This window comes from Amblyomma mixtum, chromosome 3 (assembly GCF_055824585.1).
Source record: "Amblyomma mixtum isolate Tamu chromosome 3, ASM5582458v1, whole genome shotgun sequence".
In the NCBI taxonomy this organism is placed as follows: domain Eukaryota; kingdom Metazoa; phylum Arthropoda; class Arachnida; order Ixodida; family Ixodidae; genus Amblyomma; species Amblyomma mixtum.
The window spans coordinates 142,365,450-142,653,807 of NC_143014.1; the positions used below are offsets into that span (position 1 = coordinate 142,365,450).

At 47.9% G+C, this 288,358-nt stretch overlaps 3 protein-coding genes, 1 long non-coding RNA gene and 1 other non-coding gene across 10 annotated transcripts in view; 1 reads left to right on the top strand and 4 right to left on the bottom strand.

Moving 5' to 3' along the window:
- Positions 1 to 1,507: 1,507 nt before the first annotated feature.
- Cad88C (cadherin 88C) lies at positions 1,508 to 152,074 on the bottom strand. The gene is made up of 36 exons (XM_089581353.1): positions 151,838 to 152,074; positions 60,855 to 60,958; positions 47,146 to 47,229; positions 46,523 to 46,674; positions 44,240 to 44,302; positions 43,364 to 43,453; positions 40,900 to 40,983; positions 39,900 to 40,025; positions 39,060 to 39,191; positions 38,711 to 38,789; positions 37,636 to 37,748; positions 36,924 to 37,121; positions 36,095 to 36,247; positions 35,042 to 35,206; positions 34,311 to 34,387; positions 33,282 to 33,534; positions 29,384 to 30,305; positions 28,621 to 28,830; positions 27,974 to 28,287; positions 27,092 to 27,217; positions 25,600 to 25,786; positions 24,211 to 24,434; positions 21,357 to 21,545; positions 21,039 to 21,152; positions 20,484 to 20,604; positions 18,119 to 18,411; positions 17,697 to 17,930; positions 16,986 to 17,074; positions 16,804 to 16,890; positions 15,389 to 15,457; positions 15,229 to 15,295; positions 14,675 to 14,802; positions 12,014 to 12,054; positions 8,168 to 8,231; positions 4,710 to 4,772; positions 1,508 to 3,610 (listed from the first exon to the last, which is right to left on the bottom strand). The coding sequence occupies exons 2-36, from the start codon at positions 60,925 to 60,927 to the stop codon at positions 3,280 to 3,282; spliced, it is 5,715 nt and encodes a 1,904-aa protein (XP_089437479.1). The 5' UTR covers positions 60,928 to 60,958; positions 151,838 to 152,074; the 3' UTR covers positions 1,508 to 3,279.
- Positions 102,705 to 102,864, bottom strand: LOC149352202 (U1 spliceosomal RNA). Its single transcript, XR_016291969.1, has one exon. It is a non-coding gene; the product is annotated as a U1 spliceosomal RNA (small nuclear RNA).
- Positions 152,075 to 200,196: 48,122 nt separating the features above from the next.
- On the bottom strand, positions 200,197 to 221,443 carry LOC149352203 (eukaryotic translation initiation factor 4E-1A-like). The gene is made up of 6 exons (XM_089581361.1): positions 221,290 to 221,443; positions 218,607 to 218,855; positions 211,611 to 211,724; positions 206,740 to 206,879; positions 201,677 to 201,731; positions 200,197 to 201,026 (listed from the first exon to the last, which is right to left on the bottom strand). Exons 1-6 carry the CDS (start codon positions 221,314 to 221,316, stop codon positions 200,967 to 200,969), a joined length of 645 nt encoding a protein of 214 aa, XP_089437487.1. The 5' UTR covers positions 221,317 to 221,443; the 3' UTR covers positions 200,197 to 200,966.
- A 366-nt stretch (positions 221,444 to 221,809) lies between these two features.
- LOC149352204 (uncharacterized) lies at positions 221,810 to 224,499 on the top strand. Its single transcript, XR_016290704.1, has 2 exons — positions 221,810 to 222,114; positions 222,862 to 224,499. It is a non-coding gene; the product is annotated as an uncharacterized LOC149352204 (long non-coding RNA).
- A 9,532-nt stretch (positions 224,500 to 234,031) lies between these two features.
- Pde11 (Phosphodiesterase 11) overlaps positions 234,032 to 288,358 on the bottom strand; it is a 376,721-nt gene continuing 322,394 nt past the window's right edge. For 5 of the 6 annotated variants that reach the window (XM_089581354.1, XM_089581356.1, XM_089581357.1 and 2 more), the window contains exons 5-23: positions 286,244 to 286,459; positions 275,624 to 275,788; positions 271,205 to 271,294; positions 268,739 to 268,876; positions 266,188 to 266,258; positions 262,530 to 262,593; positions 262,123 to 262,170; positions 259,301 to 259,444; positions 258,102 to 258,245; positions 255,915 to 256,061; positions 253,212 to 253,319; positions 251,042 to 251,151; positions 250,004 to 250,091; positions 248,181 to 248,281; positions 246,867 to 246,944; positions 244,697 to 244,760; positions 243,944 to 244,018; positions 240,746 to 240,829; positions 234,032 to 235,702 (exon numbers count right to left, since the gene is read on the bottom strand). In XM_089581354.1, coding sequence (XP_089437480.1) covers positions 235,550 to 235,702; positions 240,746 to 240,829; positions 243,944 to 244,018; positions 244,697 to 244,760; positions 246,867 to 246,944; positions 248,181 to 248,281; positions 250,004 to 250,091; positions 251,042 to 251,151; positions 253,212 to 253,319; positions 255,915 to 256,061; positions 258,102 to 258,245; positions 259,301 to 259,444; positions 262,123 to 262,170; positions 262,530 to 262,593; positions 266,188 to 266,258; positions 268,739 to 268,876; positions 271,205 to 271,294; positions 275,624 to 275,788; positions 286,244 to 286,459 — 2,088 coding nt within the window. In that variant the 3' untranslated portion in view covers positions 234,032 to 235,549. The remainder of the gene's footprint in view (positions 235,703 to 240,745; positions 240,830 to 243,943; positions 244,019 to 244,696; positions 244,761 to 246,866; positions 246,945 to 248,180; positions 248,282 to 250,003; positions 250,092 to 251,041; positions 251,152 to 253,211; positions 253,320 to 255,914; positions 256,062 to 258,101; positions 258,246 to 259,300; positions 259,445 to 262,122; positions 262,171 to 262,529; positions 262,594 to 266,187; positions 266,259 to 268,738; positions 268,877 to 271,204; positions 271,295 to 275,623; positions 275,789 to 286,243; positions 286,460 to 288,358) is intronic. The other variant, XM_089581359.1, reaches the window with a different exon arrangement.

A 288,358-nucleotide genomic window follows, 5' to 3' on the forward strand; every position in this document is an offset into this window, starting at 1 on the left:
ACTCCTTTTGGGGGAAGCCGGAAGTCTGACTGGGATTCTCGCGGATCTTAAAGGAGGAAATATCACTTCAAACTAAGCTTTTCGAGAACGTGAGCTGTATGCGCCAGTTCTTTGGGCCAAGTGCGAGAAAAAGACCTAAAAGACCGCAATAAAGCAGCAGCAGACTTCAGAAAATGCATGATACGTGCTGACTAGCTGTCTTATTACTGGCCTATTAGATGACTTTTCATTTATGTCTGGAGTCAATAGCCCTTCTCGCGGTCCTTTTGTCATAACTGCCCATGGAACGCGAGCGCATTTCCCGGCAATTTGGGGGTACGTGGCGATCTCAATGAAGGCGCAGTCTTCAGAATTCCTGAGAAGTGCACGTGCCTTGAACCATTACTAGCTTCAGATCCACTCAATTATTACTCATTATTACTCGTTGCTCAAAGCAGTTAAGTTACGTAACAATGAGCCTAAGTTAGCTTCATCGGTAATTAGTAGTCATCACAAACTTTCCAAACTCCGGTACCGCCAGCAATGCCTTCTTGAAAAAGTAATCCTTTATCTCTAATGTTATTCCGCTAAAATATTTTTGTCCATAGTCGCTGAAACGCAACGCGTACAGTGCTTCCCTACAGTGCTTCCCAGCTGTTCTAAACCAGGGGTACTTAAAAAAAATTAGGCTCGTTGCACCAAAGAAACTCAACATTACTCTTAGCGATTGCTCAGAAAAAGCAGGCACATGTGCGCAATAATTTCGAATGTTTTAAAAGAAACTTTTAAACCGCTTGAACTACGCGATAAGTTTGAATTATAATGTTCAAGATTGTGAAACTAAACTGCAAGTGACGCAACGTCGGAATAGATTACTTTATTCGGGGCGTGTTTTGGTATATCCGTAATATCGGCTTCTCGGTCACAATTATAGCGATTCCGGCAGGGCTTATTCGGGCGCGCCATGTGGAAGACCATTATGGGAACGCTGCATACTTCTTCGGCGAGCATTTCGGATCTCACCTGCCTTCTTTAGTGCGCGAAAATTTTCCTGCTACCTCGAACGGGTAAGGTATGAAACTCTTAGAGTTTAGTACAATTGATATGTTAAAAGCAACGCACAAGGACAAAAGGCAAAAAAAAAAACAGGCAGGACGAGCCACCTCCATACTATAACTGGCGCTCGGCCTGTCATGTTCTTGCTCCAAACGACCGCTAAGAACAACTGTTTTAGTTTTATTCCCGCAACCTGTATCGATTTATCCTTTTTAACCCTGGACTCCTGTTAACTATGACGTGCTGTGTGAACACTTTACCCCTATGAAAAAGAATTTGTTGTCCTGTGCGCCTTATTATATCTGTATAAGCACTATACTGGTAGGCAACTGGCCCCCCTGAAGACTTGCACAAATGTCACGCATTGATGTATTCGTGACAAATTCACTGCCTGCAAATCCAAAAGCGTAGGTGAAAGGCAGCCTCGAGAATAAAACACGATGTTGCGAAGAGCACCAGCAAAAGACTTCATACGACATATAATATATATCTATATATTTGCTTAGACACACATGAAGATGAGAAGTACAAAACAAGAACACGCGTGATGATGTCTTTTCCAATGCGGGGGTGAACCTGTTATGAATACATCAAAAGTCGACCTTTCTTGCTCTTGTGCCTCCGAAGACGGCTTGAAAACCAGGACTATCGATGCTGGGATTTTCAAGAGCGCGAATCTTTACGCTAGTTCGGTGAAGGCTCTTCAAAGTTGATCACATGTGGCACATTTGGTGAAAATAGATATAAAAAACAAGACACATACATGCCGGAGTCTGTCCAGCACTGGGTCATCATCACTGAACTGAAGCGTCCTCATTGCCACTAAGCATGTTACAGTAATATACATTTCAGAGAGGCGCATTCACACAGGCTGCTACAATTGTACCGACCTTTGGTTTCGTGCTTCGTGGCGGGGAGGCTGCGCGGAAGGGGTCATGTCCTCTTTACTGAACTCGTCGGAAGGCCGGTGTGCAAGAGCTGTTTTGCCGATGCTGCTTTGGGTATTAGGGTTGATGGCGAGCACGAAACGTGCACATAGCTGTAACCATCAAGGCTAAATTTGACAGCAGAGAGGACACTTGAAAACAGACTCCAAGCTGGGCCAAATTTTGGTGTATTTCTAGGTTGTGTGCTAGTCTACTCATTGACTACTCTGTGCTGACTCAGTACTGTTCAGCTTGATTTTCGGCGTTGCAGCCGTGCCATCCTTCTATTCCGGGTTTAATAATTCCGGGATTTCTCAGCAGTAAAGAACTAAGAGAAGAAATGGCAAAACGAAGGCCGTCGCACACCAGCCCTACAACGAAAGTCCTGACGGCTTAGCTACATTCCACGCATTGCTGACCGGTCATATAGCATTGGTACGTCCAAGCTAAGGTAGTCCTCAAGCCACGAGTGCATCTTATATGAAGTTCATTATCTTTAGGCACTGCTGAAATTGGGGTAAGTTCATCGCCGCGACGTTTGCCGCGAAGCTTCTCAGGTCACCGCACTCGACACGACAGTCTGCACTCGTTTCACCTGTACCATGTACAGGTAGTAAACTCTGCCGGGCTGAGCTGGAGTGGCTACAGATGAGTACCGTTCACTGAAGTTTTCTTCGGTTCTTAATTTTCAACGTGCAAATCTTGTGCACTTGCTGAGGGCCGACGGAAAGCTGCGTCCTGGATGGCAGTCGTTACCATTCCGCATTTTTGTTGCAAGCATGCCAGCCACCAAACCGGGAGTAGCTAACGCTTTGCACATGAGGCGAAGGGTACGAACGAAGCCAGCTGAAAGGAAGGGAAGGCGTGGAAGCTGGTACGAAAGCGTCAACGGCCAACGTTCCGAAGTCGTCACGTAGGTGCTTGCGTGTATTTTGCGCCCAAAGCTATACGGTTCTTGCCTCCAAGTACGCGTAATTTTTCTTGACTTCCAATAGTAGACAGCAAAGCCGTGCCCCACAGACTTGCTACCGGTTGAAAACTTCACGTGGCACCAGCTGTAAGTTGTGTATCATTCGGAGGGGGACACCTGGGAAGGGCGCTGTCTTTCACGCCTTGAAAGCAAGAATTTTAACTTCCCTTCGCCGATCACAAACCAAACAGCTCTCAGTCTGAGTTCCGTTGAAACTCATGCCTGTACGACTTCCACCTGCCGTCAGAATCGTCATTGCTGTCGTCGCGAAGTGCGGAACCTGCACTTCCTTCGTGTGACGTCGACACCGTAGCTCCGCTTCCGGTGTGTCCGCCGGTACGCGTTCTTTCACAGTTCGGAGACCTCGAGCTTTCCGGCCCTGTTCGGCGTTCCCATTTTGGTGAGGAAGACGCTGGCGTAAGGGCAGCCGCCGTTCTTGTTGTTCCTGCTGTTGAGGTTGTTACGCTCTGCCACCTCGGGGCACAGCAGGTCAGTCGAACCTCCCACGGGGATGCTAATGTTCTGCACCGTGCCGTTAGACAGCACGTACACCTCAGAGCAGAGCTGCGCAGAGTCGAACTCGCGGTCTTGCGTCTGGCGGTGCGTGTCCGTTGATGACGACGTGCTGCCTGAAGGCTCGGCCACTGCGTTCTCGTCGAGCGAATTGCGGTCCGCCGCTCTGGAAATGGAAGCGACAGGCGGCGATTAATTTCGTGCGCTGCCATTTCATCACTCCGGTGCTTTTTTTTTTTCGGGTAATAGGAAGAAAAGGAAGGATGGCTGAAGTTATGTGGAGATATTTCATAAAGATAAGTTGTGCCATAATTAGGCGGCGTGAAAAAACGTGCAAGGGGGCCGTCCGGCCGCAGATCTTCTGTGAGAAGTGAACATGCACGTGCCTGTGCGCTACATTCAGACAGTTCCGTTATGTGCGTCATGGATTGCCGGTTTCCTGGAATCTACGCAGCGCGGCACACGTCAGGTGTCGAGGACTACGGATTAGTGGGAACGGAAGCCGCTATCACGACTGCGAGTGAGTAGGTTTCCGTCGAAGCAGTCGAGGCTTTCGAATGCCGTGAATGGCATACACATTTCGCGCACTTTCTCAGAACGCTCTGTTTCTCTCCGGCAATTTGAATTTAGTTGCTTAGTGTCTCACGCTGACTGTAGCCGTTCTTCGCAGACCGTACGCTTACTCGCACTATGCCATTCCAAGTATGGCACCGTCAGACATGTGCTGCATGACCAATCCTTATCGGAGCCTCTAGCCTGACCTCCTTTCGGTGCCGTTGCCGTTTTCTTTGGGCGTCGCTTTTTCCTTTCTGGCAGCGTTTCAGATTCACCTTCCTAACGGTTGCTCCAATTAATTTAGTAGGTAAACAAGGAGGCATGTTGTTTCGTTCTAGTTATTCAACAAGCGACCTCGTTGTATTCGTCTTGGTAAGCGCAGTTGCACTGTAATTGCGCTCAAAAGTGCATGACTTAGGCGATGTAACCAATTCACGTATCTCAGATGCAATTAAGACAGGGTGCACGGCAAAAACGAAATTAAGCAGGTGGTTTCGACCGCTACAAAACAAACCGCGCATGCTCCTCACGGTGCGCAGCTAGACTTCAGTGTGCACGTAAAAGAACAGAAAAGGGAGTTCAGAGCAGACGTGTACGCGAGGGAAAAGGTTCAGCAAGACAGCTCGAACGTATGAAAGAGTACAGGGCAAACAAGGCGGCGCATCATGCTCGTGCCTGCATTCGTCGTCCTATACGACATATATACTAACCTTGTCTCCTCGTCTTCTTTATACCATTCGTTGTCGTACGAGTGCATCCAAATCGGGTTCGACCTACGGAGAAAGGGGGCGTGGATTTTGGTTCGTTTCTCTTCGTTACTTCATCAAATCAAGGGGTCAGTACAGTGGCCAAATGTTGGGTTAAAACAAAAAGCCTGCCGCGCGTGCACTTGTTACTCTCAGAGACAACGCTTTTGTGGGGCTACCAGCAACTTCGTTGTAGTACGTTAGTGGCACGTTTGAGCGGTTAGCCTTTCTTTTTTCTTTCTTTCTTCCTCCACTTAACATCGCGTCTCACGTTCTTAATGGGCTGTCCCGAAAAATCATTAAAGTTTACATGCTTCGACGTTTCCCTTGCGTAGAGCATGAATCAATAACTAAGTAATCTGCATAAGGCACACAGTCTCTGCTCTCCAGACGCGATATGAATACGATAGCCATTATTTCGCTCCTGTGGGCACCTTTCCGCTTTGCGGCAAGTTTATTTAGTAACTGATCTGCTGTGGAACAACGGCAACAATGAGCAGACAACAAGTGACTACTCACGGTGACTACTGTCACGTTGCTTTTACCAGCCACTGGTTTTCTGCTCAGATAGGTGAAGTGACATTGGATCAGTCATAACGTGCTGCAACGAATCGTCTATTTTTGATGGCTTCCTCGAAAGGTGAATATTTTTCAGTTACTCAACTTCCAGAAATCACAAATTTATGCACATTAAAGGAACTTTCGAAATGATAAAAAACACGAAGCGATGACACGCAGCTGAATGCACTTCAGCGTTGAAGAGTTTTGGGCACCCAGAACGGTAACTATAGAACAAATGCTAGATATTTTTTGTTTAATAAGTTATAACTCAGTAAAAGCAAGGTTTAATTGATTTCCTGTAGGTGAGCTTGTAATATCACAACAGATTACAGGAACCGTTTGAACAATGCACCGGCCTTCTTTGCGCATTGATTGTAATTGAAGGCCTGCAGACTCCTAAACTTCAGCCAACCAATAAACCACTCGAGGTGATCAAGTTTAGAGCAAGAGACAATGCTTTCGCTCGCACTCTCCCTGCACGTCTTCAAACACATCGCTGGAGCAGGCTTCTATTTAAAAACGGCTAAGAGAGCAACAGCCATGACGCGCGAAAATTAGATGCGCTGTACAGGGTCGTCGACTTCTAAGGTGAACACGTATGCGCCATATGTTGAATACTTGGAAACTAACCCGCAGGCGCCGAGAGGGCGAAAAGTTGCCGTGGTACCCGCGCTTCTTGCACATGCGCAGTATTGTGTATATTACTCTCGTGTGATGCGGAGCTGTAATTTAGCTTCATTTGACTCCTGTATTCCCTTTAGAAGTGGACGACCGTGTACTGTACGTTATAATAAAAGCAATAACAATCAGCACTCGCAAGAATTCTTCTATATTAAGTTAAGGCACTGGGACAACGAACAGTAAGCTTTTTTTGTTTAAAGACAAGCATTTCTGATGCTAGTGATTGTCTTCGGCCTCACATGCTAACTTGAATTTTTCCAAAACACCAAAAAGTTCGTTTCGTCCACTCACGCACAACAGAGCATAAATTTATCAGGAAAAGTTGGTTTAGCGCGTGATGCACGGACTCTATGGTTCTGTTAATTGTTGCTGGTCTTAGAATGATGCTCCTCCTTACAGTCAATTCTCACTAAGATTTATTATTTCATTTTTATTTTTATTTTATAACAGGGAAGCTGGCTTCTCCTTCCAGAACTTTATTTTGGGTCATGTTCACTCTGCATCTTGCTATTTAATTGCGCACTCGCATAATCGTGCTGCACTCTGGCAAAGTCATAATTTATCTCTTCCTAAGCCCCCTTATTTTTCACCGGAAGACAGAAGAAAAAGTAAAGTATCCTTCTAGAGAAAACAGGCCTGAGTTTATGGCCACCCGCCTTGTGCACCAGTAGTTAGTACGTTCCTTTTTAATTTCTTCCTTTCCTTTCTGATGACCCGGGCCCGCGCTTTACTTTTTAATGTGCAGAGTGAAAAATGGAGAAATGTAAGACCAGCACTGACGCTGGCATGTTGAGTGGATAGCCTTACTTGCCCAAGAGGTCTAGTCGTGTGATTTTTGTCTTTACAGTCGCCCCATTGACAGAAATACGACATCAGTAATTGCAGCTCCCTAAATAACCTAGCACGCAGATAACGGTGATTGTGACATGGTTACAAGGTACTGATACCTTAATGGCACTTCGGGGCTTTTCGAGGTTCACGAATCCTAAAGGAACCTGCGCTTAGTTTCTCCCGCCCGTATGGATAATTTCTGGCAGATAACGGAGGCGGCTGACGCTTTATTACCGCGCAAATCAATGTAGGCTATTTTCGTAACCCCACTCCAGGCGATTTCAGCGGCCTACAAGGCGTTTGATACGTCTGGAGCACAGAGTTAATATACTGCCGTTAGAGTGAATACAGCGACCGCATTGCCATGCATACACTCTCTATATTCTTGCGAACCTTGATAATATACCTTGATAAGGCCATTTTATCATCGTCGTCATCAGCCTAACTACGCCAACTGCGGGACAAAGGCCCCTCTCATATCTGTCCTATTAACCCTGTCCTATGCCAGCTGCAACCACCTTATCCCAGCAGACTGCCTAATTACCTCCGCCCACCTGTCTTTCTGTCGCCCCCTGCTACGCTTGCCTTCTCCTTTATAGCCAGCCAATTACTCTGTGGTCCAAATACGAGGCCTACTAATCAGGCATTATCGATTTTTGTAATCCTGTGATTCTGAACGGTAACATGATGAAAGCTATCACCATGAAAACCAAGTTTATAGACAGCACCCCTGCAACGTTTTTGAGTACAGTACGCTTATAAGAACAAAAGCACTTCCTTTAAACATATTTCAATGCTTGTTGAAGCAGTGAGTCGTTAATTCTGTATCTGAAATCCTGGTATCATGATGACGCTGCAGAGGGTCGGCACAACCTCCTATTCGCGCTTTACCGCCTCGTCAGACCCATTACCCGCATGTTGATATCCGATCCTCGCTTTCTGAACAAAAACTGGCAAGCCTGTATTCGGCCATATCAGAGATTCTGTATGCGCAGTCATCGTTTGCAGCCGCTATTTTATCCATCCTGCGCGGCGTAGGAAGGGCTTTACGAATGTTTGTGAAGTCTTCGCTGCGTCTCGTGATGAACCGCTTCCATCCACACAGCTGGCTTTCGACATCAGTTTGTCGTTTTTGCTATCTAAAAATTGTTTTTGTAGTGATTAAAAGACGAGTCGTTGTGACCAAAAGAGGAGAATCCGTGGGATATGACGCGATCCCTAACTCTAAATGTAGAAGAAAAGCCCCGGAGTTCCAAAGACTTCCGCTATACAACAGGCTAACAAAACAAGCAGCTTGGCGAATATCCGAAGACTAACATGTGGCACTGGGGTGCGAAACTGTCGCTTACCCTTCGACTGAGTGCTGGTTTGTATTTGGCACGTCCATACGGTTCAAGGCCGAGTCCCGAGAACCTAGTGGGCAGAAAAAAGTAGCGGCACAAGGAAACCCCGTGAATAACTTCCGCTCCCACATTGCGCAATGCGCGGCAAGCAGCGCCACACTCTCCACATACCCGGCGTGAAGTGCGCGCTGCATTTTCGCAACATTTAAGAGATAGAAGAATTCTCTACATATATGTCAGTGCTCTGACTGGCATTCCGTGACTAAAGCTACCTTCTATCGCTTTCGCATAGCAAGCAGACAATTTAGCGGAGGTAATATTAATCTGCGACATCATCCCGCGACCGAGGTTCAAGCAACAAGGACGTCAGGTCTCGGGACAGATACACAGAGCTCTCCGTGACGTACGTCTTTATGCGCACAATTAGTTCTTTGGTGAGTGCTAGCTATTCACAGCAGCCAGCATGATGATTTCTAAAGCGCCGTCGACCACGAATCCACTACACATTCTGGCAAACTTTCTACTAACCTGAAATAAATGTACTATCGCACGCAGTATTACTTTCAACACTCCGGAGCGTGCCGCAGAGCGCTGGGGGGCGACCTCACAGCGAAGTATGTGACGTGCGCGAAAAAAAAGGCAAGGGTTTGGCCATTCCAGGGATGCGCATCGCCCCTGAGCTAGAGCATTGCAAGTGCGCTCATCGGCGCGCCCAGTTACCGCTTCAATCAACGACATACTTCGCGAGAGAGGAGAAGGATATGGGAGGACTCAGGGGCGACGCGCATCTCTGGAATGGCAAAACCCTCGCCTTTTTGCCTGGCTTCCTCGTTGTGAGCTCGGCTGCCAGGGCGCTGCGGAGGCAGTGACGCGTTGCAAGTCATACTGTGCGTGATAATATAGTCTGCGTCACCCTTGTGCAGAACGCTCGAGCCCTGTGCTCTATGCAAAAACAACTGATATAACTGGCCCATGGCTTTCAGGTAAGGTGCTCGTGCCTGCGAGGCATTTAGATCAGTGTGCCTCTACTTGCGCGCATGCGTCGCTTCCAAAACCTGGTAGCAGTGGTGAGGTGCCGCTTTGTTTGCGGGCCTGTACGCCGCTGGAGCGCTGTACACATGGCTGGTGGAAAGTACCCGTGGCACAGGATCTGCTTTTTCACCAGTGCATTCGGGTATTACGACGCTTATGGACCTGCTGGAGTACTCAGGGGTGAGGGTGAGACTCTGCCTTACCTTCCAATATTTTGAGCTTGTGGGTGTTTCAGAAGCCCCATCGCAATGTTCAAAACAGACCCTGTGACAGGGGGAGTTTTTACCCAAACCCGTGCGTGATCAAGAGCATGGAATGCCGGTACGCAAGGCTCTAGCAACACGTTTCGTGGTAACCAACGTGGCCTTTTGTTTAATTAAAACACTGACCGTGATCACGATGTTAGGATGGATTTCCACATGCAACGCCTGTCATCTTTGGCGTCACAAAACTGTCTACTGCTCTCTGAGAAGAACTACATTTGAAGTACGCATATAGTATATGTGATACTGCTTCGCACAAAAGTATCAAGTTGTCTCTCATTTTTTTTTTACTCTATCTAGCTGGTCAACAATACCTTACACTATGTCTTCATATACAAACGCACATAATGAATGATGGCGATTTGTTCGAGAATTGATTCTAAAATGTGCAGCATACTAGAGCCCGACATCTACTTGTTCGTTTTATTCCCGATCCCTAAAGCACAAGTCTTTATGGTACAAGGCGAGGTACGAAAGTTCGTTTGTTTTGGGCAAGTAACCTAGATAGTCATTTTCTTCGTCGTATAATTGCTCCAGCGCTCATTTTCTAACGAAAGACACCTACGATTATTGGCTATCGCTTTTGCTAATAGAGCTTGAAAAACTAGCCTCCTCACCAAAAGATATTTTAATATAAATCAGGTGAGACCTTTCTGACACCGCAGAGGTGAGAACGGCAGTTTTCCTAGCAGCCATGCTGTTCTAAACGTGATTTTATCCTACCATTTTTCAACAATTCTGATAATGTCTACAAAACCATTCACTATGTCTGTGCATATGTATTTAACCCGAACTGCCACCAAATCATTTCAAATAGACACACTCGTATTAGCTAACTCCGTTTTATGTAGCCTGAGCTTAACCCGCAGCAAGATCGCCCATGTCTTTACACAGCTGTCTATTAAGATATGCATGCTCAATGACTAAACTGTTTATCGAACTGCTGTTGCTGATCAGCTGGCAAGACATCCGTCGGAGGTCGTCCGTTCATTGCCGGTACTAAATAATTATCATATTCATTGCTCCGCTGCGGCAAAACGATCCACACGGCGCACCACTGACTCGGTCAATAATGCAAATGGCTGTACCCTACTGGTCGATATCGACAACATATGTAAATCTTTAAATATACTTAATTTTGTATTTTGTCGAACAGAACTATTATTCACTTTGCTTGGCCATGGCTTCAGCACTGCCCTTTCGGATCAGTCTTTTCCGCATTTTTTTTTTTTGTAATTTACAACCTATCGCATCAGCGCTGCTAGCGGGGAGGTTAATGAAATTTGTAGCCTTCTAACCAGCCAGCACCTGTAATTTCCGTCAGCTGGGAACGTCTTAAATAATGTCCTTCAACTTTAAATTCGCTCATATGCAGCACGACCACTTTCAAGGGCGACTTCGAAGGAGCCTGACAGAAAGAAAAGCTAACGTATTCAACACAAGCTTCCCAGAACTCGTCCTGACATTTCGGTCAATTTTTGATAAGAAAGAATAAAACAATGACAAAAGCTGCACGAGGGGAAGTCGCAGGTCGTGTCTTGCTCCCAAACAAGTTCTATATCGATTGCCACGCAAGTATAACCCAGACCCTCGAGGCTATCCTCAACCTTTTTGGTTCTCCAGGCGTTTTATTATTTTTTTTTAATTTACGTTCATCGGAGAGCTTCGCCGTGCAGGAGAAGCGATTTCTCGCACTATTATTGGGAGCCAAAAGTAAGTCCAAAATATTGCAGAAGACTACAGGAGATCGGGTTTCGCTAGCGCTCTGCGCATTGATTAAATACTTGAGCAGCGGAAATGCGCAAAAATGAAGACAGAACTGTGAAAAGCAAAGGGAAGCCCATGTGCTTGAGAACATAAAGGTTTTCTTGCATGGACTTGCCAAATGTGGCCGGCTCTACACTGAAAGCGGTGACACTCGGAAGCAACGCCCTATAGAAGTTTCTTGTGCAAGGCTAGTGATTGAACTCTACACAGGATCTGAAACTGATTTTTCATAAATCTGAATTGACTGCACCACGAAAGAAAACCTAAAGACAATCCTCTCCGACCTGCTTTCAGGTTCAAACCATTCCTATTTCTCTCAGGACAGTACAGAGCAGTCAACAACAAGATCGACGGATATGTACGACAAACTAGAAATTCCGGGCGATTTCTAGAATGTTCATTCCGTCCGCTTGACTTGCTTTGTAACTGTGGGCGATAGCTTCAATGTTCACTTCGTAGAAACATATTTAGGTGCCAGTTGTCAATGTTGGCCATCAGTTTGCCGACGCTCATTAAAGTTTTCGAATCTAGAAAAATAGTGGTTGCGTGCATTAGCACTGTTATTTTTCTTAGATTCAAAATGCACCAGAATATTTGATAAAGTTTTCTAGTTTTCGACGCAATGTGATGCATGCGTCACGTTGCACAAAGTTCCTTTTTTTGTTTGTTTGTTTTTGCTTAGAACATGGAAAGCATTTACTCGGGTCGAGAAATCAGCTCTACAGCAGAGGCCCACAACGGTAGGCCCACAAAAAAGAAAATGACTAGTTAAGGCAAGAAAAGAGCTTACCGAAAGCAGTTGCAGTGGCTGCTTTTAGCTGCCGCTCGTACCTAAGAACAAAGAACAGAATGGACATTGTCAGGTGACACGCGTTTCGTGCGATAGCGGTATTATGAAGCTTGCACGTCGCTAGTTTCCAAGTGGTTTTACGTGTGACTGAAACGGCTACTGATCCGTGCCGTCGTATTGATGTCTCGCTCTTCGTGCTCTAGAGGCTTGGGACCTTTTAAAAACCAGCGTACGTCATTTGCATACCGCCACCTCGCAACACGCTTGCAAGTCTTCATCTGGGCTTTAAAAATGCTGAAGGTTTATTGATGTAGATGGTAAAAAGAAAGAAGCCACAAAACAAATCTTAAAGGGCTACTCGTAAACCTTCTAGCCTCGCCTCCATGCTGGTTGCAGCGAAAGCAGAATGGAGGTACGCCCACTCCAACGTTTTCAGATCGGGGCAGTTGGAAAACAGCCGCGACGCACCAGGTAGCGGTGCGAACCCACGCGATCACCGCCTAGGCGGTGGCGCTGCGGTCGTTTAAGGATGGGCACGTCGTCTGCTACTCCGAGGAGCGCAGCGGATGGTGGCTCGCGTGCGGGAAAAACGTATTTAATACAAGCATATTCTTCGCCTTGATTTCATTTTATTAATGAAACAAGACTGTTTAGTATCATTTATAACCATAACTTTATCCGGGCACGTTAAAGACGCGTTGGCAAACGGCTGCTCGTCTTGCTGTGACTTCCTAGCTGTGCAAACTTTCAGTGAATGGTGTGTTCCGTCATGAAAGCTTTAAATCTCGTTGTTCGGGCTTCTCTTAACCGTATCTGCATGCATGCCGGGGCAAGTTGGTTTTTTTATCCTCCTAGAAGCCGGTTTTTACGGCTTCTACGTCACATTTCGTCACATTTCGTATTTAACTAGGTAATTTTACGAAGCAAATGGGATTTTTCACCCAGGCCGAGGCTGCGGAATTCATTACGTGTTTCAGTTACTTCCGAGAATGTCAATCAGTCAATCTTTTATTCCTTAACACAACTGTTAAAGGAAGGCCAGGGAAAATCTCCTAATAAGGTGCTTTTCTGCTGCAGTCTGGGCTGCAAGGTGAGCACTAAGGGGCCCGCACTTCGCGAAATTTGGTGCTGTTACAACGACTTCATCCATAATCGTTGAACACCCGCGTGCCTTAAATTTGGTCAGGAAATATATTTTCAGGCTACAAATATACGGTACTCATTAAGAACTTTCTCTCTTGCTCACACGAGACGCTAAAACTAAAGATAAAAACTTGAGGGAATATACAAGCTCCGCCTTAAAGGTGCAGTGAAGAGGAATCTGCACTCGTCTTTTTGCCGCGGGAACTCGATCTACACGTTCCGAGCATTGTTAGAAACTTCGATTTATTGCCCTGTGTGGCCGATTTCCTTAATTAAATCGGATTAACGTCCGGCTCCCTCCTTTATTTTTTTAATTCTCCCGCGTACGGTGGGCGGAGTCGACCAACGCGTGGAGTGCCTTTCAGCCAGCTCCGTGGAGGCTTTGCTTTCGTTTTATTTTGTTTTTTAGGTTTGCGTGAATAAATAGTTTCATTCACAGATAATATATCCGCAAAATAAGCCCGCAGAAATAAAAATACGCGCGGACTATTTACTACTACGGACTACTACATATTACTCCGCCGATGGCAGAGCGGCAAGCCGCCACGGGACTGGGTGAAAGGCACTCCACTCCACGCGTTGGTCGACTCCGCCCACCGTGCGGGGAGAATTCAAAAAAAAAAAAAAAAGGCGGGAGCCGGACGCTAATTCAATTTAATAAGGAAAATCGACCACACAGGACAATAAATCGAAGTTTCTAAGAATGCTCGGAACGTGTAGATTGAGTTCCTGCGGCAAAAAGACGAGTTCAGATTCCTCTTCACTGCACCTTTAAGGTTATGACGCGATAGCATCAATGACTCCATTCAGCGCGTATCACTTCGCCTAGTTTATGCCTACATGCCCATATGGTCCTCCTCTACTTTACATTCTTAGATCGTGGGGAGTCCTCATACCCCTCTTGGAGCAGTAGTGCAGAGGTTAAACGATGCGCCACCGCCTCGGCAAGTGGCTGTTTCAAACACAGCCACGGGTGGGGCTTGTGAGACCCAGGCTGCTCTTCCCGAGCAACTTCTCGTGACCAGTCATTAATTAAAGTGCCACCTGCCACGATGGGCGGTTTGCTCGCAATCAGGTGGATAGGTTGTGATAACGTCACATGCTAACGTGGACTAGCTGGCAGGCGGGCCACCTACTTTTCTGTTTACAACGCAGACAACGCCGGATTTTCTGCAGAATGGCGGCCAAAAGACTAATGGTACAACTGCTTAAATTTAGGCTTGTTCCAAGCGCTTTTGACAGGTGGCGTACATGTAAGATTGGCAGCAAAATTGTTCATTACAAACTCATATGCCACCATTGCGGTAAGAAGCGTCTCGCATCGAGATTGCAGCTTTCACCAGGGAGCTGGAACAGCAACGCAACATTTAAAATCTTCGGACAGCACGATCGTTTGGATTATATGCCAGCATGACGCGCCCACACTAATCGATAAATACATTATTCCAGCCAATAATGGATACGCGTGGGCGTATACTCGTCCATGGTTGGAGTAGAAAGGGACGGGGATGCACTCACCGGCTCCTCTGGGCCAGGCACAGCGATATGACCAGCGCTAGCATGACCGAAAGGAACACAGAGAGACCGATGAGCCAGGTGCGCATCTGGTCCTCCTCCCGCTCAGCATCGCTCAGCGCGTCCGCCGGCTGCGAACAACAAGACAGCCAGGTACGTGAACATCGAGGGAAACGGCGGCACTCTGCTGCGCGTTCATCTTCGCCGCCTGTCACCTTACGCAATCTGGTCTCGTCGGCCCTTAGTAAACGCCCATTTATTTTAGGCTTGCAAACGGCGGGCAACAAGCTGCAGCGGCTTTTATGTAACCGCGGACAAAGGAAATGCGAACGCAAAACAGGGCTATTTTTGTTCATCATCATCTGCCTGACTACGCCCACTGCAGGGCAAAGGCCTCCAATGTCTCTCCAATTAACCTTGTCAAGAGAACCTGCCATATGCGCTCCACCCATTCTTATTCTTCCAAACGAAAAGTGCTTCATTCGTTCGGATAGCAACATTAGCGTTAAATAAATAGCGGGAAATATTAGAATTTTTCTGCGGCGTGAAAAACTTACCTCGCTGTAAAGCACGTTGAATTCTTTGAACAGCTTATCCAGGAACTCAATATTCTTGTCTATCAGACTGCGAAAAAAAAAATGTCGAAATATTAATATTTAAAAAAAGAAGTCCACTCAGTGCGGCAGCAGTGCGCACGTTTCGGCGAATGTGACTCACGTGAGAACGTTGGACACCTCCATGATCGAGTTGTCATCGCGGTTTACAAAGTGCAAGTACAGGTCACTCCTGCAACACGTGAACAGTTCACTCATTAATGCATCACATGCCAGCGCGTCAGTTCAGTAAATGTTTTTTTGAGGGCTTAATAAGAATAATACAACAAAACAAGCTGCAGCAGTGGTCGTGTGGCTGCTGAACACAACTTCGGAAAGGCGATTCCGGCCGCGGCGGCCGCATTTCAGTGGAGCGAAATACAAAAATATACTCGTGTGCCGAGTTTTCAGAGCGCGTAAACAAACATGGAAACGAAAAGGCGCACGCGGTCGAAACTATTAAGGAGCACTTAAGCCTGGCGTGGATGACAGCTCACAGTTGTAGCTTTCACGCGTAAACACACATCATTCAAGGTAACAAAACGCTCCCTCTTATTCGCAACGTTACAGTATGAAGTTACCAACCGTAAGCGCTGGCGTGCCTCACGTCTGTAACAATTTCCTTGCGATTCAGAGAAATACGAACACCTTCTTCCACGCGTCCCAAGTGTGTACCCAGGGGTCGTATTATGTGGCGATTTTTCTTTTTCCAGACTATTCTGTTGCCGCCCCACCCTTGATAACCACCTCCTGTGATGCCATGCAGACTGATAGCCCGCCAGCAAAGCACGCCACCGGCTGCGTGGCGGGGAAAAACAAGAGCAGCAAAATACGGTATCTGGAATCCTTTGCAGGTTTTCCGGAAAACCATACCCAGCAACTGTGGGCAAAAGTATTTTGCTGCGCATCGGAAGAATGGACCATTACCTTCAATATTTCCGTACCAGTACCTATTAGTTGTTATTGTAACGAATGACAAATCATAAAATTCCGCCGACTATCTGCTTTCTGCTACACTGCTATCTGCTACAAGCCACGGGACCGCCGATTCAAACTTCTACAGCTTCTCACTTCTGTCAAGAGCGCTGCGAGCGGCTTCCAGATACTTGGCCTGTCATACTAACAAGTATGAAGAATGGATTAAGACGGAGTGATCTTACTGCGGCCCTAATCCAATGTACAAGGAATCTCTGTACAGTAACAGCTGCAGGACGTTCTCTGGTCGCTTGTACAAGCCCAGCAAAAGATCTCTGCTCAATGGTGTATGAGGAGTTTGGGTCGACCAATATGGCAGCTAAATTCTGGGGCTGATGCCTCTTGAGGGCCGAATAATACCAATGTTCATCATTTGCTACAGGTCAAACAAACAAAAAATGGGTTCTGATTTGTTTTAGCACTACCTCAATGTCAAGAAGAAGCTTCTGCTGGCAGAACTAAATGCATTCCATCCGACATTGTTTTTGTTTCCTCGTGAACGATCACGGTCACATGTCAGCGCTAACTGCGCACTTCTTTTGTAATCACTACTTGGGCACTTACTTTTTTCGGTCTACGGAGCCGTCCTCATTTTCATGAACTTTGTATTCATCAATATTTACAATGGCTCCAGTAATGTTGGCAAGGACCCTGTTTAAGAAAGAAATGTAAGGAACCACGATTCAATCGACAAATTCTTGATCGACGCAACTCAGGCTCAGTGATGGCAACAGAAAGGACCTTACTCTCTGAACTCTTCCATTTTTTCACGGAACTCCTCCGGTGTCAGTCGAAGGACAAAACGCACCCGCTGATCTTCCCGCAAGAGGTAGATCTAAACAAGAAAAGAGTCAACGACTGTCAGGCAGCTCAATTCCGCAATATAAATTATTGGAATTTTGCAGTTAATAGCTAAAGCTTGTACAAATCTACGTTTCAGATAACCGTGCTAGCGTTATCGCTTGCGTGTGCTTGTGTTTAAAATGACTCTAAAATGTGCGAACTTGTGCTCGGAGTACATTTACAGCGTCGAACGGCAAGTTATCGAAAAGCTGGCTATGTTTTACTCTTCTCACTGGTTACTAGATAGTACTCAGAGCGACGAATCTTCAATCGCCGACGGATATCTCTATTTATCGGCGCCGCATTAGCCGGCCATTATGGCATTCTTGAAGCGGTTCGCTTAAACTTTACATTTTTTGTATGCTACATGGGAATTACATTGCACTAAAATGACCTCTGCTGAAGTAAAAGGCACACGCATAACAGCAAAGGCGCACGCATAACCTCGCCTCTTCTTAAATGCTCTTCCTGAATCTAAGTTATTGCCTGACTCCCTCATGACGCACAGATGCTTGATGAAGGCATGCCACGGAACTCCCATCCAGGAGTTATATTAAATGATAGTTCCTATTTCACCACACGAATATAAGGCTGGAAAAAGTTGATTCACTTACAAATACACTAGCTGTGTCATAGAACCCTTCGGTGTCGTTGGCGATGACCTCGAAGTCGAAATATCCCTTCATGCCTTTCTGCGGGTAGAAGTTGAGGCTCAAGTCGCCGGTCCGGTGGTTTATCAGGAACGGCGGCCCCGTCAAAGACTCCAGGCCTTCGGAAAGTGTCCGGCGGATCTCACCCCCAATGTAGTAGCTCACCACGCTGTTGATGCCTTCGTCCCTATCGATGGCCTGCGGTGGGCGAGTGCCCGTTTACAAAGCGCCTCCATACGGAACGTGTGCTTCGAACGCTGATATCTCTGACACATTTGAGAGTATTGAGCAATGACCCTATTCGGTGCAGGTTCACGTCTGCCAAAGACTGAACAGTGGTGGCTCCTGCGAAGCACGCATATAACGCAGAAGGCGTTCTCACGCACCTTGACCGTCATGAAGACGACCCCGAAGTCTGCCTCCATGGTTACGCCACCGGTGAAGACTCGGCTTACGAACCGCGGCGGATTGTCGTTGACGTCGAGCACGCTGATCTCGACCTGGAGAAGCGTGTTGTCTTTGGGGTCGAAGCGGCTCACGGGTCGTGGCTCGTGGAAACAGTCGTCCGAGGCGCGCACCACCAGCGTGTAGTTGGCCTGCTCCTCACGATCCAGGGGTTCGGTGGCTGACAGCTGGTGCGTGAAGATGTCCAACACGAAGCGGCCCTTCTCGTTGCCCCCTACACAGGTGCAACGACAAATGCGGCTCTGAGCGCAGCAGGATGCAGTTAGCGCAATCTACGATCAGCTCGACAGGCGAAAATTTACCCCGATGTAAGATTCGATAACTAGTGTCTTGAAGACTGGTTAACTAGCTACTCAGTGCACCATAATCAATAAATATCCAAATGGAACATAACTGACAGCAGGCTATGCCTTCTCTTAGGCTAGTCTATCTGGGCTGCGTGAACTGGACGAAAAGAGCGTTTATAAATTGGCTTGGTCCTCAATTCATTCTGCATGTGAGTGAGCGAATATGGAGCATTATATTCGAGAATCCGCACCACGCTTTTCACGTGAATCGGTTGGCGCACAGTTATCTACTGAAGCAAGCTTATCTAAAATCGCAGTCGGAGCAGCCTTTACGGAAACTCCTTGGCGACGAGCTTCCGGCTAGTGCAAGGCAAAGGCAAATAGAAACAGAATGGCAGCTGATAGGGAAATAAACTGGCTAGCTTAACGTCCTTTTTAACTTAGTCACTCAATATACGAGGTGGTCCATTTGATCAACACAGATTACCAATAGAAATGCTGTATTAGCTATGGAGCGCCATTTCTGAGGTTGGTTTATCTGACTAGGCAGATATCTTGCATGTTTTAAATGGAACTGCATTGATTTGATTGTAACGAATAAAATGAAACGCCCTGTACAAAGTAACAACACTGTATGCCTGGTTTTGCCTTTCTGTGGCAATGCTTGCCTTGATGCACAAGGTGCACATGAAACGTACACCACCACCGCAAGGATCACTCCTATCATGACTCAGCATCTAAGGCCTCTTCAGTAATTCAGAACATGGGTCTCGCACTGTGTTAAACACGAAAGGCTACTTCAGCACAGCCTGGCTTAAACGTCGAAGAAGTATAGTTGCAGCTACAAAACAGCCTGCAAATACTGAGACACTATCCAGGAACCTTTTTATGGGAAGGTTCTTTTCTGGGTCCATTGATTTGTCCCTCTGCAATTGGTTGCCGCCACTTGCGACATCAGGGCTGATAGCCAGCAAGCAATGTTTCTCCATGCCTGCGACATCAAACACGGGGCCAACAATGCGGCAAAAAAAAAAGAAAACACAGAACGAGAAGGGAATCCCAACAAAATATTGCCCCTGGATTCACTTTTGCTCTCGTCTCGTTTCGCCTCCCTCCCTCCCCCTTTTTTTTCTATTGCGCAGGTTTCGTAAATGCGGACAACTGGTATGGCTATGACCTGCGACGTGATCCACGCCGCCTGGAGATAAATGACGCGCGTACTTCTGGCGATACCTCCGCTGTCGTTCCATTCCAAAACTACCTTGCGTTTCGCTTGGCCGGGGACGTAGATTGAGCTGTGCTGATTGCTTCTGCAAGCGACGCGGCAGGCGTCATTGATGAAGCGTTCCATGGTTGCAGGTTATATTTTGAACTCTGCGCAGCAGGCCTGTATAGAGCTTCGCTCTTTTGTGCGCACATCTTGCATATTGTCAAAAGGAACATTCCATTCTTGTCATGACCAGTTGTGAAGGTGTGGGTTGCGCAACCACGGTGCATAAACGAGCGACTCAGGGAGCATGCGAATAAAGTTAAGAACAGCACAGACAAAGGGGCACACCTTGTGTCCCATCTTAGTTCTTGCCGCAATTGCGCACCGCGACTTGACGAGACCGTGATACTAGGAAAAAGCAAAAATGAACGCGCGCGGCTGGCTTTGGTAGCTTTCCACATAAAGGAAAACGCTGTAGACTGTATCAGTGATACGTCCGTGGCTCTGTACGTAACCGAAATCAATTTTTTGCGTTCGCGTCTGCGTTAACAGTCCTTGGCATGACTATTGTTAAAGATTGCATTTGAGCATGTGTGGCCAGGTGTATAAGTATGCGTTCCCAAGAAGAAGTAAACAGTTGTTAGTGCGCTTGTGTGTGTCTCTGTCTTTTCTTCGTGGTCCGTCCCGTGGTTGCCAACCCACACCTTCACAACATCATGTACCAACTAGGCCCAACTCAAGTTTTATTGTCATGACCAGGCCTAAGCAAATGCTACATGGGAAACTCACCGACTATGTAGTAGCAAGGTATTGGCTTCAGGATGCTAAGGTCATCATCCCGGTCGATTGTGCTTATCAGCTTGTAGGTCTCCACTCCTGGCTTGAGATTTTCAGTGAACGTGAGCTGGTGCTGAAGAAGCGATAAGATATGGAGCAGTAAAATAAGCATGCGCATTCTAAGTAGCACTGTCGTGCAGTAAGAAGGCTAAATCATTCGCTGATATGAAAATGAGTGCAGATGTCATGCTCGTTAATTATTTGCACTATGCGCATGTTTCTTTCTGAAGAACCTGACTTCGATAAACTTTGCTTATTTTGTTCAGTACTCACATTTGGAATTCCATAGCCACGCTAAACATTTTGCGTGTAAGTATTTAGAGCAGACAGATACGTGAAGGCACTGCATATAAACGTTTTCAACAAATCTCATGCGATTTCTACAATAATTTGCGATGATCACGTAATATAAAGGCTGCACTAAAAAACCTGCTGTCACTTTCTAATCGTTATTGTCGCCGGCAACCGCCTTTAAAAATAAAAAGAAATCTTAAATCAAGCCCTTACGACGTCTTCGGTGAATTCTGGAGCATAGTCGTTGACATCTGTCACAAACACAGTCAGATCCAGGTCGCTGGAGAGCGATGTCGGCTGTCCCAAATCGTAGGCTTCGACACGGAGCTGCGCATGCAACAAGATTTTTTAAACGTTAATATTATTAATATTCATCAACGCGACATTAAATAGACAAACAACGACGTGAGATCATATTGCAGGGCATATTAATGCAGACCTGCTTAACTGTCCGTGCTCGTAACTTTTATGCACGACATAACACAAACACATTCACTGAAGTCAGCTAAGAAATGGCAGGACGAAGCACACCTCGTAGACCTTTTGCGTCTCCCGGTCCAGCGTCTGTCGCAGCGTGATGACACCAGTGCGCTCGTCGAGTCGGAAGGTCTTCCAGTGGCCGTTGGGAAGGTCTTTCAGCCGGTAGCGCACCTCGGCGTTCGCTCCAAAGTCACTGTCCTCCGCTCCCACTTCCACCACCACCGTACCCAAGGTGGCATTCTAGGGTAAGGAAGGGCACCGAAATTTATTTATTTTCGCGCGTGCTCTCGCTACAATGCGACTTTCACTGAATTCTGCACTTGCCGTGGCAGCCAGCATTAGCGAGAGGCAGCTTTTAACTTTCGTTCGGTGTAACTTTTTAGTTCAACTGTGCCTGCATTTTTATCGAAAAATACTGTTATTAGTATTGCGAAAGCTGTAATGGCTTTGTACAAATCATGTAGTAGAAGCAATTTAGGGAGTACAACGGCAGCCATGTAATGCGCTCGGTGGACACCGCCACCACGTACCTGAAAGCGCGATTGAGATGTCCATTGACCCAGAGAGCCAGTTATGCGCCTTTCCCTTCCTCAAAACCAACGGAGTCTAAACCGTTCGATCTGAGAAAAGGAATGGCGCATAACTGCCTAAATTTGTAAGTGGACACAACCGCCACCTCACAGCGCGGTTAAGGTGCCCACTGACCCAAAGGGCCAGTTACGCGCCTTTCCTTTCCTCAAAACCAACGGAGAATTTAGACTACGAATAAGACAACACTGGGAACTAGACTATTTGCTTCGTGCAAGCATGCTCCGGAGTCCGTGAAGTGTGCCGGGGACGCGATCGAACCGAAGACCGCAACCGGAAGAAGGTCGAGTATGCACGAGAGCGTATAGACGCCCAAACGAGCCTGTGAGACTCCCAACAGGGCAGTTGCCTGCGAAACGTCAAAATGGGCCTGCCATTCCAGACTTATAGGCTACTAACGCAAAGCAGCTTTCGCTGAATTATGCGCTCAGCTGGTAAGCTTAGACATAATTTTTGAGCAAGATTTCACTTATTTCTGCCACCCTCAGCAACCTTCTAGTGCCGCGACTATAATAACGAAGCAAAATGCCTAACGTGTAGCTCACCGCTTTATGCAACATCATTTTCATTTGTACCCCGCACAATAATGCATTGGAACAGACTGCCATCACACATTGCACCCTAAATAAACTTGATTGTTTGGTTAGTATTTATGGGGTTTAGGGCCCATTCACACTTGCGAGTCGCAAATGACACGCGACCAGCAGTCGCTTGCGACCAGGCAGCAGCTCGAAAACACCGTTGCTCACACTTGCAAGCGCGACCAGCGGGTCGCCTTCTCGTTAGATTCTCGTTTGAAGCGAAAACTCTAGAGAATGACGTTGTTCGCGCGCTTTCGAGAGTTTCTTCTGTTTTGGCCGCGCTTCCTGTACTCGCGCATCGGTCCTCTAAACTGATATTCGCAATGTACGACAACGACCCGAGTGAAGATGAGGACGTCGTGACGGTTTTGATGTGCACCGCGGTCGTACAAGCGTCATGATGACAGAGGCGCGCTTCTCTGCAGGGCCGGCCTACCAGCCTGCAGTATGCCGGCCGCCGGCGTCAGAAAAATGCGCCAATATTGCTTGTTTGCGTTCATACCAAGCCCTTGGGTACAGGAATGTAAAAAATGAATCATTTTTGAAGATCGCTGGCCACTACCGAGTTGCTGGTAGAAGTGATAACTGCGACACAAGCAAATTTCTTCCCACAGCCGCTTTGCTGCTGCTGCTCCATGCGGCTCGACTGTTGTTTGCTAGCCCCGCTGCTGAAGGCGTCGCGGAAGTCAAGCATGTCTTGATATTATTATGATACGCGGTCCGCAATAAAGCGGTGACGAAAGCAGCATCTAAATTACTAGCGCTGGCCAGGATCCGAAGCGCCCTCAGCTGCGGCATCGATATGAAACCGGCTAGGCTTAGCGACGACTAGGGCAGCCAGCTGGGAGCAGCGCAGGTCGTCGCCCGGCGCGCCCCCGAGCGGTGTCGTTGCCGGAAGCTTGGCTCGCTCGCTGATTGGTTCAGTGGTTTGCGACTCGCAGTCGCGAGGCTGAAAAATCGAGCAGCGAGCGACTGGCCCACGACTGTCGCTTTTCGACCAGGGCGACCGTTCGCGACTGTCGCTTTTCGAGCAAAACAGTCGCGCGACCTCTGCGACTCACAAGTGTGAACGGGCCTTGAACCCGCGTTTTTCGGGTCAGCAGCCGAGCACCATAACTACTGAGCCACCGCGGCGACTCTTAAGATTGTTTGCTTCGCGGTATTATGAGTTAGCCGGTATCAAATTATAAGGGGTCGCTTTAGGTGCATTATATGTGTTAAGTCATTTGTTGCGGCTACTACCTGTGCAATTCTGGTGCGCAACATCAGTTAGTTTTTCGTTTTTTTTTTTATGTGCCTCATAGATGCCTAATTACTCATGTAAGTGTTTGTGTGTTCTATCCCTCCTCAACTGCCGCGGTGGCTCAGTGGTCATGGTGCTTGGCTGCTCGGTCATGGCCGGCCACGGCGGCCGAATTTCAATGGAGGCGAAATTCTAGAGACCCGTGTACTGTGCGATGTCAGAACTCCAGGTGGTCGAAATTTCCGGAGCCCTCCACTACGGCGTCTCGCATAGCCTGAGTCGCTTTGGGACGTTAAACCCCATAAACCAAACCAAACCAGCCCTCCGCCGCCAAGTAAATAATCTAATACTATAGCACAAAGGTCCTTAGTGCACTGTAAATAAAAGCAAATGAACGTGTTCAGGCGTTTTCCAGACATGCAGTTCGAACTTCGCTCGACCACTGGACATCTGCGCAGAGCGAGGAAGGAGGGTACATGGTAGTGGCACTCGCCTCAGGTATTCGGATGGTGTGGTTTTGGGGTGGCTTGACGAACACTGGACTGTGGTCGTTGACGTCGGCCACGCAGATGCTGAAGGTCTGCACCGACGACCGCGGCGGCAGGCCCTGGTCCTGCGCCCTCAGCGCCAACGTCACGTTGCCCACACGGCCACGCAGCGAGAAGCGCGTAGACACTCGGGCTGTGTTGTCTGGCAGGGACTCCACCTCGAACAGGTCTGCGCACCGACAAACGGACGTAAGGGTTTAGCCCGATAATTTCAGAAAGTGGTTGTTTGTGAGCTTGTCCAAGCGGCAGTTTCGCGTCAAGGCTCCGATGACTGTTGCCAGCCAATACGGCATGTTGGGGAGAAAAGTGGGTAGTGAAAGAAACAAAACGTCCGCCTGTGCACGTGCACAAGTTAGAACGGATGGGTGAAGAAGTTCGGTGGTGCCTAAATAGGCAATAAATAGCATTCTGAAATCAGGTATACCTACCTGCATAGTTTCCTATAATACCGAGAAACCCAATGCCCGAGTTATGTTTACATAGGTGAGGAACGGTATCGTTAGTTATCCATTCGTTTGTAGAGCCACCTTTGTCAGCAAGCATAAAGACCCTGCCCTCCATTCCTGGCAGCCTTTGTTAAGCCATAGCAAGCAGTAAAGCAAGGACAGGCCGCTCCAGCCCACCTGAGCGCGACAGATAGAAAGACTGCAGCGTGGCAGCCTGTGCTACTATTCTTCCTGTACTATATTCTGGTCTGTTTATTTTCCTTTCCGTTTCTTTTCTTTATTTTACACTTCTTCCCTTTCTAGAAGTGCTGAAAAACGCTGCATTCTCGGCCTCGAATAGTTCGGGAAAGTGCAAAAGGTGTCTACGCGACATTTCCGAAGGAGTTGCCAGAATAGCTTGATTCCGGACTCGTGATCACAACTCAAGGGATTCGCGAAGAGAACTAGAAATGTCTTTGTTCATTTGGTACACCAAATTTAAATGAGCGGTAGAAAATCCCACGTCCGCCAAAGACGCCCTTGAAAGAAAAGCAGAGAGGCGAAAAACGATCGCTTCATCTCCCATTAGCAGAAGTGTTCCAGCAGGAAGTCCAGTAATACATAATGTCGGCAAAATCATGCACACCCTGAACAGAAAGGAGTGTAAAGGGAGTAAGCTGTCCTCTAGCGCACACTCCCTTTTATAAGAGGGAGTGCGCTAGAGGACTTTCTTACTTACTCCCTTTGCGCTCCCATGTGGGCGCACTAATGTTTAGAGAGTGCAGTGTCTGCACTAAAGGTACCTAGGCGCATTTAGTCTTGAAATAATGCGCGCATAATTTAGTACTGCGGCTAATGAGAAACTCTTTTGGGCAACGCGCGTCGTCCGCGACCTGTTGAACCGCTCACCGGCTTCGTAGCCAGACTGGATGGTGAACACGATCCTGGCGTTGGGCGTCGTCGGGTCATCGGCGTCGGTGGCCGAGGCCAGGAGCACCGTTTCGTGAGAGCGATGGAATTCAGTCACTTCGGCACAGTGCGCCTGCCGCACGAAGACGGGCGACTCGTCGTTCACGTCCAGAACACGTATGCTGACCTGCGGCCGAACAGCAGCGGCATATCAAGAAACATTAACGCAAGTTCGCAACGCAACCACTGCTGAGCATGCCGTTAGTGCAATGATCAATGATTGGCTTTGAAAGCAGGACCAAATGCCCCCAAGTTTCAATGGCAGCGGACGGAGCTAAAAGAACACAATGTAGCAACCACGATTAAATCATTTCCTCATCTGAACTAGCTGGGTCAGCGGCTCGAATAAGAGGCTCGTGGTCAGCAATTTGGCATATATTCAGAACACATTTTTTACAATTTGTTGTCATTAAATATTCTAGCGGGAACCATACTCAGACGTCTTGTATTCCACATTTTTGCATACGCGCTGACTGAAGGCAGTAAGCCTTCTTCATCATTTCCTATTATACAAAGCGATCAAAATTAAGCTTTACAGATTTCTTCCCAATAGGCGCTCAAAAGTATGTGAAATCCACCTCCTCTGCACATAAGTTATGCGACCAGGGGGACGCAAAGTGAGATGTTAATTGTCACCGTCGGGCAACTGATTAACTAAAATATAATAAGGAACTTTGCAGCAGCATGAATGTTTAAAGGGAAACATAGAGGCGGTCGCATTTCTAGACTACTCAATTTGTTAGAACTCTTCCAGGGCACGCGCGTTCCAAGATGATCGGGCCCAAAGGTTCCCCTGATTTCGCGCTATTGCGCAAGCAAGGCGGTGGCATTCGACGCGAAACTTTTCCCTAGTCTGACGTAGCTGTTGCGTCGGGCTTCTCTTCCATTTCGTTTGCCGGAAATGAAATGGAAACAGTTATCAGCTTCACCGGTCGCTCTGCGCCGTTAGCAAACGAAACGCCGCGTCACGCCGGTATAGGAGTATCGCACCGGCCGTCAACCCTTTGCATGAGCAATACCGCGGATGGAGCTGAAAATTTGGAAGCGAATATGCCTAGCATACGCGTGCTTGGAGAAATCTACGGAACTGTGTAGCAACAGTAGAGCTTCTAAGTTCCCATTATAAATATTCACGCTAGCCGCAGTCGGTAAAAAAGTTCGTTAATTGATTTTAGTTAATTGGTTACCTGAGGGCGGCAATTTTGTGTCCCCCTGGCAGCATAGCTTATGTGCAGAGGCGGATTTCACGCACCTCTCAGCGCTTCATTTTAAAAAGTCTGTAAATCTTAATTTTGATCAACTTGTATGTAGCAGACTTATAGCACACTGGTGTCACTTGCGCAGGTACCACGGACACAAGTATAGAAGCAAAAATTCACAGAAGCAAAATTTCTTGAAAGATGGCGATCTTAGCAGCCTTTTCTTCTGTTACCTGCTTGAATGTCCTCCTACTTTCGTCCGTCCCGAAGCCGGCTTCGTAGTTGTCCCACGCTTGAACGATCAGCGAGTACGAGGCGGTTTCTTCTCTGTCCAAAGGCATGGCAACCGTGATAACACCCTGTGCGACAAAAAAAAAGAAAAGTGCAGTCAACAACTTCAGAACTTTTTTTGCTGCCACCAACAGCTTCCTCTTTCAGCGGACGTTCTTCTTTATTATGAGTTCAGCCTCCGAAAAAAACAACAGTAAAACAGCCGACATGGATGAAAACAAAAACAAATAAGTAGCAGCGCAAGGAGACGAGGCCTAGACGAGACAACAAGGACGGCGCTCTTACCCCGATGCTCGCATTTTTATAAGTAGGCAGAAGCGGGTGTAACGGTATAAAACAGCAATAGCAACATTCCGCTGTGCTTTCATTCGTTTCAAATTGTTGGCTTTTCAATGCATGCATACAGTTGAACCTCGTTATAACGAAGTTTGAAGGGGCCTGGCGATTATATATATATATATATATATATATATATATATATATATATATATATATATATATATATATATATATATATATATATATATATATATATATATATCCATCCATCCATACGCGGCCCTCATCTCACCTATTCTTGTCTGCTCAGGAGCACTAAGAGTGTCGCCTGGTGCTCTGTCGGTACAGCGAGGCAGGTTTGACAACCTTAGTGAGCATTTCAATAACGCGTGTTCAACGAAACGCTGACTTAGGGCACGTCAAAAGGGTGGGAACGTTGCAAGCACGCTACGGTGCACTGAGAAGAGCGTTCTGGGTGAGCGCCAGAGCATGGTTAAGATCAAGATCGTGCGGAAAATGATGTCGCGTTTGCAGTGTGCACTCACAGTGTCCCGATCGATCTTGAACTTTCCGTCAGTGCCAGCGGCATCCAAAGCGTACGTCACACGGCCATACTCTCCGACGTCGGCGTCCGCCGCCTGCACGGCGGCCACCGAAGAGCCCAGGGGCGCGTCTTCCGAGACAGCAAACTCGGAGGGGCCAGGCCGGAAGATGGGATTATTGTCGTTCTCGTCCAGCACCTGTATCTGCAGCTCTGTGGCTCCGGACAAAGGAGGCACACCCGAGTCGGTCGCCTTGAGTGTCACGTTGATCCAACTATGTGTCTCGCGGTCGATCTTGTCCGCCACGGTCACCTCGCCTGGCAGAGGACGAGAGGGATTTGTGCTTCAGGGCACAGTGGCTGGTGTGTTTACACAAGGTGGAATATTACGCGTTTCTCGAAATCAAACGGAAGCTCAAGCACACGGCATTTTTGCCGGAGCCATCATGGACTGCTGCATCGTTTTGTTGCCCAAACCATCGCTAGATAAGTTAAAAGCGTCCTTAAAGAAGGACCTTCTCTTAGGACACTTTTAAACTATAGACACGTGCTGCAGGGGGCGCGCCGATACGCTTTCAACCCCGCCGCTTCCATGCTGCATCGCCCCATTGCTTCCATTGCCCCAAAGCAAGCAAAGAAGAAAATGCGTACCTGTCTTGCGGTCAATGCCTATTAAGGCGAGGTACTCCATCTTTCCTTCCAGGGAATAAAATACTGTCCTGTTCTTGTCGGCATCTATTGCTCTAGCAGTGACGATCGGTGCACCAATCATTGAGTTTTCAGTAACTGTCTGCCGGTAGTAGGATTTCTTGAAGCTTGGTCTGTTGTCATTGACGTCGACCACGTTGATAGTAAGTGTCGCTGCAAAGGAACAGGACACGTACAATAAATTTTCATAGGCCATAGCAGAACAAAGAAGCATGCACAGAGATTCGCGGTAGCCTCACGACTGACAATGTAATTAATTTAATATCGCCTAGAGCGCAAATCCGAAACAATGCATTTTTTTTCTGACGCTGTTTTTGTTACGTTTTATCTTGCAAGTATGGGTGATATACGTATCGAAGCTCAGCGCCTGTTATTTGTGTAGGCTTCCTCTTGGTATTCTAGACTGGAGTACTGTTAAGTCAGCAGGTCTAACCTTGAGTTCAGGTTAACTGCCGCTGCTCACGACATAAGTAAGGGGGAAACTGGTAGTGATCATACACGAGGACGAGATCCAGCATATCCTGCTTGCTTTGTTGGCAGGATATGCCTGGCCGCTTCGCCGTGTTATGTACGTCTACATGTTAAGAGGACCAAGCTTTTTATTATGCTCAGAGGCCTAAACTTTTCATTACGGTGAACAACATGAGCAGAGGTCTTCTAAGAAAGGTTAATTCAGATCCAGAAAAAGCCACTTTGTTATACTTACCCGTAGCTGTTTGTCCCGGTGTTGCAGCGGCCATATCCTCGACTTTAACGCACAACTTTATAGATTCAGTCACTTCGCGGTCGATGTTGGACTTTACCATGACTTTCCCGTCGACGTTGTTAATGTCAAAGCTCTGCCCTGCGTCAAATTCACTCACAAGGCCACCATCTTCGTTCCGGGCTTCGCTAGAGGCTCCATGGCACAAAGAATACCTGAGCATCGGCCGGTCGTCCTGGTCGGTGGCGCGAACAATGGCAACTGTGTGACCCGGAACACTGTTTTCCACCAAGTTCACGGCGCCGGGCTCTTCGAACCTGGGGGCCTTGTTGTTAACGTCGATAATGGAGATGTTGACGGTTACCATCGAAGACTTCTGTTGCTCCCCAAGGCCGCCGTCAAGGGCGAGGATCTGAAGGCTGTACAAAACCGACTTGGGGAACGTCCTGTCCGGGTCCATGTTGGCACCGGGAGCCACTGAGATGACACCTGTGAGGGCGTCGATGACGAACTTGTCCTGCGCGCCGTTCTGTATCCGATAGACCACCTTGCTGTTGCTGGGCGAGTGATCGCGGTCCTCGGCGACGACCCGGACGATGGCCGTGCCTTCCTGGGTGTCCTCGGGAATAGACTTGGACACGAAGTCAGTCGGGAACTCGGGAGCGTGATCGTTGACGTCTTGCACGTAGACAACCACAGTGACGTTGCTCGAAAGTGACGGCCTACCCATGTCGTAGGCGCGAACAAGAAGGTTGAAGGTTCGGACATCACCCCTGGGTTGCGCGATCCGCTCGAAGTCCAGCGGCAACCTAGGCTTGATGCGGCCCTTGACCTCGTCGATGGTGAAGTTGTTGTCGGGGTCACCGTGCACTATCTGGTAGCGGACCTGGCTGTTCGGCCCGCCTGCTTGATCGGCGTCCACAGCCTGCGCAGCGACCAAGCAGCGTTTCAGGGCTCCCACTATTAGAATTCAGGGCGAGTTTAATGACGCCGTGGTGGGACGCATACGCCTCATGACTACGTATTTCTTGTGAGACCCGGTACATACGAAATGAAGGCTACTGCCCTACGAATGGCAGCAGCAGCTGCGTCGACACTACTCAACGTGTGAAGGGAGTCCGGGTGTCACATCTAACGCGAACGGCATCTGAAGGTTTGGTAATTTATCCGATTAACAAAACGGTAAACATTGCAGAACGTCTATCTGAGACTGCAGAGCGTGCCTTCCTAACCATGCATTGTGTTTTAATGAGTGGAAAGAAGAAAATCGTGGCAGGTTAACTTGACCTACAATTTCACTTAAATGTGTAACCAAAATCGTCATGACATTCTGTGTTTCTCATAAAAAGCGTAACCCATACGGTAATGAATTTCAGTTGAAAGTTTCGCGCTCCGTCTGTCGTCGTCCTTGCAGTGTCTCTAGTCTAGTCGAGCGCGGTTCCCGCACGATGAAGCACCAACTAGCCCCTGTAATCGCTCTTTTAGAAAATAGTAAAAGGCTTTAAACATTCACCGGTTGACCCCCGCGGGCTTTAACGAGCACGCTGCTCCCAAACCTACGGTCATTTTTGGCTTACGATTAGTCCAACTCGTCACGCCTTTCATGGCACTCTGTGTCCAGTTTGAAGCGAGTAGGGCGATTCCAGCGCCGTTTTTTTTTAGATTTGCTGACCACATAGAGATAGTTCTACTGAAAAAAAAAAACATATATGGCGTTTTTCGTGGTTCAGATAAGGCATATTACCATTTCCAGGAATAAAAAAAAAAATGACCATTTTGGTACGGTTTCTTTTTTTTAAATCGTCCGTTAGGGGTTAAAAAGTAAGATCAAGCCAATTTCTTGAGATGAAAGTAACATCACAACAAATTAAACTGCACAGTTTAGCTGTCAGTGCGTGGTTCGAAAAAATAAAACAGGTTCTAAGTTCTAATGAGAGTTTTCAAGAGCCGTCCGATTCAAGAAAAAAACTCTTGCTCACATTACCGGTTGAATGCTTTTCGCTGCCGCCTGACGGCTGCTCAAGCGAAAGAACGTTTGAATCGCGTTCGTGAGTGATGATGGCCCGTGTGCGAGCAGCACGAAGGATAAAGAGAAAAAACGAAGGCTACTATGGCGTGCTGAGTAAACGAATGAGTCCGCCGCGGGACGGTGATCAAAGCGGAGCTATCGCTCATGTTCGTGACAGGAGACGGCCGGAAAGTCACTTCGTCGTCCCTTTCATTTTGATTTTTCTTGCCCTATGACGAAGCGACCAACATTCTTCAAGCTATTTCCCAGAGAAAATAATTTCGTTTTTAATCATAACGGCGGGTTTTCCGTACCTAGGGCAGGTATTGCTTTTGTTGCTCAGCTCGTTACGTCTCAGTCAGCTCGCCTCACCTGCCGTATAGGACTAATAAGCAATTTAAAATCCCGTAGTTTCTTGTGACGGCCATGGTGTTCAGCAGCGGAACTCCAATAATAAACCTGAGTTATTTCTACAGTCGTGACTTCTTAATACGACCTCAGTTAATATGAACGACTCATATTATGGACCGCTTTTCAGGGGAACAATATTTTTTTCAATGTACAGGGTCGTCCACTCTTAGTGTGAACACGTGAGCGTATGGCCATGCTCTTTGGAGGGCCACTGTGTCCGACATTGCAGCACATCGAAGTGAAGTGATAGACGATTTAAAGCACCACGTCCATATCCACCTTCCCCTGCTCCTTTTTGCTGCGATGAGTGGCTGTATCGCTCGCAGTGGGCCTCTAAAAAGTGCAGCCACAAGCTCGCAGGTTCACACTAAGATTGGACGACCCATGACTTACGCCTCGTTAATATGGAAACTCCATGTCCGGGCAATATAGAGGGGTAAAATGCACAGAGCCCATTGAAGCCCATGTTTCTTTTTTTTTTTTTGTCGCGTCAATACGGGCGATGATTGGAACAAAATTTATACTGCCCCAACCACATTTGTTATTTTTAGCGTTTTGCACGCAGGACTAGCCGAACGGAGCGAAGAAATGCAAATAACTGGCTGTCGGTCCTCTTCGTTTCTGGTGTTCTGCGTTAAAATGCAAAGTTGCCGAGTCGACGCCCCTTATCATTTGCCGCATTACATGAATGGCTACGAAGAAAACCCTGTCTGCAGCATGTGCTACGCGGCGAGCCTAATGCAGCACCTGTCAGTCGACAGAGTGACGAGGGAGTGGGATTTGAGCGTAGTAAGAGTTAGGTCATCTAGCCATGAGAAGCCATCAAGCGTATCATACACACATCACTAGGTGCGTGAAGCTGCGCCAAATTATTTCAAGCATAATAGTGACCAGGTTAGTGGGCTTGAAGCTCTCAAAATTTTGCCTAACCTCAGCTTTACTGACCACCACTATGCACGGAAGCAGACCTTAACCATAGTGCGTTTTCTTCTGAAAATTTTTTTTCTTCGTGATTTTGCTCGGGAACCCAAGTGTTCATATTAACGAGGCAGGATTGTACTTATATTTTTGGAGTTCATTCTTATTCATTTGGAGTTCATTCTAAATCCATTCTTATGAATTGGCACTACATTTCCTATTTTGCATGCTTGGGGGAGTTCAGAAGTGGCCAGAGATTTTGTGAACAGTACGGAAAAATAATTAGATATGATGTGTGCACAAAATTTAAGAACGAAATCGGGTATACCGTCAGGGCCAGGAACCGAATTTTGTTTCAATTTCCGAAGAAGGTTGAGCATTCCAGACCTTTTAATTGTAATAGGTCCATAGCCTCAGGAATGGCGCCCTCGGTAACTGGAGTGAGGCGTGGTGTCGAGCCCGAAAATTGTACCGTCAGCCAAGGAAGGAACAACACGCCCACGTACCAGCTGAAGACAATATCGGAGGAGCAGTGCGAGTACTGGAACTCAGACTGGAGCTCACCATGACGACGAGTGGAGTGCGGAAGTCCAGCGCGTTCTCGCGGATGCGGGCCTCGTAGGAAGGCAGAACAAACGTCGGCGCGTTGTCGTTGATGTCCTCGAGCACTAGGTGCAGCTGGACAGTGTTGCGGTTGCCGCGGCCGTTCTCGTCGCGCGCCTCCACCGTGAGGAAATGCTCGGGCGCCGTCTCACGGTCCAGGCCATGGGCGGACGTGGCTACCACCACTTTGCCCGACTCAGGGTCCAGCCGCAGTCTGCACAGCGCGGCACAAGGCAACCAAAATGAGGTTCACACTTGCGTTCTTTCTGTGAGGGCACGAAAGCAAAACAACTTGGGCTACGACTATCACGCGCATAAGGTCACTCGAAAAGCTTTTTGACCATGGCAGTTCGCTTCCGACAGCCTAAAATTTTGTACCAGCTATAGGCACAAGTCCTAAATCGGGTGTCACAGCTCTTACCAAGTCTGATGTGCACCTCGTGCACATCAGACTCGTGCACATCAGCTGGTGCGGGCGAAACACCATCGACGATATGGCTCTACACTGCCACATTTACCTGAACAAGAATATGAAATAGTAGCAGCTTAGCGCTCAGTGAATAGAATGCTCGTAGCTTCGCATGGCACGCACGTGCCTCTTATGAGAAGGTGTGGCTGCACATCGCAAATCTGAGTTTTTTTCAATGCGTATAATAAAATTACGTTACTTAACTACACCAAATAGGAATTTGACAAACTCATTAGTTTTGGCTGACAGTTAGATTCCACACTGAAGCATAGCAGTCCATGCTGCTGATTAGCTCGGCGCGCCAAACGTGTCCTGCTCGCATCTTCCAACGCAAAGCTCGGAATTAACAGTCATTGATCAACCGACAAGCACATGGGTGGTTCCGACCAGCGAACCACACTGCGCTTTTCGCTTAGCCTACTGAAGCTAGAGCAGCACTACCACAAGCGCTCTGCAGCGAATTTAGTGACTGCCTTACAGCTCATAAATCTAGGAGGCTCTATAATGAAGCATTTGCTTACTTGTCCGCTATTTGACCACGGATACTGGTGTAACGAATACCAGCGGTGCCGTAAGCTTCGGAGTCCGCATCTTCGGCCTGCAAGAGAGATAAAGTTCAAGGTGCGACACATATAATACATTGCAGACGCGAAATCACAAGGATGTGCTACATTACTGATATAGAAGAAAACAGCTCCCCGATGCCGCCTTGAGCCAGTACCTTGTAGATTTATCAGTAAACTGCTGGAAGAATGTTGTAGCTCTTGAACGATGGCCTTTATATTCTTCTTACTATTGCTTGCTATTGCTTGCTATCTTTATGCCAGCCGCAAAAGCCCAAACACTTCCTAGGCTAATTTCATGCAATGGAACAAACTGTACCTTGGACCACGATGCTTAAAAAAAAAAGAAAGATGGACTCACGAAGAGAACCAATTGTGAGTAAAGTCAGTGTTATTCGGAAGAAAGACGAGAGCAAAGATAATTGGTTCAATCACAACCTCAGGCTCGCGATGCGTTAAGCCCGCTTATCCTGCTATGTGACACATCAAAACTCTAGCAATTGTCTGCATGTCACACTAACTTCTGCGAGTAGATGCTCCGGCCATGCGTCATAACTTTCTATCTGCACATTGTATGCACCTATCTATTTGCGCCAAAATTTCTGCGCTTCTGCACTGCTGGGGTCAAGCAGCGCGTTGCACCTAAGCGGAATGGCTGTATCTGCAGCCGTGCAACCAAGAGTGCTCACCCTGACCACGGCGACCACCGTTCCCGAGGCCGCGTTCTCAGGAATGGTTGCCCGGTACAGATCCTCACGAAATACCGGGAAATTGTCGTTGGCATCCTTGATGTGCACCGTCACGTCGGCCGTTGACGTCTTCGGTTGGCTGGACACCATTTCTCGGGCCACGATCTGCAAGTTGCCAGAGCGAAAGCAGCCAGTTCGTTCATGTGCATCCGCGCTCTTCATGAATCAAACATTGTTTTCTCAAACGCATTCCCCACCCTGCTCTCCCTTTCGACATCCTTGCTAACCACCTAACTGAAATATTGTGAAGTATGATCAAAACTTTTCCTTTAAAGAACTATTTACAAGCACAACTGGCCGTTATATTTTTTTATGATCTCCCTTTACTGCATTTTAATCTCCCAGGAACACACGAATATAAATCGTGTACAGGCAACATGAGATCGTAAAGCGAGCAACGCTAAGCGTAGTATATCGTGCTCATCCTCCCGCGCACCAACGTTCCCAGCTTTAACAAACCGTCTGGAAAAGTTTGACTATTTAGGCAGCTAAAGAGAGATTAGCATTCGCCCACAACGTCGTACTACTTTCAAATAAAAATGTAGATAGTAGCTCCTTCTTAGCAAATTACCTGCCTTCGTTCCACAGACAAAAATTTCTGTGCATTATGTTCACATGCCCCCCTTGTTATATGCGTGTGTCGATAGTTCACAGCCACCTAGAAAAGCATGAGAAACGCGTCTAACGCGTTCCACCCGACATTGCTAAGCAGCATAACATATACATACGTTAGACTGTACCGTAAAAAAGTAAATATAATGAGCCCTGCCCGCACCGCCAGGTGGCACAACGGGTCAGCATAACATACAGTGAGAAAAGCGATCAAGTGGAAAATTCTTTTCCTCTGCACATACCTATCCTATCTGAATATGAACGAGTAGCATAACAAAAGGAAACATTTTCATAGGCAAGTCACTCCGGGCTAAACGAGGATTAACAGCGGTATCCGCACACAAAAGAGAGGATGGCAGACAAAGTGGGTGGTGTGAATACCTTGAAGTTCATAACCTTGACTCGTTCGTAGTCTAAGTAATCCGGATTTTTAACTCGAATCATGAAGGAAGCTTCGTTGACGCCGATGGCTGGTGTTACGTCAAAGACGCCATTGTCTTCTTGAAGGAACAGTTGGAAAGTACCGTTGCTTCCCTGCGAGCGAACGGAAAACATCCATCAGGCCAAGCGGTGCAAACCTGGAATACACAGAGCCTGCGCGCTGCCTCACATGCATCTCGCGGGCAAAGTAACGTGTGCCGCTTATATAATTCCGCTTCGGGACTTTTCGCTGCGCTGTTTTTCAGCTCAGCTTACAATTAACACCGATTAAACTTCTGCATACTTTGGCAAGCGAATTTCTATCGAGCCAGCAGCAAAAAGAGGCGAAGTTTCCGCCTAAACTTTCGACCTCCTAAGTGTCTAACGTTTTTTTCAACACCTGCTAAGCACTGTGTACTTACGCACATTACAGAATCCGCCGACTATGCTCCACCGGTATCATGCCCGCAGACTTAGCTGCGTCTCCAAAGGTCTTGCTGCCCTTTAAGCAGTCCCATACTCGAGAAAGTGCTACGGACTCTCTGCAACACTAATAACAGCAAATCGGTGTAAGTGGTCGTGCAAAGAAATAGGTTTGGCACACCTTTTTGTTACAGAAGAAGCACCCTTACACTGTGGTCCCATTGTCACCAACCCCAGCGTCTACCAAGACTCAACGTGACTCAAGCTGCCCAATTGTCTCTACATCCCACATAGCAATAGCATTGCAAGCTCGCTGGTCGGTACGCGGTACTTCGGCTAGTTCACTGCAGGCCGCATGTAATCGTACCTGGTCGTGGTCGAAGACCTCCGGCACGCTTTCCCCGACAAAGTTCACGGGCACGTTGATCTGGGCATTCTCGTTGATTTCGGCTATGTATCGCCGACTGCGGAACGCTGGCTCCTCGTCATTCACATCCGTCAGCAGTACCGTCACCTCAGTCTCAGTGCTTGGCGCCGGCTTCACTTTTGACGACACCTCTTGCGCCTGTGATGTTGCGCGTACCACACGGAAAGGAAAAAAAATGGAAATGACCGAATGAACTCGTCTTCAGTTGGTGGAAGTTTGTGCACCTTGACCGGTTCCACATTAAAAAGAATATAAAAGACCACTATAAAGCCGATTCAAGGACTCTGCATGAATCTGGTGCCACAGAGCTATCCTGGAAGGAACAAAATGGTTCTTTACTTTGACTTTAGTACACCGATGTAATAGGTAATCAAGCTGGTGCTGCTGGCGAAGGTAACTGGTCTCACGTATAACACCAGCCTCAAACTCTTTCTGTGGCAACCAACAGTCTAAAATAAATCGTAAGGAACTCTTTAAAGGCAACACTGACTGCGGGAAGAAAAGCTGTGAGCATCGTAGACGAGGCATGGGCGGGAAAATTTTCAGTTTTTTGCAAGGTTGAAAGATGCATTGTTTAGTGCTGGGGATAGGCCATGTGCTTTTCTACGCTGTTCACCACTTGAGCAGAAAAGAAGGCTCAAATGAGGTGTACCTGAACGAGTAGAATAAAGGCTCCGTTCCTATTTTCGGTCGCTTCCCTGTCGAGGCGGCCTTTAACTGACACGACGCCCGTTTCACGGTCGATAGCGAACAGTCCGTTTCCACCTGGCGCAAAGAGAACGTGATGTTAGTGGTCGTCTCATTCTCTGTTCATAATCCGTTGCACAGTGAGGTACCACATGAACGAAGGGCGCTTCAAGAAAGTTTTCAAATGAATGAACTCTTGGAAAATCCCCCGCCGTAACGCCATTGTATCCAATGAATATTAGTTCCGATTAAACTCACTGCAAGCACTAAAATACTGCTTCCGGGCCAGAATGCATTATTTGTGCAGACATGCAGCAATTTTCATTCGCAAAACTGCGGACACTACAATTCCGAAACTGCACAGCTTTCAAACCTTCGCAGCGCCATACTTTCGGTTGCGGAACTGCGGGAGGCCATATGTGCATTTGGTTGGTGTGGCTACGCGGCTACGCAGGGAGCCTACGTAGTGGCTAGCGCACTTGTCTTCGTCGGAGTGCCGTAGTCGTAGCTGCAACCAAATAGCAGGCACGTTCCACGCAGGGGCGCAACCGCATTTCTTTTTGGGGCAGCAGAGCATTTTATATTGATTCAGAAATTTTAATTTCAAAGTTAAGCAGAAGCATTTTAACATAGGTTCCTAGCACGCAACACAAGCGTAGAGTTTCCAGCGCAGTGAAATAAATGTCTTAGGAAGCCATCTGAATGTTACTTCGGCCCACCTAAACAAGCTGCTGCGTTCTCATTACAGTTAAGCAAGCTTTCGCTAAAGCGAACTGTGTCATAGGTCCCGTTTATTGAAGCGGTATTTTACTGAAATAACTTTACTACAGGAGATCGATTCATACACAGTTCATCGATTTTATTCCTGCAGGCCGTCAATGTATATCCTGCGGCTACAGCGAAAAAGTAAACGCAACCAACAGTTCCAACCGTTCAAATCACCCAAGTTGTTTTGTTTGTTTTTAACAGCAGGCATAGGTCAGCTCTTGGCTGTAACGAACAGCAGCGCGAGACCTGAGATTTTTTAGCTTCTTGGTTACCTGAGATGATGCTGTAGTGTATGGCGTTGTTCACCCCACGGTCGCCGTCCATGGCCTTCACCGTGAGTACAACAGAGTTCTTCGGGGAGAAAGGGAGAAAAAATAACATGCTGAATGCTCGAAGTCGATGAGAAATAAGTCGACGCAAAGCAACTGTAATGCAAATTGGGCGTATGTAACAATATACAGCACACAGGCGGCTGGATATCTCATCTCGTTGCGACATTTAAATGCTAAAGGCTCTTCGGATGCCTTTGAACACAGTTACAAACGACCATGTGCGATGCGCGCTGGATGGTAAGCACCCACGGCATAAACCACTCTTCTTTGTAACAGGCATTGTACGCACCAGGGGCAGGTCCTCGGATATCCTGGTGACAGGGGGCACTTGGGTGAAGATGGGTGGCTGGTCTTCAACGTCGTCCACCTTGACAAGCACCACGGCCGTAGCCGTGTGCCGAGGACCCGCATTGGCACGGTCCTGGAACGTTCACAGAATTCCAGTTATCGTTCACGGAACGTTCGCGGAATTCCAGTTACGTAGTGTCATATTTTAGTGCGTGACAGTGAGGCTCGTTTGCACATGCCGTCGTAAGAGGGGCTCCAGATTGCCGACTGTTTTCTGTCGAAACGACTTGAAAACCAGAGCGCGCGATCGAGTGGACGTTAAGTTCTTCGGGCGTCCTAAAGGGCAGCAGCGATGTCCGACTGCGCCAATGCAGAAAGTTGCACAACGCTTAAGATCTACCCATGCTAAATCATGTGGCTGGCAACTTCCTATTCGGTGTGTGGATGCAAATTATCTTGCATTGGTTGCTGGTGCCCTAATGTCAACACTTTTCGGCAAAGATATTTCGTGCTACTTTCACTGGCCTCTACTTTAGAATAAAATTGTGCAGGCAATGCCCAGACACATGAAAAACAGAAAAATTTATCTTCAGCTTTATCAATATGGCATTTACAGGGACTGTCTTTCGCGATGTGTAACTCAGGATTGAGTTGCGCAAAGGTGTATACACCGTATCAACTAGACGTATTTGGAAACAGTGGTACTTATTTCAGTATATGTCCGAATATTTTTGACTCAGGGTGCATATTTAATGAAAAGCACCTGAAATCCAAACATGTAGGCCTGAATGGCATGATGCGTGTGCATACAGTTCAGGCGGAACCAACGAAAAAGCCTTACAATGGCAAGGACACGCAGCTCGTAGATGAACTTGCGCTCATAGTCGAGTGGTCCGATAAGCGAGATGATGCCTTTTCCTTTATCTTGCTGCACCGAGAACGTGGATGTCGTTTCCGAGTCCGTGTTCTAGTGGAGAGAGGGAAAGTCAAAGCAACAACAATGAAAATCAACAAACGCAGCGCCATGATACTTCTTCGGGAATAATTACAAAGATTCTATAGCTCCGCCTGCAATTTTAAAAGTGTACTCGACTGTTCCCGGAGTTTCGTACGTAGACAAAAGCAAGTCAGTACGCGTCGTGGCCATAGCTCAGATTAGACGCGAATACCTTCATAACAGCTTAAACAGCTGAAAGATGTCAGCTGTTATCTCTTAAATACGAATTTACGCGTTTGAAATTCGCGTGACACGTCCTGTACGTGGAAAAGTACAGTCGATATTACGAGTGCAGTGTTTTATCTGTAGACAGCCTTACAATACTAACGACAAGAAAGACTAATATAGCAGGGCCCACATGGAAACCAATGCACTTCAAAAAGCGACATTTTTCTTTTCGTTATCGCTCTCTCTTGTGTTTACTTCTACGCGAAAGTTAACAGGTCGAGCCCCACTTGTCTACAGCGTGGGAGGCGCGTAGAGGGATGAAGAAAGCTAAATCTTACAGCGGCTACCGATGCCGATGCGATTGAACTTGCGCGCAAGAATTCATTGCCTCTGAAACCAGCATATCGGGCTAGATATCGCACTCTGTGCTCCGCACCGGACCACACGCGCTCTTTGGACAACTCTAATTCAGTCAGTAGATTTTTCGCATAATGTATGACCGGTAACTGCACTGTCTGTTTCTTTAGCAGTGTCTGCCGAAGGCTTGTGTATTCCTCTTTGTTCAGTCAGAATAAGGTAACCAACAAGATGGCAGTTTTATAGATATTCAAATATCGTCTTCGGCAGATATTCGTGATCCTGAAAAAGATCCTGAAGAGGTAATACTGGTACTCACTTGTAATTGATAAATAACTTGTCCGAAAGGGCCCTGGTCGCGATCAATAGCTTCAACTGTGTCGATGACGTGTGGTGAGGCGTCCTGTGAAGAGAAAGAAGCATAGTTAAATTTGTACGAGCGAAGACCTACTTTATTGGCATAAGGACCTTTCATCACGCGTTGTCATGCATTTTATTCTTCAGCGGGAAGAGAAACGTGTAGGAAAAGGAGAGGAAAGAGAAGGTTTCCTGAAAAGAAAGGACACATACAGGCAGCTGCACTGAGGGAAAAAAGGGAACGAAACTTAATCACGTCTCATGCTTTCTCTGACGAACTTAATTTAGTTCTCAAGTTTATCTTTCTGCTCAATCTCCTTTTCACAAGAATATCCTGCTTTTACTGGCACAGTGTCGGAACCATTGCAGTTTTTTTTTAAGGCTTAGGGTGTGCTGCAGTCTCTACATGAAGTATGTTAGATCGCGCGCCGTGTTTTCTTTTTTTTGTTTGTTTCTGCAAAATAAACCTAGCCACTGTGGGTTTGTCATAGCAATATTATACCCAGGGTCCTTCGTTTCCGAGTTCTACTTTTTCCAGAATTCAGGGGGAGGGGCGGGGAAATAAAAACTAGCGATTTTACGAGCTCAACTCGAGGTAAAAAATCGGGTTATTCAGCAAAACGTTCAATAAATCAGATTTCTCCGCGCATAGTCAGCAGCAAATGTCATTTTACATTAAGCGCTCATTTTTATGGGCCATCTTACGCGCGTAAGATGGCCCATTTTTTTGCTTATTTATTTCCTAAGCCGGATTAAAACTGCACGTTGCACTGAAATAATGCTTGCCGGATTGAATATTTTCTCTTTCATTCTCATTTATTGCAGTTATTTCAGCAGGAAGTCGTTCGCGTAGGTAGCGCTTTATACAATGACGCCAATGAGGCGTCTGCACGGTACGTGTTTTTGCCCCTCGCTCCTAAAACGTACTTTTCTAACTTATCCTCAAATTAAGCCATGTCTCCAACAACAAACGTTATATTAGGTTTAAAATCATCAGTTAACTGTAACCACCCCTCAAGAATAAGCGCAAGATATTGCGCAAATTTTCGTGTGCTATCTTCCATTTTGCGCACTGGAAGAATACGGTCTCTACAAGGCTTAATTTTGGGTAAAAGTCGGGTTTAACTAGATTTTTAAGAAATCGCTAAGCAATAGCCTAAAACGAAGGTCTACCCACAGCGGTGGCTGAGTGGTTTTGGCGCTCGGCTGCTGACTCGAAGCACGCGGGTTCGAACGCGGCCGCGGCGGCTGAATTTCGATGCAGGCGAAATTCTAGAGGCCCGTGCACTGTGCGATGTCAGTGCACGTTAAAGAATCCCAGGTGGTCGAAATTTCCGGAGCCTTTCACTACGGCGTCCCTCATTGCCTGAGTCGCTTTGGGACGTTAAACCCTAATAAACCAAACCTAAAACGAAGGGTCCTAAATTTATGCTACATTAACGTGCAATAATGAAAATGGGAAATAACGCTTCATAAGAGACTTTCTATTACGTTAAATGGAAAAGCGTGACATATTCTATTTTCACAGCGACGGGTTTGCTTATTGGTCTGATAGATACTTGACGAGGTAGGTCCAAGACCTGTGCCATGAGAAAATAATACCGGGTATATTTATCCATTTGTCAGATTTCATGTCATCTAGTAATTAGGCAATGAGTTTAAAATGCCTGCAGCACAAAACAAAGCGCAATTTATTTCCGACTCATTCAGAATACAGCTATAGAATTATTCATGTGGCACCCCTGTAGAAACGTATACGTTAAAATGTACCTGCCTCGTTCATGCTTGCTATTTCTACCATGCCACTGCCGTCAATAAGCACACAGCTATCAACGGCATATATCGTGTATGACGTACAGTTTTCATGTACGGGCCCCAGAACACTTAACTGCGGCACTACACATCTGATAAGCTTCAGTCGATGTTGACGTATTTTGATTACGACTTTTCAGTTAAGTTCAAATGCGCTTCAGTACGATTCCGCGAAATTCGGAGTGCGCTATTAGTCCAAAGGTTTTTATTAATAAAGATTCAAACGTATGACTGCCCGCCGCAGTGGCTCAGTGGTTACGGCGCTCGGCTGCTGACCCGAAAGACGCGGGTTCGATCCCGGCCGCGGCGGCTGAATTTCTTGAAGGCGAAATTCTAGAGGCCCGTGTACTGTGCGATGTCAGTGCACGTTAAAGAACCCCAGGTGGTCGAAATTTCCGAAGCCCTTCACTACGGCGTCTCTCATAGCCTTGGTCGCTTTGGGACGTTAAACCCCAATAAACCAAACCAAACCATCAAACGTATGCCTTATGCCTTGAAGTAGGCGTTAATTTATACCACTTTCAGAACGAAGTCCGTGCACAAATGCGAAGTTGCTAGAATCACTGACATGGAATCAGAAGCAGAAGGCATTCAAGGATACAAAGAGAACATACCTCTGGAACAGTGATGGTACTCCTGTACTGTTTGAATACTGGTTCATTGTCATTGACGTCATCGACAATTATTAACATAGTCTGCGTGATCTGCAGCAGGAAAAAGGACGAAAACAAAAGTTACAACCTGCTCTCTATTCAAACAACGACTTTCAGCCGTGCATCATGTTTGTAACGAATGATACAAACGACAACAAATACTGGGTAGTTAAAGCGCAGAGCATGTAACATTTAGACCACCCAGCGCAATTTATTCCCGGTTACGTGCCTGCTTTTCTAAGTGAACAGGTTTCTCAAGTCGCTTAAATATAGTGTCCTTTATATTTCCTTCTCAACGTGGGTATGCTATTCTCGTACGCTCGTTGCCCCCCGCCACCCGTTTTCAAATAGCGAAACGGTCGCCTTTTAACCGCACCCAAGTGTACCGTAAACGCCAACGGGTCGTTCCTTATCGTTATACCACCGAAAAACAAATAAGCCACAAAAGGGAAAAGCTTCCGAAACAAACAACACGCGGACTCGTCGCCACACGGCTCCTCCGAGGCGAGCCAGTTTCGTGACAGCGCGTGCCCATACAGCGACCGCCGGTGAAACTGGTTCCCGTTGCACACGGCAGTCCACCGGTTTAATGCTCGCCCTAAACGAACGCGTTCGGGATGATACTCGAACATGCCGAAGAGTGAGGGTGGAAGGGGGAGGGGGAGTGCGGAGGCCTTCCTCGCATACACGCATGCGGCGCTTGTCGGCGTAACGAGGCATGATTTGCATGCTTGCCTTACGACGCGCCGGCTGCGTATAGATGCGAGTGTGCGCCGCAAGTCGCGCTTATAACGGTACGCGGAGCGGGAAGAAACGAAGGGGGGTTGGCGGACTTACGTATTGGCCTTCGGGCAGGCGCCCGTCCGTGAGAGTGAGCACTATGGTGTGCGAGTCCTTCACCTGGAAAGAAAGAACGGCGCCGACCGGGCGCAGGGAATGACGACAGGGGCTTCGGCACGGATGTGTGTGTGTGCACATGCGCGATTTTGTTATGCCACGGAGCTGGCGGCGTGCCGCCATCTTTAAGGCGCCTCCATCGAGAACGTAGGGCCAGCGGCTAACTGTAACAAACACGACATTCATGCCGGCGTTTGCGTAGCCCAGAGCGTAAGTGAAGACGCCCAGCGTTCGAAACAGAAGCGTCCATTCAGCAGTTGCGACGCCGCCAGCGAGGAGTCAGGCAGGCGGGGCCGCGCAATCGGATCGACCATCTGCTCCCAGGAAAGCGCTGGTTTCCGAACAGTGACCCGCTTGCCTGGCACGGTTTAAACAAAGTAATACCCACCGCGGCCTCGTCGCGCGTTTCGAATGAAAGATCCCTTCGTGAAAAGCAGCACTTTATCACTATTCCGCCAGACTACCTCTGCGTGCGCGATAAACGCTCAGCAAACACATATTGGGGCATAACCGTTATGTTATCGTTTCAGGCACTGGATAAGTTTAGAGCTTGTATTCTGTACACATCGATATTTTTCTCTTTTTGTTTTTCATTCAGCAAATGTTTGTTTGGCAATCTCTTCTGGCTAGAATTGCCATAGTGCTCCTAACTGCGGACTTTTCTTTCCACCTATTCTAATTTGCATGTCATCGCTGGATTTTTATTTTGTAAAATTTCAAGTATCTCACACGCAAATGCACCACCAAACGCTGCTGAGCGCACCTATGCTGAGATTCTGTTTGACCTGTCTTCAATCGAACCTTTTTGTCTTGGTATAGTTACTCAAAGGGCTCTTCTTTTCTTTTTTTCTTGTGTCATTTTTCTTTTATCGCGGCCGAGGGAGACGTCATGGTGCGCAATAAATGTGGGCTCCACGTACCGTACGTGGCGCTCGGTGGTGGCGCGGAAATCTCGCGATGCGATCTCGAAAGGTCAGCTCAAAATTCCGCTGAACGTGCCGAGATCTGCGCTCCAGATCTGCTGCCGTTATTGAGCCGCGCTTCGACACGGCGCTGCAACTTCCTGTACGGAGACGATCGAGCGTCCCGCACGCACGCATCGCGCCAGCGGGTGATCCTCCCCACCGCGACGCGGACCAGATCTCAGTTACGTGGGGCAGGTGGCCGTAGTACCTCTACGTTGCTCCCTCAGCATGGGTCAATGCAGGACGGCGAACCTTTGCTGGCGCAGACTGTTCGCTTACCAACAGAAGAAAAAAAGAAAACTTCGCGGTAGACCGCTCTCTTTTTTTTTTTTTTTTTTGCACAAATTTGGTGCACACCTAGGTACGAAATATCACGATCATGATGACGATACCCCAACAATTCTGAACAAAAACATTTTTGAACGCGCAAGAGCTTCTGAACGCATTTTTTTTTTTTCATAGAGTGTAAGATTTCACTATAAAAATCAATATACCCGCAAATGTCCCGTCGACACGCTTACATTTTTTTGCTATTAACGTTTTTGCTATCGTCAAAAGCGTTCCCCATTGCTTTTCTATGGCAGCCTTAACTGCTCGATGCGAGGGATGGAAAAACTTAAAAGAAAAGAATATTTGGCTATACGTCGGAAGAAAGGACCGTAATGATTTTCAATATTTACCTAGCAGTGCCTAAGAATTTTCCAATATTCAACATTTTTATCCGAGAATGTTGGACATGAGACGTGAACGCTAATGAGTAATATTACTGCCTTATTTACTATCTACTCCTCCTTGGGTGTTTTTCCTAAAACACATTGTGCTAACACATCTAGGTCGTTGGTAAGTAACGAGGCAAGAAAATAAAAAGGAGGCACAAAGCGAACTTTTTCTAACCAGACTGAAAATCAGCCTTCCTGCGATCCCGTTATTATCTCTGAACACCGTTCTTAACAACGCAACTGAGCGCGAGTGAAGAGCCGACGCTCCTGCAGCAAGGTACCTCACTGTATCGAAAAACTATCACTCTGCTAGCTTTTGATGCGTACATTCTCAGCGCTGACACGTCAGAGAACTTACTGGCACCCACTACTCGTTAGTCCGTGGAGTCGCTCGTGCAATATACTCTGACACGGTACTAAACTTAAAAAAAAAAAAAAGCGCCATTGCACGTTGGTATAGCGTGAGAGGCTTGAGCAACGCTGCCCCGACGCTGGCAGCGCAGCAGGCGCCATTCGTGACACGGATGCACCTCGCTCACCTCTCTGTCCAGCTCGTGTCGCAGGAAAACGTCGGCCTCGGTGGCGCTGACCCGTTCGAAGCGCAGAATCTCGGGTCCCTCGGGACCCTGCGCCCCGAACGTGAGCGTGTCGCCGTCCGCATCTTCGCCCCGAAGCCGATACAAGGGCTGGCCTGCAACCCGGCGACCGCCACAGCGGGAAGACGACAGTTACGTCACCGCTGGCAAAGGCCAGATATAGATTGCCCACGGATAAGTGGCACAGTTCTCGCGGTAAGACGGCGGCGATGTAAAAAAAAGAAAAACGCAACACATTCCTCTCCGTTTCAGGGGCCACCCAAGACCAGGCGAGCCACGGAAACGGGACTCAAACGCTATGGCCTCGTTCTTCTTTTTCCCCGAACCTAAATGCGTTGCCACACTAGTTGCGTGGTGCCGGACGGCGCTTATGTTAGATGCAAGAAAGCAAGGCTTAATGAACTGCAACTGTCTTAAGCCGCTTTGTCCCAGCCTATAAATTGCTTTTAGCTATGAACTCCATGCGGTAACTCTTGCTTTTTCCTTATGAGGCCCAAGGGAGCGCGTTGCTCAGACAAACGTTCAACTTTCTGCAACCCAGGCAGTAAGCGTCCCGCAGTACTCACCTAGGCTTCCCGGTCCTTCCTTGATCCTGACTACGATCTCGCTGATGCCTCCCAAGGAGAACCTTGGAAATGTATTGCTCCCTCCTGGGTCAAGAAGAAAAAGAGGAAGTTGCAGGAAGTCTATTCACGGCGATGGCCTCAGCAGCTCTAGTTACTCTGTACCGCTTGTTCGGTTTGACATCTAGGAAATTCGGCATCTTTGCGTAACCACTTCAAGACAAAGCTTATAATCAGCCTGGTTTCACTTTCTCACCTCAGCCGTCTGCACACACTAAATGGTGTCATAATTTTTTCGGTTACTTTCTAGTGCATGGTGATTGATCGATGATCTTTTTAATTGTTTCAAGTCATTTGAACCAATTGAACAACGATGAAATCAAAGCAACAAATGATTAAAATGTTAACAAATAAACGGAGGCAATCAACCGCGCTGAAAACTTTAATCGAGGCCCATTCCAAGTCGCCACGTTTTCGACTGCAATTGAAAAAGCGCCTGTTGGCTACAAGTGAAGCGGATGATATGGCGCCAATTTTCCTTTCCAGACGTGAGCTTTCAAACAAAGTTCAAACCGCGCGTCTCTCCTATCAAAATCGTATTGAGCGAAAAGTATGTTGCTTTCGAACATTGATTAAACATAGATGCTACAGAACATGCATCAATTAATTTTTTTTTCTAATTATAACTTATTATTACTTGCGATCGGATTCGCATAAATTTCTGTTGACGCCAATGAACCACAAATGTTTATTCGTTATTCGCAAGGGTATTAATTTAGTCAAACAATACGCTGCTAAAGCGCGCCAAACAATACGCTGCTAAAGCGCGCGGGGCAGCGCTATAGCAAAGTGCTAAATGGTTCCCACTTTCTCTGGACACGTTTAAGCCGAACTCGACGGAGAATATCACCAGGAGACCACGACGTTCAGCGACAGCTTCGGCACATGAGCTGCGCCGAACAGTGTGCAATCGAATTATTAATTTATTTTCTCTCTCTCTCTCTCTTTTTCCTGCGACAACCACGCGGTCTGCCACAGGGTACCGGCGTGGGAAGGACGCAACATAATAAATGCAAGCGGTTAACGGAGACGGAACAAAGGGCAGACGTCTGGCGAAGAGGCGCACGTTTTACTTTGGCGTCGAGAATTCTAGGAAGAACAATGGAAGCAGTGAAGGAGGCGCGCGTCCATAAGCGACAAGCGTCGTCGCGAGGCCGAAACAACAATGGCAAGAGCGTCGCAGAGGCGGCGAGACAGCTCAGCATTCGTAACGAAAACTCGTTGCACTCGAAATACTTGACGCAACCTTTCGGCTGCCTGCCTCGACGGCCGCCTAGCAGCGCAGGTAAAGGCCAAGGCCGTGCGCTTTCTTGGAAGCTTCGAGGAGAAGCTTCGAATAGGGCGGCGATAGCTTTACGCGCCTTCGTATTTTTCTCTAGGCAACTTTGTAGAAACTGCCACATGCACGTGAAAGAGCAGAGGGATCGAAGTATACGGAAGAAGGCATTCACCCATGCGCACCAGTTGTACTTCGTGTCGGCGACGTCCCCACTGAATGCACGGTTTTACGACTCATTATTTGCTCTCAGAATTGAGGAGTTGCAACACGACGTCCTTATTATTTGCAGCTCTCCGTACTTCTCTAGCAACGTTAACTACTCTCCCGATAGGTGTTAATCTAAAGCTGCATTCCAGAAGTAAACTTTCCTTAGCAGCTCAGGATAGGCGCCGTTGAACGGCTAGTTTGCTGCCAAAAGTCGTCCCCAGTCCGTACGACAAACGAGCACGAGAACGGTGCCGAAACGAATTGCTAAGCTCTGAACCAAGCTATGAACCAACATGCCCCGGAGAGTGTTTTACTGAAGTACCTTTCTTCTACAGTGGGCCCTTTTATATGTAATCCTTCAGTCTTCCAAATGCCTCTGTGGTAATTAGCCACGTTGCTCGTACGACGTAGCTATGAATCAACATGCCCCGGAGAGTGTTTTACCGAATTGCTAAAGCACCCTCTATTGCTCACTCTCCCCCCCCCCCCTCCCCTCTCGGCTCACATATTGTATTTTCACGGGGCAGTTACATAACCCGGTGAAGAGCCCGGCGCGCAAAACAACGTCTCGGCGCGATAAACGGATCGCACCGTTTCAGACGCGCGTGACGGGAACAAGTGAACTGAGCGATGAGATCAGCCGTCCTCTTGTGCCAGGGCGACCACCATGGGGCTGAACTCGTTAGGTGTTTGGTGTTTTTTGAGCGAAAACTTTCTGCGCGGTTCACGACGAGGAGCAGCACACCGGCGTGCGTCCTGCAAAGTGGCAGGAAGCGGCCTGCGAGAGCCCACGTCAGATCGAAACACCACGAAACACGCTCCCGATGCGCGCACGGCGGACGAGGGCACGGACGCCGCTGCAGGCGCGCACACCGCTGTTCCTGACCCGGCCCAGCGGGGGCCACGCCGACCAGCGAGCGTGTGCAGCTGACGCATCCCATTCTCACGGCGACCACGTCAGCCCACGCTCTCGCGCGAGCCTGGAAAGAAACGGGGACCGCTTCCCGCGTCTGCACGAAATAAACAAAACCGTTTATTTTTGTGGTGGCGTTGTTCTGAAGGGCGAACCGAAAAGAGTACGAAAGAGAATCCACTAACGATCAATGGCTGAAACCGCCTGTTAAAGACCCCGCTCAACCCCACAGTCATGTGAGAACTTTCCAGGTGAGCGTGAAGTTTCAAAGATGCAACTTTGCAACGAGATAAACTCGCTGCGTGAGTTATGGAAGCACGAGTGGCCTCCGAATATAGAGCCCGCAGACCGCATTTTCAAGCCCTCTTTTCGTACATGTTTAATAGACAGAAATCGCTCGAGCACGACATTTTCAGTTCTGCGGGCGGCGGTTGAATGAAAATATATGTATATGTGGAGCGCTTAGGTACGGCGCCTTTCATGGCCTGTGGCTGCCTCGGAGCCCCAAAGTCGGTCGGAGCATTAGTGGGCTAAACAGCACATAATGCGCGTAAAGTAGCACGCGTAACGGTTCGCTAACTACGTTTTGGGCTCAACCACGTAGGGAAGCGAGCGCTTCAAGTTTCGTAACTTGTTTTGCAGCCAGACAGATAGCTAGCTAGCGGACCGCGAATACGAGCCACACAGCGACGCCGCCGTCTCATTCGTTCACCCATGCACGCACCTGTCTGCCCACACACCCTGAATATGTAAACGGCGCCCGTACTCAAAAGACCAACCGCGGCCGCTTCGTAGATAACGCTGCATAACGGGACAGCGCGTGATAACAAACAAGCATGCGTGTTTCCGTGGCGCATCCTATGCGACTAGCATACCCAACCCCCGCGTTCTCACTGCGAGGACGCACAATTTTTGGAGTTTCCGATGGCGAGGCAAGTAATGGCGGGCTTAGACTTCCCAGCAAGAGCCAGAGGGCAAGATGCACAAAACCTCTCGCGAGGAAGCGTGCTCCGTGACTGAAGCCCAACCGCGACACACAGGCTGCTTATAGGCTGCTTTTAGCGGCCAGTTATCGTCGCGGCAGTCAAAGATCATGCTCTGCATGGCTGGTTGCGCGCGGCCTCTCTGTGCGAAAGGAGTTTTAGCGAATACGGCCCGTGGCCCCAGGGTTTCACCGAAGTAGAACTATGGTTTCAAATTATTTGTGTCGCGCGAAGAAAACTCGCTAAGTATTTCTGTTGGTCACCAAACGCGTCTGAGAGCATTTGTTACTTTTTCGACTGAATATTCGACGCCGATCAGCGCAATCATCTGAGAAGGTAGCCGTAGCTCCTTACTGTCTTCAGAAAGTATGGGTATATTTCACCTCTTGCTCTGGATCAACCGCGAGAATGCCTGCAGGCGCCCTAGATAGCGACTGCTCGAGCGCGGCGATAGCGACGGCGGCAGCGGCTACCCCGCATGGTCACCCGAGGACAGCGTCCACTGCGCTGCCAGCGCGGTCTTTTCAAAATAGCACGTGGTCTTCTGGAATGACACATTTTGACGTTCTGAAAGAAGCTATCGCCAGAAAAGTGAAGCAACTGGTTGTGCCTTCCGCGCACCTTTGGCGATTAAATATTTATGGAATTAATCTTTCTTACTTACACAAAAAAAAAAAAAAAAAAAAAACAGAACATACTCGTGGGTGTGCCAGGGCCGGTATTATGTAGCGATACCTTTTATCCGATTTACTCCATTCTTATCATCCTCCGTGCCGACTGGCCGATCCGGGAGATAACACGGGGCTGGGACCCAATAGCAAAGTGCGAAAGGAATAGAATTGGAATAAAACTTATATTATTCAGCCCCAAGTCAACGCCCACAATGGTCCTTTAGTTATATTCTCCCAAACACTCTCTCCTTTTCATCAAATATTGTTCTATATTACGTGAAACGCCCTGTATACCATATATGAGTACGACGTCACGAAAGTTTACTCTGGCAAGCCCGAAAACAAGGCCCACATGTCGCCATGCTTAAGTTCGCAGCTATAGCGGCGGCGGCGGTGGCGGCGCCACGCGTATTAAGAAGCGGGTAGGGGGGGAATGAAACCACACTTTGCAAGGCGTGGGGTGGAAGGCCCGGCGCGCAGTCGGCGCGAGCGAAGAAGCCGCGCATCCCGCATGCACAACCCGGGGCGGCGGGCGAGGCGGAATCAACAACACGCTCGGACCAGGAAAGAGGAATCGAGGGCATTCAGCGCCCGTATGTACCACTATACGACCATCGGCGGCCTGCCGCACTGCTTCCTAGCTCTTCCGCGGCGGCAGCAGAGAACCCGTTTGGGGGGGCCACCCCCGAGCTCAGCACGTAGCCGCTCCAAGAGGAAGCATCGGGGGCGGCCGTAAAAGACGCCGGAGAATAAAGAGCGGCCGCAGAAGCGCCGCGGCGCAGCAGATCCACCCTGCGGTGGCTCGTGCGCGCAGGGCGGTGGACACCGGCACTGAGGCACCGACCGCCCTGCCTGTGACGCGTGGCCCCCCTCGGCTCGAGCTGCGGGCGTAGCCTAGCCAGCACTGCGCGAGTGTCGTCCGCACCTCCGAGAGCGCGAGTGTGTGACGCGCGCGCTCAGTGTCCGCGTGTTTTTTCCTGCTTTCACGCGAATGGAGCTGCCCTTTGTCGGCTTTGGAGCTCTCTCGTAAAGCAAACACGGCCTCAGAACGAAATGTGATTTTGACAAATGCCTGCGTCGAATGCCGGCTGTTGTATGAGGCACGGCTTAGTCTCCAAGATGTCCGGCTTTAGGCTGTCACGGACAGAGCTGCGCCCATGGGTGGATTTAGGGGAGGGGGGGGGGCGCTCCTCTCCCCCCATAAGCGAGAAATTTTGCATAGGAAAACAATGTTAAAGCCCATTTTTAGAGAAAAAATGTTCATGAAATACATGGTTCAAATGGGGCCACTCTCCGAACCAACCTCTCCAAGATTGGCCTATAAATTCGCCCGTGGCTGCGTCCGAGTACCGCGACCTCGGCTGAGACAAGCGCTGTGCCGAGTAGGAGAGGAGCGATTGCTGCTGCATCGACTTGGCAGAATGCTATGTCTAACTGGTTCCGTCATGCGGGCCTCGTCACTCGTCACAGCATGTCTGCGAAAGAATGTTATCCGATGTATCACCTTAGGCAATCAGAAGTCAGCTATCAAAAGTGCCAACCCCATAACACCTTGTCGCATTGCAATCAGGCGGCTACGCGAGGCAAGCTTACTGCCCGAGGTTGACGCTGGGTGCAGGAATTTGAAACCCAGTCGTCTTGTTTCCGTTTTACATCTGCATATGAATTGGCAGCAACGTCGTGGGGGTCTGTCTGTGATTTAGTTACGCTGGTAGGAACGTAATCAGAACGGGGCGATCCAAATTACGACACTTCGGACAACGATGGCCATGAATGATGAATGCCTGTAGACATGCGCCGCTGCGTGAGGAGTAAAGCCTCTTTCTTCGCTTCTGTAGTAAGCCGCAGCAATTAAATGTTAACCGTCACGAAGAACGAGCAGTGGGTATCAAGTCGAGATTCAAGTGCGGAACAACAGACGGCGATACGAGTCAAGTGTGGCCGATTTCTCAGTTCACTGTAATCGAAGATCACTGTACGGACCTTGTGACAGACCAGTGCGAGCTTTACTTGTGTGATTTAAAATATTTCGAGCTCAGCGTTTTTTCATTTGTTTCTCTTTTTGCGTCACTGGCTTCAAAAGCTTTCTAAATCACTTTACGACGCAAACAGCATGCGTGCAGGTGTTGCCCGTGCTCTTTCAGGTTATCTTCGCCGCTGACAGAGGTCCACCGAGGGAGAGTAGTGACAATGCGCATTCTTCTTAATGTCACCGTTTAATTTGTCTGGATACCGTGCGGAGAAAGGCAGTGCGCCTAAATGGCCAGAACGTTGAGTTTTAAGCACGTTACCACACTTAGAAAGGCAAAATAGTGGTAGACTAATGGTTGCTTCGTCGTTACGAACGAGAACGAATGCAAAAGCTGGTTTTAGCCCATTGCTGTCTCGTGGTGTTACGGGAAAGCTCTTCCTGTGTGAAAAAAGTATGTATGTACTTTTGTGACCGAACACTGCGAGCGGTAAGCTTGTTGTTTGTTTACCAATGTCTGGCTGACGCGGAGCTGCTATTTCACGCACTTTACCTGACAGGCTTGCAAGACTGCAATGTCGCATGGTGTTAAACTGACAATAGTATTATCCAAAGATTTCAAAATCATGGAGCATTTCTCTGCTCGTTCGACTGTCGAGTTCCGAGGAAATACCAGTTCTGTTTCAGACTGCACGGAGTAGAATGAATGGCCTCGCTAATCTATCCAGAATATTACTAGCGCAGGGACTGCATTCACGTCACTTGTTTGTTTTCTGACGAATTGAACCATGAGCAATTACATCCTCCTTGATTGTCCCCCTAGTGAAGGAAAAGCACGATTTCATTCAGCAGTGTAGCTAACAAGCACCTCAATACTACACTCCTCTACCCTTCGAGTATCTGCCAGCTAGCTATTCATTGTTTCGTATCGGTCTTGAGCGGCGGAAAAGCTCTATTTTATCGTGAACATTTCACGCGGTATGACGGTAAGAATCCATACGTACGGAATAGTGCTCGTTTCATTTCATTACTTTGTCGCTTACAGCTTCAACTGCCCTAGTCTCCATTTTTCTTGTGCAAGCTATGAAAATAGCACAATTTTAAAATCGCCTCATTTTACACGGAACAGTTTGCAGTTTGCACGCAATTAATTTCCTTTGACTAACTGCAAAAGCCATACCGTTCAGATGCGTGCGGGATAAACCCTTCCTTCTAAAATGGCAGAGCACATTATGGCTATCTTCGCGCGAAAAGACATTTTTCGAGAAGCTGTCCCGGAACGACATCTCCTGCGTCTTGTCACCGGTGCGCGCGAGGCAGAGCGCAGCTTGTCCGCGGACCTCCCGTGAAACTGGCCGCTTTCTGCTTTCCTCACGGAGTCAATGGCCTGCTCTGGCACTGCACAAATATACCTGCATAAGACTCTCTCTTTCTCTGAACGAACAACTCCCGACGCCGTGGCTTCGTAGTTATGGTAACCTCTCCGTGTCCGTGTGTGCCTTCTTCTCCATCGTTCCCCTCGGCCACGTTTTCAACTTTGAACTCTGCGCGCCTGCGGCCGCTCCTCGTGCGCCGCTTTGTGATGAGGCGGGCGGGCGTGCATGGAGGCCACTCGGCGCTTCGTCCGGCGCTCGACTCGTCTCCCAACGCTTCCGTCCGCTCTCGGCGCCCGCGAAGAAAAGGCGACGCGTTCTTCGTGATCGCGTGAGTGAGGGTCCGGCGATCGCGCTTTGAAAGCCGCCGCCGCCGCCGCTGAGAGCGCCACTGCGGATATATAACCCCTTATTTTACACCTGAGCACACTCCGCGCTTCATGCAGGACTGAAATGCAAGTTTGCCGGCCACTATTACGTGCTTTTCTTCTCGCCGAGCGTTTCTTTTTCTTGGCGCCCTCCTGAGCGCGGCCGCGGGCGCCCGGTCGTAAAGAAAAGATCTCCGTGGATGTCCTTCGGGAATGACGCCCGCACGCGGCTACAGCCGTGTCCGCCTTGCTCACGAAGAACTGCGTGTAAGCGGGCCGTCGTCGTAAAGAAGCATTAGGCGAGGAACGTGTTGCTCGATTCATGGACGTGAGCGCGCGCCTTATTAGACTGCACTAGACTGCACTGCGGGTACGTGCCCCGGAAGGCGGGACATCGTTCGCGGCAGCCCCCACCGGGGTCGACGGGACTGGGCCTGAGCGAACGGGCGAGGCCGCTTTGCAAGAGCACCGTTTCGTCATCTTGCGCATTTATTGCAGACCATACAGCGCTCCCTGGTTCATCGCGGTAACTGGTACGTGAGTGGCAAGGCGGTATACGTCATGCTCGTTGGCTTAAAGGGAGCCGGTGGCTGACAAAGCGCGTACGGGATGCCGGTACACGCCCGGTTCCGGATCCGGCAAAGGGGCGACGAACCAAGTCCGCCGTAAATAACTCCATTTCGGCCGTTTTTTCCAAACAATGCTGTCGCGACTCGCTGCATGTCGTCCATCGATCAGCGTTTCTGAGTATGGCTTCTCACGCAGGCATATTTCTGGACCTGTTACAGGCAGGTGGCCTTTTCCTAACATCACCTTCTATGGAACTATATATATATAACAAGCGTTATACGTTTGTAACCTCTGTTTCTCATTTCAATAAAGTGTACATGCACTCGACGAGCTACTTGGTTTGCTTGCGTTACCTGGCTGAGCCTAATCATTAGTGAAAAATCACCTGAAAAGATTTACTATGTTACGTTCGAAGCTTTTACGGCCCTTGACCTGAGGAGGCTTGCCTGTTCTTTACTGCATTCGCGGTTTCATTATTATAACCCAGGTACACGGGACCCTCAAGGGTGGATTTATGAGAGAGAGGGAAATGGGGCGGTCACCCTCCCTCCAAGCGGGAAATTTTACATACGAAAGCCTTGTCAAACACCAATTTTTCGGGCAAAAAAAAAAAAAAAAGTCCACGGAATACTGATTCAAATGAGCCCGCCCCCACAACCGCCCGCTCCGAGAGCGACCCATAAATCGGCCCCACTGTATCGCTCTCGCTTGAACGTATGTATACCTACCATTTTTGTGCTAGAAGAAGCGTGAGTGCGCTTTAAACGCCGCACAATGCACCGTTAACTTCTCAACTCGTCTGAAATCTTCAGCTCTGTTCCAGGTTATGGTCCTCTTTACGTTGGTCCCTTTCATTGAGAAAAAATTTTCCAAAACCATTGTAATCTGTTTGTTCTCTTTATATATGTGCAGCCTTCGTCAAAGCTATAATACATGCCACTAGGTTTTGGGAGAACTGTGTAATACTTACTCCTCTAGAGCTCTTAAAGGCACTAAGGGTGCTACTGTGCTTAATGTCGATTCATTCGGGTTGTCACAGATTGACCATTTCCTCAGCGACAGAAAACAAGTGTTCATTATAAACAGCGCAACATCTCTTCTTAGTCCTGTCTTGTCCAGCGTTACTCAAGGCCCAGCACCCAGTTTGTTTTTAACTCTTCCTGATGTATGCTTAATGACCTACCTCGCTTCGTCATTAACAGCATCCGTCTATTTGAGAAGTAGTGGAAACACTAATGTTATTAATTTTGAACTGTAACTACGGTTACAAGTGATCATTTTAGCGATAGAAAAGTGCTGTACCAAATAGCAAATGTCTCTAAACATGACCAAATGCAGACTAGTTGCCTTTCATAGATGTCTTAATCCAATAACTCAAAGATACTTTCTGATTAGCTCACTAATACAAGCAACTAACGCATACAAATACTTAGAAGTTCATATTACTAAACGTCTTTCATGGTCGCTCCATATTAAGCATACTATTTCCGGTGCGAGCCGATCCCTTGGGTATGCACAGCGCACACGAAAATTCGCACCGACTCAACTTAAGCTACTTGCATGCACAGCTTTCCAAAGTTGAAATACGCTGCAGCCATTTGGGACCCGCATTACAGTCACCTCATCCGAAACTTAGAAGCCATACAAAACCGTACAATTATATTCGCCTACGCAGGTTATTCAAAAGAGTCGATGAAGTGAAGAAACGCGCCGCTCTACCATTCCCTGTTCATCGCCATAACGTTGCCAGACTTACACTGTTCACGGATGCTTTAACACATTATCAACCAGCACTCACATCACGCAGCGATCGCTTATCTTTTATCGAAGTAAAAGACAAGAGAGAGGTCCTCAACCGAACATTGACCCGTTCTCATACCCATTCCTTGTCCAAAGTGCGAAAGACCGGAACGACCTTCCCTAAGACATTGTTAATACCTCCACCGTAGAGCAGTTGCAAGAAACGCTGACAGCCGTGGAAGGATGCTAACCTGCGTTGTTAATCTACGTTATGCCGTTGACACTGTTCCTCATATTAGCCGATATATAAGCTATCATGCCGGAAGCTCTTTTAAGCATCCACAACTACCGGCTTTAAATAGTTTGCTGTTTGATTTGCCTTTTCCATTTTGTGGTGACATTTGAATCCTCGGCTTTCTTCTAGACTTCGTTTTTTATACACAGTAGAGAACAAAAAGATACAATGTTTCCTATTTTCTCGTATAAATTCAGAATATCGCGGATAAAAAAGACCTATTTGCTATTTCTGAATATATTATGACGCAATAATTCCCTCTTCTGCCGTCAGAAGTCGTTGGGGCATAACTATTTGCCTTCAGCTCGTTTTTCATTTTTGGTCTTTTCATGGGCGCTTCCCATTGCGTTCATTGCCCGTCTGTTCTAAATTATTATTAACTTGCCGTCATTTTCAGATGATATATTCTGCGGTGTGCATGTATTACCTCAGATTTTTATAAGCAGTGGGCGCAGTGTGAGGTTAAAGTAACCTCGCCGAGACTGCTCAAATGGCAAAGTATTCGAGGCCTCAACTGTGAGATGAGACACTGCCGGGTTTCACTGGATTTCAGAGTAGCTCAGACCGAGTTTTCACAAATTTTGAACAGACACAGTTTCAGATGATGTTTAGTCTGCCAATCTTCGCAGGAGACACGCCAGAACGTGCCACCAACTTGTCGAGAAGGACAATGTTTGCGCGACCCTAAAAATTCTAGTCAAGAAAGTGAAATCCGAAAAACTAAAATATCATATCTTTTTGTTCACTACTGCATATGCTTCTTTACTGCAGATAGATTTTTAACCTTTTGCTCAGTATTGTGCGTGGTTTCAATTTGCGCCTGATGCCATATTCTGTAATTAGCCATTACGAGTGCCTTTAGAAAAACGTTGTTCTCTAGTTAAGTTTTCTTGTATTTGTTGTTTCAAGAACATTCTTCTGTGAAAATAGTCCGTCTTTCACCATGCGCCAACGAGCCCAAAAGCAGACGCCGCTAAAAAAAGGCCTTGAATACGTTCCCTCAGACCTAAACGTCACTCTATATTCCCCATATATGGCCAAAAGCGCCTATCCGCCGATACTCTTCGCTAGACCTCAAACACAAATTTAGAGTTAGTTTCTTCAACAAGTACTATTCAGCGCTCACGGAATAAATTTAAAAGCACCCATAAATCACAACACCCATCGCAGCAAAAATCACAGCACCCATGAAACGTTAAAACATCCGAGTGAAATAAGGCTAAAAATTCACAGTACAGGCGACACGACAAAACTCGGTATTGATATCGGAGCCATATGGATGCTTCGGAGTTACCCTCCTCCCCATCCCTCCCTTACCCTCCTCCACACCCATCCCTTACCCACTCCCAACAGATCCTCTGGAGACGCCTCCAGACTCGCTCTCTCTCATCCCCTCATCCCCTCAGCTGCTATCTCGCTACTGTGGCACCTCCCCTGCATGCTCCCTGTGCGGCGACCCTCAAGCCACACTCTCCCACATCCTTATCGGCTTCCCTGCTGATCCTCCCCCGCAGGGACAGCCCGCGTTATCAAGTTGGGAGGACTGGGAGGTCGTGCTCTCGTCTCTGGACCTGACATCGCAGCTTGCTGCGGTGCTTCGGGGTGTCGACGTCATGAGCAAACACCACATGAACGTTCCGACGTAGAGTGGGACCGTGCGGTAGTCCGGGGACCTAAGGGGGGTCTAAACACACTTGCCTTAATAAAGTTTTTCTCTCTCTCTCTCGCCGAAGCCTGCCAGCAAAATAGAAAAAAAAATGAAATATAAAGTTTGTATTTGCGCCATAGTGTTGCTGGACATAAGAAAACAGGTGAATCGTAGTAATCAATAACATCGGTAACTAAATTTTAAAGGTCATTTTCTTAACTGTCACAGTTAGGCGCCCGGTTATAAATGGAGATGTGTAGCTGACCGTTAGTAATAGCCATATCATTATTTAGTATTCCGAAAAAGGGATTCTGCTCGTCGCCGTGGCGCACAAATAAATTCTGACCCCTCCGTCTTTCCGATCAAGGGTCGCCGACCTGAAATAAAGCCACCCGTAAGTGACCTTAATACGCCCCGTCCGCTGCCAGCGCCATGTACGCAATAAGAAGCCGCTGCTTTTCTACGCAGCGGTATATTCGCCTAGTCTAATAATGGACTCTAGAGCACGAATCAACGATAAACTGCGCAAAGTGCATCGCTCCAGGCGAATTCAGAACAGGGTTCTTCATGGATGCTTAGGTATTCAGTTCCGCCTGGGCAATTCAAGATGAATGCGGAGGCAAAGGGAGCGAATGAAAATAAAGGCACGGACGTTAACTAACTGAGCATCCCGCTTTCTGCGCAACGCTGAGTTGAGGGGAGATGTAACGCGGGAAGAAATAAGAGAAAGACATAGCGGGCCCGCGTGCGCGCAGAGCATCATGGAACACATTCAGAGGCGCTTTCGCAGTGCAGTCGCCATCAGAAACCATAGCAGTGGCTTCAAGGCCTTGTAAGCGGCATTGGATTTGCTGCTAGTTACCGGTCTGCAGGCAGTGTGTTCTTCCCTTAGTGCAGTTCGTGTCAAATTCTAACGCTGAAGAAATAAAATCAGATACATTTCACCAATAAGCGCAGATAATGTCGAAATATAAATTAATATTGTCAATACATCGCTGTAAGTTAACTCTCTTCCTAGTGTACGAATAACTCGCGACACAAAATGATACTTGGGCATGAAGTCCTGCGGGCACGCCAGCTAAAAACAAGCCGGTTAGGGCGCACTTCTAAAAAATTAGCGTTTTGGATATAAGCGCACTTATACGGAGTATTATAAGTGCACCTATATCCTTACGCATAAGAGAAATAGTGCTCGCAGAACGAATCCTCCGGCGACAATCTTAGTCCTGAGCTCTCGCAATCCATAGATTAGTGCAACACCATCCTCAAAGAGCGAAGAAGCCGTCCTTGGTAGGGTTCCACGTAGTACTTCCCGTTCACAGATATCGTAACTGATACGTTACCACAGCATGCCACAGTAAGTACAACAGAGATGCACTCCCGAACTAGATGGTGTAACAAAGACATCTACTATCAACAAAGTGCAATATTCAGACAGTACAAAGGGAAAGACTGCTTTCGTCTTTTCTTCCGGTCAGCCAAATCTTTGCTTAACGCTTAATGGTCCCATGCGCGAGGGACCACTTCGCGTCAGATTTTTTTTTTTTTTTCTATAGTTCACTTAGTCCAGGCGCATGCAGTCCTGGGCTGTGCGCGCGTAAAATGCGGGTCATCTGGGCTTCGGTGCCCAACTCACCTTGCGTGCTGACGATGCATGCGGCCAGGAATGCGACCAGCGGTGTTAACCTGGACCAGGCCCGTGTCGACATCGTGCCATGGCTCTCCGGCTTACGCCACGGCCTGCAAGGAACGTACACAACGGTTCTCCCTCAGAACGTTCTTCGCAGCGCCAGCCTTATGGTTGCCCTAATGGCGCGCCCCACCGTCCACGCGGGACGCTTGGTCACAAACGAACCATGCCCCTGGCTAATGATTTCCTGCCTTCGCGTTGCACGGCTCTGTCATCTTGGCATTCAGTAGCGCAAAACGACGGGGCCGTTCTGCGATATCCGCAGGTGGCCGACCTGCAGCCCCTGGAGCCCGAAAGCATCACCTTGCCTAAAGAGGTAGAAGAGACACATCACGCTGCAATAGTCCAGATAAAGTACTGATCTGCGAGAAAGAAAAAAAAAAGGCCTACACCTCCAAAGAAGAAATTCTGTAAAGGGACACTTGAATTTCGAGGAAATCCTTGGTTTGAGCGTGATATGTAAAAAGAAATGTTGCTAAAGTAGCCATATATAACGCATTGACAAGCCACAACAGCCATTCGCTCTTGTCGAAGTAGTACCACCGTTCTCATGTCGCTTCATCAGCCATGACCGGTAACGAGACTACAAACTGGTAGCGTTCAAGAAAATACAGACGCCGCGCTCGCTTGCATTGTTTATGAGAGCCGCGAGAACTACGCTGCGTCTTTTTTTATAAGCGGAACTACTTAGCCCCTAAGGTAAGGTTAATGGTGGCCGTAATCACACTGTCATTTATCATCACTAGTTATGTTGCCGGTGTCAAGCACCTCACGTGCCAGTAAAAGACACCTTAGGCACGGGAAAAAGTCCAGAGCAGCCAGCATCACCGATAGTAGCGCAGATTTATTGCATAAATGAAAACCTGATTACAATATGAACCCAAATTCACGCTAATATCTACAGAGTACAATATACGTACTTTTGGACTGGGCCTCAGCAATGTGAGTTGGTTGAACCGTACACCTGAAAACTGTTCGGAGTTATTTTTATAATTTGACGGCTTTGAACATTACCAATACGACTTCTATGCATCCAGTAATGAACTTTTTGAGGCTCAGCAAAGTTCTTGAAGACTATAATAGATTACGAATTAGGAGCGCTCCATATTAGAATTACACAACAATATTAACCACTGATAGCTTACTTAACCAGGGTAGCTAATAGCGCATATTAATCATCGTCCAGCCTTTTATTATCAATTATCATCTAATCGACAAACAAATCATCACAAACATGTTTTGCTACGGTCTCGATTCTCGTGATATCACCCTTTTTTCCCAACTTCAGAATAAAACATGGCTGACGCCAACCATGGCAGCGATACGATGTCACTTCGTGTTGTTATTGTCACTGACCTGGTGTTACTAAGGGTGTTCACCGCAGAACAGGTGGCCCTGCTTTGACTACTAGACTTGACACAACCAAAAGCACCGAAACAAAGGAAATCCTAGGGGAATAATATTTTACCTTTTTTATTTTTGGTGTTAAACAATAGGAAATTAGTAGAGTAATTGTTTCTGAAAGATAATTAATTAAAAAGAGTGTATATATATATATATATATAGCATACAAGGGAAATGGAATGAGGGGCCCGTTATACACATGACAGAAGCCCCTCTGGCTGTTATATATATATATATATATATATATATATATATATATATATATATATATATATATATATATCAAGAGTTATTTCTTGGCAGCTGGCTGACCAATGCAAGAGTATGGTCCTCCAGCCGAAACGTCGTGAATTGAATCCTGTTATGTTTTGTTTTTCAATTTCTGGTGAGTTTGCTATATATATATATATATATATATATATATATATATATATATATATATATATATATATATATATATATATATATATATATAAGGTAAAGTAACACACACACGCTCAGAAGGCAAACGTGTGTATGTATATGAACGCATACATACACACGTTGCCCTCCGAGCAGTCTACTTTGTTTTTGGCATATTCCTTCTTGCCAAGAGATGCCTATCCTGGTGTGTGCCCACGAGCATCGAGGGCCGCTTGACGACGCGGGCTATACGTGGCAAAATGGCTGTGAAAATGGCTGTCAAAATGGCTGCCAAATACCACCAGTCGTGTGCCGCGTTGTTTCTGAACGGCTACTTGCATCAGTGGGTCGTTTACGCTCGCTTACTTCCACTTTCTGCGCGGATTATGCCCGCGCTATTATTGGTTCGAAATTTAACGTTTGTGCAACTTCGCGAGTTCTTGAGGAATGAAAGTCTGCGTCGGCTTCTGCTGGCCCTTTTCCGGTTTCCATTCATTTTACTCCGCCGCTTACGCTGGAACGCGCATACGCGAAACGTCTTGGCTGGATAGAGATCTGTGTCATTCTTTATCGCGGAAGCAATTTAAAGGGAACGCTCGCAGTCGCGCTGGCCCATTTTACGCGGAAATGTGAATAATGAGAGCTGTTCGCTTTGATACAAAGGGCGTCGATGTTGGAAGCTGCGAGCACGCACCGCGCTCATAGAAAAAAAAAAACCACCTCAATTAACCGAAAACAAGGCTTCTTTAGAGGCCGCACACGAAAGTGTCTCGTGCCCTGCGAACGAACATTTCTGTGTCTGGTGTTTTACCGGAAGCAGAGTGTAGAAGCTGAGCAGCTATGGCTAAGCAAGCTTTCAGTTTACGGACGCATCTTGGACAAGCCTTCCGTTTTATGAAATTTTCCCACAGGAATGTGGTTGCAAAGAGAAGAAAAATAATAAGAACGCCGCAAGCGCTTAGATAGTGGTGCATTCAGAGCGCACATTAAGTACGTACACTGCGATGTGTGGCACATGAGGGAAGCGGAGCTTTAAATACATTAACGCTGATGCATTGAACGGGGAAGGATAACATCCTAGACACGTCGCTATCCGTGAAAAGTAAGCTGTTAGCCACTGCAGACGAGCAAAGCTTTTAAGTTGCAAAGTTTTCAGCAGAAGGTATAGTTCGTCAGAAGCAACGTCCAACGTCTTCGCAATAGCAAACGTCAAACCCAGAAATTCTGGACAAGCGCATTTTTCCCATAGGAAATAGTTTATGAACGCAATTTTTCATATCTCGTAACATTCTGCTATAGCAATCAATATATCCGCAGATCTTCCATCGGCAGGCTTGCATCTCTATTTTTTTTTTCTTGCTGTCAACGTTTTTGCTATCGCCAAAAATGTTTCCCATTAGTTTTCTATGGCAGTATTAACTACTCGATGCGAGCGATGAACACACGTGAAAAGAAAGATTTTGCTACGCATCGAAAAAATGGACCATTGCCTTCAGTATTTCCATAACAGTACCTGACAATATTCCCGCAATTAAAATTGACGCCCAGAAACCGTGGACTTGTAAGACAGAAATGCTGCGTAGCTTTGTGCAATAAGTAGTACCGCGCTCAAACTCTGGAAACTACAGCTGAACAAGAATGGCGCAGGTACGGCATCCAGGGGCTGGCGTTTGGACTATTGGACTGGCGTTTGGACTATTGGACTTAAATTCGTTACCAGCTCGAACAAGGCACCAGCGACATCCTCGTACATCAGTTCCTTTCGGCTTCCATCAACTTGTGCCCCAGTCCATTTGTCCTTTTTCGTCATTCACGTCCTGGGGCATCACCTGCTATTTATACTATACTTGAATTTTGCATTTGAACCCAGGATACGACTTCAGGAATCAAGCTGCTGTTCGCATTGTATTTTTGTGAGCTGAAATAAGTCTAAGGAATCCTTCGAAATAAAACATGACAGGAGACAGCACAATGATCAAGACGATGAGTAATTCAATGTGCAAAGGAAATCACACGCACTGACGATCGCTCGCTCACTCTTTCGCTCACTCGCTCACTGAGTCACACTCACGCGCTCACTTTCTAAATCGCTCACTAACAAAAACGCTTTTACTGGACGCACGCGTGTATTCACGCAGCAGTGCTACTGTGTAGAACATGGAGAAGCACGTTTCCATTTCATGGTTCCCCATGCGCAGCTGAGAATTCCACTTCTAAAAGGCATGGACAAGGCAAAGAATGAACATAGGACGCAGTCACAATTAAGGCACGTGTACAAAAAGCAAGAAAACAATTAAGAATCGTGTTTGTGCCGGCGTGTGTGTATACGGCGGGAGCGGAGGGGAGGGGGGCTACGTTGCAACAAGCTACCATTATCCCAGATCGCTTGCCTAGAAACAAAAAAAAAAAAATGATGCCGTTGCAAATATACATTCGCTGTTCAGGTGTGCAGTAAACGGGTGTGATGCCACGGAGAACGCTTCCCGGTGAGCGCCGAAGGGTCAGTTTACTAAGTAACACGTTCTCGTTTGCTTTTTCGACGAGCGCGCCTTGCCCGCAGTTTGTTCAGCGCGCGTCAATGAGGCTATCTGGCATGCCATCGCAGCGCGCGTGTACGCCGTTTTCTCGACTGGCCCGCAATCGGGCTAGTCGTGGTTGCCGCAATTGCCGGCTTCGCGGGCTTCCTCTAACGAGGTCGCTCTTAACCGCACCGCAGTGCCGACCGCGCGGGTGAGCAATGAGCGGCTGTAAGCGCGAGGAACGCCCAGACAAATTCGAGCCATACGAAGACGCTGCCTGAGTACGCGCTTGTGTACACGCTTGAGAGATCGGGGACCAGTCTTGCCTCATGAGCTCACATCGCGCACGCGTTAGTGAAAAAATAAAAGGAGCAAGAAAAAAAGAAGCGCGCCTCCAGAGCGCTTGTTCTTTGCTTTTTCACTCGTGTCGACCCCCACGTGACCCGAGCGGCCGAAAGTGGGGGCGGAATGCACGTGAACCCGAAGCGAGCATTCACGCCGCGTGGGGCGCAGTCCCTAAACGAAACTCGCCTATGCAGACATACACAGGCTCACACAGCCTGGCGCATCCATCGCGCGCGTACAAACAAGCGGCCGCCTATATGCTGGCCCGAATTTATTCTCTTAGCAGAGTCGTACACGCCGGCCGCGTTTGAACGTCTCGCATCTCTCTGCGCCACGACGCGGTGGGCTATTTGCACTGAGCAGCAGCAGCTCCCCCTCATCCCCTTAGAATAGCCACCGACGCCTGAGGCAGCTCGTTGTCCACACGCGAGCCCTGCCAGCTAGCCGCGCGTTCAGCCCGCGGTACGCGGCCGGCGTGCCACAAGACGCCACTCTTTTGTTTAGGTTTATTCTTGCGTAGAAGTCTTCCGCGTGGCCTGCCACATATACATGTGAGAGGCCATTGGAGTCCCTCTCGTTGTTGCCTCAAATAGCGCGCGAGGTCTTTTGTCTGCCACGCGGCACGCATCGCCTATCCAGGGGCAACAAATTGATTTATGCACGCCGGGGCAAACTGTCCCTTCACTCCTGACGGCACTGCGCCTCCTGCGAGTAGGGTTTCGGTAACGATGGTCTCGTCGTGGATCAGGACGACGGCGACCTGATTCGCTGGTGCGCGCAGGCCGTACGCATACACGGATATGAGGGTGCCAAAAGGTCCCCAATCGCGGTGCGTGCCGTTGTCACTTCCTCTTCGTGTGATTGTGCTCCGCTGCTTGCGTTTCGATCATTATCACTTCATGCAGAGGGTTGCGCAAGCGTCTTAAGCGACATATATCACGCACAGACCGTTCGGCAGCTTTCCCCAGCGTGCGCGTTTCGGCTACGGCCCGTGCGCGAGCATGCACCAAAGTCGAGCTACAGGCGACCATGCGTTTAATCGGTGCGTTGAATGGAAGGTTCGAAGGGAAGTGCACCGTGTGATTTTGTTCTTTTATTCCCGTGAGAGGCATGAAGCAATCCTCTTAAACGCCCTTGCGCTGATGTTATTTGTACACCTTCGCTGTGTATACCAAGGCAACACTAAAGTTTGTCGATGAAGCTTGTCGCCACGTCTTGCAGAAGCTTCAAGACGCGACACCGGGTTGAGGCCAACTGACCTAATAATGTTCCCTTGCATCTACCAGGCGCTCGGAAGCATTTCCGCAGGGCGTTTCCGCACCTATAGCCACTACTCTCTTCCATTCGCTCCCACTTTACACTTTCCGCCTGCCCCACCACAAGAAGACAGATGGCTCAGTTCCCCTTTGTTCACATGAATGCAGTTTCAGGAACTTATCCTGGGAATGTGCGCCATCCTCACAATCCGGCAGTAACGTGGTGTTACCTGGAGTTAGACATTTTCCATCCGGCCTCCAGCAGTGTGCTATTATGACTACAGCTGGTAACGCGCCGTCTGACCAGCCGAATGTACAAAAGAACGGTGCCGCGCTGCTAAAAAGCTTGCGATATCTGGTTTGGTGTATAGAGGTTTAACGTCCCAAAGCGGCTCAGGCTATGAGGGACGCCGTAGTGAAGGGCTCCGGAAATTTCAACCACCTGCGGTTCTTTAACGTGCACTGACATCGTACAATACATGGGCCTACAGCATTTCGCCTCCATCGAAATGCAACCACCGCGGCCGGGATCGAATCCGCGTCTTTCGGGTCAGCAGCCGAGCACCATAGCCACTGAACCACCACGGCGGCCCCTACAGGATCTTCCCGCGCTCCGCTGGACGCGGATGACTTCCCGGCGAAGGACACTTGGGGACAGCGACGGAAGAAATGGTGACCGTTTGGGGCAACAACGTGACGGGGCTATTACCCGTATCCGTTAGGAGCCGGCTTAACACGGACAGTTCCCCGTTGGTTTCAGTTGATGACCGCGGCGTCGCACGAGCCACATGTGTTTCTGAGACGAGAAAGCCGCCTGCACCACCGTTGCTACACTACAGAAGTTAGCAGCGTAATTGCTACTTCCTCACCCGTTCCCACCGTCTGATTCAGGCAGCGAGCGTCTTCGCTTGCTAGAACACTGCGGTGCAAGACCGTGCTTTGTTTCTTCTGCTGCAATGCTGTGCTGTTTTGATCGGCTACCGCCATGGGAGGGGTGTGCCCTGTGTTTGATTGGCCACAGCCTGAGAGATGGGCTGGACCTGAGGGGATTAAAGGAAGACGTCGATAGAGAAAAGACGCTCTGGGCCCTGGAAAAAAGGCTCATCCAGTCGCTCGTCACTATAAACCTGACCCTTTGCTCATGAAACCTTTTCAGTATGTAAACAAGTTTTCGTATAAGTGCCATTAAACCTTCTTGTTTTCATTTTCCCAACTTCAAAGCTTCAATCCTTCCTCAGGCCGAAGACTCGACGCGCTACCAAATGGAGCCCGGGTTCGAGCTAGCCTTAGTGCCACGGCAGTGCCGATTGACTCTTTAGGTGTGGTTTATTCTTAACTGCACCCATTCCCTGCTAGCGCGAAAGCTTAAAAACATGCCATCAACGAGGCAAGGGCCTTCATCGAGAACAAACCGCTAGCCGGCGATCAAACAGATAAAACTTGCGACAGCGTGCGTCCGCTATCTGTTTTATTTTTCTTATTTGTCTTTCGCCTCTTGATGCTTTTGTGGGTAGAGTTAATCAGATCGATACAGAGGGAGAGCTTAGACTAGAGCTATTAGCAGCCGGGCAGTGCCCTTTAAAGCCCCCGCACTCACACTGGCTCCGACCGGTCTGGAGATCGTGCTCGGACTCCCGCGCCCTTATCTTCCACGTTTGTTTAAGGCCCAGCTTTGAAGAAGATTGTTTTCGCACAGAGATCCGTTTACGATGGCAATGTATCCAACAGCACGTCCTCAGGCCCATCAATGATTGCAGAACTGCCTTGTCTAATGCGCGGAAATGGCGGAAAGGCGAAAAAGAGTAAGAAGGTGCCGTGAGAAGAGGGAACTTTCCCATGAAATTTACGCTGTGCACGTGAGGACCGAAAAGCAGGTAGCAGCGGAGAACGCGAGGTTTGTCATGTTCTTCCAAAGTTTGCCATACGAGAGCTCACATTTCGTGCCGTGTGCAGGAACGACCTAACGTCAGTGAAGATCTACTCCAGCGCAGCTATGAGCCACGAAATTATAACCTACACAACACACACTGCGCTTGTGTGTTGCGTCTTCGTTCCCCTGTGTAGGCCTCTTTTTGCTGCGCGCAGAATTTCACCATGAACCTGTACAACCTCTTCAAATCTTCGCTACTCTGGAAAGTGACACTTTTTCCCGACTGTTGGGAAATATGTCTCGTAATTATTTTTCTGGTGGAAACATTCTCTCCTCATTCAGGCGTTCCCTTAGTGTTTGTTGAGGAGTTAATTATTTAGCAACAACGCTTGCCGACTAAAGAAAAAGATTTGAACTTAAACTGAAGACAATTCAGCGAGCTGTGGAATAAAAAAAAAAAAATATAACGTTACGTTAAGACACAGGAAGGGAACAGCGTGGGTTAGGCAACAAACGTGATTTAGTGACATCCTAATCGAAATCAAAAAGAAATGTGCATGGGGCGGGCATGTAGTGCGAAAGCAACCGATGGTCGTCAAGGGAAACGGAGTGGATTCCAAGAGAAGGCAAGCGCAACAAAAGGCGGCAGAAAGTCAGTTGGTCGGATGAGATTACAAAGTTTGCGGGGATAAGATGGCCGCAGCTGGCACAGGACAAGGTTGATTGGGTAGGTATGGGGTAGTCTAGACCTTTATACTGCAGTAGACGTAGTTGGGCTGATGATGTTAATTAATCTTTCAGCTCAGTCTTTCACAAGCTGTCGATCCGTTGCCATCAAGCGCATCCGCTCCACAAGGAATCCCTGAACCACGAAATGTCACGCGTCACAAGGGCAATCAGTGCGTTCGATGTTTTTTATGCAGCGCAGCTGTCAGGGATACTCATCATACCGCCGCAATGTCCATGACTTGACGATTACCCCACATGTGCGGTATCTGATTGAACCGCGGAAAATGGGCAAAAGATAACTCGTGCCCGCACCCAATTCTCTACCGTATGTGTTTCGTCTGGCAAATAAAACAAAACGGCCATTTAATGTTTTCCTCGACTGAAAGGATCATTTAGTATGTTCTCTCGTTCATATGGCATTTACCTAGTATTTCAGTACCGCTGTTGCTTCAACTTTCACGTTATGACCCATCGAAGCTTCAGGAACCATAATTTTCAACCTCTGATTACTTTAACGTAGTCCCTATCACCCACCATCTTACGTTAATTTAGGCAGAATGCCATGACTGACCCCGTGCGATTTATTCTGCTGCTCTCTCAACTCCCATTTAATTATTCGTGACGCCCCTGAATTGAGGTGTATGTTGCGATGAATTCAGTCGGCTGAAATTCGCCGCAGCGGTTCTGTATACAGAAGCGCTGAGATGGAAGACTCTACGGTCAGGCTACATGGTGAAGAATACTTCACCACGTAGCCTGTGGTGAAGTATACTTCACCACGTAGCTTGACCGTAGAGAGTTCCAACTCACCCGCACAGGCGCCGAGCCGCGCTATACCATTTTCTAGTGGCCAGCTATATCGACTCTGCGAATCGCGTGAACACGCAATTTGCACCCTCATTCTCATCAGAGCGGTGCACAAAAAAAAGAAAAGAAAGGAAGAACGGCCGGCTTTCACAAGGCGTCGCCTAACTAATAAGCCGAATGCTCCCCCACCTCAAACTGTGCGCGCTAAAGATACATCCTTGTTCGCGCATCTTGTTTCCTTGTGTTCGGCCTTCTGCGCTGCATTTAGACATACGCTCGCCGACAGAGGCGCTTGCGAGTGAGGGGCGCCCTCCACTCCCCGAATGGCCCGTTTCCCTTGCGTGGATCCCAAGACCAAAAGCGTCTCTAACCAGCCCCTCTCGTGGGCTGTTATTTGCAAAGCAGAGCGATAGTATCGCCCTCTTGTACACTAGCGGGCATGCCGTGTAGTACATACAAGGCAGTATATCAATCGCTGTGCGGCGCTCGCTGCGCCGTTCCCTGCAGATACGTACAGCGTCAGACGTCCAGCGCGACTCCACGGGGATAAAGCAGATGCCACACACGATGCGCTCGAAGAAGCCGCGTCTATCGCCAGCGCGCGACACACCCTCCATCTAGCACGCTTGTCGTTCGCCGCTGAGTCAACCTGTTTTTGATGCGATCGCGGACTATCTGTCCGACTTTGTCCACAGTCGAAGCAAGGAGGTTAAACTTTACCTCTCCCAGCTATTAGGCTAAGACAAAGAAAATAATGCGCAGTAGAACTATACACATCACCTTTCAGAATCGACTGTCACATAGTCACATATGCCTGCATATGTGGCGGTCCTTTCGACTGCGTTATAGTCTGCAAGCAGTGCCGCAGGCACTTGATCTTTAGACTGAAGTAGCTGTGTAAACTCTAGAACTCCAATCTCTCGTTAAAGACTCCCTCTCCTCCCAGTCTCTATCTCTCTGCTTAGCACCCCCCTTAGCAAGCTTACGCGTGTTAGCGAGATGTCACCGTTCTGAGCGTTAGGCCAAACAAAGAAAGCAGAAAGAAACGTGAAGACTACGAATGCTTGAAGAACGAAATATAGGAAATCAATCCAGCTTCTGAAGCACTCCATGTTTCTCGACCAACAGACTGACACAAAAAATCAAAAAAATTTTTCTGCAGTTTGCTTTCGGGATTGTTTTTTTTTTTTTGTTCTCTCTCAACATGATAAACAAGACCACCCCTTGAGGCTACACAAAATCCAGTGGTTATTAATACGGCCGCCGCGGTGACTCAGTGGCTATGATGCTCGGCTGCTGTCCTGAAAGACGCGGGTTCGATCCCGGCCGTGGCGGTTGAATTTCTTTGGAGGAGAAATTCGAGGCCCGTGTACTGTGCGATGTCAGTGCACGTTAAAGAACCCCAGGTGGTCGAAATTTCCGGAGCACTCCACTACGGCGTCTCTCATAGCCTTAGTTGCTTTGGGACGTTAAACCCCATAAACCAAACCAAACCAGTGGTTATTAATACAAACTCGTACGTCTTTTGTTTGCGGCCTGTGAAGGAAAATACGGTCTACAGTTAGCTACGCAGAGAAAAGGCAGTGGATCTGCAGATTCAGTAGCAGTACTCTGCGAAATTGCAGAGTAATCCCCGTTAGAACTTTGGGTTTGGATTCAGTTTTACTAAGCACAGTACGTGTTTTATAATGGGCAGGGTCCGCATAAGGGTGTTTCAAAGGATATAAAACACCCAGGTGGCCATATGACTGTGCAGGCGTGTCTTAGCGGAGCGCTTATTTTGATACAGTGATTACCCGCGCTCAACTTATACACGCAAGGCGACTTCTGGGCTACGTCTTATCGTTCTCAATACTATATGCTGCATCGTTCAGTGGCCTCTTTTTTTGGAAGCACGAAAAATTTCGATGCGTTTAGCAAGCTGGCCACGCGGCCCTCCAATCGCACTGTTGTCTCGCGCTTCAAGGACCACTGCGTCAAAGATGAGCGATAAACCGGTGCTCACACTTCCGGCACAGACTACAATGCCGACACAGAAACGTATCTTACAGGGAACGATTTGCTAGCAAAGCGATGCCACGTCAGGCGAGCAGCGAAGGCAATCACAGCGCTCTTCGCAATGAGGCATTGGGAATAAGGCGATACAAAGGCGCCGACCGGTCCAGCTGAAGGAGTTCGGCAAGCGATTTTTGGAAAAGAATTTGCGCGTACATAACGAGCCCAATCGCGCAAAGAGATCGCATGAACGCGGAGCTCCAGATTTCGGCCCAGGCATTATTGGTAGTCCTTATACACCAGCTGGTGAAGCGATGTAGTCCGCGCCGGATGCAGAGGGCTTTCGCCGCCCGGAGATGTGCCTCTTTGGAAACCCCAAACAGGGCTTCGAAGCAGGAGCAGTCCTCTTTCCTGAACCCTTCCTTCTGCACTGCAATGCGGATAGCTTAGCGCCCCACTAAAAAGAAAAGAAAAACGCTCGAGCTTTAAGAACAACACGAAAGAGCAAGCAGCCTGATTCCTAAGCTTGTCAGACACGCTGCACGCTCTTCTCAAAGCGCACGCTTGACGGAATAATAACGCGCCGGACAGCGTAAATTATACGCTTCTCGTCATTGCTCTAATGTGGCTCCGCAAGAAAGAAATTGAAGCTGGGCTCCAGCGGCTGCTTTCGGGCTTGTTATTTTATCCTTTGCGTCTCTTTCACTTCCAGCTCCTTCCGCGAACAGCGGGCGACGGCTAAAACAAAGGACGGCTCGTGCCACTTTCATGCAGTCCCCGGAGATTCTTTCATTTTTTTCCCCCTCTCTCTCTCCCTGCCAGCGGTGCGGGGCGATCTATATGAAACGCGGTAGCAGGAAAAGAGAAGAGCGATCGTAGAGCTGGGCAGCTAGCAATCCAGATGGGCGGCGTGCGTGCGTGGGCGGCCCGGCGAGACGTGAGCGGAGCGCGCGATCGCGGCTTCGAGGGGCTCCTCGCTGCAACAGGGGCCTCGCGGGCCCCCACAGCGGTTCCCTTCTGCCGGCTTGACCGCTCACTCCGGTGCACGGCGCCCATGTGGAAGCTCTTCGATACGACAACGACGACGACTATATACGCGTGCACTGGGAGGGACGGCTGAGACACGTGACTTCGTCGCTCTGTTGCAGCACGCGAATAGTGAGCCTGAGTCAGCCCCGCTACTGTCTCTACGTTATTATTAGTGCCTTCCTCAAGTTTTTTTTTTCTATACTCTTCTATGCGCCGGACGCAACATATATGCAAACTTCGGCGTAGCGGCTCGAACATCTGAAATAATACTTTGCGCGTAGTTTAGCTGTCGTGGTTTTCAGGCTGGCTGCTGCGCCCAATAATGGTGTTAGCCGGAGCTCAATTCACTACAATTACTTCACCGTGATCACAAGCAGGCAGACTGACTGTTCCGTCCTTGCACTGCGGCAGAAATGGCGCACGCGTTGTTTCGCTGACCCATACGTGACCCATGTCGCTCTCTCTCACGCACACGCAAGCACGCACGCAAGCATGCTTACACGTGCGGTCTTTATATTTCCAGCACGGCCACGGCCCGCGGGCAACTTATACTCTTATTGGCCGCTACACTCTTACATGATATTTTCCTTGTTCTAATGCTCTTCAAAATGCAACTGTTATAGGTAAGGTAGCGCCCGAGAACGCAAGAGAACGGAGAAAGAAACGACGTTGGCATGTAGTCTGAAGGTGCCGTTGCGCTCATGTGCACATGCACAACAGCGTTATTGTGTACTTTTCACATTCCCTTCGCTCTCATAATTTGCGCGGCTTGTCGTCTGAAAGCTACACTGTGTGGTCTTCGAATTAACTGCGGCCACCCGTATGTGTCTTAATCGTGAGCTAAAATATCAGTTATACAAGTGGCCTTGTGTTTGTGCGCGCGTGTGTCTGTATGTGTGTGTGCGAGGAAAAGGGGGGGGGGGGGGGGGGGGGGGCGTATTCCAACAGTGTGAAACTTTAAAGTCTTGCTGTTTTCCTTCCACCTCCTATTCGTCTCCTTCGTCCTAGTTATCCTGTCCACTTGTAGGTACTAACTTCAGTGAGGGGTAGGGGGACTGAAGGGGCATGGGCGGCAGTTAACTCTTGGGGAAATGTTTTAAACCTCCTCCGTTTACTTGGTTGTTCACTGGCCATCGCCACCATGCACACGCCTCGAGAGGCACCAGAATTTTTTTTTTTTTTTTCTGCGATCACCTCTCGCGTGCCTAAGTCAGCGTGACCGACGGGCAACAACTCGCTTTACTGAGCGACAAGCGACAACGGCCTGCACCGCGGCAGCCGTGAAAGTGCAAGCCGAATGGTATAACGAGCGTCCGAATATAGGTCGGCTTCGAAAGTGTATACGAGGAACTCGCCAAAAACGAAACGGTCCCGACAGTATATAGCCCGTATACGAAAAAGCAGAAAGCAAACAAACGATATTGCGACGCCAAATCGGAGCACAATGCATCGGAGCGCGCCGTTCCTCGCAGACGTGCATTGTTCTCAAAAACAAAAGGCTTATTCTCCCACGACGCCCGTCGGGGGTCTGGCTGAGCGTCCTAGAGGACGGCGCGTACATATATACGGGAGCGAGCGTTGTGGGCCGCTTTCCCGTCTCCCAGCAGTACGTATGCTTGCTGCCGTCGACGGCATCGAGCTTTCCGCCGTCTCGTTCACAGCGCCGTTCCTGATCGTCGCCCGCGTATGCAGTAGCGCGCGCGTATACACAGAGGGGCTGAGACAGGCGCCTGGGCTACAGGACAGCCCGTCGTCAGTCCACGGTGGCGCGTCAAGGATAGCGGGCCACCCCCCACCGCGTTCAAAACGAACCAATGACCGCGCTGCCGTAGAACAAACGCATACGCACACACACGCACACACACGCACAGACAGGTGCGCATAGTACGCCATCGACTCGATGAAGGGACGCTTAGGCTACCTGCACGGCGGAAACGGTGGATTTCACCGCCGCCACCGTGGCGACCGCGCAGCTGAGTGCGCCATTAGAGAGGCTCGCATTATACGAACGCGCGGGGCGCCGATTCGGACAATTTCCACCGCGGTGAAAAAGCCAGCAGGCGAGAGACCGGCAGGCGAGGAAAGAGAAATTGCGGAAACAAAGCGATACTCCGCGCTAATCGCTCGGAAACGCGGGCGCGCGGCCCAGCTCGGAGTCACATTGCGCGCGCGAACCACTCGGGTGAAATTGGAAGCAGGAATGTGCGTTGGGAAAAGTCGGGCCTCCCGCCGGCTGTGGTGAGCGCGCGCAGTTCAGCACGCACGCACCTCGCTGCATAGGTAAACGACGGCTTTGTTCTTTCTCTCGGAGCAGAGGCGTTTGCTTTTGTTTCGTTTTCTTAACAGAGCGTAAGGCTGGCTCGATGTGGCGGTGTGTAGTACTACGAACCCTGCATGGTACCGCCACGGCCGAGGGAGAAAAGGCGGAAACAAGCAACGTCGATTACCCCGCCGAATACAATGAATGCATCCCCAGAGGCAGCCCCCGTGCGCTCGCGAGCGAAATAACAGGAGGCTGCATGGGGCTATAGCGTCGCGTCCTTCTCCACTCCACCCACACCCTAACCCCCTGTCCCCAACCTTCTGCAACGCGAAGGAAACGCGTCTGGGAAACGCGTGCCGCTGAGATTATCGGTGTGCTCGGCTCCTGCTATGCGCGCAGCAGAAGCGGCGCGCGCGTAGTAAAGTGTATACATTGTAGAATGAGCCTGACATCCAATGCTTCGAGACCTACCCTGGTGCTTGCTTTGGAGTAGCCGTAGCATTCCGCAGCGGGGAACACCTATAATCTGGACTCGAACGCGGATTATAGGTGCGCGCGTACTCATGATAGTGCCTCTCTTGGTCTTTATTCATGCGCGCTCTGCGCATCTCCGCTGGAGTGGAGGCGGAAATCCTGCACCGATATAAATAAATGCTCACGGAGAGAGGAAATGAGGATACTGCGTGTATACTTTGGACTGTCACACTATAAGCTCGCTGCAACATTGGCGTTTGCTTTTTTTTTTTATTTACTGCGGCACAAGCATGTACTGTTGGGATCCTATTCTCGGATAGCTAAAACAGTTTGGTGATGGTCGCTGTGGTGGCAAAGGTCTCGGACGTTTATAGAAAAGGGCACTTTGTCCATGGAAGACCGTTTGCGAGTTACCTCGCAGAGCAAATTGAAGGATTGCTCCCGAACAAGAGTGTCTCGCTGGTGAGAAGCACGCAGCGATACAACGAGTCTTCCTTCAAAATTCAAAATAATTTCAACAGTGCATGCTACACAAGGACACAAGATGAGGAAAACACACACACGAGCGCTGAATAACCAACTATTATGAATAACCAACTAGCCCGTTAGCTCACCCTGTTCAAAAATTCAAAATACGCCTGACACACGCAGTCATTGTTCCGACTTGAAAATGATCGACCTACTAGACCATCCTTGCTTTTCCAAAAGCGTCGGTCTGCATGCGGTTAAAAACAGGTAGACTTTCTTTAGCATCGGTTGCATACGTCTGATGCAAAGGCAAATAGCCACAAGACTTCGGCTCACCGTAGGCCACTGCAACCTCACGCACAAATTTCACACACGACGCCTCGTGATCGTCTCAACAACGAACAATTGTGGAAAGCCCATCGTTTTTATGGTTGTTGCTAGCAATAAGAGGTTTCCTTTTACCTGTCGCGAAGACGCCTTTGAATGCAGACTTTAAAAATTCTTGGCATGCATGAGTTTCTCCCATTGTTCCAAAGCGCATTCCATATGGGGCACATTGCCTTGTAATTGCTACCTGAGCCGCCTTCCGTAGTCCAGGAACCGTTTTTTTTTTTTTTTTCACACTGTTGAAATTTTCTTCAAACCGTGAAGCCAGTCATTAAATGAACTTACACGGCCCGACCATCGATGAAACAGCAGCACGCAGGACACTTCTGCGCCTAGAAACACGGACACTCATATTCATCCCGATTGCATACTTACATAGACCCGGCCTCCTTCTGTGGCGAGATCTCCAATCTCTATCATAAGGTCTGGGCCTGTGAAGCTAATCCCGAATTAGTGCGCATTTGTCAGCCAACGACCGAGGGGCCGCTCTGACCAGCTAGCAGCTCGAGGACTAAGTCCGGCTCCTCGACCGAGCAAGGACGGCAGCATCAGCCAATGCACTCCCGGGATATAAGATCCCTGACCACATCAGTCCATCGCTCCTAAATGTGTCAATAAAACATGTTCATCACCGCCACACTGTTAGCACTGCTAGTTCTATAATCGGTATCTGCTTCTGATAGCATGTTACTGCTTATATGAACGCAAAGGTATTTGTACATAACACCCTGATTAAGCGGATATTAATGGGAGCAAGAATGACATGTACTCCACGGATAAGAAACTGGCATAAACTGGCACATTGTTACGTCAAAATTCATTAGCCAATAATTACAACAGAGGCATGGGTGTTATTAAGATGAGTTTGAAGTAAAGAACAGTAATTCAGTTCGCGTGGTAAATTTAGTAGTCACGTGCAAAGGCCTGACTGATGGGGACATATTGTTAGGAAGGTCATTACTGCAAATGAGTACTAACAGCGGCGGTCCCGGTACCGAACCTCGCCGCGCACCAAAGAACCCAGACGATATCAGAAAATTGCATTAACCAAAAGGAACGCACTGAATTGTGTTAGTAGAAAGTAATCGATCCATTTTATTAAGGTTGATGTTAAGTGTACATATAGCTTCAAAAGAAAGAGGTGGCGGCAAATGTTATCGTACAAGGTGACGTCAATAAAAAAAAATTACAGCAGCGAACAGGTCGTAAGATAAGAAGACAAAAGTTGGGTTTCCGAAGAAAAACAATTTCTTAAACCACGTTCATACTCGGTAACAAAAAAGTCGTTGAACTAAAAAGCAAACCAAAGGTGACCAGGCTCAAATAAACGCGGTGCTTACTAAATAATGTGTTGCCGCCGAAGAATAAAACTGCTAATTGGATGGAAATGCCAGGCACAGAAATCAAGGGAACGGGACAATTTTGCGTCGCGGACGTCGCACGCGGAGCGGCTTCATTAAAAGCTGCCGCGGCAGTTGGGTCTCTGACTCCTGCAGCCCCTGTGGTAAACGCAAACATCCCTGATGGCCACTCTGATTGGTATGCAGAGGGTGCATGAATAAAAGCGGGCTAAAGGGGCTCACGCGAGACAGTGATTGGCATGGGCCGCGAAAGAGAGTGCCTGCGCCACGGCTCGGTACGAGGGGTGTTCCCTCTGCGACGCGGCGAGACGCAACCGCCAACACCGCCAGTTGTGCGCGCGCGGGAAGACGCGACCGCTGAGTCGCCGACCCTAATTTAGCTGTGATGAGGCGACGGTCATGCAAAATGCATGAGGCCAAATCGCGCAAGGGCACGCGGGTTCAGACGCTGCGACTGTTGCGTAACGAGGAACTGCGCTGGACGAGAATACGTGAACAGTCTCTAGTCGAAATCACCGCAGTGTCATTCGTGTTTTACTACGCGTTCAACGTGCGGCGATATCGCGAGTTGTATTGCCAGTTAGTTGCGATGGCTATGTAGCCATGATACAAGCTAGATCGTGAAGGGCAGAGCTGATGGTGGGGATCGTGACACACAAATCTCGACAACAGGACCACGCCTCAATTTATTTGGGTGCTTAAGATTGGCTCTCTACGCCCTCGTTCGAGAAGCACACGTTGCGCTAACTCGGTATGGCATGGCAGTACGCATTATGAGGACGAACGATGCCCGAAATCAACCAGATGCGGTATAGACGACTTTCTCTTTTGGGAATGGGTGAGCTGATTGCGTAAGGCGTCGCCTATACTGCTGCGGTGCGTTTGTTTCGCTGTACCCGAGCGGCCGATGCTTTTAAATGCCCTCCTCAAATTACAAAATTTGCAACCTGTGGCGCTTGAAAAGAGCGCCGCTTCCACCGCACGGAGATGCAGCCGTCGTCCAACGAGACGGTGAAGACGCGAATAAAAACAGCGGTCCACGCGCTCTACGACTTGGGACAGCGCCAGGCGCTGCTTGGGAAAATGGAAGTCGAGCCCGTTTCCGAGGGACCACCACATTCGAGCTCCGCGGATGAAAGGAGCATGGAGCGCACAATGCAACGGCGGCAGGCGGGTAGTGGTGGAGGGTTACTGGCATGGTTTCTCACACATGCCGCGTATTCGTGAGCCGCGCGCTGTGCTCCGGGAAGGGACCGCGGCCTCTTTTCCCTTCACGAGTAGCGCGGGTTACGTTTCGTTTCCGTCGCCTCGAGATTCGGCGCTTCCGACGGCATCCGGCGCCGCGCTGGGAAACAGCCAGCGGCGCCCTTGAACGCGCGAGGAGCAAGCCGTTCGCGCCGCGAGTGCTGCTCTCGGAAAGGTCAGCGCCGGGCGAGTTCTTTTGTCTATCGGCGTGCCGCACTCGTCATGCCAGGAACCGCTTTGTGCCCGGTCGCTAGCCTTTGTCTCTTCCTTCTCTCACTCACTCTCTCTCTCTCTTCCCGCCACTACTCTGCCTTCATTTTTTTTTTCCTCGCCGGAGCGTAAACGAGGCAAAACTCGCATACATTGGCAGGACGAGTTCATTCGAGTCACAGTTCCTGTGAAACAAAGGTGGGATGTGGACGCTCACTGAAGCAAACTGTTCGGGGTTGCATGTGTCCAACCCGTCAACACAGAGAAATGGCCGCAACATTTGCTGCCACGTTGTGGTGTACGTAACTCCAGCCGAGGCGCCACGAGGGTTTCGGTAAATGTCAACAGGCAAATTTTTTAAAAATCGAAACATTCCCCCGTGTTTCCCTTGGTTTCGACTAATGTTCGCTTGCTTGACAAGAGGCAAACAAAACAATTGTTTGTAGACGGTACCTACTGGGCATTCCCAACCACTTATATGTCGAGACAGCAAGCAGAGACCATGTCTGTCGGCACTAAAAATTAGTAAAAAGACTACGATTATCGTACTTCACTCGTTCTTCCATGACACGAAACGTAAACTTCATTTCAACATTTGTAAATATTTCCAACCTGCGAAGTCAGTGCATCCAATTTCGGCATGCATGACTTGGCGATAATTTGCAACCTTCGCCACATGAATCATGGAAGTACAGCGGCGTCTTTCTTTGCCTATTGTTTGAAAGTTGATATGCACTTTAACAAACGGAAGCTTTCCCCCGAGTCTGCCGACGTTCCGGCAAGGAGGCACAGGCGGGCGCAACACATACAGCTTCGACAAGGACACCTGTCTTCACCACTGCACCAACGAAGGCACCTCTTCAGCTGTGGTCTCCGGAGAAGCATGTCCCCCTCTTTCCGTCGTTCGCCGAAAAGCTGTTGCCGCAGAAACGGCCAGGAAATTATCAGTGCCCGTTACGTGGCCAAACGTTGCGGGACAATTACCTACGACTCAGTTCCGTGCAACTGATGACCTGCGCGGCTCGGCAGCTGGCCTCGACGGTCGCCAAAGGCCCCCGATTCGCCGCTGCGGCGCGTAGCACGTTCGAGGGAAGGAGGGAGGCTTGACGCCTTCGGCGGTCGTTCACTCCGCCCGCTGCGTCAGCCGTGCCAAACAAGCACGGCGCCCGTTGTGGGGCGGAGGACGTCGACGACGACTGACTGTCCCGCGCGCTCCCAGAGCCGTTCCGCAACGCCGGCTTCTCCAATCTCGCTCGATCCTTCATTTGCAAGCGGCCTCCGCCGACCGCGGCGCACGCGCGCGCTCCCGACTTGTCTCTCTCCAAGACGGACTCACGACGACAACGGTCCGCGCGGCAAGCGCTCCGTGTCGGCCCCGCTGGCAGCGTCATTGGCGATTGGCTTTTGTCCCCGCCGCGACCCACACAGCCCCTCAGCCGCTCCAGTTTTCCGAACGAGAAGCACCCATTCACAAAGGCTCGCTTGGCTCGCTGGCTTTCTTTCTGTTGCTTCCTGGCCGCAGAGGGCCGGCAGCACTCTTTAAAAGCGCCATTGAGTGTGCTGCTCCCGCGGGGGCAGCCGTCGTCGCCGTGACTGGTAGCAGATAAGGCGGAGATAGCCCCGTTCCAATGCCAAGTTCAAAGCTTTCTTTGCTCCTCTGAGGAACAAAAGAAAATGTTACGTCTGTAGACAGAACCTCGACAAATGGGCCAGCGATATACGAGTGGGCCTATACCTGCGAAGCTCCGGCGAACGGTCATCGTGTCTCCGGACAAGGCCTATAGGACAGATATCGAACTATACGGGAAACTGGTTTCATCTCACGGACTGCAGCTACTATTGACTAGGAGCGGATTGCGGGGAAAACGCATGACCCTTTGTGCAAGTCACAAGAACTTATCCATCCTTATTTTAAAAAAAAAAAAAACATTTTAATCAATGCAACGCCCACTTAACATCTTCCTTCCCACCAGTACAGTCTTGCCTATCAGTTCTGCAATATAATTAGCTTCAATGGTCATAACCGAGATAGCCTGGAGATATCAGGGACACCGTAGTATAGGGCTGTGGACTAATTCCGAAAGCCTGGAATTATTTAATATGCATAGAAATCCCAATAATCCGTATTTATACAGCAATAGCATTCCTCCTCCATCAAAATGCAGCTACCGAAGCGGATAGCCCATAAATATACCCGTAGAGCGCTTTTATGGTAATAGTTTTGTCGCAAAGAAAAGGACTGCAGCAAGGCGACGAGCAGTCATTGAGAGTAGCGCATCTGCTCGATCCTTTTGCTGTCGTTGCCGTCTTCTTTGCGCCATAACTCTGTCCATAAGTGTACAGTGCCAACTATTTTAAGCCGCTTCCAGAAGCTGCGTTTGTTGTTTCGTTATGCGACATTTGCTCAGTGGCTTCAACAGCGTTTCAATAATCGCCTGGACTCCCACTGTCGCTCTGGTATACAGCGAACTGTCCCTTTATAGAAGACAGTCAGCGTCGCTTATAAGAGCACAGAGAAAAGCAATACAATGTGAAGATATGGCGGGCAGGAACGGTCCCGGTGACTTCCGGCAAAAGAACTTCTGCACCAGAAGACAAGGTACTGACTTTGGTATTCCTGTAAGCAAACGCAGCTGCAGCCACCCGGGGTTATACGGCACGGCGGAGGCCACACTTGGCGAAAGAGGCGCCGCGCGGTGCCCTGGTCTGAAGGCTCACGTCATTTCAGTCCGGTCGTCAACGGACACGGTTTTCTCCCACGCACCGACTATGAGCACAATTCGTTTTGAGGTGCACTAGGCCGACGCTTTTAGCCCCTTTTCCACAGCTTCCGCAGCAATGTGCGCGCCCGACGTAAGGTGTGCGTGAACCCTGCTCGAATCCACGTTTTCCGCTGCCGACCGCCTCTCGTCTTTCGTGTCGGCGCGTTCCCTTCGCTCTGCCGTGCGAGCTTCATGAGCGCTGACGACCGTCAACGCGGCCTACTGAACCTGAAATTAGCTCTATATTCTAAAGGCACTGGGACCTAAGCTGCAACGTTCACCTCGGAATGGCAGAGGCGTTGGAGAGCATCGCGATTTAGGCTAAAATACAGCCGCAACCGAGAGGCCTTGTCATCTGTGGTGCATGTGGCGCACTCTAGAGGAGCAACAGCTTTTCCAGCCTCAACTCACAGACTGGAGAAGTCAACCCTGACCTAGGTCGTGCAACAAAAGTATTCCCTATCTGCCTCGCAGCTGGCAGCACGGCGCACACGTGACTTAATCAACGGGGAAGCCAGCAGCATAGATGCAGTTTCCATACCACGACGTTCACGTTGCCGTGGTTTATTTTATGGTAAGAACTATCCGTGTTCCCCGTTTCAAGTACGCGTGACAACTGGCATTGACCTTGCAGGCAAATACAATCCGTTGCTTGGCTCGTTCGAAACTGCTAGCTCACAAGATGCAAGGAGTTCAGCCGCGGCTATTTCGAGGCCGCGTGCACATGTCGCCGTGCAATGCTCGTGGGGAGCGCATGCTAAAGTCGATGCGCGATAAGCCCCAACTGAACGCAGGTGTTCGCGAGGCCGTTTAAACTTGGCCCGGGTTAAACTTCAGGCCGGCTCACGATGGTGTGCGGCCCTTCTCGAGATAGAGCCCCATCGTGCACCACAGAAAAACGAAGTCGTGATCCGAGCGGCACGTGACGAGACTGCCGGGGTGTCCTGGAGGGTCAGCGCGTGGCCGGACGATGGCTGGCCTCCAGTCCGTCGATCGCACGCGGTCCGTTGCACGGCGATGCCCATCTGTTCTGCCTCGGCAGAACGTAGTGCGCACCGCGTACGGCTGCCGAATTTCGATCCACTTTGTAGCTCGGCTCCCGTTTGGCGGCACAAAGAGGAGGCCTTTTGTTTCTTCAAAGGACCAGCGAGTCCTTGTGGATGTGCACTGCACGAAGAAAGGCGCGTACTTGCACGTGCAGCTCTTGGTGCGCCGAGAGTTTTCCCCGGTCGCGGCTGCACCCAATAGCTGTCGTTATTGTAGAAGTGATTATAGTAGCCCTGTTTTGGCACAGCATCCATCTCTGCGGCGCAAAGAAGGAGAGGAGTGCAGCCTGGTCATTGTGTCGGTCCAGTTCTCCGGCTGCATTGTCCTTCAAATTGCTGCGCCGTGTCTCGGATCGATCTTCGTCTCTCGTTGTTTAGAGGCTAAAAACAGACTGCGATGATCGCTCGGCTCGATTCTCATGCACTATACGCCTCGTTTTGAGAGCGTCCATCTAGACAACGATGGCATGTTGCATTCGGACACAGCCGCTTTCGATTTCAATGCCCACTCATCCACTCTCCCCGCGCACTCGGCAGCGTGGTGTTTGCGCTTATGGGTGGGAGGTTTTCCAGAGGACCAAACACAAGCACAAAGCAATTACTTGTCGCAGCTAAAGTGCTCTTTCAGGCCGGGTGCTCATTGGGAGTGAATAGGATGTCCACTCTGGGTAGATGCGACACCCTTTGTGCACCTATCTATCCTTGTTAGCCGTTAGCAGTCTATCTCTGTCAGCTGCTGAGCCCAAGCGGCGTCAGCCATTCCGCGCTGAATGCCGCAGGTCCCGTACAAACATCTGCGCAGACCAGCGTCACGAGTTCTGTCGCGCAGCATAGTGTGCGCCTTCAATGGCGGCCGCCGACCGCGATATAGGGCCCATAAACAGGGTATAGAGTCGGGGGAGAATTTTTCTGTCCCTAACATGCGTCCCCCCCCCCCCTTTTTTTTCCCTCTATCTCTCTCTCATTTATTTCGCAGTGCAGGCAACAGCGGTACTGACGGCCGCAAAAGTTTACGAAATTGCAGAAACTAACGCAAATTTCGCTTACCTTTTTTGCTGATTTTTTTTTTTACACTGGTACGCTCGTTACGTGCAAATACAAGCAGGAGAAATTTGCCGGAAAGCTCGCGGTCTTTCAAAGCGCGGTATCTGTAGAAGCTTTATCAGATTTGTTCCCGCGTTCTGTCGAGTGTCTCCGGTTAAATTACTCCCAGTCGGAGTGCGTTCTTCACCCTTTTCAAGATTACGCACTCATTGCTCACCCCCTCTAATCCATTCTGTAGTCCTCCCCCACCCCAATACCGGCGTTCTTTTCCCGCCCTGAAATTACGTCGTCGTTGTCGTCGCGGCACAAACAACCTGTCCCAACGAAACTGCTGTTGACACTGCTCGCTGTCAGGAACCACTGCTGCAACTGCGCTAAGCGTGCGTGGCCGCTGCATGCTCCGCTTGGTGGCCCTATCAGCGTGGTACCGAGCACACTGCTCGCATTGCCCGAGCGGATCCCCGCGGCGCCGCCCCCGAAGAGGCGCGGGCGAAGAGGTGGGCTGGCCGCGACGCCTGCAGCCGACGGATGCGGAGCACTTCCGCCTCGTCGCCGCTGATCTGCGTCGGAGTGACGCGGCTCGTTAGCGCCAGCGCCGATCCAGGCAACGGCGGTGCGGCTGCCTCCCGCTCCCCTTGGGCCTGCTCGACCGCGTCGCCAGCGGCTCGACCACCCGTGTCGCTCGGCGTCGTCGCCGTCGTCGTCCCAAGCATAACCTCCGGGGCGTCCCTCCGACCCCTCGTGTGAGGACCTTCGCATTGTTGACAGCTTGACAATTCGCGCCAACGTTCTGCGCGTGTGCCGTGGGGACCCACCTTTGAGAACCCGAGTAGGATGTTCCTTTGCCCAGCAAAGTCGTAAAGACGGAAAACTCGACGAGGTGCGTCTTCGGGACGGCGAGCCATATCGCCACGGCGAGCCCCGTCTTCCCTAGTGAATCTTTTGTTCGCACAAGCGTAGCCTCGAAGCTAATACAAGCCACTCTTCGGGCGCTTATGCAAGCGCCTAGCCCTTTCACTTACGGTTCGTACATAAAGGAGACGCGGGTTACTTCTCTGAATTTATTATAGTGACTACCACAGAGGAAATTGCGAAAGCGTGCCGCTGATATTTTCAGCTCCTGCAAATATCTATATATAGGGACGCTTTCGCAACTTTTGAGGAAGTTTGCGCAACACCACTGCTTTAATGATGGAAATATTTTCTGCATCAGGCCATAATTCGTGACTGAAGGGGTTAAACAAACGTGCATGGACTCGAGAAAGCGCTGCGATATTGCTTCTGTCAGCACGCCTGGGTACAGGGGTTTTGCTACCACTCGTACAGCGCTGGCAAAAGCATATAAATGGGTGAGTAGCGAACAATGCGCTTCGGTAGAGTCCGTTGCTGCATTTGTTTGCATTTTGCACAGCCCGGAACATATGTAGCGCACTAATACCGATACCGTGGCATCGGCATCTCAGCCGGGCTGCCAGAAATCCGCCCGCCCAGATGTCTTGGTGGCTGTGACGCTCTGCTCCTCAGCGTAAGTCGGCGGTTTCGACTGTCGACCACGAAATCCGCATTTCGATGAAGGCAAATACGGAACCGGTCATATACTGCGATTAAGGTGCACGTTATGGAACCTTAGCCAGTCAAAATCGATCCGGAGCCCCGAACTAGGTACCGTATGTCTCACTATCATCACGCAGGCTCTGCGCGCAGACAACCATTAATCTAGGTACGAGAGCCCTGCGACTTTTTCGGGCCTACATACGTGCCATGCAATAAATCATTTATATAGACTCGTCATAGACTGTGAGGACTGGGTTCTGATAACCCGGGCCCTTTGAAACGCATCACCTCCCTCAAAATGCGAGTTTACCTTGACGTCTCTTGACAGGTAATTAACGGCAACCTTTGTCTCGCCGACAGAATCTGGCATCAACTATAAAGCGGCTCGCAGACGATAGTGGGCGTTTTGGGACAGCACTCATTGTATGCGTATGGAAGGAATTAAAAGAAAGCGTAATGCAGCTAATCCGCAGGAGTTATTATATAATGTGGCTCTGAATGTGACCTTGCGAGCGAGTAAGTTAAGAGGGAAATGGCGGAAGCACGGCGAACTTGTTGCATTTAGCGACAGGTCTTTGTGGGAACTTTAGTGTACATGAAGCAAATGAAGCCAAATGTAGCATGTCCGATGTAATGAGCGCTATTTGCTCACGTGGGACAGCGTTCAACCAGTGCAGCCTCTCCAGTATCATCTCCCCGTATCATTCTTCTACAGGTGGGATTAATTACAAGTCAGCCAGGTAGCAAGACGATGCGAGTCTTATGTTGCTGGTCTAAGCCGTTTTTAATGCGAAAAAAAAATTCATTTTTTTCTCTCTCGCCCTTGTTGATTGACGACCTAAACGCACACCCAACACTATTTCCACTTCGAGTTATTGATCGCTTCGTTCTACCATATGCTAACCGTTTCAGTTAGCTCAGTTGGTAGAGCGACTGCTCCGATGAATCGAAGGTCCCGGATTCGAACCCTGGACGAGGGCGAATTCTTAAACTACGAAGTTTCAGTGGAAGTTGTATAAGTTTCCTTTGTGCCGTATGGCTGCTACGCTTGGGTGGATGCTAATGAGTAATTACTCCAGTGTTACAAATCTACCCCACTTTGGGGGATTTCCCGAAACATCGGGCAAACATTCTGTCGCTTGCTTAGCCACTATATTTCAATTCCTCCAGAAATTAAAATGAAAGAAAACGCAGTACACACTGCGAGCTTGCTGCAGCGTGCCTTGTGGCTGCTTTTCTCAGCCGCGGTGTGCGTGTGAAACGAACCAGGACCCAAAGCGTTTGCCCAGAGTAAATCACCATGCGCGCACATGCATGAAGATCCCCCGGGCGCACGCGAAATTGCCTTCAACGCTCGGTTTTCGTCATTATCGCACGCATACTCGGCGGCACCATACTAGCGACGCACCGCGTCTGTTCGCTATGCTCGCGCGAGGCCATCGCGATCGGCCCGGCGCTACCGAAAAACCGACTGTCCGCGCAGCGGTGCAACATGGAGCGCGTGCCAGCGGCGGGAGGAGCGCTGCCCCGGCATGCGCCAAGGCTTCCGGGCGATGATGGCCTCTGGGAAGGGACACGCGATGCGGCCGAGCGCTGCTTGCGGCGCCCTGGCTACGCCGGTCGTGTTCACGGCTCAAGTCACCGCACGGTCACGCGCCGCTTGACGGCGCGTGGACAGGAGGCCGTGGAGCCGTTCCCCAAAGAACGTCACCGTCGTCGGTCCGCAATGTCAGGGTTGAAGGGGGGGGGGGGGGGGGGGGGTAGAGGACAAGAGGGGAGGGGAGGGCGTTGTACGTGGCTACCGTGGCTCGTACAGTGCTTACTGCCGTGGATCGATAGAGATGTCTCCGGCCGCGAGCCTTATACCCCAGGTATGTGGGACCTCACAAGGCATTCAAAGTGTCATCCTCGGGAGAGTTGATGAGCGCAACAGCGCACTCTGAAGAGGCCAGCAAGCTTCCAGCGACGATTGCTCCGCGATGTGCCGTCGCTCTGGCAGGGGCTAGTATCGTGACTCGCTCCATTCCAAGTTCCACTTCGGGTCGTTATGAATGTTTAGCGCGGCTTCCTCGCGATACATCTTACCTGCCATCCGCCGTGATGAAGCCTATATGGACAGGCAGTCAGTCGGCGGCGGAGCCCGCGTTCCGTGAATTCTCGGTGTCTTTGAACACGAGTGCAGTCGAGTTCGCCCCTCCTCCCCCCTTATTTGACCTCAATGTCAATCGTACCTTTGGCGAATCGTACCTCATGCGAACTGCATCACGCCCCAGAGCGTGCCTGGATTGGTTTCGCGAGTATGACTCAAATCAATGTGCTTTGGCCAATGCTCATTGATTTCAATCGGCAGTGTATACAAATTCTTGCTGACCAGATTATGATGAACCAGTGCTCTTCCTTGCGATCTGATGCGGCTGTTAATTAGCTGCCTGTTCTATCCGTAAGATTTTTATTGTTTCCGTTAACAGTCTATAAAATTGCACCTCTCGGTTCCAAGCAGATTTTGAGAAAACTTCTTTTGAAATCTGTCTGCCCATGCCAACTACACTAAGAAAGCAAGCGTATCAGTCTCCGTTTCCCACCCGTGCGAATGCCCACCACTCACCTTCCCGGCCTTCTCTGAAAAGGCCGAGCATGGGAACAAAATGCAACCCTTTCGAATGCACCCTAGTGGTCGTTGTCCTAAATATGAACTTATGAACTCCGCTAAACACTGCATCTTTTATTAAGGTAAATCAAGGAGTTACCGAAGTTCAGGACTGCTCAGTGTTTAACCTTCCGTTCTTGGATTTGTTAGTCCCATGACCCTTTGAAATGAGGACACAATGCAAAGGATTGCGAATTGCCAGGCGACGGCCGGTGACTTCTCAGGCACTAAGCTTTGCAGCATACCAGATGCTGCTGAAATTGAAGACGTGCGCTGATGCACGGACTGGGAGTGCGTGACGCCGCTGCACGCGCGCGGGTTCTGCACCTCGCGCGAGTGCTTCTTCACGACGACTCATTGTTGCTTTTTTGGCCCGCGGAGCTGGAAGCTTTCTTGAGGTAGCTGCCAGAATGATAGTGAACCTGCTTTGCATCTAACTGGAACAGCCTCGGGAAGCTGTGAGACCTATTTAGAAGGCTGTTCTACGTGATGTCTGCTTTTTCCTGGTTGGAATGCGTCTACCCCTTATTTCTAAAATGACTAGATGTTCCCTTTCTGAGATAAACTATGCGGCGCTCTTTCGTTTCCAAAAGACCCAAAGATAAAATGTCGAGCCATTTTTCGCAACGCTCTTCTCCTTACAACTAATTCGCCCATTGAGTCATGTAAGTATATTTCTATCAGCTGCGCAATTCTGCTTTTGCATCAGCAAACGGCTCACGCCTTTCTGAAAAGCGGTGTTCTTGTTGCGCGGTCAAAAAATGAAAAATGAGTAAATAAATAGACCGACCTGCTAATCAGCAGCCACTCGTTGTTTCGAAGAAGTATGTTATGCAGTTACAGTTTGCCGTAACGAAGGAGGACTGAAATTTATTTGCAATAACGATTGTTCCCTCACCTCCACTGATGGCCTTGACCACCACTGACCACAGTATACCGGAAGCACTGCAATGAAAACAACACAAGAACACCTGTGGCGTCCTAGCGGCCCCTTTCGCCGCCGCGGTGGCTCAGTGGTTACGGCACTCGGTGCTGACCCGAAAGATGCGGGTTCGACCCCGGCCACGGCGGTTGAATTTCGATGGAGGCGAAATTCTAGAGGCCCGTGTACTGTGCGATGTCGGTGCACGTTAAAGAACCCCAGGGGGTCGAAATTTCCGGAGCCCTCCACTACGGCGTCCCTCATAGTCTGAGTCGCTTTGGGACGTTAAGCACCCATAAACCAGTAAATTTCTGATCTCTCTGGTTTACATCACAAGCAGAAAAAGAATATGAAGGAATTTATTTTACTGGATAAGAATAACACTTTAGCATGGTCGTGCAGCACACGATCCTGGAGTGTTGTGGATTAATCTAAAGTCAACAGTCGACGCGAGAAGATGCTTTGCTCTTAGAGAAAATTGTTCGTTGCACATATACGTTGGCAAGAACTTCAGCGGCGGAAACTATGGGAACTGTCAAAGAGCATCACGTTTCGTTCGCTACATCCAAGATTTTATTATTAGACCAATTTAATACAGAGAGGTCTAATTGTACTTACACGTCTGCCAACACAGGTATTCAACAGTTGCCTGAGCGATCGTCACATTCTTTCTCTAGCCCTTACCTCTTTTTACTCCCGCCGCAGTTTAAATTTTCTCTGCATTCATTTGCGTACTGAGCAGCCCGTTACCGCGCACGTTGTATCGAGCACCCTGTCTGAGAGAAGCAGCTAGCGCTTACCCGGCTGAGTGTTTCAATATCAACGACATCTCACCCATATCCTCCCCAATGCATCGCGCAAAGGCACGGGTGGGGAATCGATTTAGCGGTGTAGCGGCCCCTCCGTGGAATCGACTCGGAGTGCGCCGAACAGCGCCGCCGCGTAGCCACCGCTTGCGCGGCCGCGAGTTCCAGTGAGCGTCGCGAATTCAGCAGCGGCGAAAGGATGCACGGGTGAAGTCGTGCGGAGAACGGGCCGCGCACGCGTTTTCCCAACCGGGCTGATGGCGAGGCATTTCTTCCTTAGCTTCTTTTTTTTTTTATTGTTCGTTCCCCACGCGCTCGTGCGGCACCCGCAGGCATCCATGCTCCTTCCACTCATGCAGCTCGCGAGGTCGGCCGCGGTCGACCGCGGCGGCGCTAAGGGGGAGACCTATAACACTGATTGCTGCGTGCGCGCGCCTAGGCCAAGACGGAAGTGTTATCCGGCGCGCTTCCGCGGACCGAGGCATCGTGCAACCTGATGATGGTGTTCCGCCTTTATGTGCTATACGCAGCCCCTATATACGAAGTCGACCGGGGAAAGAAAAGGATGCTGCCGCGTCTCGTTCGTCAGCCATACGTTCTCCCCTCCCCTCTTTCGACCTCCCTTTCTCTAGCGGCAACAACGGGGAAGCATGCACAGAGGAAGTCGCGATGCGGGCGCGCGAAATCGGCCCGCACGCCGCATCGGAACGTGTCACTGTTCGATCGGCCGAGTGTGAGTGGCATGAGACACGCGTGGACGCAGGAACGCGCCGGAGCTCGGTGCTCCCAGGGTCGCCGTGCACTGGGGGGCACTTCCTCGCCGGCTTCCGGAAGTGCGATGTAGTCACACAGGACATGCGCTCTTGAAAATGTCCGCCGGGCATGCGCGTGTCTCCCTATTCCACGTGGTATGGCATTGTCAAGCCGTTCCCTCTGTTCCCCTCCTCAAACTTCCTGGGTGGAGCGGCTAACAGAACCCACCGCACCTGGCCAGAAATGGCTGGTGGCAGGAGCGGAGGTGGTGACCGGTACATATGGAGCCGGGGCATCACCTGCGACGCCCATATATATCGACAATAAACGTGATTACTCCCCCTCCTCACTGTTGCGCCTGCTGAAAACTGCTGCCACGTCACCAAAGCGTGAAGAGCGTGCACCTTTCTTCACTCAGGCTTCGATCATGAGGACTCCTTCTCAGAGCAATTTCAAACACGAAACGGGAATTTCGCTGTCATATACTGCAAAAAGTGTTCCTCTGGAGACCGTCTCGCAGCTTATTTCCTCTTCAAGCTAGAAAACCCTCACGGAGATAATAACGGTGATAACAAAGCAATACATGACCCTAAGGCCAACGGGGAAAGGTTGTGCGCAGTCACAGGGCAGTTGTGAAGCCGGCTGCCATTAATGATCCAGCCGGCATCTCTGCTGCTCACTCGCTTAATTCTCTTGGCGTGTACCGGGGAAAACGTTCGGAACGAAATGAAGATCGTTGCTATCTACGCGAGCGTACATGCCGCGAACAGACCGTAGTTATTCTTCTTAAGGGAGCAGGATAGAGACGACAGATAGATTGAGAGTGATCGATGCGCGGCCCGGAGTACCGTCAGCCTCTCTTTCTGCGCCGCTGCGGCCGAGGCCAGGCATTGTTCGTCGATGCAGCTGGCCTACTAGGCACGCTTCCAATGACAACGTTGACCTGTCGCATTTCCAACAAAGTGACGGCGGCACAACTGTTTGCGCGGCTTGCTGACGCTAATGGAACAGCGTGGTCAGAGCGTGAGGTGGTATTTCTATTCTTTATTCCGAACGCAATAGCAGAGCCCTCAGCAAGACGGAGGAGAGGTGTCAGATGCTTACCGCTCTTTCTGAGCCCCAAACGCGGACTTTGCACACGGTGCTGCGCTGGCTGGGTGCCAATATCATTACACTCTGGACTCTCACTCACTCACTCACTCACTCACTCACTCACTCACTCACTCACTCACTCACTCACTCACTCACTCACTCACTCACTCACTCACTCACTCACTCACTCACTCACTCACTCACTCACTCACTCACTCACTCACTCACCAAGTGAAGTACACCCATTCCTTCCAATCGAACAGCCTTGATAAAACAAGGAGCTTTCACAACGGACTGAGTTTTTGGCGAGCAGGCAACGCGAGCCCGTGAAATAATATGTACGTGAATGCATGGTACACACATGGTCCATTTCAGCTAGGATTAAATTGCTTTGTACGAAATGCGTGCATTCAGCGGGCAAAGGGCTGCAGCACCGACGGAATCCTTACGCTGAGAAGCCTGAAGGCTGGGAACACGTAACCAGTAGTGCCAGCACACCAACAGGGCGCCCGGCAAACTCGTCACCTAATTTTCACATCTGAGATAAAAGCTGCGCCACTACTGACAGGCAAGGTTTGTCTTCCTGAATATTGCGCAGTACTCCAGCATTTGTGTATTATACGCGTACGGGAATATGCATAAGGCTGCCCACCGTAGGCGCTTCTGGTGTAATGTGTTATCCATATACAACCCGCATTAATTTTTGTGTCCACCTGTTAGCTTCGTTGCTTTACGCATTCGGTATTTTTTTTTTTTCGTGCGTGTGTTTTCAGGAATAACAGAACGCATAGTGCGTCGTTAACCTCAACACCAAATTCCGTCGTTCCAAATCCCCTTGCGGATTCGCGGTTCCGCTTATTCCATGGCCCCGAGGGAAAAAAAAAGACTGTTGTGGGAGAGGGCGCGGGGGGGGGGGGGGTGGAAGGAACACAAGAACAGCGGTATCATCTGGGCTTCAAAGGCAAGTGCCTGCTCCCCGTTTGTCATAGGACGGCCGGGACTTCCGGAAAAAGGGCGGGCTCGGTATAACTGAACGAGGGCGATATTGCTACGCCGCGCGCGGGGCGGGGGGCCAAGGCTGTGGGAACCGAGGATCACACTTTCTCCTGGCTGCAGCTCAGCGTAGAAGCCGAAAGGGCGTTCGAACTTTCCGTGGGTTGCTCGCTCGGAGGCGCGGGAGCAGCGAAAAAATAAACCAAAAAGGGAAACGCGCAAAAGACGGAAGATCTTGCACGGGCCGAGGGCGCGGTGCCGCGATTCGAGGGGGCGCCGCCGAGCGGGCCATCACGCGGTGCCAGTTCGTGTCACGCTGCGCCCACCTCGTGCGCCGCCGCCGGGCGCGTGTGGCGGTGGGGGGCAATGGCGCCGGTGGGCACGTTTCTCTGGCCCGAGTCAAAAATAGCCGCTCGCATTATGCGCAAACAGCGATCGCTTTTGCTCTCGCTCACGACTTTGTTCCCTTTGTGTGCGTGCGCGAGTGCACGGCGCCTCCGGGTTTGAACGGTGCTGTCCTCGCGCGTTAATGTGCACGCCCGCGAAAGGCGAAGGACTCATTACGCACTGAGCAAACTAGGCAGAGAAAATGAAGGAAGGAATGAGAGACCGTGACGTTGTGAGGCATCTCTCTGTGTGCGGAATAAGCGAGCGTTGCAAACAGACACACTCGTCCAAGTATTTTTCACCACGCTGCGCATTTCTGCCCCGAATGGGGAGAACATGGGGACAAAGAGAGAGGAAGGTTTCCCAGAGTCGGTCGCTTGCGCCAGAGAATAAACGCAGAAGCCTGGTAGCGTATGCTATACAGCTCTGTTGTTGGCTCACGCGCAGCCGCGAAGGAATTGGAGAAAATGACAAGCAGGTTAGCGCCTACAAGAGAGGAAGCAGATTAGACCACGCTTTTGCGAAAGCAGCTATCGATGCACGTTACATAGCTTACGCCTCCGCCACCCGAGCTAAAGAAGGGGATTTCGTGGAAAAACCGAAATTTGTGTATAAGGATGACGACATAGGTGCACGACTGAGGGTCCGCCGCACTAGAAGCAATGTGCTTGGCTCTTCATCTAGCGTTGTTAGTCACTCTTTGAAGAATGTCGAATCTCTGCTCGGCGATGTGACTGAAAACCAAAATGCATCGCTTGAACTAGAACTAGCGCTTTGCTTTTTTGTGTTGCTGTTGTAGCACCGATCTCACCATGAAAGCCAATAGCTCACGCGCCAATCCACTGACACTGGACAGCCGGTCACTTTTTTTTTTTCTCCCAATAAGTAAGTTTCTCTATTTTTATAACTCCTCGAGAAGGCGTGCTGGCAAACGACGCCTGCGTACTGCAAGTAAAAATGAAAAATTACTGAACCTTTCGGTACCACTTGCTCTCCCACTCCTTGGTGCAACGATAAAGTAATATGGAAAGCTGGGCTAGTCGGCAACTATTTGCAAAACCGCAAGAAACGGGAAGACGCGCAAAACGTAGAAAGGCGACCATCGCTCGTTCATGTAATTTCTTATCTGTCTACACGTTTCGCGCTTTTTTGTACGCAATGGCGTGACAGTGATAGGCGGCGACTTGCGTTCTTGTCTATCGCCTTCAAGCTGCAACCTAAGTCAGCTTTAGTTCGAGAGTCAGAAGTCAAGACGCAGTATATTAAGCCGTCATCATGGGCACAACCTATGCGGCGTGGAAAGACTCGTTTGTTGCGCAGGCCAGGTCGTACGAGAACTCGCCAAAAATAGGATGCAACCCTTCGTCAACGGGACTACGCGGTCATCAACAGGCAACGAATCTCCGTTCTCAAATCGCCACTAGCCGCATGACCCGCAGCAAGACCTCGGAGGGCTCAGATTATACGTGCTTCCTGCAACTTCCCGAAACACCCGCCTCGGACCGACCGACAGAAGTGATTTTGGAAGGCGGTGGAGAAGGAAGCGTTGGGTCTGCGCTCTGCCCGCTGTATACGATATGTTCGAACGGACCAAAAAGAAGGAAAATTGACAGCGCGCGGAAAAGGCGACGCCGGTTGGCGGGAGGCGTCGTGCCATAGACCCTATAGGCTAAAGATATCCCTCCTGTAGATGGACGAGGCGGCGACCATCCGCGGGGCTAAGGTCCAAGGACGCAGTAAAATCAGCCTTGTCCCGGATCCCGTGGGGTCACGGCGTCAACTTTCTCTGTCTTGGCTCCACTCGCCTTCAAAAAGCGGTGGCCGAAGTTCCACCCTGTGTCAAACAGGGTCGCGGGAGGGGCCGTCCCCGCGTACGGCCGGACGCTGACAGCGGCGCCAAAAAGACAAGTCGTCGTTACGCGCCGGCGTTTCGGCGGCGTCCAGCGGGTGTGCAGTGCACGCTCGGCTGGCTTGGCTCGGTGCTCCAAGGTGGTGGCCGTGCCACCGCCGCCGCACACGTACCGCGCGAGGGGCGCGCGCAACACGTGCTCTCTCGCGAGGAGCTGGACGGGACGCCGCGAGGATGCACAATGCGGCGCCGAGGTCCTTCGGCCGGCCATTAATTTAAAAGCAGCCCGACCGCTGCTGCTCACGTCGAACGAGCGCCGGCCGCCGCCAGGGCCGAACGGGGTCATCTCTTCAGCGCTCCGAAAACAATAAGCAGCGTTCGAAGCAGTGCGCGCCGTTGGTTCTTTTCTTTCTTTTCCATTGCCGGCGCCACGAAACGAGGGCGTCTCTCCGGCTGAGGAGCTGCACGGCGGCCGGCCACACGGCGGGCGCGTTATGCGCCGTCCCGCGAAGGTCCCCGCGTGGCGGAGAGAGTGAGTCCCTGAGCGAACCGCTGCTTCGACTCCCCCGCGCGAAGACACCGTGGGAGAGGAATCCTTTCCGCCGCCGCTCCGGCAATCAGCCCTTTGTCCGCGCGCTTCTTCCCTTGTTCTTGCGCGGCGCCACCGCCGCGTGCACGCTTCGATTGAGCGAGCGACGCCGTTGCCGCCCGTGGGGAGTAGCAGCGCGAGGCTTTTCGCTAACGGTTGTCTCTGTAATTGATCTGCGCGCGAGCCCCTTGTTTTGCGAACGCACCGTCCGCGGCAGCATCCCAGGCGCCGCGGAGAAAGGCCCGTTGTTCCGATTGCGGCGCGCCGAGCGAGCGTGACGGTGCGTGCGTCGCGGTCGTCAGGGGAAGCCGCGAGCGCGCACGATGACGACGACGCGAGAGGCGGGCGAAGCGTTCTGTGTGCAACGGACACTGCTTGCCGACCTAACGAACCACTCGGCGGTCAACTTGTAATGCGCTACGGGTCCGTGGCTCCACGGTGGCAGCCAAAGCCCTCCTCGCAGGGCGACGGAGGTTGCGGCACACACATGAGATTCGCTGCGGCCAGAGGTCACCACTTCGCACGCACATGAACCCGTTCTTTCATTGCCCTTTTGTTTTTCTTTTTCGAACAAAATCAACCAGATTCCTCGGTTAAGCAAACGTGATAGAAATTCGATATCATAAGACTACTCGCTGCTTCTCCGTCAGACGCAATCGCTGTGGTCACCGAGCGTCATATATGACCTGAGGGACGTCTTAGTCGTGCTTCGAGAAGAGCTAAGGGGTGTGTATTGTGAGGGCCTAGCGTTCTGAATGTTACCTTGAAGTCTGGCTACCGAGATGCACAGCACTTGGGTAACCGGGCAGATTTTCTACGCTTATTCATCTTGCCCATATCTATTCCGGAATCGCACAAATTTTTCCCAAATTTGTGACAACTCGCGTTTTCAGCCAGAAAATCGCCGCCCTCGTGAACCTACTAAGACGTGCGTGCCGCATTCGAAGTGAACGTGTTACCAGCAACGAATGAAACGCGAACAAGAAAACTGAGATGTCAACACAAAAATAGCGACATATTATCTCCTGGAGAGCTAATAGAAGCGAGGTTGATTAACACTTCTCAGGAAGAGTTCCCGCGCTTTCGAAGTGAAATTGCCCTTTGGTAGTTTTAAGCTTCCCCTGGGTAAGAGCTTCTTATTTTGCTGTTCGTGGCTGAGTTGTCTTGTTCGCAGTTAATTTCTTGCTAGGCCGCCGTGGTGGCTTAGTGGTTATGGTGCTCGGCTGCTGACCCGAAAGACGCGGGTTCGATCCCGGCCGCGGCGGTCGAATTTCGATGGAGGCGAAATTCTAGAGGCCCGTGTGCTGTGCGATGTCAGTGCACGTTAAAGAACCCCAGGTGGTCGAAATTTCCGGAGCCCTTCACTACGGCGTCCCTCATAGCCTGAGTCGCTTTGGGACGTTAAACCCCCACAAACCACAAAGCCAGAAGAATAGAAAATAAACTCCGACTGTTGTCACACAGGAAGCGCGTACACTCGAACAGTGCGCCGAACGTTTCATTGGACTTCGGTTCGCGCATATGTGCCCTCTCACTCCGAAAGGCCCGAGGGAAGGGGGAGAAAGGGAGAGGGGGAGGAATCCTTTTTATCCGCCGATCGCGTCACGCGTCGGCGGCGCTCGTTGCTGCTTCCTTCTTTTGGAGGGGGCCGAAATGCCTGTTCGCCGTCGCAGAATTCGACTCTCGCTTTCTCGTCCAGCATGCTTTGTGCGCTACTTTTACCTTAGTTTTTGCTGTCCTCTTTCTTTCTGGTCATTTTTTCTTATTTATGTATTCATTTCCAGGAAACTTCGTTTTCGCGCGTTTTTCATGCGACGAGAAGACAGCAGTCTTCGCCTTCCTTCGACTATTTTCCTTGGTCTAGGCAGCGAAACTTATTTAAACACTGCAAGAAACGAAAGGCGACGGCAAGTGCCTGCTTTCACTGGAATTTCGAAACTTTCCGGGCACGTTAACGCGCGCAGTCCCGCCCGGAGTAACTCGCTATGGAGCAATAAGCTTTGCTGCTTTGCGAAAAAATTGTCCATGAAGTTAGCGTAGGAATATGTGTTACTTTTTCGTTTGTTTTGTTCTTCTCACGGTATTCTTCGCAGTCTCGCTCAAGTAGAACTTCTGATGCCAAGTACTGACACTGTATATGTGTGCTAAATATACGACCCGAATTCAAGTCTCGCGCACTCTAGGCCCAATTCTTGGCGTATCTGCGCCAAACAATGCGGCATTGTGGAGCGTTTATATCGCACGCCTGTCTTCGGGTGTCGCCAAACGCTCGCAGATGATGGCCCCTTTTGGCAGGAAAGCAATGAGTGGCTTGTGCCTTGATGGCGTTCTTTTACTTTTTTTCTCTCCTTGAACTTGAGACAAGCCTGGACGCACCCAAAACGAACCACATTGACGATATTTCGTTTGTTTCTATTTATTTTTCTCGCGCTCATGTGCCTGTGGGAGCTGCAATTTCTGGACGCAGAGCTGTGGCGACTCTCGAGACGGGCCAGGCTCCGACATTGTATGTGGTCATATATTCCACGGCGCGTTAAGGGGCGTTTTAAGTGTCCCTGTTCTTCCTTTCTTTTTTTTCTCCGGCAGTGTCTCGCGACCCCGCATGCAGGGCAGTCGAACTCGGAGCACAGGGTACACACCCTCGCTTCCGAGAAAGTCCAGGGGGTGAGCTGGGGGGGGGGTCAGGCCGTTAAGCAATTCGTCCAGAGCTCCCCCTGCTGCACCCTGGACTCTTCAGAGGTGGCGAGTGAACGCCTTCCCCGGCCGAGGCGGGGGCTATCAAGAAGGGGTCCACCAAAACGCGCGCTTCCACGAAGTGCCTGGCCGGCCGGGGCGCGCTGGCGGCAGCGAGGCATGGGTGCGCGGCCCTCTTGTTATTATTTTGTCTCGCCAGCGTCTTCCGCCGCTGGGCTGCCTCTTGGCCGTCCCTCTCCCTCGCTCGCCGCTTGATCGGCCGAGTGTCCCGCCGCTACCCCGGCCGGGGAATGCAGCGCGGCAGAAGAAACCAGTTCCTCGGGAAGGGGCGGCCCAGCTCGGGCGAGCTGGTCGGGGCTACGGGCTGGCACGGAGGGGAGAGCGCCGCTGCATCTTTGACCCAGGCCGGGAGGCATGGCCAGTCTAACGGCTGATCGTGCCCCTATTATGCTGCGTGCGGCGGATTACACCGACGACGACGGCACAGAGAGCAACGCCGCCCTGCAGCCAGCCGGCCCGGCGAAATCACAACGGCAATCGAGCAGGCAGCCTGGTCCCTCGCGCCTGCAGCCGCCACCACCACCGGAGCCCTCCCCCGAGAACAGAGCTCTCCGTCTGTCCCTCGCTGCCCATCACGTCTGTTATCGAGTCGCCCCCTCCTTCCTAATACACGGGCGGGAGCATGACTCGCCAGATTCGCCTTGTTATTTCTTTCTCCTTCTTCCTGCTTGCACCCCCCCTCCTGCCGGACACGGCGCACTCTCGCTTTCGAAGCCGGTCATCACATTGCCGTCGCTGTCATTCTCGCTGAACGGCCGGTACCCTGCTGCCGTCCCTCCCTCGTTCTCACTGCCTCCCTTCCGTTTGCTCAGCGCGCTCTGGCGCCAAGTGGCGGCCGGGGCTGTTCAACGGCCCGCCATTGTGCGCGCATCGGCAGCCCACCGCCTGCGCGTCCGCCCGCAGCTGAGCCGCAGTGCGCCAGAGCCCCGCAGTGAAATCCCCCTCTCCACAGCCTCGCTCTCGCGCGCTCGCCGTGTGTGTGTGTGCCCGGAGTAAACTGTGCCCCATTGATTCGGCACCTACTCTGGCAGTCCTCAAGTGCGTGGGCTTGTCTTTGCACCTCCCTCCCAGACTGCACCGAGCGTGCAGGTTTGGGATCGCTCGACCAGGGGATTGCCCGGGACTACTGCTGCGAACACAGCCCCTCAAGCACTCCTCGCGCTCTCGTTCAAGGGTGTGCCTTACGATCATTTGGGTATACGGACCTTGAGTCAACAAACGTCTGGCGAATTGTACAAGCTGCGCAAGCTGCGTATAAGCGAGCAAGCAGACGTTAAAAATGATGCTTCACATGACGTGAAGATGCACGCCCACGTCAAAAGCACTCACCTGTGCGCGCTGGCACGCGGGTTTGTAGGGTGTGTACTGCAAGGGGCGAGAACGTGCCATCGCTATCGAAATTCGCTCGACATGCACCAGATGACACCCAGCAAACGGGTACACGCGCAGTATCAGGTCCCGGTTTCTTTCTTTTTTAGCAGCAGTCTCGCGTCTACCGCAATTCGCTGAAGCAACTATTTACACGCACTAAAAATTCCTGAGCAGCGTATGCCCCAAGTTTGCTGAACGGCATGCACTAGAAACGCACACGAACTCTGTACATGGGCGGATTCAAGATAGGGGGGGAAGCAAAGTATCCACCCGCCCACCTTTCCTAATTGAGAAATTTTACATTGGAAAGCCATGCTGAACCCCATTTTCTTTTCGCCGAAAAAGTGCACGAAAAAATTATTCAAATGAGACGACCATCTCCTTCATGAGTGACTATAAATTTGCCCGTTACTCTGTGTACTGCGTCATTCTTACACGCTTAAAATATCCATCCGAATACAAGACCGCTGCACACACTTCAAGGCAACATTGGCTTGAGGCGACAGTGCCGCGTTCTACCAGGAACTAAATATGAACAGGTGTGAAGCCCTATCCCTGCACTACAATTCCAACCAAATGGCTCGATCTCGCCATGACCGTAAAGAAGGCAGATTCGCCCTTGAAAGAGTCACCAATTGTTCTAGATTCCACCAAATGTTCCAGCTGTTCTAGAACCGCTTGTCCCGTTCATCTGCTGTCTCTCGTCTTTTTCTGTCGCACTACATGCATTCCACTTCTCTGTTCAGTTTGGCCGAGATAAGTTTCCACTTTCCGACTCCGTGTTTCGTGTAGCGGGCATTAGCGCCGTCCAGAAATCTTCAAGATGAGATCGAGGGCCAATGCCGTGTTCGCCACCATAATATGGAGGGCAAGCTCAGCTCGGGAAGGCACGCTCAGCTCAGCCACATAGCGACGCAGCTGCCACACAGCAAGCGGCTCCGGCGTGCTAAGGTCAACACGGGGAACCAACACTGCAGCGGCAAATCCCCAATAAATGCCCGCGAAAAGTGAAAACGTCGCCCCGCGCGTGGAGCATGCAAGGCCGGGTTTGGACGGGCGCGGCGACCGTCGCGTGCCGCTCTGCGCTGGGCGGCCCTGCTGCACAGTGGGCCGCATCGCGGAGACAAAGCGGGCTAATAAACGCGTCGGCCGGGCGGAGGGGGGCGCAGCCGTGCGATGCGCTCCCGCCGGCCGGAAGTGGCCTTCCCGACGCACCCGGCGGGCTGTTCCGGTGGATGCGTGCATGCACTTTCCGCTCGCTGCAGCGCGCGTCGCCGCCGTCGGCCTCGCTCCGGCGCGCGCTGTGGGCGTGCTCCGCTTCCATCGGGGGCGACTCCCTCCTCCGAGCCGCAGCCGCGCCGCCAGACAAGCAACGACTGAAGCTATTCGACGCTAACGTGGAGATCGAGCAGTCTTGCCAACGGGAACCAGGCGGGTTCCTAACTAAAGAAACGGCGGCAGTCGTAGTCCCTGCCTACTGGCCGCTGTACGGTCGTTGTATTAGGTCCGTATATGTAGCTGAGGTTTGTTCCCAGACGCAAACGGTTTTTAAGCATGAAATGCTTTTAGCTCCCGTTGTCGGCAGTGTGGTGACGTCACGCCGAGACCGAGAGCCAACATCCGGGCACTGAATTCCACTCATCCAGGCACTGAATTCCACATATCCGGGAGCTGAAACGAGAGCATCCGTGCACCGTACGAGATTTAACGAGACTCGCTAAGCCCTCCTACAGGACCGGCATACAAGCGCCAGTAGCTTCGCGCCGAACGGGTGGTGGCGTTCCTCCCTTCCTGTACGGTGCGGGTGTCCACGGAGATGGCAGAGAATTACTGCGCCATTTCCTTTCCTCAAAAAGCGTTGCGTTCAAAGGGCAAGGCATCGCGCCGAACGGGTGGTGGCGTTCCGTGGACTGCCTGGCAGCGCTACAACACGCTGTCGCATTCCACTCGTAAAGGCGAAGCTTAAGCGTCATTAATTAGCAGTTAATTAGTATTTAGTCATTAATCAGTAACTAGTCACTACTTAGTAATTTGTCATTACTTCGTCATCAATTATGTGTGACGTAATCCAGTGGTGACGTCACCAGTGTCACATAGGCAAAGTGGTGCGGAAAACGCTTTCGCCTCTACGCACTTTAGACAGTTTCGAATGCGCTGCATATACATTCTTGTCAGGCCTGCGTCTCGTCGTGTCCGCGTACGCTTCTGCATCGTCCTGCAATTCTATGCCGCCACCGTCACAGCTACTTAAGCCGAGCAATGGAGCCTGATGAAAGGAGAGGTAGGAAGCGTCTTGCGGAAAGGCCCTGCAGGCAACGACATGCTTATCAATGTGTTATGCCCGTAAACATTTCATGCTTACTCTCTCCATTGTTTTCGCAGCTTAAATGGTGCGAAACGCAGGAACGGGCCGCTCCGCTCTAAACGCTTATTGAATTCTGATTTTTGCATTTCAAAAAAGTAAGGGGGCCGCGCGCACGCAGCCCCACTACCAAAAATTACATGCCCCATCTGCCTCGATCGAAGCAGTGGCAGGCGTCAGCGTGGGCCCAGTGCAATGCCCACGCCTCTTCCCGGAGGCTCCTCCATCATGACCGAGGAGGCCTCAGCACCAGGTAAGTATGCCGACCAGCTGCAATGCCCGGCAAGCCCATTAACTGCGACCACCATATCGTTGCCAGTGAGTTCTGTGTTATAAATAAATATTAAACCCGACAACAAAGAGTCTAAGCACCAATTTTAGGCTCTTTAGCTATTAAAAGTCATTTAACGTTGGAGCTTTAATTAATTCGCTGCTTGCGGTGTCTCAAACAGAAATTAAATCGTTTAAACGCACCTGAAAGACTTTAATATGTCTGCATTCTTCCAGCGACCATGGCGCCACCTGTCAACAATTTCTGTCTTTTTCTTCCTTTCTTTATATTTTTTGTCCGGTTAAAAATGGAACGATAATAAAAGAAGGCAAAGCTGGCCCCTCTACTAATCGTACAGAGATCGAGAAAAGCGTCAGCGGCGGCTGCACCTTTTTCAGGAGCATCCACTGTTTAATTAATTCTCATTGTTGCAGTTGACACGAGCGAAACGGAATCGGACAGATTCTTTGTTGGCATGCAGTAACCAGTAATTACAGGCTTTCCTTTATGCTTAGCTACATTGCTGAAATACGCATCCATTGCGCACGCCAAAAGCTGTCCAGCCGCACGCTGGCGTGTGTTAGAAATTCTTTCATACTGGTGTTCATATTCATTGCAAATAACCGAGTCACCTGTTTTCAACAGTCACTGCAATGAAAGCAGCTAACCTCATCCGCAAAAGAAATGAACGAGCGGGAACGGCGCCTCGTGTCGGTGGTAACGCTTCGACGACAGATAACGTCCCTAACGCCGGGGTTATGACGAAAGCAACCATACCCTCCACGGTGGCCGCCCAGTGGCTACAGCGTCTATACCGGGTTCGCATCCCGGCCGCCGAGACCCGATTTCGATGGAGGCGAAATGGAAAAGCGGGTTTGCGCAAAGATAGGCCTCTGCTGGCTTTCGGCATTAGAAAGCGTCTGTAGTTTCGACACGTTACATTAAATAAAACTTGGGGCCATCTTGACCGCATTCTTAAAGAAGAAAATGCTATGGAAATTAAGGTGGGCAAAAAGTTGCGCATGTTAGTATAGATTCATAATGGATGCTAAAGCGCAAAAATACGAACACCCGGAAAGAAGTCCGCACGCACCAAGCGCTTGTAGCATTTAGGTTGTCTGCCATGGTGTCTACACTGAGTATCTAATGTTCTAGCGATTTTCCCGCCAAAACTTCGGTCCGAACTGGTTCCACTGCCCTTATAATGTATGCATGAGTCATCACCTTCTAGAATGATCAAGTACACAGCATTTTATTATCATGTGGGATTATACTAATCCTACCAACTAATCCACTCAGTCCATCCATTAATAAACACTGATCCAGCTTAATTCATTTTCTGGGGTGGGCCTGCTTCCAAAATTTTGGGCGTCATTGGGAATTTTGGGGTGTGGACCAACTTCTAAATTTTGGGGGTCCTCAGATTTTCAAGTATGGCGGTGTGCTCTATGACTGGTCCACTGGTGGTCACGTGGTGTTGGTGGCGTCAAGACCCACTCAATCGCGTTCATAGATCGCGGGGAGTTATACTGGCGCAGTGGTGCAGTGGCGCATTCTGGCGCAGTGGATGCGCCTCTGCCCCGGCAGGTGGCTGTTTCGAACACAGCCACCCGTGGGGCTTGTAAGACCCACGTTGCTCTTCCCGAGTGCCCGTAAGGCTCATGTGCAGCGCCACGGTGGGCAGGTGGCAACTGCACTGAATTTGGCAATGGTGGGCAGTTTGCTCACAATCCGGTAGGCAGGTTGTGATGACGTCACAAGGTCACGTGACCTCTCTCTACCAATCAGGAAATTTCGTGACAGAGAAATTTTTTGTGAGACCAGAACCTAAATGCTATAGCATTAATATACATTATTTAAAACAGTTCACAAATCTACCTTTCGACGAGGCATCTCTACTCGTCCATTCCCACATCGTTCTTCGCACAACAAGCATAGCTTCTGCCGCGGTCACTGCTAGCGCACGTGGCTTCTTGAGTATGCACCCGGGGACCTCTTCACCTAGAAAACTTTGATAGAATCGCTTTCTTAATATTGTTCTTGCGACCGCTTCGCAGGGGAATCACTACACAAAGAGCAACTACAGCAATATTACAAAAAGAGTCCATAAAAACCGCATCGACCGGTAATATTGCCAGAGTTACGGATATGCATTTAATAGGCCCTTCCTCCGCTTCTTCGACTTTTAATACAACACCCACTAACTGCGCACACTGACGCAAACCGTCGTACATTACTGAACGATGCGCCCGCAAACAGCTCAATCCTGCCTCAAGGAACGCTGATCGCACTCAGATTGGATCTTGGTCAACGGCTCCGAAACTCGGCGTGACCGAGACAACGCTAGCTGCGGCTGCCTTTGGAGATGTGCGCCGCGTGTCACATTAATAGGCTGCATAGTTCGCCTCTTTGTGTGGGCCTAGACGCGCACACTATGAGGCCCCCACGGCGAGCACCCACTCACAGTGACGTGAATCAAGCTTCCTGTTGAGGTCGAATTATTTGCCCGGCCTGTCTTTGTTTTCACTGCCAGGACAAACAGATGGCCCGACGGGAAAGCACCCATTGTCTTCCGCCGTTCGGACAAAACGCTGCCCGCGGCTTTTGTGTTGTGAACTGCGGCCCGGTGAACTCGGCTCGCTGCGCGTGGTTTTCCACGAAATGCCGGCACGCGTCCATCTCTCCTGCGCGGAGTGCTCTTCCTTTCAGGGGCTTTATTACTCGCTGCAACAACTTTCTGCCTGTTGAGCGCACACCCCGGTTCGGATCTGCGGGAAGATGCTCGCGCACAGTCAGCTGGCCTTCCTGACACAGTGCCAAGAAGACTAGGTGAGTTGATTTGGTTTCTGCAACGGGCATGCTTATACCTTATTTACTCGGCCTGGTTTAGCATTGTGAAAGACCGAGGCAGACGCGACTGATAGCATCAACAGCGCCTAATAGGCATCGTTTGGTGTTCTTGAGTATATGGCGTCCTCTATTGGGGATGACAGCTCGAAAAGGAAAAGCGCGCGCAGTTTGGTTTTAGTAATGCCCATTAAAAATCCAGGGCCTTCGTCACACCTGACATATGTTTATGATGAAGACGATGATCATTACGTACGTCACAATGCAATCCAATTACTGCAGAGGAAGAACATTAACAAAAATTTACTGGAAGCGGCAGAGTCGTTATACCGCACGGGTCAGCACACTAAAACAACACCGTAGTGAGTGTATGACTCGGAGAAACCAATATGCATGAACGTCAAGTACGATTAAAAAATATCTGTCTATGGAAACAGGGTATCAAATAGTCATGTCAGATGATCCTTAACAATCGAAGATCCACAGACAAAAACTACCCGCCGTCAAAGTCAAGGGTACAGCAAAAAAAAACTATAAAGGTATAAAACAGTCAAAGGTATAGCAAGGCACAAGCTGGCCGCATCAGCTTAGCAGAGCGACGCGCTAATTTCCTCCGTCCGTAAAACAGCTCGCGGCATCGCCAGAGTGCGCGGTATTGAATGAGGACGACTCGAACTAGCGCCGTGAGAAAGAAATCGCGGTCGTACAGCGAGCTACTTAATGGCAAGCTTACGCAGACCGCTGAGCGATAACTCGGCACTGTTCCCCAACACGTTTGCGCCCTCCTTGCTTGCATGACTAATTTTGGACAGCAGATGCAGGGTTGAGCACACGTTAAAAAAGTCACAATTTGCACTGAAGTGTCCTCATTCCAATCGCTCCTCCGCACCAGCCCTGATTCTTCCGCCAGCGTGCATACTTGTTTCTATGTCTACGCACGCAGCTGTATCCTGAAAAACAGTAACAGCGCAGCTCAAACGCGACCTTGCTTCGTCCCATTAAATCCCACCTAGCCCGTGTCGCCGGTGACTCGGGGGTGCGTGCGAACCCCTATAGTAGCCGTCCTTATCTCCTGCGCGCTCCCAACAGCGCTCCAGAGGTGTGCATCCAAAACAAACGCGCGGTGGTCACTCCGTTGTACAACGTGGAACAGCGGAAAGAAATTGAAACAAGGCGCGGGGACTCTCGCGCAATGCGCACGTCTTTGCTTATCGACAAAGATAAAAGACAGGCCAGCGGAGCCCCTGCTATATGTAGGTCCTTCCCACCCTCGCGTAGCCGACGCTGCGCCGCAGGCCGCCGGCAGGGAGCTACTTCGAGCGCCGGACACTCGCTGGCGGGAGACTGCGCCGCCTTTGTCTCATGCGCTCGCTGAAAACCGAGCTGTGTGACGCGACAGACGCGCGCTCTCCCGTCGTCTCGGACCGAGGATTTCATTGCTGCCGAAGGCGCCTCCTCTCAGAGAGCGAGGTCCGCCAGCGCAGGCGTTTACAAAGTGCCTTTACAATCGCTCGTTCGCCATCGCGCCTGCCGAGACTGCAGGCTGCCCTTGTTCCCCGCTGCCCTTGTTCTTCGGACGGAGAAGCTAGCGCGCGTGGGAATGATCAGAACACAATGAAGCTATTGGCATAGCGGAGCCAGCAACGCAGCGCGCGCAACGCGCTATATGAGGCCAAGCACGGGAGGACCGTCGGCGTGCCGTCGCTTTTGCGACAAGCTAGTGGCTGCATTCTGGCACGCGGCGTGCGTCGTCGAACGAGTTTACCGCCGCGCGATCGGCTGGCCTGCGAACAGAGCTCGGCTCCTTTCACTGTTCGCTAAGATTTGGCCGTCCTTCGTGGACAGGTGCACTTTGGTTCTCAGTTACTCGAACCTTGAACCTTAGATCTAGTGCGTGCAGTGAACGAAGGTCCTTTGGTTGCCCTCCTGTCAAAATGGCCCTTCGCAGAAATTGACCCTTCACAAAGATACTAAAGTGGGCATGGAGCGTTAAATGAGATGGGAGAGTTTTAGCATAACGGAGGCATATCTGTGAAGACGTATACAGGGTGAACACGCATGCCTGCTGCACACGCGCAGTTGCAGGACATGGAGCAAGGCGGTGCGTGCACGTCTCCACGCCTACGCCAGTGCGTCCCCGTCATGTTAAAGCTCTCAATTTTCTGATAAATTCTCTACGGTCTGCGTGTGTCGTTTCACTCAGAGCTGCGCACACAGTGTGGCTCCGAAGAGCGTTACAGGAAAAACCACTGCAACGAACTTCACTTGAACAAACTTTTGAGACAAAAGAATTTCTTCAAAATCTCCCGCTGCAATGACACTGAATCCAGTGCGAATGCGTTTCAGTTGAACGAATTTCGGCATTCTGCAACTTTAAGGTTAGCGAACGTTTTGGAAAGCACCGAACTCTCGTTCATAATGCGTTATTTCGGCAGACACGCAACAATTGTCACCTGTGAAACTGCGGCAGTGCAGTTCCAAAACTGTATCTTATCATTTGGAAGGCAGAATGAATGATGTGGTTTTCGAAGAATATCCAAGATGTGACTCAAACGTTGGCATGTGTGCAGGTCTCACAACTCAAGAGATGATGCCCTCACATTCTCAGGGAGAAAGAGAGAAAAGAACCTGCTTTGGAATTAATGACGATAATTTCAGGAAGGGAGGTAGTAATGACTCTGAATTAGTTGAACGTCATAGCTGTCTACCGGGCAATTGTACTACAAAAAGATTCATAACAGCACAAGCTAACCGTCTCAGTTTATTACGCTGAGAGTGCTGAATGCCAAAGTTGAAGAGGAAATTCCTGCATTCAATCAAAAGTGACAGGTACTCAACACAGGTGTAGAATTCGCAGTATTGCGAAAGAAATGCTTTCATGAACCATTCGAATGCTAGATAATTCGATTCATCGGAATAAGTCTCGGCGTGCTCTTCAGTTCAGCGAACTTTCACTTCAGTGAACATTTCCTCTGTGTCGCCTAAACTATATTCCAGTGGAATTTAATTGCACTCCTCTCCAAGCCACTGAGCATAGCTGCTCACTTTTAGGCCACCACATGCACATGCGTATTAATAGCAGGGCTCATATTTTTTTTTTTTTTTTTTTTGCGTGGAATGCTCTCAGCCTAACCTCGTCAGATTCGGAGCATAAATGGGCTTAAAGGTGTCAGGCAAGTGGTTTAGGCGTTTTGAAGATGTGCACGCGAGCGCTTGCACCCGAGAGAGCCTGCGTTGTCAGGCGGCCAGGACGCCAGAGCGTCCTGACCGTCAGCCTGGCAACAGTATCGGCTCTCGCATAAGAGGCACGCCGACGAAGCTGCCGCTGCGGGTCATATAACGTGAGCATAGGCTGATCACGCGGCAAAACGACGGCGCCAGATCCGTTTATAGACACGACTCTTGCGTTCGTGTTGCTGCCCTGTAGTACACTCGCTTCCCGTGGAAAACAAAGGCACGGACGACGACGATGTTGGGTAGAGTTACACTCCCAGGCGAGACAGACAAGTCGTAGTTGTTCTTTTGTTCGGTTGAATGGTACAGCAGTCTCGCTGCGAGGCTCTTGTCGCGACTGCGTTGCCGCTTGCGACATTCGCTGCCCTTGGCGCTCCCTTCGGCTGTCTCGATTTCTGTCACATGCGCGTCGCGCTGCCTCCTCGTGCGACACAGTAGCCAAGTCCCTCCTGAGCGTCGCTGCTAGCGAACACCAGTGGCGCTTAGAAGCAGCGCAAGACACGTACCACCAACTAAAGTACAAAGAAACGTAGAAGGACCACATACATCCACTTGGGTTCGCCAACGAGCGGGGCGCGATCGCCGTGATTACGGGGCCGGAGAACCGCCAGCGCGAGTAGACCGCGAAGGAATAAAGCCCTTCTTTCAACAGAGGCGCGGACACTCTTGACTTTTCTTTCCCGACGCCTCGACCGCGTAACGAGAGGCTGCCTTATTCCCGGCCCGATTCGTCTCCGCTGGAACACCGCGCGATGCGGTCGGAGAAGGCAAACAAAACGAAAAACTGCCGCCAGAATGAAAGCGGCAAAAAAGAAATCGGAGCGCGTCACTATATGCCTGGCCGTCGTTCAGCTTCGAAGACGGCGGCACACATTCAGGTGCTAACAGGCGCGGGGATTCGTGGAAAGGGGATCGGGCATCTGCGTGGAGTCTATGCGTGCGTGCGTGCGTGCGCGGGACAGGCCCGGGATACTAATTCAGAGACTGCCGCGCTGGCCGGCTCGATCGCGGCTCGCTGTCAAATCACACGTTGAGGACACTCGTCCCATCCTCAACCCAGGCAAAGCCAAACAGCCGTTCATTTGGGGCCGAATGAGGGTGCGAGGGATGGCGCGGAGAAAAAGAGAGAAGAAAATGCGAGCGCCAGTGACTACGGATAACACACATTGGCCAGGAAGTCGAAAACACAAGGAGGCACTAAACTATAAGCTATAAGGACAAGCGAAAATGATCGCGCAGCGAACGCGCTACTCCATGGCCGTGTACCTGTGCCCGTTTGCTCGGAGGCCCATAGGTATACTGTGTTGCTCGCTGCATGCAATCCATCCATGAGAGGGAAAAACAAGAAAAATAAAAGAAGAGAGCAACCCCGCAGGAGAACTGCGCGCCCGAACAAACGGCGCGACAGAAAGGGGAAAAAAGAACGAAAAAAAATGCATCACAATGAAAATGTTATAAAGGCGATTAGGTCAATGCACCTGACGTGCGTGGCGCCATCCGCGCGTCGCCCAGTTGGCTGGTCGCAGTTTACTCTCGTCCTTCTTTTTACTTCTCTCGCGCGCAGCGTTTACTCCCCTCCGCTCGCTTCCTTCCCCCTCCGGAGTATTATCTCCCGGCGCTTATTATTTTCAAAATCTGCCCGTTTGTGCACACTCTCGCTTTCCTTCTCTCTCTCTCTCTTTGCCTGGCTGCTTCGCGTCATCTTTGCGCATTTGCATTTTTTTTAATGCACACCCCAGCTACGACGGAGTAAATATAGAACACGCACGCGGTTGCTCTCGCACCTTGCCGTGTATTTATACGTACGTACTATACCAAAGGTATACGGGGAATGGAGAAAAAAGAAGAGGGAAAGGGAGAAGGTTATAATGGAAAGCGGACCCCTTTTCTTTCCTGCGAGCGAAAGAGAAAAAGAAAGTAAGAAACTAAAAACCAAAGTCAGCCTTTCTCGGGATCCGAGGCGTCATCTCCGCCGTGATTCGAACAAAAGAGAGGACGCCAGGGTGGGGGGAGGAAGAAATGAATCGCCGTGGCGCGCTCCAAAGGCTGCCTTCCCGGCCGAGTCGGAGCGGATGGACCTCGCAGGATGCGCCGCTGGAACGACCGGCGCCGCTCTTTTGAGGGAGCGCGATTAATCCGAAACGGAGGTGGACGGAGCATCGGGCGCGCGCCAACGTTTTGACGAGAGGCGAGGAAGTGGGGAGGGGGGGGGGGGGGGGGGGGGTGAGTTGGCGGCGGTACTGCGGACCCGCGACAGAATCGAGGAGGCCGACTCGGAGCGCTCACCGGGTAGGTGCGCGAGCTATGAGGAGGCGCAACACGAATAGGAAGGTCTGAAGGCAACACAAAGAAAAATGGAAAGGCGCATGCGGAAGAGAAAGTTTTGGCGAGTATCAACGCTAGAAGAAGTGGGCGTATGCGCGCGGACAGCGCGGGCAGGCCCTATTTATTTTGCCGAGCCGCGACTCAATGGAGAAATCGTGACGCCGAGGACGACGAAGACGACGACGACGCGAGCCAGCGAGCGAGGTGTGAAAGCTGCCGCGAAAGAATACAGAGGACGTTTTTTTTTTTCTTTCTTCAGCCCCAAAGCAAGCTAGCGCCGCCTCTCCTTTTGTGCTCCATCGGGGTAAGGCAAAGATTAGCGCGCGGGCTAGCGCGTCGCGTGGGCTTTCTCCTGGAATATTTTTTTTCTTCTCTGTCTGTCTTTTCTCTTTTTTTGCTCCGGGGCGGAAAAAGGAAAAAAAAAAGTGTAAAATCGGTCCTTTCTTTCCCGCACTCTTTAAAAGGAGGCATCACTCCGGCGCGAGCTGAGAATGGCATGCGAAGCATGGTATACGCACTACAACGTTATCAGCGCGAGGGCCGAAGAATAGAGTCGAAAGGGAACGGGGCGAGCGCAGTGTCCCAGAAATCTGGAATATTCGAGATGAATGTGCTCCTCTCCCTTCCGGCGCGCGCTCGCCTAGACGCGGCACGTGGGTGCGGGAAAACGTGCACGCTCGCGCCGCGTCGTTGTTTGATGCCACGTATGCTTCCTCGCCAGCGGGGGGGCTCCCACCCACGTGAGTCTGCTGCGACGCACTGAGGAACCTGCGGGGTGTGAAGCAACAAAGACAGCGTCCCATTAAAAACGTCTGAGGAACGAGGAACGGTGCCCTCGACGCCTTCCCCTCCCTTTCACGGTCTTCGCTTCCCAGAGCTCTTCCGCAGTTCTCGGTTGCTCAAAATCGATCGCGTAATTCCGGAGGCAGGCGCTGCAAATCACCCACAGTTCTTCGAATCGGTTCCCGTGACATTGGGAGGTGCAGAAATTCCGCGCGAATTATACGCCACTGGAATTGCCAACGTCGGATATGCATCAGAGCATTAAAAAAAAACGACGGTGTTTCAGGTTTTGCGCCGTAGCGCGACGCTACGCCTCCACAGACGATAAAGAACGCCTTATAGTTCACGCCACCTTTCGAAATGCGAATAGAGAACATTTCTTCACACCTTATAAGTCTGGACATCTATGTGGCTTTGGCATTTAGCAGACGTCACATGTAAGGCTCGTTAACGTCATGTTGACTGCGCGGGGCGAAACACTCGGGGACGAGAGACAGAGTGACAGGGACGGGCGTACTCCTGCGTTTCGCCCGCGTACTGCCTCCGACATAAAAGGTCACCAACTAGCCCAGAAGAGACTTCTGATCGTTAACCGCAGAGACCGTATTTTGTACAGCGCCTGAACGCTTACCGTCGCTTTTGTCCATCGCTGATAGAGCACTGTTTCACTTCAGTAGTACTCCCGTCATACGAACCAGCGGAAGTGCCATATGTAGTGGTCGTAAGCAGCAGTAATTAAGATGCACATTTCTACGGAAATGAAGATGAATCACCGAAAAATATATATCTGCGAGTCCGACGATTATGGCGCTATTTCAAAGCTCTCTCCTAAAGTGAATTTATATGAATTGGCAGGCAACACGTTAAACAGGCAAACGGCTACGCGGGACTCGAGTGGATATTTCGCTCAGTCGATTCTGGAGGCATGACTATCTTTCCTCAAGTGAGGGCCGCTATTGAGAATAAGATAAGTGAACAAAAATTGTACCTTTCTATCAAACAAGATATAATTAGTTATCATCCCCCCTGGTGCAGGCACATTGATTTTAACAACAGCTATGCATTCTTCTTCGGTCTTCATCCTTTTTCCAAATTATTGGTGCTAGCAGGCAATACATGGGACTTCTTTAGCAAGTCCGGAGGAAACTGTGTCTCAGATGGATTGAGACGATAAAAAGCGGCCAGGCATTTAGCGCGAGGTCGTCTGCTAGCTTCAACGAGCCTCAGTAGTGGACCTGCAAAACGTGCACACCTCGCTTCTTATCCTGTCTCCCCCACGGAACAGAGGACGCGAGCCTTCAAATCACTACCAGCTCTTCTCAAGAACAGCGGACCATTCACCGCATATAAAGCTGGCGTACGCAGCCACTGAAAGTACAGTCACTTTGTCGAGCAGCTGGCACTTTCAAACCGCTCACATCTCCAGATTCGCCAGCGCTTTTTGTTTTCTTCCGTGTCTTAAGAGGCTACAAGGCAAAGGCTAAGCAAACGCGCGCACTGATATACGAACGCTGGAGGCGGGAAAGTTCGCGCTGGAACCACAAGTTTCACTCGGACCGAGAGCGCGGTGGGCCCGATCAATGGATGCGCTCGCCGAACTCCGCGGTGGGGCTAATTGCTACCTCTATAGAGAGGCCGGCAGCGGCTCGGTCGCGTCCCTGTTTCTGCTTATTGCCGCCCTCGTTATTCGGTGGCAGCGGCGGCGACAGATTCCCACAACCCCGCTTGGCGATCAGCCGTGACCCCTCCGCGGTGAGAGTGGGCGCCCGTGGCGTGCATCGCGACACCACTTTCGGCTCCGGCGGCGCCGCCTCGTGTCGCGCGCATTGAGCGTGTGAGCAGTGTGGAGGGCAGGGGAGAATAGAAGCAGCCGGGGAAGAAAGAAGACAAACCTCATTGGCACCCGCCGCGTGCACTGCCGCTGCGGCGGTTTAGAATACAGCGAAAGCGTTCCGCCAAGAAGATAGTACGCCACGGCGGCGCCTCCATGGGTGCCGATATGTGGGTGAAGTCTTCCCGCGCTTCCCACGCCGCGGCTCGTTAGAGATGCGTGCCTCTAGCTTCGTCCTTTCGGTTTCTTGCTTTTGATTAGCTACTTCTTTTGTTTCGTCCGCGTGAAGGGCAATTACTTCCACTGACTCATCCCCCGGACAGCTTCCAAGCGATTCCATCTTCAACGTTTCTTCGCCACCGTAGACTTCGACGCGAATATTAGGCTGGAGTTTTGAATCACTGACAAACGAGATATGAAGCCCTCCAGTTTGAAAAGACTATATTTGTAACCCGCCAACTGACCAATCAAACAATGATCAGGTATTGTTTTGTTAAAAAAACTTATTTGGACTGAGAGATTCAAAGTCTAGTCAAAGCCTGCCGTCGAACACAACCATCAGCAAGTAGAACGTCCTGCTAGGCACCAAAGAAGAAGTTTACATGGCATGAGAGCTGCTTATTATCTTATGCGCACTTCTACCTTTCCGGAAGTACTCGAATGTGTCTGCGTCGTTCGTGGCCATCGAGTGCGCTGCAGACGTTGGCCTCTCCACACGCTGTAGACGCGTATTTCTTCCAATGTCGCGGTTATTTAACTATGAAGTTCGAAAGGGGCCCAGTAAAAAACCTCCTTTCATTAGCAGAACGGTAAATAAGGCAGTGTCCATGGCCACTAATGTAGCCCAACGTCACTGTCACTGGGACGGAACCGCGTCGAGCGGGCCTCAGCCGGTACCTGCCGGCGACCGTACCAGGACAGTAAACGCGGTCGGCTCTCCCCCTCCAGGGCCCATAGCACATTATACGCGCTCAAGAGCCAGTGACGATAGCGCCACTCACACTGAGGAAGGTCTCGCACCCTGCATTTACTGCGCATAGTAATGTGGGCCGGTAGAGCTCAATGGACGCGGCGGCTTTTGCAGCCACGCGGCCTTGGCTGCTCAGCTGGTTAGGCTCCTCTCGGGCTGCTCGGACAAAACAATCGTCGGGGCAGCGAAGTAAGGGGCCGGTGGACAGTCGCCCAGTCGGCGACAAGACTGGACTGACAGACCTTCCGTCACGGACCGATTCGTTCCTCCTGTGCGCGCGAGAACGCGAGACATGCGCGCCGTAGCCGGGAATTCAAGGGAGGACAATGCCAGGGTTCTTGTGTGGCTCCAGAACCTGCCATTCGCGCTACTGTGGGGAAGACAACGCCACGGACACTGCGCTGCGGAAGTCATTGGAACACAAGGTTCATTCAGTGTTCCTCTCAACCACAAGATTTTTTTTTCGTCGCGATCATTGAAAGAGCTAATAAACTCCCTCCCGCAGGCACGCCGGACCCTCCCCCCTTTTCTTGAATATTGCTTACACAATTCTCTCGCCCCCCCCCCCCCCCCCCCCCCTTTTTTTCTTTGCGAGAGACGAGCCTATTTACTCAGCGGCGAAGTGCGGAGAGTGCATGCGTGGGATATGTGCCTTGGCTCAGCTCACGGCGAGCTTGCGCGTGCAATTACGACAGCAGGACGTTAAAGCAAGTAGGCTGTGTCTAAACGAGACGTAAACCGCGACTAAGTGTGCAGTCTCGATCGAAGTGAAGAGGCTCCTTCGGCCGAAAGACAAAAGGGGGCACCTCCGGAGTGCGCAACGCACCCCGTGCTCGCGCTGCCGGGAGCCCGTCACTTTTACCACAGCGCACGAAGCCCGACCGATGCTGCACGAGGAGGCGTGCGCGCAGGCGTGCATGTATAATCGGGCTCCGCATCCCGTCGTGACGTCCCGTCCGGCTGCCGCGCGAGGGAGGGGGGGGGGCGCTGGCCATCGGCGCGCCTGACCTGGATCCGCGGCCTCCGCCGCCCCTCTCCCGCGAGGGGGTGGGGGGGGGGGGGGGGGGGGGGCGAAAATCCACCCGTTTTAATTGGTCTGGCCCAAATAAACGACACGAACGCGCATCGCGGAGCGCCAAGATCCATCGCTGCGTCTATACGTCGCGCGCACAGACGCACGCGTCGCGAGACAAACAGAAACGGCTGGACGTCGAACAACAGGACTTTTGTCTGCGAGCTGTCCGCGTCATAGAGCGAAACTTTGCTGTAATAGCGTGCAGCGAGGCGTCGAATCTAGTCGTGGAGTTTGAAGAGGGGAAGCGCGGACGGACCACTCGAATCCGACGTCCTCAGGAATCTATTTCTGAGAGCGAGATTAATGCGCTTACATACGTCGGCGAAGCAGGATCAGTACTCGTAACAGGAATGACGCTGGCTTCAAGTGGGCTGGAGGGTATGGGCCGCGGCTTAGCACGGCGCTGCACGAAACTACCGAGGTCCCTCGTGCATGGATGCACGTGCGCGATCTGGACGACGCGGATCGCTCAGGCAGTGCGGAGAGGCAAGGTGGCTGATGGACGGCGGAGTAGCGCCCGCAGTGAGAGCCGCCCTGGCGCCGCAGCATTGTGCGGCCGGCGTCCTTCGCGTCGCGTCCGTCCCGCTCGCTGCCCCCGGATCGTGCGCGGCGGTGATCGGTGACCTCCGGCCCGGTCGCGAGCCATTGCGTAACGGGTAATCGCTGCGAGCTCGTCGCCGGTGCGTAGAAGACAGACGGAGGCTCATGGGGTCCCGACTGCCGCGGCCGTGCGCACATTGTTTTCCGGAAGCGAGCCGTCCGCGCCGCCCCGACCTGTGTGGCCGGGAAACTTCAGACGCTACCTGGTGGGTGGTGGCTGCGCAAGGAGCACTTCCGCACGCACTTCCGCCCACCCGATGCCACCGTTTGCCGCGCGGCCCTCGAATTATCCACGGTGGTGGCCACCGTGAATGGTCTCCGGAGCTGTGCGGGCACGCTTATACTGAACGTCGCGGTGAGTGAAAGTGGACTTGCGGGGAGGTCTTCTTTCTGAGGCTCCTTGGATGCCTTCCAGTACGTCACCGAGCAGCCGCCATCGACGTATACCGCACAATCGTTGTTTGTAGGTATGCTACTGCATAAAGGCACAGGGGTTTTTGTGACAATACTTGGACGAACAGGTGCCGAATTCTATAAGCCTTCAACTTCTGTTTCTTCTGGATTAACGTCAGCGCAAAGGCAGCATCAGACGAAATCAGCAAGCTGTCAATCACACAAATAGCAATGTCCTCACGTCATCGGGAGGCTTCGCCGCTCGCAGCGGTTAACTATTGCTTGCAATACGCAGGCAATGGGTATGTCCGGCTGCCAGTGAGCCAACGCTTTCCACGGGCGCCTGAAATCCCCAGCTACGCAAAGAAGAGCAGCGACCCATGTCAGAGAACAAAATGGACCCAAAATGGACAAATGAATCCTTTGAGAATTCGGCAGAGTGGCATTTTGAAAAGCAGTCACATGGGGCGAGGCATTAGAAGGAACTTCCAGATACTGCTTCGCGAACGGAAGTTAATAAATCATCGCGAAAACTAACCTAGCATTGCTGCTTTCACATCAGCTCCTATACAACGGTCGCGGTAAGTACGTGAGAAAATAATGGGGAGAGAAATGCGCACGCTGTACCACACGCGCTTTCGGAACTACCGGATTTTCAGTCACTGCTATTTGAAACAGATGTGTTGAACTACTTTTGGTTACTTACTGTTAAGCATTTGTTCGTGCCTACCAGTCGTCCTAAATTGAAATAACTATTTGCAGTGCCCGATGGCACAACCGATATGGTAAAAGCAGGCATAGTCAGTATGTTCCTATGTTTTTTATGAAGTACCTTCCTAGTACCCATTATTAAAGCCATAAAAAGGAACCAAATGAAACCCTTAGCCGCTTTAACGTCCAATAATTAACTCAGCGTTAATTATTGTCCAGTACGTGTATCGTTCCCTTTGTCCCGTATTAAGCGCTGTTACATCCTCCCTGTCAACATATACCAACCAGCCAGCATCAGCCTCTTCTGGAATTTATTGTCCCATACCTTTTGTTTTTGTTACCTCAGAATTTGTGCTGTTTCGGCTTGAATCAATTTTCAATTCTTTTTTTTTTTTCAGGTTACAAGTGGCAGTACCGATTAACAAACCGATCGTTTTCGCTGAAGCTGACCAAGGAATTAAGGCGGTACAAAATGCTTTGCACTGGAAACGCTCATCATAAGCCATGTGGTACATTTAATCGTACCAATAGCTTCATCATTTTTTTCCCGCTATCCTCATTTTTACGTAGAATATTTGCAAGCGATATTTATAGAATATTTACAAGTCTTTTCGTGTGTTGAATAAAATCCTTGACATATCCCCGCTTCCTTTGCGCGACCACTTCTGCGCATCGTATTCATCCCACCTTCTCTTCAGTCTGTTGCTCCGTGCGACTGTGAATCTCTACGCTCTCGCAGTTATGCCCATCCCCTCACGGAACAAACTATCCAGTTACCTCGACCATCGACGCTCGCTTCGCTAGTCTGCCTATGTATATGCATCAGTTCCTCGCCTAACGAGTTCTTGAGCACGGTGTGCGACTCGCCGTGAGCCTCCTTTAATCATTGCCCACCTGCCTTCCGCAACGCAGCCAACCGGGCGCTCCTCATCTGGTTAAGCTCCATGCCTTTACCGCCATTTCCACTTACTCGCCGTCTTCTACGCGTGGCTCCTTTTGGAACGGAGTACACCGGATGTATCGCGTGAACACAAAAACAAACGCAAAAAAAAAAACAAGCAACAAAATTGCACAACTCCGCTCCGAAGCGTACACTTGCGCTGGGGCACGACGACACCAGCCACAGCGAATCAAGTCATCCATCATGCCGCAGTGCGTTTCCCTGTCGCGCACGTGGCAAGGGGTCGAGTTTCGTTTGGCCGGCGGTGCACCGCTCGGCAGGGGCGTTGCTCGCTGCCCCGTCTCGCTCTGCGCAGCTCGCGTGCGTGCAGTGCGGCCGACCTTGCGCACCGCCCAGAGGCAAATCGCCTCGATCGGCTCCGCGTATAAATGCAGCTGCCCCGCTGGAGGAAAAAGGAATCGCGTCGGGCTCGAAAGTGGGGCTCGGACATTCCCACAGGAGACTCCGGCCGGAGGCGTCCCGCTCCATCGCACCCCATCCCCGAGAGAACCGAGGCGCCGCGGCGCGGAGCATCCTGCAAATAACACGCTCGCCGCCGCCGCTGCAGTGCAGCATTTACGCGGTGCGCGCATGCACGCTCGTAAAAGACCGCGGCGGTGTTCTTGAACCCGTGCGAAGAGGCAGCGCGCATGCAATGCGGTCACTCGCGCGTTAATGGCCGCGTATGCAGGGCGCCGAGCGAAGCGCGGGATCAAGACCTCCCCCTGTTTGCCGTTCTGCGACCCGGGAGCCGCCGCCCTTCGCACGGATTTCGGCGCATTTATCTCCGAAGAAATAAGTGAATGAAAGAAGCGCGGTCCATGTTCTAGTTTAAGAAAATTGATACCTTAGCCAGCTACATTCCTTCGACGAGTACACAATTAAGTGAAGAAGGAGGAGAGGGGGTGATTTTGAGACGAAGGCGAAGCGAGAGCTAAGCACGTTACTCTCTACCTCTCGCTTGTTTTTATTTTCTAGTCTATTTACACGTTTAGAGACTTGCACACGGGTTGGCAAAGCCTGCTCGACCCGCTGCAGTATGCTGGCGCAACAAGGGCGGACAGCACGCATCTGCAGTGTTAGTCGGTTTAGTCCCTTAATTTCATTCAGAATGCATTGCACACGCGAAGCATGCTACTTCACCGTAAATGCATGCGCTCAAAGCAGTCTGAAGACTGGAATGACTCCCGAGCTAATAAAGTCTCGAGTGACTGTCAGATGTAAAGAACCCAATGATCTCGATACGGCTCGAGAAACTAGGCGACTTCGGGAATTCGCCGACGTAGCTCGTGCGACCATGCAGTTGACTTGCTCTACTATAGAGCCTCATGAAGAGCGTACAATCTGTTTTTCGGCCCCTCTGTTTAGATGTGATGGCATACGTATAGAGCGTCGTTGCTCGCAACTGCGAGCAAGCTTTCCCACGCCGCGTACTCCACCATCTACAGAGTCACAGCGTGGTTTACCCGCTTGCTTCACGTGACCTTCCGGGTACATATCCCGCGCTTTCTGCGCCAGTGCTGCCACCATCGAACAAAACACTGCATCCGACGACATCTTGAGCTGCGCAGAGCATCGCTTAGTTCAGAGTTCCCTGTTTCTCAACAGAGAGAGAAAAACAGAAAGAGGAACGGAAAGGCAAAGGGGTTAACTATCGGCGACGCCCAGGATGTTACCCTACCCGTGGGAAGGGGAACGGAGGGAGAGGGAGAAAGGGGAGAGAGAAATGGGAGATCATTTTTCCACTTCTCCGTAGGTCACTGCTAATAGGGTACACAGGGCACAAATTGAAAATTTCTAACCTTGAACTCAACCCTCAGCTGTCCTCTTAACAGGATACGAATAACACTTACGACCTGAATGTTAGTAACAGATTTGTACATCCAGAAAGAAAACTGCTGCTCTGCGCATCTTACGCAAACAACCGCACTACTCCTCAGGTTGTGACAGTGGCGCAGGCTTCTTCCTTCCAATATATGCGTACTTCATCCCTCTCTTTATTCTTTAAATATCCCCCACCCCCCTCACTCTTACGTGCAGTTCCTCTTCAGGTAACCTTTCCGCCTCTCCTTTCCTCTCTCTCCCTCTCTCTTTCTCTATCTCAGGCACATGGTCACCCTTTCCACGTCATATTCCCGTCTTATTCGCGTCGTGCAAATGTTAAATGGTAATTGCTGTTTTGGGCACTCTTCCAGCCTTTCTCGCAGGATTAAATCCTACACCAGACCCTTTAAATCGTTCAATTCGACGCATTCGTGCTGGGATTGTGCAACCATTTCTTTTGACTCCAAAGCGGGAAGCGGAAATTCGAGGTGTCATGCACACTCATTACCAAACTATTTCCAGCCATCTGTCGTCGTCGTCCTAAGCATCATTTTCTCTCGCGGTCGTTTTCTGTCTGCATAGTTTCGGTTTTATGTATGACTGCACTAAAACGAATTACGGCCAGGCGAATTCCATAACCTCCAATTCAAGTTCGTTGTCAAGCTTGGCTCGAACAAACCAACAATTTTCTGATCAGCCCAAACGCACACAGTGTTACAGTCGTGGTACGCAGCGACAGTTGTCGGTTGCGTTAAAGCAATTAGCGCGTGGCTCGTTCTTTCCGGAATGCGAATCACTTACGGAGGCGCGCCGAGAGTTCGCCGCACGCACAAAGCGACCGGCGCGGGTGGCGATCAGGCGACGCACCACCTAGCGCGGGGCGCTAAGGCGGCGACCAATTTCGTGCGACCCCGAGGGGCAGCGCCAATTTGAGTCCCGCTGCGACGCCACGCCGCGCCTTGCACGCAGACCACTCGCTTGCGCGCGTGTAATACACGCGCACTCCGTTCCTCGCTTCAAGACGGCATTGTCTCCTCTCGCGAGGGCGCGACACGCACGGCATGCGCTTGACCCGAAAGCCGTGTATATGCTACTCGCACGCGCCTCCGAGGCACTGTTGTACACGCCTTGAAAGTTTGTCTCGCGCAAATTTGTGCTCCTTCTCTGTATAATGCCCCTCTGTGCGGGACTCGAGACGTGACGGGCTACGTTCCGTGATTGCGCTCACCGTGCACCTGTGCACCTCAGGTTATAATGCGAACTGCTGAAAGTTATAAAAAAAAAAATGACAAGCTGATCATGAAACCTGATGCGAGAAAGCTGCGATAGCAGTTGTATTTACCCTCGATGATTCCTTCGATGCTTTTACTTTCAGTTAATGCTTTTACTATAAACTGAGGAGGCTTCACACACGTGACAAAATGTTTCTGGACAGTGAAAGTGGGCGGTGCTTCTGGAGGGGTGGAGTGGGGAGTGGGGTCGAGGGTGGCTGTGGTTGAGTGGGCAGTCCCCTAGGTAGGGGGTGGCTTGGGGAGGCGGCTGGTGGGCAGTGCTTCTGTAGGGTGGAGGCTTCACTCGCTGAGGCTTCACACAGGAAACGGCGGCGTTTTCGCTAAGTGCCACTGGTACTGCTATCGCAGTAAAAAAAAAAAAAAAAAAAGATCTGAAGGGCTATCAATTGGACTTATGCGGAGGAAATACGAGAGCATTCTTCCCTACTTTCTCTTCCTTTTTGCTATCGGTGTGCATCCTGGAGCACGCGTACTGTACCACTACGACCCCTATATATATACCGTTACTTGTAACTTCACTAAGCCACTATCATCACTTGAACCCAGTCACTATATCACCTGTCACCGATGCTAGCGCCGGCGTTTCTTATAGCCGATGTTTCCTTATAACTGATGTTTCATTATAGCCGGTTTGTCATTATAGCCGGTGTTTCATTCTAGCCGGTGTTATAGCTCCCCCTAAACGCCATCTTCCACCTGCCACGGTTACCGTCCGTACGGCGCTACTCATGCGCGGCTACTGTAATATGTGAAGTTTCGTACGCTCGTATTTTACATTTTCCTCTTTGAACTCGCGGCAGTGAACACCGACTCGCGAAGGATTAAGATGTAAGCTACTCGATAAAGTCGGCACACTGCGCTGCCAAACAAGTGCTTACATGGCAAACGCTCCGACGAGTTTCAAAGGGTAAACAAGTGCTATTAATCGGATCGGCGGAGAGGACGATTTGAACTAGACCGCCAACTGCCACGTGCACGGTGCGTTATTCTAACGTCTTCGCACCACCTTCTCGATGTATTCGAAGCGGAGGCCGCGGTGCCACTCCGACCCACTCGCGGATGACGTACACAGAAGGCAAAACAACAGAGGGAGTAGACGTCTTTTATCCGAGGAGATTTCGCATCTCCTATGAAGTGCGACGGCGTGCGCGGGCACGTGTGTACTCATTTGGCGCACGACCGCTCTTTAGACACGCGCCTTCTGTAACTTGCGAACGCGCCCCAAGCAGTCGCCAGCCTCAGTGGATATGGGTTCGCGATGATGGCCGTTCTTGAAATAAAGCCTCACAATAAGGCCGTCGCCTTGCCGCGCCACTCAGCGGCACCTCGTAAGTGAGATACAGCGCGTACACACACACGCCCGTGACTCGAATGCGGCGCCTTGCAACAAACACGCGGCGCCGTCGAGATGGTCGCGATGCGTGCGTGCATGGCCGCTTTGATCGGAGAACCTGTTCACGAATACGAATCGCGCACACCCATATCGTCTCAATCGCTCTGATCCGGCGTCGATGATCTGTAGTCGGTGTTTATGCGCCTGTGCGAAGATGCCGCGAAAAAGATTGCCGCCCCTCTTGGTGGCGCGCCATATTATGAGCGCGAACATTTCTGGCGCATCAATTTCGACTCGCCGCGCTGTGGTCGGGGGCCCGGGTGTGTAGTTAGACGGGATGCAGTGTAGACACGTGCGGCTTGTTCTAAATGTTGCTCACCTGAGTGGGCGGAAACAAGAACCGCACTCTTTAAAGTCTCCGAGTGAATCTACCCCTGTGTCATTTAAACTGGAAATAATGCAAAAAAAAAAAAACGGAAGGCTATAATGAGGCTACAATCTGAATGTTCGCGGAAGAGAGACGCCTTCAGCGTAGCGTCAGAGTTGACGAACGACTATATGTCATCTAATAGACTAAAATTCATAATAGCAGCATGCTTAATTATCATGCCAGATTTGAAAAATTCGGAGCCGGAAAACTGTCTTTTTCCTTATTTTGGCCGCGGAATCTTTAAAACAATATGCGGGGGGGAAAAGATCAAATAAAGCATCGCGAAATTGATCCCCTAATATATTGAGAAAGAGCACCTCGCCCGTCTAGTTCAGCTGGCGTGCCCATAGTCTGAACGGGTATAGTTACGAGACTTGAATGATGATATCAAGTTTCTTGGTTCTTAAATCCCGGAGCAGGAGAATCGTGCTACTATTCCAGCACGTGAAGTAGAGCGCGGAAATTCTCGGCAACGCAAATAGAACAGCGGAAGCCACCGTTACTAGGCGCTTTTTGATAGCTGTACCGTGCAAACGCGTCGCAGTATAGCTGCAGCTTGCTGCGTGTGACAGAACGCGACACTTTTCTGTCACAGTTTACGATCAGAGTTTTCACATGGTGTGCTGTTAATGTCGCCATAGCCGCAGTGAACCTTTCAAAAAGTTCAGAAAACTGGCTGAAGAAATTTTTGCAAGGAAAATTCAAACGTTATGTACTAGCGGTGGTCGTAGAGCTTACATCTCGTATACGAGAGGTGCTCGGTTCGATCCCCAGCGCCGCTGAGAAGACATCGGTTTTTCAAAGGGTGCAAGCTTTCCCGTGGCCTATAGTGCTCGGTTTTTCAAGTGTGGGCCTTCTGCTCCCTTTGACATCGCCTTATGATCACGTCGTGCCATGCCCCAGATTTTCTTTAGTCAAATTGGCTTTTACTCTAAACTCCCCGCTTTGGCCAGATTCGGGCCTTGATTCCTTTATACAGGACTGGATTAAGCTTTCGACAAGTCTGTTAGGTGCGGACTCCCTCCAGTTTTATTTTTGGCTTTTATTCACGGAGGGACCTGGACACCGGGTGAAATTGCTTGGGAAAAGGGTCTTCGATTAAATCACTAGTCTGACGGGTCGTTTATTCGTGCCGAAATCCGTTTTACAAAGAGATAGGGTCACAAGCGAGCTTCACCACACAACGCTGATTCGGGTCCTTTGGGGATCAACGACGGGAGGAAGCTTCCTGCGTATATCACGCGAGCAGTCTTCTGTCCGCCGCACGGATGCAATCTTCTGCGTTATAAATTGCATCAGTGCATGTGCCGCGCAACACGCGTTGGGAAAGCGCGCAGGTTGGTGAGGTGGTCCACGAAGCGCGCCGCAGGGCGCTTCGCAAGATGGCCGCCGTACATCATGAAGCGACGTCCGAGGAACGCTCGCAGCAAATGCGTAACGTGCAAACACATATCATCGCTACTCTATCGCACGTCGGGAACCCACCGCAACTTCCATATATATATTCTGCTCGGGTACAAATATCGGCAGACTGCGTGCGCGTAAGCCGTTTCTCGCATCCGTACCCCTCTACACTGGTTTCCCCACCCACGAGCGCCTTCCATCACTCCGCAGCCAATTTCCAGAGCAGCTACGCGACTTGGAAAAAGAAGCGTGCAAGAGCCAAGCAGAGGCCGGCGATAAATGCGCGAGTACGGCGGACCCAATTTCGGCATCGACAGGTTGCTCCCGTTGCGGCGTCCCATAGCGCGTGCCCGGGCGGGGAGCAATAAAGGATAGCGCACATCGCCGCCAACACTCCGGGGACAGGGGTGCAGGTTTTCGCCGCACGTATATGTGCACGGACGGGCCACGGCCCCTCCTCGGTCACGCTTAGTTCCGAACAGTACTTGGGGTACCAGATGAAAAATTTCGCCATCGCCTTGGTTCTCCCACGAAATCTTAATTGGAAAGTTCTGGCACCGTCCTACGGTAAATAAGTTAATTACAGTGAAACTACAACCGCACGGCAAACGTGGCTAGGCAAGCAATGAAAACGATAGCAACAGCAATGCGTCAGCGTATTGGCCGTGCGGCTGTCCGGCTGTGTTAAAACTCTCTATTAACCCCGCGGGCATCTGGCACACCATTTCCATTAACGCCCAGGATCGAGACTCGACACTAGGGTACCATATGTACACGCCAAAAATGCGACTCTTGCAAGACGCGAGACCTCGGGGGGGGGGGGGCGGGGGGCATGCTTAGAGGCCCCCGATGTCCAGCGCGGCGTCGACGCGATGCGGCGCCGCGGAATCCGATCGGGCGCAGTGCGCGTCCTGTACCGGGGGCTGCACGCAACTGCGTCGAGAGGTGCGAGCCTAATAAGAGCGCATGCACGCGCGCGCTTCTAAACGCCGGTGCGGGGCGGCGGAGACGCGCCACCGGGCCCCGTCGGCGGCCGCAGAGTCGCCGCCGAGAAGGCCGCCTCGGCCCGCGTGAGAATCCAGGTCGGCATGAATATTGATGCGCCTCGCCGCGCTGGCAACGCGTCGCAGGGATTCCCGCGCGATGAGCGCCGCCGTCTCGCGCAAAGGAAGGGGGAACGCGACAGCCGCCCAAGAGCGTGAGCTGCTCCTCCTCTGGGCCAGACATTGTCTTGCCACCCTGTAAATTCGCGAGGCGTCCCGCGGGGCTCCACAGCCAGACAAGTCGCCGCTCGGCAGGAGAAGCGCGCTCGGTGCAGTCGCGCGAGGACAGCGAAACGCGGGCGAACGCACGTTGCGTCAGACAAGTGCTGTCAACCATCGCAGCGTGGTCGAGCTGCCACGCCGCCTTTTCACGCCGCGCTGGATTGACGTTGTGCGCGCGCGTTTAAGGCTTAAAAATAACTCGCGCGCGAATCTAGCGCCGGAGAAAATGAGTCCTCAAAACGTCGAATTCGCGAGAGAAGCCGACCTGCCGCTGAAAAATGGGCGCTGCGCGTGGGTGGCATGTTGCACGCGGAAGAGCGACTGCCTCGTGGTTTGACGTATGCCCAGTCTGGTTTTATTCTCTACTTAAGCCGTTGGTCGTACAGTCTAAAAAAAAAAAAAAAAAAAGGTAGTTGTAGTTACGAACTTTCAAGGTAATAACCGTCCGTCACATATGTTACTCCCTAGGTATACTGTAGGTAGTAACTTCATGGTAGTAATGGTTACTATACTTCTGAGAGATAGCAACAGCAACTACCTTTGGGAATACTTACTGCCCTTAGGGTAGTATCTGCGACTACCCTTAATGTAGTAACAGCAACTACCCTTAGTAGCATTACTACCCCTGAATATAGTAAGAGCAACTACCTTTAATATCAGTTACAACTTTCGAAGATAGTTACAGGAACTACCCCTAGTAGCTTTTACTACCTCTGAAGGTAGTAACTGGGACTACCTTTAATTTCATTTACAACCTACGGACATTAATACATCTCGGCGTCAAAAATGTGTACCGCTCTCGTGCGTGAGTAGACTTATTGGTACATAAAATACCGGTTAGTATCGGGAGGTGCTGCTGCGGATGGACGGAGGACGATGGTTTCGGCAGCCAACCGGTAGCCCTCAGTCCGCGGCGGCTGCCTGCGCGCGGGCTATGACCCTAACTTGAACGGCCGGTACGGAGCTGGGCAGCATGGCCTACCACTGCTCTTGTGTAATGTTTCTGTTGTCTTTGGGACATGGCCATAAAATGTGGGAAATATTTGCTGGTTGATGACACTTCTTACAGTATTTCGTGTCTGCTGTAGCCTACGTTATGATATAATGTATGGCGTGGAAAGGTGTTTGTAACCTTCTCGAGCAGAGAACGCTGCAAAGAATAGTAAGAGGAATTAGAGAGCAGATGGTTTCCAGGTATCCTATCTGGTTTTTAGGTGTAGTGGCTTTAAATTAACGCAAGGGTTGCCTTTACAACCTACAGCATCTTCACCAAGGTGTCGCTCTGTTTTCAGGGTTGTGTATACAGTCGAGCGCTGCACGTATGTTTTACGCCGACTGTACACAGGCGTTCTTGCACTTCGCCTCATCGAAGTGTGGCCACGGTGGTTGGGAATCGAACTCGCGACATCTTCCAGAGCAGCACATGGCCATATAGCCACAAATTACCGAGGCGGGTAACAACATCCGATGAAAGCATTTCTGCTGTGCAGATATCACAATTCACCGAGTAGCCATTGGCTGAAACAAAGGAAGAAAATATTATCCACCAGCGCACAGGAAGATCTCCGGCGCTCAGCAACTATATGATTACCTAGGTGCATGGTGAGCCAACGAATCAGCCACACTGGTCGCAGAGGATATCTGCAGGCGGTGAAGAATGGAGGAAAACGAAAGCTAATCCACTCATTAAAGAACAGCTCGAACTGGAAGCAAAATAAATAAAAATGAAAATCTATTCAAACAACTATGTGCAGTACGCTTACTCAAGGAAAACTACCGCCGACGATGACCACGACCGATTCTGCTGGCAGGTCCGTGCCAGCACGAGGCATTTCCTCCGCAAAGCTACTTGGCGCAGTGAAAAGCTCGCGACAGTGCGCGACGCGTACACCATGAAGTATTGCGCGTACGGCGTTGACGCTCCCGCGGGTGCCGGGTTTCCAACGGCAGCTAGCCGCTCCGTGTGCGCGTTCACACTCACGCGTCGGATGGGCAGCACGAAACGTCTCTAGGACGATGCGGTGCGACGCTCTTCTCCGCTAAACACGTTACGTAAACAGAGCCTTTACGCGCGGACAGCGGAAGAAGGCGCCGGAGCGCTCGGAAGTGATTGCGCATGCAACGCGCAGCTCCCCGCCACGAGGTGAATGGACGCGGTTTATCATTTCCGTCTGTCTGGCTCAAAGCGGGCATAAACGTTACGACTGTATACGATTACGCCGAGGTGCGCAAGCATACGTGCCGGCAATAACTTGCCGTCTGCGGCTTGCTTAGCGTGCCCGCCGGCGAGAAAGGTAGTTTAATAAACACATTCGCCCAGTGCCGTCTTATGCAGTGTTAGGCGAGAAAGTAGCGCGTCTCAGCTCAAGAACGATTAGTCTGTCAAATATGAGGACAACAAATGGAGGTGCGTGGAATCCGTACCCAGCTATTTAGTTTAGAGCATCTCATCTCACGTGGGGCCTCTTCTAAATAAAAAGCGGCCAAATAACCACTGTGCTCTACAGCGGACACCAAACAAGAGGGCGCATTTCGTCATTCTGTTAACTTCATCGTGAACGGATAAACGAAGTACGTTAATTAACTCCGCCTGCTGAATGGTTTAAATGTTCCAGATGTCGTCGCAGGGTCGTGCATGGCAATCTCGATGCTGCACTGCAATAACTGGGTCCGACACGGGTACGTGCTTCGAGTTGCAAAGCATTTCGAGAACAGTGTTAGAGCAGTGGAGTCTGGCCGAGCTGCGACGCCGGGCGCGCCAAGCACATGGCCCCACCGACATCCGGGTCGCCGCATGCAGCTGCACGCTCCCGTGGAGCGGCGACGCGCCCTGCAGCTGCCGTCGGCCCCGCGCACCCGTTGCTCCCGGTACTCTGCACGACGGCGCGAAGCGCGCGTCCGTCGTGGTCGGAGCCGGCACCTGCTGGCGACCGCTGGGCCAGCGCCTTTGGCGAGCACGCCCAAGGTGATCTAACGGGAAGGGAGCATGCGATACTCGTACCGCCTGTTGCAAAAGTTTACAGTCCACAGCGCCGTTGATTACAATGCCGCGGTGGACTGTAAACTTTTGCAACAGACTGTACGTCAAGGAGGATAATGTGCCTGCAACGCAATCCTGAGGAACAGGGACCTAATTACAAACAGTTCTCTGACAAAGGGCGGAAACTCTTAGGAGCGGGGGGGGGGGGGGGGGGGGGGGGGAGGTCGGTCCGACCCACATACACAGTGCTTATTATGTGCAGCGTGGTTCTTCAAAGGAACATGTTTCTTGCTCCAGAAGAAGCTGGGTGCGTAAACCCGCCTCTTTTTGATAAATCTGCTCCTGACCAGTGAGCGAACTTTGTGACCGACCAGCGCTTTTATTCTTGTCTACCGTGATCTGGCTATCGCCCCTTCGGCGACCATGGCCACCAACGCTCGCGCGACAACAAATCAGAGGAAGCGCTTTTTAAGAGCAGCTTTCTAGAGAGTGGCATCTATACGCGTCCCCGCGCCACCGTACATACATGCAGCGACTCGGACATCGATAGGCATTCCCTCCACAGCAATCCCAAGCTCGGTAGGCATTGCCAAGAGCCAGAGTAACGGCGCCTGCCGAGCTGGACGCGCGAAGGATGGAGGGGCTTTCGGCAACCAAAACGCGCCATGTATATACGCTGCGAGCTCTCTTCCGGTTATCCACAGAAGTCGCCATGATGCTGCGAAGAAAGGCCTTTGTGCGTGCGCTCCATGATATACTTTTTTTATGGGCACAAATTCGATTTACATAACAGCAGAAATCATAATTTTCCTGCTCATCCCTTTAATTCACGGGCGATTTTAAAGCACAGCGAAGTCCGCTAAGCATGTCAGTACCCTGGGCATAAGGTATCGGACAGAAATTTCTCACGGCTGGTGACAGACAAGGGGTAGGTACTGCACTAGCTGGAAGATATTTCTGTTAGCGCAGAGGAGTCATAGGTTCCATAGCTGGTCACGAAATGGTCGCGGTTCTCTGTACGGCAGCAAAAGGCGAATATGTCCGCAAATACTGTGGTGTGGGGCTTTAAAACAGTACTAAACTGGGCCGTCCACTATAGTATACGGTGACCCGCGCTACCCGCCCCGCAGCGTTGACAGAGAGGGCGCCAGCTCCACGGTGCACCGGCTGCCATCGCGGAAACGGCGAACGGATGACGCCAGGCAGGGAGGATCTCGAAGGGCGCAGGACACGCAACGCTTCGTTCTCATGGCGGCCGGAAGCGCGGAGGGCGCGCACCTGGTGAGCCGGACTCGTGCGTCGGGCTGAGACAGGCTCGACCGGCCGCCGGTCGAGGAGACGGCCTTGGGGCCGGCGCCGATCATTTCCGGTCCGGCTGCTGCCACCACCAGCGCGCGCGTGCGGCCCAATTGCAACACAATGCTCTCCGCTCGGGAACCGATGTGCCGCGCCGAACAGAATGATCTACGGGCAGCACGACAAAAGGCTTCAACTCGGGACGGAGCAACCCGGATTGTTATCACGCCACCGCCGCCGCCTCGTGTGTGTGCGTGCGTGCGCCCGCGTACAAAGACACTGAAGCCGAACTGCAAGTGTGAGAGCGCCGCGCAGTCGGCGCGCCCTTGTTGCGAGGCTGTTGCATAAAACAAGACGTGGCTCGAAGATCTTGACCCCGTGGGCGCCCCTCCTCGGTGTCGCTCCTGGGAGCGCGAAAATAAACCTTAGCCAGAGAGGGCGAAGATAATGACTGAACCCTTTCAATGGCCGTCTTCTTTTCTCCGAAGAGCGCTCGCACCTGACCACCTTTCAAGGTTTTTATCAAGGCGAAGAGCAGAACTATAGCGGAACATATCGGAGTACGCCCATCACGCCTACGCGCGACTTGGTTTTACTTGCTCTTCGCGCAAGCGCACTCATCACACACGTGGCACTTAGTATGTGGTCATAAGAACTACGACAGCGGCCGCGCTGAGGCCTGTATGCCCTCATAAGGCCCCTACACTGTAGCGGAAAACATATTCCCCGCTATGCGAGTGTTCACCAGTTTGCACCTTTAACTTGGCGGTCCGAGCACTCTGCAGTCGAGTCTCGGAGCGACGACTTTCCGCTTTCCCACTTTGATTCGACTATCGACGCAGCAGTGACATGGCATGGTGCACTATCACCACAGGAAAAGAAAAAATATGTTTAGCGGAACGCTGAGGCGACCGGTAGACTTTACCAAAAGAGTGCGACGTGTTCTTGGCTCATCGTGACAATGCGTACCTGCACGTCGCTTCGTACAAGACCCGGTAAAAGACAAGTGGAGCGTCGCGCCTACTGCATCGAGAAAAGAGCTCCCCTGCGAGCATGAAATGGACGCGACTCAATGCAGTCGACTTTTGCATGGTCCTGCTAACTTCTTCCTCGCCTGTACTTCACTAATCAGCAGTGAGGACCAGCAGTATCGATAAGCGCGCAGTGTGTACAGTCGCCGAATTAAACGAGATTGGGAACGCGTATAGCGTTCAGTACATACAGCGGCTTTGTAAATCGTACGGGTTCAAATATGTGTCAGTAACCCAAGCTTTCCCCAGTTTTTATTCCAAAGCTTCACTTAATGAGAACCCTCCAAATGGGCATCATGCACCTAAGGCCACCCATTTGGAGTATTGATTGGAGTACAACTTCACGCGTAGAATTTTAATGTGAAGATTCTAGGCATTATAGGCATGGGGACAATAGCGTCTTTGCGACACACACCGAAAAAAAAAATAACGCAGTTTTAATAGAAACATTATGGGCAGTATGCTCATATTCAGAAAGAGAGATCGGAAACGAACGTGCGATGTTCTCATAGCTTCTTCAACCCATGTCACAACTATGGAAACGCAGGTGAAAGTAAGCGTGTCCTTTAAACTCAGCCGTTAGACTTGCTCGTAAATAAAGCTAAAAATAAAACATGTCCAAAAAAAAAAGGGGGGGGGGGGGGCAGAGGAGGGTTCCAGTGGTAGCAAAAAAAAAAAAGGCGGTTTCTATACTTATGGGCGTCGGCCAAATCCGTTAGTATCGTGTTCCATGACTTCCGTCTAAAACGTATATCATTATCCCTCAGACTTAGCAAGACGGCTGTTAACAGGTCATTGGCAGGTAGCACTTTTAATCCCACTCTGCCGACAGCACAATAATAGATCAGTAACCCCTGCGCATTAGCAAGTGTGCAAATCCACCAACCGAAATTTACTTTTTATGCGCACGCATATGCGCCTTCTACACGACCTCTCAATACCAGAGCAGCCGAGCTGGGGAACAGTGACGCACCATGCCGTGCAGCCTTACGAGAAAAAAGCGGGTTAACGTTCGGAAGCCATCCTCTCTTTGCATATCTCTCGAGCGCAAAACGTTGTTTCCACGAAAGCGGTCCACATGCGCACCCGCGGGAGAAAAGATCGGAACTTGGCTTCGACCGGGTCTCTCTCCCTGAGCAGCGCGGTGGCGGCGACTGAACAAACGGCGCGCGCTGGCCGCGGCCTGTGCAATTATTGCCGTCGCGGCCGCCGCCGCTCCAATCGTCATGGGAACAATGCCTGAGCAAACAACACCAATCGACCGGCCCGCGGACCGACTGGTTCGCTCCCTGGGTCGCGCATACCCAGCACGCGATCGCCTCCCTCCCCGAGCTGCCACGACAAGCGCAATTCAAGGCGGCAGCGAGACCGGCGGCCACCCGAGACGGAGCTGCGTAGCCGAGAACCCATTGTCTGCGATCGCTGATCAACGCCGCTGCCGTGTCCCAGTCCTGTCACAACGTGACTTCATAAGCCACTCCGAGAGTCGAACGAGGCAACAAAAAATAAAATAGAAACTGAATTCCGCGGGCGAAAATAACGGTACGGTTGGGGCGGCTGAGGGGACGTAGACGGCGAGCGCGGCTGCCTGAATTCGTGCCGGGCAGCCGCCGCGGCCCTCCCTCGTCGTGGATTACAACCTTCCCGACATATCGGGATAGTCGACGAGACGGCAAACGCAGCTTCTGCGTTCCCAGCCGGGAGAAGGATATCGCGGAGGCGGGGCTCAGCGCCGGCTGGAACGGTGAAAGTGCGCCTGTCTGGCTGGCCCGTCCTCGCGTGCCAGAGGTGCCGCAGAAGACGCACCACGCTTGAACGACTCCCTCGGGTGATGGCAACAGTCCATGTAGTTTAACTAGCGAAATCCTTCGTTCCACTGCACAAACAAGAGGTGGATGCAAGTCGCGACACTGTATTCATGCTTTCAGTACGCTCACTGGCAAGCTGCAGTATGACACGCTGCAGGTTGAGTTGCCGAATTTTCAAACCAAACATGACTTACTACCATCTTACTACCAAGCTATAGACAAAATGTTGTTGCATATTGAACCGTGACGGTCTGTGTAGCTAGTGATCGAAAGCACAAACGCAGTGCGTCAGAGAACGTCCGCCGGTGTGAGAGTTAAGTATAAGGAATGCCAGAAAGAGCTAGTGAAGTTGGCGACATTGCTACCTCCGCAGCCACGTTGAACAACTTATGAATCCTTTTCCGAGCAAACGCACGCGCGCACACGCACGTATGGACGCCTGAATATAGACGCAAGCACGTAGTAGGACTTCTCGCACCCGTGATATACGAACAGGTCGATACAAGGATATTGTTTCCTACTGCTCCACATTGTAAAGCGTAACGTAAGCGAAGCCCTGGAAAACGGCACAAATGTTCTCGTCGGAAATGCCGTGAGAATACCGTGCGCAGCTAACCGATTCTTCCTCTGACGCTCAGGAGCGCGGCAAAAAAAAAAAAAAAATAAAGAGGGAAATAATGAAAAAAGAAAGTGCGCGGGAGAAACGACTGAACCGAAAACCAAGCGAAGAAGAGTCAGTGAGAGCTTCGCGCACAATTCGCCGACGCGATCGCCTCTTACGAGGTCGATGCATGTCGAGAGAGCAACTCTGATGATACGCGGAGTGACCTGCACTGCCACAGATGCGCGCAGCAGGATGTGGAAGGGGTGCGGGAAGGGAGGGAGTTGGGGGAGTGTACGTCGAACGTCGGCGGCTGTGGATGAATGAACGCACTTCCGCCTTTGTTCGGGAACTGATCGGCGATCACGTGCGCGCGCCTGCGCGCCCGCGCTAGTTATCGTCGCACCGCTGGCGACGGCCTCGCATCTGCCGCCCGCCGCGTGACTCGATTGGAACGGTGACCGATCGGAATTACACGAGGAAGCACAGCCGCTCGTCCAGCGCACTGCTGCCGCCACCCCTCGCTGCTTCGTGCTTCCCCTCCTCAATTCCCTCCCCCGTACGCGGCAGAGTGGACCGCGGGACCGAGCCTCGAAATTGCGATCTGACGTGCTTCAAGGCGCCGCCCATCGTAGCGGTGCGCGTGCGTACGCTGCGCGCCGTGAGAGAAGCTGAGGAAAACATACCAAAGCCGCGCGGCATCGTGAACTGTGTCAAGGGAAAATATACGCACGGGCGCTGACAGCCCAGCGGCCGGCCTACGCGGGGTGGGCGCTCGAGGGTGTGTGTATACTACTACTACGCGGCAAATGTGTACTCTGATACGCGGCGAGAGGACGTGCCGCGGACACAGGACGAAACGTGGAAAAGGCGGGCCTGATGGCGCGCGCCGCGCGGTATATATCCACGGCGCGCCGGCTTTCGGCCGCGTTTCGCTACGTAGATGGCTTTTGTGTGTACCACGAGAGCAGCATCAACATAGTCGCGAGGTGAGAATGCACTGTTTCGCTTGCCTCACGAAACGTTGCGCGCTCTTGGGCAGCTCGTAGAGAGCCGTCGCAATTGCGGGGTTTGTGTACACGTGTACGCATATAGCCGGCGCCAGAAAAGTAAGAATGCTCTTATATTACGATCAACTTCTGAGGCGCTAAGCGGGAGACTACACGAAGAAGAAACAAAAGACTGCAGCGCGGGATCCGCAAACTTGGCCTTTGTTGGAGTCCGAGCAATTCTATCAAGTCAGTAATACGTGAACAGCTCGTTCATTTTTCTTTAGACTTTGCACGTCCTGAAGAAAGAAGTAACCTCATCAAGAAAAGTGCTGAATTAAAAGAAAGAAAAAGAACTCTCGGAGCGAAACTTCCCTTTGTAGAGTGGCTTATAAGAACGTGTTGAAAACTTTCGTTTCCAGAAAATATGTTGTCTTTTTCTTTCTAAGAAATGTGAACGTGTTGCAGTGTAGCTCATGAGAAAGACATCCCTTCCACAGTTGACGGCTCGTACATGCATGGAGTAACACTGACCACTCTCAGCATCATTGTGTGCGCGTAGACCAGCGCAAGATGAAACGGCGGTAAGTGCCCAAGCGCAACAACGGAGTTCGTCAGAGTTCGCTCGGAAAAAGAGCGAACACCGCTGTCGGCATACGCCACGAAGAAACAGCCATTTCAGAAATGTTTGTCGAATCTCTGAAGGCGTTCACTCGCCCCCTGTTGACCTTCAGATGAATATTGGTACGAGACTACGGTATAGAGAGAGACACGGCTGACACCCTTCGTTGTTCAAGCGCAAGCATTACAATGCAGACGTTTTTGAACCACACAGCAGCAAAGAGTCGCTCGCACGTTCAGGTGCACCGTCGCTGCCGGGAAAGGCAAAAAAAAAAATACCAGTTCGTGTGCAGAGATCCAGAAATGTAGGCCTGTGCCGCGCAGTGGGTGTTTTATTTAACGCGCTCGGTCGTCTGCCGTTAGTGATCCCTTTCTAAACAGTCATCTGGCATGCGAGGCTTGCTTCGCGGTGACACATGCTGCACGGCCGCCGCGTCGCGAGCCTCTGGCTCACAAACACGCAAGAAGAGCAAGGGATGGAAAGCGAGCGGCGGGGGCATCGTATTTAGCGCATACGACACTTGTGCCGAGCAGTGCAGCAACCCTATCACCGTGCGCAGCGTGGGACGTTAGCTGGGGCGGGGGATGAGGGGGTGGAGCGGACCCCATTCCAGAGCACGGCGCGGTCACGCTTTTGCTTTCCCCTTGGAAAACGTGAAAGAGCAGCCAACACACGACAGTACACGACTCCATTTGCTCCGGCGCCGACTCGCACTCGCGACGGCCGCGGCAGAGGAGCGCGCTCTTTTTAGTGCAGCGGCTCGCTGCGGAGCGCCACCGCCTCGAGCTGGCCAAACATCGCGAGAACACACCCTGCGCCCCCTCGGGTGTCGCGCACGCTCGCACGAAGGGTGTGGCACTCTACAGAGCTTCACCGGCTCTTCTGAGCTGGGCGAAAACCTCATCTGTCCAAACTGGTCGTACATCTTCACTCAAACGCGCCGGCACGAGTGCCATCCCATTGTCCGCCACGGTATTCGGCGTATCAACACTCGTCCAATTATGTCCGCTTATTCGGAGACCAACGAGAGCGAGTCGGCTAAGCAAATGCTACGCGAACACGAAGGACTCGATAAAACAATAGAAAGAAAGAAAGAAAGAAAGAAAGAAAGAAAGAAAGAAAGAAAGAAAGAAAGAAAGAAAGAAAGAAAGAAAGAAAGAAAGAAGAAAGAAAGAAAGAAAGAAAGAAAGAAAGAAAGAAAGAAAGAAAGAAAGAAAGAACGGGTGCAGTTTCTCAAATATTTACTACTTTGCCGTGATTTACCAGAGCGCACAGTGACCGCTTCGTCGGCGCTGCCAGAGTGGCTCGCTCACATCTATATTTGGCGCTTAGGTGCCCACTTAACGCACAGTAGCAGCACGCGCGGGCTCGGATCGGGAAGAAACCCCAGCGCGTTTTTTTCTCGATCACTCGTGGTCGCTCGCCTGCTCCGCGCAGAGCTAATGGAGAGTGCGCGTCGCGTCTCCCCGTTCACACGAGCAGGCCGAGGCAAACCGCGCGCGCTGGCCGAGTTTGCGAAACAGCTCAGGAGCCTCTTGAGAGCGCACTAAAAGATCGACGAGGAGAGAACCGGCGGATTTTCTCTTTCATCATATTCGCCCCACCTGAGTGTCGCTGCTGCCACCGCGCGGAGGAGGGACGCCGTATGGGGAAGGACAAAACGCCTCCGAGCGGAGGAGGCCCTTGCAAACAGCATCGTGGGAACTGGGGGAACCGATTAAACGGAGCGATTCTCTCGCCTTTCTTCTTTTCCTGGATTTATTTGCCTGCGCCGCGTTTTGTCGGTCGGGATGACGCGGGGACGGTGGCCGCCAGATGAGCAGCGCCGCGGGAGAGAACGTAATTCTTGAAGGGACGCCCGTCCGAGCGAATGGCAAGTGGAAGGGGCCCCCCGGCCCTCTCTCTGGCTGTGGCGGCGTAGAATGCGGATTTCGCGGAGCTCGACGACATGCAGCGGCGAGTCGACTGCTGTGCAGGCAGACCGTTGCAGGCCTCCCTCTTCCCCCCTCCCCCCAAAATGTGGTCACGCTGCTTTGTTTCCGCGTTGGCAAGCGTGAAACGACGTCCCCGCTGGCCGCTGCGCTTTTCGCCTCGCCGACGATGCTCGTCTCTTGCACCTCGTTGTGGCCGAATCGGAACGCCGTGCCCGCGGCTCTTTTCCTTTCTTTTTTCTTTTGTTTTGTCCCCGCAGGAGGACGTAGCCCAAGTTTGCGCAGCCGCAACGTCGAGGCGTGTACACAGAGCGCGCGCAGTCTGCTTTGTCGACGTTTGCTTGCCGAGTGCGCGCCCGCTGGCGTGGTTAGCGCCCGTATATTAGGGTTCAAGCTGTGACGGTGCGTCTCCTTCGTATGCAAGGTCGCGCGCTGTCAGCATGTTTTCCGAAAGGGTACCAAAGAAAGAGAAGAGCGACTCCCCGTCAAAGACGCTCTCGCGTCCAAGTCTGGTTGCTGCAATTTCCGTGCAAACTTGTTTCCCTTTATGCTGGTGCCTCTCGCATATGGCCAGTAGTATAGCGGGTGTTTCAGGGAAGCCCGCCACTATATTTTAAAGGTAGGCTTTGTAAGATACAAAGATTTGTTTTGCTCCAGAGCAAAACGAGCGTTGGAGGACGTCACAAAGTGATGAATCATGTTAACCGGTAAGCAGGATAAGTAAATTCTTTTGGTGATCTTTTTAACTATTACAGATCGGCACCTGGTTGCTACTAGATATGTGGCTAACTATTAGCAATATCTGTATTTACAATTTCGAAAAACTGATTACTTTCGGCGTTGTGGCTCAGCAAAGTCTCTCCACTTCTTCTCGCGCATTTCGAAAGTTGCGCGATCGCTTCGCGCAAGTGACGCCGACCAGTAAACGTCACTCGACGGCGCACGTGCCACGTGACCTTCTCGTCTCTGCCTCAGAAGTAGCAGTGAGCAGCGGCGAGCAGCGCAGCGCGGACGAGACAGAGAAGGTCAAGGGGCCCGCGTGCTATGGAGTGACGCGATTTGATGGACGTCGCTGTGCGCACACCGCAGGCGCGTGATTTTCGACCTGGACGAGAAATGCCCACAATTTGGTGGCCTACAACGCCTAGGGTAATCGCGTTTTCGAAATTATAACAACAGATATGGCTATTACTGATGATCAGCTACTTACCTCTAACTGCAGCCAGGTTCCTGTCTGTAACAGGTAAAAAGTTAACTACTAGAATTTACTTAGCTGGCAGACTGTCTAACATGATTCATCACTTTTGTGACGTCCACCAACACTGCTACTGCTATGCCGCAAAAGCTGCCTCTTTATCTTAAAAAGCCTATTTTGAAAAATTAGTGTGTGTGTGTATGTGGGGGGGGGGGGGGGGGGCATCCCTGAAACACGTGGTACATACTTGCCGGTTTAAATGCGCAATTAAATATTCGTGCTTTCCCTTCACTTGACCGAGTCTGTCAGTAAAAGGGCGTATTGACTGCTCGTGAAAACGATTTTTCAACAAAAAAAACAACAAAACTGTCATACATTTCGGTTCAGCACAACGACTAGCAAATGGCATCAAAATGACGGCTAGAATTATTTACACCGCCTCCTCCCTCGTATCTTTAGCTCAGAGGGATATAATAAAGTCTGAAGATTATTCTTGGTTCACAAATTACGCCATCATATGATCCCAATTTGGTCGCTGTTGCGCAGTTATACCTGATTTGACCACACGCACTCATCCAATCGCACGCTTAGCGGCACGTGATTATTTCTGGCTTCATTATTCCTTTCCATGCCAAAAGTTATCGTACTCAAATCCCGGCCTCCTCTTTGTCATATTTTATTTTTCTTTCTCTCTCTTTTACAGACAGACCGGTCAGCTCCAGGTGACGGATGCCTGGAGCAAAAGCGAACTCTCTCACATGTTTCTCAAGTCCAGAAAGGCGACGCAAACGTCGCTGCCTTCATATGTATAGTTCCTGCATGCTGGTCTTCTCCTTTGTTAATTTTTTTCTCTCTCTGCCTTCCCCCATTGCCCTCGTCCCTTTGCCGCAGCGCACCAGTGGCGGCGGTTTGTGGTGGGTCGTCCGCGCTTACGACAGCTCCGTTACAATTACCGCCCGAGTCGGACCATGCAACTCATCCGCTAGCCATCCGCTCCCTCCGAAACACCTCGTTTGGAGCAGCGACGTGGCGGAGCAAAACACGGGTTGCTGCGCCGGACAAGAAGCGAGAGAACCATCGGGCGCTGCAAGTAGACGCGCTCGTCGCCGCCGCGTATAGGCTCGCGGCCAAGGCCGGCCCGCTAGCTGTGCACCTCCGAAGCGCGAGCGCCCTTACGCAACGAGCGTTCGCGGCCTGCATTCGTCGTACACGCTGCAAGACGCAAATCGAGGCAGAGACATTAGCCCGGCCGCGAGGGTCGCCAAAAGGAATCGTTTGACAAGACGCTGTTGTCGCCGTTTTGCAACGTTAGCCTCGGGCTGCGCGCGTAACGTCTACTCCCGAAGCGACGGTATCGGCGCGGTGAGGCCGCTGATTGAGCCGCTGCGCTTGTCGTTCCTGCTCGCGCGCGCCTGTCCGACGCCTCTCCGCGGTGCTTTTGTCGCTCTCCACCATTGATTCTTTCCGTCTCTTGGAGAGCGTCGAGGTGCGCACTCTCTCCCGCCCGCAAGGTCACTCGCTGTCGGTTCTCTTCCAACTGCCGACTTCCATTACGGGACCCGCGCTCACAAGATCATCGCCGCGTTGTACGAGCTGTTATACGAGGGGTAGAGCGGCAACTACGCGTGACCCTCATGCTAGCAGCAGGCTCACGAGTCGCCCAGCGTTACCAATCAGAGCCTAGACGTTTACACTGACCCTCATTGAGACTAAACTCCTACAATTACCTCGTATTAAAAGCCTTTTAGCGCCACGCACAAAAAAGAAAAGCCTAGACAAGTAAAAGGTCTCAAGCTTCCCCCTCCGAGCTCTGCAGGACAAACTACAGGCTGTCCATAGATATTTGCGCGTAGCCGTTTAGGCGTTGAATTCGTCGCAGAAGGTCCTACCTTTGGCGCTTCATTTCTGAAGAACAAGACACGGGTTACTCTTCTTTCTTTCCTCGTTCTCTCTCTCGTGAAAGCGGAGTTCGGACCTATAGAGTAAAACATTCGCCTCGGACCTATCTCGGACTCGTCTCGGATTTGTCTGAGGTCGGCGATAATACAAGATGTATTCCGTTTTGGCGTGAATTCGGAAAATTTGTACTGCTTTCCCTAATTACGTCATTGTGCATGGGACGCGCTGAGGGGACGCGTCCGCGAGTCGCGACTTCAGCTTTTTCGCTGCACTCTAGTTAAACGCCAACACTTAATAACTCCGTTGTCATTCTTGCTGCGCACCTTGATTTGTGCGCGAATGCAAAAATAAAGTATTGGTTGATTGCCGCGTAAGTGAAACGCGGATGAGAACAGAGCGCAACGAAGCGTGCAACTGACTCCTTACGAATAACTGTGCTTCGTGGAAGAGCACCGGCCCACAGTTATGTCGAACACGGCAGTGTCACTGCTTACTTGAAGAGTCGAAGGCAACGTCACATTGTGACTCTCAGTGACCAATCGTGGACAGGAGAGAAAATTTAGAGTCAAGATTGTGTAACTAACCGCGTACTGTTGAAAAAAAAGGGGGAGGAGGAGGGGGGAGGGCAATGCATCACAAGCACAGTTCTTAGAAACGACTCTTGCGGTATCAACCAGAAGAAATCTAAGCAAAAATTTCAAGATCTCACTGGTTCTTCATTGTTTAGCAGACCTTTAACTCTGTTCTATGCTAGCGAGTTTCTGTAACAAGTCAAGTTCGCGTACTGAAGGAAATTTTTTTGTCATATGGAACATGAAGCAGCACCGGCGGCTCTAATCAACTCCAAGGCTTTGAAAACTTCTACTCTGAGGGGCATTCAAAGGTTTTTTTTGCTCTATCTGTACGTCGCCCCCCCTCCCTACGTTGCCTCTCCCCCTTCCATTTTCCTTCACTCATGCTCGTATGCCGGCACCGCGAGTCGTGAACTTCGGTCTGAGTTATGTCACGATTTTTACTGGCGCAGGAGGACTGTAACAAAAATGCCGCGCAGAGAGTTTCTCTTTGTACCGCTACTGCCTTCATGCATGTTTTTCCTTCACTCCCTGGTGCCGCCCTCGCCTACGTAATCAGCGAATTTCGCCCAAACCACGCGCATCGGGGTGGTAAGCGCTCTCCCCGGTAGAAAAACGAAAAGAAACGACAGGCGCAACTTGTGAGCTGGACTGGAATGGTTCCCTCCCCAGCTCGAAGGCTGCGGAGGTGTTTCCACGGCACCCCTTGCAGGCAGGCCGAAGGCCCACCGGGGAGGGACAGCTGACCCAAGGTGCGCGCCCTTCCGTCCGAAGGGGGCCGCGCAGGGCGGCAGCTGCCCGTCGTGTCTCGCGGCGGGGGAGCAGACCCTCGCGCGATGCGGCGCCGCTGAATGAAGAATCGGCCTCCCCGCCGCACGGCGGGCGCGCGTGGTGCGCGACGAGGAGAGGCCGCGCAGAAGCACGGTAATTATTCCGCCGTGCACCCCGCAGTCGCTGCAGCACTGAGTTCCTCACGACGCCGCTTTCGCCCACTCCGCGGCTCGGGTCGCCATACTTGGGCGCTGCGCGGCGCGGACCCAAGTCATGTTCGACCTGACGGCAGGCAGAACCGCCCGGTGTGCTTTCGGGCAATTCGGTTAGGAGTGCGAGTCCTTCGAGCGTGACGCTGTCCTAGTAAGCACGCGCACTGAAGAACCTGACTGCTTGCTAGAGTGCGCAAACTTGAAAACACGGGTCTGTCGCGTATACACTGACGGCTGCTGAGCAAGCTCTGGCACTGCGGCTGGAGTAGTCGGATGTAACGTGTAACCTTTTTGAATCCTTCTAGCATGCTCCGCACCTTGGCAAACAGAAAACGGCGCAGTTTCCCGGGCACATGGCGCTGCATCTGGAATCAGAGGATGAGGATGACCGTCGGCTAACGGCTACGATGCAAAGTCGGCATTTGCGCATTTGATGGCCGCCTGCTGCGGTAGCACCTGGGGGAAGCGGAATAACGAAACAATCGTAGCCTGGAAAATCGCCCTGTTCGGGAGAAAAGCGGGATATGAGCAAAACAAAAGCTAAACGCGCTTATTTCTGTTGATGTGGCGTACGAAAGCGACCTTACTAGTTTCCGTCATATATTTTCTTCTCTCTTCCTTTGTGGAGGGCGAGTTGGATGAAAGAAACGCATGATTCCAAAAATATGACATTTGTTCTCTCCTGGGACCATAAAGACAAAAAAAAAAGGAAAATATTGCAAGCATAAGATCAAGCGGTGCACTCGAATAAGACAAGTGACACCTACCTGCTGATGACATTCTTAGGACTTCAACATAGTCAACTAAGGAACAGAAACTTGTCAGTCATGTGTCTGACGAACAGAACCACATACTTCTAGCTCAGCCGGTTAAGGGTTGACCCGTACACGAAGTAACAATGCTTTCGGATACTAATTCGATCAATACTGGTCCCCGTCACATCCATCGCACGCTTAGCAACACTACAACCTTAAGCGAGATTCAAAGCAAAACCGCAGAGAACATTTTCACCAGAAAGAGTCTCGGAATGCTAGACAACTCCAGGACGGCTGACCCCGCACAGATCCGAGCCTGAAAACCGTACGCGGGCATCGGCGCCGTAGACCCATCTTCTGTTGGCGCTGACGCGGCGAATCCTTTGTACGCCCGCGAAGAGAAAGACCGCGAAGCTCTGAATACACACACGACCTTCCCAAGCGTCGGTGTCACGCCCACGTGCCTTGGGAGGCCCCCGCCCGCACCGCTGCACGGGGAGCGGACGAGAGGAGGAGCGGCGACGAGCTCGCGTGCTCCACAACTTGACGGCCGCTGGAACGAAATGGTCTCGGGGCGGGCTGTCCACGCCGGGCGACTGACCGACCGGCAGGCCAGGTTTGGGGCTGCCCGACTTGATTCGGCCGCCATGGCTCTCCTCGCCTCTTCCGGGTCGCCCCGCCGCCACCAGCAACCACCACGCGCGGCGCACCCGTCCACACTGCGATTGCACCTTCCAGGTCCGCCGCCGGCAGTTCCAGTAGCACCCCGTGTGCATCTCGCCTAGCGGTACGGTAGCGAGGCTGGGGTGCGGTGCGTCCATCGCAAGTTCTGCGAGCGCTCTTTGGGCACGCACTGCGATTCAGCTGTTTGCCAACAAACATCCATTGTCGTTAGGAAAACGTCGATTTCCGTTTACAGAGCGAACGTTATTGACTCCGAAAAGGGGCAGGCCTTACTGTTTGCCTGCGACACTGTCGAGGCGAAAGGGTTGAAAGGTTGAGTGGGGTCAGAACCACTCTTTACCTTCTCCCCCTCACCCCGATCCCTGCTAGTTTTATGCCATTCCCTTGAACCGCGTCTCGGCTATTTGTCGGACGCTTTCTCTCGCCGTCGGCCCCCTGTGAGTTTGCAAAGGCTCGTTCTATTATGCGCCAACAAATCTCGTACCGCGGGCAAAGAAGTCGGTCACGCGGACCCTCGCGGAAATCTCGTAGGGTTCGTTCTCGCGCGAGACAGCCTGCTCTTGCCAAAGGACGCTGCATATATCCCCTTGGACGCGCGGCGCGCCCATCTGCCGGCGGCCTCCGCGAGACCCAGAACTGTCAGGACGACTTCGCGATCGAGCCAAACCAGTAGTGCACGGCTGTCACGAGGACGTGACATGTGTGCGCCTCGACTCCCGGCGACGCGGTCGCACGCGCGTGCCGCTTGAACGGAGGCAGATGCGGCGCTGGCGCGCGACCTGCGCCGTTTTGCGCCGCTTTCCCACCGCTTCGTCGCTGCTGCTTCTGTGCCGCGGTGCCTGCCTATCCACGCAGCGGAGTCCGTGTAACGCAGCGCACCGGTGCTTTCTCACCTGTTCGAGCGTAACCTCTCTTCCAACAGGCACACGCGAACACGGCGCACGGATCGGAAGAGCTTGCGAACGGTCTTCTTACACAGGCGGCCCCGTATACAGACTAGCGCCACGACTGAGCAGGAGCGGAAGTATCGGCTTTAATCCTCCTTGCAGTAGTTCACCATCAGTGCTGCATGCAGTTACTGAAAGGTCGTGCGTGGACTCCGACGCTCCGCGTGCTCTCAACAGCACTTAATTGAGACCATAACCATTTCAACGCCGTTTCGCCTGTTTAAAGCTAAATCCCGCCAGCAGGAGAGAATAGTGACTGCGGAGTAAGAAGCAGACGAATCTTGCATATGTATACAGTAACGTCACCTTCACTATCGGGTACGTCCCTATAGAGTTGTCCGCAAGCCAATGCAGTGGCTAGTGCATTGGCAGCCTGAAAGAGCTAAGTCGGGGCTTCTCCTGCTATTCGGTTAGGTTTGAGAGCAACGTTGAGAACGCCGGCACAGAAAGCGCTAAATATCTACAGCCACTGCTTCCATTTGCACGCTGAGCATGGGTGACGCTCCCGATATACGTTTCGTCTCTGTAATCCCCCTCAGCACCGCTGAAGCTGATGGAACGAAGAAAACAAGCCTGATGGCATAGCTACGCGATATGACAGTCTTGTGTTCGCGTATAACTAAACTCGCCTTATCTTGGTTCATGTTATATTATAATATACAGTCGGGCCCACTGCAGATGCAACGAAAGTTTGCTTATTAGGAACGAGTTCCGTGCTACCGTCAAAAAATTCACTAGGGAAATGGCAGTTTGCCTCAGATACAATGAAACACTTTGGCCGCACCACTCGATTACAGCGAACTAGAAGGCTCCATAAAGTCCGCCGAAGTTGAAGGGGTCTCGCTTCCAGCAAACGCGGAGATTGAAGAGCGTCTCTTAGCGCTCGCGACACCGTTCCGGACAGAACATCTCGACCCGGAAATAGATATATTAGGTTGGGGCAGCCTAAGAAATAAAAATAATAAGCCCCTGCCTGCACCACATACGTACAACAGGCTTAATCCAATTTGAAGATAAAAGAAAAGGCCCGTGGACAATAAAAAGTCGGCACTGAAACAGTAAGTAACCGCCCGCCAAGCGTGCGCCGATGGCCTGCGAGGGAAATCATTGCATGGATGTTCGCTTGCTGGACAAAACATGCCAAGTGTATAAAGAAGCGTGGTTGGCGCGAGACTGGAATCATCGTAAGTGAAGTGAGGCGAAGCTACTACCTATGGCCGTGGACCAACGAACAGCAGCGATATGAGAACTTTGGATGCCTTGCTGGCTATGCTGGTCATGCGGTACGCGTCTCCTGCCCAGTGGGCTCCATCGTTTGCGCTACGCGCAGCCAGCTTCAACAGTGCAGCTCACACATTCTGTGCAGCGAGCGCTGCGCTACATGCGTCAGTGCATATAGCCTGAACGATAAATAAAGCTCTTGAAACAGCACCTGATCAGACGCATGCAGATTTATTGCAACGCGTCGTTGATGCTTAGCTGGCCAGATGTTTCTTCGGATGACTACTTTCCTGCGGACCACAACATCACAGAGCCGCGTGCTCTGACGAAGCCGTTTAACGCCCAGTACGAGCCCTCCCCTGCCACTAGGAATATGATTAATGTAGCCGACCCGCCACCAGCTGCTGTGGGCGCTTCAACCACCATTAGTTGTATCCCATCCCTATAGTTTATTGTTGGCAGCAAGGGTCTCAACGAGGAGAACATGGCCGCCCTGGAGAGCCTGGGAAGAGCCGCGGTAGCGCCTGCTTTAATAATAATAAGTAGAAGTGGAAGTAGAATAAGTAGAAGTAGAGAATAAGTAGAAGCGCATAATGTAGTTGTTTTTTAAAGAAATAAATGCAACTTCTAGCGGACTTAATATTTTTGGCAGTTATACGGACAGTCCACTTACCACAAACATCGGGTATAACGAACGGAATCCGCGTGACCGTCAGGTTCGTTACAAGTGGGCTCGACTGTATATGCACACGAGGCCGTTCATTGTGCTTTGCTTCCGACGCACCGATGACGAGTCGGAAAGGCGCGAGACGAAGGGCCAGGCTGGCGAACCGCTGCTACGTCTTCGACCCCCTCTTTGGCCTGTGCACCACTGCACGCAAGTGCGCGACGGCGAGCTGGGAATTTCACACGCGGATGGTCAGGCCGCGCGCAAGGCCGCCCAGCTCGGAGTAGGCGCCCGATGCGATCGGGCCACGCTGGACGCGCATAATTGGTCGCCTCCCGTCTGGACACCGTGCTGCGAAGAGGCCGATAAATCACGTCGACTGCGTTCGCTCGGCCCTTGGTGCGGGTGCGCCAAAGAGAACCCATCGCGGACTGGTTCTCCACCTGCGAGCGCAGAGTGCTGCGCCTCGCCTGCTTTCCTCTGCTCTCCCGCCATCGCCGCTTCTCGCGGTTATTATTCCCACGCTTCTCCCTGGAAAAAGAAACGTCCTCCGCTCGGGGTGGCGCCTCATCGAGAATGTATGGCAGTAATCTGACCTTAAACAAATCTTCGGTGGCGGCCGACACCCCGCCCTCTTTCGCGCACACGGTATGCGCGCCTCGTTTCGAGAACCGACGGAATCGAGCTTCTCTCTGTCACCGGCTGTTAACCGGCTGCGGCTGCTGAACGCTGGACCTCAGGAACACGGCATGCACGCGTGAGGAATGAATATGGTTTGTACTCTCGCGGCCTAAAGGGCAACTCCGGTGTTCTTTCGGACATTTTGAGCCGATAGTCGCATCCCATTCCTTAGTCTCCACTTTCAGCCGCAAAAAACCATTTTTTTTTTTAAAATATCGTGCGGGGCTATTTTAAAGCAGCGAGAGCAGCAAACCGAAACTGGAATTGAGCCGATGGTCAGGAACGAAGCTTTGCGTGACGCACGATGACGTCATAAAAATTACTAGAAAAAAAAAAAAACACTCGTACGCGCGTTGAATGGCTGAAGTAGCGACTGAAAACGAAGTCTGCGTTCATAAAATGCCAGAGACGACCCAATACAGGCCTCTAAATGCATAACGTACAGGTAATCTTCCTGATGTCGCAAATGCAATGTTGCCCGCAAAAATCATCGGAACCAAAGTAGGAGCCTGGGCGAGTTGGTAGTTACTGATTGTAAAACAGCGCAGGCAGGACAAGGACGACGGAAGGAATCGCACAACTCGAGCGCTGGCTTGCAGCTGAAGGAGCAAATCCTCCCGGTGAAGACGGCCTATTGCTCCTGCCACTCGGACCTCAAGATTTTGCAGATCCTAATGTCATGCCCTTGCGATGGTAGGTAGCCTCCAAACAGGCGGCGGAATTCGGGTGGTAAAATCTTGTGGCGGATCTGCAAAATCCTGAGGTCCGAGTGGCACGAGCTGGGCCGTCTTCACCCGGAGGCTTTCTTGCTCCTTCAGCTACAAGCCAGCGCTCTCGTAGTACGTTTCTTTCCGTCGTCCGTGCCCTGTCTGCGCTGTTTTAGAATGAATCATCGGAGCTGTGGCCACGGAAACGGCAAACTTTAAAACCGAGTTGGGCAGGAAAAAAATGTCGCACAGGGCTGCCAAACTTAGTGGTTGTAACCAGGAGCGAAGGGAAAAGTTTCAATACAATGTGGCAACCTCGAAAAAACGCCGGAGCTGCCCTTAAACGGGAGCTCAAAGACGCCGACGTAAGGCACGCGATATTGAACGCTTGCGTAGGTAAGCAAACAGAGGACAAAACGCCCCTTTCGTGCACACTCCCAAGCTGGTGTACGTGGCAGAGACGATCGTAAGTCTCTTTTAACGCAGAACAACCAAGCAACTTGGTGCATTAAATCAAATGATAACCACCATAATCGCCTAATACATTGGTTTTATATGCTTTTACCAGAAAACAATTTTACTGCTGTATAATATGAATGAAATTGTGCTTTTTGTAACTTCAGTGAAAAATCATGTTCCATTTCCATGTTGCCGCATTTTGAAACTTGTATAACGCCTTTTTTTTAATTTACTTTTATTCTGTTGAATATATCTTGCTAACTATTGTATAACGTTTCTCTTCAATCGTTGTTTTGCTCTAATGCTTTCTGAATTGATCTGTATACTGCCCCACTTACATAATGTTCTTATGCAAAATGATCTTGTGAGTAACTTGAATAAATAAATAATGAACTATGAGCACATTTTTAGGAGTAAATTCGCAAATAGCCTGAGCTAAGTTCCCACGTTAGCAGACCACACAAGAATTCACTACACCCAAGAAGTCTCGAGCCTAGATGCTGTGAAAGAAGATGGTTATTGACATTGAAGATTGCAAATGCGTTGGAGAAAGGCCGCTTACAGAGCGGCACTGGGGTCGCTACTTGCTGGTTTGGATAGGCAGACAATGTGGTATTAGTCGGTAAGCACGTTAGCTTGGCTGATAAGCACGGTAGTTAGCGCGAGTATGGCCCGGCAGTTGTTATCGGTACACACTTAACTCAACACATAACGAGCTTCGAGGGATCTTAGTCAGGAAATCGTGGTTTTCAGAATCAACGCATATAAAACCTAGAACAACCGCTCTGTACGTGAACGCAACAGTATACTGGTGACCCGTCCAGCGGGCCAGGAGCTCAGATATTTATAAAGTTCCTGGAAGTGGTTTGCTACAGAATTTGCAGTTTTGTAAAAAGAATATATGGAAATGTGGCAATAAGTAAAATATGATTAAAACGCGAACTGCTATGTCATTTAGCAGGTTTTAAACATGTACTGGTTATCTAGAAAGAGGCAGCGACAGGTCCCCACAATGACCTCTCTTGTAACTCAAGTATTTGCGAGTGTGAATACCCCTCAACATTATTATGTATGTCAAACGTAAAACAAAGGGACGAATGTTGGCATAACCACCACTGTTCTTGCCTAATCATGCCATAACTCTGGCAACACACCAACGAATATGAAACGAACAGGTGCTTGCTTAACCATTTTACACGGTCGATATTACGTCCACTCTGATCATAGTCCAAAACGCAACTGATGGGCGCATGCAAAGTAACCTTCAGCCTCCTGAAACCGCGATTCGAAAACAAGGGTGCCTTTGTCCACATTGACCTCATACTCCATATCCGATTGACGACAAATAATATTCATTCAGAGAAGAATGTGCAGCATTAAGATGTGCTTGGACAGATCTCTAAATTTACGTTTACGTGGTCGAGTAGCATCGTAAAACGTGTCAAGAACGTACGCAGATCTACAAAGTGTAGTATGCTGCTGGCTGTTTTTAAAATTGTTTCTTCATGCATTTATTTTCAGTACTGTAGGCCCCTTTACGATGCCCTAGGAGGTGCCGTATCTCGATAACACTGGCCAATTTTCGTGAAGCGAGCTGCTGATGTATGAAAACGTGCACTCCGATCATCCTTGCAAATGTAAATGACGCACTTAAACATTTATGTACTCCACGAAAGTGGACTCCAAACTATAAGAAGTGAAAGGACCTGCTGCAAGTCTTGAAGACTTTCAATCCCCATCTCAGAGCGTGAATCTCCCGTGGATTATGGTTGACAATGTATACATGAACGAACCGTTTTCGTGTCAGTTGTGAGGTGCCTGACTCTCACATGCACAAAGGCGCGGAGGGTTTGAGCACCTAACGCATTTGCAAGGCACCATGCTTCCTTAGTTTGGAAACCATCCGGAGCATAGAAACGAAGAGCTTCAATAAGCAACATTGAAAATTTTACTTGCTTCAACGACTGAACGTGTTATGCAGTGGAACTTTCTCGCTACGGTGATAACCGCCTATGTAGTCCGCACAAATGCTTGCCTTCAAAGAGGGCAAAAAAAAAAAAAAAAACGAGACTTCTTTTCGAAAGTGTTCGGGGCCGACAGATATGAAGCTTGCATTAGCCTGCCCACGAAGGAGTAGACCAGGCTGGGTACAGGAGGGTCCACATATACTGTTTATTTACTAGGGGGGGGAGTGAAAATTTGCATAGCAGGCGCTATGAATCCGGTTCCAGGGGATTCTGCTACTGCGCTCCATCACAGACTATAGACAGAGCGGTCAGACAAAGACACTTAGTTTCATTTCCTCTGCTTTCAATAGTATTTGCTGAGTCTTGTGGGCTCGACAAAGGGCATCAAGCGGCGAGTCTCGAAGCAATTCCGATTTCCGGAAAAGCTTATCGCAACAAAGTGGCAACTTCCTCTCTTTTTCTTCAGTCTAAACCGAGGATTTTGCGTGAACACGCAAAAGCATCGCTCTAGACTGATGTTGCACGAAATGAGGTTTCAGCACATGTACTCTACGATAGCGACCGCCACCGCGTCTCTCCACAATCCTTGTTCTGGGTACTTACCGTTCCGAAGTTTTCAGATCTACTACGTATTTTCCTGATCGTTGGAGATGGGTCTACTGCTGCGGTTAATATGCAATATCCCCATTCGATACTCTAGAGTCTGCTGCACGTTGACCGCGATCGTAACTGCCAGGCAAATGGCGCGGTGAACTAAGGCACTGGGGATTAAAATGAGTTACCCATGACTCCGTTTATAAAAAATAAGTTAACTGCATCAGCATGGCACTGCGCCGCATATGGATGCTCAAGATTTAACAGACGAGTCGTACGATTGTTCCAACAATGGACGCTTTAGATACTGCCTAAATAACACCTGGTACGATTTCTCTTTCTCTCGTTTTCGTAGCGCCATCCTTTGTGCCCATTGGTTGACGCACGTATGTGTGGAGGAGGCCGATAAACTCCCCAGTGTGACTGTTCAGAGAAGTCTCGCTGTGTAGTTAAGGATAGAGAATTAGTGTTTGGGCAAGGTCGTTGGCTGCTACCTAATCTTGAGCCTTTCAAAACAGCAACAAGGGATTTCATCAATGCTCCAACGTTCTCCGGACGTGGAAGTTTGGCGCATCGTTGCTTTATCGTCCACACTGTGCATACAAAAGCCGTTACAGTAGAGAGGCCTGTCGTGAGTTCTTGCAGCATTATGTACTGATTTGACTACCCCCCTTTTTGTTTTCGTGCCATAATACTGAGCTGCGCAGGTGTCCGACCCTACTTTTTTGTTTTTCTGCGGACCCGAGCTTTGCGGCGTGATCCCGACTACATGGTGAGGCTTGCTCGTTAGGCGACAGATATTAGTGTGGGCTTAAAAATAAATAAGAAAAAAGTGCCCTGCCCGTCGTTAGGCGACAGCGAGAACGCCGTTGAGCAATTCCTCGTTTCCTCGAATTATCGAGCTCTGCCGTGGCGAACAAAAGTAAACCCGAGCTAGTGAACGCCGTCCGGCATCACGGGAGCGGTGGGGGAAAGCGCCCCGGAGCGCATATCCGGCGAGGACCCCCCGGTTGATGTCACGGGACGTTGACTTTTTTTCTCTTTCTTCTCTTTTCACCGCGCGCGAGCACGCGGGGCACAACCGCAGCGACGAGCCGAAACAGCGGACAAGACTCACCGAGAACATGAGGTGCCGCATGGGCAGAGCCGATGTGGGCGACATCTCACGACGTGGCCCCGGGGGCATCCAGAAGCGAGCAGGGGCGACGCGCTATCCACGGGCACGCATCACACGGGCGGCAAACAAGTGGGAACGAGCAGACGACGACGACGAGGAGGAGGACGTCGCCGAAAAAGAGGAGCAGACCGGCCCGCTGCAACGCTGCCACTGACAATGGCAGGCCGGTCCACGGCTGCTATCTGCGACGAGGGCCCGTCGGAGAGGAGGGCCGAGAGAGAGGCCCGCAGGGGAGGAAGAGCCCGTCCGCCTCCTCTTCGCTCGTATTTTTTTTATTTCTTTCGTCAGGAATTTGTTTTTATTTCGGCGCCACTGCTTTGCGTAGCTTTTGCGCGTGTGGGTCCGGGACAGCGGCAGCAGCCGACCGCCGCTCCTCCCGCCGTGAACTCACCTGGTGGGAAAGGTGGTCTCGTCGGAGAGGAGGGAGAGAGAACATCTGCTCTCGAGAGAGAGGAGGGAGGGCAGCGAACGCGCTTACGGCGAGGGCAGAGTGTACTCGGTCGTCGCTGATTTGGCGAGGGGAGGTCGGCCTCTAGGAAAGGGTAGCCCAGGCGCTCGGGTGAAGATGGAGAGCGAGGAGACAAGAAGGGGAGTAGCCGCAACGAGTACAAGGGCCGCGGGGACGCAGCGCCATCCCGGGAACGCCAGAAGCGAGAAAACAAAGTACAGTTTTGGTAACCTTGACGGGATTCGGTGCGAAAAATAGTAGCAGAACCAAGTGCACTGCACCAACTAGCCTTGGTACGTCAGGCCGCCGACCTGCTGGATGCTTAATTTCCGTCCTTAATAAAGTTCTTTACTACTACTACGACCCTCACCAGTGAGGTTGGTTAACTTTCAGCCGCATGGAATTTCCTAGGTCGCTACGACTGAAAGTCGGAAATTCTTTTCAGTCTCTGCTTCAAAAATATTAATGCTGGTCTAATGCGTTCGAGCTCACTTCGTTCTCGCCCTGTGAATCTCTCTTTCTAAACATTTCGAGATGTTGTCGGACGTGGATAAAAGGTTTTTTATACTGGGCGCCATTGGCGGCTCCGGTCATTATCTATAATATCCAGCCGCAAAATGCTTTGTTAGCAATCATATTTGTGTCTTTCAACGATCACCAAGCCGTATAAATTATTTCACAGCATAGCGGAGACATCTCACATCACCGAATAGTTTAGTGGAAAATTTCGGCCTTATTTGTATAATTGCCCCGCCGCGGTGGCTTAGTGGTTATGGTGCTCGACTGCTGACCCGAAAGACGCTGGCTCGATCCCGGCCGCGGCGGTTGAATTTCTTTGGAGGAGAAATTCTAGAGGCCCGTGTACTGTGCGATGTCAGTGCACATTAAAGAACCCCAGGTGGTCGAAATTGCCGCAGCCCTCCACTACGGCGTCTCTCATAGCCTTAGTCGCTTTGGGACGTTAAACCCCATAAACCAAACCAAACCAGACCAAACCAAATTATTTAAACATGGTAAAATGTGTGAAAAGAACACACACGAGGACACAGGACAAGAGCAACTAGTCCGGTTTCCTGTGTTGTGAGCGTTCTTTTCGCGCAACTTCATCATGTTTAAGAGCGCATGCTGTTGGGCGAGTAGGTCGTACATGGTTAAGCAAGGGTACTGCGCAAAAAAAAAAAAAAAAAAAAACAGACGAGAAGACGACAAGCACGCGTCCATGTTTGTTACCATGTTTGAAGTCTAAAAAATGTTTAGATCTTAAATTTCTGCTGACGGGAATTGTTATTCTGTGCTTTTCGCAGTGCACCAGGGCATCAGTGCACCCGTGCGCGCTTCACCTTCCCTGGCTGGCTATCTGATGGTTTAAAATGGCAGCACGCGACGCTCAGCCTCAATACTTAAAGCAGGGCCCATCGCAGGATGAAGCATGTGTTCTATTTAGACACCCAGGTAACAGCGAAACATTACAACAATGTTGTTTTTTTAGAGCGCAGCTCTTTGGCGTCCGTTCCTGGGTTTCGCGTCGTCGTCGGCGTTGTCGTCGGCCTCGTAACCAGCTCCGCCCCCCTTTCATCCCCCCAGCGCTAGCAGCGACCGACTGATACCGCTGGATGCCGCTGACGCCGCTAGAGAGTCAAGGTAACGTGACTGCATAGAACACCGTCGCCGCCATGCAGAAAGAGGAGGAAAGGGTCCCCCCCCCCCCTGTTCTTGTGTGGCGGATAGGGTGCTCTTCAGTTGCCGACGCGCCGGTTATTTCACGTAGGCCCCGGCACGTCGACGCATACGTGACCACCTTCCCACGGCTAGACCTGGTTCTTAGCGCTGCGGAAGCGAGGGTATCATATTGTTTGTGTCGGCATCGGCGGCGTTGTCCCTGAAACCAACTCCGCAGCTGGGGTTGACTCACTATCGAAAAGGTGAAACAGCTTATTTGCTGCGCTCAAATTTCGCATTAGGAAGTAACGTAATCGTCGGTAATTTTTTTTTTTAGTCAAACGTTAAATTAATATTCTTATGCACTACTTTTCTAACATTTCTGAAATATTACAAATAAGCGTTTGGAATTACCTTTAACTTTAATTAAACATTTAAACAGCATAACTTCTACATTCTCTAAATGGAAAAGTAACCATGCTGCAGCGTACAGGCTCACCAGTTGTAAAGGTAGACAACACTTTGCTAGGGATAGAAAATGTTGTATCGGCAGAGCAAGGGCCAGCACGGGTTTATTCAGAGGACATGGGGCTGCTGCCCGCTGCCTTAAACTGCAGTGCGAGCGCACAGAACACCTGCTTCAAGACACGTCTGTAGTTTTCAAACACAAAGATCAGACGGTAAGAGAATTAATAGAGGCCTATCACATTGATAAGGGGGGTTCTGCGTGTGTCGCTAAACCGTCATCGTCATTGATTAACCGTGAATTTGCCCTTCTTGGGAAGTCGTTGCCGGATGTTTAAGATAAGTTAAGTAGGTTTTTTGTGTGTTTGTTTGGCGGGATTATGTATAAATGTCTTTTGTGTTAATAAATTTTCAGTTGAAAGACAGCGCTCATGTTGTTGTGTGTGTAAACGTCGTCGTCTTTTCGCGCTGTTAAAAAACAGGATCACGCACACACGCTTCGGCGTCGCCACCTGGTGCCAAGGTCGCCACCTGGCGAGATGCAACACTTTTTCCCCCGCAGTCTGTCAACTCGAGTAAAAGCTGGATTGTCTCAGCCGTCTTCTGCGCGAAGAGCTGAGAGAAGGGGTCGGTTGACAAAATGCCATCCATAGCCAGTGTGGAAGAACCAATATCGCCACACACCTCGGGTGAAACCGTGGCGACGTCTGCGGAATTGGCAGGCTCGTTGGATGGGAGATAAAGGAAGCGGAATAACGGGTCTCGCTGAGGACTGACTTCGACCTCGGAGGTCTGGCGCCGTCGCATGTGGTCGACATGCCTACTTTGCAGACGGCCGCCGTTGAGCATACAGGCCTCATATAATCGCTGGCCAATTCTCCTGGCGAAGTGGATGGCAACCAGCAACTGCACTGAGCCAGCGAAGTTGCTGACAAACACAGGTTGCCCTGCTACATAGAGGGGTACGCCTGAGGAAATGCACTCGTGTTCCGCAGCCGGCACGCTGGTCGGATGGAGCAGGTCTAAGGCTGCCCCCAGCTGACGTCCAAACATAAGCTAATTAGCTGTAGTTTACTGAGTCGTCCCATGAACCATTGAGTGTTGGGTGAGGAGAAACTTTGAGAGACGCCATGCAATGCTTCTCATTTGAAGTTTTCGCGGAGCCACTTCAGTCTTCTGGACCATTCCTTCGGCTTGTGCATTGGTCGCAGGATGGTATGGCGCGCTTGTGACATGTGGGATGCCGTTCTAATGCCAAAATTCCTTAGCCTCTGCCTATGTAAATTTAGGGCCGTTGTCACTGACGACTATCTCCGGAATTCCAAATGTGACGAACATCGAACGCAGCTCTTGGATGGCAGCGGCTGAAGTTATCGTTCGTACGTGGCGAACTTCAAGCCATTTCGTGGCTGCATCAACCACGATGATATAACAGTTCCCGTTGATAAGGCCTGCAAAGTCAAGATGAAGAACTGACCACGGAGTTTGTGGCCTAGTCCATGTTCGTGCATTATGTTTTGCTTTGATGAAATCGTGGCATACATGGCATCGTGCCTTCGAGGCTTTGACCAGACTGTGGACGCCTTCCTTTGCGTCGCCGCCGCCATCGCAGTTTGCAGGGTTATGAAGCTCCAGCCTACTGTGAAACTCCAGCGTTCCTTGGCGTGTTGTCAGCGGCCGCAATGAATAAAGTGTACAAACGTCCAGCAACGACGGCTACACTTGAGCATCACAATGCAGCACAACATACACAACTCATACACCCAGCTCCAAACGGACACCGCGGATTCAAGCTTGCATAACCATTATTGAAGGATGTGCCATGAGCTGTAGTGGCGATTGGGTATAATAAGCTAAGCTTTCTAACAAAATAATGGGGTTGCGCATGGCAGGCACAATCGAGAATACTTAGTGTCAAAGCACTACTATAGTTGAAGAACATCATTAAGCAATGGAAAAAAAAATTCCCGGACATCACGCTGGAAATATATGTGCAAAGTTGTTTTACAGTTATTATTTAAACGTTATAAAAACTGCTGGTGGTTTAGCATTGCTATGCACAGAATATTGAGCGGAAGCAGGTTTTTGCAGGTGGACACCAACGCCACGTATACATGAAAGCGAGATTGATGCGTCCACTCACCCCGGGAGCCAGTTGCGCGCCTTTCCTTTCGTCAAAATCAACGGACTTACAACGTTGTCAGCGCCAACGCCAATGAACCCAGCGAACTCAATGAACCCAATGAACACCGGCGGCACACTTGTTTTGTTTGGTTAGGTTTTTGAGGAAAGGAAACGGCGCAGTAACTGTCACATCTTGGTGGACACCCGAACCGCGCCGTAAGGGAAGGGATAAAGGAGGGAGTGAAAGAAGAAAGGAATAAAGAGGAAATCAAAAATTAGTTTTTGAGGAAAGGAAATGGCGCAGTATCTGACTCACATCTCGGTGGACACGTGAACCGCACCTTAAGGGAAGGGACAAAGAAGGGAATGAGAGGAGATATGTCACGTGGCTGCCACACCTCCACCGCTCCTCCACTTGAAGGTCAAATTGCGGTACCGATGACCTTGACTTGACTAGCAAACCTTTCGCTTTAATAACGTTTAGAATACAATATTAGCGCAATGTTTACTCTGAATGTTAATGTTTATGCTACAACATATAACGCTATTTGTTAATATTTAACATTAAAATATGGTTCCAGTGCAACATGTAACGTTACTGTAGCTTACAAAGCAATTTTATAATATTGTTTTAACTTTTGGTACTATCTGGGACGTTACATTAGAGACCCCTCTCACTGTTTTTAGCTAGACCCTTTATCTGCCTCTTCACGTTCTTCTTAAGTGTCCGCCGCTATGGGAAAACGGGAATGCACACTCATTGGAACTAAAGTCATTACTCATTGGTAGCAGTTGGAGCTATGGCTGTATAGGTATAACTGGCAGAAAGACGCGCGCAGGCAGTTTGCAAAATGTTACAACACGAATACCTGTAATCATCAAGATCCAGAAGGCTCGAAAGTCGACACGAATTGGTGAAGGGGAGGGGGCAAGTGTTGAGGATGTAAACACGTGGGAAAATTAGTGCCCTTGCAGAATTACACGAACAGGAAAGGCGAAATTGCCGTTCAATCGTCGAATTCTCGCAAAGCCGGCAAGTGTGAAAACTTTCGGAACGATCGCCGCCATCACATCGGTACACGCTACGTCAGCGAGGTGTTATCCCACGCATTTTCGAAATACTGCATAAGCGTTACACACGTTACTTCGCGCACGCTCGCGCAGCTAACGACACTAAGTTCTGAACTTGAAGAACACGCTAGACAGGGAAGAATTACCTGGGTTAGTCTGCACGATTCTCCTGGTGGACTGCGATCCTGTTTACGCGGCCGAAACAGGACTGAAAGAGCACCAGCGTGGTGTCACCAAGAGCAATAAGACAACCAATGCAGCCGCCGAACATGCCCATTCGCAGCGCAGCCAGAAACTGTACCATCGACAGCCACTTGGGTCGCTAGAAGAGTGAGACCAGATTCGGGACAGCGAAAGCAGCGCTCCTGACTGGCAGCGTTCCTCGTTTTTCTGCTCTCGAACAACAGCATCTGTAATTATAGATGGCGCTGGCCCGACACGGCCCGGTCGCGCAGACGAACGCCACGTGTGGCTGCGTGTTTCGGCATAGCGTGGACTCGATGTATGGTTGGGTCGGTGGAGTCCATTCAGAGCGTCTTCATCCGTTCAATAGGCGATATGTTACGATGCTGCGGTCTGCGATCGGCATGGAAACCTCCAGCGCAGGTTTCCTACCGCGGCTAAAGATAGAAACCTGACAACCCGACTTGTGAGCGGGTCGCTACTAACCCAGACGACACCCGATACTATCAATCACACAAACTATGGCATGGCAGCCGTCTGCGCACAACCACCGTGCCATATTTTCGGCATTCAAATAGACGAGTATTCCGTGTCTATTTCACTGTGATCAAAGAGCCGTTATTGGTTCGGAGACGTCAATTACATGTTTTTCTTTTCTTGTCCGATGACTACAGCTTCTCGTCTCCACTATGATACCTGATCAGATTAAATTTCGTCGGACTCGACTGAATCACACGAAGATCCAAAGAACCTAAAGATTGTGTGCACGCGTGCCGATCAACGAGGCCTGTTCCAGCGAAGAATTGTGGCTGACAGCTAAACAGCCAAGGAAGCATGCACCAAGCTTCTCGTAGGTCGGTTGGCGGCTAGCTAGTGTCTTGGAAATTATGTCGTTGCCTGTGCGGAGTGGACAGTGGACAGGTACTGGCCAGTCACGAAGTCAACTTACATGCGAAAAGATTTATGTATGCGTCTGGCTTTTGATCTTCAAGACGAAAAAACGCCAAAATTGAGTGCAAGTACGCACTACCACCACCCACTACGGATGTACAAAGCAATTTTTATAATTTGGCTGACTAAGTGGATCCTAGCTAGCTTCTTTTTTACATGTCACTTGGAAGCTGAGTAAAAACGAAGTCAAATGCAGTTCCTAAAGCTGGAAAGTGCACAGTGCCCTTGCAAGAACAGATTCCAACCTTCTTTTGATTGCCTTTATCTGACAGCGCGCACTTTCGTAACGTCACGCCTTTATGAAATCTCGCTTCAGGCAAACAGAGCTGATGGTTTGGTTAGTTTATGGGATTTAACGTCCCAAAGTGACTCAGGCTATGAGAGACGCCGTAGTGAAGCGCTCCGGAAATTTCGACCATCTGGGGTTCTTTAACGTGCACTGACATCACACAGTACACAGGCCTCTAGAATTTCGCCTCCATCGAAATTCGACCGCCGCGGCCGAGATCGAACCCGCGTACTTCGGGTCTGCAGCCGAGCACCATAACCACTTAGCCACCGCGGCGGCTACAAACAGAGCTGAGGTAAATGACGAATAAATATACCCTTTACCGTACGGGGGGTAACGCACCAATCAAACCGTCTTTGTTTTCAGCAGGGATTAAACGGGAACGCTAACGAGCTGCTCTTCTTTGTTGTGAATTTGCTGGCCTGATGATGTCACCGCAGAACAGAAACATAGTCTCATCGTGCTGCATGTAGACCCAAAATTCGTCACAGTGATTTCCTGCACAGCAACATATTAGGATTTCTACATATTTCTAAGTTACGACATACAACCGATTGCATTGTGGTAGAAGATTTGTAGTCCATCATGCTACCCAGTAGCGGGTCCTTTAAAATGACAATCCACGACTACTACGCGAGCTGGTCGTTAAGAAAAATTGAGTTTACTACGTGCTAGCTAAGTTTACCTCCTTCGCTTAAACTTCCCTGTCCTCGTGCTGTGTCCGTTGTATACGTGGGTCTTTCATCCTCTGGTAAAGCATGGGCGCCCACATTAACAAGATAATATGGATGATAGCATCTTTTGAACAATCAATGTGCCATTTGCCATGTGAGGTTTTGTACTAAACACATTAGACATTTTGGCACTTGTACTAAGTTTCCGCGCGGTAAAATTAGATACATCGGTAAAATTAGATACGAAGCAGACGGTGTGCAATGCACAGCTCGAAAGTGTGCAACAGTTTAACGCGAGGCGTGTTTCGCTGTTGAAAAAAAAAAAAAAAGGCGGCGACAGCCTAGCGCTCTCACGCAGCGCCCTGCGAAGCTGATCTGCTCGGGGTTCGACTCCCAGTCGCGGATATTATTTGATTTCTTTTTTTTTTTTTTTGGATCTCGCTAGGTAACGGCAGAAGAGCCAACGATGACAAGATTCTTGGCCGGTGTTGGTGGGCGTATGAGTGCATGCTTTCGTACTAATATACATTGCCGCGACTGGGATTCGAAACCGCGGCGCCGCGAGCAGATAAGTTCGCTGGCCACTGCACGAGAGTATAGGCTATTGCCGCAGCCGATCATGCCTTTTGTTAAACTGAAACACACTCTCGCGCTGTGCATTGCATATCGCCGTCTTCATTAAATAATGCTACTATTATAGTGCCTAGAATAGGCTCATTGTTTTCCTTTCCTGGGTCGCCGGCACGTCTGTCGACGGTATTAGTTCGATATTAGTATAGTGCCTAGAATATTCTAGGCACTATGCTAATATCGAACTAATACCGTCGACAGACGTGCCGGCGACCCAGGAAAGGAAAACAATGAGCCTGCAGAGCCTAGGACACCTACAGAGCTGCGCTCAAATTTCGCATTAGGGAGAATCGTAATTGTCCTTATTTTTTTTTTCTTTTTTCGGAATCAGAAAAGTTTGTTACAACTCCAAAAACTCAAGTGCGATGAATCTGCGATAGCTGCAGGCATGACGAAAACGTTATATATTGAAAGCCACTGGCTGTGTGCAGAGTGAATAATTCACGGAAACGGAAGCGATGCTACTCCATCCATTTTTCACCCTTCACACCATATACGCGGTTATTATGGGTTGTCAGCCGCAGCGTGAACAGTACATCTGAAATACTGTGTCCGCAGGCGGCACACTTAAAATACACTCCCCCACGTCGTTTCAAAGAGGATGCTTCCAGCGAACACGCTTCGATGTGTTTATGGGAAAGCGTAGACTTTATGCCAAAATGAAGAAAAGGTTAACAGCGACAACGGGCGGATCGAGCTAACACGTAAAAACTGGGCATGACAAGACAAGGACAAAGAAGAGAAAAGAAAATGCGTGTGACGCTCAGTCAAACCTGAGGACATCACCATCATCATCATCAATCTCGGAGGCATGTCCTGTCACGGATATTCGAACCTTTGTGGCCGTTACCGACGTTGTCGAGTACAGAAGCCTGAATATCGGCTCTTGCCCTCCGGAGGTCGAGGCTAATGCGCAGGCTGCTCTTGCAAGAAACATGCCGCTAAAAAAGCCTCATCAAGCATGTAGCCAGCGCCAGCACAGCGGCGACCTCTTTTCCTCCAGTTCCCATGCGTGCTCTGCGATGCTGCTTCGAATGTAAGACTAAGTGTTGAGATTTTCGAACTGAGTGCAAGTAATTTTACCGGCGAGCTATGCGAAGTGAAGTTTCCTGTCACTAGTATTCGTAATGCATGCGCTCATTGGAAAGTGACAACTTTGTCACAGAAAACCTGCAGCGCAACACAGCAAAAAACGAGAATAGAAACAAGCTGACATACAGCGCAGCGCGCGCGTGTGTGAACTAGTCTTTGTTCGAATTTTTTTTTTTTTGCTGTGTTGCGCTGCAATGATTCTTCATGGAACACCAACTAGCCCGCACCATCACCATATTTTTGTCAGAAGAAAAGCATAGAGGTCCAACTCAAGGCGGATTGCCCTGGGCTGAGAAAGGGGGTGGGGAAACTGTTAGACAAAAAAAAAAGGCTCATAATTCGTGTCCATGAAGAAAGCAGATGAGTGCGGGTCTGCAACACAAGCTGGTTTTTAGAAAGCCTGTCCAGAGCAGGCTTGAAAAGAGTCGGAAATAGATCTATAGGGTCCGGTGGCGGAGGCCTGTATATTATAACGGCCAGAGATAGCGGACAGATTTCCCGACGGGCAGAACCATGGGCCACGCCTCGCAACATGCATGCTCGTTCCTGGTTGGAGCAAACACCAAGTACATATAGCCGACTGATTCGGGAGCTGACAAATAATTGTAGTCTGGAAACGAAGGGAGGGAGATTTTATTTTTGAAGTAATGTTGTCGTGGTTCCATTTAAGGGAACCGAATAAAAACAACTTTAAAAGTTAGCGGAGTATCATGTTTGATTGAACAATGGCGAGGCAGTGAAAATTATACTAATAAGGGACAAGAGAACAAAACATCATCTACAACTCTGTCGATTCCCACTTTCACACTTTTGCACTGCTTAAGCTGCGAACGATATCTACACTACGAACGACAAAGAAAATACAAACACTGCTGGAATGCATAGTCTATCATATCAAGGCTACGCATATAAAGAGCAGGCGAAGGTTAGTAATAATGCTGATATTCATTGTCTAAACGCCGTCTTTATCAGGAAGCGAAGCTATTTGTTGTGAGTACCCGTCGTACCACGGGCCCAGAAGCTGAGGTAGGGACAACAGTGGTACTGCGAGCCGGTGAAGTCTTTGTCGAAATGACGAGGCGTTCATCATGTAATGGTCGAAGACGTTCGAAGTGCACGCTTGACATCCTCCACGCAGTGTCTAAGTTCTCAAATTGGATCAACTGTAAAAGTGATTCTACTCAGGAACTTGGCTTTGCAGGCTATACAAAGATCGAGAAGATAAACAAAATTGTTCATCGACGTCCGACAGGACCACAGGTACACGGCAGCTTTATATTTGGATCTGAAGTAAATAAAAGCGACGATTGGAAGGTTAAATTAATGTGCATATAGTACTGGCGATTTAACAAGCCGTTTTCTAGATATATAACTTATAGCCTCTTTTTGTGAGTGGTATGACGTCAAGTGTCACGTTATTATCGTTATTATAAACCATTTCTTCAGTTAGGTCTGCCCGCGTGTGCTTCCGGATATTCTAAGATGGCTAGGATTACACTTTTTTTCTGTTTGTAAACGCCGGTAGAGCAAGTCGCTCTGAAACAAAGCTGCTTCCATTACCAACTGATTTTCGAGCGCTGCCTTTGAATCGGTGCATGTCAGCCGATTGCGAATATCTAATCTTCGGCAATGCACTTCCCCGCTGGGCAAATCACGTTTGGCACTCTTATGTCCATGACGTGGAATGGGAAAGTTTCACTCGCAGTCAACTTGAATGAAGACACTGTGAAAACATACGTTAACGAAACGCTTCTGGGAGATCCATCACTGTAGATTTAGTGCATGGTATGTAGAAAACCAGCGAAAAGGACGCATTCACAAGGAGGAGAAGTACACAGGACAGCGTTGTCCTGTGTACTTCTCCTTGTGAATGCGTCCTTTTCGCTGGTTTTCTACATACCATGCACCAACTGGCCCAACAAGCTACGCTTCTTCAATACTGTAGATTTAGTCTGAGCTTTAAATAAAGTGATCGCATACCGTATGAGCAAGCATCAACTGCGTTGCGGCTAGCACAGATAGAGCACCCGCCTCGGCTTCGGGAGGGGGTGGGTTCAATTCCTACTGCCGGCCTGATACCCACCGGTTTTCTCAAATGGGTGTAAGCCATGGCCCGGCCTGGTGCTTGGCTTGGGAAAGGGGCCTGCGCCTTGAGGGTTCTCTTGAGGCGGGTGCTGTGCTGGGAATGAACGTGTGGGCAATGGGAAGGTCGATTATCCAAGGAGGTATGGAGTAAGTTGAGGTTACCAAAAAAGATTTGAAAAACAATTACCCCTGCTTGCACCGTTAACGCACAACAGGCTTAGCCCGATGATAGAGATAATTGAAGATTTCCTTGCGGACAAAAATGTTGTGGCGCACCCGAGGGTGGAAAAATGGAATATTAGGAAGCAAGCAATTCAAAGCGGTCCCACAGCCAAGGGAGTGGGCCTGTGGAGACTTCCCTAGCAATCACTTCTCTACCTTTTGGAACTGCGTCATGAAAGAGATGACGAAAGCCTGACTACCATATATGGAGGTGCGTCACTTAAGGGCCGATCACGATACCTTTTGCTACCTATGGCTTGGTCCACGTGAAATTTTCGTTGAGCTTACTAGTCGTTACTCTGTATTCACCGCTTTGGCTTTCCCAGGAATCGGTGCTTCAAGCCAGGCGAGTTACTTGGAATCGAGGCTTGGTTCACCCAGTTGCACAGCCGAGAGGGAGACACTGCGGCATGAGGAAATTTTTAGTTTTTGAATTTTCACAGCCTTTTGATTTGCCGGATACTCGCGAGCTCAGTCCGGTTTCCTCAAGACCTGCCACCGCCCGTTGGCAACTAGTATCTTGGGCGGCGGCCCGCTCAGAAGGACGCGGCAAGTGCTGCCAACTTGCTTAAGGATTCGCAATCCCTACAGGATGTCCCCAGGTAGAAACCCATGCCTATCGCTGGCGTTGCTGCTGGACGCAGAATGGCATCCGAAACCGCCTAAACGCCTCCAGCAGGAAGTGGGGATCTCCAACAGGCGCCAATCGGATCCTCATCCAAGAAAGCAGTTCAACTCGATACCACCAGCCTGTCAGGTGCGAAAGCGGGGTCCTGTAATATTCTCACACCGTGCGCTGCGGAATGAAAGATGTCATGGGATGTACAAGGTTGGTCAAAAGTCCCCAGGCCACATGACCTGCTTTAGAGCAGTGTAGTGGGGCATTTACGGCACTCTCTAATCTCGAACTCTCAGAAGGGTGAGGAGGATTCTTGTCCACAACCCCTGAGCACCGTGGTAGCTTCAAAGGCACCGTAAGTGCCCGACTATGTTCCTAAAAAGCAAATTCTGTGGCCTGAGAACTTTTGACCAACCCTTTATCCTGTGGTGTGTGACCGTGCATATAGGTAACGCCGTTGCACCTCTCGTGCCCTCGAGGCATTTATCAGTCGTTATCTTGCTTTCTGCAAAAGATGTTCGCTTGAAGGAAGAAGAGCGCCTCAACTTAACCGAACACTCCTTAAAAAAAAAGCGTAGTTAAAAAAGTTGTAAGTGCATCAGCTATTCTTACTGCATTTCCCTTCGTTTTTACTAAATATTGATTACGCTCTTGGAGGTAATTAGTAAAAGTCAACCTTTCCTACCTTTTCACTACCTATGGCCGCTAGCTAGTGCCTGGTTAGAAACCGTTCCTTCAAAGATAAAATAAAGTTGTCGAAGATAATTGACACATGGTTTTCTAATTAAAAATTCCTGCAACTTCCTGCAAAGCAGAAGAAAAAACAACCATATGCCGCCGATGGGAACCGAACCCATGACCTCCGATTTGGAGGTCGTGGGTTCGGTTCCCACCGGCGGCGTACGGTTGATTTTCTTCTGCTTTTCTAATCAATTAAATTTAAGCTATAACACATTCAGTAATATTCACCATTGATCAACACCACAAATTAAATAAATGTTTAAAAATATACCCCTGTGTTCCCTTGGTTTCTGTGCCTGTTGACTTCTCTCATATATACAGGGTGTTTCACATAAGACTTTCTGCAATTTTTAAAAATAAGGTATTTGAATTAGATGCGCGCTTTTTCTGGCATAGCATTGTCAGTGGTGTAGTACATCATAATGCAGCTAAGACGTGCTAACTAGAAGGCTTGTTAACCAATATTTAATAGTTAACTTTTAAACTATTACCGTTGGGCTCATTAATTATTGAGAGCCATGCAGCCCACCGTAAGTAATGTCCATATCCTTTTTTAGAATTTCGAGAACGCGATTATCCTCGGCGCTGTGGCCAAACAAATTTTGGCTATTTCGACGAGTTAGGTTCACTGGAGAGGTTGCTTTGCCTGCAAGCTTCTCAAACCGCATGTATCTTGGCGCGGTGTAGGCGAAATTTGTTGGGACACAGCGCCGAGTATAATCGCGTTCTCGAAATTCTAAAAACGGATATGGACATTACTTACGGTGGACTGCATGCCTCTCAATAATTAAGGAGCCCAACGGTAATAGTTTAAAAGTTAACTATCAAATATTGGTTAACAAGCCTGCTAGTTAGCACGTCTTAGCTGCATTATGATGTACTACACCACTGTCAATGCTATGCCAGAAAAAGCGCGCATCTAATTCAAATAGCTTATTTTTAAAAATTGCAGAAAGTCTTAGGTGAAACACCCTGTGTATATATATATATATATATATATATATATATATATATATATATATATATATATATATATATATATATATATATATACACAGGGTCTGTTCTGAAAGTAGTAGGACTGGTTTTTTCCTGGGCGAACGGGCGGACGAGAGGTGGTCTGCGCGTGCAGGATCGTTGAAGGGGGATATTGGGAATGCTGGGGAAAATCGGCAGTCGGCTCTCGGCCGTTGAAGAGAGGAGGTCGCTTGTACTGTGAACCCCTGTCGAAACGTCTCGTCACGCAGAATCATCGAGCGTTTACTGGATCAGCGGTACGCGATCAAATTTTGAGTAAATCTTGGTAAAATGGGCAAAGAGACTCACAACATAATTAAGGAGGCCTACGGTGACGCTTCCATGGGTAGATCAGGTGTTTTTTGAGTGGCACAAGCTGTTCCGAGAAGGTAAGGAAAGAGTGGAGGAAGACGACCGCTCCAGACGCCCTTCGACCAGCAAGACCAACGAAAATGTGTAGCGAGTGAAACATTTACTTAACAATGATCGTAGAATGAGTATCAGAATGATTGCTGATGACTTGAGCATTCCTCAAACCCAAGTTTTTGAGATCGTGACAGAAAACTTATCCATGAGGAAAGCGTGCGCGAAGTTGGTGCCGGGAGTGTTGTCAGAGGAGGAAAAGGCCAACCGGTAGGATCTTCTTCATCATGTGAATGAGGAACCCGATTTTTTGCCCACCACAAGGCGGCAACGCTGCCTCAGCCCCCATACAGTCTCGACTTGGCCCCGCGAGACTTTTTTCTATTCCCGAGAATAAAATCGACGCTCAAGGGGAAACATCACGGATCGGTAGAGGTGGTTCAACAGGCCGTGACGAGGGAGCTAAACAGCATTCCGGTCCAGGCGTTCCTGGAGGCGTACGAAAACTGTAAAACTCATTGGCAGCAGCGTGTAGGTACGGAAGGGTGCTACCTTGAAAAATTGTAATCGTTTGTGCTATTCTCTTGAATAAATTTTGTTTAAAAAAATGAGTCCTACTACTTTCAGAACAGACCATGTATATATATATATATATAAGGGAGCTGACTAGGGAAGGTAAATGAAGGGCCCGTTATGACATACATACGACGGAAGCCAACAATCATCGAAATGAAGGAGCATAGGAAATGTTTTCTCGAGACGTCTTTCTGCGCACTACCTCTTGATGTAGTCTACCAAATCGTGGCGAGTAGCAACAACTTCACTGATAATGTCCATATGACAGGATTGTCACTGAGTGCGTCGAATTCGTGCAGAGCATTCTCTCTAGGTCAGTGCGGTGCGTGCCACGAAAGGTTTGGTTTGGTTTATGGGGGTTTAACATCCCAAAGCGACTCAGGCTATGAGAGACGCCATAGTAAAGGGCTCCGGAAATTGCGACCACCTGGGGTTCTTTGACGTGCATTGACATCGCAAAGTAGAATTTTTCTAGAATTTCGCCTCCATCCAAATTCGACCGCCGCGGCCGGGATCGAACCCGCGTCTTTCGGGTCAGCAGCCGAGCGCCATAACCACAGAGCCCCCGTGGTGGCGTTTTTGTTTGTTCGGTTTAGTCGATAACAAATCGATATTAAAATCACCAGAAACGATGAAGCAATAATCTAAGAAATTTTCAAGAAATTAAAAAAAAAAGCGGAAGTAATACCGGAAGGTGGCCTATACAGAACTAAAAGCATGGAATTCACTCACTTTATGATTAAACATTCATAGTTGGTGTTTAGGAATGAGTATTCCGATATGATTTCAAAGGGGATTTTTTTACACTGAACGTCACACCTCCCCCTCTCCTGCCTTTTCGCGATACTGAAGCACATTTGTATCCGATGAAGTGAACATTGGGGGAACCTTCGGAGAATCAGGTTTCAGTGAAACTTAGGATGTCGAATTTATGGCCTAGATATTCAAGAAACATAATCATAGATTGCTCCTTGTTTCTGAGACTGCGTGCGTTTAAATGAAGTAAGGAGAATTACCCTTTATCATATGCGCTTAAAAGAAACAGAATAGTGGTAGCTGTTCATCTCAAGGCATGACGACATGAATTTGTGTTGCTCTATTTCGTTTGGCCGTGAAGTCAATGTGATGAAAGCAACGGCATGCAGGCGGGAAAGCGAACGGCTAATCACAGACGCAGCGCGGCGCCGCAGCTAGCCAACCTCGTGCCACCACATCCAGTACGGCTCAGTCACACTGGCCACGCTGCGCCGATTCGTCGCACAAACGACGCCCCGTTCTTTTGCAGAGACTGAATCAGCGGCGATAAAGCTTGTCAGGCGCGTCAAACGCGTCGTTGCGTCCCGTCACTCGTGGGTGTCGGCGCAGATCGGCCATTGAGACATGGGCTCGAGACACGTTGTATGCAAGTACGTGGAACCATGGGCGTTTCTGTCACGACCAACATGACGTCTACTCTAACGCCCTACGGCAAGTGGAGTAGCGGCCAATGGCAGTAGACCACATGGAATGGAAAGGAAATGGATCGTTACAGAGTACGGCCCCAGTGTTTTTAGAGCGCTGCTGTTTAAGGCCCTTTCTGCGGGTTGAATGGCGACCGTCTTGAAGCCTAGAAGAGGATGAAGAGGAAAGGAGTAACGATGAAACGCAAAGGGTAGTGGCATGAATGGGAGAAATGGCGGCCTTCAAGTGGTGTCCACGGGTGCTGCCCTGAGACAGTTCTGCATGTGTGCGTCGTGTTTGCTATCGGTGATCAGAGGAATACCGCACCCGTTCACGACCGATATCGCCATTCAGTTGCGCTGTCCATTCGTATTAGCAAGAATCGTAATCGCTGTCAAATTTTTCTTGGATAAACCTGCCAGTAGTTTGTGGCCTGTTTTCAGAAAAAATTACCTGCCGCGTGGATACTCCCTGCAACCATCAAAGCCAAAGCTTGACGTTCTAATTGCCGGTACTTCCTTTCTGCATTCGAACTGTTCTTGGTAGGAATACAGCTGGTCGTTTTGCTCCATCGATGATATGTGAAAGCACTGCTCTTAGTCCTTCAGGTGAGGCGTCACGTTCCAAGGCAGGTGAGTTTCTTGTCTTGGTCACAGTGGACCAAAAGGTTGGAGTTTCGCAGTGCCTCCTTCAGAGGTTGAATAATCTAATCTCTTCTGCAGAAACTATCATCTGGAATCCTTCCCCTACAGGTTCTGTGGTGTATAGAGTACTGAGGACATCTTTGGCAAGAAATTTCGATAGTAGGCGCTAAGACACAAAAATAAACGGAGTCATTGGATGTTCTGTGGCTCAGCAGCCTGCATGATGGCATCCATGATTTTTCACAGAGGCGCAGGTCTTCTCTACCGAAGCAGAGACCGGAGTAGTTGACTCCGTGTTCAGCAAAAAACGCGTACATTTCTCCTCACGAAGTCCATTGTCTACCTTCCGCAATGACATACTGAACTCATATTTTCCCTCTTCCATCAATAGTGTCATCAAGAAATGCTTCCATATCTAGAATACACCGCTATCCACTTCATTCTGGAAGATTGCAGGTGCCGAGGCTGTTCTGTATGGTTGTCCGTTATAGGAGAAAATTCCTTAGTATGTGTTTAATTCTGCTGCCTTCCTTGATTCTTCATCCAGGGGCCGTGTCAGTACGCTTCCTTCAAGTCCACTTTTGTAAACCAGTAGCCATCTTTTAGCGCAGCAGACATGTTCTCGTCGTTTTGAAGTCCCCGCAAAGTCTTAAGCTGCTATTTCCCTTGAGCACCGGTAGTGGCCCACTCAGCGCGTGCAAGTGGTGGCAGTCTGCCCTACTTACCCTCTCTAGCTCTTCGGCTATGTTGTTTATCAGGACATATTCCTAATGAAAAATCTGTATAGGTGTGAAGGAATTCAGAGACCGGGATTATGGAACAACACCTATATCATTCGGGGCACCTGCACTATTCGGGGCACGTATATCAATCGGCGCACCTGTTTCATTCGGATACCTGTATCACTCTCGGATACCTGTATCACCTGTATCACACAACAGGCGAAGTAAAACTGCAAAAGATGGGAAGCAGTGTATCAAAGCATGAACAATACTTAATAAAACTGCATGCACAATACATAAATATGCATAAAATGCATAAATATAACGAAACATGATATTAAAGCATAGCTGTTAATAAATGCATACTGGCTGCTTGAGCAAACACTTTAAAAAATCTCTAAAAATAGGGAGTTTGAAACAGAAAGAAATGTTTTCTTCAGAAACAACCTGTTAGCTGTGGCGGATGTCAGTTATAAAAATTGTCCTACTCATCTAGTTATTTAACCAGTTCGCAATTTTTTAAGCATGAAATGCTTTTAGCCCCCGTTGTCGGCAGTATGGTGACGTCACGCCGAGACCGAGAGCCATCATCCGGGCAGCGTGTTTATTTTTCAGCGCAAGCCCAGCCAGGCCACTGCTCATTGGCTCGCTGTAATGTTCACGTCATTTCCGCTCCAATTAGTACGCAAGCATTAAAAGTAAATGGCTGTTCTAAAGAACTATCTACACAAACGTTTCATATGCATACAAAATATAATGAATCTTTGAGAAACTAGATTTGAACGTTTAGTTTGGTCACGTGACTAGATTGCAATCACGTGACATGACGTGACTTTTGTCAACAGTCAAAATGGCCGCTTTAAAGGTCGTCGCGGCAAGTCACGGTAGAGTGCCATGGTTACAGGTTCTAGAGCACTGTGTCACGGTGTTTTCGGGCAGTTGTACGCAAGTGGTTTCAAGACCAGTGCAAGCCGCCTAGCTGGATCCAGGATACTTGCCTCTGAATGGTTAAAGTGCGCCGATTCCAAGGTGCTTTGCAAGCCGCGCGGTTGGATGCTAGATATGCGTACTGCATTCGTAGGACGTACGCGGTGGCGATGTAACGAAGCGTTTGTGGCCGTGTTGCAAGCGTTTATAATTCCTGTGAGGATCACCACGGACAGCGCCGAGTAACAGCTGCTCACCTTGGAGAAAGGAGGCTGCTCATGGTGAATTTCCTGTGCGTGCAGCATAAGCTACACAGCACAGTGACAGTGTCCGAGAAGTGAAAGTGGTTGCGGTCGGAGCAAGTGCTTCTCCGCCGAGGCAGAGAAGTGCGCACGTGCGAAGGCTCACTACGCATGCAGTGTGTTCCGAATGCTGAAATGAATTTGGCGTTGTGCAGCTAGTCATACTGGTTGCAGTGATCGCGACCGAAGCGACCGTTGTTATACGCATATCTCTTTTGCAATAACTGTCTGCAGGGAGGAAGCCTGTTTACATATTACAGTGACAACTACTGTGCACTGCTAGGGAAACGCTCGTCCCATCCTGTCTCTTCTCTCGTGATCGTCCTTTTTTGCGCCTTCCCCTGGCCATTTTTTTTTTCTATCACAAATGTAAAACCACTGCTGTGTGCTATTTTGAATAACTCACTAATAATTTAAAATATATAACCTTAGCTATTTGAAAAATGTGATTTAGTAATTATGACGGTTGTTAGCAGCTTGTACTGCAGCCTGGCTTGTTCCACTCAGTGTGTTCGACTCGATAGAGGATTCGTGTGCAGTGTGCAAGTTAGCCTGAATGCAACTACTGTGCGCATATATTTATTTATTTGGAACACTGCCAGCCTCTGGTTAAAACTTTAGCAGAGGGGCATTACATGTATCATAGTAAAGGATAACATTTCTAAAAGCAGCTGTGCAAAGGACATATTTATATGCCGTGATATTACCTGAAATAGAGGAAAGTTCTCGATGACCACATTATGCATAATAGAGCATTTTATTCGTTTGCCCGAGTGAACAAGTCAGTAGGCACTTTATTAGATCAATTTATTTTAATATTTATTATACCTCAACGGCCCTAAGTGGCAATACCTGAATGGTGAACTTTGACATGGTGAGGCAAGTAGGAGCTTGATGAGTTTGCAATGTACTAATAAGGGAATAATTACTCATTAGCATCCAAGCGCAGCCATACAGCTGCAAAGAAAAGCTTTGTAGCTCTTTTTGTAGCCGTATTGCCGTGCTTGGGTGGATGCCAATGAGTAATGACTGCCTTATTAGAAATCATTTCAACCTTGAGGGATTCGTCTAAAATATTGGACCAACACCGCTCCCATTTCGAGCTCGCCCCATCATATGCTAGCCATCCCGGTTCGCGCACTTGGTAGGGCAACTGCCCCGGTGAGGCAGTAGTCCCGGGTTCGAACCCCAGACTAGGGTAACTTTTCCTCTAACTACAAAGTTTCTGTGGAACATGAGTAGCTTTCTTTTGTAGCCGTATGGCTACGCTTGGGTGGGTGATAATGAATTACTCCCTTATTACAAACGTTCTCCACACTGGGGGATTCCTCAAAAATATTGGACTTGCATTGTCATTAACTGCATGGATTTCTACAGTGACCAGTTCGAAGGACAAGAGGTTAGCAAGCATAGCCTTGCGAGATGGAAGACCATTCTAGCCTTTCGTGGCAAAAACAAAATTGAATCTTGAAATGCAATGGCATAAGCTAAGGAAGGGACAGTGCTTGTGCAGCTAGTGCAGAAGGAACCATGAGCAGGAAAAGATTAGTTGGTTATGTGACAGTAAAGAGCAAACAAAACCTGCAGTTTCTACATGAGATGAAGAAATCAGAAGATTCATCTTTAGTGCTGTGACGCTGGAGCTTCTACAATAGTCTGAGAGAATAAAACAAGCAGCTCAGTTCTGAATTCATCCCAGGATCTGAGAAGAATTAGATTTATGCCATGTGGCATAACAATATTCTGCTGATGCCGCACAGGAGTTTTGAATGCAAGCAACATGGAAGACGGTGATAAGGACATGCTATGGTGTAAATATCCTGGGCTGTGGGTAGTTGTATAAGTTGTATAAGGTAGTTGTATCAGGAATTGCTCCAAAGCGACCTAAACAGGATTGAAAGCCGGTGTTCCACATGGCTAATGACGCTCAATGTAACAAAATGCAAATACATGCAGGTATCACGCAAGTGCACTAATATCGACTACGCGTATTCACTCAGTTCAACCATCCTCACTAAAGCCGAATCATACCGGTATCTTGGAATCCATATCACGAGCAACCTCACTTGGTCCGAGCACATCACGAAGATTGCTGCTGATGCATCGAAAACACTCGGCTTTATCAGACGTCACCTCAGTTTCTCCCCTTCTTCCATTCGCAGCCAAGCCTACAAAACTTTCATCCGTAGCAAACTTGAATTTGCATCCCCAATATGGAACCTACATCAAGCCTACTTAATAGCCAGCCTAGAAGCCGTCCAAAACCGTGCAGCCCGCTTTATTTCCTCCAACTATGACACCCGCTCTAGCATTACCAAAATAAAATTATCTGCCAACATCGAGCCTCTCGCGCATAGGCGTAAAATTGCCCGTTTATCATTATTGCATAAATTGTACTATTGTTTTCCCTCACTTCGAGACTCCCTTCTGCTCCCTCCGCTCCAAACATCACGCAGTCTTTTCAACTCCATGAGCATCCTAAGACTCCATGGCTCCTCAAACGCATTTAACAAGTCATTTCTGCCTCTTGCCATTGAAGAATGGAATTCACTACTCGAATGTATTGTCACTGAACGCGATGCTCTTAAATTCCACCAATTGCTGTCATTTCACTTGAAATCCCAATGTGGGTAACTGTTGCCTTTGCGTTTTATTTTGATGTTATGATTGTTTGATCTACTACTGCACCTGTCTGCCTGATTTATAAACGTGTATTTCTTTTTTTCTCTTCCCCAAGCAACAAATGTTTCAATGTATTCTTTTTTATCACTGTTTTTTTGACTGTTTCACTGTATAATTTTTTTGACCTAATAATGTCATTACTTGTTTCGATGTTGCCCCCCCCTATGTTATACCCCTCCAGGGGTCTTTAAGGGTCAATAAATGATGATGATGATGATGAAGGATTGTTATGTGAGACCATGTTACATTGTCAGCCAGTTCGGGTATCCACCGAGATATGTGACAGTTACTACGTCATTTCCTTTTTCCTCAAAAACCAATTTTTTTTTTTCAGTATGCAGTGAATATGCCTTTCTCAGTAAGGCCTTAAGTAGGCAAGATGTAGTTATCCTGAAAGTAAAAAAACGTTAGTGCATTCTTAATAACATTAGCAAACAGGCTAGTCGAGAGCATCCGAAATATTGTTCTGAGAATTGAAATACTGTTATTGATTGCAGAGGGCAGACTCCATAGTCGTCAATGAAGGCACGTTAGGAAACACTGAAAGGAAGCTCATATTGTATTTAATAAAACCTCGGGCCTTGGGGACACCCGAGATTACAGGAAAAAAGCAGGACGCGTAAGAATTCGTATGGGAATTCTGTTGACGGCTGGCTGTTAAAGCTTGGAACCAGTTTATAGCAACTGGATTCAAGTTATAGCATGAGAAATTACGCCTAATTTATATAAATGAGGGATTTTATCACACGCTCTTTCAAAGCCCAGAAAAAAAAGCATTAAGGGGGATGTTGCCGTTGAGGGAGAATGAGAGCAAGTTGGCTATCGCAGGAATGCTTTCTAAAGCCTTGCCAATTTGGATGAAACAACTTAATTGGCCATAACATTATAGCACCACAAGAGTATAAATTATGTTTACAATTGGGCGCACATGCCAACGGCACAAATTGGGTCATAGGTGCTGGGTGATGATTGGCAAGACACATACAGGGGCTAAGCTATGATGAGACAGGAGGCTATCTTCATGGCATGCACAAGATATATGTGCACACTGTGTCCTGTCCAGCTGTTGCATTCTCCAAGATTCACAGGGCTTAAGTGTGCTGTCGGGTAAACTGCTGGAAAGACGGCATGTCGACGATGTACTAAGGATGAGAATGACAGAACAAGAATGGCTACTGGGTGCGGTGGTGGTGATGTTCTTTCCTGTCGTCTTTGTTCTTTGTAGTTTCACTAGCTCCACAGGCCTTGTTTTCCTATCCGCTGTTTCAAAGTGGTGTCAGGTAAAGCCAATTGTTACTCTACAACCACCAAACTGCTGTGCCAACTTTAATCAGCTTTCATAATTTTCAATGGCAAATTTACTTCATAAGTCGTCTAGGCAAATAACACAGCTGAATAACTTGTGTCATCATCAGGACTAAAAATAACTATAATTTCATTTATACAGTCATGCCTCGTTAATACAGACCCCATTATGGATTCAAATTATGGACAGTATTTCTGGGGGCAAAACTTTTTCAATGCACTCACACCTCAATAACATGAAAACTCGCTCATAACACAGTGGACAGAGTGAAAATAAATACAGCTCTTTGTCGCATAATTGTGCAGAGTGCAAAGACTGTTAAGACTTCTTGAATTTGAGTAGATAAGTCAAGCACAGCCTGAATCATATGCTTTTTTTACACACCGTAATTGCCATCATACTGCTTGTCGCACTGTGTGCAGAGAGTTTTGTGTTAACCCATGAACTGCCAGGCCCAGCGACTCCTCCTGCTCAAACACTTTCTGGATGCCAAAGCACTTCTTTTTCTGGTGTCAAAAGCATTGTCAGTGCTCGGCGACTCACATCCTGGCTCAGATTACTCATTGCACAAAATAAATTAAGCTGCTTAACAATAAAGAACAGAGTCGCAAGCTTACATTACAGGCTCACAGATGCCTCTCCGCAGCCCACAATGCTATAGCACTTTTTAAACGGAGTGCACCATGTCACAACCTAAACCGAGGACTACTCCTCTGGCTCAGCCCACCATCATGCAGAGAAGTTTGTGTTGTCACCAATTCTTCATGCAAATATTTTTGCAGACATAGGTCCACACAGCAGGCAGGAAATAAAAAAAAACGACGCTCCACAAGAGACCACTGCACTACACACCGATGTTTTCGCACGTCGTAACCCGAGCATCCATAATCACAAAATGTACTGCATGAAGCAGCAACATGCCGAAGAATGGCGACGCTGTTGTTGTCGCGGAAGAAAACAGTTCGACGGCCGCACAGCCAGGATCGCGTCACATCGCACACACAGCAGTTTCGAAGCACAGTACCTACACGAAGCGCGATCAAAATCGGTGATGGATACGTAACAGAAACAACGTCATATAACAACGCTCGCTTCGGTTGCAATCACTGCAACCAGTACGGCTAGCTGCAGAACGCCAAGTTCATTTCAGCATTCGGAAAACACTGCGTGCGTAGTGAGCCTTCGCACGTGCGCACTTCTCTGCCTCGGCGGAGAAGCACTAGCTCCGACCGCAATCACTTTCACTTCTCGGACACTCACTGTGCTGTGTAGCTTATGCACGCACAGGAAATTCACTATGAGCAGCCTCCTTTCTCCAAGGTGAGCAGCTGTTACTCGTCGCTGTCCGTGGTGATACTCACAGGAATTAGAAACGCTTGCAACACGGCCACAAACGCTTCGTGACATCGCCACTGCGTAGGTCCTACGTCGGTTTGAAGATACGCATATCTAGCATCTAACCACGCGGCTTACATAGCACTTTGGAATCGACGCACTTTAACCATTCAGAGGCAAGTATCCTGGATTCAACTAGGCGGCTTGCACTAGCCTAGGAACTACTTGCTTACAATTGCCCGAAAACCACGCCGAAAACACCGAGACACCGAGCGGCCGTTTTGACTGTTGACAAAAAGTGACGTCATATCACGTGATCGCAATCTTGGCCGTCGTCTGCTCGTGTGCGCCTAGTCACGTGACCAAACTAAACGTTGAAATCTAGTTTCTCAAAGATTTATTATATTTTGTATGCATACGAAACGTTTGTGTAGATAGTTTTGTAGAACAGCCATTTTACTTTTAATGCTTGCGTACTGATCGGAGCGGAAGTGACGTGCACAGTACAGCGAGCCAATGAGCAGTGGCCTGGCTGGGCTTGCGCTGAAAAATAAACACGCATCCGGGCACTGAAATCCACTCATCCGGGCATTGAAATCCACTCATCCGGGCATTGAAATCCACTCATACGGGCATTGAAATCCACTCATACGGGCATTGAAATCCACTCATACGGGCATTGAAATCCACTCATACGGGCATTGAAATCCACTCATACGGGCACTGAATTCCAGTCATCCGGGCTCTGAAACGAGAACATCCGGGAACCGTACGAGACTTAACGAGATTTAACGAGACTCTGTAAGCCCTCCTACGCGACCAGCATGCAAGCGCCGGTTGGTCTCCAAAGGAGACAAAAAATAATTGCTGCCAGTGCCTTCTCAATGTTTATCAAGATATCAGTGGAGCTGTGGGTTTGATAATGCACGGAATTATAATTTCCGATTTCTAATAACGCGTGCAAAAAGCACATAAATGCCATGTTACACTTCGTTGTCATACGTGATCCGGGGGAGAAGCGCTGCGTTCAAAGGGCAAGGCATCGCGCCGAACGGGTGGTGGCGTTCCTCCCTTCCTTTACGGTGCGGTTCGGGTGTCCACCGAGATGGCAGAGAATTACTGCGCCATTTCCTTTCCTCAAATAACCTTGCGTTCAAATGGCAAGGCATCGCGCTGAACGGGTGGTGGCGTTCCTCCCTTCCTGTACGGTGCGGGTGTCCACCGAGATGACATTAGGCCCGTAAACATTTCATGCTTACTCTACTCTCGGTTACGGGAGAGGCAGAGATTTTTTTAATTAACAAAGTCGGCGGTTAGTGACAATCGGGATTTCGAAGCCGCAGATAAGGCGATGCCATATCAGTTTTGGTGACGAAGTAAAAGTTCTCTAAATCTGTGCAACGCAAAAAAAAAATTAAAAAAATCTGCCACTCTTTTCCACATAAGCAAAAAAGGTGCATGAGGCCCGCAGGAAGCTCGGTGCAAACGCAATGCCCGCTGATGATGTGTTGCAGTGCCGCCCACCCATTCAAACTGTCTGTGCTATTATACAACATCACGCACATTCCTTTGCTTCGGCACTTGGTGAAAAGAAAAGGATAGTAATCATTAGCTGCAATATCGTTATTTTTCAGAGCGACGGAGCAAAGAAATGTGCGTGTGATAGTACAATGGAGCAGACAGTTCGAATTTGGTGCAAGCGCATCATCAGTGGACGTTGCGTTTGGACCAAGCTTCCTGTGCGCCTGGTGCCTGAGCATTTAGTCTCTAGAGCGTCAGTTGACCATAAATGAAGAAGAGCTACGAAAGGAGAGGAAAAGTTTTAGAAAGAGCGACGTGCGAGTTGGAAGGCAAACGTGTCCCTCCCGAGCAGGCTCAGTCTCGCACGCCCCTTGGGGACAGATGCCAGTCGAGCTCTTAGCAAAGCGAAGGGCGGGGTGCATAGTTGCAGCGGCGTTAAGTTGGCTGAGATTTCGGACATCCCAAGGAAATGCCCAAGCCCTGTAAACAGCGCAGAGTTTGTTATCACTGAAGCGCCCCATATTGCGATGCCGGACAGCAGCATTGAAAAAGCAGCGCTTCCCTGCTGATATGCACATTAGTGGTGTAGGCGTGATGGCCAACAGACATGCTGTTGAGAGAACCAAATAGCTCCATACCAGCGAAGTCACCGAAGGCACAGAACTGCAGGAGCATGGCGACATGAGCTTCTCGCTAAGCGCAAGTGCAGTCCGATAGTTGTCGACCGGCGCGGGAACAGCATGTCATGTAGATTGCGACGCAACTTGCGTGGTTTAGGCGGCAATCCCAGCGCTTAGCAGTTTCATCCAACCAGCCAGAATCGAAGCTAGTTAAACGAGAAGATCCTGAGACGAACAAATCAAGTTCAAGTGATGCCACGGCTACATTGTTGCTAGAAAAACTGAAATTGACTCATAATGATATCGGCTATTTGCAAAGCCACCACTCGTTTCTTACGGAAACGAAAACAGCATGGGCAACACATCGAGGCTGCAGCACAGCGGTAATGGTTCAGACAGCAACACCACTGTAGCAGCGGCGTTCGACGAGACGTAGGTTTAGGGTTTCGACAGGGTATGGCCTGGCGTATCAAGATTCACTGGTTACCTGAGCTTCCGGAGCTGACCAGAACATGCATGACGAGACCCATTGCACACTGTAATGTTACATCCACCATTGCAGCGCGCGGCTTTGAGTGTGCAGCAAGCTGGCAGAGGCTTCAAGGTAGAAAGTCCACTGCGCGAATGGAGTGTCGGCTCTGCGTGAGCTGCTTCGGCCGCACATCGAGAGGCAAGCGATCATACTTCGGAAGAGCGTTCTTGACCAAGGAAGACACCGCTAAATCATATGCCAAACGTACTATACGCCCCCTGTACACCCCTGGCTGCCTGCTCGGACTACGATGTACTCAATTTGTAACCTAGCCAGCTTTTGTACCAAGCGCAGAGGTTGGCATGAAAGGCTCGAGCACATGTCGGGGCAGTATATGGTAATGAGGGAAGACTGACATCTAAGAGTTAAGAGGTTCTGAATATGGAAAGAATGAACAAGGACCGAATGGACGTGTGAGCAAGTACGTGTTATTAACTCGCATGCTTTTCATGTATCTAACGAAATCTTATTATTGTGTAAGCTTGCATGTGATACGGCTTGCAACGCTGGGTTGAACCGCGAGTGGATTGTCTCAAAGTGCTTGAGTATCCATGCTTTTGTTCGTTTCGTTTCGCTGTTGTGGCGAATCCACTGTTTTTTATGCTGACCTGCATGGTGTTTGATCATGCTGCCATCTAGTGTTTCAGCATGAGCATGCTGTCAGCTGCCCGGTGTCAAACACCGGGCAGCTAACAATGTCCGATGTTTGAGCATTCCAACTAAGTGGAGCGTATTGCTTTGACTGTTAAACGAGCTTTACCTTTTCAATACCTGCTTATCTTACGTACGGTCGAGCTGTTGCCTAGACGCGGTCTCAGGCTTACTGTTAGGATACAAGGTGACAGCAGTGCTCTATGCATTTGCTATGTCCTTTTTAGTTCCACCTTCGAGGTGTCTCTCTCTACGTGAGGAAAGCTGGAAGCTGTGTACTCGAGTGCACACGCAGCATTCTTGGGTTGAGAGGTGTTAAGTTAGAGTAGGCTGACAATCACGCGCTACCCTGCTAAATGCTTCTTGAAGGTGGCTGTTCAAACCATGAAAGTAAAAACAGTAATAGCAGTGAGGGGCCGCTGGAGGGGCCCGGCTGCGTGTTTATTTTTCAGCGCAAGCCCAGCCAGGCCACTGCTCATTGGCTCGCTGTACTGTGCACGTCACTTCCGCTCCGATCAGTACGCAAGCATTAAAAGTAAAATGGCTGTTCTACAAAACTATCTACACAAACGTTTCGTATGCATACAAAATATAATAAATCTTTGAGAAACTAGATTTCAACGTTTAGTTTGGTCACGTGACTAGGCGCACACGAGCAGACGACGGCCAAGATTGCGATCACGTGATATGACGTCACTTTTTGTCAACAGTCAAAACGGCCGCTCGGTGTCTCGGTGTTTTCGGCGTGGTTTTCGGGCAATTGTAAGCAAGTAGTTCCTAGGCTAGTGCAAGCCGCCTAGTTGAATCCAGGATACTTGCCTCTGAATGGTTAAAGTGCGTCGATTCCAAAGTGCTATGTAAGCCGCGTGGTTAGATGCTAGATATGCGTATCTTCAAACCGACGTAGGACCTACGCAGTGGCGATGTCACGAAGCGTTTGTGGCCGTGTTGCAAGCGTTTCTAATTCCTGTGAGTATCACCACGGACAGCGACGAGTAACAGCTGCTCACCTTGGAGAAAGGAGGCTGCTCATAGTGAATTTCCTGTGCGTGCATAAGCTACACAGCACAGTGAGTGTCCGAGAAGTGAAAGTGATTGCGGTCGGAGCTAGTGCTTCTCCGCCGAGGCAGAGAAGTGCGCACGTGCGAAGGCTCACTACGCACGCAGTGTTTTCCGAATGCTGAAATGAACTTGGCGTTCTGCAGCTAGCCGTACTGGTTGCAGTGATTGCAACCGAAGCGAGCGTTGTTATATGACGTTGTTTCTGTTACGTATCCATCACCGATTTTGATCGCGCTTCGTGTAGGTACTGTGCTTCGAAACTGCTGTGTGTGCGATGTGACGCGATCCTGGCTGTGCGGCCGTCGAACTGTTTTCTTCCGCGACAACAACAGCGTCGCCATTCTTCGGCATGTTGCTGCTTCATGCAGTACATTTTGTGATTATGGATGCTCGGGTTACGACGTGCGAAAACATCGGTGTGTAGTGCAGTGGTCTCTTGTGGAGCGTCGTTTTTTTTTATTTCCTGCCTGCTGTGTGGACCTATGTCTGCAAAAATATTTGCATGAAGAATTGGTGACAACACAAACTTCTCTGCATGATGGTGGGCTGAGCCAGAGGAGTAGTCCTCGGTTTAGGTTGTGACATGGTGCACTCCGTTTAAAAAGTGCTATAGCATTGTGGGCTGCGGAGAGGCATCTGTGAGCCTGTAATGTAAGCTTGCGACTCTGTTCTTTATTGTTAAGCAGCTTAATTTATTTTGTGCAATGAGTAATCTGAGCCAGGATGTGAGTCGCCGAGCACTGACAATGCTTTTGACACCAGAAAAAGAAGTGCTTTGGCATCCAGAAAGTGTTTGAGCAGGAGGAGTCGCTGGGCCTGGCAGTTCATGGGTTAACACAAAACTCTCTGCACACAGTGCGACAAGCAGTATGATGGCAATTACGGTGTGTAAAAAAAGCATATGATTCAGGCTGTGCTTGACTTATCTACTCAAATTCAAGAAGTCTTAACAGTCTTTGCACTCTGCACAATTATGCGACAAAGAGCTGTATTTATTTTCACTCTGTCCACTGTGTTATGAGCGAGTTTTCATGTTATTGAGGTGTGAGTGCATTGAAAAAGTTTTGCCCCCAGAAATACTGTCCATAATTTGAATCCATAATGGGGTCTGTATTAACGAGGCATGACTGTATAAATGAAATTATAGTTATTTTTAGTCCTGATGATGACACAAGTTATTCAGCTGTGTTATTTGCCTAGACGACTTATGAAGTAAATTTGCCATTGAAAATTATGAAAGCTGATTAAAGTTGGCACAGCAGTTTGGTGGTTGTAGAGTAACAATTGGCTTTACCTGACACCACTTTGAAACAGCGGATAGGAAAACAAGGCCTGTGGAGCTAGTGAAACTACAAAGAACAAAGACGACAGGAAAGAACATCACCACCACCGCACCCAGTAGCCATTCTTGTTCTGTCATTCTCATCCTTAGTACATCGTCGACATGCCGTCTTTCCAGCAGTTTACCCGACAGCACACTTAAGCCCTGTGAATCTTGGAGAATGCAACAGCTGGACAGGACACAGTGTGCACATATATCTTGTGCATGCCATGAAGATAGCCTCCTGTCTCATCATAGCTTAGCCCCTGTATGTGTCTTGCCAATCATCACCCAGCACCTATGACCCAATTTGTGCCGTTGGCATGTGCGCCCAATTGTAAACATAATTTATACTCTTGTGGTGCTATAATGTTATGGCCAATTAAGTTGTTTCATCCAAATTGGCAAGGCTTTAGAAAGCATTCCTGCGATAGCCAACTTGCTCTCATTCTCCCTCAACGGCAACATCCCCCTTAATGCTTTTTTTTCTGGGCTTTGAAAGAGCGTGTGATAAAATCCCTCATTTATATAAATTAGGCGTAATTTCTCATGCTATAACTTGAATCCAGTTGCTATAAACTGGTTCCAAGCTTTAACAGCCAGCCGTCAACAGAATTCCCATACGAATTCTTACGCGTCCTGCTTTTTTCCTGTAATCTCGGGTGTCCCCAAGGCCCGAGGTTTTATTAAATACAATATGAGCTTCCTTTCAGTGTTTCCTAACGTGCCTTCATTGACGACTATGGAGTCTGCCCTCTGCAATCAATAACAGTATTTCAATTCTCAGAACAATATTTCGGATGCTCTCGACTAGCCTGTTTGCTAATGTTATTAAGAATGCACTAACGTTTTTTTACTTTCAGGATAACTACATCTTGCCTACTTAAGGCCTTACTGAGAAAGGCATATTCACTGCATACTGAAAAAAAAAAATTGGTTTTTGAGGAAAAAGGAAATGACGTAGTAACTGTCACATATCTCGGTGGATACCCGAACTGGCTGACAATGTAACATGGTCTCACATAACAATCCTTCATCATCATCATCATCATTTATTGACCCTTAAAGACCCCTGGAGGGGTATAACATAGGGGGGGCAACATCGAAACAAGTAATGACATTATTAGGTCAAAAAAATTATACAGTGAAACAGTCAAAAAAACAGTGATAAAAAAGAATACAGTGAAACATTTGTTGCTTGGGGAAGAGAAAAAAAGAAATACACGTTTATAAATCAGGCAGACAGGTGCAGTAGTAGATCAAACAATCATAACATCAAAATAAAACGCAAAGGCAACAGTTACCCACATTGGGATTTCAAGTGAAATGACAGCAATTGGTGGAATTTAAGAGCATCGCGTTCAGTGACAATACATTCGAGTAGTGAATTCCATTCTTCAATGGCAAGAGGCAGAAATGACTTGTTAAATGCGTTTGAGGAGCCATGGAGTCTTAGGATGCTCATGGAGTTGAAAAGACTGCGTGATGTTTGGAGCGGAGGGAGCAGAAGGGAGTCTCGAAGTGAGGGAAAACAATAGTACAATTTATGCAATAATGATAAACGGGCAATTTTACGCCTATGCGCGAGAGGCTCGATGTTGGCAGATAATTTTATTTTGGTAATGCTAGAGCGGGTGTCATAGTTGGAGGAAATAAAGCGGGCTGCACGGTTTTGGACGGCTTCTAGGCTGGCTATTAAGTAGGCTTGATGTAGGTTCCATATTGGGGATGCAAATTCAAGTTTGCTACGGATGAAAGTTTTGTAGGCTTGGCTGCGAATGGAAGAAGGGGAGAAACTGAGGTGACGTCTGATAAAGCCGAGTGTTTTCGATGCATCAGCAGCAATCTTCGTGATGTGCTCGGACCAAGTGAGGTTGCTCGTGATATGGATTCCAAGATACCGGTATGATTCGGCTTTAGTGAGGATGGTTGAACTGAGTGAATACGCGTAGTCGATATTAGTGCACTTGCGTGATACCTGCATGTATTTGCATTTTGTTACATTGAGCGTCATTAGCCATGTGGAACACCGGCTTTCAATCCTGTTTAGGTCGCTTTGGAGCAATTCCTGATACAACTACCTTATACAACTTATACAACTACCCACAGCCCAGGATATTTACACCATAGCATGTCCTTATCACCGTCTTCCATGTTGCTTGCATTCAAAACTCCTGTGCGGCATCAGCAGAATATTGTTATGCCACATGGCATAAATCTAATTCTTCTCAGATCCTGGGATGAATTCAGAACTGAGCTGCTTGTTTTATTCTCTCAGACTATTGTAGAAGCTCCAGCGTCACAGCACTAAAGATGAATCTTCTGATTTCTTCATCTCATGTAGAAACTGCAGGTTTTGTTTGCTCTTTACTGTCACATAACCAACTAATCTTTTCCTGCTCATGGTTCCTTCTGCACTAGCTGCACAAGCACTGTCCCTTCCTTAGCTTATGCCATTGCATTTCAAGATTCAATTTTGTTTTTGCCACGAAAGGCTAGAATGGTCTTCCATCTCGCAAGGCTATGCTTGCTAACCTCTTGTCCTTCGAACTGGTCACTGTAGAAATCCATGCAGTTAATGACAATGCAAGTCCAATATTTTTGAGGAATCCCCCAGTGTGGAGAACGTTTGTAATAAGGGAGTAATTCATTATCACCCACCCAAGCGTAGCCATACGGCTACAAAAGAAAGCTACTCATGTTCCACAGAAACTTTGTAGTTAGAGGAAAAGTTACCCTAGTCTGGGGTTCGAACCCGGGACTACTGCCTCACCGGGGCAGTTGCCCTACCAAGTGCGCGAACCGGGATGGCTAGCATATGATGGGGCGAGCTCGAAATGGGAGCGGTGTTGGTCCAATATTTTAGACGAATCCCTCAAGGTTGAAATGATTTCTAATAAGGCAGTCATTACTCATTGGCATCCACCCAAGCACGGCAATACGGCTACAAAAAGAGCTACAAAGCTTTTCTTTGCAGCTGTATGGCTGCGCTTGGATGCTAATGAGTAATTATTCCCTTATTAGTACATTGCAAACTCATCAAGCTCCTACTTGCCTCACCATGTCAAAGTTCACCATTCAGGTATTGCCACTTAGGGCCGTTGAGGTATAATAAATATTAAAATAAATTGATCTAATAAAGTGCCTACTGACTTGTTCACTCGGGCAAACGAATAAAATGCTCTATTATGCATAATGTGGTCATCGAGAACTTTCCTCTATTTCAGGTAATATCACGGCATATAAATATGTCCTTTGCACAGCTGCTTTTAGAAATGTTATCCTTTACTATGATACATGTAATGCCCCTCTGCTAAAGTTTTAACCAGAGGCTGGCAGTGTTCCAAATAAATAAATATATGCGCACAGTAGTTGCATTCAGGCTAACTTGCACACTGCACACGAATCCTCTATCGAGTCGAACACACTGAGTGGAACAAGCCAGGCTGCAGTACAAGCTGCTAACAACCGTCATAATTACTAAATCACATTTTTCAAATAGCTAAGGTTATATATTTTAAATTATTAGTGAGTTATTCAAAATAGCACACAGCAGTGGTTTTACATTTGTGATAGAAAAAAAAAATGGCCAGGGGAAGGCGCAAAAAAGGACGATCACGAGAGAAGAGACAGGATGGGACGAGCGTTTCCCTAGCAGTGCACAGTAGTTGTCACTGTAATATGTAAACAGGCTTCCTCCCTGCAGACAGTTATTGCAAAAGAGATATGCGTATAACAACGGTCGCTTCGGTCGCGATCACTGCAACCAGTATGACTAGCTGCACAACGCCAAATTCATTTCAGCATTCGGAACACACTGCATGCGTAGTGAGCCTTCGCACGTGCGCACTTCTCTGCCTCGGCGGAGAAGCACTTGCTCCGACCGCAACCACTTTCACTTCTCGGACACTGTCACTGTGCTGTGTAGCTTATGCTGCACGCACAGGAAATTCACCATGAGCAGCCTCCTTTCTCCAAGGTGAGCAGCTGTTACTCGGCGCTGTCCGTGGTGATCCTCACAGGAATTATAAACGCTTGCAACACGGCCACAAACGCTTCGTTACATCGCCACCGCGTACGTCCTACGAATGCAGTACGCATATCTAGCATCCAACCGCGCGGCTTGCAAAGCACCTTGGAATCGGCGCACTTTAACCATTCAGAGGCAAGTATCCTGGATCCAGCTAGGCGGCTTGCACTGGTCTTGAAACCACTTGCGTACAACTGCCCGAAAACACCGTGACACAGTGCTCTAGAACCTGTAACCATGGCACTCTACCGTGACTTGCCGCGACGACCTTTAAAGCGGCCATTTTGACTGTTGACAAAAGTCACGTCATGTCACGTGATTGCAATCTAGTCACGTGACCAAACTAAACGTTCAAATCTAGTTTCTCAAAGATTCATTATATTTTGTATGCATATGAAACGTTTGTGTAGATAGTTCTTTAGAACAGCCATTTACTTTTAATGCTTGCGTACTAATTGGAGCGGAAATGACGTGAACATTACAGCGAGCCAATGAGCAGTGGCCTGGCTGGGCTTGCGCTGAAAAATAAACACGCGGCCCGGCTCCGCGTACAAAGGGTGTGCATCGCGCGCTCTGGCGCGGGCGTTTGGATTCAAAACCCTTGTAGACGGCTGCTGGGGACCGCATGCTGGGAATACGCACAAGTGTTCGCGCCCAGCTGTAAAACACAATCAGCTGTTTGCACTGCTTGGCATGAGCCACGGTGCTCGGGCGCTGGCAGATGAGAGGCGTCACCCACGTGCAGTGATTTCGTATCTTCACTCCAATTGGTGGAAGTGGCGCCAGCGTTGTTGTTACTTTGCCGCGATAATGTTTAATTTCTTCGGAAAAGGTACGAAAAGCATTCCCCGGCCAAAATAGAAATTTGGCGCGAAAATGAGCATGCGTGCGTGCATAAGGAAGCTCGGGGGCAATTGGTAGGCAAAGGCCAATCGTAGTTAAGATAGAGAGATCACTGCATGTGGGTGACGCCTTGTTGTCAAAGGCCAATCGTAGTTAAGATACAGAAATCACCGAATGTGGGCGACGCCTTGTTGACAAAAGCCAATCGTAGTTAAGATACAGAAATCATCGTATGTGGGTGGCGCCTTGGGTCCGCTAGCACCTGAGGTTCAAGCCAAGCAGTGCAAAGAGCTCATTAATTTGTTTTTCAGCCGGACGTGAACACTCGCACATGTTCCCAGCATGCGGTCCTCGTCCCGTCCCGTCGATCGTGTGTCTCTTTTTTCGTACGCGCTGTTCTTTTTGAAATCACATACCAACTCGTCCAAGCTTCGGTTCGATTCCAAACGCGCTCACAACGAGGACGCCCTCGGAAACAGAGCAACCGCGCAACTCAGAAAGCTAGGGGTGTGCGAATATCAAATTTTTCGAATACGAATCGAATACGAATACTTGATTCCGAATATCGAATCGAATATCGAATAATCAAGGGCAGACACATTTAACCCCTACAAAACATTTATTTGAGCACCCAAGAACATCACAGTTCAACTATAGATGATAAAATCAACACAAAAGGTGTGTGTGGCTGCACAAAAAGTATCAAGGTCTCGAACATTATTCTTAGAAGAGGGGAAATATCAGAGAAGACGGCTAGTACACAGCATTGATTAAGGCTAGCTTGCCATCAGCACAAAAGCGCGTTGCTGGGATGAGCATAAAAGGTTGTCGTGAAGGAAAACCAGCTGCTCCACATGGTCAGGCAAAAGTAGTTCCCTTCTAGCTGAAACGACTCCTCCAGCCACAGAAAATGCCCTCTCACTTGGCACTGACCTGGCACGTATTGCGAGGTACTTCGTGCACAGCTCTGACTATAGCAGCTTCGCAGGCTATGCCTGCGAAGCTGCTATAGTCAAAAATATATATAGTCAGTCAAAAGTCAAAAATTTTCAAAAATTTATAGTCAAAAATTTTCCTTCCTCGAAGGAAAAATTTTCCTTCATCCATGCACATTGCTCTGGGCGCCGCCATGTTGTTATGTCTCTGTCGATAGGGCTTGCGGACCGAAATTTACGCCGGTGCTCACAATGAATATTCGGCTAGATACGAATATTCGCGTCGGGTCGAATATTCGAAACCACACGAATACTTGGATTTCGAATCGAATACGAATACTGAAAATATAATATTCGAAATATATTCGAAAATTTCGAATATTCGCGCACCCCTACAGAAAGCCATAGATGTGGGCCCCCCAACAGCGACGCGACGCGCACGCCTCGTCCGTAGAGCCGGATCTCTCCAGGCGTGTCTCGCTGCCGTTACTGTTTTTACTTGAGTGGCTTCAAAAGCCATCTGCCGGAAGCATTTGGCGGGACAGCGCCAGCTTCTCAGCCTACTTCAAATTAACAGTGCGCTCAGTTTCGATTTCGCGTGAAAAAGAGAAGAAGTTCCGGATTTCTTTGCGTTGCAGAGCTTTATAGAGGATGGATCTTTCTTCATGTCAAAAACTGATAGGGCATTGTCATGGCCGTGACTTTGAAATCTCGACTGGCACTAACCAGCAGACTGCAGTAAAAAAAATGCTAGAAATAATCAATTTGGGCATGCCAACCATAGAGCTAATCCATCAAATACATTTTAAGTGCTGATGTGGGTAGAAAGTGCAGGATATTCTTTAATTTCACAAGGTGCGTTGACGCTCATGCCAATATCTGACAAAGTGTAAGCGCCTTAGGCGACGCGTGAAGCTTCGCAGGTACTGCAGCATGCATGATTCGAACCTGCCAAAAGCGCAGGAAAAATGATACGAGGTGGTCATGCTTCAAATCAGTGCATGTTTGGGAGGCATGATGCACACACATGCATATATACGCGTCAGGGATTGGGACCGTTAACAAAAACAGTTGGCAGATGAAACGATGGGAGATCGGGAGACTTCTTTTAAAAATAATATGGGAGAGAAAAAACGCTAGCCTAGATTCCCAAAATCGACCATTTTAGTGAGAGAACTGCAGCTGCGGCAATGCGCTCATTCCGGCTGCGCACCTTACCCCGCGACTGCTGTCAGCGCTCATCCTGCCATTGCGCTCTGGGGACTCGCTGCCACGGCCGGGTGGAAAAATGGGTTGAAAGAGGTAGAGGGTAGAGTCCGTGCGCCCCGCTCGGTATATTCTCGAGCTAGGGCATCGGCCCTAATATTGCTATCGAGACCAGCATGTCCTGGGAACCAAATGATGACGTGTCATGTTGGAGACGGCCGCCCAGAACGCGGATAGCCGTACACGGGACACGACCACACTTGTAAGCTCTGCAGGCGGCTTGACAGTCAGTAAAAATATGGGAACCACGTTGTTGGGTGTAGCTCATTTTGATGGTGATGGCTATAGCGATGGCTTCTGTGGCCGCCGGGTCCGGGCCGTGAAGGACGCTCCAAGGTAGGGGTGCTGGAGTGATTAATAGCAGCGCAGGCATACCTATGGGCCACATCCACATACTTGGCCGTGTTGTCTTGGCCGTGTCGCCTACGGAGGCTGCGAAGACGGGCCTGACGGCGGGGGGGAGGGGGGGATGCGTTGGACTCGTGGTTCATGTGTCGAGGAACAGCATCCTTACGAAGGTATAGGAGTGGATAGTGGCGGGGAGAATCCCGGTCAGGACAAGGGTCTTGATGGCTTGCGGATCGCCTCGTGTCTTCGTATTTCTTGTAGTGCACCAAAGAACAATAAAAGAATAAATGAATAAATAGTCTTGGGACGATGGCCCTATAGCCGCCGAGGTGGTGAGGAGACGAGTGCGTTGGTAGTTCAAAATAGCATCCTGGATTTCCTAAAACGTGCTGTGAACCCCGAAAGCAAGGAGTCTATTGGTAAACGTACACATGGAGAGGCCCAGAGCTGTCTTAAACAGGGTACGGATAAGGATATAGATCATACTGTTGGTGGTGCGATCAATATTGCGGTGGGGGAGGCCCGTGACGAGGCGGATAGTGTCGTCCTCGTGCATGCCCTTGCGATGTCCAGCGACATGTACCATACGGGCGATATTGAGCATGGACGTGCGTAGAGTGGCAATGGTGTGGGTGGGCTTGCCAACATGTTTAAGCGAAAGGCCAAGCCCTCGGAGGAGTGCTTTTTCCTCTATACGGTGGTCGTGAATTTGGAGCATGATTGGGTCGGGGGAACGATAGCGGGGACCGTGAATACGGATGATTTCCGATTTGGCCGGTACACATTGCATACCGCTGGCCTGAACAAAATGCTCGACCATAGTGATAGCTGTTTGTAGGACTTGCTCTTTGGCGGCGAGGGATCCTCGGGTTGACTAGAGGGTAATGTCATCCACATAGATGTTATACCCGATGCTGGAGAGTGTGGAGAGTTTCCTGGCGAGAAGGGCCATGGCTATATACTGAATTGGAGTGGTGATAAGACAGAACCTCGTGGAGTGCCCTTGTCAGGTTTTGGGAAGGGATACGATCTGGTAGACCTGATGCCTCTCGTGGCTGTTCGGGCGGTGAGGGAGATCGAGATATTTTAAAACATGCAAGAGCCGCAGTGTATCTGACTAAGACCTTCTAGAATGTCAGAGTGGGAAATGTCAAAGGCGCCCATAATATCAAGTGTCAGAAGAAGGTGTCCTCCGCCCGGGAGCATCCCAGTGAGGACTTCGTGTTGAAAGAGAAGACAGGTATCGTGCGTGGAAATATGTCGAAAATCGAGCACAAAAGGTGGAAACAGATTCTGATCTTCAATATAGTTTTGCAGGCGTGTTTACGATTCGGTCATATAGCTTACCTAAGCAGGAGGTGAGCGATATAGGTCTGAGAGCAGAGCGGGAGGGTGGTCTGTTGGATGTGGGGATAAATATCACTTCTGCATGCTTCCACAGAGGACGTATTGTGCCCTGGGTCCACAGTTCATCATTGATGTATAGGGCTTGAAGGGAGTGACTGGAGAGGTTGCGTGGCATTGCGTTAGTGATTTTGTCGGCACCTGGGGCACTAGGGCGGTTCCAAGCTCGGGCGGCTGCGAAGACCTCTTCATAAGATATGTCTAGTTCCGGGTTGGGGTAGTTGGTGTAAGTGATAGCGGAGGTAGGTGGCTGGCGAGTAGCAAAATACTGGAAACGGAGTGCCCGTGAAGTACTGCTTGCACGGTTCTATTGGTAGAGGCCTTGGTAGCTCCAGGACATAAGAGGCTGCGCAGTATGGCCCATGTTTTGGAATTACTCAGGGTGCCACGGAGGGAGTCGCAAAATTGATGCCAGTTGTGGGTGGAGATTTGCGCTGTGTAGTTCTGAGTTTGTAGTATAAGCTGCGCTATGCCATTTTTGAGGCTGCGGTTATGTTGTTGTCGGCGCCATCTCTTCAGAAAGCCATGACGGGCATCCCAGAGGTGGAGGAGGTGGGGGTCGACTGAGAGACGCTTCTTGAAAGTTTAGTCATTATCGATGTATGTACACTGATTAGCAGGGACTGGCTAAACGCGCTGAGCTTCCAGGCACTAAGGGCCATCGCCCTCGCCCCCATGGTCAGAGACGACGCGTGGCGCGAAAAGCTCAGACCTCTCCTTGCCCTTCTCGAACCTATGAGCGCGCGCTGTAACTAACAGTCATAGTGGTGCCCACAAGATTTCGGAACACTGAAAACGCGAAACAGCTGAACACCCTCGCTTAGAACCGTATACCCGATATCTAGGGGTGCATGCAAGTCGCGCATGGAGGTACAAAGCACACCTTGGAATTTATGGCTGCACGCTGAAGACTGCCAAGAAACCGGTTTATGTAACCCGAAAACTTGCGGGCTCCTGTATCTATGACCACGGCACTATACAACAGCGTAACCTACGATTAGCTCTGGTCGATACGTAGTCATGGAAGCGACCTTAACTCTTTCGTTACCCCGGGAAAAATGACTACTTTCAATAGGTTTGACAGGTAATTTTTTCCTGCAAAATATGTGGTGTAAAAAAGCGAAATTTACACGAAAACGATGCCAACAGTATGGGCTTTCTGAATACATTTAAACACAAATACTCAGTGTGAACATTGCAAATTGCCACACAAAAAAGTTGAAAATTTAGAATAAATTGTATTGACAATTGTCTTGGAGCAAAAAGTATTAAAAACATTCTGGAACATACAAAATATTTCCACTTTATTTATTAGCAAACACCAACTGTTTTGATTCACAACTCGATCGAGCTAGAAGTTTGTTTTTTTTTTCTCTCACTGCATGAAAAAAGGCTGTTTTCAAAGTTTGATATTTTTCACACCGAGTAAAAAAAGATTCAAAGTAAAATGGAATGTATCAATATATGAGTCGCTAAATGTACTTTTCATTATCAATTTGAGATAAAAATGTTTTTAAATGAGAAAATAATTGCAGAAACAAAAAACTGTTTTCGTCATACCATTTGTGATGATCTACTCTAAAAAAAATTACAAAAGGTCATACAGTGGTACCTCCTTATAGCGAAAAGGTAAACAAATAAAATGGTTCGAAATAGCCAAAATTTCTTCATAAAATTTCTCCAGAAGGTCGCGCTGGAGGAGCAAAATTTAATCAGGGAAAGAACAGCAACTGGAAGAGAGCTTTTCCGTAGCCTTAGCACCATTTGGCGACGAGACTGGCAAGACTGGCGAGAGCGCAAAGAAACGAGCGGCAACCGTCACCTAGGCTGGCTTCCCCGCAAAGCACTACAGCACACGATGGCGGCAGGTCAAATGCCAGCTAGATAGAATAGCTTCCTTGCATTACAGCATTGTCGTACAAAAAAACGGACGCCAGAACGAAAGCTATCGCCGTTGTCACCCCCTCCGCTAAGTGACAGTCGACGTGAGCATAGGATGGCTGGTGGAGAGCAACAACCAAGGGCGTCCGCAGAATTTTTTGCAGGGGGGGGCCCCATTGGTTGTTGGCGCCGGAGGGGGGGGGGGGGGGGGGGGGCATGTTCGTAGCAAAAAGGCACTATTTGCGGTATGAATTTATTTATTTATATATAAATAAAAAATAAGTGAAATACACACATGAAATAAAAATTACAAACAGCAAATTAAAGTGTGGCTAGGAGAGATACATTGCAGTTTATCAACGAAGAAACAATTAAAATTAATAAAAAATCCAAAAATATACTGTCACTTCGTGGAGAAGAGTGCTCAGTATTGCTGCATACGGGTTCTCGACTCACCCGGATTGATGACCAGCACACAGCACAATATGGTCACAAACACGCAACTACAGTCACTCAGTCAGTCTTCCTTGAACAGCAACTGTAGACTCCACGGATTTTTCTGGGCGAATTGCGTGATTACACGGGTGATAAATTCATTTCTGTGCTTCATTACACGCTCTCGGTGCACACTCGTCACACACATTGATTGGAAAAACGGTTGAACGCGCACGTTGAAAACAAAAGATGTCTATACATACAACGAAAACTTATTTACAAGATAAATGCACGCTCGCAGCTTCATACACCTCGCTCCATCTTGCTCGCGCATCCGCACAGTCGAGCAACCGCACGCACACTGCTCGCCGCTCGTAGTTTTCTCGTCCACTGTCTTGGTTGTTCTCAGCTTCGTTGACAAACGGCCACTAAAAACACCGAAGCACAAATACAGAGGTGCGCACACGTGCAAGGGCTTACTTCCGTGCGACTTCCAAGGGGAAGGGACACTCGCCACTCCGGTAGGAAAATTTGTTTTGTGTGTTTTTATGGGGTTCAGAGCCCCAAAACGACTCAGGTTATGAGGAACGGAGTAGTACAGAGCTCCGGATAATGTCGACCACCTGGGTCTCTTTACCGGGCACTGACCTCGCACAGTACACGGGCGCTGTTGTCATTTGAGGCCCAGCCAGAGGTGACAGGCGAGCCAGGCAGGCGCCATCGGGCTGCGTTGACCAAAGGCGCTGGTTTTCGGAGAAGACGCAAGGGACGCTGGTGTGGGGGCGCCTCTGGAGACTGCGTCGCCGTGAACAAAAGATGCTAATCTCCTTTGCCGAAGATTCTGATAGCGGCGCTTCTACCGCACTGCGCTCTCCCGTGGATCGGAGGCACAGCGAGCGGCGGCGGCGCCAACTGATCGCCCGCTTGCCCATGAGCAGCCCGACAAAGCGGGGGTGGACACGGCTGATTTGTCTTTCCCTCCTGAAGAATTCATCGGTGGCCGGCATAACGAAGGCGAAAACAAGATGCACTGTGCACTGTCTGCCTCCGTGTCGCTATCTGTCTAGAGATCAAAGAAACAGGCACCCATTTCAAGACGGCTTGAAACACATGCTCGCCGGTGCCGCTGTATGTCTGCAACAGGTCGGCCTTCAACAGAGCTAACGATGGCGTGGTTTGAAAACGGCATAAAGACGCGTGCCCGGACGCGGCATTTCGCAGATGTGACCCAAAGCGTGGAAGCGGAGCTGCTTTTACCCTTTTGGCTGAGCCCACCACGGCCCCTGGCGTGCGGCCATCACTCAGGGTTCGAGGGAGTGATTTTCCAGGGGGGTGCAGCCGCCCCCCCTTGCCCCCCCCTCCGGACGCCCATGGCAACAACCGACCACGTCACCAGTTCCGAGGCACTACATACGCGTGCGAGAGGAGCAAACGGGTTCTGTGCACATGGATGTTCCCGCTGCTGTATCTTTTGTGGCGCTGTTCGCAAAAGGGAGATAAACGTGCACCGTGGCGCTAACGTTTGCCACACCACCGCTAGCCATCCATGTAATGAGGCAAAGCATGCCGCTTGCAATTACAGACGGCACAGGTTGACGCTCGGCAAATGGCAAACCGCGTTCTGCTTATAAAGAAATGGATGTGTTTGTTTAAAATATTTAGGAACAGTTCGATATAGCCAGCAATTAATAATATCTGTGATCGTTATCACGAGGTGCTTTGATTTTACAAGAAACTATTTCGGAAGAAGACGATGGTTTATAGGGGCTTAACGTCCCAAAGCATCTCAGGCTATGAGGGACGCCGTAGTGGAGGGCTCCGGAAATTTCGACCACCTGGGGTTCCTCTTCAACGTGCACTGACATCGCACAGTACACGGGCCTCTAGAATTTGTTGGTGGTGGTTTATTTTAAAGAATAAAAAGTGCGGGAAAAGAATGTTGCCGGCCGCGGCAATTGATATCCAATATGTTCAGCACCCGAGCTGCAGCCGGCGGAGATGAAATGGAGAGGACAGCGAAGAGTATAAAGGGGAGCGAGAGCAAGAAAGGACAGGGGAGAGCCTGAATTTGCGCGCGAGCGGCGCGAATTTGATTACTCTAGAATTCCGCCTCCATTGAAATGAGACCGCTGCGGCCGGTATCGAACCCATGTCTTTCGATCGGGTAAGCAGCTGGCGAGCGCCATAACCACCGCGGCGTCATTCGGAAGGCGCCTCGGATGATTTAGGACTAGTATGAAGACATCCACAGCTTTCGCGAATAGTTTTGGGCTATTACGAAGCATCAACCTGAGGTGGGTGCTCTGATTTCTACCGGGCCCGGTAAAATCTTTTTTGGGCAAATGGAAATAAATCTTGCCCATATGATGCTGGGACACTACAGAAACCAGACATATTGTTCATGACACCTGTGCAATGCGTAAACTGGCTCCACGAGCGAAAAAAGAAACAGACATGAAGCGGAAAATGAAGCTTGCTAGCGAACAGGTGCCCACGTTTCGTGCTGAGGTTGCGCTGTTTTTTTTCGTCAGAATCGAATTCTGACGATGCAATATCGTCAGAGTCCCTGCTGCTTCAAGCACCGAAAAAAAAAAAAAAAATCTGCTGCATATGCAGCAGGATCGCGCGAAGTCTCTGCACCTGTCGCCGTCCCGCGAACGCACCACGCTGAAACCTCAACTCAATGGATGGATGGAATATAGGAGCGTCCCCTTTGAAACGGGGTGGTGGCAATGGTCACCATGTTCGGCTTTTATTTATTTCTGTTTAACTTATAAATGGCCATTAAAATTCGCCATTTTCTTTCACTACGGCTCTCTGCTTTTCAGCCACAAATCTTCCAATCGCTTTTTGCTAACTTCCACCGCAGATTTATTTACATGATCATTGTTATCTCTAAACACAAGGGCCTCAGGAAGAGTGACTGTGCCTGCATCGGCATCAGAATGGATACCATCACATTTGAGCATGAGGTGTTCAAATTTCAATTGTTTCTACAGGTCTACACACAGCACGTGTCATCTTATTCGTTATTTTTTTTTTTGTAGCTGCGCGTTCTAAGACACCCTGACCTAGCTTCAAAGAGTAGGGCACTACCTATTGAGTTAGGTGCGTAGGGAGTCGGATAGTACCCACTGCCCAGCTGGTGAGCTCGACAGGCGGATGATTTGTCTCTCCCGGTGCACAGGAGGGCTTGAAGAGGGTGGAAAAGGCCTGTTCTGCACAGGGTATCTGTAGAAGCCTGAGGGGGAAGTCCTAGTGTTGCTTAACATAGTGTATTGAGGGCCCGGGTTAGTTTGTCTTGTTGTGTACGTCGGCCTTAGATGCCGCCCACATAGCATTAAACCCCCCGCCCCCGCATACGTTGTCTATACAGACTCACAGGCTCGCGTGCCTTCCACGAAAGAGCCCTCCCCTTCCCTACCCGATCGGCCTTAGATGCCGCCCTCATAGCATTAAGCCCACGACCGGTGACCCTTCGGTGGATCCCTGGTCACATGGGCATTCCCGGCAATGAGCTGCAGCGCTGGATTAAGGTGGGGGCTAAGGGGGCTGCAGCCCAGGGCCTCACCTGCAATAGCAGGAGAAGGGGGCCCATTTATTCTCACCTGCTTGGTATATGGAACCACGGGCAATGGAACTTCGAGCGACACGTATGAAGCGAGGAAACCAGAACAAGGAGATGGGCCTTCGCCTAATGTAAGTTCGTTCAGCCGAATCAGTTGGGGAGAGCTTGTCGAGCTGCAAAAAGAGGAATCCCCCGCCACCACGGGGAGGGTCCCTTTCTTACGAAGCGATATATGCGTTTGCTTGCGGATTGCAGAAGGGTTCTCATGGTTTCTTGTCAATCCGCCGTCCAGTGGCGACTGAAGGTGTACTGTTGAAGGTGTAGCGTGTTTGAGAATTCTGGCGTCGGCATAACATCCGCTTTTACAGAGCGGTGAGGCAGGACTCCGCCTCGTCGTCAAGCATTCCGCTGGAACTGCTATCATAATCTGCTAAAAATCCACTAATTAATTTTTAAAACCACAAATATATCCGCGTATACGCAATGCGATGCTAGATGTAAAAAATACTCGCTTTGTGCCCTCTGAATGGCTTACAAATGTAAGGAAATGCAACGCTTTAGTGTCACAAGTATGATTAGAGCAGGGTAGGCAAAAGCGAAATTAGAATGCACAGCACCGTTTGAAGCGGCGTCTACTTGAGCGAGTATATCATATACAGACTGTTGAGAAAATATACGCGCGCAGTAGAATGCTTCTCCCAGCTACGCGGGTGGATTGTTCGAGTTCGAATTTCGCACAGATATAACATTTGATCGTCAGAATTGTTTTATACAACACCGGGTTTTCTTCTTTAGCTTTACCAAATTGAAAAACAAATCAGGCGGTGCTAGCTTCTGGAAGTCCCACAGTTTCACTTTGTGCTCCGGCGGCCACTATAGGAAATCGAAACACTCGTTTATGGGTTTATGTTTAGTTTGATCGGCTTTAACGACGCAAATCAAGTCCGGCTATGCGGGACGCTGTAGTGGAAAGCTCCGGATAATTTCGACCACCTCAAATGCGGCTGCCACGGCCGGGGCAATTTGTTTTGTTCATTCTTTTTTCTTGAGATTGGTTTTGTCGAGCCAGGTGAATTTTAATTTCTGAGAAAATAAAAAGTGCAGTAACTGCCTCACTTCTAGGTGGACACCTCAACCTCGTCATGAGGGGAGGGAGAAAGTTGTGAATGAAAGGAGAGAAAGAGGTGCCGTTGTGGAGGGCTCAGGAATTATTTCGACCACCCAGGGATTTTTACCGTGCTCTGAAATCGCGCAGCAGACAGGCGCCTTTTTGCATTCCGCCTCCATCAAAACGCAACCACCGTGTGGCTGGGTTTGAACCCGGGTACTCGACTCAGCGCCGAGCATGCTAACCACTGAACCAGGATTAAATTCTGCTGTTCAAATGTGCCCCAAGAGGGCACTAGTAAACGTTCATCGTGTAATCAAATTAGTTTTAATAACGTTTAATAATACCCTCTTGGGGCACTAATTAACGAGTGTTTCTATTTCCCAGTCGCTGGCGGAGTATCCAGCTCAACTGCAGGAAGCTAGTTCAGCCTGCTTTTCTTTAATGTGCTGCGAACCGAAACCCGTCTGTTGGCTTGTGTACGACGTCATTTAAACAGGAAAGGAGGCGGCACGCGCAGTGCGCTGCAATGCAGCCCCGCAAGTTGCCGGTCGGCCCACGTGGCTCTTCCATGGCGTTCAGCCACAGACGGACATATGTTCCAAGAGTCACGTTGTGTTTTGTGTGCTGTAAAACTAATGATAATGCGTTACTGTTGCATGAATCCCATTGATCCCACTTTGTTCTTTTTAATTATGTTGAATTACAATGAAACATGGGATATATTCCAGTAGTGTAGCAGGGGACAGGGGGGTCAGTGTAGGGAAAGAGAGAGGGGGGCCTACTTGCGCATTAGCCCAGGGCCCCCATCTTTCTTAATCCGGCCCTGATGAGCTGGCTCACCAGCTTGCCTGCGAAACTATACACCGGGCGCCGGGGATACCATGGACCAGCTCACCGACGGAGCAGGCGGTCAGGGCTTATAAACGCACTGTCGACGAATACTACACGCAGCAAAAATTGAACTTAGCTGATTTACCACAACCACACCCATCCTTATCGATCCGTGAAGCTCGCATTCGCCGAATACAGTTTAATCTCCTACACACACCAGCCAAACTTTATACCGGTACACTTCCACACCTCAGTGTCCAAACTATCCACACACATATGCAGACATAGAACACTGCCTCACACAGTCCCCCGCGTACCTACCCCCCCCCCCCCCCTCCCCACCGTGGCCCATCTGGCTCGCCTCCCTGGATCTGAAGCTGCAACGTGTGCCCTCGTCGCCTTGGCCCAGGACCTACTGAACGCCTAATATAAAGGATGTTCTAATAAAAGTGTCACACCACCACCTCTTGAGTTATCATAGAACAATTCCTTCCTGATCTGCCTTTTCCAGTATCGATATAGTTCTACACTATGCTTCTTTTCCATTGAACCAATCCAATTTTTAACCTGTCGTTTAATGCTCTTTCTTTCTCAGTCCTTGTGTCCGGCACACTTACTGGTCAGTTTCCTAGTTATTTCCGCCACTGTGAGTCAACGCTTTCTGTATAAATATTCAAATACCTTAGCTGCCCACAGCTTACCGTCCAATTTCCTGAGGCGTTCTTCATATAGTATTTTACTCAAAGCTTCCCGTGCTTCGAACGATGCCCAGCCCATACCCCCTTGTACTGCCAAGTTTGTGGTTTTGCCGTGGGCACCTAGCGTAATCTTCCAACAGCTCCAAGATTTACTTTAACTCAACAGAAGTTGCACAGAACCGCATTCCTGAATTTAAGCCCTGGCACCATTATTCCTTTCCAAATACCGCTCAGTACTTCATATTTGTTGTACCCTCATAATGCCCCATCTCATTTATTATTAGTGTTTCAATACAAACTACGCAAGGAACTAAAGTAGTGTTCAGAGCTTTCACTTGCATGTGAAACAGCCTACTCGCAGATAATGACGACGTAACCAGTACCTCTGCATGCAGAAAATTTGCAGTATAGCTCAGGTCTAGCACGTGCACAGGCAAATCTGCACGTGGCATGCATACGTGCTCAGGCACAGCACGAGTTATGCTGCATTTACGCCATTCCAATGCTGCCTTCAACGACTTTAACACAATTTTCTCGTTTTCCATGCAGTTGAGCAGAAAAAGTGACTTGGCCTCAAAACATGGGCTTCTCAGCCTCCTCGCAAGGCAACATCTCTGTGCAGATAGCACAGCATGCAACACACCACACCAACTTATTCTTATCTAGTAAACCAAATAGCAAGGACAGACTTTATTACCTGCCAAACTACTTGCTACAGCTGGTATAACAACACAAAAGGTTTTAAAAAGAAAGTGCAATGTCACACACACCCGCACACACAAAATATGCAGCACATGTTAACAGTACATGTACAATATATCAGATATTTTATTAAATACCCAAATAAAAACACATTCTGATATAACTATTACAAAAAAAAAAAAATGAACAGAGCTATCATGCCAAAAGAGCATGATGAAGCCGTGTAGCCGACAGCAATAAAAAAAAACGTCCAGAAGGCTGTGCAACAGGCACGCAGCACACTTCTGATATGCACCACTGAACTTCACAAGAACCACCAAGGCCCATTCTCATTAAAATACGAGCGCACTGCACTTAGTTACAATTCCACTTCCATGTGAAGGGAAAGTTTAGATTCCATGTCACGGAGTTGTAAAACACTACAAAATAAGACAAGGACTCCAGCAAAATAAAGGGGAAAAAAAAGAAAAGAAAACTCATATCTTCAAAGAAAAAAAAAAGGAAAAAAAAATCAGCTAGAAAATAATTGATTACAACCACTTCATCCTCTTCACAGCATTGAGTTCGAGACACTCTTGCCCTTTCGTTCCTCTTCTCACTGCTGAAAGCTGCAGCACTGTCTTCCACGCTTTCACGTCGTTTTAGCACTTAACAAGTGCCAATTCCTTTGGAGTTCCTTTTCCACAATACATAGTGTTCTTTCTGAAATGACGGGTTCTTGCATTGTTTCTCCTAAGTTCCTGTTAAACTTGATATCTAGCCCTTGCCGTGGAACCTTGTTTAGACTGGGTATCAGCATGAGCCTAGGAAAGAAAAGCACAATGACATTAGAAATTCCATACCAGTGAGCATAATTTACTATGTCAAAGCAGCATGTAGGCTTTATCACATTGGCGATAAGTGGATATGAAACTTTTTTTTTGCGCAAAATTTTTATCACTACCTGCGCTGTTCAAAATAAATGCAGAGACCCTGTCCTTGTAGCCTCGGTTCACATACCACACATTTCACTAATACAACAAATTACAGAAGAGCAATACGACAATGCTGGAATTATTATAATCAGTTCTTCACATCTTTCAGCCCTGGTCGACCAAGGCCATGGTCACCACAGTAAACCAGCACGAAGCAGAATAATGGTATGTCGCCGCTGCAGAATTTCATGCCAAAGAACGAACAAAATGCACTGATGCAGCTTTGTTTCCAGTGGAAAACCTGGTGTCAGGCATGACAAGCTCAAGACCAAGTTTCCTCGTTGGAAGACAAGTAATTGCACCCTGGCAATTATTGGTCCCAGAGTCAATTGCATCACTGCATGTGTACACAAACACAAAACCTGATGGTTTGGTGGTTTGGACTCAGGCTATGAGAGACTCCACAGTGAAGGGCTCCGGAAATTTCGACCACCTGGGGTTTTTTAACGTGCAGGATAAAGTAATAAAAAAATGCATACCTGATATGGGACAATGTTTCGTGGATGCATGTTTAACCTCTCCTTCAATGTCTTCCTGTATAGCAGAAAAGAAAAAAAGTTAACTTGGAAGAAAGAAATACTGCTGCCAACATTTACCATTAAATATCAGCCAAACAAGTGGGCCTATACCAGGCTCAGTTTAATGGTCACACTTGAAGCACTAAACCACGAATGAGTCGTTACTGGTCTACCTCGAACAACTCCTATTTGTCTGCTGCAGGAGTACGCTCAGCTCAACACACTGACAGATTTAATTACCCAGCAACAGACCAATAGAGCATGGAAAGTTATCCTTCGTTCCACATTCCAGCCTCAACCACCTCCATGGGACTACTGTCACATTACTTCAAACAAGCCTGCTTGCCATTGAGTTCTCACCACCGTTACCACCAACTTTTTCTACCAAACATGATGGCTGTATCCTTTACACAGATGTCACCATAACCGCAACGGGGGGATCAACTGCTTTTATAAGCTGAACATACCCACACCTCTACAGCCACCAAACCTACTGTACTGACACTTCACCTCCTCTTGCCTTCGAACTGCAAGCGATTTTAAATGCCAACCCTCCTGATAACCAGGTGCACCTATTCACACATTCACAAGAATCTTTGAAGCATGTGATGCAAGTCTGTTGTATCCTTCGGGTTTCCCAGGCCATACATCCTGCTTGTCAATCTTACCCAGTGCCTATACTCATCCACTGGGTTCAAGCTCGCACAGATGTCCAACATCACAACTGAAATGCTACAGTAAAACCTCGCTTACCCGGATCTCGATAACTCGGAAATTCGGTTAACTCGGACACGCATCGCGGTCCCGGCAAAAATGTGTGTATAGTTCAATGGGGTTAAACGCTTGTTAACTCGGCAGCATTTAGCCGCGTATCGGTTAACTCAGACAACCCCGGCGAGAGCTATCGAAACGTCCATACTCGGCGGCCCGAATGTTCAAACACCCCTAACCGACGACGAAGCCGGCACAGCCGAGGAGAGCCACACAAACCGAAACAAGACGAGAAACGGCCGCAGGAGGCGAGAGATGTGATGATGATAGTGAGAAAGCGATCAGTGGCCAGGTGGCGCTAGCCACCACCCAGCGCACTGGTCGAGCATTCAGCCATCTAGCAACCACTAAAAGTTGCAAAGGACGACGGGACGGCTTGCTAGGCTTACTTTGTCACCGGATCTACGCGCGTGCTGCTCAGCCCATTCGACCCACGCTACGCCTGCGCTGCAGCTGTGTTGTTTTGAGAGTGTGCGAAAAGCCGTGTTGCGTGTGGACTCGTGCCCGTTGCGTTCGACTTCTGGTGTGTGCTGTAACTGCCGCCACGTCTACGCTGACGCTGCAGCTGCTTTTTTTTTTTGAGTTGCGAGTGTGATAACCTGCATTGCGCACGGACTGGTGCGTGCTGTCTCTGCCTTCACGCTTTGCTGTATGTTATATTTATATATCATAAAAATGAGACTAAGATAAGAATAGTAACTGCGCGAAACCAGAATTCCGCACCTTAACAAAGGGCATACACATGGCCAAGGAGCAGAAACGAGAGTAGCTTTTTGCTCGTTTAGTTTTTTTTTTTTGCGCCTACGGCACAAGCACTCCAGAACAAATATTTGTCTTCTTGTACACACCATAAGGAAAATGTTACAAGTTAAAATGTTTGACAAATGTGCAAAGCTTGGTGATAAAGACCAGGATATCTGTAATCGACACCGGTTTGTTTCCTTAGCCTGTGCACAGCGGTACAGTGTCACTCAAGTCATTCGCATCACTGCCATCTTTGTAGCAAATGTTAATAATGATGTCTTCCATGGACAGCTTGGGTTGACTCCAAGGCTGCCTTTCACACTCAATGCAGTCATCAAAAGTTAGGAATGTTTACAGGAAGCATCTCGGCGACTTTGTTCCACAAATCTCTTCTTTGCCCTTGCGGCTTTGAGAGTGAAGTGGCAATTTCAGAAGGCCTGCTTTTATCCAGCAGTCACAAATGGTGGATGCCTTCACGTTCTACCACACTCAAGTTACCATTCCTGTGGCTTGGCAAATGCTGATTGCGATCGGAAGCCCGAGCCGAAGGTCGATCAACAGTTGCTGCACAAAGAGCTTCCAAAAATATGCTTTAACACTCTTCTTGATCTCTTGACCATAAGGGTTTCAGCAATAAGAAAAATTGAGGGGTAGAAACTCCAGGTACACACTGACAATGTGTACTGTGTACTAAGCAATTATCCCTGACAAGAGGATATTTCGACCATCCCTCCTCATCTGGTCATGGAGCTTGATCAGCCACTCAGAAGATGTGCCATCCACACCTGCTTGTTTGCCCTGCACAGGCATGGCAGCAAACTGACATTTTTCATGTAGCAAGCATGTGCATATTTTGCAATAACAAGGGGCTTGCTTTTTTTTTTTGTCTCCAATGACTGCAGCAAAAAAGCACAGACACTCGAAAATGCCATCTCTTTCCGTTGCTCTTCTCCCTTTTAAAGGGGCTCTGAAACACCTTCTGAAGAGTGTACCATATTGATATGATTGAAAGTCGACTCGAATGCAGGTCTTGGCAGTGTAGACAAGATGGACAAGGAAGAAGCAGTGAGTGTGCGAGCGAAGGAAAGGCTGTACGACACATGGCAGGGCACATGCACAGAACACGCTGAAGCATACATGAACTGGCACGAGTAACTAAAAACTTTGTTTTGGAGGGGGGGTGTATGCATGTGTGAAAACAGAAGGCGCTATGGAAAGCGCGCGCGTAACGAGCAGACGACGCGACAAACTGGCTACGCCCACCCTTCGCCCGTCAGTCAGAACGACGCACCAATGGAATGCCTTCGATAAAGGTTTTTTTAAGATGACGTCAACTTAAAGGCTAGGGAGCCAGCGTTTGCTTCTCGAAGGAAAGAGAGAATGGGCTTTGATTTGAATTTTTATGGCTTTTCGGGATGCGCATGGCTCTAGTATTTTCCAGAGGTTATCTTCAATGCCTCATCTATGCAGTGGGCTTGTTTAAAATGTCCGGACCCAAGGTTAGTGGCCCTTTAAGCTTCGCCTTTCGATAGCATCATCCGGCCACCATGCCTACACTTGACCACTTGTTTTGGAAGCAGCCAGTGCCAAGCAGCTCTTGAACTGCAGGAACTGCGCTGTACGCTTGCGGCATCGCCATGGAACTTCAGAGAACTGGTGCAGGGAGTGTGGACGAATCGACCAACCTCACACAGTCTTCCCGAAGGAAATATTAAAAAAAAAAAAAAGAATATTCGTGTAAGGGCCGCACCCAAACTTTCCATGACCCACGTGGAAATAGCCTTCGAAATGCATGCATCGTGGCCTCCGTGATCAGCTCTGGCTGCAAGCAATGGTGTGCTTGATCACGGAGGACACACATGCACAGGAGCTTCCAGGTGTTGCCCACAGAAGGTGCCTGAGGTCGCGGCTCATCATTATCATCAACCTATTCCCCCACTGCGAGCTCCCGCTATCCATATCAGCATCAGTACCACCAGCTCCAGTTTTTTGTGGCTGTCATAGGCATGGGAGTTGTGGTAGCATGTTAGTTCATCGTAGTTGTGGCTTTTGAGTGCTGCCGCCAAGCGTTGCAACTTTAGCATGATGGGCAAGCACCTTAATAGCTACATGGCTGAGAGCTTGCTCCAGGACACGGCAAGCGTGTGGTGGGTAGGAAATTCGACGTGACCGAGAAGTGTGTCGATGATGATGCAACCAAAAGGAAGCATTTAGGAACACAAATTGCAAAAAGTGTGCTTTCCGAGGCAAGCTGTGCAAGTTTCCCATACTGGAATAAGAGCTGCTCCGCTATGCGATGGAAGTGCAGAAAAACAGCTACGCGCTGACAACAGACATGCTGTGCGACTTCTTGTGGGATGAGCATGCACCAGAGCACAGCACAAGCTCGGTGTCTAAGGACTCCGCGAGTGACGATTGAACATAGAATAAATGCCGCTCATTCCCAGATGAGTGTTTTTACTTAAAAAAATGTGCAGCCCTTACATGTGTTTGTATGGTATTAGTCACTAGACTACTCATCCACACTTGCGCTAGCGTCTTCACTAGTGCTGCCATTGTGATCGCTGCTGCAGCCCCACAGCACATTGCTCCAACGTCGTCGTTTAGTGAAATCCCGCACTTTGCAATGGAAATCGCAAGGAACAGCTGAAAATTTTGCCTCGCTGCAGTCACCACACCTGTATCACCCATTTCGAGACGTCGAGCTTGTGGCCCCGCATGCAGTTCATTTCTTCGGCGTAAGGAACGACAGCCATATCGAATGTAGCCATGAATGAGTGGTGGATGCTTACTGGACCCGGAGCACAAATCATGATTGACAAAGCACTACATTAGAAACTGGTAAAACATGGCAGGCAGTCGTCAAATGTGTCAAAGCCAAAGAGAAACTATGAGTGAGCGGCGCCGGCTCTTCCGTCAGCTCCCGACACTCCCCAGCACTGCTGCTGTTCTGAGTGGTGGTGCCGCCGCGATTGGGACAGCGGCCCTTCCATTAAGTATCGACATCCCTTGAGCACAGACTGAAAAAAGGAAAAAAAATTTGGAGGACGCTCAAGCTTCGCCTTTAAGAGCAGAACGCGACAGCGTCATCGAGCCGCCACCACTTATCAGCAGCCACGTGCGAGGAAGGGGTGCCAGTTTGCCGCTTGTCGACAGCCGCCGCGCGCAGGTAGGGAGTGCCAGTTCTGTGCGTTAACAGAGCAGCTGCTCAAGGCCAGGACCAAGAGGGATGTGATGGAGCCCCGCAGCAAAAATGCAACCATGCTGTAGCATCCTTGATCTCTCGTTTGTCTCACCTTTATAGTTCCCCGCTTTGGTTTCAAATGTAAGCAGACCAAGAGACTATTTTACTTTCTGAAAAGGCTGAGAAACTGCCCACATCACTTTTTATGATTAGAAATGGCTGGTTACTGGCAGCACCAAGATTTGAACCCAATAATTGGAGCATATTTCGGCACACTTCACAAACAAGGAAGACTGACAAATTTGAGGACAAACAACAACTATACCCAATCTTGATGTTGCCATCCGCCCGGCGAACATCGGCAGTCCATACAGCAATCTTGTCAAGCTTGGCTCGGATCTGGACTACAGCACCGCAGACATCATCACTGAACTCTTCGAAACCCTCTCCTATGAGGCACAGCAACTGTTGAAAGAGAGAGAGAGAGCGCCACCATAACATTACAGCCATAGCATGGTGTATGCCTCACTTCTGTCATCACCAACCAAGCACAAAAGAAAAAGTTCAGATGAAGACTTGCCACTTCCATGTTTTAAACATCTGAACTTGTCACTGCAGCTTTCATTTTGGCCCACAACTCTTGTTCTACTACAGTGTTTGGATGCTGATGACAATGCTAAACTTTTTGAGAGCCTATTTACCTGTTACAGTTAAACCTGGATATAATGAAGCTGAAAAAAGTCCGGGATTTTTCGTTACACCCAGGTTTTCGTTACATGCAGTTTTCGCGAGAAGACCCAAAAGGGCAATGCAGAACGGAAACCAAACTAAGAAATAAATGTAGGTGAAATCACCTCAAAAATGTTTACAGGAAACCCCATTATACGGTGTCTGATAGTGCGACTCCCATGGCAGCCGCTGCCCACCTCTGCCGCGGCTTGTGTAAAGGCCGGAATACATGGAGCGTTTTTATGGCTGCAAGTCTGCAATTTTTGCCCGACGTCGGTGTCGAGAAAAACGCCCGCTGCCGCCGATCTGGTTCTGCCAGATATTGACACACAGCGTCCGGTGAGACCGGAAGTGGCAGCTGAAGCGAGCCATTAGCAGCGCAGAAATCTTGCTGTTCCGGTTTGGCTGCCTCTGCCTGCCGCCGTCAACATGGCCGCCATGGCCGACGAGCTACGCAGTGATTTTGGCATGAAAATGTTATTATCGTGAAAAGCTACAGCAGACATGAAATGTTGCTTTTATTTTTTTTTAGAGACCTAACTGCACAGTGGTATTTGCCACTTGATCATAAATTTGTTCGCGTCGAGGGATACACGGTGGCGTGCCACCGCTTCTTTGCTCAGTGCATCTCCAGCCGGGTGTCGCGTCGCCACGTTTTCTGCCGCGCAAATGTCGTCGGAAAAAACGTCGCATGTATCCCGGGCTACGCGAGCAACCACGGGGCGGCAAAAGCGAGAACAACGGAGATGCGCTGATGGACGCGTTATCTCAACTGCGGTCGCTCTTTGTGATCGTTGACGCTCCTCTCATGTCAGTTTGTGCTTTACTTTTCAGCCAAATTTTGTAACTTAGCACAAGCTAACAGACAGTCGGCCCAGCGAGTTCGTTACATGGAGATCTCAAATACACGCGCTTCAATGGGGGCGGTGTTGGGGAATTGAAAAACTTCATTAAATCGAGGAATTCGCTATATGGAGGTTCATTACATCCAGGTTTAACTGTACCACAGTATTGCCTGTATGGCATGCACGTACGGAACATAAACGTCATTGTGCATTCCCTCCTTTTTAAACTACGGACTCAAAGCTGTGGCACTAAGAGCAAAGCAGGTTATCCCCAACCATTATAAATCAATGAATGTCTTCACTCTGTAAGGCTTGTGCAGCTTCAGCGACCCAAACACTATGTTGCCAATTATGTACAATACTTACTTGCATAATGAAGGCACCCCCTACTTTGGCTGCCAAAAAGATAAACGCACCCATTTCTTTTGGTGCACAGTCTGCTGCTGATGGCAATGAATGCTAGCAGAAGACCTTTTTGGAATGTTGAAGTAATTACGCAGTAATATAAAGCGCCGTTTAAGTTTAGGTTTCCGAGGGTTTAACGTCCCAAAGCGACTAAGGACTATGAGAGACACCGTAGAGAAGGGCTCCGGAAATTTCGACCACCTGGGGTTCTTCGACATGTAGTGACATCGCACAGTACACGGGCCTCTACAATTTCGCCTCCATCGAAATTGGACCGCAGCGGCCGGTATCGAAGCGCCATTCGTCGAATGTCCACACTACTATATCTCACCCTACAGCCAACAAAAGTGTTCCGCGAAAAGTCTACCAACCACAAGAAGCCACGCATGGTTGCAAAGTATTGTAGAAACTTGTTGCGGTTTGGTTTCACACTGATTGCTGACAGTTCGCTCGTTAGACACCATTATTGGCAGTGTTGCTTCAGCACAAAGCCACAGGTGGTTAATCGGGGAAGAGCCTATGACTGACTCTAGCAAAAGAAAGGCACACAGAATTTCCTCCTGGCTCCCTGACCTTTACCAGAAAAAATGTCTTTGCCCTTTGGCAATCGTCACATACATGCACCCGATACCTGTTTGCTCTAGCGGTAGCCTAAAGGGCATTCTGACGCTTGCCTCTGCAAGTGTAGATGCTAGTGAGGAGGAGGGGCCTCATATTGGCAGTTCACCTTCACTGGCCACTGCTAGCAGCGACACATGGAGAGCCACTAATGTGTGGCCTGTGTTGACTGGATGTGCACATATTCCTTACCACATCGACCAGCTAAACTGACATGGCTCACGAGCACCTTTAGCTCTACCGATGACTGTACAGAATCTGCATCACCTGCATTGCTCTGCTAGCCTCCATCGCTCTAATGATAATGAAGCGGGACTTTGGGTCATGAAGGGCTCAGAGGATTAGTGTACTTTTGTATTGCAGCATCAATACAACTACACATGGCACTGCCCCGCACCAGCAACAAGCCAGCATAACAGTGACAGCATCGTAACAAAAATGACAACTTGTACTAAATTATAATTGTAACCTGTACCACACCTGTACCACAATTATAATTTACCTTTGATCCCTTGACTTGCACTAGGCTTAATAGGGCCGACAACAAAACACCTCTGAATGCCAGATTTGCACGACACTCTTGCCTCTCGTGCAAACCAGCTTATTGATCTTGGCACATGCGCCTCTTGCACTGCTTTCAGGCTGATGGTATAGTAGAATCTCAATGATACGAATCTCACAGGGCCGCGAAAAATATTCGCATCTTCCAAAACAAACAAAACCCCCACACAAAACAAGAAACGCACTCATGCAGATCTGTTTATGGCTGATACGATTTAATTTTGGCTACCGCTCACTGCTCGCAGAGCATACTGCGAGAGTGGTCATCACAGCATCAACAAGCATTGGCCACCGCTCACTAGCGACGTTGGCAATGTGTGGGACATGTGCCACTGCTCACGGCGCATACCGCACGATTAGCAATCGCAGCAGCAGCAATGTGCGGGCAGTGCTTACAGTTCCCAAAAGCGTGACCACAGCTCGCGCGTGCCCACTATCTGCAGTAGCGTCAGAACACCCACAATTCTGGACACTGCACACAATGCACTCCCTGGGGAATTTTAAACATTCGTATCATCCTGAAATCCCTATCTGTGACCGGATTGAGATACTACTGTAACAAAAAAAAAGGAAGAAGTACCAACCAGAGCCAGAACTTTACCAGGCTAGATACTTGCATATGTAAGAAGTACACCATGAAAGTCTACTTCAAGCGAGTCTAAAGGTACACTTAGCTCACTCGCTGCGAACTTCAGGGCCAGTATTCTGGAAGTGAACATGTCCAAATGGGCATTGGCCTAAACTAGGTGCACTCTCTTGCTCCGAAGAATGGCAAATGTGGTTGCTGCCACTGCCTCAGGTCATTGTAGTCGTATAGAGGCTTCAAAAGCCTCTTAAATCAAATGCAGCCTCCTCCTTCTGCTTTTCAATGTTTGAATACAAATTCCAAGCAAGTACAGCACAAGTTTTCTAACATTAATTTTTGCATTATAATTATTGAAGCAATGGCAGTAAAGTTTTAGCCAATATGATGCAATAGGAGAGACGGGCCTGCAGGTGTCACACAGCTGTAAAAAAAAAAGCATTTTCAATAAACCTTTCTTACAAACTTTTGGACTCTTAATTACACAAGTAAAGCTGGAACCGCATGGAGAGTTTTTCGAGAGCGGAAAACGCGACGCGCGGCAAACGCCCGCGTTGCTGCCAACGCGCGAGCACCCGCACGAGAAAAATGAAGCGGCGCTCACGCGACGCGTTTTCCGGATTGCCAGACCACATAACTCTCAATGCGACGAATTATCTCTGCTACCGCATATATATTATACCTTTTAAATTACAAGACACTACAATAAAAACAATCTTCATGTACAATAAAAACAATCTTCATGTAATTATACCTCGTTAAAGGTTGTCTTGTTCATGTTGGCCGAACACTACGCACGAACGAACATGAAGTGTGAATGCACGTGGCTCTTTGGACGTGCTCAACAGTAGAGCCAGCTCCTCCGAGGAAAGAGCAAAGTTCCCCCAAAAAGGTACCGCCAAGATGCGCGGAGAGCAGAGCCATCTGTTGGCAAACTGAAAAACCAAAATGACGCGTGCCTGCACGTTGATTGGTGGACGCCGGCCGTGACGTCAGTGGACGCGCAGCGCGAGGAGTTTTTTTCTACAAGCGTAGAACCACGCGGCGGCGTGATTTCGTGTTGGATTATGCTGGGCACGCGTCAGAATGACGCGCGTGTCCCACCATCCGCGCGGCAATCGCGCCCAAAAACGCGCCATGCGGTTCCAGCTTAAGACTGCTTTTTTGACTGGTGAAAGTATCTTGAGTATCTAGAGAAGCATGCGCAGTTGCGTGCTTCAACTACACTGAATGACTATAGACTCTGACCAAGCTGGCAAACTGCTCAGATTAACCGTGTGATCTAAATGCAATCTAAAAAATTGCTCAGGCATAATAATTTAATAAACTGTTATCAATGCTGATATCAAATTTGAAACCTTTCAATGCACTGCAGCAGCATTCTTCATTGTTGAACAACATTGACTGCTTGCACTTCCAAATCCAGCAATGAAGCTAAATGCATTGCGAACTCACAATTTCAAGCCAGTAGTTGTCCAGGTCAGTTGTCCTCTGGCTTTTGTTCAAGTTGAAGAGCCAACGGCCACCTTGCTTGTTGCGACAATCTTCCCACATGGGTTTAATGCCATACTGCACAAGAAGGAATGCATTATGAGCTAGGAGGCTCAGCAACTCACCACTGTGGATCAAAAGCATTGCAAAACAAATTTTCTGAACCTCATAGGATGCACTTCACACATGCAGTGAACTAAAACTTCATTTACTTGCAGACTTTCAGATGGGTGTGCCCTTAGTTAAAAGTGGGCACTGTACAGACAGCGGTTATGATGCTGACACAGCATATTTATTCCTCATCTTTGTTCTGCCCTCATCTCAAGCGCATGCATCCATGAGGTGAGGAAGCAGAATGAAACTGGTCTTCAGCTGAAGTCCAGATGTTTGCCTTTTCGAAGTCCAGCGCCACTCTGTGGTCTTTACTGTACAGGTGCCCTTAGAGTCGCTGGAAAAATTTCCAGAGTACTACATTCATTTTCCCCAGCCCGCCAGGCTTGGAAGGTACATGACTACCACAGCCCAGTGTTGACAGAACATGTGGGACAAGCACACTGCATAGAGCAGTGCCCTTCCAATGGCTCTGTGCTGTCCTCTACAGCCTGCATAAGTGCACAAGTTGCTGCTTAAACAATGTTCAAAATTTTCATTTTCTGTTTCTTTGAAGTTATTTCATGATATCGTCGTTTTGATCTGGGCCAGCTACATAGGATTTTAAATTATCGTCTAAAAGAATGTTGCCAGGGCACATAAACTTGGCATCACAATGGTGATTGTTGTACTGGATACACTAGGCAGCGGCTGCCATACACCTTCATAATCCGGAGGCATGGAGAAGAGGATTGCGGTACTCTGGCAAATCTTACAGTTACTCTCGATGCCCTTATCCACAGGTGACACCTAGTGCCACGTAGCACACTCCATGCTCCGGACCCCTCCAAAAAGCTGGGACTCAAAACCTACACAGATCCCCCACCATTGAGGTTACGCCTACACATCAAGGCAGCTGGCAGTTCCAAGGTCTTCAAATGGAGTTCGGGACCCTCCAGTTTAACCTGACCTTGACTGAGATCTGGTCCGGCGTGACCACCAGTGACCCCGCAATTACCCATAAGCATGCAGGCTGCCATCACTCGGCCGTCTGTCATGCCGCATGCAGAAGCCATGGGAGCCACCGGCCTTCCAAGAGCCTGGAGGACTAGATCCTGATATTTGAGCATCTAGCCCAGTACAACAGGTGGGCTGACAACTAAGCTGCAACATGTGTTCTCTCTGATGGAAGATGCAGGTCGTAAGGCCACATTAACGACATGGAGTTACTTCAAGGCTCAGTTCTTGAAAGCTTTCGCAACTGTGCTTTGAAAGGAACAAGACATTGTGCTCCTGCAGGTGCAAGAACAAGTCCCAAACAAGAGCAATCTTGCTTACTTAGTGGAAATGACTAGACAGTAGCAGTCCGCAGCCATGCTTGTTTTGGCGAGTGGCATTGAGATGGCTGCATACCCATGCTAGGCACGGCGTCTGCGCCGTGCACTCACCAAACAGCTGAAATGACAGTTGTGGAAAACCTGTCCCCCCCCCCCCCCCCCCCCCCCCCCCCCTTCGTTTTCGAGCTGGCCGACCACCTTCATCATTGTGTGTCAGGACAGCAGCGGCTGGGCTAGAAGAAAATCGTCCTCATAGGGGAAGCAGAAGCAGCGACGGGAGCTCCACCTCGAAGGTTACGTGGAACTCCGCGGAGCCAGCGAGAGTACCGTATTTACTCGCATAATAGGCGCACCCCTAGTTTGGTCGCGAAAAATCTGATTTTTTTATTTCCGCGCATAATAGGCGCAACCCCGAACTTGGCACTGTGATCCGTACTGTATTTACACGATTGCAAGCCGACGCCTCACCACCCCCCAATCTTTATTTTAACAAAGTTTTTGCTGAACCAACTATTAATCCTCACTAGTGCTGCTGCCATTGCAGCTGCTGCGGAACCACAGCACGTACAACGATATCGCGCAGAACAGCCGCACACAGTTTTCAGGGATGCTCCCTTTAAATGTCTGTTTGGAAAGCTTCATCTCCAGCCGGAAACGTTCCCGAGTTAGGCCCGCGAAAACCTCGGCGCTTGGAGTCGCATGCGAAAATTTAGGCACGCCGCAGTCGCAACTGCCGCACTTCTCGGCCACGTTGAATTTCTGGCCTGCCGCACGCTTGCTGTGTTCGAGAGCAAACCCCCAGCTGTGTAGCTATTAAAGTGCTTGCCCGTCGAGCTAAAACAGCAACGCTCGGCGGCAAAGCCACAAACCACGATGAACTAACGCGCTACCGCAGATCCCGGCACTTGACAGCAACAAAAAAAACTGAAGCTGGTGATGCTGATGGCGATATGGATGGCGAAAGCTCGCGGCGGAGGAAAACGATGATGATGAGCTTGGCCTCGGGTGCCCTCGGTAGGCGGCGTCTAGAAGCTCCTGTGCGCGTGTGTGGCCTCCGCGATCAAGCGCCCGTTGCGCGCAGCCGGAGCTGATCGCGGAGTTCTCGGCGCGTGCATTTCGAAGGCTATTCCCGCGTGGGTCGTGGAAAGTTCCGGTGCAGCCCTTACACGGATGTTTTTTTTTTTAATATTTTCTTTGGGAAAACGGGGTGCGGCCCGTACACGAGTGTGTTTATGCGGTATGTTCAATTTTGCGAGGCGAAAAATTTCTGGAAATTTTACCCCGCGCACCCCGAACTTTGAGCCGGATTTTCTGGAAAAAAAGTGCGCCTATTATGCGAGTAAATACGGTATCTTCAAGATCCGCCCAGCGTTGCGAGTGGTCGCAGCCGCACGCTCGCGTCATCTTCTGCGGCAGGCGTACGGAGATCCGTCGTGCCTTGCCGGTGGACTTCTGGTTCCAGGCAGCAAAACGAGCGCAGCAAATGCGCACTCTCGTCACCTCCCCCAGCAAATGCTCGGGGATGGCTTTGCCCCAAAGAATGCGGCGCGCATGGGAAAACCCGGCCGCCATTGTCAGCACATACAAATGCTCGCCGCCGATAACCCCGAAGTCACGCCCCTGCTCTAGCCGGTAAGTCGGAAGCCCCTTCTTATGTGACCTTCTGTGTCTGAGGAATGCCTCGCCGATGTTCTGTAGCTAGCTGGCCCACTCCGTGTATTATTTGCAAGTGTAATAAATAGCATATGACGGTGCACGCTTCGTCATCCCTCCCTTTGTTCCCTCGAGCACGAACCCATCCACGGTTAGCGAGCGGAAGCGCTGCATCCGCGGAGTGGGAGTGCGGGGCGGAAGGCTGTCCCCCCAATATTTCCACACAGTGCACGTGCGTGTGACAGCCACTCTGCTGCCACCATCCACCGACAGTGAAACCAAGTTGTCCAATTCAAATAAGTCCAAGTTATCAGGCAGCACTTTTGTGTGCAGACACTTTTCGGATTGAACGGCAACAGCCTGAACCACGCGTATAAACAGCCAAAGGTCGTCTCAATCTAGTCTGAATAACCTCTTGAATTCAGTTTGTTGCCCCTCAAAGTACCCGCTGACAGTCGGCCTGCACCACTCTGCACAGCGCAAAGAAAAGGGCAGGGTCAAATTCTTCACTTTTAGAATTAAATTTCATGGCCACTACATGAGATGCGCCACTTCGAACAAATGCACAGAGTTCAATACAACTAGCACAATCCTGCGCTTACGTCAAACCACGCGACAAACACAAACACACAGCAGACTAATACTTCTGCACTTGATTTAGCCGCTGAACCAAGAGCACTAGTGTCAGGCTACACTCACGCCGTAAGAACAGCACTTTTGTGAGCTAATGCAGAAAGTGCAGCCAAATCGAGGAGACCTTATGATGACATCACACGGTCATGTGGCCTATCTGGCAGGCGCCACATTCCCTCCACGAGGCTTCAAATGGTCGCCAGTGCCAACACTGGACAATTTTCTCCGACGACATGCGGGTACTAACTCTCTCGCGTTAAATGACACATGCCATTGCCATTCGTTGTGCAGGACTGCCTCAAAGTTGCCGCAAGGAAGCACCTGCCTATATATGCCCGCAACCTGCCACTCGCCCTCCAGTGCACCCACACAAATGTCTGGCGCATTGCCAATCATTGCATTTCGAACTATCAGTGTGGTGAGGCTGATCACGTGTACATAAAGCAACTGTCTTCACCAATGGCTCGGTCTGTAGGGGTTCAGTGCTGATGTGCCAGGACTGCAGCCCAGATAGTGACCCCAAGAAATTGACAGGTACTTTGCCAAAGCACTGGGAGTGCCATACCACTATTCCCAGTCACCGTTCACACGTCATTTCACAACTCTGCAGTGTCCTTGCACCAGCATTACCTGGGGAAGGTCGCCTAGTCCCCGTCAGGTAAATTAGAAGCAGCAACCTTTATCCACATGTCAATATATGTATAGTCGTATCACCACTATCGGGCATAGTCAACAATGACTGCATGCATGGAAAGCTTCTGCATGTCAAAGACTACAGAAATTGCAGTTCATGAACACTGCTAGAGCTTTGGCAGAGCATGTTTGTGCATTCAGTCCACTCAGCAAGCAAGTGGGTGTGCCACTGTGCATGTGTGAAATGCTCAGGTGGCAGCGTGTGAGGGGACAGACGGCTCAGTATCGATTGTGCAGTGACAAAGTCAATTCTGCAGCTGGTCACACAAGCCATCCAAATGATTTGCACCAAGCTCTACCTCTACCACCCACAGCACCAAGGAAGTTGAGGGTGGTAGTCTGGTAGAGGTGTCAGTTTCTACCTGCTCACCCCTCACACTTGCTAGATGACCAAATATGAAACCCAGACAGACTACAGCATGCTATAAAAATTCACACGATACACTACTGCGCACCCATTAATGACAAATTAGTGTGGCCAGATAGAAAAGAAAAAAATATTGCCCAGCACGCACCATCTAAAGCACAATAGGCTTAACCATTAATGACAAAAGGCACAGAACCAGGTCATGTCAGCTTTGAATGCCGCATGGGCCCATTTTCATCATGAAGGCCATTATCACAATTGCAAGCACTGCCTTTCCTCTCACACACAACTGCCCTCGCTGCCTTCCTCGGAAAATTACCAGGGATGGCTTTGCCCCAAGAATGCGGCACACACAGAAGGACCTGGCCGCCACTTGTAACACAGGCAAATGTTTACCGCTGAAGTTACACCCTTGCCTCGGCAGGCAAGTCGGAAGCCCTTCTTACGTAGCCTTTTATTTCTGAGAAATGTCTCGATGTTTCGCAGCTAGCTGGCCTGCTCTGTGTATTATTTGCAAGTGTAATAAATAGCAATTCAGCAACTAGCTTTGTCACCCCTAACTGAACACGAACCCCTCCATGGTTAGCAGAGAAAACACAGTACCCGTGGAGTGGGACTGCCCCAAGATCACCACAACTTCCTAATCATTTTTATTAACATATGCAATTTTTAATCTAGATATCGAATGCAGTTATGCCTAAAATGGATATACTGAACTCCCCAGAGTCAAGCGTCGCCACACTACACAAGTGACCGGTTGAGGTGCAGCAGGCGATTGCGCCAAGATATTACACTCTCAACAGTGCCACATGTTACGCCTCTCGCACCCACCAACAGCCGCCCGGGAGCAATGGCATGGATGGTTAACGCTTTGCAGTAACCATCCTGCACTATGTCAGCCGTCATGGAGGTGATGAAAACAAGCAACAGCTTTCGTTCTGATGTGCCATTTTCCACACAACACGGCTGTAATATAGAGAAACCACCCTAGCTGGAGCTTGGCCTACTGCCATTGTACACTGGCAGTGCCAAGCACAGAAGCCAACCTAATTGACGCTCTTTTCTCTTTTTTTATGGCCTCCGGAATTGTCATGAGCGCCTTTGAAACAGAGCTGAAGTTTTGGAAAATGTCTCTTTTTTAGTAAGCATAGACTGAGTTGCCGTCCCTTCACTAAAGTGCTAAAGCGCTGCTCCGGCATCTGACGAATTTTGTATCACGAACTAGGTTTGAGCGTATACTTACTATGGCCAGGAATGGGCAAGATTCGTGCTAAGGGATGTTTTAACACCATAATTTAGGGGTAAAAAACCTGGTCACACATGAATTTCACTGACTACATGCCCACATAAGGCCTTTGCCTTTTTGTTTTCTTTCATTCGGGGATGTAACTTATCACAAAACCAGGCACCCATTAGCCTCTGCCACAGATGCAGGCAGAGAACAAGTGGTTTGAGCAACAGGTCGGCAGGTCAACTCCCAGAGACCCCCCCCCCAACACTCCCTGCTCCAAAGAGAAATGTACAGGCTGTAACAAAGCATGCGCCACCATCTCTTCCACACCAGCCGAACGAACCAGCTATGGTGAAGAACTGGACAAGTACAAGAAATAAAAGGACGTAAGGAACTCCCAGGCCTTAAAACATAAAATTCACTGAAATACAGTCCACGTCAGAGGCTTTAGCTATCAGTTCCACCTTGTTTTCTTACCATAAGTGTTATGCTAGGCAGCTTTTTCCTCAGAAACTCAAGGACTTCCTGTGGCTGCACAGAAGCTGCAAGTGCAAGCAGCTTCTACACATACACGCTACGCCCTTTCAGGGGCAGACCCAGTTCTGAAGAGTCTGCTGCAAAGGTGGTTTCAGTTACAGTGTTCACACGGTGGTGGTCCTCACTGGGAGTAGTACAATCTAATTACTGTGTCCCGATGGCATAGTTCCAAGTGTCTCTGCAAGCAATCCTTAGGAATAGTACACTTCAGAGCGTCACTGCTGTCTATGGCAAGTCTGGGCTCGCCTTCAGACGTATGACCATGCAAAAAAAAAAACAACCTCAGGAAGCCGTTACCTCACTCATAACTTCCATTGTACACGTTGTCCTAAAGAGTACAGAAGTGCTCATTTTTATGCAAACACACAGAAAATGTAAACCAAGTTCCCCGAACTTGAAAGAAAGGAATAAGGTTATACCTTGAACAGCGAATAGTCACATCCAAGGGGTAGCTTACTGGCCACCTCTATGTGATTATAGAGGGCCCAGAAATCCTCAACCGTGTCGAATGAAGTGATTTCCAGAAGGTTTTCTTCCCAGCTACGATTCTTGTCATTCTTGTAGAACCAGAGGCTCCACCGATGCTGCAGTGGATGCTTCACTGGTAGTTCAAGCGATGCATCCACAGCTGGAGCCTGCTCAGATGCTCCAGGCTCACCCGAGTCACTCTGCACGAGAACCAGCTTGCTTCAGTTTTCTTAAAGGTACACTGACTGGGAACACCCAGTCAAGCTAGACTGATACATTAGTATCCCAAGTTCACAGAAATGTCATTTTTATCGAGAACAGAGCTTTGGACAGGCCAAAATAATTACATAAAGAGAGGTGTGCACCTCTGACCCATATAAACTAAGGAAAACTGCACTCTGCCACCTGCGTTGTTTACAGGCCACAATTCATCACACAACCACCGCTGAAATAAAAATAAAATAAGTAACAGCGTGCGCTGGCGAACATGATGATGTAAAGCTCCGCTCACTTTCCCCTCAGACCCCGTTAGGCCGTCCTGCACAGCAAGTTCGGAGGTGCAAGTCGAGCAAAAGTTCAGCAGCACTTGGCCTCTTAACAAACGGTGCGGACACCATTGAGAGGCCATAGGAAAAATGAAGCTTTGGCAGAAAAAACAATGAAAGGTCTCCAGCACATTTCCCCGCTGCACAATGGTGTTAAAGGGGAGCAGATTTCATTGACTTCGTGGATTTTCTCGGCACCGGGGTCTTTATACACAGAAAAAATGGTGCCACGGATAACTACCAGTCTAGGGTAATCAACTGCATTCCTTATTGTTCCCCTTCAATGACCCTCGAAAAGCTTTCTAAAGAGCTGTCATTTGAGTGCTTTTTCATGGTGTTCGGGTGTGGGTGGAAATATGGTGGTTTCTACTGGCTGACAAGCCCCATGCCATCAAGGCAAACAATGGCTGTGCCCAAATTCATTCACTCATGCTTGCTAATTGTTTTTTTTTTATGGTGCAAAGGCTGGTTGGCCAAAGAGCACAACAGCACATGGTATTTTTCGTCGACACAAGGTGGAATCAAAGACCCATTTTCCAAACATTTCACTCCTCAGGAGGTAGGGGAAAGAGCATCGAACCTCGCATACGAAGCGGATGCTCAAACCATGCAATCACTGCTGTGGTGCTTGCCAAATTCAGAAAAAAAAAATAAAAATTCCCGCCTAAATTACCTGCACAGGCCTCAAGGAAACAAGTTAGGTTTGCGATGGAAAACACAAAAAAGCGTTTTTTTTTATTACAGGCACACACAAAATTGCATATGAAGTGCCAATTGTTGGAAGTTGTAACATCGAAACACGAGAATTTGTCAAACAAGTACTCGAGGAATCAGGGGGGTCGGTACTTAAAAGATATGGGCGACAAGATGTCTACACACGTGTGTCGAGGGAGCTGCTACCAAGCTCGCAGATTTCACAAACCCAGCAGCGATGTGTTAACAGTGCTAAATTTTAAAGAAATCGCTGCTCTCTGCACCACACTCCTGAAAAAATGCTATGAATTCGCAACGTGCTCAATTGTATAAATATCTCTTAAAAGGTTCTAACTAACGAAATGCGTATCTTCAATAAAAACAGGGCCAGTGAGATGAATGCAAGCTCGAACTCTGGTTGGCCCTGTACACGTTGCGGGACGTCCCGCGCAGGCCGCGAAGCGAGAGGGGGAGGGGGCAGACTCCATTCTCGTTGCAGATTCTCAATCCTTCGTCGCCACTCCGTTTCAACAACTCGCTGACCACGCACCGACATAACATACTGCTCTGAGCTGGATTTAAAGCAATATTCTGACGCGGAGCAGACGCTACCGCACGGTGAACAAAGAATGAATGGACACAAGTGGTCACAGCATGTCAGGTTCACACAACTGAAGCCTTGCGTCGACAGATGCGCACATCACTTGCTTAGCCGTTGCGAATAAAGATGACATACTTGCGCGCTCAACGACTAAGAATGCTCAAACCATCAAAGGTTAAGCTTTACCTGCCACAGGAAATGAAACTACGTTGACGCACCGCCATGAATTAGGATTACGCAATGAGCCCACGCAGTGCCGGCATCAGTAGGAAATGTGGAAATTACGATCTACTAAACGCAATGATGCAGCGAGCTCAGCCTTGCGCCGCAAAATACGCGCAAGTTACAAGCAGGCGTCGATAAACCACGTCCACAGTTTTTTTTTTTTTTTTTCGCAGACACTGGACATGCGACACGCTCGCGGGTCATGCCTCCGGGTAGAGGCACTACCTGGCTCCGACTCTCGGACACCTTTCGGCAAACAAAAAGCCATGTAAAGTATTGTGAGGGAACCTGAGCTGCTTGCATGAAAACAAAAAGAGACGTCGAGCAACCCTGATACTGAAATTACAAGTAGCATTTGAACACGGAAGCATCGGAACCTCTAGCGGCTAAGCCTACCAGCGCGGCACCGCGGCGACAAACACCATATTGGTGACAAATATGCAGGGCGTAAACAGCGCCCTTCGAGTCCAACGCAAAACAGGGAGGTGCAAACTAGAGTCGATGCCTACTGGCATAACCTAGGGTCATGACAGCACTCGCTAATACCACAATAAAATACCATTGACATACCTCGGAATACTTGTCCTCTGCCGCCATACTGGACACGGTTCGAAGATTCTGTGGCTCCGTCTGGCGAATGAGCTCGCGACTGGCATGCGGTGCACGCGGTGACGTGCACAACGCGCAGCTCGCGACGCTGCGACCTGCCGCTAGGGTGTGGACCAGTTGCGAAACTCACAAGCGCCCACGTGTCGAAATTTGGCACTCTGATTGGGCAACAACTCAGGGCTTAGCTGACTGCCGCGTCACCTGTGGGCAAAAAAACAAACTGCTTAAATAAACTCACTGTCGTCGGGTCTGAGGCGATGCAAACCGCATGCGGTGCGGCGGAAGTACGATCAGTGGGGTTGCTTGGTTGAACAAAGCAGCATGTGGAGAAAATTTCGAAGAAGCTGTGCGCTACGTTCTATTACTTGCCACGGTTTCTATGCGCCCAAGGCTGCACCTTCTCTACTACCTCTACCGAGCTGAGGTGAATGAACCCTGCCATGATATTCGCCAAAATGCGGTCGCCTGGCTACAAATTTAGTTCCACGGTTAATAGTCCCACGGTTAAATCAAAAGGAAAAAAATTCAGGCATTTTTGGTCGTAACTGTGCCCTGTGGCAGAGAGTTGTTACGCCGCTCCTAGGTGACGCCTCCATCTGCGAACCTTTGATGCCGGAACGTGCTGGGTTCCACCACCACCGCAAATTCGCAACCAGTGCAATGCATGATCTCAGAGTTACGGCGTGCTGCTACTTTGCGTGCTGCTGGTCCGAGCCACGAGCTTATTTCGTCACTAAACCAGTGAACTCCATTTATTGCTACCAGTTTATCATAAATGGCAAAGAGGTGTGGCGCGAATTGTTTGTCTACTGCAACAGTAGTTTGGTTTGGGTTAGTTTGTAACAGTTCTTTGAAAACATAGCGCAAAAAGGGACACGGATGACGCAGTACTGGACGGGACAGGCGCTTGCCCCGTCCAGTTCTGCGTCGTCCATGTCCTTTTTGCGCTACGTTTTCAAAGAATTGTCGACTGCAGCTTTGGTGTAGTATATTATTTTTATTGCTGTGCCATTCATGCGGATTGGGAAACTCCGTGGTTGGGACTCCGATAGTACGCTTGCCCGGCAACGTCGCAGTTCTCTGGCGAGATTGGCTGCAGCGTCCGCCTCGGTACATTCGTGAACGCGGTAAACGTTAATTCACGCCCCTGTCCAGAAGCAAACTTTTCGTAAAGAAGTTTCTCACAATGGAGGCCAGAAAGGCAGTACAAACGTCGTGTTTGTTTACGCGAGGCGAATTAAAGCACGCTGATTTGTTTCTAAAAGGAGACTGAGTTAGCGTTTCACATAGTGATGAGAACGACAAGTACTGTTCAAATTATGCCCTGTTTTTCATTTAGCGTCGTGCACACCTTGAAAGCGCATGTTAGTACAGCCATAGTCCAATGCTATGGTACAGCTCTAGGTGGTTCTTTGCTTCTGCTGGATTGACACATATCCATGGTGGATGGTTGGCCAGGGAGCATTGTAAACTCAAACAGGAGGTGTACATTTACATTTACTTGTCTGAAACGTTTCATTCATTTCATTTCAGGTAACTTGAAATGCAGCATCTTTGCCGTGTGTGCGAGCTGTTACGGAATTCAGCCGTCCTGAACTGTCATTTCTTCGAAGAACGAGAAACGAACCAAGTTTTTGGCATTCTCATCTGCTAATTTCCAAGCAGACTCAGTTCAACTTATGCAGCCAATTACATGAACTCTGCACACTCACATTCCAGCTAATGGCCCCTAGAAAAAATATCCCGAGCTAGACAGTCAGCCAGCAACCCATAGCAGTGTGGTTTATTTCCACACCACCTGGTATGGGCCACTGGCTGATATTCATGGTTGGATAATTATTTCTAGGGCCCATAGTTGGAATGTGTGTGTGCAGAGCTCATGCAGTTGACCGCATAAGTTGGACTGAGTGTGCTTGGAAATTCACGGCTGAAGATGATGCCAAAAACTTGGCTAGTTCCTCATAGAAGCCGATATATCGTCTGTGCAATTTATTTTACATTGAAACGTGCCGTGACGAGTTACTTTATAATCACTAATAATCACTAAAAGATTGTTAGCGGGATGTAATGTTAAGATATCTTAAGTGTGAATTATATTGGCTAGTTGCTGAAGCAGGGAGTGGAGATAAAGAAAATGCTAAGCGCATGTAAACAAAACTGATTATGTTGGTATACCAGGTGTTCCAGCTAAATGTGACCAAGTTTTTAAAATAGACGGATAGTCCTAGGCAAATGAAACCAGTGCCTCCTTTAACCAACTCACTGCTGCCGAGTTGAGTTGATTATTCGGTCCTTACCTAAGACACCCCACCTTTTTTAAAAACTTAGTTACGTTTAGCGAATACACCTGGGCCGGTGCAATATAACAATTCTGGCTGAACTGGCTGAAGTGACACCACAACCTGCATTTGCTCTTCGTTGCTGGCTATAGCCTAGGGCGTGGCATTGCTTCAGCCAAAGGCAAAGGGAGGGAAATGCAAAAACGGAATAGATTCAGGAAGAGATCGTTATATTATACCGACGGTGGTACAGTCAGGGTGAGGTCAGACCAACTAATGCAGTCTAAGCAAACTGCACTGCGTAAAGGTGCTGATCTTATGTTATCTACATATATTTCCCACAAACAGAATCCTCACATCATACTGAACATCAACACACAGATTTCTTTTCCCATGCATTATATCTTGGAGTCTGCTTTCCTGTGCTGTTCAGGTCACACACAAGTAATAATTTTGAAAAGTTTTTGCTCAGCTGGAGTTGAAGGATTGCAATTTTAGGTGAAGATCTCTTCATTTTACCGAATGATAACAGTTGTCGTATTGTGCCCAATGGGAATGTACCTCTTTCCTGGTTTGTAGATAAAGCCTGTAAGATTTCCACAAACAAGGTTGCTGAAAGGCACAGAAATAAGTGCGCAGCTTGCCCTGCTGTTCTAACTGCATTCACACTTGTCTTGCCAAAATCAAGAGCGCAGGTGTGTTAACGTGCAACCCTCTTGGTGCTCGTGCTATACCTGCCGGTTTCTCCTAGGCAAAAGGAAGTAGAGTTAGTTCTTTTTACTTCTGCCCATACCTGCAAACTCTCGACATCATGTTGGTATACTTCATTATCAGCAAGAATTGTACTTCTGAAGGGCAAATGGAAAATGTGGAAATAAACAGTGTTACAGCAGTGAGGCATTTCTTATTTATTTGGTGTGTGAGAGATATCCACCCTGCAATAACACCAACAGTCATTGTGAAACTTGCGGGGCGTTCCGTCGCAGATAATAAAAACATGTCATTTTTTAAGTCTTGCACATTTGGCTGTTCAAAGTACAGAGGAGAGAGTGCTGGAGCGGTGCTCTGTGCAGGAAAGGACACGTAATTTTAAAGCAAGTACTGAGTTTCACAGATAGTACTTGTGTTTGAGCGTAGCTGGATAGACATATTAAGTGTGTAGGCACAAGCACCTTGCCCCTAGCAAAGCAGCTGTGTTAAGATTTCGCCTCATTTGCTTCACAGCACGCCACTCGAGCGCTCTGGACAAGCATCATGCTCATTTCTGTATTTCTACTTGATATGTATGGTTTCCCAAGTATTAACCAAGCTGCTTAGTTTTATGTCTCATGACACTCTATTCTAGTATTCTTTCTTGTGATTTGTCTTGTTCCTGTGCCATTTTCTTTTTATCCAAGCCAGAGTACATAAGCTATTGTAGGCCAAGCAGTTACAGACCAACAGCGTTTTTGAAAGGCTTAAACAAAAAATAATGGATACCTAAAGGGCATCTTTTTGTGAAAAGAATTGTGCTCCTAACACTCATTTTAGTTTTGACAGGCACTTGTCAACAGAACTGGTGCTTTTAATATAAAATAATACACTTTTGTAAAAAAAAACTATTAGATTGTGCTCTACTCATTTACTTCTTGCAGACATTTTAGGGCATAAGTTATGCCGAACTGTTGAAATTCGGCTCACATTTTCATGGGGACTGGTCTTGCATTTCTTTGGTCAGCACACCATACCCAGTACATAGAAGTGTTAAAAGTAAAAAAATCCTGTGTTTAAAGATAACAGCTGGTGTGTGATACGGCTGCATTCTAGTTGCTTTTTCAATTTATATGTTAATGACATATATCAGTCCTTAGTAATGCAATTGGCATCAATATACTTGCCTGATTCATATACTAAAAATTTTTAAAAACTTGCAGTCGTCAGCAAACCAAGCATTTGAAAGGGTGAGCTCGGCCAACTTTGCAAGGGCAGGCTCAGTCAAGTGGACTGCTGTTTTCTCTCAAACTTCGAGGCTTTCTTGTGACTGCATGACTTTCTTGCGAGCTACGTTGTTTCCCAGTTCACGCTAGTTCACATGGCTGGTCGAGATGGCCAAGTTTGCTCTCCTCAAGCATTATGCTTGCTAATGATGGCATTTTTCAATTCTGCCACATTAACCAGGCAAGTTGAAACAGATCTCAAAGTGCTGTATTTGCAGCACCAGCAAACCAGTGCTTGAGGAGAACAAACTTTTATACACAGCTATACAGCTTAGTGTACAAAGATTTTGTTTTATTTATAGTTTACATTTGACTTGTGTTAACAAAAATAAGACGAGAAAGTTGCAAAAGGGTCAGCAGCCTTCAGTAGTCAGTGCAGTATTTATATTCTCATGGCTGGATAGCCAATTTCAGCTTAATTCAGTACTTAGCCCTTGACAAAGAGGCCATGGCCAGTATAATATAAAGATTCTGAAACTGATTCCACGTCATTTTTGAACTTCCCACCCTTCACCATTGTCTAAAGTGATGCCACACCCCGCATTCTGTCTTAGTTATTGGCTGAAGCATAGGGCGCAGCACCACTTCAGCCAGTGGCGAAGAGTGGGAAATTCAAAAATGGAATCGACCCGAGAAGGAATCTGTATATTATACTGACCCACATTTCTCAACTATTAGTTGATTAACAGTTTGCTCGAACACACATGATTTGCCTCCCAATTTACCTTCCAAATCTCCTGCAGGCAGTTTTGAAACATGAAATTAACTGAATTTGCCCGCATCACCTTCAAAACTGTTCCATAATTAAAACTACTGGTGCTTTGAAGATTGTTGGTGGCACACAACTTTTAGTCAACCCTTATGTGTCCAGTTACTTTAGCTAATGGCGTTTATTAAATCCCATATTCAGGAAATGAATATGCTCTCTTCCTAATAAAATGATCACAAAGCTCAGGAACAGTAGACAATTATCTTTGGTTGGTGCAGTGTTCGTGATTTATTTCATTGCATATTTTTAACCAAAATAGCAGCACAGAGAGACTGTGCATAACTGCTGTTAATTTGATAATCCTAAAGACAGAAGGTAGAATCGTAGAAGCTGGGAGGTATGAATACTGATCAGGAGTAAAAGACATGCACATGATGAGGTAGACACCACGGAGACACGGAAAGAAAGAGCATTATATTCATAGATTAAACAACAATAAATACACAGGTCTGTAGCAGTAGAAACATTGCCAAACATGGATATTAATCACACAACAACACAGGCAGCCAACTGTCGCAAGAAGATTCAGTCTCACTCTCTGTACTATGGCAATGTGCAGATACATAACACGTGGTGTTCAGAACGAAACGCTAGTATTGCTGTGGGCAGGTGCTACACAGATGCACGTCCAGATCAATTCTGACCACCTGCAAAGATCCCGCTGCATGGGCAGTTTTGTGTTTTTGCCCCTCTCAGGATTTTTTAGTTAATTCTTTTTTCAGTTTAGTGTCTCAAAGCTGCACATGGGCTATGAGATGTGCTGCAGTGGAGGGCTCCAGATTGATTTCAACTGCCTGGAGTTCTTCAATGTGTGCTGATGTCACACAGCACATGGGTATCAAAATGTGGCCGTCATGACTACGATTTGATAGCGCCTTCGGCTCAGCAGCCAAACACAACAGCCACTAAGCCGTCAGCTTCCATGGTGTATAACCTATCGCCTCGTGCCTAACAGCAGAACGGCTCACGTTATAGAACTCTCTTCTGCTATGCTCACACTCTTGTGTGCTTGCAGCAGGGAGCAAACGCATGTTGCTGTCAGTATTTCAAATAACACTTTTAACAATAAATCGCCCACTTGTATGCATGAACAAATGTGCATGACACTATATGGCAGGAGGAACTGCAAAATTAAATCGCACATTAACCAATGTAGCATTAAACCAAACGCTTGAAAGGTGAGAGCACAATGCCACTCATATCTGCCATGCACATCTTCAACTGCTTCTGTATTCAGTGTGATCAGAACAGAATGAGCCACTTCAAATGTAGTTGCCAACTCGCTCACAACTCACAACTCATCCCAGTGGCAGAGTACACACAAAGTATTTATAAATATGTACATGTGACACAACAAAATGCATCAGCAAGTCTGAGAAGAAAGGATTAATCAGAGGCAGTTTGGAAAAAGGACTGAAAGTACTTCTAATGTTTGGAAGCAACTTTAGGTGGAACATATGAAAATATTACATGTGTAGTTTAGGAAAATGCCAACGGATAAAACAAGCTGTGCTCACCTTGGAAGTATAGACACTTAGAATTGCAGGTCTGTTATTTCACCATGTTCTACTTCGTGGCACAACACAGTTTCACATTGTTAGCTTATTTCAAAGTGTCAGCCTTAATGCATTCATTTAATTTATGTGGTCCTGAACCAACATGACTTTCTTCTGGCTTTCTGCACTGTTTCTTTAATCCCTCATTAGTTTGCTGTACAGCACAGTGAAGAACTTCTGTTACTTTCTGAAATACAGTGCAAAATGATAGGACTCTTCTGGAAAATTATGGGCAAAAGCATACTTGTTGGATATAGAACACCAATAAACTATCACAATAAACCATCGTTTAAAAAAAAAACTGGCAATCAATAAAAAATCATAAACACTGCACAATGCAGCCTAGTGAAGTAGAATTCTGCTTGGATGTTGTCAAACACTGCCAACTTTGCAAATGCTCACATTCCCTGCAAACAGAAGCCACATAAAGATTTGACAAAAGCCTATACCACCCTTTAGTTAACCAAAAGGTCAACACTCAGCCGAGTTGTTTGCTTCAGTAAAAACACATTAAACAACAACAGCTAGAAAAAGTTAAAGCCGCCATTAAATATAAACTACCGTAGCTGTAAGTCGCTCGCAGTAAAACAAAATCAAAATGGCATGCCTAAACGTTTTATTGCACTACGATTCCGTCACTGTTTATGCTGGCTCTTCACACACCATGGCAGCTGGTAGTGCATTCAGCACTACTTTGAAAATATGAAAGTGCAGCACTCTTTTTTTGTTACGCTAAACAGGGAACACTGCTAGCTTGTCTTACACTGCAGTAGTGTTGCAGCATTACCAAGGGAACATTACCAAGAGTACAGTGTCATGGCATGATATTAAACTGGCACCTTCAACATTTTTGGCTAAAATAACAGTCTGCATTACAGATGTAATTCAATGACAATACGTGTTAGTAAGGTCCTCCATGAAAGTAGAGCTTTAAAATGCCGCAAACAAAAAGATAGATGCATTCTGTTTTGTCTTACATGAGTGACGATGCCATGTGTCGTCACGGCCGCTGCTGTCGCTGCAAGCTTGGCATGCTTCCGCGCTTGGTAAGCGTCTCGGTTACGGGCCCTGTTCTGTGCTAAAATATTGTTTATATGGTAAGCATCTCTTCTAATAGTAACATTCTTAAAAAAAATGGTTATTAATAATGTGATACTGAGTCAACAAGACTTACTTGATGGCTTACACTATTGAGTTTTCATTTTATTATTTACAAGAACGAAATCTGCATGTCTGTAAGTCTGTGGGTGTTTAATTTACAACCTTCAACAATATCGTATATTTTGATATAAAGATGTCTGTGAGCAATGCATATTTTTTCAGAGAGTCCGGGACTGTGACTTTAAAGAATATAATAAAATTAATTGTTCTGTAAACCATTCTAACCTATCATAATTGTCAGCAAAAAATGTGCTGCTAACTTTATTGCTTTCTGCACTGCATAAACTAGCTTGGTCATGGGCTATTTGTATTGAGTGTTTGCTCCTATGTAGAACCTGCTGCAGCATCCTGCGGTTATTGCTTCACAAAACTGTAGGTGTAGGAACACAATTTTTGTTTCATATTTTAATTTGCATGTATACCTAATGCAACAATGACAACAAAAAATAGGATACATCAAAGTAGAATTAAGTGGCACATGTCTTGTGCCATCCATCCAATGATCCATCAGTTTAACACCAACCCTTCGTCTTGGTGCCCTTGTTAGCAACACAATGGTGCATGATTTTTTTTTCTAAATTGAATGTTCCTACCATTGCCATGTGTTTAGCAATGTTGAAATTTATTAAAGAGAACTTGGAGGTTGCCATACTACAAAGAAAGAAGTGAGATGCTTGCAATGTCTCTTTGCAACAGCAGTATACACCAGGGATATCATGACAAAACATCCAGCAGCCACCAAATACTTCCAATACAATTTGACCAAACTCACATGGTCAAACACATATGGTACAGTTATGGTGAGAGTGAGAGCCCCCTGCACAAACTCACTGTGTGTTGTGTATCTTTCTGTGTGGTACACAACTTGTGTTTCCAATTTTAATAGCACATAGGGCACAAAAAATTCTTCCTTGACAAGTACTCTGCAACATTTTTTTCAGTGGGAGGAGGACTTCGAGTTTGTTTTGTTACTTATTTATTCTAACATTTATTAAGTTTTATTTCTGTTTGTATTTTGGCATTCTGTACTCTTCAGTGTTGAAAGATGTATTTGTTTCAGGCATATAAAACTTAAAATGAGGTGCACAGTTTTATGAAGATGTACACATGAGTAGTGATCGACTGCATGAAAGGAGTTCGCATGTTTTGTGTCTTTCAGTTCTGCTAAATGCACTCATGAACAAGGGTAGGGCCTAACAGGGGTCAGTCAATCAATGAACTCTGTTGGGACATGATTGGTTTAGGCTACTCAAACGAAAAGCTTTAAGACTGGCTATGAAGCCAGCTAGCTCAGCCACACAGTGCTTTTCCTAGAATTGAAGCTTTTGTCAGAAATATGACGCGAGTCCAAGTAGTTCAAGACTAGGGGGGTGCTGCCCCCTCTGCAGAAATGTTGGAGGGGTGACCGCCCCTCGTTGCACCCCCGTTCCGGAGCCGCCCTTGTTCTAGGATCATCAGTAGTTCTTGAAACTGGGCAAACCTTTTGATTGGTTCAAACCTGTCTCATTAGTTCTGAAATGGACTGCCAGTATCTTAGTATCGGTAGGTAATGCCAACTGCTTCACAGTCTATATGCATGTAATACTACTAATTTATAAAATGTTCATTAGTGCTGAGATTTGCTACTAGCTTAAAAATTATGAACGCATAATGAACATCCATAGGCATTTTATACCAGTAATACGTCCACAGTGCTGTCTTTTTACCTTAGCTTTCTGAAAGGTATGACCTCATTCATTATTTAATTATCTAGCAATCTTGCAGACAGAGATAGTGGTATGGCACACTGAAGGATTCATTACAACATTTCTCAATTACTGGGTTCACTGCAATGTTTGCAAGCACACTTTATGCTCATTCCAGCTTTGTTTATTACTGATCCAAGAATATTGAACTGGTGTCATATTTGTATAGGTACACAGCAAATTTGATGCCAGAAATCATCCAGGTGGGCTCTCAAGACATAAAAATGCTCCATACATGAGGTAGAGAAGTGCCAATTCATCAGTGAGAGATGACAAAACTATTTACAGATGAGGCACAAACAGCATCTTTACAGAGTACACACATACAAAGTCACATGTATAAAACAGCAAGTCTTTGAACACAGAGAGCAAGGAAAAACAGCTCAATTCAAAGGAAATAAATAATGCACAAGAAATACAGAGAGAAGACGTGACAACATCTAAACAGTAGACATTTACACGTATAGTAAGTGCTACCATAAAGTCCATTCACAGGTAACAGTTTGCAGGCAGACTCTCAGAAACAAACACCTGAAAATTTCAGAACATCTGGGCTTGTGAATTGATTCTGGGTATCATGCCAAAAAGGTTCAGGACCACTGTCCACTAGAGTTCCATGGACCTTCCATGCTTCATCAAGATTAACAGTGCACATATGCTGACAAAACGTCTTACAGAAAACTTGGGCTCCTCAGAGCACACGGGCTGATGGCACATGCTCCAAGTTGAAAATGGTCAAAACATAAAAAAAAGGAACCTTGCTGTTGTCCCATACCATGTCTGACATCTGTGTATAGAGTGGGATCAAACTAAAGATTTCTGGGGTGAAAAGTATTTTTAAAAAGTGGAGAAAGCAACTAAAAAAAAAGCTAATGTTCAGGCTGACTTCATAGTGTACAGTCATTCACACATTTGACTCAAACATGAAATACATGCTAAAACAACCTTGTGCACCAGACACAGGGCTGTAAGAAGTTAAACTGACTGTTTTGGGAAGGAGATGAATCTAATCTGCATGAGAAATGAATAAACACTTGAAGCACATTTGCGTTTAACGTGCGAAAATCTGTACATAGCCACAAAAATGTTGTGCTCAAAGTGTATGATACAATGAGAAAATTGAAACAGCTATAGGCCCTCTTTCACATTTCGCAAAGTACTTATATTCAGTGAGCAACACAAGAAAGTGGTGAAAGTGGAAATGACATCACGCCAGCACGTGGCAGCTAACCCTGTGAATTTGCTTGTCTAAGTTGAATATGTGCAAAATGTATGCATGCCAATTTACCAACAGCTTTTTGGAAGAACAAAATCTGAAGCAGTGCATATACAGGGTACCTTTTGTGATGGCTCATGACATGCAGGGTGTAACATAAAATAATTTCCAACAAAACTCTAATGAACTTTAAATTTCTGTTAAGCTCACAGAAAATTAATGCAAACAGTAGATCCACAACAGCCTGTAAAAAACCCTGGAAGGCTTTTATGGTCGTATTCAAATGTATAAAATTGATAGACGAAACCTTTACACGCATTGAAGTCTAGGTAATGTGCTCTCCATAAATTAAAAAATACTTTGTGATAACTGCAACTTTTGGCCAATCAGGGTGACACCACTCTGAGAATTTTCTCTTCCCCTCACCCCTCCAAGTGACATCAGATGGGTGATTGCCGTAAGCAGAGAGCACGCTATCAAAACGAGCATGAGAGGAGTTTATTTTAAAACTATGACCCATGTTAACATTATTGCGTCCTCTTGGAAAAAAAACAGAATGGTGAAAGCCATACTTTTTTTATTCAAAAGAACGCTTTACTTTTGTCTGAAAAATAAATGTCTGCCCATATAATCACATGGTTCAGTTTTGTAGGTCAGTGATTTTACTCTTACAGATAGTTTCTAGTTTCTTGGGGCACAGTGAATCAGTTTGCTAGATTAATAGCAAGATTAAAAGCAACCAAGTGGCGAGGTTGGTGAAATGTGTGGCTCAGGGTGACGTATGTGCTGTGACAAATGTGCTGCTGACAAGTCAGCCTGTAGTAACAGCACTAACTGTTTGACAGACACAAGAGGGTAGGAAACCATACCTCCGAGAAAACCTGTGACAACTCCCTCCCCCAACTTCTTTTGCCTAAAACTACACTGGATATGCAAGTGTCTACATCCATAGGGTTTACCCTAAAGCGACAACTTGCAAACAAGGAAAATCAGCAGAAAAAAATCTAGCACAGCTAAATATGTGGGAAAGCACTCAGCTTCAGCCACTTTCATGCCACGGGATGACGCGGTGCCAACTCAGTGTAAGACTGTCCCAGCCATCCAGAGAATGAGTTAATTGAAGAAAAAAGTTAGAAATTGAAGGGAAGTACTAGTATTTAGCTGCCTGTGGCTACCTTAAAATAGGCTGCTTGGAAGATTCTGCAGTCCCCTTTCAGGGGTGAATTTATGGGTGACTCTTGGAGAGGGCGGTTGAGAGGGGTCCTATTTGTGCAACGCATTTCTCAGACTTCCTTAATCAAAAAAAAAAAAGGGGGGGGGGGGGGGGGGGGTTCTTGGTTTTCCCACAGAAAATTTCTCGCTGATGGAGAAGATGGCTCTGCCCTCTACATCAGTCCCCCGCGTTGTAAGCAAACACTGTTTCAGAGGCCCTTTAAGAATGGAGTATAGATCTGTTATATAAAATACTTGTACTACTAGCACTTTAAGACGAACCGGCCTTGTTAAGCAGGCCTTTATAGCAGTACTCAATGTAATGTGGAAATCACCATTACAGGGCATAGAAGAAAAAAGCCTGCCTCGTTCAGGGATTTCTGCAGTGCTGCAGTGGAGTTGTATAAAAGGGTACCAATTTGCACTCTAAAACTGGTCTAGTAAAAAGAGGACTGTCTGATATTACAAGGGCAGCATCTATAATAATTTGTTTGCCATCCAAATGATGCCTTCATCAAACAAACTTTCTGCCAGAATCGTCTGACTGGCTGTCAGCATTCCACATGATAGCAGGGTGCACCTCACGAGGACAGGAATACTGGTTCTCATGCTTACAGCTTTGCCACTTGTGACACTCCTTGCAGTTAATGTACTGCAAATTATGTTTTGGCTGCTACCACTTTTTACAAATAGTGTGGAAACAGCATTTGGATTTTGGGGAAAACACAACGCACTTCTAAGACAAGGACGAAGAAAGACAAGACGATACAGCGCAGCACTATATCGTCTTGTCTTTCTTCGTCCTTGTCTTAGGAGTACACTGTGTTTTCCCCAAGATGAACTACCAACTAGCCCGCTCTTCCACCCTAGCATTTGGATGATTTTTTTACTGTTTTTGCAGCTTACCGGTCAAATAAAACTGTGGCTGATGCAGATGCTACTGCTTACAGGGAAGCAGAAACTAAATTTTCAAATATGCGGGCCGTGTCCTCTTTTCATATTTCTTGGCTTTTTTGTCAAAGGAGCAGTAAAAAGCAAGTGCCGCATTCACACCTAGGCCTGCTGAAGCTTCGAGAGTTCAGCGAGTATGTGATCCCATCGCAGCTAGGTACAGTGATTTAAGATGCAACTAATGAGCTGACCAAGGCGAATTTTGGGAAGTGTTGCTTCAAGAAAACCGCAAGCACACAGCAGACACTAGATTCCACAGTCTCATGGCAAGAAAACTGCAGTGCAGCCATACTGTTCAAGTGCACCCATTGTAAAAATGCATTCAAGCTAGATGCACCAGTCACTTCCTCTCATTTTCCCCTCTTCTGCTACAGTGGGATGGCAGCTAAAAACAAACTACCACTGCAGTACCACATTTTATTCTTCCATGTAGAGAAAGCCAGTGTACCTGCACTCTTATCTGGGATCAGGCCAGTCACTCTGGCACACATGAAAGATCAGTGTTGGTAAAATTTTTAGGGGAATATCCCAAGGTGGAGTAGATTTGTAATAAGGGAGTAATTACTCATTGGCGTCCACCCAAGAGCAGCCATACGGCTACAAAAAAAAAGCTATACATCTGTATAGCTTTCCTTATGCAAGATCACTGTTCAGTTAAGCTGTCGTCAAGGTATTACAGAATACTGCTTGTTAGAAAATATAGTTCTGAGTTCCACACCATCACAACATAGACGCACCTGAACGCACCTTATCACAGGTATGCCGGCACAAATGCACCTTCAATCAGTGATTTCAATGTATGTGAGGCAGGAGATGAGGTGCGAGAAGCCTCAACAAGTATGCCATTTCCCTTTGTTACTAGCCATGGTGGATCCATGCACTGATACTGTGATGTTTTTCCAGTGGGAAACACAGATAAATAGCAGAATATTTTACCAGTCAATGACACAATCCTTAAACGCCATCAGGCTAGCAGCAAGAATGCACCATGCCTACCTTACGGTAGCTGGTACTGCCAGCTCATTACAACACGATACTACCCCAAAATGTAAACTTGACCAGCATCTCTCAACAGGCCCTGGCTGCTTCATTTCATGAAATCTTTCCTGTGAAGCAGGTGTGCCATGGCTTTTAAATGTCTCAAGTGTTTTGGACTGGCACAGTGTCACAACATATGGTCTAAGCCAAGAACCAATCACACAGCCAAACTATGTGAAGGGCCCAGGGGTTTTGTTGGCAGGATGCATGAGGTTGTGAAGCTGTCCTGACCCACCAGTGATGGAGGCATGTGTTGTAGTAACACGAAGCAGATGACTGGATGCAGTTCCACGCAGCTGCATAAGTTGGGCATGACTCCTATGTTTTCTTCCTGGCGTCAATGTCATCACTGTCGCTACGGTCTCCATTGATGCTTGCAATGTGCGCATCAGCCAGCTGTTTCCACTCCATGCGATTTAGCTCAACGCCTTCCAGCAATGGGTACAGCCGGTCATTCAGTGCTGAGAAAGACTGCAGAAGTAAGGCAGTAGCAAAGCATCAGAGGGGTGAGACTGAGATTAATACATTGTCTGAGTGCTGTGGAGCATAGCATGGACCTGATCAGCGTAAACCATAAAGTGACATTGTTAGCTAAATGGACTCAACAATAAGCCTGAACTTTAGATTCCATGGCAACGTTTAATTGATAGCGTAATTTGAATCACCTTACAGCTCCTTTCTAGCATTCACAATAAATGTGTTTTCATGTGACTACAGCTAATAGCTTCTTGTTATGAGCACATTTAGCATTTGTTTTATGACGTATGTAGTTAAAGCTCTTTGTAATGTGCTCATAACATCTGATATGTAGTTTTTTTTAATGCAACAGATTTTTATAATACATGTATACTAGTTACTCTAATTCATTTTAAATTTGTAATCATTAATAGATGGCCCCAGCCCAGCCCTGAACTATGGAATCCTTATGAATATATGAGTGTACAGCCGTCCACACACCCGTCTAGAGCGCTTGAATGGCACACTGGGGAGTACAGGTGTGTCATTTACCAGTGACATAGGGCCAGAAACTTGTCCATAGGATGCATGTACATTCCCGTGGATCATGTTTAATTCATTGTGTCTTTAAAAGCTGCATTGGGCCCGCCAATCAGCGGCGATTGTTATAAATGCGAAACAGTTTGCGCCGTTCGAGAGCTCAGGGCAGGTAAGTGGACAACTGTACATGTGGGCAACTGCAGCGCTTAGGCAACACTGTAGCTGCCTGGTTGTTGGCCACAGCCACTTGAGTTGCAACAAAAACAAGACAGCATTCTACATTACGAGAGACGTGCCCCCGATTCATGGTATTCCATATCATGGTGCATCCGTGTGGCCCAGTCACACTAGTATGCTCTGCGAATGGCTTTGGAAGGGCATGGATTCCCATGCCTTGGATTCAGGCCATGTTGGAACACTCTTATGTGTTCTGCTCAAAACTGCTTCCTCCGCTCGCTAAGCTATGTGTTATGGCACTGCTTTCAGCGCAGGAAACTTCCCTGCCGGTTGGCAACAGTTTTTCTACCAAAAATAACACCCATATTAGAGCTAATTATCTTAATCAGATTAATAAATCTTGCATTTTTAATGCCACTCATCTTGCCTTCACATATACAACCAATTGAAAACATATAATACATAACAGTCTAACAACTAGGGCCCGGAACTTTGGGCATTTGTCTATAAATGCCTACAACGCCCAAGTGCACCATTCCAAAATGTACCTGCCTTTTTGCTAGTTATACGTAGAATACACTCATTTTATGCAAATTATGGTTGACAATGCCTCCCCTTCTCCCAGACACTTTAGAGATAAAGTGGTAACAACGACAACAAATATGACAGGAGCAGTTCTGGCAATGACAAGCACCAAGCAAGCTGCAGACTCAGCTGCAAGCCAGTGCTGCAATGCACATAGCCAGCATGCCAGCAAAGGCAGTTTTGTGTATAAATGCGCAAATTACGCAGGCATAGTAGGCAGGAGACAAGTGTGAGTGTCTAGACCAGGAGTACAGAATGCAGTTGGAAGAAAAAGAGACACTGCTACCTTTTAAGGCATGAAATGAGTACTACAGGGAGAGAATATGGTTCCATCAATGGATGGACTTAGCCCCCATCAGCTCTCTTGTTTCAAGTTGGCACCGCTGAGTTTATGTGATGTGCAGAAAAGTATTAGAAGTATGAATGGGTCAACTTTAGCATTTTTTGGGTCATTAATAGTATTTTAGTTTGTTCCTAAGCAATAAAAGGTATTTAAATTGCCTCTTTCTTGTTCTTAGGCACCTATTTTTTATATTTTTACAGTCTAAACGCTTGCTATTTGGGGATTTTTAGTGCCTACATTTCCGAGCCCAACTCATAAGATTACAAGTCTATGTCATGGTAATATGTAAACTACAAAATTTATGCAAGCATTTTCACTGCATTGAAATGGACTGAAATACAATGTGAAGGATATTTCCCATAAAGGCTCCATTCCATAGTCTTACAGAAGTTATCACAATGGGACACAGGTGCCACGCCTCATGCCCTGGAAAATAAGATGGCACCTGCTGCTTTAAAGGGAAATTGAGGACAAGCGTCATATTGTCCCATATTTTTTGCCAGTCCTTTTCATCAGGTGCCATACCACATGACTGGAAAGTGGGCAAAGTCATTGCAGTTCCAAAAAAGGGGCCCTCATCTTCTCATCATAATTACCGACCCATATATCCATCACTAGCATTCCTTCAAAGTTAATGGAACATGTACTATACTTGCATGTTATGAAATTCCTAGTTTCAGTTAATTTTTTTCAGCCTGCTCAACATGGTTTTCTGAAAGGCTTATCCTGCGACACTCAATTATCATTGTTCATTAATGACTTAAGCTGTAGCCTCCACCTTAACATCCCAGTTGACGCCCTGTTCCTAGATTTTGAAAAGGCCATCGACGAAGTTCCTCATAAACAGCTTTTTCTTAAACTTTCACGCTTAAATCTTAACTGCTTTGTTTTGGAATGGATTCGGAACGTTCTCACTAACCGTGAGCAGTTTGTTTTGGCTAATAAGTGTACATCCTCTTATGCTTCTGTTATATCTGGCATACCCCAAGGCACTGTACTAGGGCCAGCCCCTTCTCTTTCTTATTTATATAAATGACTTACCAACCAACTTATGTTCTAACGTGCGCATGTTTACAGATAACTGTGTTATTTAGTACTGCCCAATGGCCAACAACGACCTTCAGCTCCTACAATTTGACATCGAATGTGTAAGAACCTGGTGTAACAAATGGCTTATGTATTTAAACGTTAAGAAAACATCTCTACTATCCTTTCACCAATGCCACTCCGAACTAACTTCAAACTACTTTACCTCTAACTCTGAAATCACTGCTGTGATGGAATATAAATACTTGGGTGTTCATTTAACCCGCGATCTTAACCGGTCAGATCACGTAACGTACATTATTAACGATGCTAATCGCGGTCTCGGTTATTTTCGCCGAACCCTCTGCCTACCCCAATCAGTGAAGTTATTAGCTTATCTAACCTTCATTCATCCCAAACTGGAATACGCATGCACTGTTTGGGACCCCTACCAAAGTAACCTTTCTAACTTACTTGAAGCAACACAATACCATGCAGCAAGGTTCATCTACTTGGCCTACTCCTATGATATAAGTGTCACTGAACTAAAACGTAACGCTCATCTTACAAACTTAGCAGAGCGTCGTATTATTACAAGACCATGCCTTTTTCATAAGTTGTACTATCATCCCATGATCAAGTCCGCTATCAGCCCTGCCCACCACATCTCCAGCCGCACGAACCACCACAAGGCCGTTTACCCTCCCCTTGCCCGGACATGTGCTCATCTGTCATCATTCTTTGTCTGCAAAGGACTGGAATGACTTGCCCAACGCCGTCGTACTTCATTCCGACCCATCGACATTCAGATCATCCATCGAATCAACTATGTGCCCGGGACTCCACTCCCTCATGTAATACCCCTTTAATGGGGCCTTTGAGGTTATAACAAACAAACAAACAAACAAACAAATAAATAGAAGTCGGCCTGTATCAATTGCTTATTGCCTTCTAATCACATAATGGCCACTCTCACTGATAACGGAGTGTTTGTAAGCTAGAACAGACCAAAAAACGCAATACAAGTGTCACCCTCACCGGCCGATTTTGCAAGTAAAATGCATGCATTGACACTGTTTATTTGGGTGCAGATTCCAGAGGCTATGCGACATTGCCATTCACTTCAAAATGGTGGCAACCCGTCCTTTTGGTAAAGATGTCATGAGTTTGAATCAAGTGGCGGGAAGATTTTTAACTGCAATTTTCTCAGTGATAAATGCGCGTCTTTTGCTGCCGGACAAATGTCAACACATCCAAAAAGAGCCACAGAATCAATTTCTGCTGAGAACAATAATTGGATGGAGTTGTCCTCAGTGTCCCTTTAACACTGCTAAGAATGCATGACTTTAATACATTCATGCTCTTAGATGCATCAGTCATCAAGACAGAAGGCTACGCACTAACATAATTCTTCTATATGATAAAAAAATTACAATACATGCATTACAATATTTGCATTTACCCACATAAATAAAATGGCCAAGATGGTTAAAATGGCCATGGGTTAGATGTGCCTGGCTTTCATCAAGCATAATAATAATCTCTACAAGGTATGCATCTGAGAGCACACTGGATGGACGATAATAAGATCTGAAGAAGTCAGTAATACCATTAATGCTGATCGTGATACATCTGTCCAAGCCACCTCACAAATGCCATTTTGTCATTACCTGTGACTGCATGGCGTGGGTCCAAAATAGGTCATGGCAGGTACATAGCAATTATTTGTGGCTAAGCAGGCAGGCACAGCCTTTAATTAAGATCTTAGCAACTAAAGTGCACCATCTAAAGACAAGAAAGGGGTGTGAACTGAGGGAGGGACAATAAATTTTTCAGTGAAAATGAGGCTGAGGTGAGGAGAGACTTCTAAAGTTGACAGTGAAGAAGGGAAACCGTAAATGAGTGTGTTTGCCCCCTTTTGCTCACAACTTGGAGCAATTATTACAAAAATAACATACAGTTACGTTTGCATACTGCCTTTGGTTGTTTTCAAATTCGTGTGAACATTTGACAGAAACAACCTGCATGTGGCTGCAGTACAGGATACATTAGGACCTAGAGCAAGTGTTCTAAAATTTGGTGCCCCATTTAGCCACTCATGATGACCGATGTCAAGTGGTGCTCAAAGGAAGTGCAAAGTGAAGGAAATGGCCCCAAAACACAGTAGCATAACACAGTCACTCATTTTTTAGAACATAGAAGTAAAAAAAAAAAAAGGCACTTTAAAATGCACCACCCCAAAGTGGCACTTCTTTCTAGCACCATGATTCTTACGGTGTCACCAAAGTTCAGAGGGCTCAAGTTACATGCAAACATCCCTGGTTTACAATTTGTAATAGTCTCTGTAGTGCTTATGCTGAAATATGAGTGGCTGCTTGTTAACTCACCCTGTACAGAGGGAGGCAGATTGAGTCAATGAACCCCAGCTGCATTGACGGAAGCTGGTCTTTCTTTTCCCTATTCATCATGTCCTGCACAAGAGACAACAGGAAAAGAAGCATTCATTAAGATGTGCAATATATTCACCATAAATTAAGTGAGAAACTACAAAATTAAGCAGCACTGTTTAATTGCATGGCCCCATTAAGTCATGGCATTTCATTACCAAGAATATAGATAATGAATTCTTACCACTGCACTGGTAATGGACAGTAATGGACAATCAAGATAATGGACAGCCTTTAGCAGAAGCTCTGCACTCCTCATGGCAGTCGAGCCATGAGGAAACAACCACCTCACACTACGACACCTTGAATGTCTGGCATATGTACCTACTTCTGTGTGCCGTTCATGTCAAAACTAAGTGGAGCATAGTTATGCAATCTATATGTGCTGGCCTAAGGTGCACTGAAAATTAGTTGACATGGTACGTTGGTGCACAAATTTGGCACTGAACTTCTCTTAAGGCACAGTATGCTTCTTGAATTTCATAGGGCCATGTGCCAGTGCACTCCGATTGCAAACTATGTTTTGTTTACTTCTGATGCGACTAACATAGCCATGGACAAATGTTTATAGGATGCGAATTTGCAGAAAAGAATTTGTTCCTTCGTTGCCTCGCCAGCCACCAAGTTGGAATTTGTACCAGCAAATGAAGCATGCATGTCCCCTCATGTTTCTATGTTTTTCATTGGCTTCCTTGACCTGACCGAGCAGAAATAAATTTTTTTCTGCTATAAGCATCTTGTAAACTTTTGTCCATGAATGTCCATGGCAAATTGTCATGGAAAAAGCACACAGTAAGCTTGTGCTGCAGCTAGTGCCCACATCAGTATGAGAGATCAAAAGAAATTTAAGCCTGCATAACACGAAATGGTGCTACTCTATAAAGAAAGCTGCAATTATGAAAAAATGCAATCAGTGCATCAGTGCCAATATTACACGGTGGTATCTCTTCAAACTGAAACATATACTAAAAAATCACTACAATGACAAGTCTACATCCTGAATCCATAACATGAAAGTTATCACTCTGGTTTTCACAGGTGTTGGCGGTTGTATCCATTCTTTTCTTTTCCCAACTGACTGTCATACATGTTACAATGAAATGCACGGGCCATGTGGAAAATTGAGCTGAATTTTGTTGCTGTGAAATCAGCCAACAACAGATTGGAATACACAGTGCGCAAGCAATGTTTAACTCCAGAAATCAGTTGGCTTTGGCAGGTTTCAACGTTTTAACATCAGCGCCGTGACATAATTTTTGCACTCTTTTAGCAGCTGCATTAAGACCTCATCATCATTGGTGCTGTGTTTCAATTTGGGTTTGCATTTAGTGTCTTGTCAAATTTATAACGTATCTGTGAGTGTGTACTTGTGTGTAGGCTATAGTATTTTCTGTCCATGTGATTCGAGGCTATAAATTCCTGTCTTGTCAATAAATACTCTCTTCAATCTGGCTCTTCCGCCACTGCCAGTCCCAAGTCTTAGACCCCTTCACTCCAATTAATGGTGCTGTGTTTCAGGAGCATAAATTCCTCGTTTTTTTTCATGCAGGTGTTCTTTCATCCTGACAAAGCAATGGTGAATTGGGAGTGCCCTTGCTTGTGACATAAAATTAAGATCACATTCTGCTCTTTAAAGTTTAACTCCAGCTTCCCCTTGTAGTCGTTTGGCTGCACTTAGGTGGATGACAATGAGTAATTACTCCCTTATTGCACTGAGGTTTGCGTCGAATGTTAAGTCTAACGCTATCGCATTAATACCAAGCAGAGGCGACTCAGCGAAAACAGCAAACTGAAACTGAAACTAAAACTCTGTTTGTAGCCAGGGATGGTGCTCCAATTGAAGCAGCAGTGACGTCACAGACATTTTTGAAAAACACATGCATGTACACCCCTTGAATGGCTGAAATAGTGACTGGAAATGACAACTCAGTTCATAAAATGCCTAAGATGATCTAATACAACTCTCAAAATTTGTTCACATAGGAGGCGGGCAATAATGTGTGATTAATTTTTGTGTTGCCCACAGAAACTGCCTGAACTGCAGCCATGGAAATGGCAAACTTTAAAATTGGTTTATGCAGGAATGAACTGCCACACTGCTCCCAAACTTGGCGGAAATGACCCAGATTTAGAGGAAAACCCAAAGGTTTCATTGCAATACGTGAATCTCTAAAAACTTATGGAGTTGCCCTTTAAGCACCTTTTCCTCTTTTTTTCTTTCCAGGTGCAAGAGGTTTGTTCACCAAGCATTGGGAAGATTTCCCTCTGTGTCACAAAGATGCTACTGACAGTGAAAAGGCTGAAGCTCTCAACAACTGAATGGTTGCCTAGAGGTGCTGTGTAGGTGTGGCGTTTGGCACAATGCAGTGTGGTGCCGGCTACTGTGACTTTAGACCACATCAGCAGATACAACATAGCCATGCAATGGGTAGCCACATAGTTGCTGTGTGTGGTAATTTAACCAGCAGGTGTACATTAAATCTGGTAAAAGTAACCCTGCAGTTGCTGTTGTCTTATGAGTACATGAAACTAGGTTTTCTAAATACAATTTTTTTTTACTGGGTGCTTAATAACTAGCTCCTTACAAACACCTCCTCAGTTAAATTTGTCACATTCCTCGTTCACTATACCAGTGTGGGCACATACCTATATATCTTGGAACAGTTCTGATAGGCAAAACAGATTTACAATTTCCTGTCATATTCATCTTAAAGGGAGTGCAATTATAATTAAATCTACTAGAGCACAGCCATATGGCTGCAAAGAAAAGCTATAAAATTTGGTATAGTTGAGGCAAAATTTACCCAGATAAAAACTGTTTATTATTTTTAAATTACCTGTTAACAACCTCAGTGGATTAACTAATTATTTCCAACCAATGAGAAAGCATGAAAGGTATGAATTAGAAAAACATTTGCGCAACAAATTTAAGCTATTGTTTTAAAATCTGGGACCATGATGGCTAGATGATATTTCCAAACTAACGAAGATCAATTTGAAAAGCTTACAGTGTATTACTTCATTACTACACACACACACACCGAGATCCATCAGCCCTAATTTTGACACATAGCTAGCATAAATCTTCTGCCTATTCCGAATGCACAAGAATAAATGATCACCCACAGCATCACTTACAATGGGCTGTAGATTCAGTTCTTTCTTTTCCATGTCTCCCTGCTGAAAGAACTCCATAGTCACCAGATCTGCAACCTTAAAAAAAGACAAATTTGAGGGTGAGTTAGTCATATGCAGTACGCAATTGTATACTGCAAGACCAAATTTGTTTCAGTTTAGTTTGCACTCTAGCTTCTCTAAAATCACACATTTCTTGAATGTAGTGACTTTACTAAGTGGTATTTCTCACTCAAATGCTGCTTGAGAATGCCACCAAGAGATAAAGACAAGACAGCAAATGATTTTTGGTGGATAGAGCAGAAATTCTAAAATAACCAAATAATCAATAATAATAATAACCATGCTACTAAAAGGCAAAGCAAGAATGATCACACTTCTGACTGTGGCAATTACATAAGAGAGTGAGGAGAAACTTCCGCCCTGTTGGTCACCTGATTAGGTGATACTGTTAGGTTGGGTAACTGTGTAGTTAGCTAAGCGCATATGTCCTGGTTAGAATTAGGTGCAGGTAGATGAAGTCACTGTACCATGTACCACATATGGGTTTGCTAGAAGGTGCATAATTTGTCCACACTATGATAATCAATGTTGCTTAACTCTTGCTGTAATGTCACTCCAAATATCATCTGCCAAAGCTAACAAATGTAGCTATACCTACAAAGTGCTAAGGTTAACAAGTTAAATGTTAGCATCACTGAAGACGTACTTGACAGTACCGAAAAACTCAACGCTATTCCTCAGTTCCTTGCTTACCACTCTCTGAACATCCCAGGGCTTGGTAATAGCTCCAATGTCACAAGCTGTCATCAGCATATTTCTGAAAAGAAAAATAAAAAAAAAACGGAGCAATTACCTTTTAGCTGTTAAAGTATCTAAGAAAGGACAAATACAAGAAGTATGCCCGAGTGAAATGAGTTACTGGATCAGCTACACAGTGCAAAATAAAAGCAGAAAATGTCCTTGTACTTAAATGGGAAAAGTTCTCCACAAGAGTGGTAACCAAACGCTGGATTTCAAATAAAATGTGCATGTCTTTTGTCATTATGTCTTTATATGCATTGAGCCACATTGTTACAGTAAAGTATGAATGAAGTGAGAATAAGTGCTTTCGCATGTTTCTCAGAATAGGGAGCAAATGCTTTTTTTCTTTTTAGGTGCATAGGCCTAAACAAAATCTTTTTCTGCCAATTGTATAATTCAGTAAATTTTTCACTTCTGTTGGCTGGCGAAACCACGTTGCAATAGATGTCTTGACTGCTTATCTTAGCACATATTTGTGCAGTGAGCGTAATTGTGCCCATGTCCATGCTGTCATTTTCCTCGGATGAATGCATGAAACATAGAAAAAAAAACACCAAAGGAAAGCTTTGACTCGATCGACCAAATGCAGCAGCCTTTATGTGCGTCTCTGCTCCTCCACATTGCAAACTATGTAGCACCATGTGCAAAAGTTGGTAGAAAGAACTTCATAAGATTCTTTCACAGCAAAAGCTTGGTTTATGGTTTATGGGGGTTTAATGTTCCAAAGCGACTCAGGCTATGAGGGACGCCGTAGTGAAGGGCTCCGAAAATTTCGACCACCTGGGGTTCTTTAGCATGCACTGACATCGTGCAGTACATGGGCCTTTAGCATTTTGCCTCCATCGAAATGCGACCACCGAAGCGGGGATCGAACCTGCGTCTTTCAGGTCAGCAGCCGAGTGCCATAACCACTGAGTCACTGTGGTGGGTTTTCACAGCAAAAGCTGTTATACAAAACCCTTCCCAGTGGATTTTGGATTCATGGCATAGACTGCCAACATCCAGTAACTTCATTTTTTTTTTTTGCAGAAAGTGCAAATGTAAACATGAAAAAGATTACGAAAAAAGAAAATCAGAAGGAGACCCTCTCGCTAAATGTGCATTCCGTTGCAAGAAATGCAAATGTACCCCCAACTATAAGAACACCAATATCATGTTCCACCATAGTGATAAGATGACGCGAGAAGTTACTGAAGCTTTTCTTATACGTGAGAAGGGCGCAACGTGCATTAGTTGCCCATCGGTCGCCCTTTCCGAAGGGGAGATTGGGTATCTGGCGTCACATGTGGCATGAGTTGACTATGGTGGCGATTAATCTTTCCTAACTCTGTCTATATATTTGTGTGTTTTTTTCAATAAACCCAGTTGTTAGTCAGCGCCTGGTTGTCTTTACCCCTCAGTTTCCACGTCCCATCTTTGTTGCGCTGTTTCAAAAATGAATACGTACCAACTTGCCCAAATTTCTGCTTTATCCAGTAACTTGACAGGATGTTGACAGTCATGTGAGGCATCGCGTGTCATCACATAACCAGCGCCAGGTACGTGACAGTGCACTCATGCGATCATAGTGGTTAGCCAGGTTGCCACAAAGTCTGCAGGTCTCAGACTTTACTCTAGGCCTTAGGTATTACCAAAAGGCAGGCAGCAGCACGACAGCAGCTTTCACTGATCAGTTAGTGGGTTGCGCAGCAGAGTGCAAACACTTGGCAATATTTTATGATGTTTGACAGTGCCACATGAAACAGGCTATGCTCTGGTGGGTGTCGTATTAACACATCAGTAAATCCCTTAGAAAACTACTACTTCCTGCATTTGTCATAATTTTAGGCATGCTGATGACACTACTGCATTGTCAGAATATGAGAACTTTGGAGCATGTGTTTTAGCAACTTTAGATTGATGCCAATGACAACATGGTACTTTTCAGCTGTGTGACAGCATCACTTGTTTACAAGGCCAACCCTTTATGGTTTGTAGGGCCATTTATAATAATTACACGAATTAGGTATTCTTGTTACAACAATGTCTAGTGCTAATTTAGCGCTGCAGTTCAATAGTAATATTCAAATGTCTTAAAGCAACTCCTGAAAAAAGGAAGAAGAAAAGAGCATGTTGTGATCACCTTAGAAGCTCACGATGATCAGAATTGGTCCACTGGTACTCTTTGTTGTCCACAAGTTTGAAGAACTGGCCCCTCTTGCTGTAAACATAAAAATAAATATAAAACCGTATAATTTCAATAATTGGGCCTGACAGTGCAAGAATCTAGCATGTAGAGCACGGGCCAGCCTTGTTTTCACACAAAATAATGAAATATGCGTTTTAGTACCTGTCATGGTTATGACAAGCATGGAGGATGATGACAGGTATTCTCAGTGGATGTCAGCAGCTTTTGGTAATCTCACATATGAGACATTTGGTCCAGCTTTGCAGACTAAAAACTGCCTTATAAATGGATGTGGGTAAAAAAAGCACATTTTTACATATTTTTGCATTTTATATATATATTTTTGTTTTTGTTTCTTTTTTCATGAAAAGTTGCATGCACCTAAGTGTGCGTGCTTCTTTTATTGCTATACTAATGTGATTACTTTTAAACACTGAGGCAAGGATGTATGTGAATGGTACGTATAGGTAAAGGCTTATAACACTCAAAATACCTTCTTTTGAAAACTGAGCATGACTTTACTCATGAAAGCAGTCTCTGTCCTTGATGCTTCATGAAGCTTTTCATCATGTTACACTTCTGCATCTCATTCTACTTCATTACAACACATGCACCGAAACTTCAAGGATTAAAAAAAAAATCAAAATATTTTTTTATATAAAATGTTTATTTCACTTCAGAATTCTCAATCATCCATTTATTGATGGAAATATTTTTCTCCACACCGACTTCTGAGCCATCTTACAGCTTAGGATACTAGGCAAATGCACTACCTATTACGTGTGGTAAAGCTTTAAACATTTCACATCGACTTTAAAATCACATTTCTCATCGTGCGCTGTGGTTTTCTTATGACAATGCGCAAATCCATTAGCTTTTCTGACAGAACCACTATGTGGTCAGTGTGGTAAAATCTGCGCTCTGCTTCCAGTGAAGACTGACAGCTCTTTCTGAATGCACAAAACTAAGTGCACACAACACAACGCTTGCACAGGAAAAGTTTAGAGTCTTTTGAACCTAAGCTGGCAGGTGCAAGCTTTTACACAATAAACTTTTAGAGTAACTGCGTGAAAAAGCGGTGCCCTAATTGTAATACGCTAGGCATATATGGGTTAAACAACTTGAAAAACCACAGATTATCTCTAATGTACATGGATTTGCAAGCACAGGGCAAGAATAACCGATCACATACAACATATGCTACATAGATGATGCTAAGGCAGCATTACGGAAGTTGCGTGACCAGGCACAGACTGGCAAGAAACTCACCGGAAATAGACGGCAAGGTCTGTGGCAAGAATGGCCTCTTCGACAACACGTATGATGGTGGTGTACTCCTCTGGAGATACATGGCTCAGGATCTGATTGCCCTGTAAAAACAGGAGGTGGATACATGAATAAGGAAGATATTTTTCACTTTTCAACTTCAGTCTCAAGTTTTGAGGCTTCATGGCCAGAACCTACATTTAACACCATGAGCATCAGCTCAGCGTTCATCAACCATTAAGCGAGGTTGTTAACTGTTTGTGTGCATGAAAGAAAAGAACAATTTGAAAATGAAGCCTTTGAAGGCCTGTGTAGATGCACTATATTTCATACTACAATCAGCCATGAATGTCCATTACATTTGCAGCTGTAGTATACCAACTGCAGGATGTCTCACAAGAAACAAAATTCCAGATCTAAAAGAGTGCATGTACTTTAAAAGATTACATTCTTCTGCAAAGCTTACCATCAGTTGTGGCCACACTACAACAATCTGCATTCACTTCAAAACAATATTTATTTAGGAAGATGAAAGATAATATGAAGGCTTGTTTTTTTTAATTAGCATCTTGCCACCATGACTAGGTACGCAATAGTAAAAACAAGCCACCAATGGATGGCTCTCCTTTTGGTGCTTTGCAATGTTCTGGTCAACATAGCTATTGGTTTTGCATGTGATCAAAGCTAAAATATTGTAATCGAAAATGGTTAAGAAACTGAAGGGTGCTCTGTTGTCTTGTGCAAGGCAAGTAATTCTTTTATGTTCACTCCCTTGCTCTCATTTGTACTAAATTTGAATTTTGAAATAAAATAGATTTACAGCAGGAGTTTTTCACCTAAACCTGCTAAAAGAAAGATGACGCTATGCTGCTGTCAAGTGAAGCATGCATCTTGATGGCTGTGAGCTCTGCAACTGCATGCTATGACGACAAAAACAGAAAAGCAATGAAGCTCGCTCTTTTTCATTCTTTTCCAATGCCTACTGAGTGAATTCTTATTTCATTGTTGTGATGTCCCATATATGAGCCGCTGCAGCAGAATACATAGAATGCATAGAATGGTTGTCACTTGTGTGAAGCATTCAGGAGAGCACACAGCATCCCTGAATGAGTCAAACTTTAAAAAGTCAAACTTGAAAAAGTTTCACTCGAAATGCCTAAATATATTATCAATTTAGACAATTACTGATTCTGATAACAAGCTTGGTCAAAACAAGCTTATAGACTGTTTTTCTATCAGAATTTGTGCTAGCAATACTGTACACATGAAACATCTTGAATGATGAGCATTATGTATTTTGCACTGAACCTCTGGAATGCAAAGCAGTAGTACCCGTATTACACAGGTTTAACACTATTAAGATGTTTAATTTGCAGGGCACACTGTACTGAAACTTTGAAATGCATTAGATGCATCGGTAATTGTGGATTTTCAATGATTATTTCTAACATCCAGAAATAATGTCTTTTAAACATTCAATATACATAATTGGAATGCTTTCTGAGCTGCAGTACTCCCAATGCACACACTATACATGCCATAAAAATATCAACACCAAAAGGCATTCTCATGCTTCCTTCTATTACCTTTTGTGAATTTTGACATATGAATATCAAGTAATCTGCACCCCTCCTTTTGTCATTTATTTTGACATATAAAACAATTATGCTGCGCAGAAAAAAAGACCTTTTAACCGGTTCATCACACAACGCACTGACGAAAACGAAAATTAAATGGTATATGGCAGCTGGGTAAGAAGTGCAAAATTCAGACCAATTTAATGAAATAGCGGCAGAAAGGCCTTAACTATGCTCCAACATACATACCTGGCTGTTGAGTATCATGACACATTGGTCAAAGTGGTGGTGCTCCATTGTTGATGTAGAATAGAGCTGTGCCAAGGGAGATGATGACCTAAAATGAATTAAACAAAGTGAACAACCATATAGACACCTACTACCACATACACAATGGCCTGTCATTTGCTATGAAGTTGCCAGGAAGGCCAAATTTACTGGCTACCTCACTGCCAGAGCAAAAAAGGCAAAAAGAGACCATTAATAAGAGGCACATTCCTCATGAAGTGAATGATGCCAATATCATGTTATCAATGCACACGTTTGAGACTTTCTGCATAATTCAGAGTCAAAACCATCTCATCCTTTGGCTTCCATCAGAAAATAAGAAATTTCTGCAACTTTTTTCTTGTAAGCTGTGTTGCCAGGCTAGTTGGTTCTGCATGTTAACTTGTGAAACAAGGCACTACACTGACACACACAAAAAGACAGGACAACAAGTACAGGTGCATAGGCAGGTGTGTGTAAATGTAGCACCTAGTTTCATAAGTTAAACTTTTGTTTTTTAACTTGCTGGGGCCTATAACTGTGGTGGGTATAAGCAGCTTATCAAAAATATCAGCGGAATTTGCGTGATGATAAAGCTGAAAAATCACAGAAAATGGCAGGAGTTTCAGACTAAACCTTTCAATGCAATTTTAAAGAACAAAAAACATTTATCCTGCATGTAAATAACAATTAAAAGATGCCATACATGAAAGTCTACCGTGAACTAAAATGCTACATTTTATGGCAGTGGATGTGCAAATCTTGCTTTAAGTTTTCACTGTTCTTACAAAGAGTGTATCCAAATGGTGGATCATGGTCTGTTAATTAATCATGTACACATTAAATACAGCTTACACAGTCTTTGTATGCACTAGTGATTTTTTGCAACTTCGGTTTCTTAGTGATGGACAAGTATAATGTCACTAAACAGAAATAGAGCCACATTACTTAGAGTCATGCTCCAGTTAAAACAAAAGGCATGCAGGGGAGTTAAAGAAATCAGCAACTGCATCTCCATACTTGATCTGGAAAGAATTGTTGGTGCCTCTGTGGTCCAGGTCATGGCAAAAGCAAGCCACAATGAGGCCGAAGGTTTCCAGGTCACCAAGGACTTCATGCAGCTTTGTATTCTGTGGACAGAGGCCATTTCGGTATTATGACAATAGTAAGCTGTGAAGAGCGAGGGCAGTGAATCACAGCACTCCGATATGAATCTTGTCTACATGCCTGTACATATTACAGTACACAAATACTCAGAACATTACAAGATATAACTGATGCAATCATGCCAAGATGCAGGCAGCATGACTGATTAAATGAAGCCTAAGTTTTCTTGCACAAGTACTATTCTACAGACAATTCAGAACTAAACAAGACCATAAGCATTTGTTTTTAAGCAGCCTTGAAGATGATGATTTGGTTTTAATGGCACAATTAAGGACAGCTGTAGCCAAAGAGCGCCATGTTACAAGGTATTTTTCATCTTCCCAAGGTGGGGCTAGAGACCCACTTTCCAAGCATTTTAACCGAGAGAAGCCGAGCACCAGGCCGGGGAAAGTTTGTACACACTGGAAACTGGCGGGTACTGGCGGCACTGGGGATCAAACCCCGTGCCTCCTGCAAGAGAGGGATGCTTAGGCAACTACCACTGCGGCCTTCAAGCAGCCTGCCTTCACCCAAATGTGCACCTGAATTAACCTTATACACGTAATTATAATACTGATGACTGATGACAAAAAAAAAATAGCTTAGCTAGACTATTCTCTGACATTACTGTGACAGTTTTGTCCCAGGTTTCATTTCAGTTCACACGTAGCAAGATGCACAGCCAAAAAGGGCAGTGAGAAGGGGTGAACCTGTATGAATGCCATATTGTTCATCTCATATTATGCTCTTTCTACGAAGACCAGGAAATGCCCTCCGTCATTTTCTAACCCCCCCAAAAAAATCCTGACAACACAACTTGATGAAGAGTTATTTAACAGTAAAAAACACTATCCATTGCTGTAGGCATTCCTGCATGGTTAAAACTATACCAGATGTTAGCAAACACTTAAAAATTCCTAAAAACAGGGTAGTCGAAAGAGAAAGAAAATATCCTTTCATGAACAAATTTTCAACTGTAGTAGACGTTGGTAACTTTCAAAATCATGATAATTATCTGGCTAATTACTGAAATTTACAAATCACTTTTTATTAACACAGTCTAGTGGTTAAGGCCAATGGCAGGTTCATAGCTATGAAGAAGACGATGTCATATTAATTTTTAAAATGAAGAAAAAGCTATGCTCTAAAGCCTTACAGCAAGAGAAAATCCGGCAATTTTTCTGTAAAAAACTAGAACACAGTGCATGAGGTGCAGAGAAAGTGATCAGTGCAAATGCAATGTCAACTGATTGACATGCAATGCCAACAGCACCCCATTTGAACCATCGCACTACTCTACCACAGCATGCACTTTCTTTTGCTTCGCATTCATTTAGAAATTAAAAATGCCAAAATATTCTAAATACAGAAAAATACATTAAAATTTAGACACTAAAATATCTGCAAGCATTTAGGAACATGATTTACCAAGGAATTTTTTATCAGGGCAATGCCAACAATAAAAAAGGCCCGCGTTGTGAAACAAGGCCAGAAAAGCGTACATTTTGGCAAAATGCCCATAGGCCTCATAGCATTGCACTGCTATCAGGCTAAATGTATCAGGGGCCAAATTATGGAACTATCAAATCTCAAACCTGTCACAAATGGATCCATCAGCCCTGCTCTTATTGGTTGATATATCTGCCAGTCCATGCCGACCAATAGAATAGGGCTTTGTGGCCATTTTGCGACTGTTTTGAGATTGTGATCGTGTTGTAATTCGGCCCCAGAAATCTTTTACATAGTCTATAACTGTTCCTTGTGTGGGCACCATCTATAAAGTCTAATGCACAAAATGTACCATGATTACTGACTATCAGTACACTTGTGCTTTTTCCAGATTCCTTTGTTCCTAAACTTTTCATCAGCTGCCTTGCCCTATGTGTGTGCAGTTTCAAGCTCATTTGTGCATTATTTCAGTCTACAGCACACCTTCAATCTGTTCCCTCATGTTTCTCATTTAGCAAAGACAGGTGCACTAGGCAAAAGAAATGGCATTAGGCTTTTACTTAAGACAAATTACGCTATTGTGACATGATCTTACTGTGAGAATGCAGAACATCATCTGGCCAACGTTGAAGGCATGCCGCCAGTTGTGGTAGGACACTTTGCGGTAGTTCTTCTTGACACTTAGAAGCCACCGGCACAGCACCTGAGAATCAGATAAGGCTTAGAATGTATCCCTTTAAACATTGCTTTCATGTTTCATGACGAGTTCTGTTGCTGCAATGACGAGTGCAATGATGACTTTTTGACAAGGTCAGAAAAAACCCAAATAGTCAAAAATAGTTACATTGCTGCTTGCATAAGTCAAGAATATGCATAAACACGTCACAAGTGAAGTCTGAATTACAAAAGAGGAATCCGAGCTAATTTGTGAATTGATTATTTCCTATAACATGCACTTAAGAAGGGCTGAAAGGGTTCTATTTTTGAGCCAAAATGTATTGTACTTTATCGTGTCTTGTATACGTACAATTAGTTGAGTGCCTTGTGCAAGGACTAATGGTGAACTTGATACAAGGTAGCAATGATGAATTCTGCTGCACTTATAAAATCCAAAGGGTAGCAATTATTAGCTGCCATTACCATACTAGTAAAGAGAAGGACAAGACAGCATAAATCACCTTGGTGGACAATGTAAACTGTGCTTCAAAACCATTATACCATGAGTAATATAATTTTTTGCTGATGAAAAGCATTGCCAACAAAAAGCACTAAACTAGGCATAAATATGTGGTTTTCACACTGAGGTGCACATTTCTGTGGTCCTACTTGCGACGGACTGCCCGGAGAGACTGTTACCAAAAATGTCCATGACCTGTAATGTGGGCTCTATCCCCTCTCTTAATGCGTCGCATACATATCTGTACAGCATTCAGATACAAGATGCTGGCTGTCAGGTTCACGACAGCAAGGTTACTAGCACACACAAGAGAGCTGCCAGAGCTAGTAGCTCTATACATTATTCACAGCTACTGTATGATGCATTCAATGCAGCCTGCTACGTGCCATTGGCAGCTGAAGCATGCATTTACTATCTGATAAAACAATACACTGTGACAGGCCCTACTGAACACTCAGGGGCGTTGAAGACCCTCTTCTTTCAGTTTTCTCGTTTGAGCCATCAGTTGTAGGTTTGTAGGTACTGCTGCTCATGAAGCGCCATATGAAGTGACCTTTGACCTTTGCTCATGTCATGCAGGTCAAATTGAATGCAGCTGTACAGGGCTGCTACAACCTATGGCTAATGCACTATGCTGCTGCCTTTGAGAAGTTCACATGCTTCAGTCAGAAAAGTTCAGTGAGTTTGAGAGTTTTGAGCCTTAAAACACAATTTAAACTTATTTACACCATTTGAAAGTGAGAAAAACAAGCTGTGTTTTAGGGCTTCGACCAGTTGGTCCTACAGAAATTTTTTACATCTACTGGTTCAGAAGAGCACGTTGCTTGTCTTAGAACACGCCAGGAAGAAAAGGTAGCGTGCATTATTCAACTTCAAACTGCATCAATTATGCACTCTTTCAGTTGAGGTGTATTTGAGGCTGTGAATAATATGACACGGAATTAAGTAATCACGTGCCAATTCCTAAATCTCCTGGGCTCTATTTTAAACTAAAAAAAAGAACCACGCTCAAGTTCCTGTCATGAAAACAACTGCAATGGGAATTTTCCAACCAGCTCCATTTTTATATTGAAATTTTTCACTAAAGGTAATGATCAGTCAAAAAGTTTTCTACTTTATCTTTGTTAATTAGCAAATTAGCCACATAAAAAAAATATATAGTCCAACCTTGTCAAGGTGAATGCCTACAAACCTGAGCTAGTTGCATTTTAAAAACAGAGTACAGTGTTTTCTTGCTATGTTGCAAAAACTGCTAGGCCATAAGAAATCTGAATAGAGATAATGAATTACGAACATTCTTCAGGAGTTATTATCTGAAACCATAATAATTACACTTAATTTGCAGTTCTTGCAAGAAGCTAGCAATGTACATTTGTTGTTCGTAAAGGTAACCAGAATTTTCAGTGCCTTGAAGCATGACCAGCTTTCTCAAGTTCAACCATGAAGTTCGACTCTGTTTTTGAGATTAACTTTACCAAGCACTAGTAATGTGAATGTTGTGTATGTTTCACTTGATAGGAATATATGAGTATCATGTTTAGCAGGATGCACTGAAATTTTAACTGAACAACATGATTAAATAGACTATATATACAGTGTCTACAGTTTGCTATTAGCAGGCAATATGATAAGCTTGGATTTGATAAAATGCATGCCCATCAAGTATTCTGTAAATAAGTGCTTGAAAGAAGTTTTAGAAGTGAAAGAAATTGTCTAACTAGACCTTGTGGGTCTGTCTAAACATCAGCACTGCAAGGAAGCTCAGATTTTTTGGGCAAAGCTAAAATAATAATAATAAACAAAAGTAAGGACAAAACCAACTCATCCATATTATATGAAACACACTGTAAACTTAGTCTGGTAATAAATTCACCTGTGAGACTGCATAAAACATCTCCAGTGCCTAAATCTGAATCGCAATATTATGTTTAATTTTTTGTAAATGTATTTCAGCTCTCTGGAAGTATTTCAATCCCGGCATCAACACCTGATGTACAACATCAAAAAAAGTTGCCCTCAGATAGCAACAACCAAAATATCGGAAGTGAGATAACCCTTTTTCTTTTTTAGCCACTCTCTGCTAAAGTGACAAATACAAATATGCGTAAACCGAAAACATACCAGGTACTCAATGTGGAAGCGATTGAGGAAGTCCAACTCGAGAAAGATGCGCAGGCACGCCTTCAGCATGCCATCATCATCGAGGCTGAAGTCATTGAACTTATAGTCTTGCAATTGCAGTGATTGCATCGACGGAAGAACGCACTCCTGCATGTGTGCAGCAAAAAATGACCAAGAGGTAAAGGTAAGGATGAGTGGGGATGGCAACAGATATCACTGCAGACACACACACTGAAAGGGCTGCATGAACATATCTTGTACTGCATTTGGTGGGCTCCGCATATTACAATAACAGGGAAGCAGGTATGAGCTGAGGATCTGCTGGCCACCGTCGACAAGCTTAAATAACACTGGTCTGTCAAAGTACAGAGCAAAGCATGATGTATGAGCTGTTGCATGCCTCGGCGTATTCTAAGAGAGTGCCAAGACCTTCCTTATTGACACCACTAGATGGGCTTTTCTTTACATAAAAAAAAAAAACAACCTAAACCTGAAAGCTGGCTGGCTTTTTCAATGCCTAAGTAACTCCACAGTTTTTCATACATTGTCCATCTCAAGTGTACTGCAGCACATATAATTTTCTACTGTTTCTTCTTATAAAAAATTGCAAGGTCCAAGATGCTGCTTGGCATTTCCATTAAAAAAATTATTTCACTTTTAAATGGTCTATGCAGGCCTAAAAATGGCATGCAAGTTAGTTAGTTTTGCAATGACCTACAACAACAGTTAATTTTCTACAGAAATGCATAAAATTTTGTACCAGGTGTCACAATGGTTGGATATTTTAACACTGAAACACACCAGGATTCATCAGATAAGCACTAAAGGGATCATATGATCATATTTTTTTTCTTCAAAGGTGTACATGATCCTTGAAAGCGAGACAAAATGATATTGCGGGTGACAAAATCTCTCTACATCACTATGTCAGAGGGCATGTTGCCAAACTAACTGTTCTGAGAAGTTATTATTCACTACATTTGCTATAGCCAACATAAAAAGCATCACAGTTGTGAAAGAGTGCAAAATTAATCTGAAACAAAGAAGCCACTGCTAGCTGTAGTATACTCCTAGAAAAAGCTACAAGTTCACTGTGTACAGTCAGTGGCAAATGTTCATATGATGAAGTGTGCAGAAAAAATTGGTTCAGTGCCATCAAACAAGCAAATTGCTGAAATGCCGACAGCTATATAAGGGGCCGCGGATACTTCATCAACTGGTATCACTACCAGACAAATGGGTTGCAAAGCAGAGCTACAATAAATTTCTTCTAGAGCATATTCATCCTGTGAGCATATTCATCCTGTGAACTTTCGCTGATAACCATTCACAGTAGTGCGTACATAGTGCCTGAAAGGGTACAAGAGCTACACAATATGTGCAATGCTGTCAAGTTAAGAGAATGCACTTTTATGTATTCCATATTCTTATACATACATATATTAAGTGTGCCTGCAGGGACAATGAATAGCTCAAAGCAACCATCACACACCCATGCATTTATAGGATGTCCGATGAAAATTAATTTCTGACAACCATCAGGCATTAAGTTTTATATTTATTCTTTTCCCGCTCACAAATAGATCATCATGTTCAGTTTTCGAATTCTCAAGCTGAGTTAATTACAGTTTAGAGAAAAAAATGTTTAAGATGTTTGCCAACTATCATGGTAAAAGTTCACCCACACACAACTTATTCATTAAACACTCAATGCTTTCAGCCAATCAGAAATAGATTACTACAAAAACACAAAAGAACTACACTGTATCTTGCAAATATATCCCAGTTTGTACCACAGTACTGACTTTAGGTTGGTTGGTTGGTTTTTGGGGTTTAACGTCCCAAAGCGACTAAGGCTATGAGAGACGCCGTAGTGGAGGGCTCCGGAAATTTCGACCACCTGGGGTTCTTTTACGTGCACTGACATCGCACAGTACACGGGCCTCTAGAATTTCTCCTCCAAAGAAATTCAGCCGCCGCGGCCGGGATCGAACCCGCGTCTTTCGGGCCAGCAGCCGAGCGCCGTAACCACTCAGCCACTGCGGCGGGGACAGTACTGACTTTAATTTACGCTATTTCCAGTATGTCGGCATCATATAATTTCCGCATTCCAGAATTTTTTAACACTTGCAGTGCAAAATTGATTTCAAGATATCGTAAACAAAAAAAAAAAATGTGCTCACTCACACTGAGCTTGAGGGCCTCTTCAAGTGGTGCAGAAGCATGGTAGGAGAGTACCTCAAGTGTAACTCGCTGTTTGGCCATGGCTTTCACCACCTTTTCATACATCTGTGTGTTCTGGATGCCCAGGCCACAGAAGATGGCAAACGCCTGTGCAGACAGGTGAAAAGAGGTAAACATGAGATTGGCTAAAAACAAGCAAGCACTATGTCACCACTGCACATTGTAATGTGAGTTGAGGTGCATCCACAGTGAGATAACTTGTAACACTTTTTTTTTATGTGACCTGAAGAATCTATCGATGCAAATGAAAAATAGAATTAATACATCCCTAACGTCCGACAGGAGGGTTAGGCACTAAATGTATTTCTTAAGTGTCTACACTCAGAGGATAAAACAATGTTGCTGTCAAGACATTCACCCATATATGCAGCCTAACCATGATATGAAAGCTAGCAAACTGGCTCACAAACTTGGCCATCAGTACAGTGACATTTTTGGCTTAGCATGAACAGTTTTTCTGTGGTAATTATGCACTCTTATAGAAGCATGTATGGTGGCTAAAAGTACATGCATGACCAAATTTAAAGGTTCACCAGGGCACCCCATAATCTCCATGCTCTGAAAATGTATAAACTGAGATGGGGGTAGTTGCTCTGCATGTTTTTGAATTGGCAGGAGCCCTCACCATATGCTATACTGACTCCCAGTTTCATGAGGCATGGCCCATATACTTTAGAGAAAGATCGGTTCCATTTGACGTGATTTTAGGCTGCAGCAAAAGCTGAGTTTTTTTTTGCATGAGTTCACTTGTCAGTGCCCCTGCTGCAAACATTAACTGAGATCTCAGCAAAGCTGTGAAGCACGGTATACCGAGCACATGAAGTGCTGGCACTTCCAATAAAATCTACAACATATATAAGGAAAAAAATTCGGGACAGCATGCTGCCGGGTTAGTTGGTGTGACATGCTGTGAAGGTCAGTGCAAAAATTAGATGAGGGACAGAATAGACGACACAGAAGCCATTCACAAACAAGAGACATTTGTGAACGTCTTCTGTGTCTTTTATTCTGTCCCTCATCTAGTTTTCATGCTGACTTCTTAACAACAAGGAAGAAAAAAGTGCGGAGCAGGACTATGAAATATCCCTCAATAGGAAAAGAAGAAGAAAGAATTGCAGACGGAAATGAGGAAACATGATCACCTCAAGTAGCTGCTCATCGTTTTTGTTGAACGGCTCGCCATTGAGCTTATTAATGAGCTGGGCCACACCCAGGACTAGACGATTAGCATTGTAGATTGGAATGCAGAGGATGGACTGGTGCCGGAATGAACTCCCTTCATCCACCTGCAGCATGGATAGCATGTAAACATAAGTAAACGGCAATAGCTACGGCAATGACTCACTGAAATAAAATAAGAACAGCGATAGCGAGTTCTTTTAACTGAAAATGAGCCAAACAATAGATAACGTGCTTTCCATCTTGCAGCATCTTGCAGCACCTTTCAAGGCAGTGAGAAGTACTACGGTGAGAACTAAAAGAATAATGCAGACTGCTGGAAATTCTTGAATGTGAAGCAGCAGGAAAGGCCCACTGTAACTTCCCAAAAAACACAGCTGGAACCAATTATTTGATTTCAGTTGTGTTTGTGGATGTTCTGGCTGGTCTTTTCATAAGTGGGCTAATACACAAACATTTTCCTCCTTCTTTGTCCTTAAGAATGCAGCACCCGCCACAGGCAAACACGAAGCTGGCTGAAAAGCTGAAGGGACATCGAGGACAACTCCATACAACTTTTGTTTTTAATAAAAATTGATTCTATGGCTATTTCTGTCTATGGTGATGTTTGTGCAGCAGCAAAAGATGCACTTATGCACTTATTGCTGAGAAAATTGGATTCCACTCAATTCAAACTCCTAATGTCCATGCTGAAAAGGACTCTGTGATTACAGTTTAGAAGTGAATGACAGTGCAGCCTAATCTCTGGGATTTGCTCCCAAAAAACTGTTTTGGTGCACCTCAGCTTTTTCTAGCTCATAAATGATCCATTTTCAGTGAGAATGCAGTCATCTATCAGTACACGCCAACTTCAGTTTGTCCTCAGTGCCCCTTTGAAGTTTTTTCAGCTCACAATCCCGCCACACCACTTGCAACGCTGTAAAGTTCAGTGAGACTGCCTTCAAGCAGCATAACTAAGCTATGCGTACAAACATTGCAGCTATTGAATTCACACAGCCCACATTACCTCAGGTAGAAGTTGAAAGAGACCCATGAAATGTTTCAGCTCAGCTTTTAGACCTCAATGCAGTATTAGAGGCTCCATCTTTGTCAAAAGTTTCCAGACCACTCGGTGAATGATTAGCACTGTTGCCGGGCCATGTGGTGGAGCCTGTGTTGTACTCATTGTGATATGGTGCTCGTTGCAGTCTTGCTTTCAACTGCTTCCCGAGCTCCAGCAGTGCTACTCTAGGCTCATCGCATGGCCTGACAACTACTCTGGTCATACATGCGGTAGGCCGGGAACCTCTGACGAAGGCTTCTGACAAAGCACTGCTCCAGCAAGGTGAAAAGCAAAGATTTGGGCTTCACGAGGTAGACCAGCAGGCACAATAAGACTGATCAAAACTACAAGATCAGCAAAAGAGGCTGACAGCTTTGAACAATCTAGCATGTATTTCAAGGAGCATTTTTGCTGTTCTAACAAAAGTACAAAAAGCCAGTTTTTCTAATTGCCTCATGTTCTCATGAGGCAATGATGGGCCTCATGATGGGCCTGGTGAGTACTAAAAAATGTTCCTTCCTGTTCTTCCCTCTTTGTTAGATATACCCAGAATTAATGACTGCAGTTTCACTGCACATACCTGAATCCTCTACATCATTCTACAGTGTGGTGTGTTTTGTCTTGATGACATCAGCTGATAAAATGACCGTACTATAAATGTTGGGTATAATGTTCCAACAAACCAATTCCAAACCTATTGGGAGCCACCGACCACTGACCTTCTTCAGTACAATATGAATTACCACTGAAAATTCACTGCACTTACTTTAGCATATACCAGGTGATTTGTTTTAATATTTCCAGATTTTTTTTTTTTAAACCTGCAAGAGATACTTTGGTGTTGTCTGTGCAGGTGGATTATACAGCAAGGTAGACATTATGTTCATGATAGAGCCTAATGATTAGATGATCAATTAACAAAAATTAACTAACCAACTTTTTGACTTTTATATTTAAGAGAAAGTAGTATATTGCAAAATTGAAGACCGTCAACATCAAGCTGAGCATAGTTTTCAAATTTTCTTAATCGGCAATTTAGTTTGAATTATCGAGAACCAAGAATACGCATTTGAATGCTTGTTGAGTGGACTTATCTGCATTGCAAATTTATTAAATTGTGACACCGCGTATCTGGTATTTTCGTCAAAATCAAGTCAACTTCTAAATCATGAAATACACAAACTGCATCTGTATTTGACTCATAAGAAACACGAACGATGCCATTTTATAAATATGCATTGTAAAACAGCCAACTCATCTAGCTTTCAAATGCATGTTTTCGATGTTCAATATTTCGAACCACATTGCCGCTTAAAAAAATTTAAAAGGAATCCTTACATTTAATGTTTACAGCCTTCAATTTCACCATTTGATACTGCCCCTTAAAGTCATAATGAAAAATGTTTATTAGTAGTTAATTGTAGTTAAATATTCATTTAATCATTAGGCTCTATCATGTACATAAAGTCTGCCTTGCTGTACAACCCATCTGCACAGACCACACAGATATATCTCTCATAGTTTTTAAAATACAAAGCAGTAAATGTTAAAAAAGAAAGATCACCCATATGTTTACAAATATTCTTTGACAGCTCACTTTGAAAAAATGACATGCAGGGCAATATTTTATGATACACCGACCCAACCGCTAGAGTAATTATTTAGAATTAAAAAAATAAAACCACTATTTAAATGACACAAGTAAGGATGCCTTGTGTCCTTACTCAAAAGGATGATCCATACCTTTGGATCAAACCGGTCATCTTTGTAAGCATCAGGTATGTTGAGAATCTGTAAAGCAAACAAAATTGGGCAAATCAAAAACAAAAGTAAATCTCGAATAATTCATCATAGCATGTGAACATCAAAATAAATGGTTATATGATGCAGAAGAAAAGCATGCGCATGCGCAGAGAGTTTGTGCATGTGTGTGTTTGTGCACATGCGTGAATTCATAGCCATGAAGTGATTTGAGAGCAATAAAAGTTGACCAATTTCTAATATTCTGAACAAGAAATGATAAAAAAAAAACAGCTTTCAATTACTCTACTGCAAATGCTTGACAAGCGCTTTTCTTTTTCCTGTGTAAATTATTATGCACCACACAAAAAGCATAAGGAACAGAAAAATACATGATACCAGATACATACCTGACCAGTTGCAACCACGGACCCTGTGATACCAGTGTTGATAGGAAACCTGCCTTCATATGGACTGCAATAAAAAAGGAACAAGACAAACACAGACTCAGAAAGACACAAATTCAAAAAGAAGACTGCAAAGGAATTTATTACAAGTCAGTGTCAAAGAAGCCTTGTGACACTCCATTCAGAGGTTATCAGTGCAGTCTATAGTTCCCCATGCATGATTAAAAAAAATAAAACACTGAAACCAGAGCACAGAAATGAAAGTTATTCCATTTATAAAATTCGGAATGCAAGTAGATGACAGCCACTTATCACAAACCCAGTGCTAAGAGTGGTTGCACTTTCGCCAAGCTACAGCAATACCCATGATTACAGCACTTCCTATCAGTAAAGCCCTTCCCATACATATAGCTGAACCTCGCATGCCACAACAGTCTCACTGTGCTTTTTGATGACATCATCACTTCGACGACTGGGTCAGGCTTTTGCGCTCAGCACTGATGTCAAGTGCGCGAACATAGTCGAGTTCCCATGGTCTCCACTTGTAATCATTGCGGTATGTAGGTACGCATGAGTGTGATGAAAAACTTTTGTCCCTCCAGTCTTTATTTTTTTGTCTGTGCAGCTTGTTGACTGTTTTCCCTGTTGTTTTTGCACCATGCGAAGTTTTGCTGAAGCACTCACCTCTGATGGCATTCTCCTACCATTTTTTATGCTCTTCATTCAGTTTAACTAAGCTCAACATTCAAACTAACGAAATAAGGATTACAGATATCAGTGTAATGGTTCTCTCTGGATTCATTTAAATCAAGTGCAAATTGCATGCAAAGCCAATCACCGAAGAGCAAGTCAATAATGTTTGCCGCTGCATACCTCCTGCCAGAAATTGCTATTATATAAGTATATCCTATCACCACCAGCCCAGAACATATATATTCTGGAGCATAGAATGTGCACCATTTATATTTGTGGTTACTTGGGTTGTAGCAGATGACATAGGAGATATCAGTAGATTTTGTATACTTCCAAACAAATATTCAGTTTCACAATACAAATAATGCACATTTTCAAATTTGCATTGGTCTGCCTCCAGATTGCAGCAGGCATTTTACAGCTTATATTTATGCATTATACAAATAAAATGTTTTTCTTTGTGCATACACTGCATGGATGCGCTTCTTTACGCTTAGCATCAAACCCTCATCAGCTCTGACTGCTGGCTTCCTTCAGCTTAAACCCCATGTAAGTCAAGCAGATTGCCCCCTTCAAGTTCATATTATCAATATTTAACTGTACTAAAATAATTGAGAATGTTCTCACATTTATGTAGACATAATACAGATTAAGTTCTGTGCTTTTTGCACTTAAGCTCCATCTGTTTTTTGTAGCAAAATAAAGTTTGCACTACAAATAACAGTTTTTTAAACAGTAGCATCATTTTATTCTCAATACTGAGAGATCCTGAATATTCAGTAAAGGGAACTTTCAGACACATGTCACAATCATGACGTCATGAGAATGTTGTGGAACATAAGGATAGGGTGTTCCTATATGAATCTAGCGATTCCGTAATGATACTGACCCTGAAACAGTGTGTTTTTTTTTGTGTTCCAGATGGGCGCAACTGCAATATTTTAGGGTTGTTAAATAGGATTTACATTCTGTCTCAGTTAAGTGCAAAACATGACTTGGGTGGTCCCACAAGCAATGCTGGATCACTACATCTCTAAGTATTCAAAGAAAAGAATAAGAACAATATGCTTAGTTAGTGTCACAGGTCTCCTTCACGAAATTTCCATGTTTGTGTCACTCTAAACCTAGAAATTATAGCAAAATCGATGTGAATGCCTTCCTTACCGTACTTACTTTTACTGATAATAGGTAGAAGTGAAAAGTCACCCCTCGCATTATAACTGAATCATATGCAGAGGAAGTTGTGAAGACTAACTGGAAAGGCTTAGAAGCACAGAAACACTTATTATTGAATTATGTAAATGTAAAGAAATATTGCTTAATTTTTTATATTCTGATGTCCAAAATAAAAGGTGCCCCACAAGAGAGGCACATAGCGTGGGTTGACATATGACACCAAAAGGTACGAAGAACTGACCGGATAAGTCATCTACAAATTGGAAGTGTATGCCACAATGCATATAAAAGATTAGCTGCATTTTCTCACCACTGAATTTATCCCATAAACTGTACATACCAATCGGCAAAAGCTTTTAGCAGCTTCTGAAATTCTCCACTTGGCTTAAATGTAGTGGTGCGTTGCTGATAGGTATATGTTTTTACTGGGCTCTTACCCTGTAGTTTCAGTTTTAGAAAGCCTATGTTTAAGATGCTGTGCTTGAGTATCCAGTATGCCACTCTCTTTAAACAGAAAGCAATTTTACTGGCTGCACGATGAAACAGGTGATCCTTCTGCCACATGATGCTGCACCTTTCATTACTGTTTTGCACTAGCAAAAGCAACACTTGTGTTACAACTATGGTGATGCTACATTTACGGCAAATACAGCAGTGCACAAATATCATAGTGCAAAAATGATATTGCAACGAAAACACTGAATTGGCAAGTTGTTATTCATAAATGCCAAGAGGCATTAATAATTTTTTTAATTTAGATATACTTTAGTCTTGACAAACATGCACTTGGGTTTAAAACCTGGTAATAGGATCCCTCCAAGAATGAATGTGAAAGGCCTAGCGGTTCAAACTATTGAATAATTCCAGCAGAACCTAAGTAAGAAATGTTTTCAATGCTCTGCATGTGCCACAAAAGAGCAGAAATGATCAAGCCCTGGAAAAAAGCATCAGCATGACGCTTGCAGAATGCAAACAGTGATGCAGCAAAGTACTTATGACAGATAAACAGCACATACAACGTGCTAATGACTAGTAACTCTATACTCCAGGAGAAATTAAGTGCAGTGTTCATAACGCTGCAAAGAAACTGAATGCACTACCAGCAGTGCCCCACAGTGTCCACGTGTCCTCCTACAGCCTTGTTGCTGCATGTGAGTCAGCAGAGTATTCAGAGTATTATGCCACAACAAAATTTAAGCAGGACAGATATTGAAAACATGGCTATGCTATTTGAAAAAGCTTTCACTGTGCACTCTATATATGGTGTTGGTGCACCACTGCAAAACCAAGTTCCTGAAAACGAGGAGCAGCACTTATTACCAATACATTATTTCCTATTCTATAGGAATGAGCTCAGTTTTTAATAAAAAGAATGACAAGTGTTAGCACTCAATTCAATAACCTTAACTGTTAGTCTATTTTTGTTAATGGTCAGTGTTACAAGGTGTGTCTTTTTCAGTTATATGCCAGTAGTAACTCAGTACTATCACCATCAAATGAAACCCAAACAAGACACTTGAAATGCAAAAAGAAAAACAAGATCTTCACTCTGAAGGTGCCGAAACCACTCTTTGGAAGTGTTGATGGATACCGTGTATTTCCTTTCCAGCAGCTCATAATCGTGCACATTTGTGTGCACGTTTCAGTTGTTCTGTTTACATTTAATTTGATGCTGATGGTACACACATTCATTCGTGCACTGTGATGTTTCCAATACTAAGGTCAAGGAATTTTAGAAACAGTTGCAATGCGGCAGAAAGGTGGGCAATGTGCAATAAAGAAGCTACCTTACCTTGTACAGGTTGCCACATCCTCTCTGAGTGCATCCTTGGCCTCCAAGTCAAAGACACGATGGAAAGCAGTCTGTAGCAAATATGAACACGTTATCACCAAACATGAACAGCAATAGCAGTTCAATATCACTCACTGAATGCCTTAATACAGAGCTGTCACCAAATGCCATAGAGCCCTTCAATTCTGCTGAATCAAATTTAAGTCCTGATAAAAAGTAGCACCAGTTAAAATGGAAAAAAGCCAGCAGTGACTGAAACTGAGTAATGCACAAGAAAACTGTGGTGTTTTGATTTTATAGCAAGAACCGTATTCCAGCAACACTGCTGATAGTACATCATCGTGAGATGCAAGGAAAGCCAAACCGTTGAACTACAGAGCTGTTTGTGAAACAAAACAATGAGATGTCAGCATGATGCACAGCGTAGAAAGCACATAATCTGGCACCAACTGGCCTACTTTGCAGCTTCGTTAATGTCTTTAGTGGTAACCAAGCCCAACACATTTGCGTGTCGTAGGTGACGCCTAGCAGTTCAGCCATAGCGGTGGCCCAACCTCAGCAGTAGAATCTTTTGTTGATACGTTTATTAAAAAATGCTGGAAAAATGCATCCAGCACCCCTAAGGTTTTGCAAAAATGTGACAAGAGTGATGTACAAAAGGCATTTATTGATGCTTTCAGTTACTAAAAAGGCCAATCAGAGCTTGTTGGCACAAGGTCTGAACAGCCTTTCTAGGGCTTGTAGACTTCTATCCACATTTGCACTGTCCTCCTAACTTTGCAATGTACCCAATCTGGTGACAGAGGAGGCGAAAGTACTCGGGGCATCTTCGCTGTCACCGTTGTTATTTTCGAATGCTCCAATACGTCACAGACACAAGCGTGGCTCGAACATGAGTTGCAGTAATAAGGTACGTATTTCTCTCTCTCTCTCTTTTCGCTTTTGCATGCTGCTGAGAAGCCACTCATGACAGCTGAATGCAGGCTGCTGCACTCCTGCTTGTATCGCGAGTTCCTATAGGCTCGTCCCCACTTGGCAGCACATCATCGTTGTTTTCAGATAGGGGCGCTCAACTGCTGAGCCCGAGAACATGGGTTCAATCTCGGCCATGGCAGTCGCATTTCGAAGGAGGCAAAATTCAAGGTGCCCATATACTGTGTGATGTCAGTGCACATTAAAGAAATCCAAGTGGTCAAAATTTATCCGGAGCCGACCACTATCCATTCCCTCTTTCATCCCTTCTTTCATGGAGCGGTTTAGGTCTTCACCGAGAGTAAGACAGTTACTGCGCCTGTCGTTTCCTCAAAACCAATTTATTTTTCTACTCATTGCACTTATGCACAGAAGCCACTCCGGCTGCTTACAGCTGCTGCACTTTTTACCGTCGTGTTACGCGCCCCCAGGTGGTGGTGGTGGTGGTGGTGGTGAGAAAACCTTTCTTATCAACAACCTTAGTCCATGGCTGTTGCCCCAGGCTTGGCCCGCCCATATGTTCACACATCATCACCGTTTTTTTTTGCTCTTATTTTTTTGTTAGTTGCTTCGCCCTAATGCACTTCTCCATTACGGAGAAGCTGCCGTGGCAGGTGACTATTGCGCTTGAGTACGTTGCATGGTCCCTGGCTAAGACCGCTCGTAGTGCATGTTCTGTTGGTCATTAAATGCATCGTATAACCAAAATTTGACAAAATTATGAATGTAATTGACGGGAATTTGTATTACCCAGGAACATATTAACCAGAACAAAAACAGCTGTAAGACATATTTCTAGTGGTCATGGTTTCGAGCGTGTGAGCCGGGAAATCTTACTAACCGGGAATGTATCAATGAGGCTCTATGGTACACACCTCCTTTCTAGTTCTGCTACAACTTTTAAACTGTGTCCTGTATTACCTACAATTAACAGCAGGCAGTGCTCACTACAATCAAAAACCCCAGAATCGTCCTGTGTTTTTCTTTCCATGGTTTTCCGACTGCCATTGACCGATGAGCTTTCAACGTTCTCCTGTTCTTCTCCATACGTTCCTCTAAAAGCCAGAACTGCAGTATGTATATTTGGTACAGGTAACAATGGTATCAGCCACACCTAGCCGCTTGGTTTACTGTTTGCACTTCAAAGACAGTACGCTGCTTCACAACTGACTATCAGTGAAACAATGAGGCCCAAGTGCACAGCTTTATCATAGAGCAGAAATTTAGCAGCAAGGTCAAGTGAATACAAATTCACTTGTTAAAAGTAATAGACAGGTTTCACCCTTTGTGTAGCTTTCATTTCACTGCATACAACTGGCTTCTCTTTATCATATGTAGATGCATGGTTGCCTCTGACTGAAGATGGGCCACTACTTAAACACTGACTATAAAGTCCGTCCAGTTTACATGAGCATCTAGTCTTCAGTTGAACCTATACACTTAAGTGCGTATGAAAACACAGATGTGTGTGTGTGCATGAGAGAGAAGTGGTGAGAAGTTGCCATGAGGGCAGTGCATACCATTGTGTTCACAAAGAGTGTGTGTGCCACATGGGGTGACCAAGAACAGAGGCACTCACCCTTGTTTCATGGTCGACAAGCAGCACTTGACAGCGCTCGCATTCAAGCAGCGACTGCATATGTGTCATGATTCGGTACACCACCAGCTCGATGGTGCTTTGCTCTTCGAACACCATGCGCGCCAGGTCTAGGAGAACCTGCAGTGAATGGGGCAGCAAGGTCTCTGCAGCGAAAACTTTGACCAGAACATGAGCTCAAGATCATAAGGCTTCGACAAACAGGAGCTGTAAGCTTGAGGAAGCCTTGTGCAGAGTCTGCATGGCATTTCTGTGAGCTGAACCTGATTAATAGTCTATATTTTGGAAGAGATGAAGCGAACTCTGTATCTTTTGTGCTGTGCTTAGCACATGCAGATGGAATTCCTAGCATTGCAACATTATCAAAAAAAGGTGCATAACACAGTGTTTTACACAGTCATGCCACACCAAAGACAGCACATCAGGCACTCATCTTGTCAGAACCAATTTATCATGATACCAGCTGCCAGGCACCAAACAGAATACAGGCTTGTGCCACTGTGAATGCCTGCACAGTTAATGCTTGCCAGCGGTGATGGCAGCAGCAGCATACTGAAATGTTATGGAGGGAAGCACCTTCATGTTCTGGACAAGGTGCCCCTTGAAGATTCTAAGAGTTCTTGCAAGAAAATCAGCCAGCTCTCCTAGGGGGTTTCCAGTTGCCACTACAGTATGTAATTGATGAAGTAGGCTATGAGTAACACAATCCAAAGTGTGTTAATGTAATTGGCATTTATGTTTCCACACTGCAAGCAGACCAAACTGCATGCCATTGAATAACGCAACATGATCAGTGCAGGGGTTTAAATAGGCAACTGGGGCAAGCATTGTCTCTTTCAGCATTGCGACATTCGGCATAAAATGTGACACCCTTAACAACAGCGGAGTAGCAAGGAAGCCACTTTGAAGTATGTTAAACTTACTTCAAAGTGGCTGCCCTGCACATTGTTAGTGTAAATTTTTCTAGTAAACCTCTGATCATGTTGCATTACTATGCAGTTTGGTTCATCTTGCCCTACAGCCTTATTCCCACCCAAATTTTATTCAAGAGGTGAAATTTTAGGCAGCCAGTTTTGTTTTTGGAGTTTGGAGTGTTTTTGGAGTTGTTTTTGGAGTTTTTGGAACCATATTTTGGAGTGGCTGCTCTTTACAAAGAAAAATCAAAATGTACAGCATTACCTGTGGCAATGCAACCTCAAAGAATTGTAACTTCTCAGCTAAAAGAATTTGGATATCCTCTGTTACAAGGAACACAAAACTTTCACAAAGAAGATCCCTGCGGTTAACTTCCCTAGTGACAGCATGCAGCCACCCCCACTGCATCCATAGTGGAATTCAGTTAATTAGCTGGAACCAACTGATTAAAGAGACACTGAGAAAAGCTCCATGAAAAACTCCATCCACTTTTTATTCCTAGAAAAATTTATTCTTAAGCTCTTCCTGGGTATGAAGATGTTTGTCCAGCAGCAAAAGACATGTTTATTGCTGAGAAAATTGTATTTAAAAAATTTCCCTGCCTCTCAATTAAAAAAAAAATGCCTGCACTGAAACAGACTCTATGATCACCATTTTGAGGTGAATGGCAGCATACCCTAGCTTTTATAGCTACAGGATCTGCATCGAAAAGCTGTGTCGACACACCGCAGTTTACTTGTGAAATTGGCCGATGAAGGCGACACCAATATTTAATTTTCAGACCTATTCTAGCTTATAAAAGCTCCGTTTGAAGCTAAAGTAATGTCTTTGTTGTTATAATACACTAATCTATCAATACAGACCCCCTTCAATTTTTTTGTGTCTCTTTAAACATTTAAACACTTGACAGATGTGAAAAGTTTTAACTGCAATGTTGTGTGTCAAAAACTCGTGACATAATTTCTGAAAAGACAGCTTTTTTCGTGCTTTTTTCCACACTTTGAAATGTGCTAAACATGAAACAGCACAATATTATGGTTGCTTGTGCACATCGACAGCAACTGCAGCTGCACCAGTTAGGGCGCGCCAAGGCCACAAACTGTAAGAGAACACTGCAAAGAGCAGTGCATTTGAAATATATGGATCTGTAGTTGCCTTTTTGGATTATTTCACACTTTTCAAAGAGGGCAACCAATTTCATAATAAAGCTGCCATTACAAAAATTTTGCCAGAGGAATTTTTTTTATGTTCTTCAGCTTTTTAAGTGGAACTTTTCATGACTCTCTAGTAATTCGAAGGTTAGCTGATTACCTTAACTAACAAATAAGAAAAATATTAAACAAAAATTGCCAAAGCAGATGCTATGCGACAGCCAAGAGCATTGATTTATTTTATTCCCGCAACACGCTTTGATTTTCTAATCAACTCTTGGCTCCCACTATGTGGGACTCCCCATTTCAGTATACCACGCTTCAGAAGAAGGAATTTCCTAATCATGCTCTTTTTCAAAAAAGTACATGTACACTTACATACCTGATTTCTCTTGTTTTCAAGTTCGGACCGCTCATAGAGCTGAGCATTTCGGAGGACGAGGCCACAAAACTGCAGGTACTCCGAGAACACCTGGTGCCAAGGAAACCACAGTCAGCAACAGGACCACTCAAACAAGCCCGAAATTTAATGGAAAATCCTTCACTGGTTCACACTTTCACCTTCACCTCCTTCACAATGGCTGTAACTGATAGTGCCACATATCAAGGATGATTGAGGCGAAAGGAATATTTTTTCCACTTAATTGATTTCTAGACATTGTTTTTGCCATAAAATGTACAATAATGCCACAAATTCATACTGTACATTTTTCCATCACTACCTGTTTTTTGTAAGCGCTCAAGCTCAAAATCTTTTTTTTTTAATTGCACCAGAGAGTTATTTAACACCACAGAAGGTGGTCATTCAAAATATGCTGCTCTATAATGGGTCACTGTGTCTGTGAGATGGATGTTGAAGACTTCTTATTACAGCATGAAATGCTTAATACATCTACCTAGCAGCACTTGTTGCAAGAAGCTTGGTCATACCCACTGCAAAATATTTTAAAACATACCCCGCACATTCTTAAAACAGCCCTCCAAACTATGGTAAGCAACAGTGCTCCCACAATATGTAAATTTTATAACTTGAAATCCAAACACCCTTCATAATAAATTGTAGGCAGTGGCAGTTCCAATAAGCCACTTTCAATGAGTAAATGTTGAATATGGGCTACTTTTAAAAAGGGCCATGAATGCGCTCTGTAGCCCAGTGTGCACGTGCAATTGTATTAACTGTACTGCCCTCCAGCAAGCACACAGAGGATTATGCTCTGCTTCATGGTCAGCATCACATATATTCAGTGAATAAATCTGCTGCTCATTCATTTTAATTCAGTGAATGAATGAAACTGGTTGATTAATTAGTCAATTTCAGTCAGTGTATGGGGTACAGTATCACTGCAACTTCTTTGAATTCCATGCTTATTCAGAATTATTCAAAAATCTGAATTATTTGCATACATTTTCATTACATTGTGCTGTAGAGTTGCTCTAACATGTAAAGCCTATGCACAGCTTGGATAGTGCTATGGTGTGTACGGATAACAATCTTTTGGTTAGCAATTTGGTGGATTTGGCTCATCTCGAAAAAAAAACTTTATTAATCACCCTTGCCAATACACTGGCTCAGACATATAGCTATATTGTCACAATTAGAGAGGAAAACAAACGTCAACAATGATGGCTGTTTTTCATATTTTTGTCATATTTTGGTAAATGATGCAATATATGTGCGTTCCAGACTGATATTCTGCTGATCTGGTCAATGTTTGCAACAGTGCATGTGTTTCTAACAGTTAATTTAAGATCCTTTCCTTCAGTCAAAAAACCTTAAGGCCGTGATGAAAAAACAGAATCCAGAAATCAAGATGCTTCTCATTCAAAGCGTTTTTTTGTCATGTGGCAGTTGCTGATAGGCGTGGCTGTTAAACAGGTGGAAACACCAAATTTTTGCTGTGTTCTTTTATTTTTTGGAATGATGCACACAATATTTTTGTAAGCATCGACCACCATGTGGAATTCACCTACACCCGGCAAATAATTTAAAATGGAATTTCTTCTACATGCAGTTTTGGTTTTGGTTTCGGTAACTGAACAGTGGCTACGATGTCACAGACAGGCTTGAGATCACGTGGGGCACACAAAATCTATATTGTAATCACTGCTTTGTCATTTTAATTTGCTTGACCTCTTCCACTATATCCTGCCCCAGACACCAGAGTAACAGCCAGTGAGGAGATAAATTATATTGCAGGTTTTGTGTGCATCACATGACCTCATCCCTACTTTTGACATCACAGCCACTTTTCAATTGATGAAACCAAAACAAACTACACTGGATAAGAAACTCATTCTTAAATTAATTACTTGTAGCATGTGAATTCCACTTGTTAATCCACGTTTTCTTATATCTTAAGCACCGTTCTAAAGAAGAAAGCAAGCAATGAAAAATTTGGTGCCTTGCAACTTTAAAATAACATGAGAGCACTTGCATGTCCTTCTGATAGGCGTCTTTTTGGTACTTCCATCATGAATTTGCAGCAAATGGTCAAGTTCTTTATTTTCATGTTCTAAAATAATTCCATTACTGCTGAGCTTGAGGACGTCACCAGCTCTTATCATCAGACATGGAGAGAAGCTCTTTGATTTGTGTGAAATCGAGTTCTAGTAGCGCATAACCTGTTCCATTCAGCAGTGATGATGCCTCATTTTCATGAAAGATCATCAGTGGGTCAGTGCCAGTACAGTAGTGTTCAGTGATCTAGAAGGGTGCCCATATGACAATGGTACAACTTTGGATGCTGGTAGTTTCTTGCGTCAATAGTAAAGTGTGACAGCATATAGTGCTTCCAGACTCATATTATTTGACTGATGCCTGCATGTGTGCACACAGCTGTCACTGACCGCTGTGTACCTTTGCATGACTTATGCTGTTTTTGGACAAGAGGCACGCTCTCTGTTGGCACTTTAAACCTGTGTGCATTTAACACTGCCCCTGAAGATTTCTACTGAAATATAAGCGGTATATACTGTATGTCATATAACTTGAACTAAGGCGCACGATAAGTGGATGTAGTTGAAGAGATATTTTTGCCCACTCTACAGACTAACTCAGATTATTTTTTTTTTGCTCTGTCCAATTACATATTTATTCAGGGGAATTTACCACAGTCTTGAGCTTTAAATCTAGGACAAAGCTTCCAATTAGAAAGTTATACAGCACCCTAGAAAACATCCCATTCAGCGATTTTCAACCAGCAATCAACAATGTATTATACTTTCCAGTGTTTTAGATAAAGCTGAGAAAAATTTTTAAACATTCGCATGAATGTCCACTCATGCATCATAACAGCAGAGCTTTCACACCTGCAGCTCATGAATAAGTTCTACTTCTAGAGTGGTCTTCTGATGCTCAGAAAGTGACAGGGTGGAAACGAAAGAACTTTGGGTCAAATTCCTGCCAGCAAATCATTCCACACCCACCAGTAACAAAAACATAATAGAATATATTTCTTTCCTCTTGTTCTTTAGACTTATCAGTAATCTGAACTTCCACATCTGCTGCTTTGTACAGCATAGGTAAAACCAGTCCCTGATGTGAATTTCACTGCAGTTGCCAGCGTCACAATTTGAATTCAGTGATTTTAAAAGTTGTGAACTGGACATTTTTTAGGATGTTCTGTAGCTTAGTAACTGAAAAATTTTCCTTAAATGGACACTGAGGAGAGCTCTATTAATATTTTTTTTATATCAAAATCCGATAGTTCGGCATTTCATGGCTTTGTTGCCACTTGGCTGGCAGCGAAAGATGCATTTATTTCTAAGAAATTTAGATTCGAAGTTGAAAAAGTTTTTCCCGCCGCTCTGATTCAAACTTGGGATTCTCCTATGACGACACAGGAGTAAGTGACGTGAAACATGACGTGAACATGACGTAACGCAGACTCCGTGATTTCTGGCAGCCAGCAGTGCGGCCCAGCAGCAGCCGAAAAGAAAGCTACCGCCGGCCGCAAGTTGAAGGCATCTATCGGCTATTGCGGCCGTCGCTTCGTTTACGTTTTCACCGGCGTTTTGCCAGCGTTACAATGGATCCCGTTCTCGAAGTCGTCAACGAAGTTCTCGCAAATAGACACCTTTAGCATACCGTGTACCTTGTTACCGTTAGCGGAATACCGGGAGCCCGCATACCGCTGTGAGCCGGCGCTGATTGGTCCCGGAGCTGCAAGAGCGCGCGTAGCTGCCGAGTACGTGGCGCCATCCGGCGAAGTCAAGGCGATTTGCGCATGCGTTGGTTGCGCCTCAGTGAATCATGACTTCTCGTGTCCTAGTGTTATATAGTTCTAGCAACACTGTTTTGTCCTATGACGTCATGAAGCTTGTACTTGCGAGTTTGGCCTGTGGCGGCGATACCTGTATTTTGGTTCTTGCTCTTTTCTATGTTACAAGAGCTTTGTTGTCAGTATGAATGGAGTTTTTGTAATCAGGAGCCGGTATTCTGTCGATGCAAGTCAACGTCAATTTCTCCTCAGTGTCCCTTTAAATTTAAACTTTAGAATAGGTCATTAATGTGGCCTAAGTTCAGTAATTATCTAAAATACAGGAACAATATTTTGACTTGCTCCATATGATGCGACAACAAGCCCTCGGATGCTTCCTCCTAGAGTGCACCAATGTATTTTCCAACTTCCATTCATAAAACAAAGGAACACCCCACTATTTACTGCACCACATAGTCCATGATGATGGCATTCCACAATACACTGCAGAAGCGTGGTTTACCTACAAGTGATGAGCCCTGCTTAACTGTGCTGCTATTCTCTCATGCCACATAGCAGAGGGGATTCACACTAAGGCTTACCTTTTCATCATTGCTGTTGAAGACATCGTGCTCATTTTTGCCTTTTTTGTTGATGACCTGAGCAACTCCAATGACCTCGCCATCGCGGTCGAAGATGGGCATGCACAACATGCACCGTGTCCGGTAGCCAGTGCGAAGGTCGATGCTCTTGTTGAACCGGGCATCCTGCAAGCCACATGATATATGGCGCACATTACACACAAAATGCAAAACACCGCAGATCACACCACAGTGACAACTTACACTTTACAGAAATGGCATTTTCAGGCAGAATGAGTACACTGGAAAACTAACTATGATAAGGATGGGTTGAAAATGAAAAATACATTCTATAGTTTCAATCCAGACAAGTATAATCCTTGCATACAGAAGACAAAGTGGTAAATAAGACAAAATAATTGATCGGTCACAGTGAGTTAAAACTGAGAACCTAGGTAAATGCTTCCCCGAGATAATCAGTATATTTCTATGATGCTGTGCTGCACACTACATCTGTTACACCAGACAAAGTTGAAGACAAACTACATGCTCCAGTCTGCTCGGAAAGCAGAGTTGGTAACAAAATTGTCTGGTTTTTGTGAGACTCAAAAGACAGAGCTTAATAAACAAAGCTTGCTAGATACCGTATACTGCCACTTAAGCCCCACCTCGATGGACACTTCCGAGGCGTACACGCGAAGCGCCTGCGCGCCCAGCACGCGCCGCGACGGGCGTCGAAAAGTGGCATGCACCTCCATGCTCCTGGTAGGGTGCCTTGATGCGCGCGCGCTCCGCTGAGGGTGAAGACAACTGCGTCGTCTGCTACGGCGGCCACCATTGCCATGCCCACTTCAAAGGCGCGGGGCGTGCGCCAACAGGCTTTGTGCACTTGCCGCTTCAAAAGCGCGCTTGTCTTCGCGACCAAAAGAAAACACAACTGCGTTTCATGCCTTTTCTAATGAAGTGTAAGCAGAATAGGCTTGTAAGGGACAACTGTCCAAATATTTTAAGATTTGGACGATCGTTTCTCCTAGCACACGGCGACTCGGGTGCTAGATTGGAAAGAATTCATAGAGCGCACTAGGAACCTAACTGCAGGATTAAAATAAATTAATAATAACAGCAATATCATAAGCAGGTAGACTGCATTCAATCACTCAATTCTGTAACTAATTAAGAACGCTCCTATTGCCTTATACACATTTATTCTCAACCTCAGTACTAGAATGACGATTTTTTGTAGAAGAAAAAAGATTAATGTGCTTTACGTACCTTGTCTTAAGAAATGAAAGCCAGCGCATTCGCCACACGTACACGAAACAAATATCTCAGTACCTGGGCCGCGCATGTATGCATTGTGCACTGAAAACCCCAAATATCTCCGGGTATTTTTATACGCATGCAGTCGGCCATTCGAACTTGGCGGGACCACTGTATATTGGTCGAAAGATGAGGAAAGTTATTAGTCGCAGTGAGAATACATCCGTTTATACTCGAATGGAATCGAAATTTTGGTTTCATTGATAGGTCAAACTAATGAGAGTCGACTGCATTAGTATAATTCAACACACACTAAAGACAGTGTTCTAAAGACAAAGTAACAATCTATTGCCGCGATCAGAGGTTAGTTGAAACCAAACAATCATTAATATTGTTTATAACCATGAAAGTTGTTTATTTGCCCTGAAAAAAATATTTCAGGGCACTTTGAAGGCATGTTTGCACAGATCATGCTTGTCTTCAAAGCCTGGAGTCAATGCAAAAGAAACAATGCAATTTAGGACACTTATTAGGTGTACAAATAGGAGCTCTGCTGGTGCTAGCAGCATGGGTGTACTTCAGTGTGGATAGCAGCTTAGGTTAAATTAACCCCTGCCCACGTCTTGCTTGCGTGACCGTTGAGACTAGCTTTCTGAAGGTGTCGGAGGAAGATGCGCAGTCTCAATCTTGCGTACCTGTCTGTCAGCGTTTTCCGGATTTCTTCATCATGGCTTGCGCAGAACTTCAAGCGCGCTCGGCATGCTTGCATGCAGCAGACTATAGGTATGCTGTAAGTGAGCGGAGAGGTGACTTCATTGTCACTAGTTTGCCTGTGCGCCATGAGTTTATTCCAACAAAGTGCTCCTCTTAGTTTTTAGACATATGCATAACGTCATTACTGGGATAAATTAGGTTGTCGCCTTCTGAAACATATTCCTTCAGAGCAGTCAGAGAGGCATGTTCATCAGTAGCACAAGCCAGTAGGGCATCCTTGCATTGCTGGCAGGTGACGGACGGCAAGATTCCTTTCAAAATGAAGCCTCCTACGTAGTGTAGAATGCTGGACTCTGTTGTGGACAGTTCTTCAATGAACAGAATTTCTGAGTCATTTATCTCATCAGCTTCCACTTCTGTCCTTTCTTTCTTTGCCTGGGGGAGAAGGTCTACCAGATATTCGTGGTCATCGAGATCGTAGTTCGTCGTCCCTGAGGTAAATAAAAACTGGCCCACGCTCACAAGGCTCAGAGCGCATTTCATGTCATACGCACTGGGCACGGGTTTTCTCAGTCGAACCACCGAAAAGAGGTTCTCGAGACAGTCCTGTAAGCTGGTAAGAAAAAAATCGTACCCCTCATTTCCCAGCAACACTTCTTGGAGGTGGTGGTGCACTGCGGCACCCAACAACCCGGCATTTTTCGATGTGCGCCCGGTCAGCGCCAAGAGAAAAGGCGACAAAGCGAACGCACGTGTTACGGCCGCCGCGCCGCCGCGAGAAAGGGCATGAAGATGGCCGCCGATGGACTGTCACGGCCGGCCAGGCGGCACTCGCCCTCCCAAAGGGTGACTCCACCCTAGAAAGGGCGCGCGCGCATCGAGGCACCCTAGCTCCTGGTGCTGGCTCGCGCCCCCTAGCGAGCCCTCTGAAAAAATGTCAAGCCGTGAACAAAAGATGGTTGGGGAGCTGCAAGGGTTCCAAGAAAACTTGGGGGAATCTGAAAGAGCTTCAAGCCACGAAGAAAAGAGTCCCCGAGAGCCCCGCGGTCCTCCCTTTGTTGTAAACCGGACCCCATTTCCGACGCGCGCGCGAGCGCCCGTGCGCAGATGCCGATACCTGACATGCAGAGATATCTGCGCCCCGATCGCGCCTGCTAGCGCGTCGCGCCTCGCACATGCGCAGACAGGCTCCGGCGTACGCCCGTGCGCGTAGACGCTTCGCCCGTACGCCTAGGATGTGTCCATCGAGGTGGGGCTTTATAGGTCGGTCTTTTTTTTAACAAAAGTAATCATTCGAAAAGGCCGACCTATTTGCGGGAGTCTAAGGTATTTCGGCCGGGCCGAGGGTATTACACGCGCCATGCCGGTGCCCTTCCCTCCAGGATGCTCTATGTGTGTATATATATATATATATATATATATATATATATATATATATATATATATATATATATATATATATATATATATCGTATGCAAATCGGTCCCACTAGCGAAAATCTGAACTGCGCGCCGTTTACCTCGCTCTCTCCAGCTAGTGGTGGTTTCCCGGATGAGCGGTAGCGCCACCGGAATCCGAAACTATAGGACCGCTCGCGGTTCAGTGGTTCAGTTGGTTCAGTCTGCCGCCTACTAGGCTAATCAGCTGAGCCACACGCGAGGGTGGAAAGCATAGAAGGTGCGCAGTTTCGTCGCCTGTAATTTCCATTTCCTCTGACTGCTGGCCCGGCGAGTTCCTGGCTCGCATGGAGCAATTTTTTCGCACGAGAACGCTCGGCGTGCGGGCACGCGGCCGACCCTCCGAACTTGCGCTATCATGAGCTCATATCTCTCCCGCTTCTTGCAGCCCTTGACGGTGCAAGCGAGGCGGCACGGCCGCCTGCATTTTACATGCGGCGCGCTTTCGCGTGAAAAAAAAAAAAAAAAGCTCCATGCGGGCCAGGCTTAACGCGTGTATTGCTTTGAGCTCCGCACGCACCGCGATGCCATCACAGAGCTAGCAAAAATGGCAAGACGCTCGAAGAAAAGTCTGCGACTGTGCGGGAAGGTGAGCAAGGATGGAATTGCGAAGAACTACATAGCAAAGGGACCATGTAGGCATACATCCTTTTTTTTGTTTTTTGCTAGCTGTAAAGTCGTCAGGTGAAGGGAACCTTGACGAAAATAAAAGGGGGGAGGGGGGGGGGGGGGGGGCATCGACTTGAGTCAACATTTTTTAAGTGTCTAAAGATACGTTGGACGTACCCAGTCCATTCTCATAAAATGTATATCGCGCACGTCGGTTTAGGTCCATGGCTAAAGTCGCGTTCAGCGCACGCGCGTCGTATGCTGCTTGCAGCGCGCTCTTCTCTGTGAAGAGCTTGGCGCTGGCCTAGTAATCCCTATAGTGAACTAGATTCACTATATCTTCCCCAAACAGTGTCGTTGTTAACCCGGAAGTGGATGGTTCACGCTTCTGGCTTTCCCAATGCATTGCAGTGGGTCTATCCCCGACTATGGAGGGAAGGGGGGGGGGGGGGGGACTATCCCCTTTCATCTGCCACTCCCTGCTTTGTCACACTAGCAGAGTCACGAGAATCGGCCTGACGCCATTGGCTGGGAGGGGAGCCTTTGACGGGGAAAAGCCGCTTCGTTCTTAAGTTGTATCCGACTATAGAAGAACTACCGAACCAGCGTAGGTAGCGTAGGCCTCAAATTTGTTCGACACGCCTTTTGCCGAAGCTGTGAGGTAGAATGTAAAAATTTTGATAATTGATATCCTCTCTGCTCTATTTGCGGTAAAGGACAGCTAGCATAAAATTTCTCACAGACCACTATGGTTTAGTTTAGTGGGGTTTAACGTCCCGAAGCGACTCAGGCTATGAGGAACGCCGTAGTGAAATGCTCCGGAAATTTCGACCACCTGGGGTTCTTTAACGTGCACTGGCATCGCACAGTACACGGGCCTTTAGAATTTCGCCTCCATCGAAATTCGGCCGCCGCGGCCGGGATCGAACCCACGTCTTTCGGGTCAGCAGCCGAGCGCCGTAACCACTGAGCCACCGCGGCGGGGCACAGACCACTATGAGTGTTCTGCAGGGTGTGACGCGTGTTGGGCCGGGTATAGTTAACTAGAAGACTTCTAGTTCACTGTAGTGCCGGGCACGAGCGCTCGAGTCCCAGTACTTATACCTGCGCTTCAGAGGTCGGTGCAGAATCGCAAGCGGCGCAGATTACAACTTCGCGTTTTTTTTTTCTTTGAAAATTTTGAGTTGATAATGACATCAAATTCCGTACAGTCCCCTTGCTCCGGTACAAAAAACCATTTTTCAAAACACCGAGTAGAAGTATTTAAAAACAGCTAAAACCGGGAGACCGAAGCCGAAACTGGGTTCAGACTAACCGATGACGTCACGACAGACCGTCTCATGACGTCGCGGATACTGTCACAAAACCCATCTTTTGCGCGTTGACTGGCCAAACTGGCAATTGTAAGTAAAAGGTTTGGTCATGATTTGTCTGAAGTGACCAAAAAATATCTGGGAATTTTGTCCTTCTGCAAACTCAGAGCGAATATCGAAGGCCGTGCGTCACGTGACGTCACACACGCAAGGCTGCCCGTACAAATCTCCCCGATTGAGGCAACGAAATGAAAAATTTTAAAATTCGTTTGCGCAGCAACAAAACACTGGCCCGCTGCGATATTTGACACAAAGTGCCCAGAAAATTGCGAGGAATGTATTGTGAAGTTTCAATAAAATCAGAAGAGGCAGAAAAAACGCCGGAGATGCCGCGCGCAACCGGGCGTGAATATTCCGATCTATGCCATTTGTGAGAGTGCGGAGATGTAAGAATGGTCGCACTTTCCTTTGCAGCTCCTCGAAAGTCGCGAATGCAGCGTGTAACTTACGTACGCTTTGTGCTGAAGAGCGCGTAGCAAGAAGTATGCCGGGCATGGGCAGAAGCATGACTTTAGCCATGGATCTTTAGGCACTTCGTTAAATAAAAAATAACACGTTATTCCGAATTGAAATCAAGTGAATGTTATGAGTTCTGTAAAGTACCAGCCAGTATTTTTTCGTTCCACCTGCTAATAGTTCGTCGACGTTAGTTAACCTTTTTAAATACGGCTTTCAACGTTCAAGTGTGACTTGGAAAGTGGTTGAGCGCTATCCTGGTGCTTCCGATGAGGTAGCCTTAGCGTAGCGCCCTTTTTCTTCGGCAGAAATGATAACACGTGAAGTTTAAAAAATACCACGTTACAGTGTGCTCCACGCGCCCGAATGCGCCACGATTAGAGCGCTCTTGTCCGCCACTTGGTAGCTGTCAGCAGCTTCTGGCGCTTATCTTGGAACCAACAGGAAAGCGAAGCTAGAGTGAATCAGCGAAACTCTGTGGGTAACGCAGAATAAGCGAAAGCGGCATGCACTCAGAATCCGTGGTGATAAATGCACAAGCTCGCTCTTGGCCAGGTAGTGCACACGTGACACGAACGCTCCGTGGGTGCTACCTCGGACTGTATACGCGGCCGGGCGCCCCACCCCGGCCGCTAGTGCAGTGTGGCGCGCGCGCGATTAGTCCGAGGCCCGAGGCAGGACGCTACGAGCGCGCGGCTATACATACAGTTTACTTCTTTTTGTAAGTGATTGAGCGCAGTGGCCGGGAGACCCCGCGCAGGGGCAGACGTAAAGCCGCCGGCACTCTCTCTCGACAGCGAGAGAGAGAGAAATACTTCACTGCTGCATTTCACGTCGGAACCGCGTATGTGCGCGAGCGTATTCGGCACGACTTGTGCCTCGAGAATAGCGGAGAACGGCGGGCACATGGGCGGGCCGAAGTCCGCCTGCCCGAGAAATAGTATCTTGCGCAGCGCGCCGGAGCGCTCGTTAAACACGTTCGTCCGCCGTGAGCGCTCTGGAAGCCGCTGCGCCCTTTTTTAGAGGCTCGATCGTTTCTTCGCCTACTCTCGAGTTCTCCGCTTATATCATGATCTGAAATAAACGCTCCGTATGTGTGTATAACGACGAAAGGAATTCCTCTCCATTCTCTTTATGAATCACAGTTGAACAGTGACGAGGTCGCGGCCGCACCCTTTGATGAAAAGTTTACCTGCAGTTTTCTACAGTGCACCCAAAAACTCAACAGAAGTGTAACAGTAATCAACAGAAGTGTTGAGACGCGGAGCTTTCAGACAACCTCGAGCTCGGTCGCATTCCGCCAAAGCTGCAACACAGGCGCTGCGCTTCTGCGCTACGTCGGAGCACCGACGTTCACTAAACAGCACCGCTGGTTGGCAGTCTGGTAACTGTGGAGGGCCTATTTCCCAAGAGTCAGTGCGCAAAAGGGCCCTCGGCAGCGGCGTCAGAGGAGGATGGCTTGCAGAGGCTGAGCGCACTCCCTCCTAGTTTTTTTTACCTCCATGCATGGGCGTCCGGAGGGGGGGGCAAGGGGGGGCGGCTGCACCCCCCTGGAAAATCACTCACTCGAACCGTGAGTGATGGCCGCACGCCAGGGGCGGTGGTGCGCTCAGTCAAAAGGGTAAAAGCAGCCCCGCATGGTCACATCTGCGAAATGCCGCGTCCGGGCGTGCGTCGTTCCGCCGTTTTCAAACCACGCCATCGTTAGCTCTACTGAAGGGCGACCTGTTCCAGATATACAGCGGCACCGGCGAGCATGTGTTTCGAGCCGCCTTGAGATGGGTGTCTGTTTCTTTGATCTCTAGAGAGATAGCGACACGGAGGCAGACAGTGCACGGAGCATCTTGTTTTCGCCTATCGTTACGCCGGTCACCGATGAATTCTTAAGGAGGGAAGGTAAAATCAGCCGTGTCCACCCCCGCTTTGTCGGGCTGCTCAGGGGCAAGCGGGCGATGAGTTGGCGCCGCCGCCGCTCGCTGTCTCCTCCGATCCACGGGTAGCGCAGTTCGGTAGAAGCGCCGCTTTCAGAATCTCCGGCAAAGGGGATTAGCTGCTTTTGTTCACGGCGACGCAGTCTCCCGAGGCGCCCCCACACCAGCGTTCTTTGCGTCTTCTGCGAAAACCAGCGCCTTTGGTCAACGCAGCCCGATGGCGCCTGCCTGGCTCGCCTGTCACCTCTGGCTGGGCCTCAAATCACAACAGCGCCCATGTACTGTGCGTGTCAGTGCATGGTAAAGAGACCCAGGTGGTCGACATTACCCGGAACTCTGTACTACTCCATCGCTCATAGCCTGAGTCGTTTTGGGGCTCTGAACCCCATAAAAACACAAAAACAAATTTTCCGACTGGAGTGGCGAGTGTCCCTTCCCCTCGGAAGTTGCGCGGCGTTCCTTTCACCCCCAAAGTGCGCATTCGGGGATACTGCGGCAAGTAAGCCCTTGCACGTGTGCGCGCCTCTGTGTTTGTGCTTGGGTGTTTTTAGTGGCCGGTTGTCAGCGAAGCTGAGAACAACCAAGACAGCGGACGAGAAAACGACGAGCGGAGAGCAGTGTGTGTGCGGTTGCTCGACTGTGCGGATGCGCAAGCAAGATGGAGCGAGGTGTATGAAGCTGCGAGCGTGCATTTATCTTGTAAATAAGTTTTCGTTGTATATATAGTCATCTTTTGTTTTCAACGTACGCGTTCAACAGTTTTTCCAATCAATGTGTATGATGAGTGTGCACCGAGAGCGTGTAATGAAGCACAGAAGTGAATTTATCACACGTGTAATTACGCAATTCGCCCAGAAAAATCCGAGGCGCCTACAGTTGCTGTTCAAGGAAGACTGACTGAGTGACTGTAGTTGCGTGTTTGTGAACATATTGTGCTGTGTGCTGGTCATCAATCCGGGTGAGTCGAGAACCCGTATGCAGCAAGACTGAGCACTCTTCTCCACGAAGTGATATAGCATCTTTTTGCATTTTTATTAATTTTAGTTGTTTCTTCGTTGATAAACTCCAATGTACCTCTCCTAGCCGCGCTTTAATTTGCTGTTTGTAATTTTTCTTTCATGTGTGCATTTTGTTTAATTTTTATTTATATATAAATAAATAAATTTACTCCGCAAATAGCGCCTTTCTGCTACGAACATACCCCCCCCCCCCCCCGGGGCACCAACGGGCCCCCCCCCCCTGCAAAAAATTCTGCGGACGCCCTTGCCTCCATGATTTTTAGGGCCGCGCATGGGCGAAAGCTAAACCACGCGGCCAGAAAGAGCGATAGCCACGCACACCATATCGTGACACACACGGCGCGAACATACTCCTCCTGCTGTACCGGCCTGCGAGCGGCGAGCGGGCAGAGAGCACGTGTTGCGCTACAGTAGCGCAGGCAGTTCGAAATGGGTGTCGTAAGGATGCGTAGGCACTGCAACATCTCACAAGCGGACGTTGCGTTTGCACTATAACCTTCCTGCATGCGTACCTGATGTGCTCAGTTTCGGTTTTTAAAGTGCGGAAATGAGTTCCGCATTTCCCGCGCTGCAAGGCTTCAGAGAATGACTTTTATTCGTTTCAAAAACTGGTATGACATCGCCGTGCCTGTGGCTGCGGACTCGCCATTGGCACTAACCACCGGACCTTGTAATTGAAACCTAATTAGTAAAACTTAATTAGCTAGCTGCTTCCACAGAATTGACGTTCGCCGCGGCTGACTGTTCCTGACGAGATTTTCCTTCTATTTCGGCCGTACTATTTCCAGGAATTTTTGAAGGCATTTGCAGAAACACCCAGTATATGGCCCCTGTTTACGAAATTTTACGCGTTTCATGCTCAAGCATTTGAAAATTGAAAATTGGTTTTGAGGAAAGGAAATGACGCATTAACTGTCTCACATATCTCGGTGCGTCGGTGGACACCCGAACCGAGCCGTAAGGAAAGGGATAAAGAGGAAAGGAAGAAAGAGGTGCCATAGCGGAGTTCTCCGGAATAATTTCGACCACCTGGGGATCTTTAACGTGCACTGACAACGCGCATTACACGGGCACTTTTTTCGTTTCGCCTCCATCAAAACGCGGCCGCCGAGGTCGGGTTTGAACCCGGGTACTCCGGCTCAGTAGACGAGCGCCTTAACCACTGAGCCACATTTTGTACGCATTTTTGATAACTATAGCTGCGTCTGACAGCTTATTAATATTGTCACGTAGTGATGACGACAGTCCAGGCAGTGAGGAAGACGGTGAAATGTTCTAACAGAAAACTGTTTATTGGGCTGACATGCGGCTACAATGGACTGAATGACTCGGCGGCGGCGAAAGCAACAAGCGTGCTCGGCGGTCGTCGAACAGAATGCCCGCCGCTCTTCGTGGTTCTCAATTTAAAGCTGATAGCGAACTTTCTAGGTATACGGCGCGCAAAGTTGCAACATTAGGAAACAACGTAGTATCGGCTCCGCCTGTACGCGACCAATCGAGATAAATAAGGTCGCGTCTTGCATCACAAAGTGATAAAGCCGCATGTTTGCACGTTTGAAGAATGAACAAACAAACAGTACAAAGATTCGCTGCAATATCGTCTTCTCTCTATAAGAAAGGGCACAAGGAAACGTTAACAAAGATTAGAAAGAAGCAGACGGGTCAAGGAGCGCTTTGTCCCATCTGGTTCGTTTACACCTTTGTCCACGTTTTCTTGTGTGCTTCCCAAAATGCATTCTGTACCGAATCAAGGCCGTCTGTCCACGTTAACATGCAGAGAGAGCAAATGGCGAAGAAAAGAGCTGGGAGCAGATGACGCACGTTGTAGCAGTCGGGTATGTTGACGGCTTCCTTGCTCTGGGCCACGTAGCCAACGATGCCCGAGCCCCAGGGCACGCGCACCTCCTCGTAGCCCACCTGGTCCAACGTCGAGCGGCACGACACATCGAACAGCTGGCTCACCAGGCAGCGGCCCGCCGGTGAGTCCCGGTCGCCATGCACTAGGAACAGGGAGCACCGGTCTGCATCCGTGATCACCTGCAGTGTGCGGCCGGAAGGAGCACCTGTGAGCGTTACCAGAACACCTGGCCCCCTGCTCCAGGGAAAGAGCTCCCACAACAAGACCAGTGGCGCTGAAAACTTCTGTCCTGCCATGCGGGCCTGACGTCAGTGGCAACCTGCTTAGCGGCTGCTTCTTGATGGGGGCGCAATGACGGAAGCGCCATGAACTCGCATATCATTCGTGTTGCTTGCATACGTTTTGTGCCGCACAGACAAGATTGCATGGTTGACCACTCAACAACTGAAAATGCACCATGTCCGACATGGTCAGTGTCCACGGCTGAACCGAGTAACCTGTTTACGGCGTGAGAAAACTAAAGAACGACAGGTCATGTGACGATGCGCTGAAAGCCTGAAGCACAGTGCCACATTCACACACACTTAATAGTTTCAGTGCCCAACTCGAGCGCTATTTCTTTTCTAATGCGTATTCAAATCGGCGATCTGGAGTAAGTTTTATTTATCCGAGAAACCGAAGAGCGTGTTTCAGTGGGCAACTTGGATTCAGTTCCCGAGTTCTGACTGGACCGCGACGGATATCTTGCTCCTTCGCGGATTGAAAGAGCTGCTCCGCGGATCGCTGATTGGATTTCACCGAAAGAAAAAGCGCACGGACAACCGCACTATGAATCCTCATCTTGCCTTATCTGCTGCTTGCTTATTTCAACGCGTTCGTTGTTGTGTGAAGTTCGGCGCCGGCACAAGCAGCGACGATAGGGGTGAACGCTGTGGACTCACCGCACGTGCTCCGTGTTCCCGTAGATTGAATCGGGACCTATAGGCACTAACGGACCAGAATGAAAAGTGAATCGCGGGGAAGGAGCGCGCAGCCGCGTGACGGATGGATGGATGGATGGATAGGAGCGCCCCCTTTGAAACGGGGTGGTGGCAAATGCCACCATGCTCAACTTTTCTTCTTTATTTTTTTTTTGTTTACTGAATCGCCACCATCTTTACTTACGGTTTCCTACAATTCTAACCTTATGCCACATCTCTGCTTTTCAGCCACCAATCCTCCAATCGCTTTTTGCTGACTTCCACTGCAGATTTATTTACATGACCATTGTTATCTTTAAACCCTAGGGCCTCAGGAAGAGTGATTGCGCCTGCATCGACATCCGGATGGATACCGTCACATTTGATTATGAGGTGTTCAATTGTTTCCACAGATCTACCACACACTGCACATGTGTCATCTTCTTCGTTAAATTTCTTTTTGTAGCTGCGCGTTCTAAAGACACCCTGACCTAGCTTCAAAAAGTAGGGCACTGCCTCTTGAGTTATCACAGAAAAATTCTTTCCTGATCTGCCTTTTCCAGCATCGATATAGTTCTACACTATGTTTCTTTTCCATTGAATTCATCCAATTTTTAACTTCCGCGTTTTTAACCTGTCGTTTAATGCTCTTTCTTTCTCCGTCCTCATGACCTGCATACTTACTGGTTAGTTTTCTAGTTCTTTTCCGCCACTGTGAGTCAACGCTCTTTCTGTATAAATATTTAAATACCTTAGCTGCCCACCTGTTATCGTCCAATTTCCTCAGGCGTTCTTCATATAGTATTTTACTCTTAGCTTCCCGTGCTTCGAACGATGCCCAGCCCATATCCCCTTGTACTGCCTCGTTTGTTGTTTTGCCGTGTGCACCTAGTGCTAATCTTCCAACAGCTCTCTGATTTACGTCTAATCTCGACTGAACTTCTGCCCTTCGGCACCGTCAGCGCCACCTAGCGAGCAATCATGATGATCACGAGAGTTCGCTTCCGTCCACGATGTTGTCTGGCGTCGCTGCCAGAGTGTCGACGGAGACTAAGCGTTTTTCGGCGCCGACAGGAATATTCTTTGCATTGTCTTTTGCTTCGCTTTGCAGCCCTGGTA

Bases quoted from the DNA above. Each gene is read 5' to 3' on its own strand.
- Cad88C (XM_089581353.1), bottom strand. From the start codon at position 60,927: ATGTCGACACGGGCCTGGTCCAGGTTAACACCGCTGGTCGCATTCCTG. The intron at 39,192-39,899 runs GTAAGGCTTTTT...TGAACGTTCCAG, and splicing joins AGCTGCGTGTCCTTGCCATT to GACCGTGCCAATGCGGGTCC. The intron at 4,773-8,167 runs GTAAGCGACAGT...CTTTCTCCGTAG, and splicing joins AACCAGCACTCAGTCGAAGG to GTCGAACCCGATTTGGATGC.
- LOC149352203 (XM_089581361.1), bottom strand. From the start codon at position 221,316: ATGGCGGCAGAGGACAAGTATTCCGAG. The intron at 211,725-218,606 runs GTATAACCTTAT...CTTCTTGTGCAG, and splicing joins GTGACTATTCGCTGTTCAAG to TATGGCATTAAACCCATGTG. The intron at 206,880-211,610 runs GTGAGTTCGCAA...CTCTTTCAACAG, and splicing joins ACAACTACTGGCTTGAAATT to TTGCTGTGCCTCATAGGAGA.